Here is a 288,358-nt window from a genome sequence, read left to right on the forward strand (position 1 = left end):
TGACCGAGTCAAATGCTTTCTCGAAGTCAACAAAAACTGTATAGAGACGAGATGACCATTCTATACATTGCTCCAAAATTATCCGCAAGGTGTTAATTTGATCAATACAGGAGCGATTTGGTCGAAACTCTGCCTGTTCTCTTCTGAGTCTCAAGTTAACACGTTCCTTAATTCTGTTTAGGATAACTCTTGTGAAGATCTTACTCGGAATGGAGAGAAGTGCTATACCTCTCCAATTGTCACACTTTGATGTATCCCCTTTTTTCGGTAGCTTCATCAACAGGCCACTCCTCCAGTCCTTAGGCATCACTCCCTCTATCCATATCTTCTCAAATAAGGGCTGCAACATATTTGCTGTGGTGTTTATGTCACTGTTCATCACTTCCGGTTGTATGTTGTCGACACCAGCTGCTTTACAATTACGTACCTCTTTCAGAACCTGTTTACTCTCTCCTACTGTTGGAACATCCGTCCTAATTCTTACACTGCGGCCAACATCACCATCATTATCATCTTCGTCTTCCACATGGTCTATCTGAGCATCCACAGAGCGATTAAGGGTTGCAGACAAGTGCTCCTTCGAACGTTTCAGTTAGTCCTCAGTATTAGTAAGGAGGCTACCATCTTTACTTCTCACTGGTCGATTTTTCTGCAACTGTTTCCTTGACAGAACTTTTGTGATGTTGTATAGTTCTTTAAGATTCCTCTTTTTTGCTGCTTCTTCCGCCTGCAGAGACAGATTGTCTACCCAATTTCTTTGATCCATACGAACACTACTCTATACTTCTCGACCCTTCTCTGTATACTTTGTTTGCAATTATGCCTTCTTTGCCCTTGTCGTGCTTGAGTTCATTGCCTCCTTAATTATTTTTCGATCATTAATTTTTGCCCAGGTCTTCAGAGACATCCAATCTTTTTTCCTCCTATCCTTAAATTCCAGAACCTTTTCACTTACTTCTGCGAAAGGAGATCGGATTTTTATCAATTTTCTTTCAATGGTTTCATTCTCCTCACTTTCATCGGTCAATACTTGGAACCGATTTCTCAGTTCAATCCTGAAGGTTTCCTGGAGATTCTTATCCTTCAACTTACTAACATCATACCGCTTTCTTGTCTGTTCCATTCTCTTCTTCTGAGCTTGAATTTTCATTTTAAAGTTAGCCACTACCAAATGATGATCACTCCCAATGTCTGCACCTCTCTTGTTTCTTACATCCTGTAGCGAACGTCGCCACCTCCGTCCAATTGCCACGTGGTCTATCTGTTTTTCTGTTCTATGGCCTGGTGACACCCACGTTACCTTATGACATTTCTTGTGAGGAAATATAGTACCACCAATAACTAATTCATGGCTAGCACAGAAGTCCACAAAAAGTTGTCCATTCTCATCTCGCTCTCCTAAGCCATGTTTACCCATTACATGCTCAAGGCCTTCGTTGTCCTGCCCAACCTTTGCGCTTAAATCTCCTCCAATTATTATGATATCCTTCCTTTTTTGCTTCTTTATTGTTTCATTGAGCTGCCTATAAAACTCTTGTTTATCTTCAGGTTCTGCTACTTCTGTGGGTGCATAACACTGTATCATAACGATGTTTCTGATATTGGTTTTGAAATGTGCCACAATTATCCTCGCAGACACTGGATACCATTGAATAAGGCTCCTTTTTGCTTCCTTGTCCATCAATATACCCACACCATCACGGCTCACACCTTTACCCTCAGGTCTTCCGGAATATATGAATGTAACTCCTTCATGGGTATTTACCTCTCCAAACTTTGACCATCTCACTTCACTTATACCTAGGATGCTCAGACAATAGCACTGCCTGCCGTAGTTTTCCACTCTCTCACAGGGTTCTTACATTCCATATTCCAATTCTCGTTGTCCTTTTCAGGCCAAATGTCGTCGTCTTAGAATCAGTCCGGCTTCCTCTTTTTGATGTTTCTTTAATAGTGTGATTTAAAGTGTGCGGGTTATTGGCCCACAGCACCCGATCTTGTTGATGGAGCTGCCACCTGAGCCTCCAAGCAGGCTAATTTTCTGTAGGGGTATTTTCCCATAGTCTTTGAGAATCCCTCCTCTCCACAAGACAGTGGCTTTTTCTCATATTTATACTCAATGAGAATGAAGGTCTCCTTTTCCGCCATAGTTGCCGTTGAGGTTTCACCGTAACCCTGGCAAGGGGCCCTTACAAGGTACTACCAGCCGGTGCCAGCTGGACCAAGGTTTTCTAAAAAGAGGTGTTACTCCTCCTGGTTCCTGGTTCTTCCGCCTCCTTTGACGTTGAGATGGCCATCCGTCTTGTTCCGCCATTGGAGCCGTTGACCAGTAGGATGCTTCTTAGTCTGACTCTTAACCACTAGCCTGCCCAGCATGGGAGACCATATCAGTAGCTATGCTACCGCTGGTATAGCCTAGTGGATCATCAGAGTACGCAAGTCCCACCACCAACAACAACAAAAAACTGAGAGGCGAGCTAACTTAGCAGTAACAGTATGCTGCTGTCTACTCGAATGTTCTCGACGACAATGGGACATGTTGGTTGTTATAAAGTGCTTGAAACGTAGTCCACCTGTTTCGCCACAATGTTGACATGGCGCTATTTATAAAATTCCATCAGCATTTCTTTTACCACTTTTTAGAAACGTTTTCTCTTTCAAATTTAGACTTGGCTGTCAAGCTAACTCCTAGAACTTAGACTTTTATAAAACGGGACAAATAGTGCTTTTTGTAATAATATAGACGGGACGACCGGGACGGGCCTCTGAAAAGGGACGTATGGTCACCCTATTAAAATAATATATTAATAAAGTTTACCCTAATAATAAATAATTCATTTTACACTAATCTTCGAACACTAGGCTCGGTACCCGAGCCCGTTAAGTGTTCGACTTTCGCTCTCAACACCAAAGTTTCCTGGTTCGAATCTCGCCCTGGGCATGGGTGTTACTTGTGAGAGTAGATTAGCCTAAAGTGGGACAATGTTGTAAACCTTCCATTTGATGAATATAGATCTCGATAATCAACGATAATACTTTCATGAAATTGTTTTTCGTCTACGTTTTTGAAACATATGTGTGCCTTTCGTAACAGACAAAAAGAGAACAGTTTTTACATAAATGACACCAGTAGACATGAAGCAAAATAAAAAATAAAGTATTTTTGAAGGTCATCTTATTAGTGACCCCACTTGAACCTGCACTTTATACGAGATAAAAGTAGTACAAAACATTATATATTAGTCATAATACACAACATATGTTTACTCATGTTAGAACGTAGATAGGCAATTGTTAATAATTAAAAAAATATTAATCTTACCTTCATACATTCTGTAGACTTCACGTTTGTATGTGTATATCACTTGGACATTGTTTTCTTGGAAACCATGGTGATATTAATTATGGAACGTTATTGTTAAGATCTAATTCGAGCTATTGCATTGTTACGTGAAAGCATTGGCATGTCGAGGCAGCAATGGTGGAAATGATAACTGCTGCTTTGGTTTGTACACCTTTATAGTATGTCGTCCGAGCGTGTTGAGTTGTCAACTTAAAACCTCACCCCAGGTGGTTCTGGGTTTGAGTGGAGATCTAAGCATCTTTGTAAATATCCATTCATGAATTTAGTCTAATCATCATTCATTCTCATTGCCGTCATGAGCGTAAAGGGGTAGAAAGCTTCTCAAAGTAGGAAAAAATACTACTATAAAATTTCCTTACACAAAATATCACATCCATTTTTTAATAGACGATACAGCACTGAGCACTAATAAACATCATAATTCTCTTAAGATTTTAGTCCCCTGTAAGAAATTTATGATGTTTGAGTGTGTGTGTGTGTGTGAATGTGTATGTAGGTGTCGGTAGACTTGATATCTGAGAGGATATAAAACATCCAGATGCTTATTTTCATCACATGTGAATCTTTGTGACTGGCTAATGAAAATATATCGATTATATCTTCGTTACTCTCTAACAAATAAAATTGTGTTAATTGAGTAAGAATAACAGACATCGATACATGTTTTTACTGGGTGGCGACAGACCTGGAAAACCGTGAAAAGTCAGGGAATTTGAGGTGTCAAAAAAAGTCAGGGAAATGTCATCGAATTTCGTCTTCATTGATTTTTTGATTTATTATTATTATTATTATTATTAAGATATCGTTATGGAACTCTGCACGGGAACAGGAAATCTCGTTCGTAAGTTTCGACCTCAACTTTTTGCCTCTTCTATGCGCAACACAACCACGGCGCCAGAAACCAGTGATGGCAGGAGGAGAGAGAGAGAGAGAGAAATTTCTCTCGCCCGGGCTTCTCGGCGGGAATTTTAAATTCGAACACTCTTTGGAAGGAAATTGTTATAACTCGGGCACTATGGGAGCAAACTTCTTCAGATAACTTTTGTTTTTCAGCTAAAACATCAGCGCATGCAACCGTGTACAATTCAGAACACCGGACCGAGGAAGAGAGGCTTGAGGGGGGGACACGTTCCCCGAATTTCAATAAAAAAAACATAAAAATCTGGAGTTTGCACCCCTCTTCTGCCGCTATTTTGGGGAGAAGGCGCGAATTTTTGTATTCATGTTCTTGAGTGACATACAAGTTGAATAATAAGCCAAAATGTGATTTTTTTTAAAAAATAGGTAATTTGCATTTTTGGAGGAAAATTGTTATAACTCGGGCACTATGGGAGCAATCTACTTCGGATAAGTTTTTTTTTTTTGCAGCTAAAACATCAGAGCATGCAACCGTGTACAATTCAGAACGCCGGACCGAGGAAGAGGGGCTTGGGGGGGGGGGGGCGACCGAATTTCAATAAAAAAAGCATAAAAATATGTAGTTTGCCCCCTCTTCTCCTGCTATTTTAGGGAGAAGGTGCAAACCTTAGTATTTTCTTCAAAGAATTGACGTTTCCCAAGAGATTGAAATATGTTTCATGTTCCTGGGTGCCATACAAATTGAATAATGAGCTAAAATGTGAAACTCTGTTCGGAATTGTGGCATGGATATGTTGCGGAGAGGGGGCAGCTTGCTCCAGACCTGTGTCGAGTTTCCACCCAAACATAAGAGTATGAAGGTCCAGAAAGCACATTCATTTCGTAATCAGCACCATGATACCATATGGTATCATCGGGCCAGTACAACCTTATTCTGATGATACCATGTGGTATCATCGGGGGAGTAAAGGTTAAGCCTCTAAATATTACGTGGAAAATGCATTGAATTATCATTTTTTCTTGTCCGTATGGGAGTAGTAAGGGAACTTGTCAACAGATGGAGGGGATACGAGCGGGTGGCGCCGTCCTATAGTTGTCGGACGTCGAAGTAAGGCATTTTGTTGGGCAAACTGAAGGAACATTGAAACAAATAGGTTCCATTGATACATACGCTTTTTGTTGAATATCGCCACCCGACAAAGTATCTCACTACAACATGCGACAGAAATTGCATGGACTGCCACATCCAATAAAAATCGCATGAAGGTCTTCTTTCATCATCCTGACGTATTGCTGGTTTCGCACAAGTTAACATACGTTTACAATTACATTACACTATTCTTAGATATCAAGAAGAATCCAACCGAACGGGGGATATGTATTGAATACTATCACGAAAAAGTGAAACATAAAGCTGCTTTGGTGAACGTTATAAAAATTGGCAAGTGCATGCATGCTCCCAACCTCAAATTTACTGCAACATTGCAATGAAATTGACGCTGTCTGTTTAAACTCGCGAGAGATGGTCATTAATCTCTCACTGAATAGCCTAACGTTAATGTCCAATATGAAATAAAATACTAATAATAAATTCGTAAAGATTTTAATATATTTACTCGAATCATTCAATCATAAAAGCAAATCACTTTCTTCAAGAATAGACTTTTCTCTGCCAGCCCTGATAAATTTTAACTTTCCATCTACTGATTTATACGAGGGGTGGCCAGAAAGTAATTTCCAATTAGTAGGGACATTGATTTTTTGCAAACGCTAAAACCGTGAAAAATTGTAATTGCTGTGAAGTTATGTTTAGGAATGTGCAGTGATGTCTGGACACATTTTTCGCCCGTTCGAAATCGAAATAATGCGAATTTGGCATAAAATGCGAATTGTTGGCGTTTTTAGTGATTTTTTTTTACAAGAAATGTCCTAAAACAACGAAGAATTCCATGAAATCCAACATTCTTGTCTTTTCTAGGCCATGTTTGTGTACATAGAACATGCAAGTTTTCCAACATTTTATTAAAGAGTAAACTATAGAGTTATACGTACGTTGAATAATTCCGACAGCCACATTAAATCATGTATTTCCCATGATTTTTTTCAACTTCTATCAAAACCATTTGCGTCACAGAGCAAAGTGGCAGGGTTCTAACAAGAGATCGAGTGCGTATCTACCGTCACACGGGAGCTACATTTTCGTATTTGTCGCACGAGATATGTTTTGAATTACCAAGCTAAGTGCGCACCATCGGCATTTGTCGAGCGAGTAATAGTTGAGCTCAGTCGTTAGGGCGTCTGGCTACTATGCGAGAGACCCGGGGTCGATCCCCTGCGGGGGAGAACCGGGATGTTTTCCACCTATTCAAACTGATCCTGCGCCCACCCAGCATCATATGAAGCTGGTACCTTGAGGAAACTTTGAGGGATAAAGGTAGCCAGGAGCGTGGTGCTGATCACATCACCCCCACCTTCAGCCGTGATCAAGAAAGTTTGGGGCCCTACCTCCACACCCCTATACACCTTCATGGAAAAGTGCAGGGGAGCACTTTACTTATACTTCCTCAAAAATTTGTTCCAACATATGAAACTGTCACGAAAATACGTAGACCATGTGACCTACAATTTAAAATAATAGTTTAAAAGCACAATGGAGTATTAAGTTTCGGTATATTTGGCAGATAAATGTTCTAAAACAAAAACGCGAATTTTGGGAAACGTAACCCTAACAAGTCAAAAAAAGATAATGCCAATTTTTGGTGCCATAATATATCGGTATCTGTCACGTGAGATTGATTGATTTATTTTAATTTTTTGGGTGCGTCGCCACTTATGGTCATTATGCACCCTTCAGTATATACGGGGAAAATTCCATTATTTAAAATCCTTACCTTTAAATTAAAAAAGGGGTATGAAAAATAACTTTCCCAAAATAACTTTCAAGATATCAAACTCTCACCAAGAGGCGTAAGCCATGTGACTTACAATTTGAAACAGTAGTTTAAAAACACCATGAAGGTATAATTTCAGATATTTGCCAGAAAATGCGCTAAAATGAAAATGTGAATTTTGGGGAAAATAACACCATATAGTAAAAAATAAAAAAATACACTAATTTTAAAAACAAAATATCAAGGTCCCTACCGATTAGGCATAAATAAAACAAGAATATCAGTTGTAATTTATTGCATTAGTAACATTGAGTCCTAACCTAATTTTCGTCATAATCACCACCATTGGTCTGGCATTTGTCGTAGCATGGCACTAAAATTTGTATGCCCATGGTATATGGGATATGTGTCTACCACAGTGTAGCTGACAAATCATTGTCCTGCCAGAAACTTCTTCAGTTAAACAAAGATATGAAATTCAGTACATTCAAGGCTATGGCTGTACAGGGAGTGGTCCAAGATCTCTCACCTGTAGTGATGCAAAGGGTCCGCGTGTACTCAGCTGTATGGGGTTGTGCACATTTGATTGGCCTTCCGTGAATTGTCTGCACCATCGTCTTCTGACCATACTATCACTCACGATGTCCGGCCTGCACACCTCACACGATTGCTGGTGGCTCTGTCCCAAATTCTGAGCGTGCAATCTAGGCTACATCGCAGTCGGTGGGAGACTACGAGACCTGCAATGTTTAACCTAGAACTGTCCTAAAACGGCTGCATTGCAACTGTACCAGATTACAGCTACATGCCACTTCTTCCTGCCTGCATGTGTGTGTCGCTCTCCGACCACTATTGCTGCGTATAGGCACCATTGGAGCTTTTTTCAGGATGCCCCTCGTATATGAACTTTCAGAAGCTTTTATTATTAGAGTGTTCCTGTTTTAATGTGTGGTTAGCTAAATCAGGTACCTATACAATGCAATTCTATAAATTCCTTGCGTTAAATTTCTAATACCTAAATACCCTTTTCGTCAGCATTACTGGTATAACTGCATGTTGTCAGTTTCACAGTCCTTCACTTGGATGTACTGTACTGAAGCAGAAATCCCATTGATAATGTAAGGAAATATGACACTTTATTTTGTTCGATTCAATTGTTTCACTTATATGAAAGAGTTAAGTTGTTTGCTTTACAGAGAAGAGAGAAGTAGCTTTATGCATTGAAAAATGAGTCCGCACTCATGGTTCTTGCAAGCAGAGGGTTCCAAACCTCAGTGGACATATTAACATATAATACCGAGAATATATAAGGAGACTGATAAATTACAAATTGCATTTCTTAATCAATCACCCTTCACTCTTATCTCATTTAGTCGTAACTTTAAAAATAATAAAGTATTTTATTTTAAACTTACTGCGCATGACAAAATTCCGTAATCCTTCCCTAGCTTGTGAATTGTAATAATTTTCCAAATTCACTATTTTGCAATTTGAATTCAAATCATAGATAATAGAGAAATTAAGTCAATTTCATAGAAGATAATATTGGTACTTAACAAAACCATACGTGGATCTGTATGAGTTTATTATTTCTATTTGCAAAAACATCGATTTAGTTTAGTTTGTAATTGTCAGGGAAAAATGTAAATATTGTCCTGGAAAACCTGGAAAAGTCAGGGAATTTCATTTTTGCTTGCTTGTAGCCACCCCGTTTTAACATTATAAACATCTCATTTTGGTCTCATGTTCTCTTCTGTGGTTTGACTACTGGAGTATAATATGTACGGATCTGTGGAGGCTATAAAGGGAAACACTTTACCATGTAGACGATACATAAAATATCTAAACATTTTTGAAGCGCGGTCATAAAGTCTTTTTCTGATGAAAAAATGTATAATTCGTTGAAGAACTTTGTTATTAGTCTGGGATAATACGTAACATAATGCTGTATTTTTAAAATTTTGTATAGCTCTGCCATCTCTGAACCATGCTTGTGCTTAAATTGGTATAAGTTCTCTGTCAGTACTCGGGTTCTCGTGTCTTTTTCTGCTTTTCATTTGTTTCTGTTATAAGGATGAATGTTGATTGTATGTGATTTGTGATTGATAAAGAGACATTCATAAGACATACCGAAAACACAGGCCACAACTCGCACCATGAACCTTCGACAGCGTGTATAGGCGTGTGAACGGAAGGGGGTGCCAGGGGTGCTTAGGTACCACCGAATGTGTCTTCAAAAAGTTAGAAATGTACAAACTATCATTAATACAATAAAAACAATATCCGTGTGTTAAAAAAGTAAAGACTTCTTTTTAGATGCTCCACCTTCTCTCCCCCAAGACAATGTGATATTGTTTTCTATAATAAATCGGTAATCACGTAGTAAAAAGTTGAAAATCACACAGAGCCTCCACAAATCCACTCCACTTAAACCCTATCCTTAGCACAGCCTCGATTGATAATGAAGCCTTCTTCAACTCACAAGGCTTATTTGAACCTACATCGAAACTTCACCCACAAGAAAAATAAATGCAATCCTATTTAGGGAGGAACTCTGTACAATTTATAAAATGGTAATAATAGTGGAGTAATAACGACAAATAGTAATTACTATAAGTTGTTTTGTCGAGTACAGTGCACAAAGATTTATTGGGACTTTCTATCTTTCAGTGGCACTGAAGTCGCAAGTGGATAATAATACAATCTGAAAATTGATATTTTAAATATATTTTAACTACTCTCAGTGGTGTTACGATATAACCATTAATAGCCCTAGGTTTGCTAATTCAGATCTTTGGAAATCTTTAGAAAAACTAAATCTCTGATTGTCAGTCTCAAATACGTTTAAAGAAAAGTATGTACAGAAATGTTAAATATGTCCACGAACGCTTGTAATACTAAAAATACTAAACATTGTAACAATGGTAAGTAACTTTTATGTTTTGAGTGGAATATGCTGTATGAATAAAAATAATGATTCTATTATCATATTAGTTTTAGTCAGTGGAGGCGATTTGCACAGCGTGGGGGCAGTTGCCCCCAATTTTTGGTCACTTTAGCCCCCACACTGGTCTCTTAATGCTATACCTTGTATACCAAGAAAACTAAACCGTCCTTGCCAACCGCCCCCCCCCCCCTCAGTTTTGACACCCAATCGCCGATATTGGTTTTAGTGAAAAATACTTGCTCATTTATAAAACTAATATTAGTACAGGTATATTTAAGAAAGGCAGAAGAGATTTAATTACACAATAGCAGGCACTACGTTGCATAAAGTTATGTAATGTTAATCTTGAAATTACATAAAAGCACTGCAAGAACTGCCATGAAGGAATTCTAATGATTTCAATATTTTTAAAATATATAAATTTTCATATTTTGATTAAATAGAAAGCTGGTATTCCGCATAAAATTATACAGGGTGTCATTTTAATGGCGCCCACGGACCACGGAAACGTATAGAGGACATTAAAACAAACAACTTTTCTCAGTAACATTTTTCTCGTTGGTGCGTAGTTTCGGTGCTACAGTCGTTCAAAAAAGGCCATTTTGCCGCCTGGATGCTGGCAACCCAACACAACATTTGATTACATTTGTGACGTCATATCCCGTCGTGAAGCGATGCGTTTCAGGGTTGCCAGGAACACTCATATTCTGTGAAAAATTACACATTATGTACCTTAAAACAAAGCGAGAAAACATGTTCTGTACCCTAACAGGAAGTAAACAAACGATACGAAAAATGGTAGAAAGAAAATAGAATTCAAGTGGAAGTGGTCATATCGAATTTTGTCTCAGCTTACATGTCAAATATTTGTAAATCTAGTTACCAAGTTGGCATCTACAATTTAGTCTATCCACTTCGTCCTTCTGATACTAGTTGTCTGTGACACACTGATCAGATGACAAAATAGAAATGAAAGAACTCAAAATTCCAAAGTTAAGCACAGGGCATTATGAGGCAAGTGGCAAAAATGGTTGAAAATACAGGGATATAAGTAGTAATAAAACAAGCTCTCCGACGACTGTGTTTATCTATGCACCGGATACACATGTAATAGTTTGCAACTGTGAACAGGGCAGTATATTTGCTACTGATTCATAATTAGATTGTTACTGTGGTTGTACAGTGGGATCCATGAGTATTACCGTGCAAATTGTCCATTACCGTGTTCGTGCACTTTATTTGATCCAATAAGAGCTTCAAGAATTAAAAGAAAACTCAAAACAAGCTGTTGACAACTTCTGCACAGCATACATACAAATCCATTGTTCAAAAACACATAATATGTAAGAGAAACATTAATGAAAATAGTCATGGACAATTTGCACGGTAATACTCATGGATCCCACTGTACGTGTTTTAGCCGTAATGTAACAACGTGAACTTCGGATACTTCCGTTATCAGCACAAAAGTACCACAAGGTATATGGACAAACCTGTAGATATCAACCTTGCAACGAGATTTGCAAATATTTGACATGTAGCTGGGCGCAAACAGCCACATGTAAGCTGCAAGTCCAATAAAATTTATTGTTGTTGATATTTGATATGTAGGCTGAGATAAAATCCGATATTGACACTTCATTTTGAATACGTTTTTACCATTTCTCATATCTTTGGTTCACTTCACCCTTCCCCTGAGATGACTGCTGATCTTCTGGCTGGTAGGATATGATGTTCGGTCTGCTGGACGCGTTTCTCGCTTCGTTTTACAGTTAATAATGTTATTGGTAGTTTGTCATTTTTCACAAAATTTGTGTGTTCCTTGCAATCCTGCCGTGCGCTGTTTCGCAGCAGGAAATGACGTCACAGATACGACCAAATGTTGTGTTGGGTTGCCAGCATCCAGGCGGCAAAACGGTCTTTTTTGAACGGCTGTAGCGTCGAATCGACGCACCAACAAGAAAAATGTTACTCAGAAAAGTTGTTTGTTTTGATGTCCTCTATATGAATCTGTGGTCCGTCGGAGCCATTAAAATGACACCCTGTATATAGCATTGTTCTAACTATAAACTGACAAGGTACAATATTATATCAATTAATGTGCATTACAAGACGTGGAAAAACTAAAGCTATAGTAACAAGATAGATTCATTTGATATTTCTACATGCAACCTTGTATTTCATTACATTTGTTAAAGTTTTTGTGACAGGGAAAATGTCAACCGCGTGAACATATTATACTTCAGTGTGGTACTACTAGTTACCTCATTCGATCTTGAATTTAAAATAATATTAAGAGCTCTATGGCCGTTCTCAAGTGGGATGGACCAAGTATTTAATATATATATGTACGTATACAGCATGAATAAAGACTTTCCATAATAAGGCAAATTGTAACATATAAGCTGTAGATGCAAACAAACATGCTGTTTGCTAAAATACGTAACATAATTATGCAAGTTTTTGCACAGTGATGCCATCTCTGAACCGCGCTTGTGAAGCTGCAGTCAGTAGCGTCCACAATGGTATCTCTATAAGAGAAAGTGAAGTCAGTGTGTTCTGTAGTTTCACAACATCCAATCACAAGTTACAGTGGATTGATTGGTTCAGACAGACAGACGTTAAGAGCATATAAGGTTGGAACACATCAGTGTGATTTTTCAATTGCATGGGGCTCTGTCGCACTGGGCTAAAGTTGTTCGTGAGTATCTGAATACTAAAACGCTGGATTCAGCGGGGTGGCTCAATAATCTGATAGGTTACGTAAAGAACATAGTGTCTGTACTTCTTAAAAATATGTACATACAGTGAATGGCCGGTGTTTAGGTGGGCACTCAAGTATAATCTACCCTTGTAGGGATCCATCAGGAGATTTTAAAGCCCCCCTGAAAATTTCAGTAACCTTGCAGAGCATTGAGACAATAGCTAAGAAATTTGGCAAACATATTCAATTTATCATGCATTCATTCACTTTTATGCAAAATGTTTTGTGTGCTTTTTTAGTAATAATCCCTGAAATAGTGTTCTTAATAATTGAAAGTCAAAAGAATGAAGGAATACAAATTATCGTCCTTTTTGATAATTGGTAAATTAAGAAATAGAATGGATCATGGTACGCTTCAAGCTTGTGTGAAGGTATCAACTGAGGGGAACGAGGAATCCACAGAAGTTATTTATGAGAGTCGATTAGGGAAGAGTGGCAGAAGTTTATAAACATTCTCTTTGTTGTACAATCTGTAAAAATTGAGAATTTATAGAACACACATTATTTGCTTATTAGTGTAAGAAATGTTCAACTGCTATTGGTTGTTTTAAAAAGAACGTTCAAAGGAAAAGCGAGGACGTCCATTGTTTATTTGAGTGGGTTTAAAATTCATCATTACAACATAGTACACTCAGCACTTTATACAACAATTCCACTCTATTTGTGGGTAATGAAATTATTGACTGATTCGGTTAATTTTACTTCGCTTTTCTGTCACTTTTGGCTAATCGCAAAGATGAGGATCAGCGATAAGGTAATGAAATTGATATAGGGAGGCTCACAAAGCCAGGATTGAAACTCGAGACCTTGGTTCTGGTTGTCGTAGATACGCAACTGGCTATAGCACAACACACATTCGGAAGAGTAAAGTATGTAGAATTGCTCGTAGTCTGAGTAACGCAAGGGCATGTTGTACGAGGATACGAACCTGGGCTCATTCTACGTATTTGTAGCAAATTGCACTACACACTCTACTTGGTAATTAACGTATCTGCTTTAACACCCTGCCCCACTAACTGCTTATATTTGTATATTTAAATTATGTCGGTTTTCTGCAATATTTTGCTAATCGTGACGATGAGAATGAATCCTGAGCACAGGAAGTTGGACACACATGCCCAGGGAGTCTCCCCAATGGCGTGGTGGTAATGTCATGGCCATGTTTAGAGGGGGAGTTGAGGTTCAAAGCCCCCGAAACTTCTGGCATGTTTGATTAATGATTTCTGGCCTCCCCGATGGCGCAGTGGTAGTGCAGCTTCACAAAAGTACAACGTGGAGTCAGTGCTGGAACGATCTACCTAGAATTTTCAAACATTTGGAATTCAGAAATTTTGAGCGAAACAGGTCAATAGACCCCTCCACACCTTGCAATTGATACAGTTTATTCCGAGTTACAAAAGAGCATTGATTGATTGATTTGGTGTTTTAAGTTCACTTTATGCACAGTAAGGCTAATCGGGACTGGACCTACACAGGCACCAGGTTATTATTATTATTATTATTTTTAAATATTCTACCATTTAATCTAAAGAATAACTGGTTCCACAGTTTTCAAAATTCCAAAAAATAAGTTTTGTGTAACTGATCAAATGACATAAATTTTAGCACTAAAATTTCAATGTAACTTTTAAAACTTGAAGGTATCTATAATTTAATAACAGAATATAATATCTGCCCATTTCAGTACACACTGTATGAAACATTAAAAAATAATAGTTTCCTGCATATTCACTCATCTGATGGATCGAGTGGAAAAGTTTCCTCAAGGATATAATGACAGCAATAATAATAATAATGGAATAAATTAGTTTATTACGAAATTGTAATTATTATTATTATTATTATATAATAATTATTGTTGCTATAGTTTCTATTATTCAAATATCTGGCGACGCCCATGGGAACAATTATGATGAGTGAACCCCCTTCCGAAAATATTTCGTGCCTACGGAATGGGTAACTTCGTCGCCTTCTAATCTAGGTGTTCGAGTTTGGTACCCGTTGGAGGCATGTAGTGTCTCGGTATAAACTGTAGGCCCAGTCCCGATTAGCCTACATAATAATTAAGTGAACTTCAAACTCGTGCCCAGGCCAGGACTCGAACCTGGAATCTCCTGTTGGAAAGATCACTTAATGTACTTCTATGCACAAATAGGCTAATCGGAACAAAACCCACAATAATTTAAAATGGGATCCGAACCACCATGTTCCTCAAGAGGATATCGAACCAAGAATCCCTTGATCACAAGGCGATGGCATTACTAAAACATCGTAGAGGCCCTCGCACTATTGTAAGTTGTTAGTATGTGGTTGAATTGTGATATAACACAAGTAACATGAGTTTCAAAGGCTTGATTTACAATTTTACCAACATCAGATATTAACATTTAACTATTTCGAATAGGCACAAAGACCACGTAGGTACACTTTTATTTCCCCCCATGTAACAGATGGATAACTCACAAAACGTGCTGAAAAATAATCATTTGATCTTTTTGTATTCACCAATAAGAAAGAAGCTTAAAATATTAGCCTAAAGGTAATAAAGTTAAATAGGCTTAAAAGAATAAAACATGAAGGTGAAAGGACTCAGCGAACTTGTAAAACGGGATCGAAACATTTTGAATGAAAAACAGAGCCTCGTGCATTTTACTTATTTTGCGCGGACGGAGCACATACAATTCATCCATTAATTATAAGGAAACAAATTTAAATACGTAGCCCACACCGTTCCTCAGGGTAATGGCCTTGTCTGCAGCAACTTTCATTTACTGGACTATCGTATCAAAATACAGGTGTTATTTAAGTGTTTCCAACTCACTTCTCTAAGAGAAGGGGACATTCTTTTGTTTCTGTGTGTACTGTATCGATTCGAAAACGGAAGTCGTTACTCAAAATTCAAATGACGCAGTAAGAAGTCTCATAAGAAATACATCTTTGGAACAGTTTACAGAATCTTCTATACTCAGTTTGGACAGTACCCACATGTGTTCTAAAAATGCAGATCCGGAAATGTAGAATACTTTGACTCATTTGCGATATCTTTTTATAACATTTGTTCAAAGTGAACAAGAATAGCTTCTAGAAAGCTCCGAAAGAGATTAGTTTTACTAAAACTACTCAGTGGCATGTTCGAGATGAGAAGAGGAGTGATAAAGGGTTATATTATATTCGCCTATTCCACCAAGAAAGTAAATACTTTACTCTCCAGACTTCTTTATATGTCCACTTTATGCACTGTAGGTTAACTGGGATTGGTCCTACAGTTTCAAGTGGGATCCTCCGAACAACTATGTGCCTCCATCGGGTATCGAACCTGGTACCCTTGATTACAATACAATGAAGTTATTACAACGTCATCTGGAAAGCTTTTCAGACAATGACAATTATATAGGTCAGCTTTCCTCGTTCGATATTACAATTTACGCAAGAGACCACGTGACGTTTGACGTTTTCAGTGACCATGAAGGAACACGATACCTTGGAGTTAAATTGCAAAGCTAATATTACTGTGAGCAATTTAATTTTATATTCTGAGGCACGTTTATGTTGATCTCAAACAAAGGATTCTGTACAAGACGTTATTCTATTATTGTATCTTGAAGCCTTTAAACATTATGCCGGCCACTGATCGCCTTTTAATGATAAAATTAAGCCACGAGTAGAATATTGAAGCAGCACATATACGATTCCTGGTAGACATTGCTTCATGTCTTGGAGGCAATTACAGAACCAACACGTAGCCAACAAATTTCAAAATCAATTGACATGTCGACATCTATTCAAATTACCTTCAGGAATTTTCTCATTGGTTCTTGTTGCATCGAATGATATCCAGTGAGAGTTGATTGAAGAGATACTTACTACGATGCTTGTTCCGATTGACTGGATTTCATCCAATAAGGTCCTCTTTGCTAGTTTGAATATTTTCAGAGTGGAAATACGAGGTTCGTTTACTTCAGTGTTCGGATTTGAAGAGAGCTTGTGAATCTTTGCAAGTGACTTGGATTTTTCTGAAGATTTTACAGAACGATTCTTTATTCGATCCATTTCCAGAAGAGGAATTACTGTATATGTACATACTACAGTGCTGCATTTTCTTGAGGCACAATCATCCACAGCGCAATCAATACTATGAGTTAATTGTTGTCCTACGTTTTGAACTTATATCTTCCCATTGCTTCAGCTTCAACCTCAGGTATGGAAATTATAGTCTAGTCATTTTACTTGCTTGAAAAATATTTCAGCTACCCACCGTTGCTTTTAGTCAAGCATTTGATAATCGATTATTTGTTCTTGTTGTCGGCTGTTTGTAAAAATGGAATTTTTGCATTATACATTGTACTTATTTTTAAGACTTGTTGCTGCAATGAATTTTTCGTCAGACAAGATAATTATGCTACGTAGACTCACAGCTTTTCACTAATGCACAGAAATGAACATAAAGTTGAATTAAAATAAAATATAATATTTTTATTATTGACACAAAAGTTATCTTGAGTTAACATAGCTTTCACCGCAGAAATCTGTTTTCCTGGCGTTAAATATTTATTGTGAATATTTACATTCACGATACCATTCACAATTATTACTATGACCATTATTAATTTATTATTATTATTCTTTAATCTATTTCTGAGAATGTGTTCCAATCTTCTTGTGTGTTGCTTAGTGTAACTGCGCGTCGAAGTGTTTATTTAAATAGGTCATAAATTAATTTTTTATATAAAAATCTAAATTATCAATCTGGTGTCAATCCTGTGGACACAAGGAAGTCATTTTTCCCCCTTAGAATTGCTAATGTTACACATTTGTATTGATTTAGGGGTCAATAAGTGAGCTCCAGATTTTTGCCGATCTTTTCGGCATTCTGGATCACTGTCAGTGGCGATCCCTCCATGGAACAGAGGTAACAGGCTGTTCCCTCCTATTTATTGCCTTTTCAAATTAGCTATATTAACATAATAGCAACGTTTCTTTCTCGCGAAATTAAGGTTTCCAAAAGTAACGCTGAAGAGAAACATTTACCCTCGTCGTTCCACCAAAGACTGCTATACCCGAGTATTTCCGACCACACGCGAAGGTAAACGATCCTCATGGAATTTGAACTTCCTACCTGTTCGTACGATAGATATAGCGGACATGCTTTTCTTCTAATTTTTGCCGTGTGCTGAAGTTTAAGTGTATCGCTGTGATAGTTTTGAGTGTGGTAAGCATGGTTGTGTTTAAAGGGAGGATTAGGGTTCACCCCCCGCCCCCAGAAATTTCTGGCACGTTGGATTAATAGAAGTTCAGAATCCAAAATTTATAACTAATTTTTCAAAAATGTATTCGAAGCTTCACAAAAATATAACAGGGAGACAATGTTAGGACGATCGAGCTAGAAATTTCCGCCATTTGGAATTCCTGAAACTTGAGCGAAAAACAGTCCATAGAACCTTCCCCCCTCCCTCCCTTGAACTGGCATTGTTTATTGCAAGTTACAAAATAGAAGAACGTTTGTTATTTTTTATCGTTAATAACAGAAATAAAACTCAACAGAATAATCAACTATAAACTGCGTCAAGATCGAAAAATTTAGTACGATATGTTTTCTTTTTCCTTTTTAATATTCTACCAGTAATTATGCGATATCGCCCGAACACCTCTCACTCGTTTATTTCATTAATTTTAGCATTGATATTTACCTATTCTGCATTGCGGAAGATTCTTTAAGGTGAAGTTATGCCTTTTTCCATAAAAGAGTGTCAACTTTTCATATTACGAGTCATTATTTGTCTTCCTGGTTCCGCTGGTGTAACAGACAATATAGCGTGCACCCGTCATGGATCGTCGTGCTTGTGTTTTGTCGATTTGGAGTGGGTATGCAGTGTTTCAACCTTCTTAACCGAAAAATACCTACTTTTGTGTTCATTATGTCATCACAAACCATTGACGGATAGCCCCAAAAAAACATTCACGATAGTCCCAAAAATTATTCACGATAGCCCCACGAACCATTGACGGATAGCCCCAAAAACCATTCACGATAGCCCCAAAAACCATCCACTATAGCCCCACGAACCATTGACGGATAGCCCCCAAAACATTCACGATAGCCCCAAAAACCATTTACCATAGCCCCACGGACCATTTCCGGCAAGGTTAGGTTAGGTTGGGTTAGGTTAGGTTGGGTTAGGTTAGATAAGCATATTTAAAAAAAGGAAAAAAATCGTTAAAAAAAGGCACGTTTGGAAACACTGGCGAGACCGCGTGACTTTCAACGCTCGCGTCATCTGCACGTACATAATGGAAACAACGGTATAATGTTGTCGCATTACAGAAAATGCAAGTTCCTTACATAAAAAGAGATTATTTCTTGTTCTGCAGCATTCTATGCTGACGTTTTCAGTTTCCGCGAGAGAAAATACCTCGAAGAACTTCAACAATGCTACAGAAACTGATTTCAGTAAATAGTTTCTCCTGTAAATTTGAAGAAATCCGTTCGGGCAATATCGCATATTTACCAAAACAACATAAATTTTGTGACTGAAATATCCCTTTAACTATTATAGCTTTTTCTTGAAGGTATCTAAAATTTAATGACAAAATATTGTTACGTTCCCCGGTTTATTCTCAATGGATCTACTTACTTTTATTTCTCGACGGCGATCATGAAACTTATCAGCCTACTTTGAAGCCCTCAGGTTGTGGGAAATCAGATAAGGCGTAAACCTTACTAACTCTCGCACACAAAAAATATATTTACGGTAGATGTCAGTTAATGTTAATATATTACACTTGCACTCGCAATTAAACTCCTTAAAATTGTATTAAGATCATAATTGTTCTTGACTACACAAATTAACACATTCACATTTCCAAAATCACTTCCATTATCCAGCAACATTCATAATATCTCTCACCTAACAACCCACAATCAAATGTTTTAAGGTTAGTCCATAACCATAACAGACTACCCAATTGAACAAAACAAATTACGTCATCATAGACAATTAACATATTAAACACTTAAAATGATACAATAAGTGGGTGCGTATCAATATATTGACTATTCTGTTGGAGATTTATCTCTAAAAAACTAACCATGTATCTTTCTTTTAAATTTCTTTATATTCGCATATAACAGAACTTTTCTGTTGCTCATTTTGTAACTTCATTTGTTTTTGTATAACTTCAGTTGTTTATTTAGTGCATATCTAATGCTATGGTAAATCTGAAAATGGCGTTGAGCTTGTGTTCGGCTAGGAGGTTTTTCGGATCGTGATTGTGTTATCCGGTTTTTATTTCGTAGTTATTACGTGTTTGACTATAAAATACCTCTTGTGAGGTATTCGAAGTGAAAATTAATTTGGATTTATTAACTTAGTGTGTGTATTTGTGTAAATAAGAGTATAGTAGTGGTAACGATAAACTGACTCACCTGAACGCTATTAATCAGTGTAATGGGGGAAGAAGCAACCCTATGTGCTGCTGATACCCTATTAGCATTAAGCGGTGGTGAAACTCCCGTCTTTCTACAGACTAATATATCAAGAGTGAATGACGAGGATGCTATCATGAAAGGGGAGGAAGAAAAACAAGAACATCGTGCAAAAAAGAGATCGGCGGATTCAGAATCAACTGCCCAACCAGATAAAATCATCCGATCGAACGAGAATGAAAATTCTCCATCACGACAGTACACATATGACAATGCACAATCAGGTCCATATATAGTACTGTTAGAGGGAACAGGAAAAAATATAGAAAAACTGTCCGGTGGCAGTTTAGGGAATAAATTTCGAAAGGCAGGACTAGACATAGAATTGATCGAACAGTGTGGTAAAAATAGAGTCCGTGTGACTTTTCCAAATGCAAAAGCTGGAAATGCTTTCACACAAAACGAAATGTATCACAAAGATTTACAGGTTCCAGCTAGAATTCCTCAAGCTCTTGTACAGCGAGACGGTCTTATTTTCGGAGTTGGCATAGATATCAGTGTACAAGACATTATGGATGGAGTGCAATCGGCGATCCCAGTCATCAGCGCGAGGCGTATGCAGAAGAAAGTATGGAATAATACGGGTTCTTTCGATCTGAGAGACACAAAATTAATATGCCTAACCTTTCAGGGTAATATCTTACCAGAAAGAATACTAGTAAACAGTGAAATTTTCGAGGTCCGACCTAGAACGAGGTCTGTCTTACAATGTCAAAACCGTTTCCGTTATGCGCATCAAACTAAGAACTGCCGTTCAAAAGCAATCTGCGTCAACTGTGGAAAAGAAAAACATGGAGATTCCTGCACAGAAGTTCCTATTTGTGTCATATGTCGAGGTAATCATAAAGCTACATCCCCAGATTGCCCTCAACGACAAATAGAACAGCAAATACAGACGCGGATGGCGGAGGAAAACTTATCTTATTTTGAAGCTAAGGCAAAAATATTGGGGACATATAAACCACCTCTAACCAGAAGAGACATTTTGGCACCTCCATTAACTGCTAAACAATTTCCACCGCTCCCCTCTCACGCTGAGGTCATCCAATGTACAATGGCAAGTCCATTAATATCTGTGACAACTAGAGAGTCAATAAATCCTAAAATAGTTACATCCTCGCAACCCTCAATGCGAAAACAGAAAAATCACACGAGCGTGAGCAAAGATGGGCTGCACTCACGTAGAAGTAATACATGGACACGAGAAACTCCAAAACCACCTAAAGAGCTATTTTATGAATCTTCATCACTTGACAGTTTATCCGAAGACGAGGAGAATACGCCATCACCCCCAATTGGACGAAATGCACAACCCCAGTCTGGATCTAACCACATTGAGCAACATCCACATGAGCATAGATCATCAAATAGACAGATCATTTCAAATCCTCCGGCGGAAAATCTTCAGGCACTGTATAAATCGTTAATGCAAACTTTGCCAGAGCTGTGGTCGGCACTAATAAATATATCAGAACTTAGAAGACAACAACCACTACTTAAACATATTCATGAGCTAACAGGGAATCTCTTGACTGTTTTACAAAACTTAATTTCATAAATCCAGGAATCAAAGGGGAAAAAATTAATAGTATATTGTAGGGAATGGAATTTTTAATTCAGTGGAATATAAATAGTTTTTCCGCACGTAAAATCGAATTAAATAAACTAATTGAGGAATCCCATCCTTTAATTCTCTGTTTACAAGAGACTAAAGGAAAGCAATACGAGAATTACAATCTAAAATATTATAATACTATAGGTCCGCCATTTCAACACAATGAAAGAGGTGTGAGCATACACATTCATGAGAGTGTGGCCCACCAAACTCTTTTTCTATACCCAAAAATTAATATAGTAAACAGATATCATGTAGAAATCATAGCAGTGCGCATAAAAATACAAAACTTTTATTTCAGTATTATTAATTTTTACATACCTTCGAATTCGTTATCTCAAAAAATACAACTACAAGATTTTCAAGGTATTCTGGACAATATTCCAGGCCCTTATATTTGTGTAGGAGATTTTAACGGGCATCATCCAATGTGGGGCGGTTCACGATCAGATCATTTAGGCCAGATTTTAGTGGACTGTATAGAACATAATAATTTTATCATACTTAATGATGGTTCCATAACACATATTCCTCGATCCGGAAATAATCCTTCTGTGATAGATCTAACCATAGTGTCTGATGAAATTTTCCCCCAACTTACCTGGTTTGTGGATGAGGATATGCGTGGAAGTGATCACTTACCCATACATGTTCAAGGAAGATTTATGTATAATGTACAGATCCCGCGAAATACACCTCTCCTTAGACGCTGGAAAACTAACCTTATTGATTGGTCATTGTATTCCACAACAATTGACTCCTTGATATTATCAGAAAATTTACGATCTAATACTGATATCTCGTATTCTCAATTTATACAACTAATTACAAAAACTCTGGATATCGTAGGTGTACGTTCAAAAGGGGAAGATACACATAGATTCCCACAATTATATTGGTGGACACCAGAATGCGAGACTGCTAAACAGAACCGTAAACGTGATGAGAAAACATTTGCTAGCAAACCCACAATTACCCACAAAATTGCCTGGAAGAGAAGTCAGGCTCTTGCTAAAAAAGCTTTCAAAAAAGCCAAAAAAATAGCCTGGATAAATTATTGTAACTCTTTAGGAAATGCTGAACCTATAAAACTCGTCTGGAAAAAATTTAATTCTTTAAGACACCCGAAACTAAGCAGGAAACAGACAATTGATGTAACCTGGCAAAATGAATTTCTCTCCATGATTGCGCCTCCTTCAGTAAATATAGAATATCAACCTCCTCTGGTTCCACAACAAATTTTTACAAGAGAGTTTCCAGCTGTGACTGTCATAGAATTACATAATATACTACATAGAGTTAAAAATTCAGCACCAGGAATGGATGGAATTCCATACCAAGCTATAAAGAGCTTACCTAAAAGGGGATTTGATATTTTAGTCGCTATATACAATAAAACATATACCGGGGGTAGTATACCTTCAGAATGGAAAACACATGTAGTAATTCCTATATTAAAGTCGAATAAACCACCATCAAATGCCCGTTCCTACAGACCAATAGTTCTAATTTCAGTATTGGAAAAATTATTCGAACGCACGCTACAAAAACGTCTTATGTGGACTTTAGAAAAACAACGATTCTTTCCCCCTACGCAAATTGGTTTCAGATTACAACATAGTAGTCAAGATGCCATTGCAATTCTCAACGCTGTAATTCAAAATAACATTGTTATGAATTCCTATTGTTATAGTTTATTTATCGATGTGGAAAAAGCCTATGATGCTGTACCACTGATGCAACTTTGTCAATTACTAGAAAGAATAGATACGATATCTCCTATGATTCCCAGATTAATTTGGAATTTATATGCTGATCGAAAATTTTTTGCCTGGTTTCAAAATTCTATCCAGGGGCCTAGATTCACAACTACAGGAATTCCACAAGGAGCTCCACTCAGTCCTATACTATTTAATATATACACATAGTCTCTACACAATGAACAATTGGAAGATTTTGAACTTATTCAGTATGCAGATGATTTCTGTTTTTACAGAATTACTCCACAAGCAACACAGGGATTAATAGACATGACACGTTTAATACATAAACTTCAAGCATGGTTTTATGAAGTAGGTTTATCTTTCAACCTTAATAAATCTCAAGTTATGATTTTTAATTCTCGTAGCCAAAATGTATTTCCTAATAATATTAATCATATTTCTGACATCCCAGTAAATATTTAGGAATTCATTTCGATCGTAAAAATAATTGGAAACTGCATATAGATTATTTAATAAATAGAGGGAAATCTGTCCTAAACATTCTTCGTGGATTGGCAACTACTAAGTGGGGCAGTCAACCCACAATTATGTTACTATTTTACAGAAACTGCTTTCGTTCCTTATTTGAGTATGCGGCTTTCAGTTACGGTGGTGTGTCCTCAAAACAGTTACAAAAAATTGATGTACTACAACGCAAAGCATTACGAATTTGCTCTGGATTGATGAATTCTAGTCCAAACGTAAGTGTTTATATGGAAAATAGAGAGATGGCTCTATCTCATCGGCGCAAACAATTAACAAATAAATTTCTTTTTCAAACCTGGGAGAATCATAATCATCCATTTAATTTGCTATTTGAAACACAAAAACAGTGGGCAATTATGAATGTTATAGATCCGATCAACCCGAAATTTTATTTTCTTCATTGTTATTGTATGGATCCTGACGCGTACCAAAATTCTTTCACATATCATTCACCTCCAGTATATAAATTAGATTTGCCTCTTTATGCTCAGGCTAACGTCCAATTTTTAGATCATGGTCAGCACGCTCGGTATAGAGAAATATGGCCAGATTTAATTTTCATATATACTGATGGCTCCAAAAAATTTCAGGATGTAGGTTGTGCGTTTTATATTCCTGAAATGAATCAACACCAAATATTTAGGTTACCAGCAGACACTACAATTTTTACAGCAGAATGCTATGCTATTTACCGTGCATTAACTTATTCCATACAAAATAACTATAAAAAAATACTCATTCTAACAGATGCGTTAAGTGTCTTACAGGCACTAACATCATCATATCCTCAACTATGTCGTCAATCTATTTTCATTATATTGATTATACAATTAACTCAACAAGCACAATCCAAAAATATTACTGTTCAGTTTACATATGTCAAGGCACATCACATTAACCAGAGTAATAATATGGCAGATATGTACGCTAAGAGAGCAAGGGATTTACCTCAAATATCTTTCATCAGACTCCCTTATACAGATCTATTACCTAGAGTTAAAATAAAAATAAAAAATCACTGGAAAATTTGGTGCAAGGAACAATTGACGATGGTAGGTCATACATATAGATGGCTGGCGGAATTTGATGCAAGTCAACCATGGTTCCACAGATGTCCTCTTCCAAGACAGGTTATAGTTTTTATTAATAGATTGCGAACTGGTCACGTACGTACACCAGCACATTTAGCGAAAATAGGTATTATACATCAACAAAATTGTACATGTGGTAAAGATAATCCAGATGCCCAACATTTATTTTTGGAATGTGATCAATTCTCTCAACAACGAAACATATTATATAAAAATCTGATAAGATTAAAAATTCCATTTCCTATATCTTTACTTTCTCTTTTATCTGATTTATCAATACCAATTATTTGGATTTTATATGGATACGCTCGAAAATGTCAAATTGAATTATAAACAGAACATAGAATGTAAAAGTGTAAAAATTGAAGATTGTTTAGTGTCATCTGTTGCGTATTGTAAGGAAAAGTTGTGTAACAGAAATCCCATACCACAGACTAATGATGTCCCATAGTATAAAATACAGAAACATTGGCCAAAGTCGACAGTGTTTTGTCTGACAGGGTCAGAAGAAGAAGAAGAAGAAGAAGAATCTAATGCTATAAGAAACGTGCACTTCTATTGCTCAATTCATTCTCAACGCGGTGCGTTGTTACCGCCATATCTTTGAACTCTGCACTTTTCAGTGTTCGTGGCAACAGCCGAAAACCATCGCGTCGCGGACAATTGTGGATAACGTAGCCCTAACCTGGCAACGTTTTATTCGTGGAATTTCAGTGAAGTGCAGTGATATGTAATTGATTATGATAGGAACATTACAGAGCTCGATATCATTCATTCGAGAACTAGCGGCATGTTATTGTAACACCGGCTTCCAAAGTCGTGTAAACAGTTTCCCTAGGCAGGAGCGCAGGAAAGTGTAATTACGTTTTGTGTACATACAACGTTATAGTTAATAGTAAGTACCTGTATTTTTTTTTACACCTCGTAAGAAGACCGCGGCGAACTTAACTCTATAGTGATATAATCCATTCCGGGAAATACGCTTACATATTTGGGTCCTACCGGGCAGGATCCGCACTCATTTTTTGGTCCTCATCGATCAGGATCCTCATGCATAAGAATTTCAGTACACACTCCATGAAACGTAAAAAGAAAAGAAAGTCCTCAGGGCTGGTACAAGGGAGATGCATCAATTCTTAAAGTCAGATTCAATAACAACTTAGGTGTCATTCATTGCATAAATCACAAATTTTTGCTCGCTGTTCATGCTTCGTTCATGTGCAATCAAAATCTTTACATTTTAAATCATTCATGGACTCATTATACAAATTGTTTCCAAATAGTCCTCAAAACCAAAAAGATTAGGAAGCAACCACTACCAATTTGAGCGTACAACCAACCAACAAAAACATACCTTTCACATTCGATTCGTTGCTTCTTCTTTTAAGAAGTATCTGCTGTGGTGTCAGACTTTCTTGCTTTTGTAGAGGTTTTGCACAGTCGAACCAATACCAAATCTTACGATCTAGAGATCACCAAGGTTTCCCTGCTGAAAAGTATGCAGCCGTGTAGATTAAAGTTGAATACCTCTTCTTGTGTATGCTTTTTTGTTCTCTTAGAATATAAATATACAGGGAGACTGTGTAACAGATTGTTTACAGAACGTTCCGGGAAGAAAGAAGCAAAAGGAATCGAAACACCCCTTTTGAAATAATAGACTGAGTCCAGTACACAAAGGGAAGTAAGCGCTCGTGGATTTCCGCGCGCAGTAGTTGAAGCAGTTGGCGCGGAGAAGTTACAGCAGTTGGCGCGGAGATTTTGACTGGAAGGTGGTCGCGCAATTTAGTGCTCTGTCTATTGAGTTTTGCATACCTCCGGTAACATTTTCTTCTGGCGAAGTGGTAAAGTAGTCTCTTCAGTCGGAAGACCACGCTAGTCCGCCGTTGTTTGCAAAGGCACAAGAAACGTTAAAAAAAAAAACACAAAAACACAGAACTTACGTTTTAACATATGAAATCAGAATCTATTTATCTTGATTATCCAATTTAAAAAGAACCAAAGTTGTACATCATAACGAAACTCACAAAAAGAAATCACAGTAACCTCACAATCTTTCTCTCATACACTTCCATTAATCTCGTAACTTCCATCCAAGATTCATATCTATCAGGCCGGATGGTGTATTCAACACTCTGTTCATACGTCCGGGAAGCGTATTTCACATGTGCACATTGAAATAGAGATTGGGGGCGTGGTTTGTGCATGAATGCTCCCTATTGGCTAGCAGACTGTCTCAATGATAATCGATTGTATGATAGGAAACTGGCATTCTTTTCATTGACTAGTGAGAACACTTTTTGTAAACCACAGACAACTATACCCCAGCACAAGCAGAACAATCTAGTCGGGGAAGACAACGTACTCGAATAGTAATCAATACTCGGAAAGCGAATGGACTTTCTTATTGGAAATATTAAAGGAAATAATTTTAAAAATGTTACGTTTGATGAAAATTCTTATACAATTACTAAATATATTGGGTCATTTTCCGGTTTTCGTGAGATGCAAGCAAGAAATATTTTGAATTAAATGTTTAAAAAAAAACATTAAAAAATCTATCAAACCCTTGTTTAGCGCCAAAACATTAATTTTGACTGTATAAGCGCGCGCCTATTTGTTTTATAAAGAGTTATTACAAACCAGATATAACAACACAAAATGAAAGGAATGGAGTTTCAATAAAGAAGTATAGATGGCAGCACAAGGCAATTGAATGTAAAATAATCGTTGGAGGATAAGTATCGATTTAGTGAAAGTGAAGCTGTAATAGAAACACGTAGAAAAATGAAAGCAATGTATTAAAGGTAGATAATAGATGGGAAAGGAAAATATAAGTGGTTTTCAGCTTTCAACAAGTTCAAGACTATAGTCAAATTGTAAGGCACGCCATAGAAATACTCAACAAAGTAGAAAAAAGACCAGCCAACCAGAAACTTCTCCTTTACAAACCACGTCTCCAATCTCTATTTCAATGTGCACATGTGAAATACGCGTCCGGGAAGGACATGTCAGTAATTATGAGTATTGTTAAAATTTTTACTAAAAAGAGTTTCAAAAGAAGATGTGCATGAACTAGGATAGTGGATGGGACTTTTGGGCTACAAATGGCTCTAACATGACATTCAGGACGAGATCATTGATATATTAGGGAGATCTGTTTTGCGCTCCGTGGTAGGAGATATTAAAAGTCGGGAATATTTTGCTATTATGGTTGACGAAACTTGTGATATATCCATCCGTGGACAATTAATATTCTGCATTAGAGCTGTGAATAAAAATTTTGATATTTTTCAGGAATTCATGGGCTTTTATGAGATTCCGAACACTGAGGCCAAAACTTAAAAAAGGGAGAGAGTGAGTCATTCATTCATTTATTTCAGTGATCAGAGGCACCCCCCCCCCCATTCATTTTGACAAGTCGGCGCCCCTGATACTGACACACTTAAAAAAAATACCTTTGCAAGTTTTAGGAACATGGTGTAATAAGAAATTGACAGTGGTCGAGGAATCTACAGGTATTGCTCTAAGCATTTCATCAGTAGTAGATAGTAATATTAAAGAGCTGCAGAAATTTAAACATAAAAACATGTTCAACTCACCCCGGTCTCCCCTTCAGATTAAAAAATTGACAGACGCAAGATGTTTGTGTTCAGACTCTCATTTAAGTAGCTGAAAGGAAAAAGAGTTTCTTCTGTCGTTGTTTCTTCTTATACAAATAACTTCAAACCATCATAAACCTGTTATATACGTACTTCATTGTGTTTCTGGTTATTGTAATTGTTCTCTGGTGGATTTGGTACGGGTCACATCCAACTCTAAAACTAATTGCTAAGAGATCTAAACCTTGCCCTCCTAACAATTCCGAACCTACAATTCCGCTTAAGTCTAAAAATGCATATTTTGTTTGGTTAGGAGGGCTGGTTTAGAGATGGTGCCATTTTGGTGACTACTGACTGCAGCGCCACATATGCGGTTCGCAGATGGCAGCACTGTGCAAGAAGTAATGCTTACACCGTTACGTTACGTAGTGTCGCAAATAGCATTTTCCATGTCTTGTATTATAGTTTACACGCAGTAAGTTGTCTTTGTCAGTAATATATTATATAAGGGTGAGGCAAAAGTCAGGTTACATGGGTAAACAAATACACATGATTGACATGTAATGGTTACAGTTACAGTGCATGTTCAGTGTGCGACTCCTAGTTGCGTAAGACGTCTGTTAGTGCGGTCGGGGTGATTTGCGAAATTGCGCCTTCGACACTTTCTTTTAGGTGGTCCTGGAACTTAGTTTTCTTAGTGTACACGATGGCCTTTACGTGTCGTAACAAGCAAAAACCCAGGGGTGTTAAGTCTGGCGACCGTAGTGGCCATTCCCATGTAGCTTGATTTTGCCACATCCTGTATATGAAGGTCGAAATTTTTGCCCCCAAATCAAAAAACGTTTTTGCTCTTGTGGCTACATCTAGCCCATCACTTTTTTTGTACGGAGGAGGGGTAATTTACACATAGTACACTGCTGATCCTCTCAGTCCGTCCCCGATTATGATGCCTGTTGTCTGGTCTTTAATTTCCTTTATTTACTGGTAGAATAAGAGAGAAGCCGGTATCTTGACAAGTTAGTCTGGAGTACATAAACTTCACAAGCGTAGCTCGAATTTTCTTACTCAAGGAGGACAGGGAAACGTTCAAGGGTGTTATGTCTGGCGACCGTAGTGGCCATTCACGACTGTGTAAATGATTCAATCAATCCAAATCAAGTTCTTCTGCAAGCTCTGCGAGTTTTCCCTCCAAAACTGGCGTCATGTCTGGCTCCACTCGAAGAATCTCAGCAGCCTGTTGCAGAAGGGCCACTGCTTGCCCCATGGTATCCTGTAACAAAATACAGTTCCAATCAGAAGCTTCCGGAATGTCAATTCAAAACGTACAGCCCGACCAAGATAAGAATGCATCCGGCAGACTTGGAAAGTAAGTGCACGGTCACTTGTTTTTTTCTCCTCTCGCTTCCCATTCTGTCGTGCTTTTTGACAGTGCTACACGATTTGGCAACGCAGAACACGGTAACAATGCAAGCCGCTGATTGCATTGCCCACATCCCCTCTGCTAACGTACTGTAGAAAATGCGATTATAGAGCCACAGGGTCAGTTTTATCTTGGTCAAGCTGTATACAACTTCCCCATATGCAAGAACAAGATGCAGTTGATACATAAAAAGTTCAATGTCTTCTGTTTTGACAACAATTAGCATTGAATTAGAACTACTTCTCTCCTTTCAATAAACTAAAGAGTAATGCATACTGGAATACACTGTAGAGTCATGCATGGGATCTGAAGGTAGGGCCCGCGTGTTTATAATCTTGGCCGTTTGGAGAGATGATGTAATGCAACTAGCACCAAGCTTCGGCCAACAGGTTTGTCCCCAAATACCCCATTTGTTACAGGCTGAATGAATCCCAGAGCCACTGTAACATTTCCCACCCCGGGAATCGAACCCGGGTCTCCCGCGCGGAAGTTAAACGCTCTACCGACTGAGCCACCTTGGTTATGTAGTCCAGTGTAGTATAGCATCTATGTAATTATTCACAAACTGTTGGAGTTAATTCAATTTACCAATTAACTTATTTAATATAGAAGAAACGGAGTGATTGATTGAGTTGGGTTTTTTAAGTACATTTTAAGCACATATAGGCTAATCTGGACTGGACCTACAATTAAAAGTGGGATCCGAACCACTGTCCAATGTGCCTCCACCGGGTATCGAACCCGGGATCTGGAACAGAGGAGAAAAGGTCCTACTAGTATACGGGATGTTCCAAAAAATGTATTAAACCTACTTCCACGAACACAGAAACATCAATGTAAACACATGCCCAACCAGGAGCAATATATTTCAAACAAGAACTGTGCCCAGAAAATGATTGTGTGAAAGTGGTCGTGCATGTCAATCCGCGGTGGCTCAGTCGGATGGGAGTTCCGTGGAAACCTTCAGAGAGAGCGGACGCGGAAACTAGTTGCTCCGTGAAGGTCAGTGAAAAGTTGCCTTCAGGAAACAACGAGCGGGAGTGCCGTGTGCGTGTTGCTTGTGGCGTTTGGTGCAGTTGGCTGGCGAGTAAGTAGAATTGGAAAAGTAATTTAGAATAGTAAAAAGATGAATATCATTAGACAAAATACCATCCAGATACGTTTTCCGTTCGGGGCACCGAGGCCGTCGGCGCGAGAAATTCATGACTTTATTCATGGACAATTTCAACTCCACGTAGATGAGATCTTGGGAATACAAATACCTACGCATTTTCGATGTGTTTTCGTAAAATGTATCAGAGAAGGTATAATGACGCGAATATTAGAGAAATGTGGTCCGGAAACAAATTTTTGTTATGATAATGGTGAAACTGCAAAAGTGCTTTTGAGTGATGCGGGGAGGGAAAGAAAAGCGGTAAGAGTGTTCAACTTACCACTAGAACTAGATGATGACTGTGTGAAAGAAAAAATGACGAAATTTGGGAAGGTGGAATGTATAGACAAAGAAACGTGGTCTGAAAACTTTAAATATCAAGTTTACAACGGGGTGAGAATAGTGAAAATGGAACTGAAAAAACCGATTCCGTCGTTCATTACAGTAAAATCTCATCAATGCCATGTGATATACGACGGACAGCCGAGAACGTGCAGGGTGTGTGGAAAAGAAGGACACGATAGCTGGCAATGTGATAGTCGTCAGATAACAACGCTTCGTGTGAATAAAAACCGAGAGAGAAATTATAGTGATATAGTAGTGGAAAGGGGGAGTTCCTCGAACGTGAAAAATCAGTTCCAACCAGATAATAATCAAAACAGGTCGGAAGATCTACAAAATGTGATAAAAGAACAAATGAAAGATAAGGGGATAAAGAATGTGCCAAGTGACACCCGCCCGGTGGAAATGTTCCCACCGGTAAATACGGAGACCACAAAGGAAGAACACAACCAGAAAATATTACCAATGGACACAAAACAACCGGGAACTTCCCACCTAGACAAACAAGAGGAAAAGGAAGTGAAGAAATGCAGGATGACCAGATGCAGGACGAAGGAAACTCAGTTGATCTTCCTCCCATCCCAGCTGCAAAGGACAACGTCCCAAAAGAGGAGGACAAGGGACCATCAAAAGACTGTGAGCTGGAAAGGGAATTGAATACAGAAGAAGAAATTGACGAAAGTGTCACTTCAGTGTCAAAGTGGAAAAAATATCAGCAGGTGGGTGCAAAAAAACGGACGAAAAATACTTCGAAAGGTAGCGAGAACACAGTAGCGAAGAGGAGATCAGTGAGAGAGGTAGGAGGTATGAATAGAGTAATGAACAGAAGAAGTAAACCCTAAAAAGGGAAATTTAATTTGATATTTCATTTGTTGTTTGCATTTCTTTTTTCAACGTTATGAGGGACGATCGGAAAGTACTATTAACTGTGTGCTATATTATTCATTTATTAATGGTATATACCACTAGAATATGTACTATTAATATTAATGGAATCTTTTCGCCTGTAAAATGTAAAATGTTAGAAGAATTTGTACGGGTACACTCCATAGACGTATTGTTTTTGCAGGAAGTTTGTATGTGTGACTTTCCATCAATATATGGTTACGAAGCCATAGTTAATACTGGTATCAATGGCCGTGGGACAGCAACACTTGTTAGAAACGGCCTAACCATTACTAATGTAAAAAAGTTAGTAGATGGGAGAGGCATTAGCTTTCAAAGTAAGAACTATACTTTTGTGAATATTTATGCCCCATCAGGCAATCAAAATAGACAGTTACGTGAACAATTTTATAATCAGGACATTTTATATTTGCTACCGTTAAATGAATCTAAAATAATATTTGGGGGTGATTTTAATCAGGTATTAAATCCCACCGATTGTTTAGGAGCTTATCAAAAGAGTCCAGCTCTTGCAACATTAATTGAAGAATTGCATTTGAAAGATATTTGGTTACAGAAGAGACAGGATATAATATTTACATATTTTAATAATAAATCTGGATCGAGAATCGATAGGTTATATACAAATACAGATCAAATAAAAAATATAACATCCATAGAAGCATTGCCAGCGCCCTTTACTGATCATATGGCAGTAAAAATGGCAATTAACCTGGAAGAAACTAAACTAGTCAGGGGTCCTTCATATTGGAAGCTAAATATACAGTTATTAGAGCTTCCACATATCAATGAAATATTTGCACAAAAATGGGCCGACTGGTGTAAACAACAAAAGTATTACAGTAATCATAATGACTGGTGGGTTCGATATGTAAAACCAAAATTAAAAACATTTTTCGGCTGGTATGGAAAAGAAAATGCAAAAGACAGAAACTGATTGATCAACTTTTATTACCAGTGTTTACACGAGGCATGTCAAGGGAGAGATGTCACCAAAAATTACCAAGCCATACAGCAGTATAAAGCCAAAATCTTAACACTGCAGAGGCAACAAATGGAAGGCATAACAATAAGAACAAATTCCAAGAATTTAATTCAAGATGAAAGAACTTCGATGTATCACTATGTACAGATGCAAAAACAACAAAAAACACTCATGATAAACAATCTTGTGGATTCAGGTGGAGAATCGCATGCGAGTCAGCCAGGAATCATGCAAACATTTTATGACTATTATGGGGAGCTTTATCAAACCGGGGAGGGGGAATCAGAAGCAAGAGAGACAATACTGAATTCTTTAACTAATGGTTTGCAAGAAGAGGATAGACAACTTTTAGATACTGAAGTAACAATAGAAGAAGTATATGAAGCGTTACAAACATGCAATCTTAAAGGAGCACCAGGAAAAGATGGTATTGGTTACAAGTTTTATTTGCAGTTTTTTGAGATTATAAAATATGAACTAATCAAAATCATACAAGATGCCTTTAAAAATGGAAAAGTTTTACAAAATGAAGGCATCATCATATTGATACCGAAAAAAACACATGCAAAACAAGTAGACGACTACAGACCAATAACATTACTAAATTGTGACTATAAAATAATGGCAAAGATCTTAGCAAATAGGTTAAAGTTAATTTTACCACGTATACTCAGCGAGAAACAAACATGCATTGGCAAAAAGCATAACATATTCAGTGCAGTTGGAGGGATTCGCGATCTGATATCCTATTATATGGTGCAGAAACTTGACGCATGTGTGCTTGCTTTTGATTTCAAAAAAGCGTTTGATTTAGTGTCGCATGACTACCTGTTTGAGGTGCTAAAGGCATATAGATTCAGTGATAAATTTATTAATATTTTGAAAGGTTTCTATCAACAGGCAACATCTCGGATAATGGTCAATGGATTCCTGTCGTCCTCAATAAATATAACAAGATCAATTCGGCAAGGATGTCCACTAAGTATGCTCTTGTTTGCTTTAACCCTGGATCCTTTGCTGCAATATACCAGGAAAAATACTCCCGACGAGATACACGCATTTAAGGAAAACCAAGTGTTTGCTTTCGCAGATGATCTATCTGCTTGTATCACCACAAACGAGCAAATGCAAAAAATGATGGCAGCGATACATATATACTGCCGTGCTAGTGGGGCCAAAATAAATATGGAAAAATCAAAGGCGTTACCCTTTGGCACATGGGATCAAAAATATCCAGATATAGGGATCCCATATGTACAGGAAATTAAAATATTAGGAATAATTTTTCACAGGGACGAGGAACAAATGTTAGAATCCAATTGGCAAAAGATAGCGAGAGACATTCGCATACAATGTTATAAAATGCGAAGCAGACAGTTGAACATGATACAACGAGTGTGGTTTTTGCAAACATATATGTTTAGTAAATTAAACTATACGGCTCAAGTGATCCCCATCAATCAAAAATACCTCAGAATAATGAATTCAGCAATTGGTTGGTTTATGTGGTATGGCCATTTTTTTCGAATACCACTATCCAATCTATGGCAAATGAAACTAAAAGGAGGATTGGAGCTCACAAATATTGAGATCAAATGCAAATCCCTATTCCTGGCAAGATCCTATACGCTCTATGGCATTGAACATTCCATTACATCATTATGGATACAGTTATTGACGGAGGAATTTCCACCCCAAAATCCGCCAGATCTACGCAGATTGCAAAACGGACCGATATATCTACGAAGTTTGATGCAAGAATTCAGTTATGTGGTGCTTCCGCCAAAAGGTGAAGATGTAAAACTCTCTCAATACTTATATACACTGTTTCACAAACAGTTGCAGATACCGACTCACCGCATTGAAAAACATTTTCCCAATAACAGATGGCAAAATATTTGGAAAAATTTAAATAAGAAATTTTTGGATACATCAGTGTATAGTGTTTGGTACAATGTAATACATGATATTATACCAACTAATGAACGCTTACATAATATCAAGAGACAAACAACTAATAAATGCCACATATGTGGAGAGATAGACACCACTGAGCATAGAATAGTAACATGTAATGGAGTACAGGAAATTTGGAAATGCCTAACGACATATCTAGGACAAATATGTCGAACATCACCCCAATACTTTCAACCGTCGATGTGTACAAGACCAGATTTCAAATATTTTCCAGAAAAGAAAAACAATGCAGTAATTTGGTTAATAGCTAATACAATATATTATGTATTTTGTAAAAAGTATGAGAGCAATAGCATTTTGTTCACACAGTATTTAAAAAGAACTAGATGGAAAATGTTACAATATCCAAAAATGTATGAGTATTTTGGAAACTACCTCAGTGTTGTTTAGAAAACAATAATTTTGTACTTGTGGTGTGAAAGTGTAAACAGGTATTAAATATATGAAGAAATGTATATTTATATTACAGGTACAAATGCATGTTTACGCCAAAAATATTGTATCAGATAGCCAAAATGGGACTCTTACTATAATACTTACTATGTTAAAAATTCTATACAATACTTTAACAGAATTCATGTAAGAAAACAGACATATTTTGTATATATGCTGATAAAATAAAATTTTGTTAAAAAAAAAAAGTGGTTAAAAAAAAAGTCGGTAACGCGTCTGACTACCACGCTCAAGGTCCCGGGTTCGATCCCCGGCCGGTTCAAATCCGGGAACTTTTCTAACGGTGGAAGCGGCCCCGGCGCCCACCCAGCGTCGAATAACATGGGTACCTGGGGGAAACCCTGGGGGGTAAAGGCGGTCAGGGGCGTGATGCTGATCACATCACCCCCACTCACGACCGGATCAAGAAAGTGTGAGGCGTTACCCCCACACCCCCTATACGCCTTCATGGCGTGGTGCTATGCACAGGGGAACACTTTACCTTTACCTTTTATTTCGTACCAAAAAATATTTGTAATTATGAACTCTGTGAAACGAGTTCATATGTGATATCCTCTGTAATAAAAATCTTCAAAATACTCCAGGCACCCAGGCACTTTTATGTAAAGACAAAACACAATCGTAATTTCCATGTCAACCAATACTACAAGATATGTACATACCGGTAAGTCAATATCCGGACAGTTTCAGTGATTGGTCTAAACAATAAATACCACATAATCACATACTAACGATAATTTGAACAATAAACATTTAAGCAAAAAGGAAACGACGTGTCACTCTCCCATGCAAGAATCGCCCTTAAATTTAAAGTTAGGTGAAAACAAATGTCACAGTTGTTTTCCTGGTGAAATTCTAGCCCACTTTGATATGTCGCACGACCCCCCTTCCCATTTAAATTTCTGAAGTTGAATTCAAGATGGCGGATATGAAGATGGCTGCCGACCATGCGGGTGGCGTCAATGTGACGATTGGTCATTGCCATTTTTACGTTCCATGACGCAGTGGCCTTGTACTGGGGGTGTTAAGTGACTTCTTGAGCCATAACTTTGTGGTATTGTTAACTCTGCAACAATTAAAGTTAGGTGAAAACATATGTCACAGTTGTTTTCCTGGTGAAATTCTAGCCCCTTTTGATATGTCGCACGACCCCCTTCCCATTTAAATTTCTGAGGTTGAATTCAAGATGGCGGACATCAAGATGGCTGCCGACCATGCGGGTATAGTTGTCGCGTTCATTGGTTCCCCAGGCGGCTGCCTTTGGAATCGTACCCTGCCCGCCCCTCTCCTAATGAGCCAGGACCTCCTTAGCAATACCACCCCAACAAAGCTCCAGGCAACGCGTTGTTGCCATGCTTTAAGAGGGCGGCGGGGGAAGTCGACGCGCTGCACTCAAAGCATGTGACATAAATAAATAAATCCACACAGATAATTAATTATGGTGTTTTATTATTTCTGTGACCCGAAAATACATCATAATAATAATCTGATTCGTCTAATCTTGCATAGCATTTTATAACGTTTAATAAGACAATTTAATGTCTCGTCCAAGTAAATGAGTTTGCAACCTTCTGAACGCAGCTCCTGTAGTCTCCGTAGATACCGGTATCTCCAAGCAACAATTCTCGCCGATTCCATTATTACATTCTTTTTCTTTAAGCGACCAAACCGAAAACCAAGTTTTTTTATTAGTTCTCGAAGCGTTGTTTCTTCATAAGGGAAGTCCGACACACTTTTTAAAAGTTGCAATAGTTCACTCACTGTCGGTGACTGTCATTTACTACAGAACTTGTAAATTTCGCGTCTAATGAAATCGCAAGTAAACTCGTCCACTTTGTTAATTTTCTCTTTTTATTTCCAGGCTTCTTTGGTGTGACTGGACCTCTCCGAATCACATTTCGCACGGTTTTTCTGTCTAACTTTAATATTTTGGCTGTCTCTGCAATGGCTCCTTTTCCTAGCTTTTTCTTTTCGACATATTCGTGCACATTACACACAAATAACTGACTTTGTTTGTTCAACGTTTTGGTTTTGGATACTTTTCTGCTCGGTGCTCCGGAAGTGCTTGGTTGAGGAATATCTTGGTTCGTTGAATGATCTGGAACTTCGGATGTGTCCCACGGTCGCCACATGTCGATACAAACTCTGTTTTCCCGTAATATTTCTAAGATATAACAATAAACTAGATAAAAAAATACACTTGTCAATCCAAGAATACGAACTCGCATACGCACCTCACACCGCTCTCTTGTTGCGGAGTTTGTGAAAGGATGCGAAGAGAAGGCCTTGGGGGATGAAGTGACTTGGCAACGTTCAGCCTGTTGACAGCATGCTCACCCTGCACGCGTCGCAGGATTGCAATATTCTCAAGGGTGGGAGGATCTGGTTTCCAAAGGAAACCGGCGCGCTTTGATGCCGCCTGGGGATCCAAAGAACGAGGCAAGTATAACGTCAATGTGGTTCCCCCTTGGCCAGGCAACGATTGGTCATCATTCACGTTCCATGCCGCAGTGGCCTTGTACTGGGGGTGTAAAGTGACTTATTGAGCCACCCTGCACTGACAAGGACATTTCTGGTGGTTTCGTGTTACTTCTCGAAAATATCAACCTATTATGAATTTAAACTCTGCATACACACTTATCATGGAGGGTTATGTATGTTATTTCGAAGTTTCGAGAACTTTCTTGCCTTGCCTTCTAGTTCGTGTTGTAGCCTTATCTCTGTGTTTTTAATTGCAATTCTTATTTTCGTCTCTTCTATCCCTTTTCGCACGACTGACGTGTTACTTGGGTATTGGAATCTTGAATCACTGTATAGTTATATTTCTATTGACACGTATTGCCTTACGACCAGGTAATAGGAGCAATAGGCCTAATTTAATCTTCTCCTAACATGACAAGTTTTGTGTACTAAACTTTTAATTAACAGTAATTGAAATATTGGATTACGTTAATAAACTGGCATATTAGATTTGTTTCTTAATTAAGGCATTTTGTGAATGCGTTTTCTTGGATCTCCATCGCCTATGATGTTTAAGATCGGATTATGGTGGTAAGGTTGTTGTGCCCAGAATTTCAGCCTCGCATGGATTCAAATAGCATTTCTTGGTCTAATGCTTCTCTTATATGAATGTTAGGTACATACGTATCGATCTGCGCCAGAGAATATTCTTAGTGCCTTGTTCTGGATACTTTGTAGTGGCACTGAGTTGCCAAAGACGTGCATGTGTTTGTGAAGTGTCAAGTTGTTAACAAGTGTTTTAGATTTGTTTGTTTCAGTTTACGTATTACTGGTGCTCTTGTACAAGCCACTCTGTACGTGCAATTTGAAACAAGGTATTTTTATGTGCGACTCTTACGTCATTACGAATTCTTGTAGGGAAGGGCGTTAGAAGACAATTTTGCAGCAGAATTCCCAGATGTTCCTGTTCCACACAAAGACATTGTTCGAAAACTTGCAAAGAAATTTAGGGAAACAGGGTCTGTTCTTGACAAGAAGGAAAGGGTGAAATTGCATGTGCTTACTGGGGAGAAACTAGAGCACTATTGATTGATTTATTTGTTGTTTCAAGTCCACTTTATGCACAGGAAGGCTAATCGGGACTGGACCTACAGTATAAAGTGGAATCCGAACCACTGTGCCTCCACCGGGTATCGAACCCGGGACCCCTTGATTACAAAGCGACGACGTTACCACTACACCATCGGGGAGTAGAGCACTATTGGAACACACTCTTCAAGATTCTCTCCGGCGCCTTCCACAAGAAACAGACATTTTCATGACGTCTGCGTGGCGAGCTACCAAACTTTTAAACCTGTAGCCATACACTAGAAGAATTGGAAGAAAATATCAGGAAGGAAATTGAAGCAATTTCGGAACAGGAACTCATACGTGTTAGTGAAAATTTTCTAAAAAGATGTCTTAAATGTGTGGATGCAGGAGGGCAACTTTCCAACAACTCTTGTAGCAAGGTACGTGCTAATTTAAATTGTAACTGTCAATGTAATTGTACGAGCTTTTTCATTACATAGCTAGCGGTTCCAGTTTGCCGGCAGAAACGCTCCACGGACGACTCGATCGTGAAAATCACTGTGGACGATGGTCTATTTTTGGTTGTAGGTGCTGTGCTTTTCCATATTGGATCCAATTGTCCTAGACGTGTGTTGCCTTTGTGTGCTAGATTCTTGAGGTGTCCTTTAAATGTGATATTGTCGAGCAAATTGCTCTGCTTGTTCTTCCGCGTTATAGCTTAGCCAATTGGGTGTGTAGATAACTGGAGTTTTGTTTCTTCTCTTTCATCCTAACAGAGTTGTTATCCTCCAGAACTCTGTTGTTGTGGGTGGTGTTTCTTGTAGGACGTCATTCCACTTTTGTTCCTACTACCTGATGATATGCGTCTTAACTCTTGTTTTATTTTTTTTATAAGCAAACTTTGTAACGTTTTATTTCCATCGGAAACCTGTGGTGGTGAGTCCACGTAAACAAATGTTTAGGGTACTACCAACGTATTTCATCACTATCTATTATACACGAGGCCAGAGCTATCTATTGCAACGTCGCTGAACTACTAGCAGATATGGTGAAACGCTTTGTAATTTCACTGCGTTATCGTATTCCGTCAGCTCTTTGGTTCTAATATTTGGATTTATTCTGATACAACGTGACCTGTGATGAATAGTCCATGCAAACAAATATTTAGGATTATTAACAACGCGTTTCAAAGCGATTAATGGCACATGAGGCCAGAGCCATCTATTGCTACGTCGCTAAACTACTAGCAGAGTTCGCGAAACGCTTCTATTCAGGTATCTTATCTCATAGGCTCTTTGGCTCTGAATTTATTGTGATCCAACGTAAACATCTTACCTGTGCAGCCTCCTTTGTCACTTTTCCAGCATTGAAGTCCCTTTTGGCTTGAACCACCATGGCTGCCTGAAGATCGTATAACAGCAGACCTCGGAATCTTGAGAGGCCTGGTTCCAGGATGTCGGCAACTTCCAGGAGCTCATGGCACAAATCTATCTTCCTCTCCAGTAGCTTATCAGACACTTCTGTCAATAAGAGAGGTACAGGTATATTAGAAATGAAGTAGTGTCTGAATCAGAGTTGTTAAAGTTCCAGGAATTTTAAATAAATTCAATTCCCTGGATAGAAAATCAGCAAGTGTAAATGGGTTCTAGACCGCAAAAAACAAACTTTTTATGTTCAAAGTATTTCAATTCGGTGCAGATTATTCGGTTCTTTATTTAAAAGGGAAATCCTGATATATAACGTAATTTTGTAATTGGATTACCCCCCCCCCCCCAACTCTTACTGTCAATCATCATTCACAAAGATATTTTTCTCATATAAGATAGACTCACGTACTTTCGACGTGGCCTTTGGCCACGTCTTGTACGCTCGCATGCGTGACCTTCGGCCACGTTGTGGGCGCAATCACGTTATAGATGGGGTTCTTCATAGATCTTAATGACTTTGAAAATGTCTGCATGTTATATTGGATGATGGGGAACATGTGTACAAGTTCACTAATTTGTAAAGTTTAGAAAGTAACTTTATGTGTGTATGGGCTCTAATAAGGTACAAATATTCAAAATATTATTGTATATTTTCTTAATAATGAACTGAGTAAGTAATAACCGTTTCAAGATAAGTAGTTGGATGTTTTGCATAAACGAATTGAATAGCGACTAAATTGAAAATTCAATATTTACATATTTTGTTATTTTCACATTTTTGAACGTAATTGGATAATAACTGTTTTCCGTCATTCCCCTCAAATCCCTACCTTGCTTCTGTAATAAATGCTGATGCTCGTATTTTGAAATTCGAAAAGTCTAGCATAATTCCCTTACAGTAGCTTCCGGGGTGAAAATAAACTTTCGTTAAGTTCCCTAGCAACGTCCGTTTCCATAGACAACAACAGGCACGGCAAGCTCTAAGGAATTGCATGTCATTATACCCCCTAAACATTTAGTTAAAACAAGCACGATGTAGATATTTACGCATTGAGTATAACGTAATTGTATCTGGGCTGAAACTCCTTATTATGTAGATGTCACCCTTGTTTCAGGCACCTTTTCAAAGCCAGGAGTTCATTCATCTGTGTGCTATTGATCTGTGAGAAATATAATGTATCTCGACAATTAAGAATTGAAGGAAACAATGTGTGCAAAAGAAATGCCCGTGGCAACGGTTGTTAAGGACGTGAGAAAAGGGCATTTTCACCCTTAAAGCGGCCCTTACACGATCAAATATTGACAATATCAGTATTTACAATACAGTCATCAATCCACGTGCCAACCAGTCTCAATACTGCCCTACCTTACACGATCAATATTATTGACAATACTTTTGTCAATAAATTTGCACAGTACCTCCTCTCTTTCTGCCTAACGAGCAGGGTGAATCTGTGTGTTTGTGTGGTTTTATTCGGTTTTTTCTGGGTTTTGTCCTTCCTAAACATGGATAATCGTACAAAAGTGTGCATAGCCATTATTTTAGCGCGTGGAACTACTCGTCGAGTGCAACGCAAACGCTGGATGAAGGAATGATTGACTTCAACTCAACAATTTTAAAAGTTGAGTCGTTAATATGTTTCTTTCCTTTATCTTGCTTCACAAAGAATAGAATTTATAATTTACAAGTTACAGTAATCCGTTGATCCAAACGGTTATGTACAGGTTAAACGCTCTCTTCATCTGAGCACTGATTGGCAGAACATTAAATGCGTAGTACAGCCGCGTTGCATTTTTCAACATTTCGCATAAGAATAAAGCCGTAACAAATAAAACCGTAACACACTTCTTACATTCACCGGAGTGCGACGTGACCTGAACTAAGTATTGATGGAAATATTGACGCTCGCCCCTACATGGTCAATAATATTGACAATATCCCCTCCACTTTCCAGTATTGATGCCTGAAAAACAGAAAATCCGGATTTCCTTCAATACCCCATCAATATCGACCGTCAATCCACTTTTTCACCTTACACGGTCAATATTATTGTCAATATGATAAGGTATTGTCAATGTTATTGATCGTGTAAGGTCCGTATAAGGAAGGTCCGATTGAGCGATTTTTGAATTTTCTCGGCCTCTTGGGACGATTTCATGGGGTGTCGTAATCGGGCATTTTTCGCCTCCGGGGCTTCCCTCATGGAGAACATTTATGTCAGTGAGTCAGTGGGATTGGGGCTTTATATATAGTATTGGATTAAAGTTTTGTGACCTATCTTGTGTATTTCTCGCAGTTGTTTCTTCTTTTTGACGTTGACGGCGCCACTAAATGGACTTTTCTAATAATTCTCAACATTGCATTTTACCATGTAGAGCAAAATGTCCAGGTTTGGAATTCTCCCTTTCGTGGGCTATAGGAAGCATACTGCCCAAAAATACTTTCATCAATTGGATTATGTTTTCTACTGGGAAGCATTATTCCCACTACCAACATGTTTTAATTTTTAAATTAGACAATGTAGTATGTATATCTTAACATTTGATTGATTTGATTAATGCCCTTCTTGGTTCTGCTGCCATCTATTGAGCAAATATTGTATCATATTTTTATATTTTTTCCATTCTTTCCTGCGAAGCAACAATCACAAACTTTGTTCTCTTTCCTTTGTTCTGCAACAACTAAAATTGTATTGCTGTTCTTCTAAACAAACGGAAAATGTCACTAACGACCTTCAATGCATAGGGAGTCATAATTTGTGGTATTTTATTATGTGCAATGTAATTGAAACTTCTATTCAGTAACATATTCGAGTGGAGTTCTTGGACAGGATCTCGCAATCTCGAAAGCTATGAGTAATCTGTGAGTTGTGGCTTTTAGCACTTTTCACCAACTTTTCTTGCCTACAAAACAAAGTACCTACAGAAGATGCAGTAGATTTAGCTCCAGGGGTGTTGAAAGATGAACGTATGTAGTGAATGTATGTGTATGAAAATGTTCCATTATTCACGGAACCATGGTTTAGACTTCCATGGAAAGCAAAAGTCATGGCTTGTTTCCTTCTGTGAAAACTCGGAGTGTATTCTAATGTCAGATGAAAGTGTATATTCAAACAAATGTAACAAAACCACAAAAGTGAAGTGTGTTCCCATTCTAAAAAAAAACAGCAACACATGCACAAAACCAATGTCAATAAACCATTCAAAGGGTATCATTGTCATGGTTACCACATTTTCATTCTCCATTTACGATGTTATTTATTTTGAATATTTTGCAGGAAATGTAATTTTATTTTAAATTTAATCTTATTTTTCATATTGGACACACAATATCACATAATGTTGCAAATGGAAATGAAAACTTTCCTGAGTACCTGTGACGTAAATTGGTCCAGTGGGAAGAATACTTCCCACACCATAAGATTATGGGAAACCATGGAAAAGACAAAGTAACAACAGTGTCTTAAATACTATGCACATACACCAAATAATCTGCAAAAAACAATTTCATCCTACTTTTAGAAAAAAATTGGCCCATGAAAGGGTTACTTTTTTTTTAAAAAAAAAAAAGAAGTTAATTTTGATCACGGAAAGTTATCAAGGCGTACAAAAATATGGAAGAGAATCATCGCTTCCTGGAAAAGCTATATGGGTAATGAAGATATATTCGTGTCAATGTTCTTTCATTTGGCACCTGGCAATCAACGGCAGGGCTTTAACGCTAGTGGAGGAGAAAGAAGAAAAAGAAAACAGCCGAGGGTTCCCGGTTGAAGAATGAGGTCAGGAATGAGTAGCCTGTGCCAACTTTTATGTTTGTTTTGTGACTGGCTGTAAAAAGTTGGCACGTTGCTCATGCGTTGGTGTTGGTTGCGACGAAGAAAAAGGAAAACTTCAGGCGAGGGTGAACGAATTCTCGCGATATCTTTCGGGATTTGTGAGCGAACGTGCGTGTACATATTCTTGTCATTCTAGAAACATTTCATCTAGCCTGTCTATGCTGTACATTGAACTAATTTATTACAGTACAGAGAAATACGACAGAACCTTTACTAGAAGAACGTTGGAATAATTATTCATATGGTTTAAATATAACATTGATCACGGCGAAATGCTATTTTGTAATTGGCGTTGATGCTGAGAATATTTTTATCTCGCGTGTAGTAGGTAACTTCTCGATATATGGCAGCAACAGTTCAACTTAATCTATTTCGTAGCTGACACGAATAAATGTAAACATAAAAGTACTGTTTTGTTTGATTTAATGAAAAATACAGTAAATGCATAACGGTCTTTACTACATGTGTCAATTTTTATTAAGTCATTTGTTAACTTAACAATAAGACCCAATTTCCAAGCAAATTTTCAAACACAGTTGGTTCATCTATTTGGAACATGACACGTAATTTTTTTTGACTTCTCATGAAGATGAATGTGCACTATGTGCACCGTAGTTATATTTGAGGATACCATAAAAATTACTTGATGTAATTCGACATGATAAATGGTACCACATAATCCACTCAGTATTTCGCTATAACACATCTCCGCGAGCTAAAAAAAATAGAAAGTGTTTATACTTTCCACTTTCTCGTGGGTGTAAGGAGGTTCCCGGGCACCGTCCTCTTTTTAGGACAGATAAACGCATAGATAGTTAGGACAGAGATACTCAAGACATTAATTACATGTGTGTTGTGTGTGTGAGAGAGAAAAATGAAGACATTTAAGGCTATTACTAACTTCATAATACATCATACATTTTCTCCACTGCTGGCTTTACTGATTCCTTATCTTTCATCAACTGTTATTGTATTTATAAATAGTTATTAGTTATGAAGTCTCAATAAAGGTAATTATTGTTACGGAATTAATATTCTAGCTTTACTAGAACTTTGTACATGGCCTTCTGAAACACAGGTCAGGAACTCTTTCATATTGTGCAAGGGGTTGATGTGTGAATAATATTACGATATTTGCCGGCGTATAAGACGAACTTTCTTCTTTTAAAATTAGGTCCGAAAGACAGGGTTCGTCTTACACGCCATTACTCACTTCACTTTCTGATTACATTCATCTGTGGAATTTTTCTTTGCACTGGGTTAGATCATTTCTTTGAGCGTGAGACGAAGAAGATTAAAATGTGTCCTTTCCTAGCTAGATAAGGTAAGTTATTTGTTGAAAGTAGATCTACATATCACTTTATATTTGAAATGCTGTAAATTAATTATAAACTCTGTGATAAAACGTTTTCCTCAAAAAATGTGTAAGGCAGGCAAATGCGATAAATTCACAGCTTCTGTTCATTTGTAGACAATAATAGCAAACATGTAAATTACTGCGAAGTATTTCTTGATAAAAACTGTGTGTGTGTGTGTGTGTGTGTGTGTGTGAGTATACTGTAAGTTTCATAATATTTCGATGTTAGTGATTGAACTTATGACGATTGGAAGCGCGAAAATTCACTTACTTGATGATCAAGTTTATATTGCGGAAATATTGTAATGAGGATGAGACGAAATATTATATTTGTTGCCGGAGCTGGTTGGGTCCAGCGAGGAAAAATTTCTGGTATTAATCTCCCGTGAATTAGCAAGCACTCTGTTTACTAACACTTATTCTGCGTGTATGTGGTGTTGACATGGTAAGATATGGCATTCAGCAACCTATAGTATGGTTTGGCATTTGCCAATTTTTCATGGAACAATGGTACTTGGCTACTTCCTGCCTTTCGCGCCATGAGTCGTTGGCCCTGATCACTTTGTCAAGCGAAGGATATTTTTGGACGCTCTGATCGCTGCCAGAAGACTTGTTGAGTGTAGTGGTTCGACTTCAAAGGCTAACCAGTTAGGTACACATGTTGAATGTTGTGCGGTTCCCTTGAGTTACAAGTCAGATCTGATTGCTGGAATCATGAATCATATTTTTATGGCACATTAAAATTTCTCATGTGAAAATCGGGGTTAGATTTACGGCAACTTTTCACCTTCCTTTTAGAAATACTTTTTCCATTTGTACTTTTAAAGGTCAGGGTAAAATACATGTAAAAGTCGTGGAATTTCATTCTAGATTCTCTGTAGTCAACCTTGCACACACACACTCTCTCTATTTAAAAGGATTTATTGCCAAATTTGTAGAGGAAGTTATTCTTTAACACTGCCATGACCGACCTCCGTGTCGGAGTGATTAGCACAGAGGCGTCTCCTGAACGCATGCGTCAATTGTGAGGGAAAGGACAGCTTGCTCTGCGACGACATTAATGAGCATTTCTACATTCTAATTTCTTCATATAGGAGAAGTATTTATTTTACACGAGAGCGCTCAACTAAGATTATATTACATTTCTTGGATCTGAAGTAACGCATGCGTCAATTGTGGGAAACGAATTATTACTTTCTTTCACTTCAGATCCAAGAAATGTAATATAATCTTAGTTGAGCGCTCTCGTGTAAATAAATACTTCTCCTATATGAAGAAATTAGAATGTTCAAAATGCTCATTAATGTCGTCGCAGAGCAAGCTGTCCTTTTTCACACAATTGACGCATGCGCAACATGCACCACATGCGTTCAGGAGACGCCTCTGGATTAGCACATTACGCTACGACGCCAGGGGTTCCGGAATCGAATCCCGGCTTGGGCATGGGTGTTCCTTGTGAGTGTTCCTTCATCAATTTCATCATCTCATTACTGATTCTCATCTTTGCTATAAGCCAAAAGTGGTAGAAAAGCGAAGTAAAGTAAACCAAATGAATCAACCAATTAATCAACACTACTATGAGAGTAGGTTTGAAAATTGCAAAAGGCGGAAATATATTCTTACTGGATACATATTTGTATTCAACACTTAGGTATTGATGAATAAAACATGGTACAGAGCTCAGAATATTCCATGAAGAGCTCCGCAATTGTCACCTTACAAGTTTGTAGTCATTCTGGTGCTAAATGGTCTTACTATATCTAAATTCAAAGTTACCGATCAAGGTATTTGAGCATGGACTTAATAAGAGACTGTATATGAAGATACGATGGTTACCTTAAAATAGCAGGAATTATTATTATTATTATTGACACGCCATACTGTTCCAAGCCGCCAACATATTTCAGTTTTCTTCATCCGTGGGAATAAGATAGTCGCACGGTGCTAGTTCGGGGTAATAGGATGGGTGGGACACAACCACCATATTGTTATTCGCCAAGAACTGTCGGACGACAGACAGAGCCGGTGTGAGCAGGAGGATTATCATGATGAGACAACCAACCCCACCTCCACATTTCGCTGGCACGAACTGCATCTTTGCTAATAGCCTGTCGAACTTTTTCGATGTTTTTCCTATTTCTGCTGGGCGAAGGAAGACCAGGTTGTGGCAGTTGACATGTCGCCATTTTTTAAACAAGAAACTACTCGTAGATCTGTGATTTCCTCAAAACATAATACTTAAAGTTTTGCCGAAGCATAAGTATGGTCTCAGCTGCAGTTTTCCCCAATAAAGAACAACATTTCACGCACACTCTTTGTTTCATGTGGTCATCAGAGGCGTCTCCTGAACGCATGCAGTGCATGCTGCGCATGCGTTCAGGAGACGCCTCTGGCGATCATCCATCACAATCGCTGAATGTAGCGAGTAGGAACACTCAAGGAAGTAGCAAGTACGGACCACACCACACAGAATGCAGCCACTCAGTAGAGTGACGTAGAATCCCCAAGCTAACAACACCTAGCGACTCGATCCGTAACTACAAACTCGCGCGAGATATTTTTTGGTTATTTTTGGGTGCCCCCTTGTGCACATGCACATCACACACACACAGCAAAAGAGAGCCTCTTGCAGACAGTTAAACAGTATCTACAAATAAAAGCTACTAATACGTACGTGCCAGAGTGTACCCAGCCATATTGCCATAGATTTGGCTGAGGGCGTACTTTACTTCCAAAGCATGGCTGTTCTTCGGGTGCAAGGTGTCCTTGTACTTCTGCAAGAAGTTCTCCAGGTTCCTGGGATTGGTCTTGTCCATTTGTTGAATCTCCTGCTTCAGGGCGTCGTTCCCCCAGGACATCTGCTTCCCGGACAGGGAATGGGGACACTTTTCACACTTCCAGGCAGCGGCATTGTCCAGAGGGTTCGTCGAGACCACCATCTCCCCGCAGCGTGAGCAGTTGATTGCACCCACGTAAGTGCCCAGCTCCGTAGCGTCCCCGCATCGGTCACAGTAACAATCAAAACACTTTGCAACCTTCAGATGAGACCTACGCGCCAATGTTCCCCGTAAGGTCTGAGTATATGTAACACAAACACCGTCGCCCTTCTTTATAGGGGTGGTCGACATGAGGGTTATGTTGAGATCGCCATTAAAGATATGTTTTGTGTTGGGCTTGCAGTTGTGAGCCATCATGGCGGCTAGTGGGTATAATCCGCGCACTTTAACGTCGCTCTGCCGAATCTCAAACCCGTTGGTGTCCCAGATCGCGCATACCTTAAGAATCGTCTCTTCGTCGTACTTGGCCAGTCCCAGGCGGTTTCTGATGAAATCGGCAATGTTTGTGCGGTAAACTTTATACAAAGGAGTATCCCGCCTCTCCTCCAAGTGAGACTCCAAGTTCATCAGGGCCTCCCACTTCTCCGGATCTGAATCCCTAAGAAGCAGGCACCTGAGAGGAGTTATGAAGCTGTACGATGCTTCCTTCTTGCCAGAATGTTCGATACTGGGCCTAAAGTCGGTGTCTTTCAATACTGAGCATTCTCCTGTATGATTTGGCAACACTTCACACGGAGGACCGCACATTGGCCATCCACACTTGGAGCATTTATATTTTGGGTCTATTTGCTTATGGCATCCTAAACACAAGGGAACAGAAACGGGTTTTGGTCCAATCAGCAAAGGGCTTTCCTTCAGAATCACTTCTCCTTCTTTAATGTCACGAGTGGCCACCATGTTTCGACCAAGCTGTTCGGATTGAGTCACTTTGAACGGTCGACACTGCGTCTTGTGGATCTTCCAATGCTGCTTCTGATGGTCTCGGCTGCAGTAGAATGTTGACTTGCATCCTGCGCAGTATTGTTGCGCAGGTGCCTGGCACACTGCGCAATTGCCTGACATCTCTGCCTGAAAGAAAGCATAAGTTATAATGACAATGTATGGAACATTAGCTGCATCCAGAACAACACAACTGTGGTAGCAGGATTACTGTTTTGTTCTTAGGGCTGTTCTTTACTGCCAGAAATGTAAAACGCTAGATGAAGTACTTTGAATGGCCACTGCAGAAGACAGTGTATGGAACATTTGACTGCGTAGAACAACACAATGTGATAGTAAGATTACTGTTTCTTTTTAGTTTTTCTATTTCATTTTTAACTGAGCGCTGTAGTTTGCTGCCAGAAATATAAAAAGCTACATGAAGTACTTTGAATGGCCACTTTGCAAGTGCCTGACATCTCTACCTGAAAGAAAACATGGAAAACATGAAGTTGGTGACAGCGTAATGGAACATTGGCTGCATCTAGGGCAACACAACGGTGGTAGCAGGATTACTGCTTTGTACTGAGCGCTGCAGTTTAATGCCAGAAATACAAAACTCTACATGAATTACTCTGAATGGCTACTTCCCAAGTGCCGGACCCTACCTGAAAGAAAGAATGAAGTTACTGACAGAGCATTGAACATTATCTATATCCAGAACATCACAACTGTGGTAGCAGGATTATTATTGTCTATGGTATACTGCCAGAAATATAAAACGCATAATGAAGAACTTTGAATGGTTACTTTGGAAGTGCCTGACATCTCTACCTGAAAAAAGGCAAGAAGTTAGTGACTTGTGTAACGGATTGGCTGCATCCAGAACAACACAACTGTGGTAGAAGGATTATTGTTTCGCACTGATCGCTGTGGTTTACTACCAGAAATATAAAACACTACATGGAGTACTTTTAATGGCCACTTCGCAAGTATCTGACATCTTTTCGTTAAGTTAGAATGGGAAGAAAAAAAACACTATAGAATTGTCATTTTGTGAATATTTGTGAAGGCTTTAAGCTACGTCGTACGAAACTTCCCATAAGCCAGACAAAAGGAAAGGAGCCTACCAATTAGATATTCCATCAAGTTAAAGATTTACGTTAATTTTAACAACTTGTAAATGCATTTACAACATAGAAACTTCTCTGAGGTGTTCGGTTGAATTTTGCTGTTTAAAAGGGAACAATGAGAGTTTATGTGTTATAAGATGTGTTATTTTGATAAGCGTAGAAAGTTTTTTACCCAGTTTGGAATATAACGTAACATGTAATAAGTTATGTAATTTTACAGGGTAAATTTCTCGTAAGGGAAAGACAGCTGAAATTTGCTAGTTCATTTAATTTGAATATTCGTACTTACGTATTCTGCATTGAGAAACATTGCTGAAGGTGGCATTTCGCTTATTTCACGGAAATAAGCTCTATTTGCGACATATCGAGTAAGTTTTCTTCGTTTCTTTTTGCCTTCGGTAACACGCAAAATGGCGGTCACAGTTTCACTACCGTACTCGACATGCAGTGTTTCCACCCCACTGCACCCAAAAATACCTACGTAGCTCCACAAACCATTGACGCATAGCCCCACGAACCATTCATACATTTGACATTTGACAAGCTTAGTCTAAAACTTACAACTGAAATCGTACATACGCGCGTGTGTGTGTGGGGGTTGGGGGTGGCTACGTGAGGTAACACAGTGGAATATGATTCACAATACTAAAATTAAAATAAATATGTGGGAACAATAGAAATCAAAATATGTTGTAGCTAGTGACTGCGCAATAGAAAAGATGGAGGGGTAAATCATATTTTCCCGGGGCAATCATGTTTATTATTCCGTTACATACGACACAAAAATGCATATTTTGGCTAAAAGAGCATTAATTCATTTATTTATTTTTGTCGTTATACTGGGGGCAGATAAGAGAGAGAGAGAGAGAGAGAAATTCTCCTGCCCCTCCCCCCCCCCTTGTAGTGTGGTCACTGTCTATAGCTATGCTGGAGAAGATTGCACCAATTAATACGTTATTAAATAAACCAGATACTTTTAAAACTTTTAATCAAATTATTTGTGAACTATGTTTAAATTTAGAGAGAGCACATACCTATTTAATTTAATTTGGATGAGTTAACTTCTGAAGCCTGCCATTTCCGAGCCTTCTTCCGGTGTAACTGCACTGCCCTTTGAGCCCTAGCTACTGCGTTCAGGTGGCGGAACGAGCAGAATACCAATTAAAACAAATATGTGACAAATATATATAAAAAAAACAACGTGTTGAAGCTATTGACGGCGCCAAAGAAAAGACAGAAGAGAAACGTGGAGAGTGCAGTGATATTTTACGGGAAGTAGTCACGTCTATTACACCCTCACATTTACATACAATATTAAAATGTTCTGCTTTTAGATCTCGCACAATGCCTTTTTCACAAAAATGGGCAATCCCGCATTTTTTATAACAATCTTGTCTTTTCGTTTACTTACGCAATTACCGACTGGAAAGGCTGTGATATTTTAGATTTCTTCCGTTAGTTTTCTGATAATAGTTTTCACAACTTTCCATAGCATTTAGGCATGAATTCAGTTGACAAGAACAAAATAATCTTATTTTAAAACATAGAGCAAAAAGAAATCCAACGCGCTTAGGTTAAAACTCCCTTATATTGGAAGCCTGGAGAGAACAAAACAGGGGTTCCTTCGTAACACGATTTCTTGAAAACCATTTTACACATTTGAATCAACTTTGTGATAAATTGATTAGAAAGGATGAATCTTAACAGTAAAAGTTGTAACTTTTCCCCTGTTACTATATTTTAAAAGATATTCATTGTCAAATATCTCAATATTTGCATAAGGAACCAGCCTCTTCCGCGCCGAGCTTCTCGATGATGACGTCATGTATCCACGGACAACTGCGCATACGATCTGCGCCGCCGAACGAGCACCCCCTGATAGTCTACATTCTACACGTAGACTATTTTATACACGTAGATTACGTAATCTATGTAAACAACATGGCGAAAGGTGATAACTTAGCAAAGGGTGCCGTGGAAGTAAAACAAAATTATACTGCGTATCAGTTGCTTATGTGTGAGGAGAACTTTTCATACTCCTTCTTCCAAATTCGAACAATTTCTCACCTAGGAAGAAACCTAAGATAGGAAATATTCTAGTGTTTTATGGGGAAAAGACCACTCTTGCCTCACGACTGCCATCTGTTGTTGTTTTTTGCATACTATTCATCTTCCATAGTTGATAATAGAAGAGAAGAGAAATTTTGTTGTAAGTAGGATTCTTTTCATTTCGTTAGGACCCAATATAGTTGAAAATTTCAATTTCCTTTCATGAAACCCTTGAATTTTTTTTTCTGTACTTTAGATTGTCTACGTAGTCTATGTAAACTACAACCCAATGTAATCTACACGTAGATTACGTGTAGACAACGCATGTAGACGTAAACTTATAGTCTACGGCACATCACTGGCGCGGAGGGACAAGGTGGCGTAGAGTAGATGTGTGGCAACACTGTGCGTTGAATGTGATTGTTGCAGCTGGTTGGCGCGCTCCGTGGACTTCAAAGCCAGCCGGTCGTTAACGTAGCTAGTGTGTCGACTATAAGTATCAAACATTTTAGATTTTAGAGTGTATCCCCTCCTCCCCCACTAGAAAGAAGATATGTAATATCCAACTTTACAATTCCAGGCTCCTCCAAAAGAAAATAATTTTGCGTACGTCAGTGGCTCTGGGTAGAGTAAGGTGTGTAAAATGTTTACCACTCTCACGATTAGGTGGACGCGGATCTTCCAGAAATGAGTTTTGTCGACTAATTGAACACCAAGTAGAATCATATATAAATATTATATAGGTATATATAGGCTTACTTATCAAATCAGTTACAGACTTGTACTAAAAATTTGGAAAAAGTGACGCAAATTGATGCTTCCTGACGTTCATGTGTACAGTTCCTGACACTTTTCGCACTTCTTCCCCAACAAGAATAACAGAAAGCTTCCGCGATGACGTAGTGGTAACGTCGCCGCTTTGTAATCAAGGGGTCCCGGGTTCGATACCCGATCGAAGCACATTTCACAGTGGTTCGGATCCCACTTCAAACTGTATTTCCAGCCCCGATCAGCATAAAGTAGACTTAAGACACCAAATCAATAAATAAATCAATCGAAACAACAATTCAAGAATAACAGACGCTTTGCATCCATTGTTACATTTCCAGTAAGATTTGTCTCGAACACGGTCATCGTAGCACAGCAGTTTACCACCACGCCACGCTTTGAATCAAGGAAATGTACGAACTTTTTAATGTAAAATCTTCACTACGCCACTAGTTGTTAACAAATATTATTTGCAGTCTCATTTTCTCTGTAATTTAGGCTTGACTAGCAGCTCCACCAATAGGAATGCACATGTGTGTATACTCTGTCCCGACTATATGTGGAGCAAGGCCGCGCATAGCAGCAGAGAAGGGGGAATCGAGTGGGCAGAGCGAAGCAGTACACGCTACTGGGAAGGCTGGTGACTGTACTCGCTTTCCCCCTCCACGAATTGCCTCTTACGTTCTCATTGGTGGGGCCGTCTCGCGTCACTATACTCTGTCCCAACTATCTCAGGAGCAAGCAAACGAAAACAAGTTTCTGTGGATGTAGTGACGCGAGACGGCTCCACCAATGAACACGTGAGAGGGAATGGGATTGCGTGGAGGGGGAAAGCGACTGCATTTACCAGAATTCGCAGCCTCGTGTACCGCTTCGCTGTGCCCATTCGATTTCCCCCGTTCTCTGCTGCTACGCGCGGTCTTCCTCTAGAGATAGTCGGGACAGAGTACAGTCACAGGCGGAAGAAGGGAACGATACATTTATTCCCCAAAATCCTCACTGCACTACTATGCAAGCAACAGTCGTACTGGTGTGCGCCCATAGGTTGATGGTCATATTTAGAAACATAAATTGAGGACAAAAAGTGGTAAACGTTGTAAGTGCCAAAAGCAAAAGTGTTGGGAAATCGCATCGTTTCGCACATCAGCCCGTGCACACTAGTGACCTCTTTACACGCCCTTTGAACTACTTACAAGGCTACCAGCCACATTTCACGTTTGCCACATTATAAAGCCTTTCATATTTCACAGTTTAACGTGGAAAACGGTGTTTGAATTATTGTGGCACTTCCAGCGTTTACCAATTTTAGTCTTCAATTATTTCCCTCTCTCCTGTTTTAAGGCGAAACGGGAAAAGGCGGAAGGAGACTTCCCATTTCGCCTTAAATCGGCCACTGGAGATCAACCTGTTTTTATCTGCTGATAAGGCAACAATCGTAAATAAATGTATTTCCTCTTGTGTGGTGGAAACGCAAAGAGGTATAACATTTGCTTACACAGTTAGGCCTTGTCTCCATGTTAATAAAACATTAAAATACTGACGAAGGCAAAAAAAAGAAAGAAAGATTTGGCTTAAATTCGTACTTCCCAAGTCTGCATGTATGGTATATATCCAAGAAAACTGGCTAGCACAGCTTTTGAACGTTTCATCCATAACAAAAATATGTTACTAATTAACGGTTGCATTTATGAATCACTAATATTACTCCTTATTACTTATATTACACAAAAATTACGCCTATCTTGTACATTTTAATAAATTTAAGTTGACCCTTGCCCCCGCCAAGTTACACCAATGTGTGTGTAAGGTAAAGGTAAAGTGTTCCCCTGTGCATAGCACCACGCCGTGAAGGCGTATAGGGGGTGTGGGGGTAACGCCCCACACTTTCTTGATCCGGTCGTGAGTGGGGGGTGATGTGATCAGCATCACGCCCCTGACCGCCTTTACCCCCCAGGGTTTCCCCCAGGTACCCATGTTATTCGACGCTGGGTGGGCGCCGGGGCCGCTTTCACCGTTAGAAAAGTTCCCGGATTTGAACCGGCCGGGGATCGAACCCGGGACCTTGAGCATGGTAGTCAGACGCGTTACCGACTGAGCCACCGCGGCTAAACTTTACAATACTTCATTAAATGTGAAAACTCATACGCCTCGAAATGACATTAAAATATGTAAAAATGACAATTTCAAAATCATACTTTGCAGCCAGAGAGAGTCCAGCTATAGATTTCCGTTATTTCAGCATTCAATTTAATTCAATATCTCTATATTATATCCATAAGAAATCTAATTAATTATTAGCCATGAATAAAGTAGATTAGCTACAAATATTAATAATAATAATAATTTTCTTTTGTAGTTATACTACGGTAAGTAACTCACCAAGAATTGAGTGAAACGTTAAGGAACTGTTTGTAATGTTCAGTTAATCCTAATTTGTTTTTCTCAGCACCATCTCGCGGAAAGTTCACAAAACAGATACAGTACGAACCACAGAACACAAGCCACAGCTACTACCTTTCTGTTCCCCTTCAACTGTGGGGAGAACAGTGATAAGCAGGAGAATTCTGTAGAACGGGGAGGGGGAGGGGGAGAAGGGGAGGAAAGCGCTTGTTTCAGAGACAAGCGGCCAGCAGCTATTTCTGAACACAAACCTTTCCGACCCACATTACACAGTGTTCGTTTTATATAGCGATCAGTCTGACCGGCCATGTGCCGTCTTCAGCGTGAATCCCAACGGCTATTTCAGTCGAGAGCAACCTTCGACCAAAAATAAGATTCCTTAACTTGCCACGAGTCCGGTAGAGGACTCTGATAATGATGCACGTGATACGTCTTTGCTTTCTTGCAAATTTTGCAGCACATTGACCAGTACAACGACATCAACGTTTGGAGACGAAGGTAGTACTTGACTTGTTCGTTAAAATAATTGGTGGTAAGTGTTCATAGGAAATTAATTGTAATTTAGAGTTTATACTATGTTGCTTTCGAGTGCGAAAATGGCGCGTAAAAGTGTTTTTTTATTGCTACGCATTTGTGCGAATCATTGCAAAAATGTAATTCTTTTTTGTTATTTAGCGTCGCTTTTATTCCAATTTTGGCTAACCGCGATGATGAGAATGAGTGATGATATCACGAAATAGATGAAGACACATGAAGACTGCACAGGCCGGGATTCGAACCCAAGAGCCATGGCGTCGTAGCGCGCAGTGATAACCACTTTGTCACGGAGGTTGGCTAATAATAAAAATACCAGTGATCCTACTTTCCACATGGCTGTGGGAGGCGACAATTGATATCATCTCAGAAACTGTTAAAGATACAAATGTATAATTCAGTGAAATTTGGAATTATCAAGTGATAGTTCTTCACACCACAAATTATATCGTAATTTCTTATTACTTAATTTCGTGATGGAATTTAACAAGTAAATTAAGAATATGATAATGTTTTGTGTTCTACGCATGAAAATATAGGAAACAAATAGCTAAACTCAGTTAGAATTCCTGAAAGGGTATTTCTATAGGAAGAACTGTTAGCGACAAAGATAAATATAAGTCGTAACGTGTCGTGCTGTCCGATGCATATACATTGGACAACTGCTTCGTTTCGTGCATTACGTTATGTTAGTGTCTTATGTTTAGTGTGAAACAAGGGTGGCCGGAGGATCTTTTATTTTCTCAGAAGCGGGCGGAGAGAGATTTCACATCTTGCCTTTCAGTTATAGAAACTTCTATTTCAGCGATTATTATTATTAATATAATAGTTGCCGTTGGAAATGAATTAAAGATGCTCTGGCATTGTTAACAAGCTCAGACCTGAGTTCACTTTAAATAGAAGCTGGATTCGCCTTGCTTACTTTCCATAAGTATCTCCATATTTTTATGAAAGAGTTCCTTGTCTTCTTGTACTTTTACACGATGTACACATATCAAACAGAAACCACTTAATAATTTTCTCTCCTTCATGGTACCTGATGCGCGGCAAAGTGTACTAAAAATAAAAATATATATATATAAAAAAAATAATTCAGGATGATTGCACATGAGTTGTCATGGTCAGATCCCGAGCAGTCGAGAAATTCCAAAGGATTGTGTTTAAAAGTGGTTAGCATTTATAGTGCGAGTTCCTGCACTATAAATGTCTGAAATTTCTTTAAATTAACAGGTTTTCTTTATTCCAAAAGTGCAAAAACAATCCCTTGAGGGGGAATTCATGTGTAGAATCCTAGGATTTCACCGCGTCCGCAAATGGCGAAGGTTTTCGGTCCTGAACGTCGGGATTATAAAATGTCCCTTCCTAATCCCTTTCCCCACAGCCCTAATTATGACAGTGAATGGGATACTAATGTCTCTTGTGAAAACGTTCCCTCGCTCTTTTGTTGGACATGGCAGTTAATTGCTGTAACCGACAGCCTGTAAATCGCATCAAATTACAATAATACTAGTAATAAAATATAGCTTTAATTTCTTCATCATTCATGCCCAGGGGGAGCAAGTCCCCCTCTGCCCATGGGCGCTCGCAGAATTTTTTTCTCAGGGGGGCAGAGTCACAGAAACATTTATTATTATTATTATTATTATCATTATTATTATTATTAGTAGTAGTAGTAGTAGTAATAGTAGTACCGTGCGTCCATTTCGATCTGCAGCCGAGAGATCGGGAGAAACGTGGCGGGCGGCGCTGACGGAGGTGCCGACATTTGCGGCCTGTAATGCCCGCATATTTTTATGGACATATGCAGACATTTATATAAATATTGCAAAACTAGCAGTAACCTGTGTTATAAGAGTTGTTCAAAGTGATGTCCACCTACATTCACACATTCCTGGCATCGTTTGATGAAATTTTGATTCACACGCAAAAGTTCTTCTTCCGTAATTCTTCCTAGTTCTGCCCTTATATTGTCTTTTAGCTCGTCGATGCTATGAGGGTTATTTCGGTAGACTCTATTTTTCAAGGTTCCCCACAAATAATAGTCACATACGGTAAGATCTGACGAACGTGAAGGCCATAAACCTCTTGAAATTATTCTGTCATCAAACACCTCCCTTATAGCGTCCAAAGAATCAGCGGCGGTATGGGCTGTGGCCGAATCTTGTTGAAAATACCCATATTGTCTCTCATCATCAGTAGTTAAGGGGGGGCCATAGCACGATAACCAATCAGTATCGATTACCTTAATCGATTTCCAATAATCGATAAGTGATCAATACATTTTTTTTTGGGTGAAAATCGATTTTTTTAAATTAGGTGTGGGTGGGGGTGTTTCCAAATAAGGAGTTGTATGTAAGGGTATGTGGGTGTTGTTAACCTAAGATAGTGATTGATTGATTGACAGGTGTCATATTTATTTATATTTTTTCCAAATAAGGAGGTTTTGTGGGTGTCCTAATAATATAGTGATTGATTGATGTAAATGATATGTTTGTAGATTGTTGTATTGTTAAACCTTATTATAGTTGTTAATATTATTGATAATAATATAGATTGATTGATCGATTGTTTCTATAGGTGATTGGTGACGTCATCGATTGTACTGGGTGATGTCTCTGGTTGTGTTGTCGTTGCTGCTCTGTGCTTGGTGTGTGCGTGTTTGTGGTTTATATAGTAGCGGTGTGTTTGTGGGGGGTGAATGCGTGCGCATGCTCTGTGGGGGAGTGCAGGTGGTGTCGGCAGCTGTGTGGATAGAATATTTTTAGGCTCTGCGTGGGAGCGTCGACATCTGTGAGTATTGAATTTTTTGCTCTGCGTGATATGTGGACGTGATGAAAGATAATACTCTGTGGGGGGTTCGTTGACATCTGGCGGATGCTCGGTTGGAATGTGTCTCTGTGGGGGGTAGCTTTGGCGGCATGTGACCAGTTCAAATATACCTCTCTCTCTGTGGCGAGCGTTGGCATCTGTCCAAATATATCTCTGTGGGGGAGCGCAGCTGTGTGGATCAAATATATATCTCTGTGGGAGAGTCCGGCAATGGTGTCTGGTAGTTTCAGTAACCGTTGCGATGTTGTCGGGCGAAGAAGCAGAATTGATAACTTCAGCGTTGAATGGTTGCGGTTGTTTTCCGGGGTATATTGATTTGTATTGTATGGCTGTGATATTGCAAGAGTACACACCAAGGAAGCCCGTGTTTTGTGTTGGTTGTTGGGAAATGCCGCCTAACCAGGAGGGTCATGTATGTTTGACGGAGCATTTTCGTTATTGTGATTCGGAGGAAAGTCGCGACGATAATTGTGAGAACTGTATACGAAGGAAGGTGAAAAACGCGTGCGACTATTTCCGCGATCCGTCGAACGCTGAGCATGTATTTGCATATTACGAGCCAAAGCATGTGGAGGTATGTGGAGGTTGCGACAAAACAGTAATGGAATTGTATGGTGGTCTTCAGAGAATGATCGAGGACAGTGTTTTGATGGAGGACCTTGTACGTTGGTTGGAACGTAATGAGAAGCTCAACGGTCCGGAGTTGTTTTGGGCTTTACGGGGAGAGTAAGGTGAGGAGAAGCAGATGTGCGAAGCAGCTGCATATTGTGTTGTATTTTTGTTTGTTTTTTTGTATGTTTAAGTGGTTTGGTTTGGTTTTTTGATCATTTGTCGCGAGGGGATGAATGCGAGAAGTCGTGCGGGTTCGGTGGGTAGAGGTTTTGACGGTCGAGTGGGTGTTTTCTGTCGTTTCCTTCGAGAGGGTGTTGTTCGTGCTGACGAGCCAGGTACATTAAATAGCGAGAGGTCGCGATTGGCTACATTTAAGAGGTGGGGTGTTAGGTTTATGAATCCGAAATCTCTAGCAAAGACGGGTTTTTACTTTAATAGGTTACCGGACGTAGTAAAGTGTGTGTTTTGTGGTGTTGAGATAGGAAATTGGGAGTTTGGGGATAGTGCAGAGAAAGAGCACAGGCGTTGGAGTCCGTACTGTCCGTTCCTGAGGGGTATGTTTGTGGGGAATATTGAAGCGGAGTAGGTACGGGGAATGGAGTTTGACGATAACGTCTGTGTGATGTCGCCGTGTACGTGTTTACCCGATAGTTTGGATATGTACTGTGTTTTGAGCAGTATGACCAGTTATACTCCCGAGTACGCTGTGTTTTGTATTGGCTGTTTCGAGGGTTACCCAGACGGCGAGGCTCATCCGTGTGTTAGGGAGCATAATAGTGTCTGCGGCGGACGTGGTGTAGATGGTGACTGTAATGTTTGCGTGCGGAAAAAGATACGAAGGTGGGTTAGCTACGCCCGACAGCCGGAAAATATGTATCATATGTTTGCACACTTTACTCGCGACCACCGTAGATTAGTCGAGGGTTCCGGCGGAGACAACGACGACGACGGCGATACGACGGGAGTGGAGTTTATGTTTTACGAGACTTTGCTTCGATTGGTTGAGTTGCCATCGCTGATGAGGGAGCTGGTGACGTGCATCGCGCAGAACGAGTGGCTGCATGGACAAGGTAAGTGGAGCAGTTGATGTACAATGTTTGGCATCTGGCCATCTGCGAGGATCGAATTTTTTGCTCTGTGGGGTAGCGCATCTGGCCAGCTGCGCGGATCCAATTTTTTTTGCTCTGTGGGGGAGCGCAGGTGGCCGGATGCGCGGATCGAATGACTTTCTCTGCAGCTGTAGATGCGCATGCGCGCGATCCCTGGAGTTTGGGTAGGATATAAGGGACCGTCGATCGGTGTGAGCATCTTTTGCGGTAGGGAGGACCACAGGTCAACCAGTACACAATGGTGTTGTTGAAATCGGGTGAGATATACGTGAGCGCCTGCGATATTCTGTTGGACCAATATGAAAGGGGAGAAGGTGGAGGATCGGAGAGGAAGAGGATGATTCTACAGGAGATTATCCGAATGATGGGTCGTGGCGAACCATGCCGGCGTCTTGATTTGCTGGAACGTTTGATGTCCGAAGTGCGTAGTTTGGACGGAAACCAGGAGGGAGCGGGAACGTCGTTCAGTAGGAGGGATGACGACACAGGCGGCGACCGCGATTTTCTGGTAGAAGAGGACGACGACGAAGAAGAAGAAGAAAAAGAAGAAGAACGGGAAATTGCACCCCATACGAAGTATGTGGACATCAAAGAAATGGATGTTCGTCGAGTGAAAAAGTATAACGCTACGTGCACTACGACGACCTTTACCTTCAGGTCGCCGGACGAGAGCGGAGATGCCATGAGTTGGGTGCACGAGGGTTTGGACGCTGTGCTGAACCACATCGTGGATCGACACAAACCATCGGACAAAGTGGGCGTGGTGCTGGAGAACAAGTCTGACGAGTCGGTTCGACCGATTGGTTTGTCGATACGGAGAATCGATCAACTGGGTGCTGATATGTTATGGAATGTGGTCGCCAGGGTGTTGCAATCGAACGCCACGTTCTTGTCGACGGATCTTCTACAGCTGCGTGTGTCCGTGATTGGCATGCCTGTCGGTTACGGACGTCGGAAACTGAACTCTCGCGAGCTTGTACCGCACGAGAGATACGCAAAAGTGAAGAGAAGTGTGGTGACTGTGAAGAGCGAGACCAGAGGTGAGAAGATATGTCTGGCCAAAGCCCTGGTGATCGGTCGGATGTATGCCGACAAAGAGTCAGATCCTGAGTATTTCCGGAAATACCACAAACAATTTAAGATGGGGCGGAGAGTGTTGACGTCGTCGGCGATGGAGTTGTGTAGAAAGGCCGGGGTATCGCTGGAGTCGACGGGGGGAGGTCTCGCCGAATTGGCTGCGTTCCAGCGTTATTTCGGAAGTGAGTACAAAATCTTTGTGTTCAGCGACCTGGAGAAGCCGGATGTGTTGTTCGCCCAGGAGGTACCCCAGGCGAAAAAGTCGATATACCTGTTGCTGAATCAGAGAGACAACCACTATGACGTCATTGTGAATCCAGTGGCTGCGTTCTCGATTCCTTATTTCTGCGAACGATGTTACGCTTTTTCCCGAAACTTGCGGCACGTGTGCAAAAATATGTGTCATCTATGTCACACGTCGCCCGTGTGCGAGAAGGAAGATGTGGTGCATTGCGAACGATGCAACAGGATGTTCAACAGCGATGTGTGCTACAAGAACCACCTAAGCACTCGCTACGGCGGGGGGACTGTGTGCACGCAGATACGTAGCTGCACGGGATGTTACCAATTGTTGGACGCCACCCATCCGGAGAGTGCAAAGCATCGTTGCGGCTTCAGGTATTGCAAGACGTGCAAATCACAACGCGAGATGAACCATCTGTGCTACATGCAGAGGGACAGTGGAGGTGGTGAGGAGATCAGCTGCAAGAGATACCTGTTTATGTTTTATGATTTCGAAGCTACGCAGTGCACACCCTATGTCGGTCGACCTTCGACATATGTACACGAACCATGCTTGTGTGTGGTGCAACAAGTGTGCAGTGTATGCATCGAGGACGTAGATATGATGAAAGATTGCTTACAGTGCGGTATTCGCCAGCACTGCTTCGAGGGAGAGGATCCTGTGCGACAGTTTATGGACTACGTCTTCGTGGAGCGACCCTACTTCAAGAGGATTGTGTTGGTGGCCCACAATTTCCGAGCCTACGACGGTATGTTTGTATTGTCCGATTTGCTGAAGAGGGATGTAGAAGCTCCCGAGGTGATCATGGACGGTACGAAAATCCTGTTTATGAGCGTGGGGAAGAAGTTGCGATTCCTGGATTCCTTGAACTACTTACAGATGCCCCTGTCGAGTTTCTCAAAGACGTTCGATTTGGAGGAGACAAAGGGATTCTATCCGCATCTGTTCAACACCAAAGGAAATCGCGACTACAAGGGTCCCTTCCCCAACGACCGGTTCTTCGATCCGGACCACATGTCGCCGCAACACCGCCAGAAATTCTACGAGTGGTACAACAGAGCATCGAAGGAGTGTGTGTTGTACGATAACGCCCACGAGTGTCGCAAGTATTGCATTCAGGACGTCACAGTACTTCGAAGAGGAGTGCTCAAATTGCGTCGGTATTTCTTGGACATCGCCAATGTGGACATTCTACAGGACTGTTTCACCATAGCGTCGGCATGCTCCCTGGCGTACCGAAGACATTTCCTCTCGGACAACACCATAGGCGTGATTCCACGTGACGGCTACCGCAATGTGAGTAATCAGAGCAAGATCGCGCTGAAGTGGTTGCTGCATCTGGAGAAGTCGGAGAAAGTAGAGTTGGAATATGCCGGTAAAGAAAGGGAGCATGTGGCAGTGAATGGCATCGCTGTGGATGGGTACGACAAAACCACAAGGACCATCTACCAGTTCCACGGGTGCTATTTTCACGGATGTCCATCCTGCTATAAGGAGCGCTCGAGACCCGTGTCGAAGAATATCCAATCCGACCCGGCGGATACGATGGGTGCTCGATACGAGCGAACGCAGAGGGTGACATCGAACTTTCGCCTATTGGGTTATACTGTGGTGGAAATGTGGGAGTGCACGTTCCGCGGGATACTGCGGGACCGACCCGACCTCAGCCGCGAACTGGAAGAACACCCGTTTTTTCGGAGTTCTCCGCTGGTGGCGAGGGATGCGTTGTATGGAGGTAGGGTGGAGGTGTTTAAAATGCGAGGAGTGGTTGGCGCCGGCGAGGAGGAGGAGGAGAAAATACGCTACTACGACATCACATCGCTGTACCCGACCGTCAATAAGCTCGCCAAGGCACCCGTGGGACACCCAGAGGTTCTGTTCGGTGCATCAGCACCGACACCAAAGGAGGTATTGGAAATGGACGGCATAGCCAAACTCCGAGTGCTTCCGCCGCGAGACCTATACATTCCCGTGCTGCCTATGAAGACGGGAGGGAAACTGTTGTTTCCGTTGTGTTGGAGTTGCGCAACGGGGCTCCGACAAGAAGGAGAGTGCGACCACACGGATGCGGAGAGAGCAATCACGGGAACGTGGGTGCTGGATGAAGTTCGCCTCGCCGTCGAGAAGGGCTACAAGATTCAGGATGTGTACGAAGTGTGGAGGTACGAGGTGAGCGTCTACGACCCGACGACAGGTGAGGGGGGTTTGTTCGCTCAGTACGTGAACACGTTTCTGCAAATCAAACAGGAGAGTAGTGGTTGGCCAGCGTGGTGCACGAACGATGAGAAGAAGGAGGAGTATATTGGTACCTACAAAGAGCACGAAGGGATCGAATTACGTAAGGAGCGTATCGACAAGAATCCAGGACTGCGTGCTGTTGCAAAGTTGTGCCTGAACTCGCTTTGGGGTAAATTTGCGCAGAACAGTAACAAACCACAGACGTCGATCATACGAGAACCGAGGGATCTCTTTGAAAAGTTGACGGAACCCGGTGTCAACGTGAAGCAGGTGTTGTTTGTCAACGATGACACGGTGATTGTGAGTTGGGACTACCTGAATGAGTGTGCACCTCAAAACAGCAAAGTAAACGTCGTAATAGGTGCGTACACGACAACCTTCACCAGGATCCGTCTGTACAAGTTGTTGGACGCTGTGGGGGAAGATATATTGTACTGCGACACGGACAGCGTGATATTTCGCGAGACCAGACGATCACGCGGGAAACTACAGTTGGGCGACCACCTGGGAGATTTGACGGACGAAATGTCGGAATTCGGCGATGGTGCCTACATTAGGGAGTTTGTGTCCGGCGGTCCGAAGAATTACGCTCTGAAGGTGTGGTCCCCAACAAAGGGAAAGGAGTTCCACGTGGTAAAAATGAAGGGTATCACGTTGGACCACGCCGCGAGTTCGAAATTGAACTTTGATGTGGTGAAAGATTTTGTGCTGCACATGAACGAGAAAAAGAAGATGGTCATCCAATACCCCAGACGGATTGCGAGAAAACGACGTTTCGTGCTAGTGACAGAACCTCAGGAAAAAACATATCAGGTGGTGAATACAAAACGACGGATAAGAGATTCCACGTTGGACACCCTACCATACGGCTACCGTAGCGTCCAGGAGGATGAGGAGGAGGAATAGAAAAACGATGGAAATGCGGTGAAAGACACAGTCGTTGCGATGGTTCTCCAATGGAAACAACCGTTCCGATGCATCGTGGCTGGTCCTAGTGGTTGCGGCAAGTCGACTTTTGTGTTGAACCTGTTGCGAAATAGAGGTGAACTTATCGATGGAGGAGGATTCAAGAGGATTGTGTGGTGCACGGGATCAAACTTCGCACCTCCCAAAGTGGAAGGGGTGGAACAACATAACGGTATGCCGAATTACGACGATTTGAGGTCCAACCCTCCATGTCTGGTGATCCTGGACGACCTTATGAACGACGCCTACAACGCGCACGAGGTGTCCGACCTGTTCACCAAAATGTCTCATCACGACCGAATCAGCGTCATTCTTTTGACTCAGAATTTATTTCCTAAAGGTTCCCAATCGCGAGATATCGCCCTAAACGCTAACTACATGGTGATCTTCAAGAACCCGAGGGACCATCTGCAGGTGTCGACGTTGGCGCGACAAATATACCCTTCCAAGTGGCGATGCTTCGAAAAGGTATTTAACGATATCACCCGACAACCATACAGTTATTGTTTCCTGGACTTCACGCAGGACACACCGGAGCCTCTACGTATACGTTCGGAGCTGTTTCCAGAAAGATACAGGTACTGTGCGGTTCACGTTCCCGACCCCGATCGATGCCTGTCGTACGACCGAGATGAGCAAATATATACGCTCCAATAAAGCGCTTTTACATACTCTCCGAACGTCGAACCCACGGATTCGCAAGGCCATCCTCAAGGAGGCGGATCCGAAACTGGTGAACGCCCTGTCCGAGTGTTGCCTGAACGTGTTGAACAAGAACGTACCCGTTACGAAGGTGGTCAAGCGCAAGTTGAGACAGTACAAAAACGTGTTGCGGAAGCTCGCCAGCAAGAAGGTGCCGCTGCGGCATCGAAAACGTCTTCTTGTGCAAAAAGGAGGGTTCCTTCCTGTGCTGTTGGGCAGCGTGATTAGCGGTCTGCTGGGAACACTCCTGAATCGGTGAGAGAGACATGGCGTCGTCGACACAGTACAGAAAACTGATCATGATGACCCCGGATCAGTTCGACAAGTTAAAAGGCAACGACCTGAATGCGCAACTGTCGGATCTCGATCAGGAGATGCAAAAAATCCTTCGCTCTAAAATCATGGACGATCACCAAAAGTGGTCACTGTATCGACAGACCTTGGACAAGTACCTGCGCGTGATTCGGAGAGGGGAGGTACCGGTGAGCATACCTGTTGTGGTGGAAGGTGATGGTGGTGGAGACAGCGCGACGCCAGCAAAGGTGAAACGAGAAGAAGATAAAAAGATCGAGACGCCACCGAGACAGTTTCCATTCGCACAGACGGAACGGTGGTCTTGGCCGAAAGCGGGGGAGGAGTTTGAATCAACGGAAGAAGAAGAAGAGGAGGAGGAGAAACGGAGAGTTAAGAAGAAGAAAAGAGAAGAAAGAACACCTATCAAACTTCGACTGCGAAGACGACCCGTGGGAACGAAGAGACCTTGGTCGAAACACGTAGCATGGGAGCCGCTGAGGATGTGAACAAGACGCTTCACGACGTCTACTACGCTCCCGAGAAGGGGGAGTCCTTCACGACGACGGAGAAACTCTGGGAGGCGACAGGGAGACGGATCCCGAAGAAGAAGGTGCGGGAGTGGCTCCAACAACAGGATACGTACACCGTGCACCGACCGAAACGCATCCATTACCCCAGAAGTAGGTACAACGTGACAAACATGGACGACCTATGGGAGGCGGATCTCAACGACATGCAAAACCTTCAAAGGTACAATCGTGGTTGGAGGTATCTGTTGACTGTGATCGATGTGTTTTCAAAACGCGCGTCCGCCGTGGCGTTGAAAAACAAAACAGGTCCGGAGGTGACACGAGGGTTCGCCGCCATACTGCGGAAGGAGGAGGGTCGTAAACCTTTGGTTCTACAGACGGATGCAGGTTCCGAATTTAAAAACACGCATTTCCAGAAACTGCTGAAAGAGAAAGGGATAGAACATCGGATACCCAGAAACACGGACATGAAAGCGAGCGTAGTGGAGCGATTTAACAGAACGTTAAAGACTCGAATGTGGAAGTACTTCACAGCTCGCGGTACATACAAGTACACCGACGTTCTTCCGAAACTCGTGGAAGGGTACAACCACTCGTACCACAGAAGTGTAGGCATGAAGCCGGCGGATGTGAACGAAGGTAACATATACACGGTGTGGAAAAACCTGACGAAAGGAGAGAGAGGTATGCAGCAAGCTACAAAAACAAATACAAATCTCCGAGTGGGCGATATGGTTCGCGTGAGCAAGTTGAAACTCCCCTTCGAAAAGGGGTACGTACCGAATTGGTCGCGTGAACACTTCAAGGTTCACCGAACGATACAACACCACCCTGTACCGGTGTATCTGGTCGAGGACCTACAGGGAAACGTGTTGGAGGGTTCCTTTTACGCTGAGGAACTACAGAAGATCATTGTTCCCGAAGACAAAGAGTATCGTATCGAACGGATCCTTCAACGTCGCACTCGTAACGGGAAACGCGAATATAAAGTCAAGTGGCTCGGCTACCCCATGTCATTTTCCTCCTGGGTAGGCGAAGAGGACATTCGGCGAACGAGGTAGAACAAGAACCATGGAGTCCGACGAATTTATGATGTTCCTACCGTCCAACAGTTCAATGGATTATTTTCCCGGAAACACTATCGCCCGGTACACGACCAAACTACCGGAACCCGTAGAGTTGGGTCCGGGGTGGGAAGTGGGTCTGTCCGAGGTTCTCTACCCATTGTATTTCGACAACGTAGTTCGTTTGGACGAGACTCTACTCTTGAAGTTCCCTGTCATGCAGTACGACCACGTGGCGGAGCTCACGATGATGATGTTCGATGCGCTGAAACACGAACCTCGCGAGAAGATGCGCTCCTACATCGACGATTTCATCAGCAACATAGAGGCAATCTTTGGGAAAGGTGTGCACAAAGACGAAGAGGATGACGAAAGGAGAATAAAAAAATTGCGTGGAGAACGAGAAAAGAGAGATGACGCCAACCTCTACTATGGCATGACGTTACCGATTCCAGGAGAAACGCTGATACCCACCCCTGAGGAGGAGGAGGAGGAAGACTCGAACGTAGGACGTGGATCAGTGTCACGAAAATTAGATGATAGTGGTGGTGGTGAGGAGAAGAAGACCAAGGAAGATGACCCTAACGTGATACGCGTGCCTCCACCGGATCACAAGAAAAGGAAGATGAATGAAAGTGGCGACGGCGGCGGCGGCGGCGGAGGTGGAAAGTCTTACAATTACCCGTACAACGTGAAGGTACTCTCCACAAGAAACACAATCAAGATCGGTCTTCACGATCAAATCCTGGAACTACCGCCGCAACTGTACACCTCCCCGACCGAACTGTTGGCCAACATTCACAATCTCCTCCCGGACAAGGGGGATGCGGAAGGTACAAAGAACGACATGATCAATACCGCGAGTGCCCTGAGATACAACCTCGACAAGGTGGATCAAGATGGTAGATCCGTCTTTCACGGTGTCCCACCCACGGTCACACCATTCAACAGCCAGCTGGTCTTTGTGTATTGCGACATTATCGAGCACCAATTCACCGGCGACGTCAGGTCCCGCCTGTTGCGAGTGATTTCCCAGGATTTTTCGATGTTGGGTAACCGCACCGTGGCACATCACAAGTTTGACAGAGTGTACTATCACCCGCTCGACAAATACACCTTCGAAACCATCGACATCGAGTTCCGGAACGATAAAAACGAACCCTTACCTTTTCACGCCAACAACATACCATCCCTAGTGGTGCTACACTTTCGACAAAGGCGGCAGCAGAGAGATCCTTAAAAGATCGAGACGTTAGTAGAGATGGACATTCGGAGAAAGTCCGTCACGATGACCAATTCGATCGTCGATTACTATACCTTCCAGGCTCAAACCGGTCGCGGTGTGGGTCCGTACTACCAGGGAAGAAGGTACCAACGTGGACACGGCATATTAGGTTCTTTTTTCCCCTGGTTGTTCCGCACGGTGAAACCGCTGGTGGTGTCTGGTGCTAAAGCGTTGGGTAAGGAAGCGTTGCGGACCGGAGCAAATATATTAGGAGATGTCGCCACGTCGCAAGGACCAGTCCGCGACATTGTACGGAAGCGTCTGCACGAGTCCAGGACAAATCTACAGAACAAGGCTGAGGCGAAAGTGAAGCAGATGACAGGTTCGGGCATCAAACGAAGGCGGTTGAACAGACCACGCAAACGAGCACGAAAGACGACGACGACGAGGTTGGTCGGACCAAGAAGAAGAAGAAGAACAGCACGCAACACAAAAAGGAAGACGTCAACGACGAGGAAGCGAAGGACAGCCAACGTAGTGCACCGTCGTCGTCGCGGCCACAACCGAAGAACCTTCACGGACCTATTCTCCGCACCCTAGTATAGGGAGAGACTAGAACGTTATAAAGGCACTGAAACCAAGACGAAGATTCCAGTCGAAGAGTTTGTGCTACCCGACGTGGATCTCGCGAGCGAGCGAGCGCAATGACCATGGAGGGAATGTTACCGGAAATGGATATATTCGAGGAACCATGTCTCCAGACGGCGATTACAGGGAACTTCCAGGAAATATGTCACCCCATCTCGTCGATGGACAATGCGACCGTTTATCAGTTTCTCAGCAAGGGACCAAGCAATTCCTACAGATGGTTACCAACAACACGTCTTGGTGTTACGTGTCGGATGACTAAACCGGATGGAACGTTGTTGACATACAACGCAGCCGAAACAAAGAAGTGGGGTGTGGTGAACAATGTGGAACACTCGCTCTTCAGTCAAATTAGCGTCTACCTGAACAACACGTTGGTGACAGGTTCTAGCACCAATTACCCCTATAAGTCGTATCTCACCAACGTGGTCAACTTTGGAAAGGATGCTCTGCACACTCACCTTACGTCGAGTGGTTTCTACCTGGACACAAATAACGAACCCAACACGACCACCAACGAAGGATTCAAGAAGCGTTGGGAATTGTTCCAAGGTGGGAGCGCCAACGATGCCGACACGAGCGAAATCCAGAATGAGGTGGAACTGATTTCGAGACTCAACGTGGACTTTTTCAATCAGGAGCGGTACCTTCTGAATGACGTGGACATGAAGGTGGTGCTGACCAAGGCGAAGAATGAATTCTACATTTGGGGAGAAGGTGCGACCTCGCCGGTGACAATCCAAATCCTGAAAGCAGCTCTCTACGTGAACCACTTCACGATCAGCCCATCGTTCCTGGTGGCGCACAGCATGGCGTTACAGAAGAGCAACGCAAAATACTTCTTCAAGCGTTCGGAGCTGAAAACCTTCACTGTTCCTTCGGGCGGAAAGTCGCTGACATTGAACAACATCACCAACGGAACGATACCGACCTTCCTGCTCTTCACAATGGTGCCCAACAACGCGTTCGTGGGGACTCCCAACACGAACCCGTTCCACCTGACGCCGGAGTCCCTCAACTACTTTGCACTCTACGTCAGAGAACAGCTCGTTCAGACTGCACCGTTGGAAATGGATTTCGAGCGTGGAGCGATCACCCGAGGCTACGAGACACTCTTCACTGGAACGAACATCCATCACTCCGACAAAGGTCATATGATCACCAGGGAGATGTTTGCAAACGGTTACTTTATGCTGTGTTACCTACTGACACCGGATCTCGCCGACGACAACAGCTGTAGAAGTCTTCCGGAAAAGGGTGAACTCCGCATCGAGGCACGATTCAAGAACCCTCTCAGCAGGGCGATGACGTGTCTGATCTACCTGCTCTACGACGCATCGGTGGAAATTACAAAAGACAGACGTGTCATCTTTAACCACGACGGGTAGTCCACCAAAGATCGCTGAGAAGAAGAAGAAGAAGAATTATAAAACAGTGTTCACTGCCCACATGTGAACTATTTGGACGATGAACACGACCCAGATCCATGATGCCCTCGCTGGAAACCACGCAACCCGGGCTGCTTTCCAAGGGGTGTATCCGAGCGACATGTTGGCCGACGTCGTCGTCGTGAAGAAACCTGCAGTGTTCGTGGCCAACACCGACCCATACGGCAAAGAGGGTCAACATTGGGTCGCCATACACGTGGACGCCCAGGGTTACGGACGGTACTTTGATTCCTACGGGATCGAACCTATCCGACCCTCCTTTCGTCGCTTTTTGGACCGCAATTGCATCCGGTGGGGGAGCAACTCTCGACAACTGCAGGGCTTCCTCAGCACGGTGTGCGGACAGTACTGTTGCGTGTACCTGCATCATGCATGTCTGTCAACGTCGGAATATCCGTTTTACTCGCATTTCACCGATTGTTTCACGCAAAATGATCGGGAAGTAGTGCGCCTGTTTAACCGCTATTTCCGATCACCCTGCAGAGCGTCGCCACTGCAGACACGTTGCAACCAGATCTGCCGCCCACGGTACAACAGCCACAAACGCACCCCTCCTCCTTGTTGTTGCAGCAGCAGGAAATGACGTCGAACAGCGAGTTCCATAAGTACAGAGAGCGAGACGTGGATGTGGCAGAGAGTCGAGCGGAGGATGTCGGAGACGGACGTGCGAAGAAGAGGAAGAGGTTCAGCTATGATGGAGCAGAAGGTGGCTGTGGTAGAGAGCGGGAAAGCACCAGAAGAAAAAGACAACGATTTCCAAACCACATCACGTTCCCACCCTCCGAACATCGAGTACCTGCACCGCGACGCATTGGTGGAAATTACAAAAGACAGACGTATCATCATGAACAACAATTGGTAACAAAAACAGATACTCTGTCTCACCCTCCCCCCTCCTTGTTGTTTCAGTAGCAGCAGATGTCGTCGTCGTCGTCGAGCAGTGAGTCTGGTGACGCAACCCCATCGATGACGTGGCGGCGGCGGCGGCGCTGGCGGCGGGAGCGGCAGTCACATAAGTACAGAGAGCGAGACGTGGATGTGGCAGAGGGTCGAGCGGAGAGGGAGGATGTCGGAGACGGAAGTGCGAAGAAGAGGTTCAGCAATGCTGACAGCGGAGAGCGGCGACAGCAGGGGGAGAGCACCAGAAGAAGAAGAAGACAACGATTTCGCCTACATCCAAGGGACCAAAAAGAGCAGCAGAGTACGTTCCGACGGTGGAGACGGTCTGTTCCTGCTACCCAGCATCGAGTATCTCACTCCGTCGCACACCAAATGCATCCTGATCGGTTATCGACGTGTTTTCGGTGGCGGCAGGGAAGCAGGATGCGTTCCTTGCGTGTTCCTTCGATCTCACCATCTGGACATCGCCGTCGAGTGGAATGTGTTCCGAAAATTCCTAGCGCTCGATCCCGCCCCTATGGCGCGATACTTCAAGACGGGCGAGAGGTACAGCTTCGACCTGAAACCGGACATCGCCGGTGAAGAAGAAGAAGAAGGCGAGGTTGCAGATCAGGAGAAGTGTATGGCCATCGGTACCATGACGTTGTTCTCCAAACACCATCTCATGCTGATCGTGGGTGATAGGAAGATCCACTGGAACGAAGCTGAATTCTACCGTTATCTGAGCATCAGACGACTTCTGTCGGCATACATGACCTTCTACGACCATCTCCACGAACATGTCTCAGCTTGCGTGCAACGGCACGCCGAGGACGACAAGCTAACCAGGGTACTTCCCCCTCCCCCTCCACGTCGCTCCATACTTCAACGTTTCCACAACGACCTTCTGCGCATCGTGCGTGCGCAGCTGCAGAAACCATAAATATAGTGAAATCTAGAAGTTCGTCGCCCAGTGTGTGACTGCAGCAGCATGGAGAAGGTCGTTTTCGCCGTTGACGAGAGCCTGGAAGTGTCCGTGGTGGACAAACAGGATGCCACTTCGGTCGTCTTTCGCAAGGATGAGTCCACGGTGATCCTCGACACGGACAAGTACATCGAGCTCGTGAAGACTCTGTCACCGATATTGCATCTTTTCCACGAACGTCATCTGGATTGTTCTCGTCGCAGAAGCGTCAAGTTCGTCATCACCTCCACGTTCCGAGTGGTCGTCAAAGACTGCATGAGTGACTTTGTGGTGATCCTCCAGGATGAGCACGGAAGCGTTGTGATGAGTGCCGCACAATGGGAAGAATTTCTGGAGCTGTATCATCCCATCATGAAGGCTTACTTCCGACGCTGGCATGCGCAGTGACAGAACCTACCAACACCTACTACTACTGACGACATGGACACCCCTTAACTACTTATGTCGATGGTGATGCAGAACATGCCTTCTACCACTACTACTTGTGGCACCCCTTAACTACTTATGTCGATGGTGATGCAGAACGTGCCTACTACCACTACTACTACTAATACTGCTGCTGCTAATGATGATGATGATGATTTCTTATTTTGTATGCTTTTGTGTGTTTTTAACCAAATAAAATGATTTGTTCACATATATCCGTTGTGTTTCATTTCAACGCATCCCTTCCAGAAGCACGGAGAGAGCGAAAGCGAGGGAACCCCCCTGCGCGCGCGGCGGCCAAAGGCCGTCCAATGGCGCCAAAGGCGCCATTGGACGCCACTTTGCGTGATTCTCTCTCTCTCTCTCTCTCCTAACCGTAGCATAGTAGACTAGGAGGTCGACTGGAGAGAGAGAAAGAGCGAGAGAGATGGCTCAGACGCCTCTCTCTCTCTCTCTCTCTCTTTCTCTCCTAGCCGTAGCATAGTAGACTAGGTCGACTGGAGAGAAGAAAGAGCGAGAGATATGGCTCCGACGCCTCTCTCTCTCTCTCTCTCTCTCTCTCTTTCCTACCAGGTCGGACTCTCTGCGCTAACCACTACACATCCACGAGGTGGTCGACCCACCGGCTTGCTTTGCGAAAGAGCGAAATGGCTCGAAGGAGAGCAAAAACACGACATCTGGCGGGTAGCAGCGCTGTCGCTCCCCCACTCCTCCCGAGCGACAGCTGGCCTAGTCATCGACACCGCCGCCGCTGAAAGTCATTTCTCCCGCGCGGAGGGAAAAACTACATCTGGTGTTCTTTACCTAGGGCTGCAACACTGTCGGGTTTTCGCCACACGTGCGAATTGTTTTTACTCACCCCACACGTTCCTGCTGCCGGTTGCCGATTTGGGGGAGATGCCCTCCACGATAAATGAACCTCTTGCAGAGATCTTTAAATGCATAAAAGGACGGCATACGCTAATCTTTGCCTCATTTGTACTTTTAAAACGTGTGCGTGAAAAGTTTTAGTATTATCAAGATGCAGCATCAACATTCGCCCGATGTGGTTTCCCTCGTAAGTACCATTCCTCTCTCTTTTTTTCTCTATCTCTCTCATCCTTGGTTCGACACTCGTAGCATATATATATATATATATATACACACTTGTGTTAGCGCCGACCCTTATGGCGAAGTGGTTAGAGTCGGACGCCTCAGTAGGTGTCACACAAATACGTTAGTTTTGCCGAACCTTGTGGCGGAGTGGTTAGCACATGCCAGCCGGGGAGACGACCTGGATTCGAATCTTCTCCTTACACACGCATAAGTTAGTTTTGCCGCCGACCCCTGTGGCGAAGTGGTTAGCATACGCCAGAGGGGGAAAACGACCTGGATTCGAATCTTCTCTTTACACACGCATAAGTTAGTTTTGCCGACCCTTGTGGCGAAGTGGTTAGCACACGCCAGCCGGGGGGAACGACATAGATTCGAATCTCAGCATGGATAGACTCAGTGCGAATTTTCTCACCAAACAAAATAGTGTACATATACACAGCTATTCAAACTCTAGTTTGAGGTAAACAAACAAACACGCACAGCGTTCAGGGAAAAATCTTTTCTTTATTTAGTTTTGCACACACGTTCTACATTCTACGGTACTTATACATATCATACGCACTTCACTTAGTGTAGTAGGACCTTATGGGTTCTCCACACACACACACACACACTTGCAAGAAAATGAAAAGAAATAAAACACTTCTATTTGGGGGCACGACTTTATAGTCCCCCTCTCTCGATTTGCTACATTCTGTAATAGTGTAGTAGGACCTTATGGGTTCAGCAAACAAAAACAAAAAACACTTCTATTTTGGGGGGCAGGGCCACCAGTTCTGAATATCCTTAGAGAATAACTACATTCTGTATTTAGCGGTGAGAGACTTATCTGCTCCCGCGAAGTTCTGCTTCTTGAATAGTTTATACAAATCATACGCACTTCGCATTGTATAGTAGGACCTTATAGGTTCCTCGTTCACAACTCTTGCAAAAAACATTTCTATTTTGGGACACGACTTCTGTAGTAACTGCATAGTCTGGTACAGGGCCACAAGTCCTTGAATATCCTTCTCGATTGATTGGGCTTTTGTCTCCAATGCTAGGATCAGGTTCTCGATCCCTCCTTCTTTCCTTGTCAGAGCTTCCAAATAGTACGCAGACTCGTCAATCTCATTCTCACCACACCTTTCTCCCATCACGTGGATTCTTTTGCATGGTAGACAGTAGTCCCCGGGAAACAAAACTGGTGGCGATGTCTGCAAAGAAAACAATACACACTTGTAAATACAAAACATATTTCCTACTTCTTTTTTACTACATTTACCTATATTTTTTACAGATTATCACCCGGGAAATTCTAGAAATAGAAACGGTTGAAGTAGGAGGGCGGGTCGTACGGAGGACCAGATGCGTTGTAGAAAGGGAGGGGAACGTGTATTACGTCCCACCCGATCACCCTTTGGTTCAGGGTGACGTCAACCTATTCATGGGCTGCCGTTTAGAACCCCAAGAACCCCAACGACGGCAGTATAGACCTCCCACACCTCACCCGCATGCACCGACACCCCCTTCCCCCAACCCGTCCTACAACTACTCCCCTCCACCTCCTAGAAACAACCCCTCACCCCCGGACAGCTTGGCGGAGGAAGAGGAGGCCGTATTTCAACCCGTTGACGGTCTCCTAGTCCCTGATTTTGATGACCTACTACCTTACTACCCCCAACAGTAGTAACCTATACCCTTCTTCCTACCTTCTTCCTACCTTCTCCCTCTATCCTTCATTTCCCCTTCTTTTCATCTACACGCTTACTTCTTCAAACAGAACCTCCCCGTAAGTACTTTTTTTATTTATTTTATTTTTTACTAACGACAGGATCAAGAAAGTGTGGGGCGTTACCCCCACACCCCCTATACGCCTTCATGGCGTGGTGCTATGCACAGGGGAACACTTTACCTTTTTACCTAACGACATATAAGTGTTATTATTTATTTGTACTCACCATCTTGTATTACTCGTTGAACAATTCTGATGCTAGCAGCGGGGCGTCCTCTCCTTCTACTTCCGCTATCACTTTCAACTCGTCCTTCCTTCGTCTTCTTCTTCGTCTACTGTAGCTCTCGCCGGCGTCGCTGCACTCGTTCTCGGCTGTGTCGCTGTCTCTGTCGACCTCGTCACGATCCTGTAGCCAGTTAGACAATGTTTCACTTAGTTGCACTTTCTTTCTTTGCGGTCTCTCTCCGGCACGTATCTGTCTTCGCACCCTCCAGAGACTGTACATTAATTCGTCCAGCGGTAAACCCTCCCCCGGATTCATTGCTATCGGCTTCACCAGATTACGGTTCGGATGTGTGGTATTCAATAGCAAATCCCCTAATGTGTGCTGCTCGGTAAGGCGCCCGTGGAACAGACTAGCAAATCCCAACATTTTCGACATAACATAGGATGCTTCCAGATTTGCTGTTTCCGCAGCAGCGGTCAGCATATCCATCCTTGCCGTGTTTACTATGTACATATTTTGAAACGAACCATATCTAGCAACGCCATGTCCCTCCATTTTACCCTGAAGAAACATTTCCAGAGTGGAAACGCGATTTCCGAACGGAACTGCAACACCATCTCTTTCCCCCATCGTTGGCACCTCTTTCTCCACAATATACTGGACATTACATTCATCCATACACCAAAGCTGGCGACCAAACTTTACATTTACTCTCTCCTCACAAAGACATTTTCCCTTCTCACCTATCGCGCTCGCTTCGTAGATATACAGAGGACCACACTCCTCCCCCTTCGTCTGCAAATCTCTGATCACAGACATATCCCTAGTCAGAAAACTAAAGTGAAAATATGACGGGTGATATTTGTGTAACACAAACGATTCACACATTTCATACCCACCGCCGCCGCCACCTTTCTTTGACGAAGTACTCACAGCTACCTTGCAACGAGCTGTTGGGGTGGTCCTACGAGGGACATACATCATATCCACATCCCCTTCCCTACATTCTACACTCGTTAATAACTCCCCATCAATACTAGCGGACTCCACATCTACACAGAAACGTATCCACGGACGCGCACAATTCATCTCTCTCTTAGAAGAAAACAGCAACGATGAAGCCGCAACAGCCTACAACGAAAACAGAAATACTCTGCGTTACACAACTTCCTTCTTGAATCTACATTCACGTCCGTCGTCAAAGGCAAAACAATCTGTACAATCACGAGTACTTTTATAACTAAACTCCCCGCAATAAACACAGAAAAAATCATCTGACAACCTCGTCCGCAACCCACCAGGCATAAACAAAAACTTACCTTCGCGACGGAGCACATACATTCTATACTCGCTACAGTTCACATTCACACAGTAGTAACGAGCATACCCGTAATCTGGGAAATCAACCACTTGAACGTCTTTACAGTATGGACAGTGAATTGAACGACTACTTTTTACAGTCCCCAGATACAACGACATCACAACCCACAAATCTCTTTCGGTAATGCGTAAGACAGACAGTATACACACCTCAGACTCAGCAGCAGCAGCAGCAGAAAAAAACTTCTCCACTCTCAGAGACAGACACATCGAACTCGTCGATGTCAAACATATTTATACCAACAAGCCGTGGGAGACTCCTCCACACACACAAACACCGCATTGGTCACAACCACAACACCTGCACTCCCCCACAGAGAGAGATATATATTTGATCCACACAGCTGCGATCCCCCACAGAGCAAAAAATTCGATCTGGTCAGATGCCAACGCTCGCCACAGAGATGTATATTTGAACTGGTCACATGCCGCCAAAGCTACCCCCACAGAGAGACATTCGAACCGAGCATCCGCCAGATGTCAACGAACCCCCCACAGAGAGATCAATTTCATCACGTCCACATATCACGCAGAGCAAAAAATTCAATACTCACAGATGTCGACGCTCCCACGCAGAGCCTAAAAATATTGAACCGAACATCCGCCAGATGTCAACGAACCCCCCACAGAGTATTATCTTTCATCACGTCCACATATCACGCAGAGCAAAAAATTCAATACTCACAGATGTCGACGCTCCCACGCAGAGCCTAAAAATATTCTATCCACACAGCTGCCGACACCACCTGCACTCCCCCACAGAGCATGCGCACGCATTCACCCCCCACAAACACACCGCTACTATATAAACCACAAAACACGCACACACCAAGCACAGATCAGCAACGACAACACAACCAGAGACATCACCCAGTACAATCGATGACGTCACCAATCACCTATAGAAACAATCGATCAATCAATCTATATTATTATCAATAATATTAACAACTATAATAAGGTTTAACAATACAACAATCTACAAACATATCATTTACATCAATCAATCACTATATTATTAGGACACCCACAAAACCTCCTTATTTGGAAAAAATATAAATAAATATGACACCTGTCAATCAATCAATCACTATCTTAGGTTAACAACACCCACATACCCTTACATACAACTCCTTATTTGGAAACACCCCCACCCACACCTAATTTAAAAAAATCGATTTTCACCCAAAAAAAAATGTATTGATCACTTATCGATTATTGGAAATCGATTAAGGTAATCGATACTGATTGGTTATCGTGCTATGGCCCCCCCTTAACTACTTCATCTGATAACAACTGAAAAAACGGCGCGAGTATTTGTGTGCGGTACCTCTCTGAATTTATTGTGTCTTCAAAAAATATAGGCCCTATTATTCTTTTGGCACTTACAGCACACCACACACCAATTTTTGCATCGTGTAACGGAACTTCGTGTATTATTCGGGGATTTTCAGTGCTCCAGTATCTATTGTTCTGTGAACAAACATGACCACGCAAGTGAAACCATGCCTCATCCGAAAAAATTATTAACTGTGGATCAACAATACCATCTACAATATTCTGCAAAACCCAATTACAGAAATTTACTCTACTTACGTTGTCAGGGGGCCGTAATTCTTGCACTATAGAAACTCTGTACGGTTTTAATTTTAGTAGCTTAGTGGCTGTATATGCTGATGATTTTGACACGCCCATCTCCTGTGAAACACGGCTTAGAGGTTTGTTTGGAGAACGTTCTAACGCTGCACCAATTTCATCGAGTTTTGCTTCGGTTAGAATCCGTCGTTTTTGCTTAGGTGTTTTAAAATTTAACGATCCAGTTTCTCGTAATTTAAGGACAAGACGTCTAACCGTATCTCTATGTGGAGGTGAAACGCCTGGGAATTTCTGTACAAATTGCCTACACACGTCTCGACACGAGTCTGTTTTCACGTAAGTGTCATACATAAAAATTCTTTGTTCTAGCGTGAACCTTGCGGCTGGCATTCCAATCGTCTGACTGACACAACACACATACACACTGCAATAACACAAACAAGTAACGGCAAGTAACCAAGAATAACACTCTTACGCACAGTACGAAATTAACACGCTCTTGGTTTACATCTGCCTGCCACTATATTCACAGCTCTGTAGTCGCGAAGGAACAAAAAACTTGAGCTAGGAGATTTCGGATTGCAAGGAAGCTCACGAACACCATTAGCTTTTAACGGTTCGTCTGCAGCGTAATCTTGATACAGTGTTGCACATTCGAAACCTCCAAACGATCCCCATCGACACAAAACTATTTCAAGGATATAAACTTAAGCAGGACGTTACTGGTCAAAAGTATGATTAAAATGTTTTACAGAGTATTATCTGTGGCTCTTAATATAATTTCTAAAGCGTATTTATTTGTGTATATAAGGGTGGAACTTGGAAGAATTATAGAAGAACTTTTGCGTGTTATAACACAGGTTAGTGCTCGTTTTGCAAGATGTCCACAAAAATAAGCGGGCATTACAGGCCTCAAATGTCGGCATCTCCGTCAGCGCCGCCCGCCACGTTTCTCCCGATCTCTCGGCTGCAGATCGAAATGGACGCACTGTAGTACCGTGCGTCCATTTCGATCTGCAGCCGAGAGATCGGGAGAAACGTGGCGGGCGTCGCTGACGGAGATGCCGACATTTGCGGCCTGAAATGCCCGCTTATTTTTATGGACATATGCAGACATTTATATAAATATTGCAAAACGAGCACTAACCTGTGTTATAAGAGTATGGTTTTAATTTTAGTAGCTTAGTGACTGTATGTGCCGATGATTTTGACACGCCCACCTCTTGTGAAACACGGCGTAGAGGTTTGTTTGGAGAACGTTCTAACGCTGCACCAATATCATCGAGTTTTGCTTCGGTTAGAATCCGTCGTTTTTGCTTAATTGTTTTAAAATTTAACGATACAGTTTCTCGTAATTTAAGGACAAGATGTCTAACCGTATCTCTGTGTGGAGTTGAAACGCATGGGAATTTCTGTACAAATTACCTACACACGTCTCGACACGAGTTTGTTTTCACGTAGGTACGTGTCATACATAAAAAATCTTTGTTCTAACGTGAATCTTGCGGCTGGCATTCCAATCGTCTCACTGACACGTCACACATACACACTACAATAACACAAACAAGTAACTGCAAGTAACCAAGAATAACACTCTTGCGCACAGTACGAAATTAACACGCTCTTGGTTTACATTGCTCGCCACTATATTTACAACTCTGTCTTCATCTAGTCGCGAAGGAACAAACAAACTCGAGCTCGGATATTTCGGATTGCAAGGAAGCTCACGAAAACCATTCACTTTTATCGGTTTCGTCTGCAGTGTAATCCTGATACAGTGTTGCACATTCGAAACCTCCAAACGATTCCCATCGCCACAAAACTCTTTCAAGGATATAAACTTAAGCAGGACGTTACTGATCAAAACCATGATTAAAATGCTTTTTTATCTGTGGCTCTTAACATCGTTTCTATAGCGTATTTATTTGTGCGTATAAGAGCAGAACTTGCATGAATTACAGAAGAACTTTTGCGTGTTATAACACAGGTTAGTGATCGTTTTGCAATATTTATATAAATGTCTGCATATGTCTATAAAAATAAGCGGGCATTACAGGCCGCAAATGTCGGCTTCTCCGTCAGCGCCGCCCGCCACGCTTCTCCTGATCTCTCGGCTGAAGATCGAAATGGACGCACGGTACTACTACTACTACTACTACTACTTATGTGTTTTTTTTAAATTACATAGCCTACATTTGTCATTTCCATATTCTGAATATCTATATACAATTTGCATAACTGTATACCTACTTAATATTAATTCATACAAGACAAAAAGCTGTTTTTTATAGTTACATAATCTAGTAAGCTCAAATTTAACCCTACTTCAAAAAATAATAATGCTAGTTGCTGTAATTCACGGCCTGTAAAAACAGAAAACAATAATTTTTGTTATAAAATATCTCTACAATTTCACCATTCGAATTACATTAACTCTTTCCAGAAATCTTGTCCCCCCCTGCTGCCCCCCCCCATACCCTTGCGGTCGCCCTTGGTAAGACACAGGCCAAGGTCCTCAAGGTCGAAGAAGTAGAAAAGTAACGTGAAATTAGAAAAAATGAAAAACAATTAAGTCAAGACTTAACAATGTTGCCCTCCTGTCACCGTCAAGTATGACTACTAAAAACTGCACGCACCAGAATTAAGTAGAGGAAAATAACCAAACCCGGACCCCACTCCCTAAGCCGGACCCCCTTCCTGTTTCCGTAAGTAGGTGCTGCCGCGTGGTGGCAATGGGCGAAACACGTCAAGAATAACGCAAAGATTGTGTAGGGAAGATATCAGCAGTAACGAGCAAGTATCAGGTGCTGTAGTCCGCCATGACTTGTTTTTTGTAAATGAAAGTTTGTACATCGGTGCACAAAAGTGGTAATTTTGCTAATTAAGAGAGAGGTAAGTAGCAATCTTGTTACAATTTAGACACTAGTAAGTATTGTACCTTGAAATTATGATAATGGTTTGTTTGAAGATACGTGTGGTTTCATCCACGAGTAAAGTGCCCTAAGTAGGACCCCTCAGTGAATGCCTAACATTACAATTGTAATTAAAACAAAGGGTCGTTGCTCGTTAGTAAAGTCCTTTTACATAGATATTGTTTCAGATGTTCAAGGGAAAAGGCAATGCAGGTGGGAGAAGGTGGGATGTCCAACAAATGGAAAGGGCGATTGACGCAGTTAGGATATTGGTAGTCTATATTATATTACTTTTGGACATCTATATTCTTTATGCAAGCTCAATAAATGTAATTCATTTACTACATATCATATATATTTACATTTCTTTGCGTCTTTTCCAATTTTTGGAACTTTTTAAAGGAGGGGTCCGACTTTGGCCACTTTTTCTCCGTTCTTACTTTTCGTCCCTTTTTACAGAAATGCTTACTGGCAAAGCATCACGCCCTTTAAGGTGGATTAAGTTACTCAAAACGTTAGCAAACATATCAAAGAATCCATTTTATTAAATTTCTAATAGAAATAATATGCCATAATGACACCAGGGATGAAAAACAAAACGGGGTTCCTACTTTGGTAATCTTCCTCTACGCAATTTTCCTACCAGTGTATTAATATTGCATCTGAACTGTATGTGAGTCATCAAATATTTCCTTACTCATGATTACAATCGAGAACTTACAAGTTTGGTGGCGGCAGAGGAATAAAGATTATTACCTACACCCCGAAAATGGTCGTTAATACATGTATCTTAATTTTTGTTATTTATTGTCGCTTTTCTTCCACTTTTGTCTAATCGCGACGATGGAGATGAATGAACTGAAGGAGAACCCACAAAGAACAGCATGTCAACACCGGAAATTTCAGGTTCTGCCACCACTGAATTTGTATATTGGGAGACAAGCATAATATTCTGTAACTGACATAGCATTATAGACAGGCCGTGATAGAGAGAGAGAGTGATTCCTAAGAATTGCTGTTCATTTCACAGTCTCCTCCTGCCCCCTTTTTAAGTAACAAATGCTTTTACATATTCTAATATGACTTTGAAAATTCCAGAATTTTGTCTCAGTCTGTCCCTGGTTTAGAGTCTATCAAGAAACACTTATAAAATACCATTAAGCCTTGTTTCCATGATATGAAAACTCGATAGTGTGACCAAGGCAGAAATTTATTTTATTATAAAACATAAACTAAACATTGACAAGGGAAGGCCACCTGCTAGAATGTTCCAGAACAACTTTCTAATAGTCTGGAGGGGAGTAATTTTTGTGTTTTGTACCTTGTTTCATTTGTACATGGTACAGAGTCTGAAGAAGATCTTGCTAGAAGGTTGAAACGTTACGTTTAGTTTATGTTTTATAATAAAATAAATTTCTGCCTTGGTCAACATATTGATTTTTTCAAGAAACACTTCTTAAACGCTATACTTCCCATGTTTCATTTGCATCCGTACACATCAAAGTGGACTATTCAGTTTTCAGTAGTTTTAAAAACTGCCAAGAGATGGCACACCAGCTGTCAATGATTCTACATTTGAATTCCTGCCTGAATGTGGGAAGCATTTAGATCAAGTACCTCACCAACAACAGGTAATCATTATTTTTCCTCGTCATTGCAATTAGTAACAAGTGTAAAGCCAACAACACTAAATAAGAAAAGAAATAAAAGCTTATATCTTTTATCAAGCAATACGAAAATCGGGTCATTTCTAACAATTTTAATTTTTTATCTCAAAACATGTTCATAATGGCGGACACGGTTATGTTGAGTAAACAATATTTAATTAGTTTGTGTCGCCTTTTTAAGTACAAGGAAGGTACACTGTAAAAGAAATCGATACATTGCATTTTTTGTTGCCAAAAAACTACCTTAGCAAAACAGAATGCTTTGTTGTTTGATAGGACGTTAACGAGAGAATGTTTTGTTTTGTTGTACAAAGAACATTCTTGACTGAAAAGTTTTAAAAAAGTATAACTCCATTAAGCCTTGTTTCCATGATATGAAAAACTAAATATGCTGACCAAGGCAGTAATTTATTTTATTAAAAACATAAACTAAACGTAACGTTTCAACCTTCTAGCAAGGTCTTCTTCAGACTCTGTATCAAGTACAAATGTAAGTTACATTTACGTTTTTAATAAAACAAATTACTGCCTTGGTCAGCATATATAATTTTCCAAAAAAGTATTTATACTTTACTCCTTTATTTTTTTTAGATAGCAAATGCTCCATTGAACCTCGTGCGTTTATGAGCTTGGTTCGGGCAATGCAAATACGAGAGGTAAAATTAGCAGACGTTCGTAACTAAAATTTGAAAAACGATAATTGTACAGCATGGTTGTCATTCTACTTGGATTTGGGTCAGTAGCGTGCCATGCGGGGACCGATGGTGCACAAACTGCGACCCAGTTTCCCTAAATGTTGTAAACGTCAAGAACAAAGAAAGATATTAAGTATAGGATTGAATGCCCCCCCCCACAAAATCTAATATATATATATATATATATATATATATATATATGTGTGTGTGTGTGTGTGTGTGTGTGTGTGTGTGTGTGTGTGTGTGTGTGTGTGTGTGTGTGTCTATGTACATACAGGGAGGTTATTTCAGTCGTTCACCGCCAGCGTGTCAGCCGTTCGGCGGGCTCTTCATGCAACAGGTCCCGGCAAATTGCGTTCAGGAAGTCCGTAACAGAAACCGCTTGTTTTGTAATGTTTCCACTTTTCACAATTACAGTTACAATTACAATTGAAATAAGCACGTACCTTGTCGCAAGGATGCTGTGTGTGTGTGGAAAAGGTGTCCTCCCAAATACAAATATTTCTGGCACCTTATTTCTGACAGAAAATCTTAGATTAGACATCGTTACTTTATCGTCAGTTGTCAGAAAGGGAAGACAGCATCCCGGCGCATAAAGCAAACCGAAAGCGTAAAATGATATTTAAAAGTAATAATAATGATGATCACTAACCTCCTGTGTTATAAGAGATGTTGAAAATGACCTCCTTTAACAGCAATACAACACGTTTCTTAGGTTCAAGAGATCCTGTCTATCGTAATTCCCTGACCACTTTTCTGCAAGAATTCGTTTTCACGTAATTATCGTACATAAAAACTCTCTGTTCAAGACTATATTTGTTTAACGACATAACTAATGAATGAATAACAATTAACACACAATAAAGCACTGGCCATGAGTAGCACATTACAATAACACAGTATAAGCAACACGTGTACTGATAAACGCAAACAGAAGTGAACATGAACGTACACTGACGTCTGGTAGCCGACAGTATTGCTAACCATTTTTCGGCAATGTCCCTACAGACGTAGTCAAAATGTCCCTACAACTGACCAAATGTCCCTACGCCAAGTAAAGCGACTAAAAAAATTATCACCTCATGAGCATGCAAAACAGAAGATAAAATATACACATTTACTTACCAAATCTTTCTGCTCGGTGCTTCCACAATTAATGAAGGAGCGAATTTACATTTGCCTATCCTAACTTAACCTAACCGTACCTGGAAGCGGCCCCGGCGCCTACCCAGCGTCGAATAATATGGGTACCTGGGGGAAACCCTGGGGGGTAAAGGCGGTCAGGGGCGTGATGCTGATCACATCACCCCCCCTCACGACCGGATCAAGAAAGTGTGGGGCGTTACCCTCACACCCCCTATACGCCTTCATGGCGTGGTGCTATGCACAGGGGAACACTTTACCTTTTTTGTACCTGAATGGTTCGTGGGGCTATCCGTCAATGGTTTGTTGGGCTACCCGTTTTTCGAGCCCAAATTTTAACTATGTTTGCCTTGCCTAACCTAACTTAACCTAACCTTACCGAGAATGCTCAGTGGGGCTATTCCTGAATGGTTTTGCGGTAATTGTGATTACGAACCGATAAAAAATATTTTTTTCGTAGCACTTTAACATCATCGAAGACGCCATTTTAGTATCCTGTAATTTTATGATTGATGTAATGTTGCCAAATTTACCTGTAATCAAATCAGTTCTTCTACATCGTGATTGTCGCTGTCACATGTAAGCACGTTCTTTGGGCAATATACTGAAATGAATAAGTTTATTAATTAGCCCTCCTGCACACTCCACCTAACAATCTGTATAACATTAACAACTTTTTTACTGTTCTCTTCCGCTATTCTTACACAATCCATGCTCTCCAAGTATGAAATCAACAGTGTGGCAACGCTGTAGACAGCGTAACTAATTGTAATTTGTTCATATCAACAAATATGGCTACCATACTTGTATACGGAGAATCATTGCGAGAATTGAAATGCTTATTTTACAACTTCTACACGTTAATTAACATTTTTTCCCCCTCACCCCAACATGTTAACTTGAGATAAATCATCACGAATAATTATTTCGTGAGTATAAGACGTAGCATAGAAATTACAGAAGGGTCCGGTATTGTAAATTCTTGCCTTAATGAATAATAGGGGTGTGCGGGACAGAATTTTTTGGGTCGGGACGGGATCGGGACGGTAATTTTTTTAAATCCCGACATTCGGGACTGAAAAATTTGCAATTTCCCGACCAAGTCGGAAAATTTTCGGGACGGGAAATGTTCGAAATTTCCCGAAGCACTGGAAATCTCGAATTTTACAAGTCATTTTCACTTTAAGTTATTGTTTTTGCATTTCTAGAATAAAAACTTACAATTTTCGATAAGTTCCAGAAACTTACAAGGCAGAAAACGTCGAGAATTAACGACTTTTTAAAGTAAAGGATCCCGCACACACCTAATGAATAACGTTGAGTCGTTTACTGTTGATTATGTTATTTGAAGTCATACATGCTGCTGCTGTGCAGAGATAGATGTTGGTTGGTGATGCTGTATTTCCTGCAGTCTTTAACAATTCTGGTCCCATTTTATTTCCCTTTTTTGTTTTTGTATCACTTAACATTGAAAATATTCTTTCCGTTTCCGCTTTAGAATGTGGCAATGTTAGCACTATTTTCGCGAGAGTGGAAATATTTTCAAAAAGGAACTTGCCTTGAAAGTTTTTGACAACCGATAACATGTTCCAAAATTCTGATGGAGATTTGTTAGTTAGTTCTTTTTTCTCCTCTTCGCTAAAGTATCCAGATAAACTAATTCATAAAATGTCATTTACCAAGATTGAAAAAAGTACCTACGTTTTCCCTCATTTGGCAAAATCTGTCCCTACGTTCCTACGCGGGCGAAATTTAGTGAAAAGTCCCTATGCTTAGGGACATGTCCCTACGGTTGGCATCACTGCCGACACGTGCAGTATGAATCGCCCTCTCGCGGCTGACAACTCACCCAACCCCCGATAAGCTGCCGGCGCTGTCGCGACAACTGAGGATAAAGTAGCGATGTCTAATCTAAGATTTTCTGTCAGAAATAAGGTGCCAGAAATATTTGTATTTGGGAGGACACCTTTTCCACACACACACAGCATCCTTGCGACAAGGTACGTGCTTATTTCAATTGTAATTGTAACTGTAATTGTGAAAAGTGGAAACATTACAAAACAAGCGGTTTCTGTTACGGACTTCCTGTAATGCAATTTGCCGGGACCTGTTGCATGAAGAGTCCGCTGAACGGCCGTCACTCTGGCGGTGAACGACTGAAATAACCTCCCTGTATATATAGCCTATATACGTTAAAACACCATTAAGCCTTTTTTCCATGATATGAAAAACTCAATATGCTGACCAAGGCAGTAATTTATTTTATTATAAAACATAAACTAAACGTAACGTTTCAACCTTCTAGCAAGGTCGTCTTCAGACTCTGTACCAAGTACAAATGTAACAAATGTTTATGTTTTATAATAAAATAAATTTCTGCCTTGGTCAGCATATTGAGTTTTCCTATATACGTGTGTGGGAGAGAGAGAGAGAGAGAGAGAGAGAGAGAGAAGAGTGTATGTATTTAAAGGCACAACCTTCTCGTTGTCTTTCATATCTCCCTCTAACGCAAATTCTTAACATCTAAATTTCTGTAATCCCGATTCCACAGCCCTCTAAAATAACCTGAAGCTTTTGAAACGGTTCGCGTGTGTTTTTGATAATTTTATTTCTGGCACTGACCAACAGCTCGGTTCTTTCACGTTGAGGATCTTTAAAGTGCAGCGTAGAAGCTACTAACTCGCCCACGTGTGGCTAAAGCGGGAATTGACTGGCTCTAACAATACGCCGCTGGGGTCAACGCCGCTTCCGGAGCCACAGCCATAACAATAGGAGACCGCGATCTACGCAGAACTTGCAGGCGACAACACAAGCATATGCTATAGCCTGAAATGAAGGATCTAATGTGCAGGGGCGGCTTATAAGCCGGGCTGGGGAAGGGCCCCCTTGATTAGCGCCAAAATCTTACTTTTGATTGAAAATTATAGTCTAAATCGGCGGAGGGAGGGGGGAGTTCTCCGCAAAGCTGCAACTTACAATAATAATAATAATAATTTCCCTTTTAAAACGGCCTAACTACGGTACGTTTAACGTCTCTTACAGTGTCCGTGCGTTCTAAGCCTTTAGACTCGAACTTTAGGGCGCGTGCTGGTTCCAGTTTCCTGGGGGGAGGCGCAACAACTTTCCTCCTAAGATTTCGGCCTGTGTATGGGACCGGTGGCTATTCACCATCTTGGGGAACTTGTTGAGCTACCAATGACTAGCGTAACCCGATCATGGAAAACATACAACAACGACTTGGGGTTCGTCGTGCTGACCACACGTCACCCCGTAACCTGTTGGATGATGTCCCACCTCGGCAGCTGGGAGTGAGGTCAGCAGTAGGTAGGTTAGCCCTCTGTTGTACAGTGCCGAACGCTTCTGGGTTGTAACGATATCTTGAATGAGATTGTTACAACCCAGCAGTGTTCGTGACTGTACGTACAACATGCATTCGGGCCGGCCCTGCTTAAAACTAGCCTATATTACGACGTATTGCCGACTAGCATCAGATTTTGTAGTCAAGTTCTCTGATCCATCAGTGTATACCTAACAGCCAGCGCTGAACATAGGAATGTATTCAGAAATATTGAGCGTTGGGGGAAATTCCATGACTACCAATTTCAGCTCGAAAACAGCATCCAGAAAATGTAGTTGTTTTTTCTTACCATAAATGTGTTTACATTTAACCGTGCAATGGTCATTGTCATTCTCTTATTTACTCATTTCTAATTTTTTCCAGGGCTGTGCAAAAGGCAATGTCCGCTTGAGAACAACACGAGAGCGCCATGTCAGACGAAAGCGGTCCTTGCGTAGTGTGCACTGCGCATGCGCATCACAAGTGCAGCGGTTGTAAGCAAGTCTTCTACTGCAGCAGAGAACACCAGAAGCAGGATTGGAGGAGCCACAAGAACATGTGCAGGTCTTTCGAGGTGAGTTCCTTGCGTTGTTTTCTAGCGCTAGAAACAGCAACGAGACAAATAGAATCTCGGCCTAGTCTTGGATTTGAACACGCATTCAAGACAACAACAAAATTACGTAAGTCTGTTCCAGGAGTCTGTGGAGCGTCTCGAGTCACTGCTTGCGCAGAGGACTTGTTTTCGTTCGTTCGCTCCAGAGATTCCTGGGGAGAGACTCAAGGGCGAACTCAGAACATTTTCTCGGGGGGGGGGGCAGAGTCATACAATGTATTATTATTATTGCTAATATTATTATCATCATTATTATTATTGCTATTATTATCATTTTTGTTGTTGTTATTATTACTACTACTACTATTTTTAATTACATACCTTTGTGATTTACATATTGTGTTTATATATACTACAGATAATCAATGTAAAAATAGACTGTATTCTTAAATGTAACCCTACTTAAAAAAAATAATAACAATCACAATAATAATAATAATTGCTATAACTATATAAAACAATATTTTTGTCATAAAATATCGCTACAATTTCACCATTCGAATTCCATTAAGTTTTTCCAGTAATCTCAGGGAGGGGGGTTATTATGATTATAACCCCAATTGATCATGTGTGATTTATAGATATATTTATTTATTTATTTATTTATTCATTTATTTGCTTCTTGTTTTGGATGGCGAAGTTAAGGCACAAGCCTTTTCTTACACTTAACCATCTCTACTTCACATTGTACAAATTTAGTTGGAATATCTAACAGTTTGCGAAATATAAAACATCAAAATACCAAAGAAAATAAAAAAAAAACACAAAAAGGGGAAAAAAAAGAAAAAAGACAAAACACAAAAATACACATATATGCTGTAAGAAACGTAAAAAATGCACGTACAGCATGAACACACAACACAACAAAAATACTTAAAATACAGAAAAGTCGTTCGGTGTTTGTTCTACAAATTTAGATCAAGAAAGGTTTCATTTTATTGTCTTTCCTTGTTTTCAGTACTGGTAAGTTGCCTCCAGAAGATATGATCCGTAATATATTCCTCGTCCAACATGTATATATATATATATATACACAAATGAAGAATAAGGAGGCCCAATTAGCGAGAGTTCGTAATATTCATCCATAATTTACATCTCGACAAATATGTATTACTCTGTTCTTGAAATATAATGTATTGCTAGGACAAGGCCTGTTAAAATTGAATTGAAAGACATATTCCTAGAATTACACCTCGTCTGTTCTCCTATCTCATATCCCCTTGTTTTCTCGTATTTTTGCCTCTTGTATCCACCCCGCTTTTCTCTGCTCCTCTCATCTCCTTTCCTGTCTTCGACTCTCAACTCCACTATTAAGGGGGGGCAGGCCTGTAGCCAGGAATTCTTAGTAGGGGGGGGCGCAGCCAATCCTAGAGGGGCAAGTTTTTAATATATTGTGTTGCATTGACAGATATATCAGGGTACAGAGAGGTACTTGCCACCCTCCTCCAAAAGTGATAAGTAACAGGAAAGGAGTGATATCTTCAAACTCCAACGAACAAAAAAAGTTCGAGCAACATCAAATAACAATATTTCGATAATAACCTTTCGGACTACCAAAGAATACAAAGATAAAGTGTAACATAAATAGGCTAATCGAGACTGTATTTACTTTATATTTACAGGATAATGTTAATAGACGATTAATATGTACCAACAGCTTTGGGCTTCTCTGCAGAACTGATTAAGGAATTTCTTTATAAATCATTCTTCATAATAATTCCCTATAGTTTCCAGTATGCAAGATTTTTACGCACAAAGGAATCTAACGAGAATCCAATAACACCATTGTGTTGTGTTATGCAAGAAAAATCGAATTAATTAAATAATAATGGTTACATATTATCTACACTTTGATGAATTGTGTAAAAATTTGTAATACATTTTTTTATACGCCTACTTGCTAAAACATTAAAACATGGGTCTCTTACTCCACCACGGATTCTATTTGCTTCAAATGAAAGACTCTTGCATCACTACAGACAATGTTTGCCTACTGGTTACGTTAACCATTTTGCGAAAGATCGTGTTGTTGAAATACATGTGTTTCACACCCGACAAACAAATAGGAATGAATCCCTTGATTGATCAATGACTTCTTGAATTACAGTGTCATCATTAATATTTCATATCAAGTTTTATAGAGGGGAAATTTTGTATCCTCTTTACATTATGAAAAATACCTTACTTAATGACTATGGAACGAAACCGAACGATATAAGAGGCCTCCTTCGCCTTACCCCATTTCCGCGGCACCAGGCCTCTGGGCCACTTAACGCCACCACTTTTTTTTTTTTAGCAGAAACGTGCAAATTCCAAATATCAGTTTTTTTTAATGCTGATACTGATTTCTTCCAGTCACAGAATGGCTTAAGATATATGATAAAATTAGGAGAATCCACTCCATAGCAGAAGAGTTGACATAATTATTTGTCAAAAAATTAGGTTGTGCCTGAGGTACTTTAACAGACAACTTCTGCTACCGACACAATCTAATATTATAAATATATAATAACAAAATAAATAGAATATAATTTGAGAGATTTTCAATCGTATTTATTTCACTGCAGCTTTTTTCTACTTGTCATTTTCTTGAACCTATATTCATAAGGTGCCGCATGATAACACAGACAAGTTTCACAGTGTGTACAGGACATCAAGGCAAGCAACTTTTCTCAGTCACTACGAGTATTTGCTTGTCTAATTCTTCTTTCGATGTTGCAAGCAATCCAAATTTGGCATCTTCTGTCCTTAATGTATGTAATCCCATTGATAGCTTCACAGTTGCAAATGGCATTTATTTTTACTGCCGTTTAAAATTCTGAGAGCAAAATATAACATGCTATGGAAACGATATCATGCAAACAGTCAGGGTTAAAACTTAACTTTTCCTTTATAAAATGGATATCATAACACACAACTATGTTGCTTATCATATTTGATGCGTTTGCATAGAGAAATTATTCATAAGATTTGAAATTGATATTTACACTCCATAAGATGCTTAGTGTAACCCGTATCAAACTACAAATTTTATCGCTTTCTAACAGAAATAACAAATGTGAAACACTATCACATTTTCATCGTGTTTGATAATAATTTGAGCCAGTAAGCTGTCTTACATCTTTCACTAGCCGACCTCCATGGTGGGATGGTTACTTAACATGCTACAAAGCCAGGGGTTCCAGGTTCGAGCCTCTGCATGAGTGTTCTTTGTGAGCAGAGGCAAAACCACAAATTTTTATCTGGAGGGGAGAGGGTCAGTACCAGGGCAAATGTGCCAATAATAATAATAATAATAAAGTGGTGATAGTGGTAGTAATAATAGTAGCATTGCAATACGTTATTATCATCGTAAATCGTGCAAAAGAGGGTAGAAGTCGGTGCTAAAGCATTTGTGTTTGAACAAATTATTTGAAATATTTTTCCAACACGTTCAATTTCATATTAGCTAACAATGGAAAACAAGCACACGAACTGTATTTTTCAGACAGAATATGCATGACGAACATTATTTCTTTTGTAGCTACATATGACACGTATAACTTCCATGTATACAAGATATATTTTAAACATATGCAACATGGGGCAACGTAATATAAGAAAATACATATGCAACATGTTAATACTAAATTGTGTACGTATTCAAAGTTTCTTTAATATATATATATATATATATATATATATATATATATATATATATATATATTATTTAAATACATTAGGCTACATGATCATTTCCTCCGCCCAATTTTCTCTCAAATGTGAACGCTCCATTTCCTCAAAAGAATTGTTCACGCATTTAAGCAGCAACAGTCCGAAGTATATATATATATCTGGCCTTACCTCTCTCTCGGGTTATTTAGAATGCATTACAGAAAATAATCATATTGGGATCGAAGCGAGCAGGAAAATCTTTAGATCCAAATATTTGCAAACTGAAAACAATATTTATTTAATAGGGCACAAATAATTCCACGGGACGGCATTCTCTTTAACTGTTTTTTTTTTAAATTTAGATCGTTTTGGCTCCCAGGGATGACTCCCGCCGACCCTATGCAAGTGCCCTTAGCCCTTAGCCGTCTGGAAGAAAAGTGCAAGAAACACTTGAAAGTTTATTCCATCTTGAGTATCAATTTGTCCTGCTATTCTTAAATTCTGCTAGTCATGTTTCTTTACTTCAATGTTTGCCCACCCCCCTAGATTAGGCTTCCTTCCAAGATTGAGCGGGACAATGCTCCTGCCCCCCCTGTGGTTGCAGCACTGTTTTTGAGTGTCTCTTCATCAATTTCACGTCATCACTTATTGTCAGATGTGGCAGAAAAGCAACGCTAAGTAACAAAAATCAAATATCTCTCTATCACATGAATCCCTATTACCAAAAGGTGGACTTGGGAAACAAAAACTTATACAGTTCAACCTTCATAGCAACACATCCAAGAGAAACATCCAAATACATTAGGCACTTTTAATACAAGACCACTTAAAATGTCATAACTGTTCTAGATACTGAAAATTGCGAAATCATTTCCCGAAGTCTGAATTTGGAAGAGAATTCCACCCCCCCAATCCTGATACGACATTATACGGAATCTCACACGCCTTCATAAATCACAAAATCAATAAATGTCTTTGTTATGTTGCTAGAGTAATACAGAATATAATTGTAAAGATTAGTGAAAATTGCAGATAGGAATGTGTTCTGTATTTTTCACAGGGGGCGGCAAGACAGGGTCTCAAGGGGGCAGTTGCCCCCCTCTAGCTACGAACCTGCTCTTCCCGCAGGAATGCGCTTAGTGTCCTGGTACATTAAATAAACCAGAACTTCACTTTCTTGAATTTACACACCATTTACGTGGGTTGAAGATTTTATAGAGGCAACTATTTTTTTACAAATGATATAAAAGAGATACTTCTGTGAAATTTCTACAGCCCTTTGATATAGCGCCAGCTTTGTGTGCAACCGTTGCCAGCGATATGGAAAGTGTTAGTTTGATTGTCAATTTATTAAACGCATTAGTAGTAGAGATTGATTTGAGTTAGTTTTTAGTTGGTTTATAGGTTAGTTTTAGTTATCTAGTTCTTAGTAAGGTATGTTATGTATAGGAGGGACAACTATTCTGGAATCCAGAATGTCTGTCACTGCTGCAGGATGGCAACACTGCAACAACGTGTAGCGTATAATCAGAATACTGATTATACAGTGTATATTGCAAACCTTGCAAACTCTATACTCTTCCGGGAGTCTGTGGAGCAAGCGAGCAAAATCAAGTCCTCTGCGCAAGTGGTGACTCGAGAGGGCTAGTCCAATACGCGTGAGAGGGAAGTGAGTGCATGGAGGGGATAACACGACTTCAGCAGCTGCCAGTCTCTCCTTTGCACTCGCCACTGGCTTTTGTAATTCCTGTGTGGGACTTCTTGAATTCCGTTTTCTGTTAAGACCTGCTTCGTCCTTGCTTCGGGCTGCTATCATCTGCAAATAAGAGAACTACCAAGCGATGGTACAGGTAGATGTTAGTTTAAAGCCCCACAACGGCGTCAACGTCTCTACCATCTGTGGGGGCCTCTTTTTTCAGTTGGAGAGGGACGCAAGGCCATTTGTACCGTACGGCCTTGCGCCGGAGAACCAACTTACGTAGCGCCATCAGAAAGTTCTAAGATTGGCTGTCACTGCTGGAGGATTGCAACACTGCTACAGTGAGTGTATACGTGACTAAGATAGTGTTTTTCACTCACACTTAGTTGAGGATCCAACAAAGGATCAAAACCTTTCCACGTGATTTAGGAATAATACTGATTAAGCAGAGCATTTTGCAGACCATTCAAACTCTACGCTCTGTCCCAGGAGTCTATGGAGCAAATGATCGAAAGCAAGACCGTTGCGTAAGTAGTGACTCGAGAGGGCTCTATCAATGAACGAGTGAGAAGGGAAGTGTGTGCATGGTGGGGAAAACGCGGCTGCAGCTACCAGTCGTTTGCAGCAGTGCTCACTCGCTTTCCCATCTTGTCTACCGTTATGCGCGGCTTTGCTCCACAGATTCCCGAAACAGAGTGAACACTGTGCTCCTTTTCAAAACAAAAGAATGGCTGAATGGCAAATCATGTTACTGATCGGATAAAGACATTTTTACGAGAAAGCGAATAAATTGAACCTTAATCTGCGAAATCATGTTAAAGAAATATTGAACAAGAATGGAAATATAATGGATACTTGAACAAGGTTGTCGACGTGTTCCAATGACGATTTCTGTCGAAACAAAAACATATCGATATGAATTGTGGCTGCAATCACATGAGATTGATCCAATTTATTTACAGACATTTGAGATGATCAGAGCATTAGACGAGAAGGGCAGATATTTGTTGGAACTGCTTTGAGTATGTCTCCTTTGAGACATCATCGGTTTATTGATTGATTTTTTTAAAAATTTTACTTCGCCTCTGTGACACTTTTGGCTAGTCGAGAAAATGAGGATTAGTGACGATGTGAGGAAATTGATGAAGTGACAATGGACTCCCATGCACAAGCCGGGATTCGAACCTGGGACTGAATAACTATCCTTACACAGAACATTATGTTTTTACATCTTTGTATTCTTAGTCGCCACGAAGATGATAGAATGATGATTAGATGAAATTGACGATGAGACAATCACAAAGGACTCGAACCCGAGACCGTTAGTCCAGCACTTCACGTTAGAACAATTCAAAGTAATCTAACCCGCCATCCCATATGATACCACTGTGCGATGAGGGCACATAAGGGGCATGGAGGTGTTGTGATCGGCACCTCGCTCCGGCAGCCTTTAACCAGAGGGTTGGCTTGTAGAGGCGCTTTATGCAGACATTCATAAAAAATCTGATTAGCGAAATGTTTAGTTCTTAAGTTCTCCGTTAGATGGCAAACCTTGTATATACTGGTATTTCGTTTAGTATTTTTTTCGCCTCTTATATCTTTAAAGTATTAGCAGCTACTTAATTTTCTAAAAAAATTATTTATAAAATTTCGTAATATAGATTGTGCAATATTTTGCTCGAATTTCAAGACATTTGTAATAAATGTTCTTCCCTCAACTTCTCGTAACAACCAATTTCTTACGAAGCAATGCAGAAAATTTAATAGTGTGATTAAACTTCCTCTACTCTGATATTTTGTCAAGTACAGAATGGGTCCACCCGGGCTTTATTTTTGTACTTAGAAAAATTGTGCATTAACGAAATAGAGCCGTGGTTCCCAAACTGTGGTACGCGTACCCCCAGGGGTACATGAACGACTTGAAGGATGTACGCGATCAGCTCGGAAGACATGTCGAAAATACCCACACGACAAAATTTTTTTCTGCAGGTATGTTAGAGCAGAATTCATTGTTTCGGACTTTATAGCATTCACGCTCAACAGAATAATAAGGCTGTTTTTGTCACTCACGCTCTTCATTTCATAAGTTTTTGAAATTACTCGTTCGAAATCTCTACCCATTTCGTTTTTCAACTCAAAAACCCACAAACCTTTGTTAAAGTGTAATAATCCTCACCGAGTACGACTGGGAACGGTACCGAAATAGATTCAATTTGGGGACGAATTTCCGCTTGAAAATTCCAAGTGCACAACCAGACATCAAGAAGCTGTGTCAGGCTATGCAGGCACGTGTTTCTTACTCTGAGAACTTACAATAAAAACTCCGAAATTGTGCTTGGCAGTTTGTTTACAAACTTATTTTTGTGTCAATTTTTCTTCAAAAACTTTGGGGAAAATGTATGGAAATTACAGTTTTTTGTATATTTCGTAGCATACAAGTTTCACATTTTGTAACTAAGCATAAAGATTGTAAACGTAGGAATACCCTATAAAATAATAACTTTATTATTCTAATGTTTATTTGTGTACCATCTTTTCACACACAGTCCGAATGCCATTTTGATATATTGCAGATACACGCCTCCAACATAAAAAACGCCCTACCGATCAGACAGCCAAAAAAGTTCCCCAAAAACCCACAATTCGGAGAAATCATATGGTGGGGTACATTAGATGGCTAGGTTCAGTTACGACTAAAGGGTACAATGAGAATAAACTTCTAGAACCTCAGAAATAGGCGATAAAGGTTAGTTTTCTTTTTGTCGGGTACAGTGTAACTCTACCGTTTTTTTTTGTAATAAGAAAGTTTTCATAAGAATGGAATATGCTATAATGGTTAGTTTTACAGCGCTTATTTGACAAGGTCCGAATTCATTTTTCGAACTGTGAAGGCAGTTCCTCCCTCCAAGACAAATCAAGGAAAGACTGTGTATAATAATAGGGAAAATTTTGCACTTTCCTACAATCAATATAATAGCAATCAGTGTCTTATCCGTATTGAGCGAATGGATATGCACCCTGCCGATACTCGCACCTATACCGATTTCGATACTTGAAAACTGTAATAATTTAAATTCGTTCAAAATATTGATTAATATTATTGTGCAAATATTACACTAATCACATGCATTAATTTACACTTTCTTTACTTTAAAATATTCAAGAATTACATCACAATATTGAATTACATGTTATGCTATAATCACAAAATTCCGTTTCTTCACACGTAGATGGTGGGACATAAGAAGAATCATCGAATGTTGCATAATTTCCAGGATAACTGCACTCCACGGAACTGTTGCGCGTCATTTTTGCGGACCCCATGAAAAACCGAAATGCCGGATAAGTATCGGCTGGTATCGGTAAATAAATTGCAGCCGATACTTTCCGATACCGATACCACTGCTGTCGGCCGATACTGATACATCGGTATCGGCTCGGCTCTAATATACACTCATATTTTCAATTAGCAAGTTTTGAAATGTTTTGTTTGACGCTGAACAAGTTGAATACGGATTTATCCTTAACTATCGATTTGACTGGGTGTACACAGTGCAATATATGAGCAGCAGTTTGCACGTTTCACCACGTTTTTGTGTTGTGCTATACGCGCATTCAGTGAAACTAAATAGGGAATGTATTATTAGGATCAATAATGAGATCTCGAATTGCAGACAAGCTGTCAAGTATTGCGGGAACAATTTATGGTTCGTTACACTGGAGCCTGTCTCTTCAAGCTGCTTCTTCAATACACAAAGGTAGCCAATTAACATGCTTTGTATTTTTCATAATTTACATCATCTTTTTAGGCGGTGATGAAAATGATGAGCCAGGATGGTCATAAAATACATAAAATATGTAGAAAAAATCCTGCATGCAAGGAGATACTCATTCTTTTTTTCAGCATACGATTTAGCATGTAATAACTGTAAAGTTGCAGTTCTGAATTCTTGCACATATTCTTGTTTACTTTTCACTGCTATTTCATAAATAGAAGAAAAATTTACATTACAGAAACATCACGATTCATTACAATACGACGTCTCGAATTTTCAACTTTGAAACTCCTTCTGATTTCGGCAATAATATTCTTATACTCATTTAAAACTAGCTCCTTTTCACAAAATACAATTGGATAATATTTTAAGGCAACAATATCTGACACGTTAAGTTCATGATCTTCTATAGACTGTCCATTGCTTACCACGGTTTTTAACAGGCCAGGATTGGAACCCGAAACCCTGGTGTCGTAACGCGCTGTGCTAACCACTCCGCAACGGAGGCCGGCTTAACCCACAGATATAAAATGCAATTTAGTAGTGGTTGTTGTCTCTAAATTATGCAACAAGTTTATGTATACGATTCATATATGCATTTGTATATGCAATATGCATTTGTATATGCAATATGCATTTGTAAATAAAAATAGTTTATAAATATGGATTTTCATATCCAGTATTCAAAATGCGTAACTATCCGGCCCCTAATGATGAATAACATCTTTGGGGGTGCATCGGAGGATGTAACAATTTTGCACCCTTCAATATATAGGATTTCCGTACGGGTGCCTGGGGTATGGCCTCTCTTCTCTAGCGTTATGTGCTGCCTTGCTCCACTGATTCCTGAGACAGAGTGCACACTGTGCTCCTTTCCAAAACAAAAGAATGACTGAATGGTAAGCTATGGTGGGTTGCGAAATCATGCTAAAGAAATATTGAACAAATCAAAGAAATGTAATGGCTACAATTTAAAACAAGGTTGTCGAATATGTTCCAAAGTTGACCTGACTCAAAACTAATCATATCGATATGTACAGTCACCGTCAATAAAAATGGAACACCTACATCCTGAAAGACTCGCTTCCCTGCAAGGTGTTTTGCGTGTTGCCTAACTCGACGGCGGTGGTAGAAGTTGCCATTGAAAATTTGCTATTAAAATCCACTTATGGACGTAGAGTTAGGCAACACACATCATATCGCCTTGCAGGAAGCGAGTATTTCAGGATCTAGGTGTCCCATTTTTATTGACGGCGACTGTACAATATGGCTACTAGCGCATTAGATTAATCTAATTTATTTACAAACAACTGCGATGACCAGAGCACTAGACGAGAAAGGTTTATTTTCTGAGAATGGCTTTGAAACATCTATGTATATTGTAAACAGTTGTTCTTACGTACAGGGTGGTAGGAAAGTCCCTTTACACTGTACTTTACCCGCTTGTACAGCTCATTCGGTTTAGCCTGAGCACTGGCATGCGCAAAGCGGGAAATGTTTGTCGTCTGCAGAAGACGTCACGTGACTCATAGGAGCAGTGTTGCAATACGCGGAAGTTACAATTCTACTAGACATGAAACTGGCAAAGCTATATGCTGTTGTCTTATTAAAAAAAATACTTACGAATCTAAAGTAGCACGCTGTCCTTCACGATCGTGAAATTAGTCAATTGCTCTACGAATAACACACTTGTTAAATTAGTCGACATCACTTTTAAATTTCTTTCCTCTGCGTGGTTTTTGTAGGCGTTACTAATCCCTTCACAGTGACTTTGTAGCGATCATTTTCGTTTCAAAGTACTTACTGACATATCACGCTTTTGCACTTGTTTAATGTTCAACGCAAGACCACTGTCAGCTTCTTTTTTCATAAACTTGTGCACGTTAAGATAATTTCTCAACTCTGACTATGAATCACTTTGCTTTCTCCATATATATTCATTCCAGAATAAAACACACTAAGCAACACAGGTCAACATTCACCTTACTCGTGGTAACATGATCTGCCCCTCCCCGAGAGGAAGAGGAGAAGAGGGAGGATGCCTCTTTCGCCGAAGGGCTTCATCAATGGGGGTTTCACCGACAAGAAGAACCATCTGTTATTCTTTTCCTTGAACCATCATTTTCTCAACTAAAACTGTTGCTTTCTTAATATATATATATGCAGTAAGTACCGAATACACCTACCAATAAGCTCTGAAGTCAGATTACGGATATAGGAAATTGTTAAGGCAGTTAGCAACTCTGCTCTCAGTGGAACTCTCACATAGTCGCGCTGATGACAGGCTTCTGCGCAGCTGGAGGCTAGAGCTCAAGCTAAACCGAATGGCCTGTACGAATGCCTTTGTCACCAACATTGAACGTGTCTTCCGAGGTGTGACCAGCACGACTGACTACTGTCTCAGCTGCCTTAGCTGAGACCATGGACGGAAGTGCGCATGCGCCAACTGGACGTGTTCATTGGCAAAATAGGGGTGACGGCACTTCGGTATATAAGCAAACAGCATATATCAGGAAAGAATTCATCATGTGACATTAGTAGATAAACTTGTTTGTAAATCAGTAACTTTTTTGGATTATTCAATTAAATTGATCTCCTTAGTAAATATTATAATTAGCACAAATGTACATAGCAGTAATCAGGATAGTATACACTAATACTAGTATTACTATTATTACACATAGTATTATAAATATAATAAAGAAAATGTAGTAACTGAATGGTTTCTGGCATTGTGTATTATATCGTGGGCGTTTTGTAGAATGTGCATCAGGGACCAAAACGACATAGTTTTCTTTGTTCTGCTTCGAAACTGTTTGTTACGAATTGTAAGAGACATCACAAACACAACACAGCAAGCAGTAATAAACACAACAAGCGAACCCATACAAGCAAAATGCCACAGGGTGGTTTGGTGTGTTCTACCTGCTTTCCCTCTCAAGCTGTGTACATACTTGCTTGCTTGCTTGCTGTTTCTTGGCTCACACCGCATATCCTTTGCGATTTCGAGCCAGCGGGACTGATTGATGTGTTCCTACTTCTTCCTGTCTTCTTCCTCGGTAATCCTTATGGCACTTTCACAATTCACTTTCACTTTCACTCGTGTTTTTCACTAAGGGGGGTATCCTGTGGGGTATGTTACACTGCAGATTTCCTTGTTGACGTTTGTTTTTTGTTTTTGTTGTTTTTTTGTTGTTTTTTGTTTGTTTACATGGCGATGTTGTGTTTCCGTGCGAAGCTATATAGCGCCCACATAGTGGGAGCTCGAGGCTGACTTATTAAAGTTGAGATTGACACCGGAAATGGAACATCTAATCGAAGTAGGGTTTTGTAGAACGTTTCCCGATGCACTTGTCGTAAGGGGCATTGGAAAATCAGATGCGTTATTGTTTGGCTGGGTTCTCCGCATTGGCAGGAAGTTGAGGGTACCGCGTGTATTCTCGCCAAATGTTGATTCACGAGTACGTGACCCGTGCGCATTCTCAAGGTGAACACGATCACTGCCCGAGGTAGATTCAGAGATTGATACCAAGGTTGTTTTGTACCGATATTCGCATTCCACTTGTAGGTTGTTGTGGTTTGGATTTCATGGGTACACCATTCATCCCATTCATGTTGTATTTTCATTTTTACTCGGGGGAGCAAGTCTGTATAAGGTAATCGTAAGGGAGTTGCGTGTACAAGTGACCGAGCTTGTTTTGCGTAGTTATCTACTAAATCTTGGGATTTGTTTTGATTGGTATGGGCCTTAATGTAGGTGAAGGTCACTTTCTGTCCCCGTTGTCGAAGTCGTAACGCTGCACTTTGAATAAGATAAGGAAAGATAGTAAGTTTGTGGGCTGCGTTACCAGCTCTGGACAACGTGTGGAGCACGCTCAGGGCGTCTGTCAGGATAAGAGACTGTGGAATGCCCGATGTTAGGATATGAAGTAATGCTCTATAAATTGCGTAGCATTCCGCCGAAAAAATTGACGCGTCGGGAGGTAGTTTAAATTGTCTAATGATATTCGTGGACGGGATATAAAATGCAGAACCGACATCGGTATCATCTTTTGATCCGTCCGTATATATTAGTGTAGCCTCCGGCCATCTTTCTTGATAATTTCCATGTGCCCCACGGTCGACGTAGTGGAGATCTAGGTTTGGCTCTATGGGGATTTTTAGTTGGTATATAAGTGGGTGATCGTGGGTAAAGGACAGCTGGTATGCCTCGGTATCTATAAAATAACAATATAAGAAAAAATATCGGGGGTGGGAATGATCGATGCTCTTTTCGATCTCCCATTGTCGTTGGATGGCGAATTCTCTATTGAAAGGGTGTGGGTGAGTATCCCATGTTTTAAGTAAAAATTTTACGGTGAGTTTTTTCCGTCTTTGTGTGAGTGATTGTTCATTGCTCTCGAGATATACACTCACATTAGGACTTGAAGGCATTAATCCGAGACAAGTGCGTAATGTCTGTCTTTGCAATATATCTAACGAATTCAGGAGTTTTATATTCGCCCCGCCATATACTGGGGCTGCGTAATCGTATAGGGAACGAAAGCAATTTTTATAAAATAGTAACATGATGTATGGATGACTCCCCCACTTAGTGGTGGCTATACTTCGTAATATGTTAATAATTTTTTTCCCCTTTGCTTTGAGGTATGCTATGTGAGGTCTCCACGTTAATTTTCTGTCAAAAACAACTCCGAGATATTTATAGGATTCTACAAGAGGTATGTTTTGTATACGTGAGATATTGTTGGGATAGGAAAGGGGTTGTCGAGAATTGAAAATTATTATGTTAGATTTGGGGGGTGAAAAAGTTAGTCCTATATTCCAGAGATTATCCCGAAGTACTGTAATAGCTCGGTTTAGAGCCAGTATGCCTTGGGTGGCGTCCGATGTTTGTTTATAACAGCATAAGTCATCTGCATATTGTAATATTTTAAAATCAGCGAGATCTAAGTGGTGGATGTGTTGAGTATATATGTTGAAAAGTAAGGGACTGAGGGGGGATCCCTGTGGGATTCCGGTTCGAACTTTGCGGGTCCCGTCTACTCGATCGTCGAACCAAAAGACAAGATTTCGTTCATTATATAAGTTCCATATGATATTAACAACCGAAGGGTGAATCTGTAATTTTTCTAAGACATTGCAGAGTATTGGTATATGTACAGAATCGTATGCTTTCTCTATATCTGTGAACAGGCTAAAACAATAATCTTTAGGTATCTGACTATTTTGAATTGCTACAGTTAGTGTGGATACGGCATCCTGACTGCCATAGTTGATCCGGAATCCCATTTGTGTTGGGGGGAAAAACTGTTGTTTTTCGAGGGCCCAGTTTATTCGATATTGTAAGGTTTTTTCAAAACGTTTAGTTATTACCGGAATTAAGACAATGGGGCGATACGAGTGTGCGTTGTTGCGGGGTTTGGATGGTTTGAGGATAGGAATTACGATATGGTTGTTCCAAGTTGATGGAATAATGCCTGTATGGTATATTTCATTATATATTCTGACAATGGTTGGAAGACCTTCTTCCGGCAAGTGGCGAAGGACGTCATATGTAATGCCGTCATATCCGGGTGCAGTATTTTTGAGTGAGTCCAGAGTATTGATGAGTTCTAATGCGGTTACCGCAGGAAAGTCATCTGTGAATGAGGCATGTAATCTTTCGTCGTGTTTGTAACCAAAGCTAACCGAAGAGGGTGTTAAGAAAGAAATGAAGTCATTTTCCCAGGTTCGGTCAATCGTTTTTACCTTACTTTGGGTTGGTTTACGAAGGGTATTAAATTTGTGCCAAATGGAGCTTAGACTGTCACTGCGATCTAATGTGTTGCAAAAATGTTGCCATGCTACTCTCTTCGCCTGGAGATATATTTTTTTGGCTTTCGCTTGCAAGCGTTTTAGTTCAAGCAAATTAGCACGAGTACGGTATCGTTCATATGTGCGAAGTTGATATCTTTTCCTGATTTTAATGGTTTCGCATTCTCGCGTCCACCAACTGATGGATGGATATCTGGGCGAGGGACGAAAGCGGGTGCGTGTTGCGCTGTAATCCATGGCGACCGTGATCGTGTCTATGAGATTATCGTAAGCTACATGGATATTTCGGAATGATAAGGTTGGTATATATATCCTTGTGAACGTGTCTTTGAACGCCTCCCAGTTAATGGAAGCCTTAGACCATCTCCGCACTGGGGGAGTCTGCCTGTTTGTCAAGTTTGAGTGTCGGGACGGGGAATGACGTCTGATTAATAAAATGGGTGCGTGATCGCTGCCCCGTAAGTCTTCGTCTTTATCCCACGAGAACTGGGTGAATATTTCCGGGGACGTTATCGTCAGATCGATGCAAGAGGGGTGATTCCCGTTTAGTGGGAAGTGGGTGGGGGTTCCATCATTACTGATGATGAGATTGTTCTCGGTAACCCATGTGTCTAATACTTTACCGAGTCTGTCATCATGTGGGTTTCCCCACGTTGAATGATGCCCGTTAAAGTCACCTAGTAAGGCAATAGGTCCCGGAACGTGTTGTCTCAGTTCTTGGAGGTCTCTTGAGCTTATGCGTTGGGAGTTGGGATGGGAGGGGATGTATATCGATATTACCGTAAAAGTTCGGAGGAATATGGAAGCGCGAATGGCTACAATTTCTGCTTGAAAATCTTGTACTAGTCTTATGTCATTCGGAATCGGTACCTCTGTATGTTGTATTTGTTCATGTACAAATATGACAGTTCCCCTATTGGTGGTTGGGGTACCGTATAAATTATAATGCGCGAGGTGATATTTTTCATGTTTGGTACCCTTAACTTCCTGTAAGCAGAGAATTTGGGGTTGATATTTGGCAATTAAGTCTATCAGTTCCAATTTTCTTGCAGAGAAACTATTGACATTCCATTGAACGATTATTTCCATTTCCGGTATCTGTTGAAAACCTGGTTCCGTCAAGGTGTGGCTTCTAGTATCGCCAGAAGGTTGGATGTTAAGGCTTGGATTTGATGTATTAATTGAATTCGACGGTGGTTATTTGTTGTGTCCCGCACTGCGTCCCACAGGTTGGGAATTATTGCTAATATCGAGTTGTAAATTTGAGTTTGCTCCCTTGTTATTTGTGCAGAGGTTGTGGGTTGTGAGGACCCTTTTGTGGTTAACCGAACCGGGGTGGCTCGATGTTGTATCGGCAATGGTGGGGGGGCATTGGGAAACGCCCGTTTTCCCACCGGCAAGGATGCACAAATATCTTCCTCTGTGGCTGAGCTACTAGACGAATAGTTGCGAGTTTGTTTGCGCATAGGATTATGCGGTTTCTTGTTCCGGGGTTTGTGGTGCGAGTCATATTCTGGTTGTACGAAGGTAGTTAGGGGTTCAGGCGTATGGGCTGGAGGGGCGAGGATAGCTTGTCGGAAGGACTGGCGTCTCGCGTTTATGGGTAAGGCAGGTTTCGTAGGCGTGTTAGGGGTCGGCGTTTTTAGTAACGGGTATGCCCGGGGGTCGTGTAACGAGTGCAGCACTTCTGCTTTAGTCATTGGCGCAATGTATGTTCCTTGAATTCTGTGCTTAGCCTCAAAAAATGAGATGTTGTCGATTGCCATACGGTTTTGGATGTCAGTTGCCTCTTGCCATTTGGTACAGGTTTTATCATTGGCTGAATGGGCCTGTTGGCAGTTAATGCATCTGGGACCTGTGAGACATGGTCCTTCATGTCGGTCCGACCCACAATGTCCACAAATTGCTCGAGATCTGCATTGGCCCGCTGTGTGATTATAACGCAGGCAATTTTTGCATTGTAAAACAGGGCGGATTCGGGGTTTCACCTCTTTGATTTCGCGATTCAAGATCACAAATTCTGGGAGTCGAGTGCCGCTGAAGGTGACACAGATAACTCGGGCATCTTCGAGATGGAAGGATCCATCGTCCTTCCAGATCATCTTTTTTTGTCGTGTCACACTCAGTATCCGAATTGGACCCGAGTCCAAGCCTTCGATAATGTCGTCTTCTGTGATATCCAATGCCACACCAAAAATTAGCCCTTCTCTTTGAATAAGTGAGAGGGGTACGCGAGCAGTAACCGCCAACTTCGCGAGAGTGGTTGTATTCTCAACAAAGTGATTGGCATCCTGGCCCGAGGGAAAGGTGACACGTACGCGGTTTTTCCCGCACTGTTCGACAAGTTCCACCGGGATGTCGTTTTTCCTAAAAAAAATTCCTAGACTTCCGCCATTCAAATGGCTAATGTGCTGGGCATGTGGAATGCCTTCTAGGAGGACCACATACGGTCCTGGGTGGTCAGTGGGGTAAATATGTTGTGTCGCAATCATATCAGCAGTTTTCGGGATTTGACGTTATTTACACTCTCGCGTTCGACAGAACTTGAGTCGCAAAGTCTTTTCCCATTGCCCTTATCATGGCAGTCTGGAATATGGATATCATCGCAAAAGGAAGCACCAGGGTTATCCCCGAGCTGAGCATTGGGCTCTAAATCCATGAAATGGTTTGATTCGGTCATGTTAGATGGGGTATTAATACACGGTTTAGAAAGTCTGCGAGGGTGTGAGAGAGTAGTTTTCGCCCTCGAGGGGCGTTGTCTATTTCTCCGAATCTGCGGTATGGTATAGCTGTCCTTATAAAGTCTACTCAGAAATGATAACACTTACAATAAAGTCCGGGTCCACTTATTCAGCAGATCGTACTCACTATTCACGAGGTATGAGGAGAGACTTCCAGCACCTATCGTGGTTCGCGAGCGACTCGCTGTGTACATAACCACATCCCTCTCTGTGGATGCTTAGTGTGTTTTATTCTGGAATGAATATATATGGAGAAAGCAAAGTGATTCATAGTTATGTGGAACAAGACGATTCTAACAAAACAAGAAAGACTTCATATATTGAAGTATGAGAATACTTAAGAATAGACTCTCGCGTTTGAAATCGTACTTTCCAGCTAGTTTCGTTTCGCTTGGCCGAACTGTAAAGTGCTGCCCCTGGTGGCAGAAAAGCCGCCCAAACATTACGCGCGAGTCGTGATGGTGGGCACAAGTGCTTTCACTCTGGAGGAGCGTTTGGTGGCTTGTGTGTGGATTCACGTACATCATCATTGTAAAAACAATGAAGCCTATCATGAACGACGAGTGTGCGATTTATCGCAGCTCACGCAATTGGAATGTATTTTTCTGTCCGAAAGAAAATATTTTTTCTTCTTTAGAAAATCAAACACAAACCGCCTCATGTTATGATTTAGGCACGTGTAACCCCGGAACACCTGATTGGTCCTTCTTTCTCTGGTGTCTCTTTTAATAAGCACAGTTATCTGAGAATGATCAACGAGTGGTTGCTTCCGCACTTGACGACAAATGGAATCGCCGACACCGTTTGGTTTCAACACGACAGCTCACCAGCGCATTTCGCTTTGATCGTCGACACCTGAACGAAATATTTACAAATTACTGGATCGGACGTGGGTGAGCAGAATGTCCGGCTCCATTGCCTTGGCCTGCAAGAAGCCCTGTTATCAGCACACCTGAAAATGCCGTCTAGGAGACCTTGTGAAAGAAGAGATACTCCGAGAAGGATCAACTGAAATACACAGTTTATGCAGCGTTTCAAGATGTCACCCCTGATATGCTGTTGCGGACGAGCAATCGATCATGGAGGCACATAAAACTCAGTTATATCATTGACGGATGTTTCGGATCGATAGGAGGCAAGCTGTGTACATAACCACATCATTCAAATTCAGTGTAGAAACAAAAGTGTTGGAATCAAGCTCCTCGAGTTTCCTGTGAACTCTTGTTCTCGTTCCACACATTCATGTCTGTGAGAGTTATGTGGAACAAGACGATTCTAACAAAACAAGAAAGACTTCATATATTGAAGTATGAGAATACTTAAGAATAGACTTGTGTACATGTGGATTAATAATGTGTGTCTTAAATATTTATGCGTGTGTACAGACAGAGCAGCGTTTGAAAAAGTGTCAGTGGCGCCATCTCATTGGGGAGATTTCCCTCAATAATCAAGCATTAGTAAAGCTAAAGCCATGAAAATATCCCAGTCAAGGTCACGCTGCGTACCTACAGTGTTGCCAATAAGGAACAGTTTCAACCAACGAAATCAACCGCATAAGTACAACGCGCGAAGTGTCGACTGAAATTATTAGAAGTGTGGCAAGCCTGGAGGGCCTGGAGGGAAGTGGAGGACGCAAGGGGAAGCTCCGACCTTCAGTGGACTGTTTCCGTAGGGAGTGCAATTGTAACTTAACTGTGGTGATAAGAACCATAGGCGTAACTTGGCGGGGACAAGGGAATATTTAACCCCCCCCCGTTTTCAGGTTTCTGAACATTTACGAATTAACGGTATTTTTGTTAACCTCCTGGAACCTAACGAGCATTTTTTAGTGATTTTGAAAATGTAACAGTTATGTTTCAAAATAGTTCTGGATGAAAACTTTTTCTTTCTGTGCTCCAAAAATTAAGCTCAAATTTCGAATCTGCCACCACAAAGTTAGGTACCAAGTTACGTCTACGATAAGAACGAACATAAAAATAACGGTAATTTCTTTAAATTGAAAATATTTGAACATTACCTTTAGTTCCCAATAAATACCTTTCACCTATTTCTCCATACGATTGTAATGTATGCACTGGCGTACGCAGAATTTGTTTTTTTGGGAAGGGCTGGAATTGTACTTTCAACTTTTAAAATTATACTTGAAGCAATCTGGGATCATTTTAAGAGGGGTCTTCATTTACACCTCCCTTCTTTCTTTTCGAGTTATCTACAGACTTTCTCCTGACAATTTTGATTTTCATTCAACTTCCGGAGGGGCTCTAGTCTCATCAGCTCCCCCTCTTCGTACGCTATTGAATGCATACTACATTTTCTGACAATTTGTCTTAAGGGCATGCGATACAGTTTCCGGCCGGCTTTTCCCTCGGAGTCAGTGTTGCCAACTTAGCTCTCTTGGCGCCAGATCTGGCTATTTTGTGCACTCGTTTGCCTGTGAACAGGGACGCCCGCCCCTGTGCCCCACTATGATACCATCACTGGTTCCGGCCCACATAGACCAACTTTTGCCATGATTATACATTTTGCACGTGACGTAATATTGTTATATTGGCTGCGTCGCCCCATTCCCTCTTATATCCCCAGCTACTTTTTTTATATATATATATAGCGTCGTTTTCACGTGAAATTGGCATAATATTGTTATTAGGGAATCCTTTATTTTCGATTTCATACGACCATGAGATGGGTGATGCCGCCAGATCTAGATGGCGAAAACTAAGAATAAATTGTCACAAGTTTCGAGTTAACGGTGATAGCAGCGCCCCACCCCTTTGACAACTAACATTACTCTAGGAAGCACTTCGTAAATCTAGCTCCTTGAAAGTCAGTTTTAACTCCATTTAAGGTGAAATGTAGCTCTTTTATGCGCACCAGGTTTGGCAACACTGCCAGGAGGCAAGGAGAAATGCATTGGGCATATGGGTGTATTTCTTGATTTGTTATCTTTGGAATATCAAACTTCCGATGGAATAGAAAATGATATCAACGGGAAGAGGGTAGTATGAAGAAGTGATTGCCCAGCAGAAAAGTCGAAACTCCCATTTGATTAGCCGTAACTTGATGTTGAAGTTGATTCCCCATAAGGAATACATGGGATTCCGAAAATTCTTATTCGTCATATTTTTTACAGGTTGTATCTTGTTTAATAATCAACTTTGAAAAACGCTTCGACCTGCCACATGTGGACAAATTCATACTCTCTTGTACCCCCACGTTTTTCTTCAGTAGCATTACCCATTCCGACGATATGCAAATAAATGCACACATGGTGCGTAACTGTATCTCTTCACCTTAAACGAATTGATTAACTTTTAATAACAATGCAATACTATATGAACACTAACTTAATTTTTGTTCATACCAAATAATAATAATAATAATCAAATATTGATCTGTTAATTTTATCGCTCTTTGAAGTACATTACATTGACTTTTTCTTGAATTCAGAATCCACAACTACCGACTTCAAAACTATACTTACTCAGAACATTATGCTTTGCATTTCTGCATTCTTATTTTATGTAACTTTTCTGCCTCTCTTAGCTAATCATGACAAACATGATTGAATGATTATTCACAGTGCTGTAGCCCCACATTTTCCCCAGGGTATATGCTAAGTTTGTTGAAACCTTATATAGATACAATGTTTTCATTAACTTTGGATTATTTTTCCCATTAAATATATGGATGAAGTCACTTAACTTGAACAAAGAAGATCACTCATGGCAGAATACTCATGACGAAAATACAAACATAATTGGCACAAAAGAGGCAATAGACAAGGCATTTTCAAAATAAAATACAATGTATGAATGCCTTTTTGAATAATTGCATCAAACATAAAGGAGGGGTACCCTATGCCCCCGGCCAATGGCGCATCCCCCAAAAATCATGTCCTGCGCTCCCCCCAAAATCATGTAATTCGCGCCCTCAAAACATATCGCAATTCCCACAAAGAATTTAATTACGACAGCGTGTCTACCGATAGCAACTTTTCCCTTAGCTTTAGTGTACACTACACTTGATCTGCCCCTCCTCCCTAAACAGGGTGCCCAACATTCAAGATCACCCCTAAAATCGTTCATCGTAATGAAAAGTATATACAACCAGGACGAGAAATGATGACCCCCCCCCCTCAGGCAGATTTGGCTACACTTAAAACAAGCTCAACATGCCCATATGAGCTTTTTGCTCAAGTGTGGAACTCTGTCTAATCCAAGATTTTTGTAAAAATGCCCTCGGGAAGTTCCTGTGAAATGATGAGCCCCCTGAGATTGATTTGTCCACACTTACAAAAGGCACTTCTGTCAGATTGTTGTCCATAATCCTGTCAAAAATATGCCCCTCTTGATATTTTTTTTTGCCCACACCTAAAACTAGGCCAAGATACACACACACACACACCTACACACCCACCCACATACACCCACACCCACCCACACCTACACATATTTACTTCCGGTCCACTTCCGGTCTACTTCCGGTCCACTTCCGGTCCACTTCCGGTTTGCCTACTTCCGGTCCACTTGTGGCCTATTTCTGGTTTATTTATATTGCATCATGTTTTGCAACAAATTATTACCCAGTATTATGCAATAAATTATTAGACATGTGTTGTTTTCTGATTGGTTGGTTATGACATAAAGTGATGATGTGTTATATTCTGATTGGCTTATTGTTTCAGATGCTTTCAATGCGGTCTGTGCTTAGGCTATATAAAGAGATTTTGCATTGCATATCAGCCAGTATTGTGAGAGTTGTTGAAGAGTAAGGGTGTATTGTTGCAGTGCTGCTCATATTTTTAAACACAAAAATATTGCAAATTTATATAAATTGAATTACAAATCTATTTGATTTAATAGACAGAATTTTTGACAACCTGTCATAGGTTTATTAAGCATAGAATTTTGATTTGAACCCCAAGAAATTTTATATAAATACCAAAGCCAAAAAATATTAACACACACACACACACACACACAAAACACACTGCTGAACCCAACTGATATTTTTTATTAAGCATAGAATTTTGATTTGGACCCCAGGAAATCTTATATAATAAACAACAACAAAAATGCCAAATCAAAAATATTGTAATCAATGCAATAAGAATATAACCAGCCCCAATTGGGCCAGGCATCAAAGGAATTGTAATCCAGACAAATGCAGAACTCCCACAAAAATATGCCCTAAATGCCATAGAAAATATAATCTGGAATATTTCACATATAAACATAAAGGTACTTGTTCTGCACAGTCATCAACATTGCCCCCACTACCATCTACATCTGGTCTGAAAAGGAAGCATGAAACACCTGTTAATGCTGGACCGGCAAAGCAGCCACGCTATGCACCACCTATCCATAGCAGTTTTAATGGCCAACTTAGGGATTACCGGTTTGTATCAGAGCAAAAATGTGACATTAAGAATTTTTTGAACAGTATAAATCCAGATGTGCAGGCAATTCTAAATGCACAAAATGGCTCTTATAAGCTGTCCCTCAAATTGTTTACACAATATAAGAAGCCAAATGGCACAAAATTTACACAGCCCCACATAACAGAAACTGTACCGGTATATTCAAATGCAAATTCAGACAAAATAATAAGCAGTTTGATAGATCAATTGAATATTAAACACTCTGAATTTGCAGCAAAAGAGTCTGGATGGAGCCTATGCGGATCTCCACACAAGTTATATGTTAACATTTCTGAATTCAGCCCATTACAAGGTTCCACTTATGTGCCATTACCTGCCAATATCAAAAACAAAACAGCCGTGGTTAATATAAAAAATAATGACCAGAAATGCTTTTTGTGGTGTATTTTAGCTGCTTTGCATCCAGTTTCAAAGGATCCTCAGCGAATAACTTATTATAAACAGCATGAACACAATTTTGATGAAGCAATGGAGGGTTTAGAATATCCAATGCCTGTTCAGAATATTGATAAATTTGAAAAAAAGGCCAGGCACATCAATGGCAAACAATTATCTATTAATGTATTTACTTGTTCTACTGGTCGTGACAATTGCTTGATAGATCCTCTCAGAATCAGTACACTTGATGATGAATCTGCTATTCCGATTGATCTGCTCTTAATTAAAGGGGATGGCACAAATCATTACACTCTGATACATAATCTTGAAGCTTTAGTCAGAACACAACTAGACAAAACTCATAAAATATTCAAGTTGTGCAGAAGATGTTTGTCTGTATTTGATGGTCAAAAAATGGTAAATGGGGTTCGTGAAAAAAATGCAGAAATTACTAAAACTAGTTACTTGAGCATCTGAAATACTGTGGCAACCATAAACCTGTTCATATGGTGATGCCAATGCCAAGTGAAAATGCAAAATTCAAAAAGTTTGAAGCCCTGTTGGAACACCCAACATATATAGTCTGTGATTTTGAATCAAATCTCAAACCTCTTGCATTCTGTAGCCCAGATCCTCATGAACCTTCAATTACACCATACCAGCTACATGAACCTTCCAGTTTTTATTATGTGGTTGTACAGGATGGTGTTGTTAGTAAAGAATATTTATACATGGGAGCAGATGCCATCAAAGAATTTGCACTTAGAATAGAAAATGAGTGCCATAACATAGCATCTAATGTTTTATTAAAATCAAAACCCATGTTGCCTTTAACAGAGAAACAGATTGAAGATTTCAACAATGCAGAAAAATGCCCGGTATGTGATTCTGAATTTTCAGATGCAAATATCAAGGTACATCACCATTCCCATACAGATGGTAAATTCTTAATGGCCCTGTGTAATAGCTGTAATATTAAGATCCAGAGACCAAAATTTGTCCTATATTTTGCCATGGTGCATCCAATTATGATTTTCATCATTTGATCAGGTACGAGGGGTTTGACAAGCAGAATTTAAATATTTTAGCTGAAAATAATGAAAAATATATTGCCATTAGGAAAATAATTAAAGTTAATGGTGTTTCTATTCACTTAAGATTTCTTGATTCATACAGAATTTTATCGGCTAGCCTGGCTACACTGGCCACTCAATTATCTGATGATCAATTCAAAATCACATGTGCTTTATTTCCAAATCAGGACCTGAAATTAATTAGGCGGAAGGGTGTATATCCATATGATTATGTTACAGATTTTTCTAAATTTGATGAGTGTTCTCTGCCACCACAACAAGAGTTTTACAGCAAAATCAGAGGATCTGGAATCACTGATGAAGATTATCACCATGCCCAGTTGATGTGGAACAGTTTAAAATGCCAGACATTTGGTGATTATCTCAGGGCATATTTAAAACTTGATGTGACCCTCTTAGCTGATATACTGCAGGCATTCAGAAAATCTTCCATGCAAAATTATAAGCTGGATCCAATGTATTTTTACAGTGCTCCGGGCCTAGCATGGTCTGCAATGTTTTTGAACACTAAAATGCAATTGGATCTGATCCAGGATCAAGATATGTATCTGTTTATGGAACAATGTATAAGAGGAGGCATGGTGCAATGTTCTCAGAGATATGCCAGAGCAAATAACAAATATATTCCTGATTATGATCCAGCACTGCAATCAAATTATATACTGTATGTAGATGCCAACAGCCTCTATGGTTATGCTATGATGGATAAATTGCCATATGCAGGGCTTGAGTGGGTTGAAGATTTCAATATTGAAGATCTTAAGGATTTTGATGACAGTAACTATGGCCTGTTCTTAGAGGTTGATCTGACAATTCCTGATGATTTACACAACACATTTTCTGATCTGCCCCCAATTCCTGAGGTTAAGTGTTCACCTGGCTCTAAACAGAAGAAATTGATGATGACTCTAGAGCCGAAACAGGATTATGTTATATATTACAAAAACCTCCAGTTCCTGATGAATCATGGTGTTCTAGTGACCAAAGTTGGAAAAGTTTTGAGGTTCAGGCACTGAAGATGGTTGAAGCCATATATTGGTACAAACACAGAGCTTCGAACATCTGCAATGAGCCAATTTGATAAGACCTTGTTTAAATTGATGGTCAATTCAGTGTATGGCAAAACAATTGAAAATGTCAGAAAACATATTGATGTTAAAATAATTACTGACCCCAGCCGGAGCAAAAAATTGATTGCAAAGCCCAACTTCAATTACAGAAGAATTTATGATGAGAATATGGCACTTTTCAACATGAAAAAAACAAAGATTAAGTTTGATAAGCCTATTTATGTAGGGGCTGTGATATTTGGCCAAATTACACATGTTAAAATTGTATTATAATGTGCTGAAACCTTTTTATGGTGATTGTGTAAAATTGATGTACATGGATACAGATAGTTTTGTTCTTGATATTCAAACAGAAGATGTTTATCAAGATATAGCACAGCCTGAATTGTTTAAATATTTTGATACCAGTGAACATACAGAGATTCAACACCACAACAAAAAGGTGCCTGGCAAGTTAAAAGATGAGACACTTGGTGATGTTATTGTGGCATTTGCTGGGTTAAGGGCCAAGATGTACAGTTTTGAAACATGTAGTGACGCTGTTGCCAAAAAGGCCAAGGGCATTGGCAGAGTGACTGTGGACAAAGAGCTTGAATTTGAGGATTACAAAAATTGTCTCAAATCATGTAGCACAATCAGAACATCAGAAAATAGAATTCAAAGTGTGGATCACTTGTTGACTACAAATATTGTAAGAAAAGTGGCTCTGGACCCACATGATGACAAGAGATGCATTTTATCATGTGGCATACATACTTTACCATGGGGTCATTGTGATTTGAAAAGTGGTAATCAATGCCCAATTACAGAGCATGATTTGAAATAAATAAACATGCCTATGAACTTATTTGGGTTCAAAAAACAGGCTATTATGGACCTGCCAACACCACAACCCTCTTCTGATATAATATCTAAACTAAGTGCTTTGTTAATTATTCATCTGAACAGCATATTTACAGATGTTGATGATGAAACAGGTAAAACATTGTACATATTTAACAATAATTTAAATCATTACCAATTACCTGTAGGTGGTCAATTGCAATTTATTACAACCCCTGAGGGTAATGTCAAGATTTCAGTAGGGAGAAATATTTATAGAATTAAGCACTCAAACATGGTTTCTGGCACTGTTTATACTGTTTCTGCTGGTGACTGCTTATATATTGAGATCCCGGGATCATATGACAAGCTTATACCTTTTTTTATAGAATTAAGAATTAGATATTCAATAATAAATAACCACTAAAACAAAAATGCCTAATGATATATTTGGCCATACAAGGCATGAAGATCACAGTGATGAGATTCTGATGCTTGATGTCAGAGTCAAGAAATTAAGAAGTGATTTACAAGCTTTACAAACCACACTCAATGCCAGTCTTCAACTAGAAATTACAAATTTACAATCACAATGCATGGACCCTCTTCTTAAAATTGACTCAGAACTCAAAGTGCTGCTTCAGAAATATACTGATTTGGCCACATTAGATAATTTTCAAAGTTTAGAAGAAGCTGTAGCAGCTCTTCAAGCCAAATTTAAGACCCAGGCCACCAACTCTGAGCAATTGAAACAGCAATTGGAAGAGCAGATAAATAATGTCCAGACACAGCTCCAAACAATTGTCAAAAGCATAAAATCACAAGAAGATTTTGATCTAGTGATTTCCACTCTAAAAGAACAGATTCAATCACTCCAAATACCTAATCTGGACCCCCTGAACAATGCCATAGCCGAGGTTAAAGAAAAAATTGAGACACTTGAAAATTTTATGAACAACTTGCCATCTTCTGATGCTTTGAGTGCAATAACTCGGAGTGTTGCCAACATTAAGCTGCAACTTGAAACATATGAAGATTTTGGAAAAATTCAAAGTACCATAACCCATCTTGAGGGTACAATAGCAGCAGTGCAAAGTGATTTGACAAATGTACAAGAATCTCTAGAATCCCGCCTGCCTGGTATTGTAGACACACTTGTCAGTGTCCAACAACAGATCACAAAGCTTGAAAACCTCAACACTGAATCTGAGCTATCTCATTTTCATCACTTGATTGATGATATCCAAACAAAGCTTGAAATTTTACAACAATCAACACCCACTCAGGCAGATATAGCCCTGCTCCAAAATGCTATGCAAAATGTGGCTGATGCTTCTGAATTAAATAATATGAAATTGGCACTTGAATCTTTGCAAAATACTGTATCAAATCTCCCGACATCACAGGAACTTAAAAATATTAAGAGAGCTGTGAATCGCATATTGAAATCAGAAGATATCAAGAATATCCAGACAGAGATCAAACAACTTACTCAGACAGTGGCTACTCTACCAACTAATCAACATATTAATGAACTGCATGCCCTGTTTGAGGATATCAGAAGACAGGTCCATGATCTTACTGCCCAAAATTCAAAATTGGCAGTTATTGAAAATTTGCAACAAATTGTAGCTAATATCAAGCAGCAGCTAGGGACCATGGAATCCAATCAAGCAAATGCTCTGTCTGTTTTTGCCACCCAGCTACAAGAAATTGTGCAACAATACAAGAAACTTATTGTGGACATAAAAATCAAGCCAGGCCATGATGATGTTGTTAGGACCATCAATGAGCACCTTGAATCTGTAACAAGCAGATTGCTTACAGCAGAAAAAGAAATAACAGGCATAATCGAGAATCCAAAACATACAGTAATTCTTGAATTGTACAGCATCCCCAACAAAGAATATGATTCACCATTTACACCAGGTGGCAAAATATATATGCTGTCCCCTGCTCAATTTTATTACCAGTTTTTTGTTGGGGGCACACTGAGACCAATCAAGATCAAATATTGGCTTCAACCACAGGCACACCACTACCCCACCTTATCAATAACAAATGCTGACAACAAACCAAAAATCACCAGTGTAGAGTTAGAGGATTTTACAGATCCCAATACATTAGAAACATCTTATGCTGAAGATGATGGATCTCTGGAATTTAATATACAAATAGGAGACAAACTGTATTTAGAAAATCCTGCAGTATCAGCTGCGGAACACCCCATAGTTGCAATATTCTTGTTTTCATATTATATCTAGACAAATTATTGTTGATGAATTACACAGACAAGCCAGACATAATTATAAGAGACTGCCAGTAGTCACAAAAGGCATAGATGATTTATGGCAAGGGGACTTGATTGAGATGGCAAGTGGACAATTGAAAAACTTAGACAAAATCAACAAGGGCTACAAGTATCTACTTACTGTCATAGACACATTTTCAAAATTTGCCTGGGCTGTGCCACTCAAATCCAAGACTGGAAAATGTGTTACAGAAGCCATCAGGACAATCATCAATCAGAGTGGAAGATCACCGCGCTATTTGCAAACAGATATGGCAAAGAATTTTATAATTCTGTGTTCCAACAATTTATTAAAAACCAGTCAATACAACATTATTCGAGTTACAGTGATCTCAAAGCCTCAATTGTAGAGAGATTCAACAAAACTCTCAAAAATCTTATGTATAAACAATTTACACTTCAAGGTAATTATAAATGGCTTAATATTCTTCCAGAACTTCTACATAAATATAACAACTCGGTCCATTCCACAATCAACATGAAACCCTCTGAAGTAACTTCATCTGATGAGCAAAAATTGATCAGGACTGTTTATTATCCTAGATACCAGCCAACAACAAGAAAGGCCAAATACAAGGTGGGTGATCAAGTAAGAATCAGCAAATATAAGCACTTATTCAAAAGAGGCTTTACAAGAAACTGGAGCACTGAATTATTTACAGTGGTTCAAGTTAAACCTGGGACCCTTAACACATATATAATAAAAGATCACCGAGGAGAAATTCTCAAAGGCAGATTCTATGAAGAAGAACTCAACAAAACTAAACAGCCTGACACATATCTCATAGAAAAAATCATCCGCAGAAAAGGCAACAAGTTATTTGTCAAATGGCTAGGACTTCCAGAACACAGCTGGATCGATGCAGACAAAGTGATAATATGAGCACCTGGGATGTTATAAAAAGGCTGCCAGAACCTGAACAGCAGATTAAGAGAAATGGTAAGTTGCTGCCTGAAAATATTAGATGTCTTATTGTTGGGCCATCAGCTTGTGGTAAAACTACACTAATGATTGATAATTTTTTATTGGCACCCAACTGGTTAGACTGGAAAAACAGGCACTTGTATGTTTTCTCTAAGAGCTTGGAACAATTAAAATATCAGCAGCTGATGAAGCTATATGATGGATTGGATATTGCCACTTTTGAATCAGATGTTAAGCCACTCCACGAATGTCTCGATAATTCTGTTGTTGTGTTTGATGACATTATACTGGATAATCAAAACAAGGTTAGAAATTTCTTTACACAGGGGCGGCACAAAAATATAGATTGCTTCTACCTGGCACAGACTTTTTCTAAAATTCCGAAGCAGCTGATCCGAGACAACAGCAATTTTATATGTGTGTTTCATCAAGATCATACCAACCTCAAACACACACATGATGAATATGTAGGTGGGGACTTGAGCTACAATGATTTTTCCAAGTTTTGCAGTAGGTGCTGGAACCAGGACAGTTATGGGTTTGTCACAATTGATATGACAAGAAAACCCAATAGTGGCAAATACAGAAATAAAATCAACAATTTTCTAGACATTGAAACATATATAAATAACCATGAAAAGGCCAATCATTGATGATCTTAAATTAAGAGATTATCTTGTAAAAAGATTTAAGGGATGGAAATCACAGAACCGAGGAATTTATGAACAACACAAACAAACAGAACAGCCTATTATTGATGCTATTAGTGAATTAGGTAAAAATATCAAAACTGTTACAGAGCAAAATCAAAATTTGATCACAGAACTTGTACCTGTAGCTGCAAGGAACATATTAGATTATCCAATCACCCCACTTTCCAGTATTCATACACCTAGTCCTGTTGCTCCTCGAAGAATTGAAGCTACTCTGGATCCTATTGAATTGGGTCTTCTTGCTCAAAAATATTTAAGCACACCTAAAGACAACAAAGATGAGGTCTTTGGCTTATATGCTGACACAGAGCGTGATGGTAGCATCATACATAGAATTGGCAATTTCAGAGTAACATTTATGGGAGATGATATAATTGTATATTCAGAATCTCATCTTGGACAAAGAGGTGGTTTTGTTAAATATCCCGGCACACCTGGATTGTGGGAACTGATGACTAGGAAAAGGCCTGGCAGCTATACAGATCAAGACTATGAGCACTACAAAGAAATATTAATAAAATCAGATGCTCTATACCAGAACAATGATCCCACACAAAAAAGAGTCAAGTCTAGCAGTGGAGCAAAATACAACAATTTAATCAAGCCCATATGGTCACAAATTAAGGCAGGCAGTGGAATCAAACAATACAACACCCTGCCTAAAGAATTTGTGTGGGTTGATGATGTCAGGAAACTTGTAGATAGGTTATTGGTGATAGCTGGGGAGGAAAATGCTGGCAACCACAATTTTTACAATGAAAAGGTTGGAATTATGGACATGATAAGCACAAAATTGTCTAATTTTATAGTGAATGACACTAAGGGGATTGGATATCTTATAAAAATTATTAATACTCTACCACCTAAATTTTGGAATATTTCTGAGGGCAGGGGTTGGTTAATGACATTATAAACAAGCTGCCATTTGAACTACACATTCCAGGCTATCAGTATTGTGGCCCAGGCACAAAATTGGACCATAGATTAAACAGAGGTGATCCTGGTGTTAATCCCCTAGATGCTGCTTGTAGAGACCATGACATAGCATACAACACACATTCTGATCTTGACAAGAGACATGATGCAGACAAGAAATTAGAAGAGGCTGCATTTGGTAGATTTGTAAGCAAAGATGCTTCTTTGAGTGAAAAAATAGCAGCATTGGGGACCACCATAGCTATGAACACCAAACAAAAACTGGGGTGGGGGCTGTGAATATGTATATAATAAACCTAGAATGAAGGCCAAGGGTGTTATGTATCAAATACCTTATGCAGGTCTTAAATCTCTTAAAACTATTGATAGTCTTTTAACCAAAAAGCAGCGCAAGAAAAAAAGCTCTTGTATTGCCAAGGGCCATGGTATGAAATTGTTGCTTAGTACCCCCCAATTAAAAAAATTACAGCAATCCAGGAAAAAATCACATGTGGGGGGTTTCATATTTACTATCCCGGCCATCTTAGCAGCACTTGGGGCTGTTGGGAGCTTGGCTGGGGATCAGCTGTCATAGCAAAAACAGTAATAGATGCCAAGAAAAATAGGGCAGAATTAGATGAATTGAAGCGCCATAACCTGGCCATGGAGAAACAAGGCAAAGGTGTTAAGAGAGCCCTGAATAAGTTTTAAAAAAACAAGAGCCGCTTACAAACCAAGATATTGAAGCTTTAATCAAGCCACTGGGCATCAAAAATTTTAGAGGTGTGTACATGTCTGATTCTTTACCAGAACAACCACTCAACAAAGAGTGTGGCATTGTTAATTTGGATAAGTACAAAAATCAGGGCACTCACTGGATTTGTTTTCTTAAATATTTAAACAATGAGGCATTTGTGTTTGATTCATTTGGAGGTGTTCCACCTGAAAATTTAGTACAATATCTAAAATCAGCTAATCTTTATTACAATAATGCCCGTGTTCAAAATTTCAAAGATGTTAATTGTGGACATTTGTGTTTATCTGTTCTCAGATATATGTCTCAAATAAATAAACCATCAATTGAAAATTTTCAAAAAGCCCTGTGGTATTTAAAACATCATGGGGGTATTCCATCTCACCAGCCAAAATTCAATATTGAAACTCAAATTACATGATGATATAGTGTATCCCAAAACAATAGCTCTCAGAGCATTTTATGGCATATACTTGATCCCTAATATTACACACCACAACAACAAAATTGCAGTAGGGGATCAAAAAATTGTCATCACTCCAGGGCAGTATAATCTGTCCACTCTAAATGCTCAATTACCCAGAGGTATAGTATTAACTCAAAATTCTGTCACTCACAGAGTAGAGATTGTATCTGCTACAGAAACAGTGGATCTGGGTACTATAGGAGAGCTGTTAGGCTTTGAGAACAACACAAAACTTGAACCAGCCATCAAACACACTGCTATTAATATACCTAAATTCTTAGCCATAGAGACTCTGAATATTCACTGTAATGTGGCCGAGGGTATGATCACCAAATCAAATGGCATAGGCACTCACAAACAAACTGGCATCATTGCAACATTCAAACCTAATTCTGAATTTATGGAGCCAATCATCTACACTCCATCCCCAACATTATATTTTCCTGTGTGCCATAATAGAATAGATAACATTGAATTGATGGTCACTAATGAAAAAGAAGAATTAGTTGATTTTGCTGGAGCCACAACAACTGCTATCATAGATATTAATATTTAAATAAAAATACATACAAAAAAAATGGAAAATATTGAGAGTTATGAGCTACAATCATTCCCCCCAAACAGGAGGACATTTGCAAATTTAAATCAACCCAACACAGAGATTGAGGTTGATCTTGATGTAGGGGATGGCTTTATACACCCCCACAGAGCAGATCTATACATCAAATTTGATGTTGTGAAGCTCGATGGAACAGATTATCCGGCAAATTCAAATATAAGATTGGTGGACAATTTTGTGCCGCATCTGTTCTCTGAAATTGAGATCAGAAAGCATGGTGTTGTTATAAACAGAGTGGATTATCCCGGCATTACCTCCACAGTTTTGGCTACACTAAAATTATCCAAAACCGAGGCTTCTTACTACAAAATAGGTGGATTTGAGGCTGGTGATAAAATTATATCTAAGAGCCACACAGTGCTGTTCCCTATGCGCCTGTTGCCAGGATTCTTCTCAGATTACAAAGATATTATGTGGAAGGGTGGTTTAAGAATCACATTTAGAAGAGCTGCCAATGATAATAATGCTTTGATGAGGTACAGCACATTAAACTCTACAGGGGAAGCTCTGCCAAATACCCTCCCTGATGAAGGCAAGTGCATTATTCAGACTATGGAGCTAAGAATCCCGGTTGTTGAATATGAACCCAGTTATGCTCTTAAATACAAAGCAGATATAATAAAAAATCCACAGATTCCTTTACAATTTTATACATATCAATGTGTACAGAAGCCTGCCGCTGGTACTTATTATGAGTTTGATGCTACAAATTCATTCTCCAGTATACAATATGACATGCCGGATTTTGTGGTGGTATTGTTTCAGACTGGAAGACACAATAATCAGGAAAAAAATTCAAGTAAATTTGATAACTGCAACATCAAGAACATATATCTTAAAAATGGCAGAAATGAGGTATTTCCTAGAGAAAATTATAATTTAGACATGTCCAAGGATGATTTCCTTAAATTATATGAAGCATTTACAGCATACAAAAGGGTCACTACTGGCAATACTGACATGTATTACACACCAGATGAATTCAAAGCACAGAGACCCATGTTTGTAATCAACACTTCAAAAAGGAAACAAGTTGTGGTTAATGACAGGACAAACATTAAAATTATCTGTGAATTCCACGATACACTCCCCGATGACACCATATGTAGTGTTATTCTCATAGGTGAAAAATCATATGTTTATGATGTAAGAAATGAGAGAGTCACAGAGCAATTCTAGAAGAATTTTGCATATTACATTGTCTTAGTACTAGATATATGAGTTGAGGCTGGTGTCCAATTGAACTTAAACCGGAAGTAAATATGTGTGGGTGTGTGTGTGTGTGTGTGTGTGTGTGTGTGTGTGTGTGAGGGGTGTGTGTGGGTGTGTATGTGGGTGGGTGTGGGTGAGGGGGGCTTAGTTTTAGGTGTGGGCAAAAAAAATATCAAGAGGGGCATATTTTTGACAGAATTATGGACAACAATCTCACAGAAGTGCCTTTTGTAATTGTAGGCAAATCAATCTGAGGGGGCTCATCATTTCACAGGAACTTCCCGAGGGCATTTTTACAAAAATCTTGGATTAGACAGGGTTCCACACTTGAGCAAAAAACTCATATGGGCATGTTGAGCTTGTTTTAAGTGTAGGCAAATCTGCCTGAGGGGGGTTCATCATTTCTCGTCCTGGTTGTATATACTTTTACACTACTACTACTTCTTATAATGTAGCTATAGTATAAAAACTTAACAATCACCACATTAAAGTGCCAAAGACGCAACCCAGCAAAACATCATTGCGAGCAAAGCGAGCAAGTAAATTTTTACATCCATTTCTTTGCAGACTTTCAAAAATATTCATTTAATGGGGTGTCAATACTTTCTTAAGATCCCGAGTTATTTAGTCTTTTCCTGCTTCTCCTTTGAAACGTTCGGGGTCGAAAACGTGTGGAGGCCATATCGCAAAATTTAATGTTCCAACTCTCTCTCCACTACAGAAATTCCTTGGCAATCTATCATTTAACACTTTATCAAGAGTTTCCTATCTCCCCCTTTAAATTTGATACTCAATCCTACCACCAAAATTCCCATGCCAATTTTAGACTTACTGTTGATATTGAAGAGTCGATATTGGCTCGTCAAGAAAAAAAATTCTCAGTCTCCATACCAGAATCTCCGCAAGACAATAACAATACACAAGAATCGGATACCCCCTCAATTTAATGTTCAATCCCTCTCGAACTAAAATAGCTTTCATAATCAAAGACCTAGAGTTGGGTACTGCCCCCCCCCAAGTTTATTTCAGAATCCCCCAACACACGTGTCAATTAAGGCCTAATATTTAAGAGTTGGATATTTCTCACCCCCCCTTGATAATACCCTTAAACACTTTCTTTTCTTCACCTAATAGATTATAAATATGGTGCATTTAAGGTGTAACATTTTTACATATTTTGGAAAAAATATAAATGTTGAATTTTATATTATTTGAAGGGAAAACGTCCCCCCCAAAAAACTCGATGGCGCAACCTGCGCCATAATCCCCCCCCCCCTGTGGGCATCCCTGCACAGTAGGTTGCAACAAGGTATTGTATTTTATTTTCTTGTTGATATTGCTTTTGTGCATTATTAGCTTGTAGGCTATACTGTTAACAATTTTAATAATATTGCTAATTACACTAAAAGTGAATATCTTGGGGAAATACTTATGTAAAAAATGAAGGGAAAAAGCGACAATTCTCTTTTCTTTCGCTTCTGTGTGTTTAAAACTGAAATAGAAAAAAAACATCAATTGTCGCGTCTGACGATACGAGCCTTCATAGTCCGCCCCCAATTATGCCTTCGAGGAAAAGAAGGAATAACATTGTTTAGGGAGATTTCAGGCCGGAGGGACAACACGCGACACGTGTCGCTTGAGGGGTATAAGCTTGCTTGAGTAATGGCCAAATTAACACAAATACGCATTATGCATGGCACTGTGCCATGAAAGCACATAGCAGGGGTGGAAGGATGTGATCGACATCTCGCTCCGGCCGCCTTTACCTGCCAGAGTTGCCTCCAGATCTAGCCACTGATTGGTGAGCCGCAGAAGTACTTTATGGAGGGACTTTGTGTGAAAAATTTCGATTGGTCATGTAATTGAGGACTAAAAGTGGTAAACGTTGTAAGTGCCAAAAGCGAAAGTGTTGCGAAATCGCATCGTTCTGCACATCAGCCCGTAAGAACGTTCACTCTAGTGACCTCTTTACACGCCCTTTGAACTACTTAGAGGGCTACCAGCCACATTTCGCGTTTACCACATTATAAAGCATGGCACATTTCACAGTTTAACGTGAAAAGCGGTGTTTGAATTCTTGGGCATTTACAGCGTTTACCAATTTTAGTCTTCGATTTATATACATAGCCATCATAGGCGTAGCTAAAACTTTATATTTGGGTGTGCACAAAGAAAAAAAATGAGGTCTTTCCCCCTATTTAATAGCATATTTTGCAACACAATCACTTGGCTCTTTAACTGCACTGATGTTTGTAAAGGAATATAAATTCACTAAATTACAGTGTTGAAAATTTCTGAATATATGTAGTAGAAACAAATCAAATTGCATAGAAATTACACACACGCAAAATGTTCATAAATGTTACAAACAAATACATCAAAATACACGTCATCTATAAGAGACGTCTGTCAAAGGCTACAATGTTGTTAAACTCATCAATAACTTCATTTACATCAATAGACGAAGCTTTTTCCTGTTCCACAAATAGCAAGAGCAGGGCTTCGAATCTATCCTGCTTCTGAGTTGCTCTTAATTTAGTTTTAACTTGGGTAAGCTTGGAGAAAGCTCTCTCACACTTGCAGCTTGTGACAGGTGTAGAAGAAAAGCGCTGTAGTACAGAGTAGAATGCAGTAAATATATTATTTCTCCAATGGCATCAATGAATCGAAAAACTATAGACACTCGTTTCATCAGCGATAATGCACACGTTTGTGCCAAGTAATGACATTTTCAACTTCTTACAAACTGCCGCTTATTTTCTCTCTTATTGAAATATCTGTCTTTAATTCTCTTTGATAAAGCAGCCCATTAGGGTGTGCATAGGCACACCCGGCACACCCTGTAGCTACGCCTATGTCCATCATGTACAATTAATGTTTACAACTTACTCTTATTTTCAAAATAAGATTTTTTCGGTTGAAAAAGAAAATCATCCCAAAAACGAAATTCTTAGTTCTCATGATTTCCGTTAGATGGCACGCCTTTATTATACTAGTATTTCTATTAGAATTTTTCTCTCTTATCACACTTGTAAAGAATAATTGCCTATTTAATTTGCTAAATGATTTGTTCATGAACTTCCGTAACAAGAAATGTGCAATAATTTTCTTAAATTTCAAGACTTTGTAAAACGTGTTCTTCTCTCAACTATATATAACCAATTTCTTATGAAGTAATGCAGGAACTTGGTAGGATGTAATCCTGATTTATATTTATATTTTTCTTATATTTTTGACGGGTACGGAATGGGTCCAGCAGGGCTTTCTTTTTGTACCTAATAACTAAAATTGTGCATTAACGAAATGAGACGATAATGGTTAGTTTTCTATCTGTTATTTACCACGGTCCGATTTCACATTTAGAGATGTTTATTGATTGATTTCTTGTTTTAAGTCCACTTTATGCACAGATAGGCTAGACGGGACTAGACCTACAGTTTAAAGTGGAATCGGAACCACTATGTGCCTCCACCGGGTATCGAACCCGGGACGCCTTGAATACAAGGCGACGACGTTACCACTACTCCATCGGTGAGGCGAGGTACTTTCTGCTAGTTCCACACAAATAAGCACATCAACGGGAGACGGTCTGTGTATTAATAGGGGCCATTTTGGACTTATTATAATCAGTATCAGTGGCGACTATTAGGGGGCCGAGGGGGCTGTTACTTCCCTTACTTATTTGCCACTTTTGACCCCGCACTATGCTAACCTTATGTACCAAGGGAAATTAAACTGTCAATATAAATATAATGCTCGTTTAGGGTTATCTTCCCTGCTAGCAAATTAATAAATGTGTTGAACTGTAAAACGCTCGAATCCAAGTACGGTAAAAAGTATTCAGCCAGAGCCGACTCTATCCCGCTCGCAGTTCCAACTGCCGGCTTGGAAACAACGCGATTCGATCTCCAGTTGCGATGCGAAAATGTCTTGCTTTTTGGCAAACTCGCTCCTTATTTTCAACTCTACAGATGTGCCTTTAGCTCTATCTGCAATGCTACCATAGCGCCAGTGGTCACATCTAATACTCCAACAATATTTCGTCAACCATCGTGGCGGAGTGGTTAGCACAGCGTGCTACGATGCCAGGTGTATGGGTTCGAATCCTGGACTGTTCTTTGTGAATGTCCTTTCATCAATTTCATCATATCACTCATCTTCATCTCCAAAAGTGGCAGAAAAGCGACATAAAAGAACCTAATTCAATCCAACAGCATTCCGGATCTGCTCCACCCCTTTAAAAAATCCTGGGTACTGACCTGAGTTGTATTGAGTAGCTCCTTCATTGCAAGAGAAATGCAACTGAGTTGTTCTGTGACTTAATATTAACAAAGAAGAAATGAAAACCGACAAACAGTAAAATATAAAAGTTAACTGGCTATTCTTACCAGTCTTATGTAAAGGAAGTCACCTTCTCACAACAAAATACTTTTTCACCTTTTTCACGTTCTTGAGATTCGGTGTAGGGTTGGTTCACGGTTGCTCCACAACGGTTACTACATTGTTGTCACTGTTAAAAATCGACTGTTGCCTAGTAGCACAAGACAGTTGACAGTGGCTCTGATCCGTTGGAAAGTTTAAGTACCATTGTTGTTTTCTCCATGTTAATCAACTTTTGTTCTTATATTTTTACGCATTTAGCTTTAATGTGTAATTGCTAATTATCAGTGACGTGCGGTGACATCGACATTTGGGGTAGCAGTCAGTGTCGTGCTCAATGGGGGGGGTCACACCCCTCCCCCTTTAGGGCCCTGTATTCCTAAAAAAAAGAATATCAATAACAGGTACCCCCACCCACATTCGAAAATAAAAAAAACGGTTTTATTTGACTACTAAGCCAGAGATCCTGGGTTCGAATCTCGGCTTGGCCATGGGTATTCTTTGTGTGTGTCCCTTCATCAATTTTATCGTATCATCTTCGCGATTAGCCAAAAGAGGCGGAAAAGCGAAGTAAAATAAACCAAATCAAGCAATCAATCAATGATTCGATTTCATTTTTGTTACTTAACGTCGCTTTTTGTCACATTTGGTTAATTGCGAAGATGATACGATTAAATTAATAAACGGACAAACACAAAGAACACCCATGCCCAGGTCGTGGTTCGAACCCGGAACTCCAGGTGTCGTAGCACGCTGTGATAACCACTCCCCCCAACGGTTTGTTGATTTGGTGTTTTAAGGCCATTTTATGCACAGAAACAAGACAGGTAACAAAACACACTTTTTTGTAGTTTCTTCAATAATATTCATTTGGCTTTTTGAGTTCTGAGATACATTTTTCATGCCAAATTATTTCATTATTCACTGCAGAGTACAACACATAGGAACAAGAATCCGCGCTCGTCACGGGTTCGAATCCAGGCCTGAATTGTTCTTTGTGAGATTCCTTCATCAATTTCATCATATCATCACTCATCCCCATTTTCGCGATAACCAAATGTGGCAGAAAAGCGAAGTAAAATAAACCAAACCAACAACAATATGAAGACGCGTTCTCTTGCCCAAACAAATACATGCGTATTTATGGCTGTTAGAGGCCAAGAGTAGTATATTTAAATAAAACACTACTAAAATGAGAGTGACAGAGAGCCTGAGCACATATTTGTAATTTAATCATTATATATTCCATATTTGAAAATAAAAAAAAGAAAGAAAACATAACATTGTTGTCTGCACATAACACGTTCCCATTTCATAAATAATAAAACTACATCCCATATTATATATACATATTGTACAACGTGTAAAAGGTTGTGTAAATACAGAGAACATAAGTACTGCAGAAAATTTTACCCTGAGCTGAGTTCTTTAGAGGATTTACAAAAAAATCTATGAGAAACCAATCCCCTACCTGTCCTATAGAAGATAGACCGGGGGACCTGAAAACCTGGGCCTTCAACCATTGCAGCGGGGAGCGAGGGGACAAGGGAGGTAGTGGTAGAAATCTTCCTTCTCCTTCGGGCGGCCGTTTCTACCTGGAAACTGGTCAGGCGGAGGAAGAGCGAGCTAGGGTATCCAACCAGCTTTGCCCGCGGATCGAACCGATGGACGAGAACCGCGTGGAAAAGAAAGTGTTGCATATGAACTGTGGCTTTAACAAGACAATAAATATTGTGATTTGAATATAATTCGAGATGTGATATTGATTGATCTATCTCTGCTAGACTAGCTACTCCTCAGTGCACGTCACTGCTAATTATATACAGTATAATATACCAAGTAATGCTTCTGAGTCAGAATTTATGTAAATTATTTAACCCTATAAAGTTAAGGCTTCGTCAAATTGATGACGCGAGAATACAAAAAGGTATCCCTTACTCCTTCTTACCACATGACGCGCTTGGTACTCTCAGTACCTTCAATTGGTCTTTAGTTGAGGAGGAAGTGATACTGTCTAGGTTGAATTGGTGTCGAGTTGACAAATTATTTGATATTATTTTATCTGCGTGGTCGTTCTAACGAAGCATTGGCTTTAACGTAAGCAAATTTGCCACATCTATTTTTTTCGACAAGGAAACAATACAACTTTTTCGGAATACACACGAAAATGACCTCCTAATTTTAATTTCTTACACATATATTTAGAAACGTTGCTTTATTTGTTGCTGTTCATGGGATAATTACCAAATCCACCTTTTTTGCTGTAATTATGGTAATGCAAAACATGCAGAAAACTTTCGCAATTTACAACAGCTGATCGAGACTTCGCCATATCAACTGCAAACACATATTATACTACGTAGGTACTTCACGTATCTGTTGGCTGCACAGTGTACTGCTTTCCATGTTTATCCGGCACTTAACGCGTTAGGCGGAGCCCCGACCGCCACTTACGTTACACGGGACTTCAAGTGCTAGGTAACGTTAGGCGGACTTTGAACAACCCCAAAATTGTGTTAAGTGGGGGATGAAACGTTAAGCGGAGATGGTGCAACCGGCCCTAACTGAAATAACTGTAGCTGAATTAATACTTATAGCCATCAACGAAATATCTATTGTTGTATAGGCGCACAGGCAACGGTGTCTGGTAATTCATTCACTCTCGATAATTACGGCCGAAGGTCACTGAACTAAAGGGTGGCAAGCAGGCGTCTGCTCTACCAAACTTGTGGTAGCAGACGAGGACACGTGTTCCTGTTATTGATGACGTATGGAATTAAGAGGAATATATTGATTGATTGATTTGTTGTTTTATGTCCTCTATATGCACAGAAAGGCTAATCGGGACTGGATCTACAAATTAAAGTGGGATCCGAACCACTTGTGCGTCCACCGGGTATCGAACCCAGGATCCCTTGATTACAAGGCAACGACGCTACCACTGCGCCATCGGGGAGGCCAAAGAGGAATACAGCTTTTATATCAAACTCCTCGTATGTTCAGTCGGGTTCTGGAAGTCTTCTTGCTAGGATGGTAGGAGTTACTTCCACTATGTCACCAGTAGAAGATATTTTCCTGAGAACAAATACAGTAAAACCTCGTTAATCCGGACCCCGATAAGCCGGACTTCGCTTAATCCGGACAGGAAAAAGGTCCAATAAAATGCAGAATGCAAGGTTTTAACTTCCCAAAGAAACGGCAGTCAACCACTGATGAAATTCTGTTTCCCGCAGACTTTGTACTGTACTATATAGTGTGTTTAGGCCTATGGCCTTTAAATACACCATAATAAACGTGTTTTGTTGCTATAAACGGAGTTTTAATGCACTTTTTACTGTTATTTTAGGTTATTTCAGTTAATCCGGACTTTCGTCTTATCCCCCCATTAGTCCGAATTAACGAGGTTTTACTGTAATTGAAATGTGGATGTGCGTCAGGAGTGCAAGAGAGATTAGTAGTGTCCTTGGGATAGGTAGGAAGGAAGTCAGCTTCCAAATGGATTTGACGATAGCAGGAGGAATGGTTTGACGGTGTTCACGATCGTCGGCGAAGTGGTTTTCCCCGAGCTGCTTCTCGCGAGCAGGATGATCAGATTGTGGAGTTGTCCGCAGCTCAGCCATTGACTCCTGCAAGCAGCATCCACAGACAACATTTCCCTCAAATTGCTTTCGAACTAAATCTTTTCACTCCCTCTTTCTATGCACATAAATCCAGAGTGCAAGGAAAACTTCCTGTATGTTGTCTACAACAGCGACCAGATGTTTGGACGTGTTTCTTCCACATGTTAATTCTGCACAAACGTCCATTCGTGAGTGTCCTTTAGATAATTTCATTGAATCGTCAACGATTTCTACTGCACGATTAGTCTATAGAGGAATAATAGAATCACAATAGATACTAATGCATTCATTCACTATAAATTCTTCATACATTAGGGAATAACGTTGTAATGTTAACGTCCTGGGTTCGAATCACCGACAATATTGCAGTGGTTCCATTCATCGGCCAGCATTAATACTCATAAGCAGTATCAAGCTTGCAAATATGTATGGAACTGACATAAACTTACTAAAATACAAGGGAAGAACCCTTGCCATGTTTACAAAAAATTTCATTTTTTCGTAAGAGTTAATTATTTCTTGTCTGTTCCATGCAAGTGAAATTTTATTTTCTTTTGGAAATAAGATTTCTGCTATCGGTAATCAGTGTATCATACCATGTGGTTTTAGAGTTAATTTTACTCGATAGCTACCTCTATTGCCGATCTTTTCACGCTCCATCCCATATTTTACCACCCCAATCTCGACAATCCACTTTTCCTAGGTCTGCGATGGATTGGTTTTGTCCCATAATTGCATGTAGAACACTTCCCCGTCGTGGCCTTGAAGCTCCATCATTGCACTCCTACGTAAAGGCTTCTCTGAAAGAAGGATATCTTCTCATTGAGGGGAGGAAAAGTCGATGTATGAGTATATCGAGGGCCTTCAATTTTCGTATTCTTCTTCATTTCACAACGCGTGCTGTATCGTCGACTCAATCCAATCTATCCGTTGTAAGTTTAGGTTCTGTTTCTATTCGGTTATTTCACATTGTCTTCCTGATTATGTAATTCGCGACGAAGGTTCTGGATTTGATAATATGGCGATTGTGTTGGTTGGCTGATTTAGTGTCTTAAGTCCACTTTATGCCCAGTTACGCTAATCGGGACTGGCTTACAGTTTAAAGTGGGATCCGAACCAGTATGTGCCTCAACCGGGTATCGAAACCGGGACACCTTGATTACAAGGCGACGACGCTACCACTCCGCCATCGGGGATTGTGTTCGAGACGAATGAATCAATCTTTGGCGATATGATATGCAAACATTATGAGGCTATTGAAAGGAATTTTATGGGAAGCTTCTAGTTTTGCTATTACAGACAGGAAACCATAAACATGAAACAGAAGCTTATATACTGTGAAACCTGACGCTGTGGGTTCGAATTCTGGCTAAGACACGTGTCTGTTGTTTCATTGTAAAATACCTTTAATCGATAGAGAAGTAGCAACGTTAAACAACGTATTATGATGCATATAGGTTTAAAAATACTAAATAAAAAGATTGTGTGCACTTCTAAGATGGCATAGTGCTAATGCCCTATAATCAAGGGGTCCCGGGTACGATATCAGGTGGACACAAAGTAGTTCGGATCCTACATCAAACTGTATCCAGTTCAGACGAGTCCATCTGTGCATAAAGTGGACTTACAACAAAATTTAAACTTACAAAAAAGATTGTGCTAAGGTATTAAATAATTTTGAGTCTAATACAATAATTTATTTTTTCATTGGTCACGAATGACATTGTTAACTAATATTCCTAATATCAGTTTCAAGATGAAACCGGCTACGAAATAAAAGGAGTGGGTTAATTTTTCTGTTAAGAAATCTCACTTTTGTAGTAGACATTTGCCACACTGAAGTGTAACGTAATAAACAAATCCGACACATCCCCGACGGTGCAGTGGTAGTGTAGTCGCCTTGTAATCAAGGGGTCCCGGGTTCGATACCCGGTGGAGGCACATAGTGGTTCGCATTCCGTTTTAAGCTGTAGGTCCAGTCCCGATTAGCCTTACTGTGTGTAAAGTGGACTTAAAACACCAAACAAATCAATAAAATGGACGTATTAAATTGGTATCTATCTTGGAACCATCTTCCAAGTATAAGAAATTTTACACGTGTCGAATCTTAGTATTTAATTTCTGTTTTAGCAGCTTTAAGAAAACTGATTTGGGTCCCGACTAATACTGATACCCTTGCCAATGAGATAATGATAATTTATCGTATAGTTGAAAACAACCTCTTTTAATATATTGGATGCAGCTCTACTTTTTCTGCGGATCAAGAACTGGGGACGTGGAAAAGCACAACACTCCACGTAACCAACAGTCACGTGACCCTCTTTGCCTTTCTGTCATTCTGACCTTCGCGTGGAAGACGTTTCTCGGTGTCCAGACAGGCAATATCATCCGATCGTTGAGGGGTGCAATGTGTGTTGCCTACCGTCCTGCATTACTTGCTCCTATTAAAGACTTAAGGGGACGTACTTGTTTCCATAACAGTACATGAAGATGAAATTTGAACATTATAGTCTAGGAGTATGTTGTCACCTTAGCTCAGGGTTTTCAATCATCGTGATGATATTTATATTATTTAAATAATGAAAGTAAACAAATGGACATCAATATTGGTATAGAAGTACCAACTCTCCTATATCTCTACAGGTGATATTGATGAATACCTCCCATTAAATATATCTGTGGTTTCAATTCTTCAACACTTTCTGAAGGATATTGCTTCATAAAAAATAATGTTGTACCTGATACTTAATGTCATTTGCTTTCATGCACGTCTGGAAGGGAGTAAGGGGGGCCATGACCCACCTTGGAAAATTAAAATAAACCAAAAAATTACATATTTCACACATATAATTTCATTTCAACCACATACATGTTAGCTATAGCATGAACATGATAAATTCAAATTGAAGCAATGCTTTTGAGGGTACAACACTATTATAGGGGAAGATGTGCCTTGTTTGCTTCCCTCAAAAAAATACCTTGCTTGCCCCTCTCTGAAAAAAATCCTGTGGACGTTAATGCATGTTGTATGTCGTTTTGAACGGTAGTTTCAGCTTTCAGATGCAACTGCAACGTGCCACCACTCGTAACTGCAGGGTATGGAGATCCGAATTGGCAACACACCGATCCTTGCTCCGGCTGGTCATATTCTTCCAGGAAGGAAACCACCGAATTGCGACACGTGACAGTAAATAAAATTCAAATACTTTATAATTAAAATGTCCAAAATCTTTAATCACGAATCGCGCGCGTACATACTGATTCGCACAAGTTAAAAATTTTAATTTGTTGGGTCATGCACGCTCGCAGGCAGTGATAAGCAATTTATTTAACACGAGAGTCCGCGCACCGCCTTCACAGTTAATAGCAAGACCTCAACTGACTACCTCAAGCGCGAGGCGCAGCATAACAGATTGTTCTAACTTACAATACAAACTCATAACATAAAATAACACAAGAAAAACTGATGATTTATATAACACATCAATGTTAATTAGCGATAGTAAGCTAAAGTTCAGGTTGGCACCAATTAGAAATGCCAACGTGGAAGTTTTTACATCGCCAAGAACACGAAACGTGGTTCCCCCACTCCTAACATAAATAGGAAACGATATTTTATTGAAAACGAGGGAGAAATACTTTGCTATAATATTACAATATTAAACTATATAGAAATAACTAAACTGATTTTATCAAATAAATCATATTTGCCCTTGCACATAAAGAAAATGATTAAATAAAGATTTAGTTTATAACGAAGACAAATTACTTCACTCTTGTACATTGTTAAACAAAAATCGATATTAAGAATAAATGTATTTAACTTGTGCTTGAAAAACAATGAAAACGTTGCATATATATAAATATTGCATATTGCATATATTATTTGGGATAATTATTAGCCTATAAATTCTGAATAAATGTTACAAAAATACGCGAATAATATTATAACAAACGTAAATATATATATGAATTATATAAACAATTAAGTATAAATAATTTAATCCAAGTTCTTAACATGAAAGTATACGAATAAGATTAATGCCAATATACAACTGAAATCTGCCTAACATGGCGGTCGTTACTCAATCAAAATTCGATATTCTTCACGTACTTTGTATTGGAACTCTATTAATGGAGTTTTTTTGACTTCCAAATTTACATTACACAACCTCATGCACCATTATAGTATTCAATAAATGAGAAAATGTTTCATGATTTATAAAATGAAAAACATCTTCTTTACTAAGGGATTACTGATCGAGAAATGTTCGACATTTCTTACTTTCTTAAACACTGATATTGTTTTCATTATTTTAATTATATTTTCTACATTTTGAAATTTTTGAAAACACATTAGGAAGTGCCCATAGACTCTCCGTGAGCGCGCCTATGGTTGATGTCGCTAATAAAGAACGCTAAATAAACGTCCTCAATATTAATATCTACTTTCTACTATTAGACTGAAAATTCTACAGATGGCAGCATGCATACCTTTCATTGCTTGTAATGAAATATGTACAAAAATACGACTTAGAACAGGTAAACATTAGGAAGTTTTGCATTCTGTGCTGTGCCATATTTGACCTGTTCATTGACCATACTTAACACTTCAGATAAGATAGCTCAGAAGGAGAGAATATCCTGTGTGGTTTAATGGTAATCCTGAACTTTTTCTCGAATATGTGTTTTGCTTTTCAGTAATTATAACTTTGGTACCACTTGGTAAGTTGGGTAAATTTCTTATCTCCGGAAAACGGCGGAAATTTGCTAGTTTACTTAATTTCAATATTCGTACTTACGTATTCTGCATTGAGAAACATTGCTGAAGGTGGCATTTCGATTAATTCATGGAAATAAGCTCTATTGGCGACATATCGATTAGGTTTTCTTCATTTATTTTTGCCTTCGGTAACACGCAACATGACGGTCAAAGTTTCACTACCGTACTCGGCATGCAGTGTTTCCATCCCACTGCACCCAAAAATACCTACGTAGCCCCAATAACCATTTCCGGTAAGCTTAGGTTAGGTAAGGTCACGTTTAGGTTACAATAGTTAAAAATAGGTTTAGAAAAAAATATGCTTAGCCCCACACACCATTCTCGCATAGCCCCACGAACCATTGACACATAGCCTCACGAACCATTGACACATAGCCCCACAAACCATTTACGGAAACGCACCTTCTTCAGTTACAAAAACATGTGTTTGAAAACACTGCCCGGGATTGACCGGGATTACGTCATCACACACAGGCTACACCCACCTGGAAGTAAATAGATGCAAGAGCTTTCGTGCATCAGTCACACATTTATATCGAAAAAATAGATGATTTACCGGCAAAATTCAATGAACGAGATGCGAGAAAACGCTTCTCCGAACTTCCACAACTATAAAGAAACTACATTCGGTAAGTAATTTCTCCTGTAAATTTGAAGAAATCAATTTTCCGGAGATAAGAAATTTACCGTAAGTTGTAAGGAAGTTTATTTATGATATTTGTGTAGACGTTATCAAGTAGTATTGTTAATGAGAACCAGTAGCACCTTTTTGCCACTTTTGTCCCCGCACTATGCTAAACTTTATCTACTAAGGGAAACTTAACTGCCTTTGCTCCGCCCCAGCTATAGACTCCAAGAGCCGATACCGATGAACACTAAACTGTATTTTAGTTTGTGTCTTATGAGTGCTGTCTAAGTGTTCATACAGAGGGTCAGCAACAATTTTCGCAAATTGTTACATAATGAAATAATACCTGTAGCCTCGTCATATATTTCCTTTGAATCAGCATACGATACTTTCATAGTCTAACATCACAGATCTCATTCTCTCATAGGGGAAGCACGCTTCATATAAATAGAATAGAATAGAACGGTCTTTATTTAAGCAGGCGTGTTTCGGCCTCGTGGGCCGTTCTTACAAATCTTAAATTGTTATTGAAATATTGTAACCTGATTTCCTGGTACGTACAGTGGGATTCATGATTATTACCGTGCAAATTGTCCATGACAATTTTCATTAATTTTTCTCTTATATCCTATGTGTTTTTAAGCGATGGAGTTTTATGTATGCTGGTGCAGAAGTTGTCAACAGCTTGTTTTGAGTTTTCTTTTAATTCTTGAAGCTCTTATTGGGTTAAATTAAGTGCACGAACATGGTGATGGACATTTTCACGGTAATACTCATGGATCTCACTGTACAAGCTATGTTAAATTAATTTCAGACTTACACGGTGAATTTTTTTTAACTTTGGCGCAATTGTAATCTGCTACCAGGTAAAATTTTTGTGAAATGACATTTGCACTGGTTTTTGTTTTCATTTTAATTTCTTTTCTGTATTTCTTGCTATTCAGATCAAATCATCCTCAGACCTTGGCCGTTATATGGTTGCAACACGCGACTTGAAGCCTGGTGACGTCATACTGAGCGAAGCGCCTCTGGTGGTAGGTCCGAAGCAGATCACTCTACCTTTGTGCCTAGGTTGTTACGCTCCAGTGAACGGCAGGTATCGATGTCCTCAGTGCTTGTGGCCACTCTGCGGTCCCGAGTGCCCAGGGGCAGCGGAGAACCACGGATCGGAGTGCGTTGTGTACCGCCAAGGTCGAGCTCCTGTTGAGGTTGACGAGTTTAACGACACCCACTACGCTTACGAGGCCGTCATGCCTCTACGCTGTCTGATTCTTCAGCGTAAGAACGTCCGTAAGTGGCAGGAGCTTCTGGAGATGGAGTCGCACGAGGAAGAGCGGGCTGGTACCTTGATCCACGAGGAGAATCAGATCAGAGTTGTCGGCTTCCTTCGTAACTATATTGGTCTCACGGATTTCCCAGAAGATGGCTTCGATTGCTCGGAGAAGACTATACATCAAGTGTGCGGGATCTTGGATGTGAATGCTCTTGAAATCCGCACGGAGTTCTGTGAGATCCAGGCATTGTACCCCACGGCTTACCTGATGGAGCATAGCTGCGTGCCCAACACCAAGCACTCCTTCGATGATAGGTTCCATATCACTGTCAAAGCTGCGGTACCCATCGCCAGAGGGGAGCATATTCAGACGATGTACACGCATGTTCTCTGGGGTACGCAAGCGCGCAGGGATCACTTGAAGCACAACAAGTACTTCTTGTGCAGGTGCCAACGTTGCGCCGACCCTACCGAGCTGGGTACACACTTCAGCAGCATCAAGTGTCTGAACTGCGGAGAGTTCCTACTGCAGATGGATCCCTTGGATGAATCTAGCGACTGGGTCTGCAGCAGCTGCTCCTCTGACCTGACAGCTGATAATGTCAACGAGCTGGTCATGCATCTGGGGGAAGAGGTTGAGATCGTCCAGAGCGGGTCTCCAAGCGTGGACGAACTGGAGATGCTTCTGAGGAAACTGCAGGCTCTCCTTCACCCAAACCACTACCACAACTACGCAGTGAAGCACTCCCTGCTTCAGCTGTACGGGCGTCAGGAGGGCTACCTCTTGCATCAGCTCACAGAAGACAAGCTCAAGAGGAAGGTAGACCTATGCAAAGAGTTAGCGGCGGTCTCCTTGAAACTAGACCCAGCATCTGGTCGCCTACAAGTGTACACGGGGATCATCTACTTCGAGCTCCACACGGCAGTACTTCAACTCGCCAGGAAAAGGTTTGAAGAGGACAAATGCGCCATCGAGGAGCTGCGGAAGGAAGCCGGAGAGGCGAGGGCATCCCTGAAGAAGTCCATAACTCTTCTTCAGGACGAACCTTCCTATCTTCCAGAAGGCAAACTGGCAGAAGCTGCCAGTAATGCCCTCTCGGATCTGGAGCAGTGGATGGAGACGATTGGCTGTAAATTGTGAACCCTATGGTTCTTTACTTATAATTGAGATTATGTGATAACTTGTCCATAGTGATACTTGAAACAGGCTTATTTTCTAGTCACAAGTAGTTAAGGCTTTAGCAGTGCTGTAACTTAGTTTGTACCAGGCAACAGAAACTAAATAAACTTCACTCGCCATGGGAATTTACTATAATAAATATAGCAAATAGATGTTTAATTGCTCTTTAAGTTATGAATCTCAAAAGTAGAGCATGATGACGTGATAGGATATGTCACTACCTTAAATAGCGTATCGAACAAAATACCTGTGTTTTATATACATAAAATACACTGTATTTGAAATTTTACTATAGATGGAGACAGAAGCTGCAATGTTTTGCCATAGTATTACATTATCGCTGGATTCTAACATGTTGATTTTTTTTACTTTCAAATCAAAATCAGTTGTCTTGTTGCTCACGATTCTATGATGTAGGATTATGTTATGTTTAAATTATTGTTTATATGACAATTGCGTTAATCTTTCATGAGTTTATTGTTCTGTTTTGTACTACTTTAAAGATTTTTATTAAAATTGTTGTAATAAAGAAAATAATAATATGAAACATTTTATTTACTTACGGTATTAGTCATGAATTAGCACACCTTGGAATACATTTACTATTTAAGGTAATTCAGAAGTTAAGGATGCTAAATAATTTATGTAACTGAAGTATATTATTCTGCATACTGTGGATGTTGAAATGCAAAAGTGTATTTCTAGGCTTGAAGCCAAAATTTGTAACATATACTTTGATGATCTATCTGCATTTAGTTTGGCTCCATATATCACAAAGCAACAACGTGAAACATTATATATTTCTCATTGGTTTCATTTCTTTCATTACATTAAAAAATAGTAACATATATTTGCAGTTCATGACGATTAAAATATTAGAGAATATTGTGAACGTATACGCCAAATGCACACATGATTCAACGCAATTATAGTGATTTACAGGCTTTATGGTTCTTGCAAAATCACCTTTAATCATATTAATGTCTTCGATGATACTTGCTTCCAATAATCATGTGTGTCATTGCACTCAAAAGTCCCCTGGTTCGATTCCTCGTGCAGGATTCAGTGATTTTATAAAGAACTCTAAAACCCTATTTGAATTAGCCTCGCAATATGCCGGGCCTTAATACTGTACCCTCTTCCGCACGCTGATATATGTCTCTTGCACCTAAGATAGAGTCCATGCTTGTTTTGGACCATTGCTACTCTCAGCAGCATCCACCACTTGCGTATCCTTCACCTGACACGCCGAAGTAGTTGCGCCCTTGGTTGTTGTCTTTGTGGTCTGCGAGTTCACATCTGGAGAGGACACGAGACTATCCGTCTCCTTCCTCCGCCGGCATAGATACTTCCAGAATTCCAATATCCAGCAGCAACTGACACAAAGGGATAGTCCCTTCCAGAACTTGGCACATCCAGGACCTCCCCTAGTTATGGCGTCGTGGAGGAAGGCGTACAAGAAAGGATTGACACCGCAGCTGAACAGAGAGAGTGCACTGAGCGAGTGCTTCAATCCTACCCATTCGTAGGTTAGAGGATTATCCTCCGAATCCAGGACGTTGAAGAGCCAAATGGGACATCTACATATGAGGAACGTGAACATAAGCACAAATATTATCTTCACGGTCCTCATCTTTCGCTCCACGTGGATTTGACTTGTCTTCGGACTATCATCAACTTCCTCCGCTCTTGCTGTCGAGCCTCCCACTGGCTTTCTCACCCAGATGAAGTGTCCAATCATGGTGTAGACCACCACAAAGGTAAGCAGCAGCGGGGTTACTATAAACATAAAGACTATGGTGAAGTAGAGATTCTTGTGAGCCAACTCTATCGCGCAGAAAGACTCTGTAGTATTTCTAATTCCAGTGATATTTAGAAACTCTTCACTGATAGGTATGTCAATGTCGAGATCATAAATGACCATTGCGAACTCTGTCGAATACAACCAGATCATTGGAAACGCACAACCTGAAAGATATACATTGTTGTTAGACGGATTATATCTTAATTGTTCAGCAACAATGACTAATAAATCAGAAAGTTAATATTTACTTCCCTTGACGTTTAGTTTTGTAATGATGGGTTAGGTGGTTCTGAAACTTCGTGAGACATCGGCCTAGTAAGTGCCTTGTTAGAATGCCGATGCCCAGATCTCAACAAATTTTCTTTCTAATTTCTTAAACTTTTTTTATAAATTGACATGCATCCTTGAAATTAAAAATTAGTACATTATGCTAGAGTAATACTTCGAGTATGGGCTTGTTAACAAATATAAAATTATGTTTAAATTTGTTGTCAACCACTGGATACGTGAAATCTTATAGTTTCCTCAATCCAATGTCATAAAATTAATTTGTTAAGTGCTTATTTTGATTCGCATGTGGCTTTATGTACACAGTAAAATTCTAATTAATACTAATCAGGAAATCGATGAACATATTATTCTCGGAAAAGTAATAATTACATTGTTAATTTGATTTCAAATTTGTTGATTGGGAGAAAATGTTTCAGGAGAACCTCTCGCGGCCTGGTAAAAATTATGCCAGGGCCACGGCCCGGTGCTTGAGAAACGCTGGGTTAGACTATATGCAAACTCGATTTCTGTGCAAAAGCTTTAATCCGAATCAGTCAGACACAATCGAACGAATTGAAAATTCATTGAGTTAAAATTTTGGAGTGTGGCCATTTTGCACACAGAACTCAAAACGTGTCAGTTGACATATATTTTGACTCTAATAACACATTAACGTGCATAAACTGCAAACGATGCACTTTTTGGTGTGTCAAAATACACATGGATAAGAATAAAATGATATTTTTATCAGATGAAGTTCCATGCGATGCACTAAAATGCATCGATTAGGAAGATCAGACAAGATCATTTCAAATATAACAAAATTTCACTTTCAATGCATCACTTGAGACAGCTATATGTGTGTAGAGTAATGCTGATGCCATCGTATGTAGACCACAGAACTTTCTAGAGGATTGTAGAACCTTCCAAAACAATTTTTTAATGCAAATTGAATTTTCTTTCAATGATATTATGTACTTCTTTTGAACAAAATAACAAGATAAAGAAGATTGAAACTGTTTAATTTAAATAAATATATATTTTGTTGAAATCTGAAACTTTAGTTAGTTTAGGGACATTTTAATATTATCTTATTGAGCTGAAATTTTACACATAGTGCTTTTACGTGGATTGGAACAATTTTGAGGATTGGGAGATGAAAAATATTTAAGTTCATAAAATCACATATAACTGAGGGCCACCCTACTGGTCATGGGCGTTCTTTGTGATTGTCCCTTCATTAATTTCATATCATCACTTGACTTCATCTTTGCGATTAGCTAAAAATGGCAGGAAGGTTTTATGAGGAAATTTTTGTTATAAACTCACGTGTTTGAGCCCATCCAATGTTTTTCAAAAGTTGGCGTAACCGTTTCCAATTAAACATTTCTGTACATTCTGCAAGTCAAACTCTACCAGCACACTGGCGATTTTCCTGGTGCAAATGTGACCACACCACCATAACGTCCATCAATCGAATTCGGCAGAGCTCAGAAGTGCAAGAGTTAGGCAGAAACCGGATCCAGTGTGACCATACCCTGAGACGGCAAATTATCTTTACGCAAGTACAAAAATAAATTCAAACTTTGTTTTGTCGTTAGTTGCTTACAAACTCACCGGAGGCTAGAACCCAAATGGCGCCTAAGTAAAGGAATGCTATGGAGTCATTGTCCTGTACCCTGCTTTGCAATGCATGAACAATTCCTCTGTATCTGTTGACGGCGATGCAGCAGAGGGTGAAGGAATTGGCCAAGATGGCAGCCACCTGGATGAATGGTATTGCCTTGCACAGAAATTTTCCCATAATCTGAAATAAAAATAGAAGTAAATTGCTGATGATGAAAGTGATGATATATACACTTTATTATTATTATTATTATTATTTCGAATGGATAGAGCTTTGTATCTTAGCCTACGACAGAAATAATCATGAGAATATCATTCTATGGAAACATAGCAATTTCGGTAACCCTTCTACAAGTAGAAGTGTTTGTTTATATGTATTAGTCACTTTTCTTAAGCAAATCTGAAGACTGCAACTGTTAGCTTTGTACGTAGGTGCTGAAGTTACGGTGATTGTGCAGTGTTGTAACTGCATGTACTGCCTGTACTGAAGACTAAAATTGGTAAACGGTGTAAGTGCCACAATAATTCAAACACCGTTTTCCACGTTAGACTGTGAAATGTGCCATGCTTTATCATGTGATAAACGTGAAATGTGGCTGGGAGCCCTCTAAGTAGTTCAAAGGGCGTGTAAAGAGCTCACTAGTGTGAACGTTCTTACGAGCTGATGTGCTGAACGATGCGATTTCCCAACACTTTCGCTTTTGGCACTTACAACGTTTACCACTTTTAGTCCTCTACTCATAAAATGCAAGTATTGGTCGGCAAATTGTCCATGAGTATTTTCATTAATTTTTGACTTGCTCTCTGTCCGTTTCTAAGCACTGGAATTTTACGCTTGCCCGCGAATCCTGGCCTGGCCTGGGTGCTCTTTATGAGTGTTCCTGTATCAGTTTCATCATTACTCATCCTGGGCCTGCCCGATGACGCAGTGGTAGCGTAGTTGTCTTGTAATCAAGGGGTTCCGGTTCTATATCATGTGAAGGCACATAGTGGTTCGGATCCCACTTTAAACTGTAGGTAAAGTCCCGATTAGCCTTAATGTGCATAAAGTGGACGTAAAACACCAATTCAATTAATCAATCATTACTCATCCTCATCGTCGCGATTAGACAAAAGTGACACGAAAGCGACACTACATAACAAAAATAAAAAAAAATGACTTAAATCACAAAGAACAATGCAATGTTTCTATTTCTTTCAGTTGCGATATCTTGATTGCTTCATTGTGTTTGACCATTATCTTTATTCTAGTTTTAAAGCACTGAATTATTCATGTATCGTGTTCAGACAACATCCCTCAGCTCAGAATGAAATTTAATGTCCAGCTTCAAATTCTCCATGGAAAAGGAGATGGTGCTGCCATCTACAAATATCCTTGCCTGAACAGCCTCATTGTAATTGTGTGCTGACGAGGTAGGTTGTGTCGTGTTAGAAAGGTTCGAGTTCTGTTGGAAGGTCTTCGAAAGGTGAAGCTTGTTTCGTCGAAATAACAGCTGCGTATTTAACTTTTGGCGTTTAGCCAATCACCGAGATTCTCAATGAAACGTGGAATAACGATTCCACGATCCTACGAGAGAAAACTTGTGTGGATGTGGAATATGGGTCACGTTCAAATGCTTCTCTCATACTGATTTACTTGTTTTTATCCCACACGCTTTCCAACTCGTGAGCATTCCTTTTCCATCCCGAAGAGTAGGACGCACGTGAAAGACTCTGGCCTGCAGTTGCTCTATTTACTAATAGCCATTTGGTTACTTTTGATTAAACAACCTGCACACAACCGACCAAATGCCTACGTCTATTGACTGAGACTTACATGTGCGCACACTTATATTTGTAATCTATCCATTAATCAGTAAATAGCTACTAACGAAATTTGTAACCTGGAAGATCAAACTGGTACAAACGGGATAAAAATAATCTCGTGTCCCTTTCGAAGATCTTGTAGGTTACCAACTAATCAGTAGATGGCGTTGATAGTCCTTAATCTATTGCTTGAAGGATAAACGAACATTTGGACACATTGACGTCAAATCACAGACTACTAGAGCATTCCCTGACATTCGCTACGAGACTCGGCGGCAAGCGATCCGGCGTCAGTGCTTGTATTTCCCGGTGAAAGGGGTCCGCGACAGTCGCACGCTACAGTCTGTTCTTTTCGCTCTCCCTGCCTTCGCTCTCTTTCCCTTTCTGTTGACGTTGCAGACTGACGCCACTATAATCCTCCCTCGGAAGTTGTGTTGCGTCGTGTCCGTGTGTTGAAGATTGTGGCTTAATATGGCAAAACAAAAGTTTACATTACAACAAAGGATGTATCTTCTCGAGTGTTACTTCGGAAAGAGGAATTGTGGAGAAGTGCGACGACGTTTTGCAACGAAATTTCCTGGTGTTCTCGTTCTGAATGAAAGTGGAAAGAAAAACTCACGTGTACTTACTGAGGAAAAACTCGATGAGATAGGACAAAGGTTAGAACAGTCTCCTCAGAAATCTATCCGCCGCCTCTCACAAGAAACGGGTGTTTCAAAAAACCCTCTAGGTCACCCGATGTGTCAGCCTGCGATTTTAATTTATGGGGAAATCTAAAAAATAAAGTATACAAAGACAATCCGCACACCATCCGTGAGTTAAAAGAGAGTATTTTACGAGAAATCGGGAGAATTACAGTAGACGAACTTGCACATGTAAATGCCAATTTCCTTCGGAGATATCAGGAATGTGTTGAAGCAGAGGGACATCATTTTCAACACTTTCTGTAGTCAAGGTTAGTACACAATATGAAAACTGTAATTTTAATAGCCGACTCTACCGACTGTCGCGGACCCTGTTCGCCGGGAAAGACAAGCGCTGACGTCGGGCCGCTTGCCGCCGAGTCTCGTAGCGAATGTCAGGGAATGCTCTGTATAATGGTAAGAATTTGAATTGGTAATTGTGACTGTGAGCTTACAGAATAATATTGATCTGTGTTGACAATGGATTGTTCAAGTGCGTCACACACATTAATATTTAAAAAAATATGACATAATAATCATTCGAGCGTGATGGAAGATGGAGCGATATTTTTTTTCAAGTCTTCAGTCGTGTGAACAATAGGTGGTTCAACAAGAAGAGTGTCGTGTGTTATCTAGATAACATTGTTTGTAACGCAAATTTTAACTTGTTTCCTTGTCAATTTTATTAGAGGCAAATGTAACTTACTTGACAGTTAATTCTTCATCTTTCTGCTTTCTTTCCATTCACCATTACTTCAACACAATGTGCTTGTACGTACGTTAATATTCTTGAGAGTTTCAAATAGAAGACTTTGACTAACAAGTTTATTAACCCTATGTCGAACATTGGGACACACATATTGTGAGTGATTGATTGAATGATTTGGTGTTTTAAGTCCACTTTATGCACAGTAAGGCTAATCGGGACTGGACCTAGAGTTTAAACTGGGATCCGAACCAGTATGTGCCTTCACCGTGTATCGAACCCGGAACCCCTTGATTACAAGGCGAGGACGCTACCACTGCGCTATCGGCGAGGTCCACATACATATTGTGAGTGCTCAAAAGTTCGACACCCGTATCGAATAGGCCTACTGGACACGCTAAATAAAACTAGTTCTTATTAACAATGACCAGTAAATATGGAGTGAAAATGAGTCAGGTCTATAATTCAGCTTCCTACGACATTCGGATCCAGTGTTAATGTAGTCAAGGTTAGTACACAATATGAAGACTGTAATTTTAATAGCCGACTCTACCGACTGTCGCGGACACCGGTCGATTACTAGTGCATTACCTGTCGAAGATTGGTGAACGCGTTTAGATGTTGCTTATTGACTCCGGGTACTTAACTACATGTCAAAAACTGAGTTTACAGAAAATGAGAAAACGTTTATTTTGTAAATTTAAGGACATCGAGTGTATTGTGAAAGCTAAAGCCTTTATTATTAACAAGTGCCGTTTGAAAAAGCCCTTTGTTTCCCATTGTTACAATGGGATGAAATGAATATAAAAGGCGAAAACTGCTCAACCACTGCATCGTTTTGAAAATTTTAACCCTTAAACGCATGAATTATTTTGTGTCAATTTTTTTTCTTATTTTTAGTTTAATATCAATTGTTATTAACTAATAAGCGATTTTGAGTCATTTTTAGAGAATTTCCATTCTCCCTTTTCGAATTATGCCCCGTTACCGTATGGTGACGTCAAACGTTCACACCTAAAATTGATTAATTTTTGAAAACTTGGAAATGATTTAATTAACTTTCAAATTACTTTCAAAATTTGATTATTATTTTTTATAAAAATGCGTATCAATCCCTAAGATTGTATGTTTATTTTATTAAGTCTCTCTGAACGCTTCATGTTGACCAGGGCATTCACTTGTTTTTCTCTCAGCTGTCTCAAGCCTCCTAGGCATGTTTACAATGCATTGTGTTGTGCCATGCAAACCTCCTGAGCATTCAGGAACAGGTAACACTTCTGGTTTTAGAGTCAGCGGTTTGCATGGTAGCAATTATGATAATCACACGATTCGGCGATTCGGCATCGAGGAAGAGCTCGATGGCCAGGGGATATAGAGGTGAGGCAAGCTGGGAGGTGACTGGCTTTGGAGATTGAGTGGAGAGAGTGAAGGTGGTCAGCAAGTCAGTAGGTGAGGAGTACAACAGAGCTCTGGTCAACAAATAGGAGACAAGCTTACAGAGGACTTCGCTATTTTCATTCAGCTAAGAGACTTCAGTTAGACAGGTAATTATCCTACACCCAGCCATGATACAGGTTCAACGGTTCACAAAACACAACGAGTGTCCATTGTCTTTTCAGTAGTTTAATTCCTTTGTGTAAATTGTACCTTTCGCATGCCAAGCAATAACTCGTCATGTCAATGACGAGTCGTCTCATCAAGAGGATGAATGATGAGTAGTTTACATCACCCCATCGATTAACTGGTTCAGATCCCTTCATTCTATAGAATGACACGAATGCAAATATCATAGGTCCATTGTACATTAATCTCACATTCTCTGAGCTAAACGCACTGAGGTAACTATTTAGTGCATAATGATTACTCTATATTCACATATTGTTTATCACTCTTGAATATTCACTTGCCATAGAAAAGTATGAAACATGGAATGCAAAGTCCAACAACATATTTGACATGTCCAATAAGAACACTTCTGGTTCAGTGCCAGTGGAAACTCATTATACTCTCGTCTTGATAGATGTCAAAAATGATGTATCCACGGAAGGTATTCAAACACTACGTAGGGTTTGTAACCAATTATTTTAGGTATACCTGTAATAAATTGCTTGTAGGAATGTTTCCCATAATACGGAATCACAGACTCAACAAAGCTGAGCTACTGAACAGGTTCAAAATGTTCCATCAAATGATCCTTTATTATTGTTCGTTTTACTATTGATATTACACTAGACTCTCGCTAATCCGGCCCTCAATAGTCCGGCCCTCATCCGGCCTGTAGTCACTCAAGCAGAAATGACGCGCACAACAACGAATTATCGTGTTCAACAATGTTGTTAGTTAAAAATGTTAAACAATGCTATACATACGTACAGTATTTGAAATTGTGACTTTCTTACAGTAAAGTTCAGTGCATATTATGGCTTCTAAAAGGAAACACGTAAAGTACAGCCTGTATAGTCCCTATGTGTTTAAACTACATAGTAGTACGTAATTTCCGACCCTCTCAATAATCCGGCACTTCCGCGAATCCGGCACCCATATGTGCAAGGAATGGCCGGAGTAGCAAGAGTAGTGTATTACAATAAATTACATATAAATATAAATTATAAGTAATAGAAAGAAATAAACCATACAAAGACGACAAAAGGCTTTGCAACTTAAATTTCTTCGTTTACATGCAACAATAATAGAATCAATAAAGTAATTGTTGAAAAGCCTGTAGCTACTGTATCTGCATAGCGTTACCATATGGTATCGCCACCATTGTGTGCAATAATCGATAAAGGGATGCAAATTCTTGAACAGAAAACATCGTAAGTTTTAAATTACATGTGCTTACTAAATGCTGAGAACATTTAGCACCATAATGAAAGATAAAACCATATTTACTTTCCAGCGTGTGACATTTTGAATAAAACAATCAAAGGTCAGAACATATACATCCCCCCACAACAATGCCGTCACCTGGATAGAAAATAATGGTCTGAAACACAATCTTTAGGCTTCCTACAGCGACTCCTGGCACTGAGTCCTCATACATACTCAATGTAGGAGAAGCCTCGAGCATGAACGGATTCGAATGTTGAGCGTTAACATATGGTAACGCTATGCGTTTAAGGCTTAAATTCTGAATATAAGAATGAGAAAAAAGCAACATTTTAAGTGACATCCGACAATTAAGGGTCCAGGGGAAAAGCGAGGTCAAAGGTCCAAACTTCAAAATTTTTCGTAATTACGCAAAATTTCCGAACACCGTAACATGAGTGTTTTCCAAAACTTGGGGCACGAGAATTGCATATCCTCATACAGTGGTCTTTTGTCATGCCCCCCCCCCTCCATTTGGTGCATCCAGCGTCCATAGGGCCGGCACTAGGAGCGAAATTCTCGACAATGTCCCGAAGCTGGCAACACTGCCGCTTTATACAGGGTGGCGCAAGGAGAACGCATGTTTTTGGAATAAGTTTAACGTCGTTGATTTTCAAGATACAAACGTTTTATTAACACAAAAACCGTCGTTATGAAATGCAGTTTGTATTGGTATACAGGGATGATTTAAGTATGGAAAGATGACTTCATTGTTGCTGCGCTGCACACATGCAGAGCCTGTCCTCAAAGTTCCGCATTGCCCTTGCCAACATTTCGTCTGGAATAACTCTAATTCCTTCACGAATGGCAACTTTCAGTTGACTGAACGAGGATTTTGACTTGAGGTAACCCCACAGAAAAAAGTCGCAGACAGACAAATCTGGGGAGCGTGGGGGCCAAGAGACATCGCCGAAACGTGAGATTACGTGGTGGTGGTGGTGGGGAGGCGGACGGCAACAATGACGTCATCTTTCCGACATCATATTCCATACTTAGATTATCACTGTATACCTATCCAAACTGCATTTCGTACCGATAGTTTTGGTGTTAATAGAACGTTTGTATCTTGAAAATCAACGATGCTACACTTATTTCAAAAATGAAGAAATGTACCACTGCTACATACTACATTTTTTCCACTCACTTCGATCTATTGAGGGGGACACAGACACATTTTTTTTTTAAAAAATAATAATTTTCTCCTCCCTTTATAACACTAATTATTGGGAGGCACAATGTATAAATTTTACCTCCTCTAAAAGGCCTGTCTTTAACCCTGGGTCAGTCTGGTGAAAAGAAAATACAGCATTAGTCTGGTGGGGTGTGAGGCACCCCAATTCTTATTTTTATTTTAACTAGTTTATTTTTGATTACAAATACCTTACATTTGCCGAAAAAGCTTTTCTATTGTTACAAATAATTTCTGAAAGCAAAAATTAAAAAAGAAAAGACCTCAAAGTTCAGTGACATTCAGTCAGGTTCACCGTTGTTTGCTTGTCCGTAACATTCTTTACAAAGAGAGAGTGCGTGTTCCAAACATAGAAATTTTGCACACTTTGCACAAGTGAACCTAGTCTTTCGATCTTTTGAACGTGGACAGATTACACATCGTCCTTGAGAACACTTTGGACCTGGAGCTGGAACGTCCTCTTCTGTATCATGTCTTCTTTTCAGCTTCAGTTGTAGTTCCCTCGGAAGATTGCTGCTAGAAGCAGCCCGAAGATTGCGGTGTTCTTCGATCAATTCAAACGCCAACTTTTTTAGAAACTTACGTCTTTGTATTTGCTGGTTGGTGTTACTCACAAATATAACCTGAGAATTGATGCCACTGATATTCAGTACAGCATAAAATACCGTCAAAGGCCAACGTCTAGAGTTTCTAGAAACGTCGTACGTGGCACACATTTGATCCACTGTGTCAACACCACCCTTACACAAATTGTACGTGGTGATCATTTCTGGTTTTTGAAGATCGCCTGTTGTTTCATCAATCCTGTCGTCATGATGCATAGTAGAAACGACAAGCACAATCTTATTTTTTTTGGGAAAGTAGGAAACTAACGTTATATCTTTGGTGAAAGCAAAGATACTACTGTTCACTGTTCTTTTTGTGCCTTCAGTTAGCTCAGGTGGTATCTCTCTCTTGTTTTTCCTGATTGTACCAAGTAAGGTTAGGTTATGATCTTTCAATAGTTTATTGGCCAGTGGTATGCTGGTGAACCAATTATCTACCGTAACGTTTCTTCCAGAACCTGTTATTGGTGGCACCATTCGCTCTACGACAGATTCCGGAGAATTGCTGATCTTGAACGGTCCATCAGGTTGTTTACCAGCATATATTTCCAGGTTTTGCGAATAGAAGACTCTTGAATCTACAAGAGCAAAAATTTTAATGCCATACTTGCCTGGCTTGTTGGGTAAGTATTGTCGAAAGGGACACCTACCTCTGAACTTTTCGAGTTGCTCATCTATTGTTACATTTGCTCCAACAGAGTAATGTACTTTACACTGCTCAACGAAAGTTTCAAAAAAATCTCTTATCGGTGCAAGTTTATCAAATTGAGATCGCTCAGCTCTCGTAGATTTGTCGTCGAAACGGAGACAAGTGAGTAAGAATCGGAAGCGTTGCAACGTCATTGTACTCCAAAATATATCCATACCAGTACCATCTCTCGCCCACAAATCATCTAAATTTACTCTGTTTGCTTTGTAAACACCTGCCATGTACAAAAGTCCAATTACAGCTTTTATTTCTACTAATGACGTATTTTTTACTTTATATTTCTCATGTTCACCATACTTTTGGGACGCATTGTCTATGAATTTGTTTGTGTTACTTACAATTTTCTGCAGTGTGTCGTCACTAAGAAATAACTGAAAGCATTCTGAAGGACTTTTGCAGTTCTTAGCCACACCTCGTACACATGGGAGACGTGTTCTGATAATATTACTCGCTCTTGTTCTTGTATTCGTACGTGGTGCTGACTTGCTCCACTTTGTGGTACCGTCCTTACCTACGTAAAAATTCTCATTTACACTATCGGTATTGTCTAAATCCGCATCTTCTTCGGAATCTGTGTTATGTTCATTTTCACTAGCATGGTCCGACCAACAATCACTACCCTCACCTCCCTCCACATCCGATTCCACTTCTTCGCATTCTTGTAACAATCGCCTAATACGTTCCACTTCAGAACCCATTGTTTGCAGAATACACAGACACTAAAAAAACAATAAGAAATAAACTATTGGCTCTTTTTTGTATTTAGTCCGTACATAAAAACAGAACCGTGACTAGTCTGGCGGGGTATGTCAAACCCCAAAGCCAACAAATACGTGACAACAACTTAACAGCTCCAGCACCTACAATTGCAAATACACTACAAACATCCACGATAAATACTTGCCAGGTACACGGATGGACAAAGTTCAGTGTTGCTAAATCGTTGAGAAATAAACTAATATAGTACGACTGGGGTTTGTCACACCCCAACAGACTAACGCAGGGTTAAGAAAGGAAACCAATTTCATTTCTCTACGAAAATTAGTTCTCGAGCGACGATTTTTCTTGTACTTCGCGGCAAGTTTGAAAAGCGGGAGCGTGAAAACGCGCCGGCTTCAACGGGAATACACTCGCGAAATTGTGAAACAAGGGAAGATATTTGTATATAAGTTTGAAAACATTATCTCAGTCAAGAATTTATAATTTTACTTGGGGTTTTATGCATATTTTAAACATTTTTTAGTCATTATAGGAGTTTCGTCTTTGAAAATGTTTTTGGCCTCAAGAGCTCCTAAAATTTATATGTTTTTCTGTTTGAAGCAATATTTTACATCTTGATGCATGTAGCAACGCTTTTCTTCACTTTTTAAAACGCTGTTATTACAGTATTTTTCGAGAAAGTAGAAGGGGTGTCGATTACTTGGACATGGTATGTCGATTACTGGCGCAGTCCATTTGTGGGGGTGTCGAAAGCTGGTGATTTCTATTATGGAATTTTATTTATTAGTAAGGTAATCTAAATGTCCAATGTACAAAATAAAAACAGTGATTTACGTCACTAAGCAGTCGAACACTGATGCATTTACCTTATATGGTAATTATATGGTTTTAACGGGAGAATGATCTGTGGCCACACATCGATGCAAACTGAAAAGTAACGTGATGTTGAAGTTAGAGCAGGGTGCGAAATCCTGGAGAGTGAGGAGGGAGTTTAACCTACAAACAATATTACCCTAAAAATCCTCCCACCAAGAATTTCCGGGGAGAGAGCTTTTGCTATAAGAACAAAGATAAGCAATTAGTTGTGACTTCAAATTTACTTTAAGTATAATGTTAATAAGATACATTAACAACCAAGGATGATGCCTGTCCCTGTGTTTGTAAGTGTTGGGTGCTTTCTCCCTCTCTCTCGCTCTCGCTCTCTCTCTCTCTCTCTCTCTCTCTTTCTCTTTCAAGAGACCATTAACAGATCTACACCAATAGCAATATATGCACAATAGAACAATTGATTGCTTTGCTTTATTTTATTTTCCCTTTCTGCCACTTTTGACTAATCGAGAATGCAAAATGAGAATAAAAGACGAAAATAACCAGGTAATCTAACTGATATATATACATTAATAATCGGCAAAAACTAAACAAAAACGTATATATAATAAATACATTTAAACTATTTTCTAATTTATTGACATTTTGAACAAGTTAGTAAAATAAATAGTTTCCTACTTTATAAATATCTGATATACATGTAAGTAACAAATTCATTCATTTATATGTATTTAATATACAGGGTGATTCAGGAAAAGCGTTCCAAAAATTAAACAGGAAATAGGTGATGCGCCACTGAATAATTTGAGATTGGAAACCTAGGGTTGGAGAAGTCAGCTTACCGAAATACCGAGCACCGCCTCACTTCAATGTTGATGTCCAAAAGCATCTGGATGTTACTTTTCCTACTCGATGAATTGGTTCGGGAGGATCTATTTACTTGCCTGCGAGGTCACCCGACCTGAATCTACTCCATTCTTTCGTCTGGCAATGTCTCAGATTACTTGTTTATGACATCTCAGTGGACACGGACATGGAATTAGTTTCTAGGATTGTCATCGCTTGTGATGTGATTCGTAACACGCCAAGGATATTTTATAGGTGTGGCAAAATGTGCATTTCTGTCATTCTTGCATTCTGTATGGTCGGCGTCATTTTGAACAACATTTGTGAGGTACCTATTTGTTCATTGTTAACACCTGTATGTCAATGCTCTGACATTATAGTTTCCATATTGCAAGCATGTAATTCATACACGTAAATTAATATCAATAAATATGGTACATGTTAGAGCTCGACATGTTTCAGCTCAAATTTCGTTACGCTGGCTTTCTGACCCCAGGTTCCTTATCTCCAAGTTCTGCATCATCTGTTTCCTGTTACATGTTTACTGATTCGCCCTGTATAATACATATATATATTTAGTGATTCACACTTACATAAAATAACATAATAATATGCATATGTGTGTGTAACATCTTTCTCCAATTATCTCCGCTCAATGATTTCGCACCACGAGTTAATTAATCAAAATATTAAATTAATTAATTTATTAATCAAGAGATTAACATAGACCACGTGCTAATATCAAGGCCTAACCCTCACTTATTTCCCACGCTCTTATAATTCCTATTAAAACAAGCTTTGGGACCTGCTCTGTGTGCAGGAATTATACTTGGTGACGTCATAGAATAAAACGGTCTTACCCAATAAGGGATGTTGTGAGCTAAGCCGTCTAGTGAAGCAGGTCCTACAGAGAGAACGGTGAGAAAGTCACTCGTTGCCAGGGACACCAGGAACACTTTGTAGACGTAGCGATGCTTGCTTCTGGAATATTAGAGATAGACAGGCATTACAGGGAAATAGGCACTCTAAAAGAAATCACTTATTTGGTTGACAGTACCTTAACCATACAGGACGAGACGTCATGCTAACAACATTTTTTAATGGTTTGCAGAGGGACAACTTACATATTCGTTTTTCCGTATCTACGACGAATTAGGAAAGACATTTTTTATGTACAGGGTGTATCAGAAGTCCCCTACCACCCCTTGTAAAATCCACAGTAATGTATTTTCATGGAATTTGATATGGGCGATACAAAATAGGCTTAGGGGGACACCTTTTAGAGTATGCCACGGAGACGGCCGCCATCTTGGTTCCGCCATCTTGAATTCAACTTTTTTTTTATTTAAAATGATAGGTGGGTCATGTGATACATGACCATAGGCTAGAATTTCGTCAGGATGTCAAATCTGAAATCAGATTTCATGTAACTTCATTTGCTGAAAAGTTATTGGCAACTGAAAGTGATGTTTACCTGTTACAGAATGTGCTCCACATGTTGTCCGTGCTGGGCAATGCACGTGTGCAGACGCTTCTCCCAATGTCTGTGGACACCGAGCAAGGTCAAGCTGCTCAAAGGCAACCATGATACGTTGTTCCAGATGACGAAGATCACGAATTTTCACACCATACACCATAGCCTTAACGTGTCCCCAAAGGTAGAAGTACATTGGAATTAGGTCTGGTGATCGGGCAGGCCATTCAACTGACCCAACTCGACCAATCCATGCCCCAGGAAATTGTTCATCCAGGTACTGACGCACCTGGACACCATAATGGGGAGGCGCACCATCTTGTTGAAAAATCCTGGGAATGTACCATGTTCCGACATCAGAGCTGGCAGTATCTGTTCCTGTAGCATCCCCAGGTATCGTTCCGCATTTAAATTTCCTTGAATGAAAAAAGGACCGATTATGCGTGTTCCCCATATGACTGCCCACACCATAATTTTGCCTGCAGCTGTCATTTTGGAGGGATCTGTCCATGCGAGTTTGTCATGCGACCAATAGCGAATTTTTTGCCTATTCACTTACCCATTTATGTAGAAGTTCGCTTCATCGGAATGGAGTATCTGCATAGCGACGTTTGGATTTAGCCGTAATGGCGCGATAGCCCACTCGCAAATCTGCACGCGGCGGTCTGGATCGTCCTGGGAGAGGTGTTGCTGCATTAGCACCTTATACGGATCCAACCTGTGCCTCTGTAGCACCCTGTACACTGAACTGTGACTCATAGCACATTGCATAGCTATACGACGTGTGCTTCGCTGCGGAGATGTCGAGAAGGAAGCCAGAACTCCCGTAGCTGTTGCTTCATCCGTGACTGTCCGCGGTCGTCAACTACGCGGTCTGTCCAAGACCGTGCCCGTCTCCTCGAATTTGGTTAATAATTGTGCCACTGCAACATGTGACACAGGGTGACGTTCTGGATGACGCAGGTTGAAATCGGCAGCCACTGCACGGGTACTTCTCCTACCCCACAGTTTGACGATTTGGATCCGTTCCTCAGTTGTTAACGGCATGGTCCAGCACCTGCAACAAACAGGTGAACATCACATTCAGTTGCCAATAACTTTTCAGCAAATGAAGTTACATGAAATCTGATTTCAGATTTGACATCCTGACGAAATTCTAGCCTATGGTCATGTATCACATGACCCATCTATCATTTTAAATAAAAAAGTTGAATTCAAGATGGCGGAACCAAGATGGCGGCCGTCCCCATGACATACTCCAAAAGTGTCCCCCGTGTCCTATTTTGTATCGCCCATATCAAATTCCATGAAAATACATCACTGCGGATTTTACAAGGGGTGGTAAGGGACTTCTGATATGCAACATTTCACATGCTAATGTAATCAAAGCACAGAAAATTACCAAAATATAGAAGGTGCTGATTTATTTACGTCGCCTTTTTGCCACTTTTGGGTAATTGCGACGATGGGGACGATAAAATCTTAAAATTTTAAGATGAAGGGACAATCACAAACACTTATGTAAGACACGACACAAGCCCCACAGAGAATTATGCTGGCCATGGATCAAGTCACCAGAGCCTCGTTGGTCTGCAGGAAAGCAGCTACCGGGGTGTGTACTACGTGGAAGTGAGGTTCGAGGTGCTGTGACACCCACCATACTGCCCTGACTATCGCCTGTGAATCTTGTAAAGACCCTGCGTGGTCGCCACATTTAACAACCCTGCGAGGTCGCAATATTATATTTTGTTAAGAAGGTATGGATGAAGAATGCATGCTAAATGTTTAAATGTGTTAACGGATCCACCTCTACGGTTATTAGTTTCGCTTATTATTATTGGACCCTACGTGTTCGCTGTATTCTATAAATGTTAATGGGTCCACCTCTACGTTGATTAACTTGGCTCATTATTAGACCTTGCGTGGTCGTTGTTTTTGGTAAATGTTATCAAATATTGTGACATGAGAATTAAAGGTTAAAAACCTGAAAAGTGGAATGTGAAATGAAAAAAAATTGAAAATTAGCTCAGCGAGAAGCACTCTTTGAAATCAGTAAGTACTATGCAGAAAGGCCTGGAGTTCAAATTCTGAGTACAGTGTGAAGGTTTATGACATGAGATTGTTAGCCATTTTTATTGTCATTTATACTGTTCAATTTGTTGATGCAAGTGAGTGCTAAGGGTAAAGGTAAAGACACTTGAGTAAGTGTGCTAAAGGACATCTTTGTGATACGATTATAATAAACTGTTACATATATATGTATAAACCTGGTTTAGTCTTTCTTTGCACCTAGCTAGCCCTGCGATATTTCTGAGTCCTTGTACTACGACTGAATCAGTTAGCACATATGGGTAACTTTTGCCGACCCTCCAACTGCAGTGTTTAGCGTGTTGAACGCAGCCAGTACCAGTACTCCTGCGCCTTGGTGCTGGGCACTGCGTGGGTGGACGTTGCATAAAGTTTTGGCGTCTTAACGTGGGGCCAAAGAGATTGTAAAGACTGAAACCAGCAAGCCAGTGGGAGCCTTCTAGCTACAAGGACTAGAAAGGGCTCATAAGTGTCAGTGTTGGTGTTCTTCCAAAGAATTCATGAAGGTGAAGATATAGTGTCGGTAGTGGAAGAAACCATAGACGGTGTGCCAAAATGGAAAGGGATGCGTCAAGTATGAGCTTAAGAAGCAGAGGGAGGAAAACCGTAGATGAAGAAACTGGGTTCGGATGCTGTGAGGACACCGGAGGAGAGAGGGAGTCTTTCCAGTGTTGCCAATGTCTACAGAAGTTTCATTGGAAATGTGAGGGGCAAGAAGAGACCTCAGTCTCCACTGCTGAGTCCAGATGCAAGACTTGCTCATCGGTACCCTTGATGGTTTTAGGACAAGAACCAAGTGCTCCTAGTACGACCCCATCAGACCATTGGTTATTAGAATGGCTGATGAGAGATAAAGAAGAGAGAAAGAAAGAAAAAGCGGAGGAGGAGAAGCAGAGAAAGAAAGATATGGCTCAATTAGAGAAAGCTAGAAAGAAAGAGAAAGCAGAAGAAGAAGCTAAAAGAAAACTAGAGACACAAGAATTTAGGTCGCTAATAGAGTCTCTAGAAGAGAAGAGAGAAATGGAAAAACGAGAAGCAGAAGAGAAAAGAGAAATGAAAAAACGAGAAGCAGAAGAGAAGAGAGAAAGAGAATTAGAGACTCTCCATGCCTTAGTTCAAGGTCAAGAAGAGAGGAGACAGCAAGAAGCTGAAAGAAGCCGAACAGAGATGCTAACACTGTTCTCCCAACATAAGACAGACCAGTTAGAAAGTCTTAGGTAGGAATTAGATAAAATTAGAATCTCTTGTCAGCTGGAAGTAGTGAAAGTAGTGGAAGAACAATTAGAACCTTTAGCTGTCTGGCGTGGTGAAATGGAGCAAGAGCAGGAACAAATGAAGAAAAATTTAGAGGTCTGTCTGCAATTGGTAGCTCAGTCTACGACGGAAAATGGAAGTGAAGAACCAGAGAGAGTTAAGCAGATAGAAGCATCTATAGAAACCATAAGTTCAGCAGTAAAGACTCTGAGTGAGCAGACTGTAGTTATGGAGAAGGCTGTCCAAGAACAGAAAGTAGCTGCAGAAACGATGGCTAAAGCAACCGGCGAAAAGGTGAACTCTCTTCGCGGAGAGACACAGAAATTGGAGGTATCTCTTCGGCAAGAAATACAGGAGCAGACTGGGTCTATGGTCAGAAGAGTAGGCGAACTGCAAGATAAAATTGAACGGTTGCAGCTACAACCGGGAGTGCCTTCTGATGTTCTCCCAGATTCCATTGAACGAAATAGAAGTCTGAATCCTGAAGCAGCCTCTTATGAACCTCCTAGAGTGGTGCAGAATCCTTTCTATATGGGAACCATTCAATCGGATAAGCGTAAGCGGCCTAGAGAAGCAGATAGTTCCGACGGGACATCTCCTCGGCGAAGAACCGAATTTAAGATGCCTAGAATGTCTGACATCGCACACATCCCCAAGTTCAAGGGTGATATTGAAGCTCAGTCAGCTGAGAAATATCTTCGTGAGCTCAATGTAAGCTTCGAGCTCATGCAAGTGCCTGACAATTACAGACTCGAATTGCTACCTAGAGTATTCACAGGTAAAGCTGAACATTGGCTGGCAGGTAACATAGACAGTTTTGTTAGCTATGCTGATTTCTGCATAAAGTTTAAAGAAGAGTTTGCCTCCGAGAAGGCTAAGCAGAGACAATTAACAGCTGTAAGAAATAGAAGATATTCCCGTCCAGTACATGAAAATATGGAGAGCTTCGCTTGGAGCATTTACGCCGCCTATAGGAATCTAAGTGACAATTTCAGCGAGAGCGAGGTGCTGAATTTAATCATAGGTCAGTTACCATATAGAACTCTAAATCTCTGCCTTGCGCACTCTCCCCGAACAGTTGACGAATTGACCAGTTTCCTCAAGGACTTTGAAATATATGATGATCCCGACTACTGGAGAAATAAAGAGGACTTCAAAGGTAAAGAACTTCCCCATAAGAATTTCAAAGTGCGAAGCATTGAGACCAAGGGTGACACTAAACCTGAAAATTCTTGGAGCGCTCGGAATTTTAATAGATTTGGAGGTAACAGAGGACTGAACCATAACCAGAATGGTCGATGGGAACCTTATCGACCAAATCGAGGGCCAGATCGCAGATTTCCCGATTGTAGGAGGAACAATCAGGGACGCAGTAGTCCTAATTCTCCTAGGCGATCCTCACCTAGAGAATCGGGACCAAGGGGAAGACAGTCACCCTCCAGAGAAGTTATGACCTCTGAGCAGGAGGGAGCCCTAGAAACAACCCGGGACTTCTTGCATAATCAAAGGTCTCAATCCTGCCAAACAAACTAAATCCTTGTCTAGGTGCTTCGTTCCCATTTAGGCAAGGGGCCTCGGAGGAGCGACCTGATACAACTATCCAAGAACTAAAGGTTAACTTTCAACTAACTGAAACAGAAGAAGTAAAATTACAGAGTGAACTGAAATCCGCAAGGGAATCGAGGATTAGATATAAATCACCAGCAGTGGCTGCAAAGTTAATAGATATACCAGTGACTTGTGTAATAGATACTGGGAGCGAATGCTCTATTTTAAGTTATGAAGTTTGGACTAAGTTAAAGGAACAAATTCCAGGTATTCAAGTGCAGAAGGTTCCAGAGATAAGATTGGTGGATTTTTCTGGGAGCCATAGGAAGCGTGTCTTTGGCAGCAGACGTGTGGAACTGGAGATTGAAGGTATGGTGTTCAGTACTGAAGTTTTTATATTGAGAGGGTTTGTTACAGATCTTCTTTTGGGCATGCCATTCTTGAAGCAGCACGAGGCCGAGATAAATTTCAGAAGAAACTCGGTAAAATTGTATTTTGGAAAAACTCCGGATCAAGATGTAGGGAATCCACTGGATGTTGAAATTGTGCGGTACATCCTAAAGGTCCAAGAAAGAGACGAAGAGTGGATGTATAAACCGACAGACCTCAAGGAGATGGTCGAAACTATAGACATTCTTAATGATTCCCAGAAACAGGAGTTGCTGCAAGTGCTGAATCGATATATAGCTGTGTTCTCAGAGAAGCCCGGTACCATGGAAAGTGCAGAATGTGAGATCCTTTTAAAAAGTACCGAACCAGTTCATCGCCCTCCATATCCAGTGCCGCTCTCGAAAAGGGCCGCTCTAGAAAAAGAACTTAGCTTGTGGAAAAGCTGGAACATTATTCAACCATCGGTATCACCCTATCTCAATCCATTACTAGTGGTGGATAAGCCCGATGGTAGTGTAAGACCGTGCCTGGATTTTCGACTATTAAATGCTATTATGATTGTTCCTAAAAGCTCAGTGCCACCTATTGATGAGTCATTGCAGAGATTTAAACAAGCCCAGTATTTTTCGAGTTTAGATCTAGCTTCAGGCTATTGACAGATTCCTTTGAAACCAGAATGCCGAAAATACACTGCTTTTTCGTACAAAGGTCGCCAGTACGAATTCTTGAAGATGCCTTACGGCTTATCTAATGCTGTGTCTACCTTTGTGTCAGTTATGCATACAGTTTTTGGACCTGTGACACGCACCTTCTGCCTTGAGGGCTTTTAGTTTTAGTCTGGTTACAACCCTTTTATCGGACTTCTCAGGGGCTTCTAAGGGTTAGTAGGACCAAGTCCTTGCGAGGTCTGTGGTGTAGGATTTATTTTTAATTATCACCTATGTAGGTGGAAATGAAAGATCCTTAAGATCTTTTACTCGAAGATTTATTTGAACTTTCGATGTTATACAAACACTTTTTCAAACAGACAGTTCACCCGGTATAACTTGTAGGCCTAAACCTATTAGTTATACCGAAGTTTAAAACCCTGGTCTTTTGATGATGCAGGAGAACACCTTATTCAGAGTTGGGTTTGTGAATATCCGCCAACATGGAGCACAAGTACACCCAAGGTTATTAGAAGAATAGGTTGGGCCAATCCGTTGTTTACTCGTAATGACGAAACGACGGTAAGAGGTGAATTTATCCATGAAATGAATTCCAAATCTATGCGCTAGTGTTGCACTATGCAGATAGGAAACCATGCCAGAAACTGAACACAAAACACTGAACTAAAAATTCAAAAAGTTCAAAATTCGTGTTTACGCTTCGTTTATAACATTAAAAAATTCGATCATATTCTTCCAACCCTGAACGAGAACAAAATGCTAAACATGAACAGACGTCGCAGACTTCATTTCTGTTGCTTTATACAGAATCTTTTGCATAAAAAAATCCCCTAAAATTTATTCGAGAATCTAAAAACCAGAAGGGAAATACACAACTACAAAACAAGAAGAACAGCGAAACTTGAACTCTTCAAACACTCACTGGAAATTTTCAAATCGTCTTTTACACTTTCAGCGGCAAAAAACATGGAATGAACTTCCGCCCTCCATTACCTCCCTCCCCAGTCCAAACAAATTTAAGAATAAACTAAAGAATTTTCTGTTAGATGAGCAATATCTCTGTTCAAGCTGCCACGAGTAACACTACACAATACAGTTTAGATTACATACGAGCCTTGCCAATCCAATCCAATCCTTGACAAATCTACAACTATATTGTAATATTTACGTATGCGTTGTTCTATCGTACCTCACAAAACTACCATAATTATGTACATCAATCTCAACATCCGTGCGTGAATGTCCTGCTCAGAAATGTTTAGTATGTGTGTTTTAATGTGTGTGTGTGTGCGTGAATGTGTTTTTATTTCTCTCTTTCTTTTTTACGTGTTGTCTTGATTTTTTTTAAATCTCGTCTTTGTTCTTTCCTTGTAACCATTTTATTATTATTATTTTTTATTTTATTGTATTTTCTTCTCTTTTTTATGATTTTATTTATGTACACTAGGTAAATGTCAAACGGGGTTAGGTGGGAGAACAGCCACAGGCTGAACTTCGCCCTTTAATAAAGAAAATTTGAATTTGAATTTGAAATCGAGTACACAAATGAGCATTTCCACCCATTTACATTTTGTGGCTTCAGACAAATTGAAAATAAATATAGATAGGTACTTATTGTTATGCAGGACAGAATATTTTTGATCGGAACGGGAATTTTTTTTAAATCCCGACATTCGGGACGGGAAATGTTTGCAATTTATCGACTAGTCGGGAAATCTCAAATTCTCATTTTCACCTTAAGTGATTTTCTTTGCATTTCTGGAATGAAAACTAACAATTTCCGTTAAGTTCCAGACACTTGCAATGTAGAAAACGTCAAGAATTAATACCGTTTTAAAATGACCATTCGGTATTTCCCGACTGCTCGGGATCCAGAAATTTAGGGAAGTCATTTGCTGAAGTCGTGATAGGGACGGAATTTTTCTTTCCTATCCCGGTCCCGACTTTCCGAGATACCGCACACCACTTTTTATTATTATTTATTTTATTTCAGCACAAGATACATCTTCCAAGTACGTTGAACATAATATATACGTTATATACGTTTTTCAAAAGGATTCTTCGGTCACCGAACTTTGGATTCGTGTGGAAACGCTAACGTGAATCATGCTAATGCTAGAATCTGCAGTGCGCATTTCTGCCCAGAAGATTATGTACGTAATCTGAAAAGTCAACTTTTAGGTTTACATCGAAGAAAGATCCTTAAGCAAGATACCTTCGACTCCTTATTATGAGCAGGAATGTAGGGAGTATAATCCTGGTAAATACTTCGCCTACCAATACTTTGCCATTGGTGTACAATTCACTCTCGCTTTTTCCCTACATATTCACAAAAAGCAATAAAAATACAAACTGCTAACTTTTCATTCCATTTTTGGTTATTTATTAAACGGTACGTGTTTGTATTTATATTTGATAAATTTACTTTGCTCTTCCGGCCATTTAAGTCAATTGAGATTATGAAGAAGTGATAAAATAGATGAATGGCCAATTACAAGAGCGACCACAAGAAAAAGAACCTTCCTCCTCTTCCGTTCAACTCGGACTATAAGAGAGCATGCTCCATTCTCCCCCGCCCCTCCACACTGGAGTACGGTGCACAGGAGTCGCGAGTCTGCGCAGGTTTCTTTGCTTGTGGTTCCACTATAATAGTAATATAAAATTGTACACTCACCTCACTTAGTTCTCCGGCAGTTTATTTATTTATACATCATATTTGGAGAAGATACAATTCAATCTATAGTTGGGCTTCCCCGATGGCGCAGTGGTAGCGTCGTCGCCTTGTAATCAAGGGGTCCCGGGTTCGATACCCGGTGGAGGCACAAGTGGTTCGGATCCCACTTTAAACTGTAGGTCCAGTCCCGATTAGCCTTACTGTGCATAAAGTGGACTTAAAACACCAAATCAATCAATCAATCAATCTATAGTTGTACGTACACTGTATATAACACACCTTATTACTGACTTCCTTGACCCTGGATGTACAGGGTCAAGGAAAACAAAGAAATGAGCATAATTTTCTCTTCGGTGAAGATGTTGTACCTAAACAAAAAAAAAACTCAAATAATGAATTCGTCAATGTAAATTGATGAGATTTAGTAAATCATTTGATGAAGTGAACTAATTCTGAGTGGACTAATCGCAAAGGACATAATCAGCTCAGATCCTATTACATCTTCATGGTATGTGACGTAAAGTTCCCGCCCAACCGTTTGACGGCGTTAGTGGTTATCGCATCTCCTTTTCCATAGCCTGTAGTACACATCCTCATCTAGACATTGTTCTTGTTCTGGTGTTTAATATCTGCATACTGCAACACTGTCGTTTTGTCATTTCACGTGACTTCACATTGAAGTGATGCATTCACTTGGCCGGTCGCACGTCATCGCACGCAAAAACTTCAACCGTTACCATGGTTTTGGGCCAGGGCTGAGTACACCAGCCAATCCGAAGATTGAAGCAAGATATTCCCCAACGTCCCCTGAATCATCAACCTTTCGGCAACCAGGAGAATGTCCCGCAGACTCACAAAAATCTAGCTCTTTTATATCATATTGTTGTTTACAATTTACCATGGTTATTACATAGTTGTTTAATATTTCTATAGTTTCAACATTTAAGTTAAACAATTCATTATCCTTTGTAACATTAACAATAACACATTTTTAAAGAAAAGATTCCAACATAGATTAATATAATACAGATTGAATAGTTTAGTGCCTGAAAAAGCATGTGTTGACAGGGGCGACACACCTGAAACTGAAAGTTATCTGACAGTGTACATAGACGATATTCTGATTTTTGATGTGGATTTCGACAGCCATATCCAACATATAGAAGAGGTGCTCCATAGATTAGAAGAGGTTGGACTTAAGGTGAAACTTCGCAAATGTAACTTTGCTAAAGGTGACTTGGTTCTTGTCAGGAACCATAAGCTGAGTTCAAGAAGGAATAAGACAATCGCCAAGCTATTTGAGGTGTTTATTGGCCCCTATGTCGCCACGGATGTTCGAAGCAACACTGCCCTGCTGTTGAACCCGACGACCAAGAACCCAGTCGACAGAGTCAACTTCGACAACCTTCGCCTTTACAGATGTTCTCCGGAGCGAAGAAGAGAAGTAGTAGGGGAAGAAGAGGACCAAGTGACTGAAGTGTAGAAGAGACAGAGACTCTTACCAGTTTGATCTTTAATATTTCCAGTAAAATTTTTCCAGAAATTGTAAGTTTTAAATTTCTACCAAAATTTTTGCCCGAGGAAGGGGCGTATGTAACGACCCTGCGTGGTCGCCACATTTAACAACCCTGCGAGGTCGCAATATTATATTTTGTTAAGAAGGTATGGATGAAGAATGCATGCTAAATGTTTAAATGTGTTAACGGATCCACCTCTACGGTTATTAGTTTCGCTTATTATTATTGGACCCTACGTGTTCGCTGTATTCTATAAATGTTAATGGGTCCACCTCTACGTTGATTAACTTGGCTCATTATTAGACCTTGCGTGGTCGTTGTTTTTGGTAAATGTTATCAAATATTGTGACATGAGAATTAAAGGTTAAAAACCTGAAAAGTGGAATGTGAAATGAAAAAAAATTGAAAATTAGCTCAGCGAGAAGCACTCTTTGAAATCAGTAAGTACTATGCAGAAAGGCCTGGAGTTCAAATTCTGAGTACAGTGTGAAGGTTTATGACATGAGATTGTTAGCCATTTTTATTGTCATTTATACTGTTCAATTTGTTGATGCAAGTGAGTGCTAAGGGTAAAGGTAAAGACACTTGAGTAAGTGTGCTAAAGGACATCTTTGTGATACGATTATAATAAACTGTTACATATATATGTATAAACCTGGTTTAGTCTTTCTTTGCACCTAGCTAGCCCTGCGATATTTCTGAGTCCTTGTACTACGACTGAATCAGTTAGCACATATGGGTAACTTTTGCCGACCCTCCAACTGCAGTGTTTAGCGTGTTGAACGCAGCCAGTACCAGTACTCCTGCGCCTTGGTGCTGGGCACTGCGTGGGTGGACGTTGCAATCTATGCGCTACTCACGCCCTCTTCCCGAAAGAACCACGTCGTACAGCGCTGTCATTCCGTGTTGTCCCCGCACACTATAACAGCGCTGCAAGAAATGCACCGAGGTTCACGTCTATTGGTCCGCTTCTGTCCAGTAACAGACTAAGGTGCTAGCTACCTATGACTGCCATGGCAAGCCAAATGATCAACCATAGGATGCGGGCCATTAGAATGTGTAAATCATTATGATACGCTCCTCGCATTTTACTAAGTGTAATATTGAGAACACACCCAACGGACGAAGGCTAACGTCTGCCGGTGTGTGTACTTGTGAGCGTTGCATGCCTCTTCCTGTTTATCTTTCTGTCTCCATCTTTATTTCAAGAAACCATTAACAGATCTACACCAATAACACTATTAATATATACTCAATATAAGTTAAAACAAGAATGCAAGACACATGAAAGTATGTAATTTAATTGACCAAGCAAAAAATAGACGAAAAGCTATGCATAATAAAACCACTTCAACTATTTTGCAATTTTTTGACATTCTTAACAAATAGCAACAAATGAATTCCCCATTTTAAACATTTTTCTTTCCTCTCAGGATAGATTCCCAAATAAATGTGGAAAAAGCGAAGTCATTCAAGACATTTTCTTACACAGACTATTTTTGTTTATTTATTTATTTATTTATTTATTTACTCACAGTTTCAGATACAGTCTTATTTGGCCATTTTACACTGAAACAACACAAAGTAGAAATAAAAATAACAAAAGATAAAAACAATAACAAGATGGGATAGATTTACATGTTCTTCGTCAGTAATATGCAAAAATTGCGTTCTGGAAGGAAAATATCTACATTCAGGGGAAGTTTGTTGTAGATTTCTGGGAGCCTGTAAAACAAGGAGCGTTGTGGAAGGGATAGCCTAGTGGTTGGGTTGTGGAAGAGTTGCAGGTTGCGCGTTAGCTTTTGGGGTACCCTAAGTGTGAATTCACTGATTAGGAGATCTGTTCTGATTTTGCCATTTATTATCTTGTATAAAAATTTCATGTCAGCTAGATCACGACGAAAGGATGGAGTGTGAATATTCAGAGCAGACATGGTGTCTGATTTGGATACATGTCGAAAGGAAGGTATTCTATGGTGAACAATTGCAAGAAAGAAACTGACAACAAAATCTATTCTGGTGAGATTGGTTTTTGAGGCCATTGCCAAAATTGGGGAACAGTATTCAAGGATGGGCGAGATGAAAGATTTAAAGAATAAAGCGAGAGATGATGGGTTTTTGAATTTCGCTAAATCTGTATAGAAGACCGAAAAGGCGCATGGCTTTTTTAGTTGTAGCAATAATATGATAATTAAAAACGAGTTTTTCGTCCATGATAATACCTAGGCCCTTTTGCGTGGAAACGTTTTGGATTGGATTGTTTTCAATAGTATAAGTAGACACCACTTTGTTCTTTTTTAGGGAATAAGTAAGGAAAGAGCATTTCTGAGGGTTTAGTTCTAAATTCCACTGACGACACCACTTAACAAGTTCTGATAGAGCATTTTGAAGAATCATCATGTCATGATGCGATGAGATCTCCTTAAAGAGTTTACAGTCATCCGCAAACAAAAGTATATTGATAGTGAGGGAGGACAGTTTTTCAGGGAGGTCATCCATGTACAGAAGGAATAGGAGCGGCCCTAAGACACTCCCCTGGGGAACTCCAGACAAAACGGGAAGAAAGTTAGAAGAGGTACCTGAAAGAACAACACGTTCTTCACGCTCATGGAGGTAGTCCTGGAGTAAAGAAAGAAATTTGCCATGGATGTGAAAGCTGGATGATAATTTATGAAGAAGAAATTTATGATTAATTTTGTCTGAAGGCTTTCGAAATGTCCAAATATATAGTGTCAAGTTGGGAGTTATTATATCAATAGCTGTGGCAGCATTCGAAAGTAAGACGGAAAGATTTGTTAGGCAAGAGCTGCCTGGAAGAAAACCATGTTGTGCTGTGTTGATATATGGTGACGCAAACTGAAGTAACCTGTTTTTGATGATTTTTTCACAGATAATTGATAGTGGCGATAGAAGTGAGATTGGTCTATAGGATTTTACTAGGATTTTACACATTTTTTTATCTCCAGTTTTGTGTGACTTACCTGTGTATGGAAGTTTAACTTAATTGTTGGATTCTTGGAGCTCACACTGTTATAAACATATTTATTTTTTAAGGATCCACTATGTCATCATCTACTGTGAGATCTTGGCCACGTAAATGCATCCGATGTTCATAAAATTGAACCAAGAGGAGGTAAATTATTCACCATGATGATCATGGCATGGATGGTCATAAAGGAGATCTGGTATTCTATCTTTTGCTTCTGGGAACATGAAGTGGAAATGAGTCGTGCAACTCATCATGGTCTGTGGATGAGTTTGTTTGTTTACGTTGTTGTTGTAATTCCACTTCATGCACAGAAAGCCTAATCTGGACTGGACCTACAATTTAAACTGTGGTCCGAACCACTGTGTGCTTCCACCGGGTAACGAACCGGTGACCCCTTGAATACAAGGGAACGCCATTACAGCTGCGTCATCAGTGAGGCCAGTATCTGTGTGAGCAGAGCTATCTATGCGATGAATATATTCCTATTTCGGAATCAATTCCAGCACGAGAAATCCGAAAGAAAACTGACATATGAGTGGAATGAAAAGTGGAATGAAGCTCTTCTTGGAATTAGAGCCTCCTTGAATGATATCGCATTTCTGACTGTCTTCAAGACTTACACGAATCGGATTGTGTTTGCCAAGACTTACGGGCCTCCCCGATGGCGCAGTGGTACCGTCATCGCCTTGTAATCAAAGGGTCCCGGGTTCGATGTCCGCTGGAGGCACGTTGTGATTCGGATCCCACTTTAAACTGTAGGTCCAGTCCCGATTAGCCTTACTGTGCATAAAGTGGACTTAAAACACCAAATCAAACCAAAGCCAAGACTAACTGAGCATTTTACAGATATCTTTGGTTTCTTACGGAACACCACAAACAAAGACGATAATGTCAAAATTTTTACAACGTTCAAGATCTTCCATCCCGCTCGACTTCTACAGATCACAGATCACAATCTGAAACTTGTGACAGGAAGGACCTCTTTATTCTTTCATGTATTATACTAGGAATGTAAAACAAAGTCTGAAATGTTTCTGAAAAAACATCCAAAGAAATGGACGAATGATTCTGTTTCCAATTAACTTCATCAAAGCATCTCACAGATCAAAGTAGTGAACCTCACAGCAGAACGAGGCTTTGGCCTAGTCCAATAGTATAAAGAAACTATGATAAGCTGTGCAGAAGAGAAATAGTTGATTCTTCATACAGTAGTAAATCAGAGATTGTTTTTTTTTAATTCCATGGAAAGCAAATGTTATGTCGTAGGTTTCTAAATATGTAACTTTTAAATAAGAGATAGAATTCAATTAGATAAATAGTGTAAATTGGGACAACCCCTATTGTTTGTATGAAGAAAAATTTAGAACGTTGTTTTTAGTTACATGTCAAGGAATAAAATTATGCATGTGGAGAATGGAAACTCGTATATCTGTATTTGTGGACCACTCTAATCTATATATGAAAGCTTGGTTCAAGAGCATGTAAAGCCACACTTTTGTCCCATTTTTGAGACCCAATAGGTGCGTTGCTACCGTATCCAGCTATTTCAGGCGATTTTTCCATTTCTAAGCGGCGGCTGCACAATGCAGACTGTCATGTTTTTGCCTAATTGATTTTCCTTCTCTTTTTTTAGAAAGGAACATGACAAGCCACTGTGTAAGATGTCCTCAATCTCAGGAAGTATTTTTTTTATAAATTTTGACACTTTTTTGCTAGTGATACTTCTAGTGATTTAGTTATAGACGATAGCAGTGGCGGCGATTGGATTCCAAAACGGGGGGGAGGGGCAAGAACAGTTTAATTTCCCTTGCGGGAGCAAAGTGGCCAAAAGTGGAGGGGCAAGTGTCCCTCGCCTCACCCCCATAATCGCCGATATTGGACGATAGTGATGAAGACATTGACTAATGACCATCATGTGATAATAACTCTTCAAGTCAAGTAAGTAAACAATAAAGTAATTTGTGGCTAGTAACACTCTTGTGTCTGTAATTTTTAGGAATTCCTGGGGGTAAATTTTGGTACAAAATTATTTACAGCATCAAATAATGACTTTTGAATCTGAACAGTTCATTAAATATCTTCATAAATGAAGTTGTTAGACATCGAAATAAGCTCAATGTTGTAATAGTCATTAACGTTATTTAGAGAATGTGGATTATCATGTTGATGCTGCGAGACTTTTAGTTGGTTTATTATATGAGGCCAAGAACATGCGAAGGCACAAAATAATGTGTTTCATTTTAGAAAAGAATCAAATTTGAGTAACACTTTAAACATACTTTCGTTTGAGTCAGAGAAGAGATAAAAATATCTACAAAAAATTATGAAGCCTGACGAATATTACAGCAGTAAGAATAAATTATGGAATTTTTCAGAAGTTAAAATGCGCTCTAAAAAAAAAATACCGGACGTGGCTTGTCATGTTGTTGCACCAAGCCCGTCATATACACGCACAAACATTATATGTATTTGTTAATTAAGATCTCCCACCCCACAAGTCTTCAATGATTTCGCACCCTACCCAAGACAAGAACATGGAGGCACATACTGGTTCGGATGCCACTTTGAACTGTAGGTCCAGTCCCGATTAACCTTACTGTGCATAAAGTGGACTTGAAACACCAACTCAATCCAATCCAATCCAAGACGAGAACAATGGTACAGAGCTTCCTGTAATACTCACCTCTGCAACGAAACAAAGACTATAGTGGTGACGTTTCCGATTAGGGCTATGACTAATAGCACAGAAAATATTCCAGTGAACAGGTCCCTCTGCCACTCTGTGAGGCCATCGAAGTCACTCTCCCACACGCAGCACAGAACATCGGAGTCTGGCGGCTGAAAGGAAAGATATTTATAATTTCAGGCTTTGAAGCTTATTAAAAGTTTCAACTGAATTTGGTTTGCTGATATTTCAAAGCTAACAGAAAAGTATAGTTGAAGCCCTAAAGTAATTTCACATACATGGTTGGATAATAAACCTTTTCGAGCAAGGCATCATCTCCAGGAAATTATCAACTCGGGGCAAGCCCCGACACCTACTAACTTGTTGGGTGAGATGAGTCAAGGCAAATGGATAATAAACCTTTTCCTGCTACCACAAAAATAGGCAATAATTAGGCTGGAGAGTTCAATGAACAAACCGATCTCTACCTTCATTTTAATTTCACATACATAAAGATAATTTATTTTATTAAAACAATCAATACTAATGTATGAGGAAGAGTACTATGTATATTATACATGTTCGACAGTTAATCATATTTCTTCAATCTTACTAAATAATACATAACGTATTACACAACTAAATAAGAACAACAGAACTTAAATTTTAATTAATCTGTAATTTGGTAATGTGCTTGCACAATCTTCTCACACTACAGAGCCATCTATAATTAACGTTTGGAACCGTAGTAATACCTTTATGAGATCCTAGCGACAGATTTAGCAAATTGGGAATTATACTGTCTGTCATAAGTGACCGTTATGATATCACATATTAGCCGAACAAGCTACGCTAACAGCACTTAAACGTAACCTTTTCACGTTTATTTCTGACATTATATGCATACGTGAGTAGGTTAGGCAGATCAGGTTTGGTGTTGCTAGCCAGAGTTGGCCTTGGGGAAGGGCAACTCGGGCAGTCGCCCGAGGCCCGCGCTTCAGGGGGGGCGCCAAATGAAAATAGTTATTTATGTACGGTTTATGGGACGCTTGTATGGTCCTCATTTCAGGGATTGTTTTGACATGCTTAAAAATATACAACATTACTGAAATCAAGTACTAGCTACATAAAAGTCGTGTGCAAATGTTCAATCAAATATAAAATGTACACTAGTCGTTTAATTAGAGAATGAAATCATGAAGTGCAAATATTATTTTATGTGAAACAATGAAATTTCACTACTGTGTCAAAACTAATTGAAAATTAAACAAAAAAGAATTATGATAGAGAACATTATTGGACATGATTATTATTATAATTGCCACTTTGATATGTAAAATAATAGCTTGATATTGAACACACCCCGTTTTGTAATTAAACATCATGAACGTCGTACCAAAATAATACGAGGTATATGTAATAATTGTTTATTAATTATACATGCTGTTAACATAGGGTCTATATTTCTCTAAGTTGATACATTTCTCCCTAGCTACTTGCATATTTATAAAGCTTCTAAACAGAATGTCAAATTCGAAATGTACCTCCATAATACCGGACTCAAATACCCTTCCCGCTTTCCCAATCGAGTATTGGTAACGTCGTTGCCTTGTAATCAAGAGATCCGAGTTCGATAGCTGGTGGGGCCATATAGCTGTTCAGATTCCACTTCAAACTGTAGGTCCAGTACTGATTAGCCTATAAAATATATGCATAAAGTTCACTAATAAGCTTGAAACTCTCAACTACCCTTCCAACCAGTCCCATACCCAGCATTTGGGGGGGGGGTAGAAATTTTCTGTGGAGGGACACAGCAGGTGCTGTAAACATATACATGCAGTTTACTTCTGTATTTTTATAGAAAATATTAATGTATTCCATAACGTTTTGCTTATTTTGATGCTACGAATCCATGAAGAAAGACATTTTCTAACATGTACATGTGCAATCACGCGACAAATATTCGCAGTTGACACTGACATTTATTTCTGTCAAAGAGTAAAACCATCCAGCATTTCGAACCTTACATGTTCCGTCCATGAACTCAAGTTGTAAAGCAACGACCAAGTTCCGTTCTACTAGCAGTTCTCAAACCTGATAATAGATGTCGCACGTGTCGTGTTCCTAAGTATGAAGTTCCAGTCTTTGCCACAGCCCAGCGCTAGTAGAAACTTGTCCCTCTGCACAAAAGCATGCAATCTAGTATCAATTTAATTTAGTGTAAACATGAATAACACAGTAATTGAAAACAATGTGCAGACGAGGAGACGATATTAATTATTTTTTTCAGAAACACCCTGTCGACAAAATAGCCGATTGTGAGTTACTTAAAGATTCATGTTGGAGGGTAAACGTATCAGTGCGGCCGCAGTGGTAATGCCGTCCCGTCGCCTTGTAATGAAAGGATTCCTGGCTTGCTCCTCGGTGGTTCGAAAGAACACTCTCAATACATTTGTCCATTTTCGATGCATTGATATTTTCATATTCTCAGCCATCTTGTCGTCTCATACAAGTCTCAGTTTTACATAAATACTAATTTTCCAATGTAGATCCCTCATATATACTTTCATCTTACATTCATTTACAAATCACCTTCCTTTTCAATCGAAGATAAACACAGCTGGAGCTGGGCAACGTCATAAACACACATGCGCGCGGCGGTAATGACACTCCGGATTGTGGGAAAACCCACCAAGGAAGGTCTTGACATATGTCGCGGCGAAAATGAACCGATAAGAACCCTCGGCGCAAATGACTCGGCGCAAGCGACACGGACTCAGCAATATCATCATTCTGAAAACTATAAATATGATATAGGCGAGCTCAATGTCATTCATTGACTGATATAGGCCTATAGATAGACTATATTTCTCCACGTAGCAAACATACGTGAAATAAAACCTAGAATATTGTACAGGATATAAAAGTGTCTGCTTTAATATTGATTCGAAAGAAATATTCCGTCTGGCTTAATTTTAATTAAATTAAGGTAAATAAGATAAAACGTCAATCCTGATTTTGCAATACATGCATTGTTTAGAAAGAAATCATTGCAAATGTAAATTTATATGTCAATCGAACCTGGTTCTTAATTATTGCTTTGTTTCGACAATACGTAATTGTTTGTGTCTTACTTATTGTTGCCATGGAATGTCGAGAGGAAAGGATAAAGGATTTCGTTACTTCTGTTGGTTCTCATCCAGAAGATAATCCCCATACGTGAGTATACAAAATGAAAAGGTATGTTCTGCCGTGTAGAGATGCTTCAAAAAAATTACTGTGTAGTTAATTCGCTTCTCTTTCAGCAAGATATAATTGCATTGATTGAGCCTCCTCTGATAACCTGGTAGTTAGGGTTGTCGCCTTGTATTCAAGGATTCCCGGTGGAAGCTCCGTATTTAGAATTCTAATCACCTTATTGCAAAGGAAAGAAGTGCTACTGCATTGCAAATTGGGAAAACCAGTTTCATTCCGTGCATTCGTTTGATCATTTTATAACAATTTGGTTTTATTCCTCTTTACCCCTTTCGTCAGTCCTGAACCTTCAACAGTGTGAACTGTCTCTTCTCCTCTTGGGATAAGACGACTTGTTTCCGTTTCAATCAGAGAGAACACAAACATGTTTATCTACGCTCGATTCTGTACATCGTGCACATTTTTCCTATTTCAACAGAAGAGTATGAATGTGAGCTGCACTTTTCTTTCTTTTGTGATAAGGTGAGTGTGCTGTGTCCCATTTTTCACCTCTACAAAAAGTAATAATTCATTATGCAATGAAGACTCTTTTCATGTTGTGTCTGTCTTCTTTCAAGAGATTTGTAGAGATACTCAACATGAGAAGTAAGTATAAATATGCTTCAAGGAAATATTTTGCCAATATTCCAACGAAAAGCAGATCTGTAATAATTATAAGTATTAAGCATTAACAGACTAAAGTTACGTTTACACATGTTTTTAAAAAAAATAGTGTGTATTAAGCTTATTGTATAAATTTAACATGCTGCCATCTAGTGATGAAAATTGAATTAATGGTGCACAAAAGGTGCATCCGAAGGAAGAAAATTTGACTTGCAGCATGTATGAAAAATGTGATGCAGCACGTTTAAAAGTAAGAATAACAACAGTCACGTACTACAAGTCGTCAAGCTTTGCGATTTTAAATCTTGCAAAGAAAATGTTGGTGTATTGGATTCAGTGCGTTGTCTTGCCTCTCGTTAGAACTGCTGAAAACAAGTTTTTGTCTATGAAAAATGTGTTTAAGTAAAAACTCTTTGACAATTACTTTCTGGAAAGAAAAAAATAATTGAGAAACAGACTTCTAATCAAGGAACTGAAGAAGTCTCGCCATAGACAGAGGCATCTGTTGTCAAAATATTACATAGAAAAACTGCATTTTCTTTAGAAAATTACAATACAAGATTGATTGAATTGTTGTTTTAAGTTAACTTTATGCACAGAAGGCTAATCGGGACCGGACCTACAGTTTAAAGTGGAATTCGAACCACTGTGTGCCTCGATCGGGTATCGAACCCGGGACCCCTTGTTTACAAGGCGATGACACTACTACTGCGCTATCGGGGAGGCACTTAAAATACAAAAAAATACATTAATATTACGTTGGAAGAACGAAGACGCATGTACAGAATATCAACTATCTTTTAGTACCATCTCTGGCAGTATACAAAGACATTCGGACAAAATATTATGAGTAGGGAACGGAACTTTAGGTAAATAAATGTTTTTTCCTCTGCGATAAGATAGAGACCCTCGTCTTTGCCAAAATTCTGATCATAGCCTTATATGTCAACACAGCAAATTTTATTTTACATAAAAACACATATTTTCCAGTTTTCCGTATGTAAATACATATTTAGCAAATTTTCATTTTAAATACATAAAATCGCTCATTGACTTCAGCTACCTCGAAATCCTGGAAGGAAAAATGTTTATTCTCCGCACCGCTTTCATATTGAGAGTGTTCGGTTTGTTTTGTCTTTGAACACGCTCGCTGGCAGACTTCTGGCGCCTCGCCTACGATCCAATTGGGGGAAAATATTACCCCCACTGGATCTAACCTTCAAGTGCTAATGTGTAAATGTACAGACATTTTTGGGAAAAATCAAGGTTTTCAAACTTTGTGCCAAATTGCACGTGTTTTGGAAGATGGTGTAGAGGAAGAGGAACCTTTGGAAAACTTCAGCGTTAGTGGCATTTCGTGCTTCAAATATGCAAGAATTGTTTCTTGTGACGTGGAGCGATCTTTCTCGCAATATAAGATGCTTTTTAGAGATAATCGTCACAGATTTACAATGGAGAATTTGTAAAAACTATGGTGATCCACTGCAACTCTTCCAAGAAATAGCTCACTAAGAGGTAAGCATTTAGAAACTGATTTCAGGTGTTTAAAATCCATGTAATATTTTGTTTTTGTTACCAAATGTTTTTTTTTATATTTTTGTTACATATTATCCTGTTTTTATCACATATTTTCAACATTTATGACACATAAAAAATAAATATTTCTGAGTCTTTTAGCACATAAAGTTCCGTTCCCTAATTATGAGTTGGCCATTACCGTTGTCACCGACTCACTACTCTTGCGTAATGAGCGCAGTGTGGCCAGGCCATACCACATCTTAATCTCAAACAGATCCAAATTTGTTCAACAGAAACTGCAAGGAAAACTTTCGTCTAGTTTACACGGTAATAGAAGTAATAAATTATCATTCTTCTCGTCGTGTTGTTATTTCATTACTAGTATTAATTTCTTGAATTCCTAATTGTTATTTTCTCCATTTATTTCCGGGACATGCCACTCGCTTAAGAGACAGAAGGTAATGCTGGGAGTAATCCTCACCCACAACGTGAGAGAACTAAGAGAAAAGATTTGGAAGAAACAGAGGAGAAAAAAGAAGGAAACAGATGAGTAAGAGAAGAGGAGAGAGAGAGAGAGAGAGAGAATTTGCTTCACATATAAATTTATGTCCACAGTACGACTTCATACTTCACCAGTATCATCAAGGAGTGTTTTGAGTACAGATACATCAACAAATGGATGAGCGGAACTAAGATGTGGAACTTCAAGAAACTCTTGGAAGAGAATAGCACAATTCAGACTAAACTTGGACCAGTTCTTGAAGTTTTGAAATTCTACTTTTATTTCCAAGTGTTTGTAGTAGATGCCTTGAAATTTAGTAAAAGTGAACGATGTACTTCTGATTCCTACTATCGATTTTTGTAGTCTTAGTAGTTGCACAGCAGAGACTGCTTTTTCAGCTCCCCACATGCAGCAATAGCGGAATTAAAAGCAAGCTTACATTTATACGTTTGGGAAAATTGTTTAAAAGTTTTAAAATTTTCGTCTAAACGCCATGAGATGAACGATTCCTGATATGGGTGTTACAATCATTCAATGATGCCCCCACAGATGCATAGAGATATATTCGTAAAATATTAATGATATGATTTGCTGAGAAACATTGCACCATTAGAGACGAGAATTTGCGACGTGAGTGAAAGAGAAAGAGTGAAGAGACAAAGAACGAAAGAAAGCAGAGAAAGAAGAGAAGGGGAGAGAGAAAATGTGGAAGCAAGGAAGAGAGAATGGAAAGTGGAAGGAGAGGTAGAGGATAAAGAGAAAGAAGAACCAGAGGAGGGAGGGAGAGGGAGAGAGAGAGAGAGAGAGAGATTTCTAGCGGAAAAGGCTGATTTTCGTGCGGTAAAAATGTCTCAAAATCCATTTATCGGTTTCGGGATGCTACGGGGACACTTCAGGGTTGTGACAAACCCATTTGCTTTCATTCAGATCGTTACGAAACAGAAGTGTCCGTGACTGTACAACTTGCAGAACAGATTGGAAACTTTCGAATGTAATCTAATTTTTGCCCTCTTGACTTCAATTTAACCATTATTGTGGTCTCGGGCGTTTCAGATTAAGAAATGAATATAGTATTTGCACCTCAAAGGGCATGGTTTCCGCCAGAAGGGAAATGTTCTTTTCTGGAATCCGACACCACTGCTAAATATTTAACTAATACTCGTTACATATTCAATATTCTTGGTGATTTACCAATTTTGTCTCGTTGCTCAAAATATGTAAATAATTTTAAACAAATTTGGTGAAAATCATGCATACGTCACGCATAATTTCTCTGGAGAAAGGTTATGTACTACCCTGAACGTCAACAACGTGACCAGGTTAAATTACGAAAGGGATCCACCACAATATTACACTGGTCTTTAAGAACTAAAGAAGATGCTGTAACACATAATTCGCCAACACACGTAACAAATATGAACTGGCTGGACATTGAAATTCAAAAATGTGATTCAAACGTTTTCAGGGTGCCTACCAAAATAACAAATCCAAAATTATTGACTATTTCATGACTTTTCTTGACCTTTTCCCCCTTGTTCTTAACATTTATTTCATCGACACTACTTAGGTGTACTTGGAAATTAAGAAAATATATATTTTTATTCAATGAAAAACAGGTTAAGGCCGATTAAGTTGAAAACTGAAGCTGTACTTGTACATGTAAAAATTTATGCTTCAGACTTCATCCTGGATGTGAAATGTTCACATTACTTACATATTTTTATAAAACTTCATACAAGAATGCAATTCTTAAGAAACAAAGTGAAAAAAAATTAATACAATTTTAGATTTCCAAATATTCAATTTTATCAAATCTCAGAACAGGTAAATAGCAATGTAAATTCACTATACTGTAAGAAAATAGCAAGAATTATTGACCACAAGCATAATTTATTGACTTTCTTGACTGGTATAATAAGCATAATAAAATTCTGTAATACGTAGTACCAAGCAAAGAATCGAAATTTATATTACCCGAACAAGTACGAGATATTTTTTTGGGGGGGGGGGAGCTACTTGACAAAGTTTGTTTTTAGTCTACTTTATGCTCAGATAAAATAATCGGGACTGGGCCTACAGTTATAAAGTGGGATCCAAACCAGTACGCCATGTGGACACTCCCCGATGGCGTAGTGGTAACGTGGTCGCCATGTAATCAAGGGATCCAAGATTCGATATCCGGTGTAGGCACATAGTGGTTCGTATCCCACTTTAAATTGTAGATCCAGTCCAAATTAGCCTATCTGTACATGAAAAGTTAAGTTAAAGGTAATGGAATACACTCTATCAGCAATTTCAGTTTTCTGTTCCCCAAAAAAGTCAGAGGTGTAAAACGTGTTTTCTCTTTTTGATAAAAATAACTACATTGCAGTTTTCGCATAAAAGTAACATATTTATAATGGCTAATTAAAAGTTACTGTGCTTTTCAGTTACATCCAAAGTAAGCAGTGGCGCAGGAACGGGTGGGGGGGTACAGGGGTGCATTGTACCCCCTAAATTTTTGAAGGGGGGTACTGTACCCCCTTAAATCCGTAAATCTAATTGTACCCCCTGTACCCCCCCTTAGAAAATTTGACAGACGCAAGGTGCTCCTGTTAAAATAACCTATTTTCAATTGGCTCAATAAAAAAAGTTTAAATTGTTTATAACTTACAAGCATTATCTTCCTTACCACAGAAATTCAAACCATTGTAAACTTATTCTACTACATTGTGCTTACTATGATTTAGTTCATTGACCTGTGTTCTTGGAAACTTCTTTAAGGATATTAAAAATTGTTTAAAATGTGTGTGGAACAATGGAATCAGGTAAACTTTAGCCTACTCTCAGAAAATCACTCTCCAGGCGAATGCTCTTTTGCGTAAGGGGGGGTACCCTTTTCTTAAGAAACGGTCGCGTCTATTCGAAGATAAGACATAAATCTTAGTCAGAAGAGTATATGACTGACCTCCTTTTCTTTTGAGTTTTTCAAATGGAATTTTCCGAAACGAAATACTTACACAAACGAGACTAGACACGACTGACCAACTTGGGGGGGGTACAATCTACTCCTGTACCTCACCCATAATTTTCATAACTTTGTAAGAGGGTATTCGAAAACTATACTTAAACCTATATACCTCGTATTAAGAGATTTGTTGAAAATACAGATGTTACTAAGACAAGAAAAATCTGTTTTCTCTCAAATTTCAAGACGAGAATGAAATAAATCTCTGCAAAACCAAAGCGAGACGATACTTGATGTTAGAGACGATCTCGTTGGAAATTCTGGTTGTCATGTTTGAAGAAATTGCTTGAAATAAATTTAAAATGCTATCTCTTTTTCAGACATACTAATTTATTTTTTTCAAATTAGCCGTGTATTTTATTTATCGTAATTGCAAAGTAAATCCAGTAGTGACAATTGCAAGCCTGTGCTGCCCGTTTTAATCTATTCAGGATAAAATTCCGTATTTCGATGGTTCGTAGTGTTGAAACAAGATGTAAAGCAGAAAAAGTTATTAACTAAAGTTTTTGCTCTAATGAGATATTGTAATTGTGAGAGTGGTGACACAATGTACATGTTGCTTATAATAAATATTTCGTGGGTCAGGACGAGACACCTCGCCTTGTAATTAAGGGGTCCCACATGCATAGTGCTTTGGATCCCACTTTAAACTGTAGATCCAGTCCCGATTAGCCTATCTGAGCATGAAGTGAATCTAGAAAAAGTTTTAGTAACTTCTGATCCGAAACCGAGACAAGAATAAGCACAAACAAAAACGAGAAGGACCTCACCACACAGGAGACGAGATGAGGCTGTGACGCAAAACAAAGATATTCTATATTATAGTTATAAAGTGTTCATTTCTCATTAATAAAGCCACAGAACAATTTTTCCATAAACCTGTATGTTAAGTAGGTTCTAATTTATGTTTGGCCATTTATCATTCTTTATAATTATCATTCCAATTAATCGTAAACATACATATGCCACTTGATTTTTAATTTCACGAAAATGAGAAAAGCAGACGCTTCTACAAACGCTGTGCAGGTAGTTTGAGGATTCGCAGGTTGAAATAAAGCTTACATTATTTATAAACATTCAAATTCTTCGAAACCTCTCCGATGGCGTAGCTGTAACGTCGTTGCCTTGTGATCAAGGAATCCCGGATTCGATACCTAGTGGACGCAAAATGTGCCCACTTTAAACTGTAGGTCGAGAGCCGATTAGCCTTATTGTGCATAAAACGTACTTAATGCGTCCTGCACCTCTACATATTTTCCATTAATAATGTCTAATCACAATAATAGTCCTCCTCCGTAGTCGAGTGGGTTAAGGCGTTCACTCGTCTTGAGATCGTTCGCTGCGGGACGGCGTAGGTTCGAATCCGTCTCTGGTAGGAATTTATTCGGCCTACGTATAGGGCCGGTGGCAACCCACCATCGTGAGGAAATTGGGAAGCTCCGAGTGAGTGAGCGTAACCCGATCGAGAAGACCTGCAACGGCTGGGGGCTCGTCGGGCTGATCCCCCGACACTCCAATACTGGTCTAAGATCTCCACGCTACAACAGGTGACGGAGGAACAGTGTGGGAGGGAGACCAGCAATCGGTAGGTAAGCGAAGGCCCTAAAGGGCTGTAGAACTATGGGTTACTATTATTATTATAATCACAATAATAAGTTAGAAGAAATAACTCGCATTTTCACAACAGCTACCAATGTTCTCGTTTTTCTTCATCACTTCGATTTTTTTTTCTCTAAGATAGCTGCTAATACAAGAACAGCAATTCAAAATTAAAGTAAAAGTTAAACTACATGAATATCCAACGACATTTACAATATTGGAGTGGCTGAATACATAAAAATTTTTGCTTGAGCGGAAGGTAAAGGCGTGGTATAGTGCGTAGAGTTCTCGACTGGCATATAGCGTGCCCAGGTTCGAGTCTGCTTACGACATGTTGGTTTTTTTTAATTCCCCTTTTATTAAACAAGAGCATTGTAACATTATTTGTGATAGCAGTGTATGGTAGCTACATTGTTCTGCATCTGGAATTTACTAAAAAAAATAAACAAATAAATGAATTGACACATGCTCAATGGGATATCTTTACGTATAAGATCGTGAATTATGATACTCTAACGATAATTGTGTACTGCTTCAAAGACATTGACAAATATTAATGAAATAACTGTTTATATTTGTGTTAATTTAGGACATGCTAATTTTACCCCTTTACCCACACCAGTTCAATGCAAGGATATCTTCGCAAATATCGAATGAAAAGTTTTCATCATGTGCAATTAATTCTCCATTAAATGTTTGCGCCGATTCGTACTACTTTCGTTTTCTTTGTTACAAACAAGTATTCTTTGCACATTACATGTAGGAGGAGAGTTGCATCTACATTTCACACTGTTCAGCTCCTCCTAGCTATTCTCAAGAACCAAAGTTTGTAGGGTAGTGGTTACCGTTGTAGATTGTCAACCTGGTGGTCGTAGGTTCAAACCCCTCCGGTGGCAGAAAACTTTCGTAAGTTTTAGACATATCCCATTGTGTTCATTGTCCAAGCAGGGTGAAACTGAATGATTCTGTTTCGGATTAACGATGGTGTACAGCGCCTAGAATAACGTAGTGTGGAAAACGGCATGGTTTTGCTCTCTCTCGCTGGTTCCACTCGAAAATGATCCGCTAGAAGCGCTGGTGTTGACACCGGGGCTTGGTGTTCGACTGCTTATAATGGAAGTAAATGGTTTTTTTGCTGCAACGTCTGATTCTTTTCCTTGTAACATTTCTTTGCATCAGAAAATTGTTATGATATTTGGTACAGTAGTCGCGAAAATATTAAAGAATATTATGAACCGTCGATCATGACCTGTCCTTGAGTTTTTTATTAACAATACGGAAGAAAACATAGGTATGGATTGTAACACGTAACATGACAATTGCTGCGAGAATTAGTATTGTGTATGCATTATCCTGAAAGGTTCATTAATATTGTCATTGTCACAAATATTATTTTTATGGAAATTCACACAGACAATACTCGTTTATTTTAATTAATTAATTAATTAATTTTATTATTAATTAATTTAATTAATTTGCGGTTTATTTTCATCAAGTACAAGGTAGACATTTTACAGCCAAGTAAACATGCACAGTCCTTAACACCAAAGTTCTACTTACCAATCGACACGAATGTAAAGCAATTTGTTGATAGAGATGACAAGGTACAGCCTAATCGGCTATTTGAACTCCATGGAATATGAAATTAAATTCTTTCGAATATCTGCATTTCGGGAAAATGACTTCATAATATGTACGCCACGAAACATGTTTTCTCCTTCATGACACTATTTCAATTTTATTAGTATACAAAAATAAACTTGTGTACACAATCCAACGTTTGACGTCCAGCCTCACATGCGATATGTTGATGCTCGTGTTGCGTTGCACATAAAACGTATTTATGTTACTTTTCTGTGTAAATTAATGCCATTTCGTGACTGCAAATCACTCCACAAATATAACTGTTTCCATCAATTCACTTACCGCTTTTCTAGAGAAACAAATCTACACAATATATTCCAAAAACTAACTAAGCCGCATTACTTTCATAACAAAATTAGCCGCTGTGTCGATCGCACTGCCATCTACTTGTCATCGTCTCGGGGAACCAGTTTCTTGGGTCGTTTTCCACACTACGTCATTCAAGGCGCTGTAGATGGGGGGAGGAGAAATGTTAAATATCAAAACCTCCATTTCAACGAACTGAGAAGTGGAGAAAAATTGGATAATTCTTATAAATATGAACATTACATTCATGTTTTTAGTGGTATAATCGCAGGTAGAATCAAAGATCTTACGTGGCAGATTTTATCTCGCTCTGAACTCAGCCAAAAGGCATTTCGCACCGATCTAATACATTCTCCAATTCATTTTAAAATATTATTGAATGTTTCATGTCCATATTTTGATCAATGCATCAATTCTTGACGCTGAGACGATATTTTCTACATATACCTCATCTCTCCTTTCGTCTCCTTTCTCTTTTCTCCTCCTTCTTCTCTCCCCTTCTTCTCCTGCTTATATGTAATATCGCCTTCCCTCCTGTTCTCGCCTCTTGTCTCCATCCCATTCTTCTCCACTCCCCTTATCTCCTCTCCTGTCTTAGATTTCCGACTCCACTGCACTCTTCTTTTCGTTCTTCTCATGTTCTCTCTTACTCTACTCTCAACTCCACTCTTCTCGTCTCCTCCTCTCCTCTCAAACCTCCTCTTCTCCCCTCCTCTCATATCTTTTCCTCATCTCTCCTCGCATCTTTTCCCTTTCTCCTCATTATTTCTCCTATCCACATCTGTCCTATCTCTTCTTCCCTCCTTTACTTTTCCTCTTCCCCTTTCGCTCCCTCTTTTCTCCTCTCATTTGTTGTCCTTTTCCGTTTCCTCTCTCCTCTTTTCCTTTGTGTAGACTCATCAGCGATGAAATACTAGGAAATCGATTTTCTTTCTTTCAGAAAGTATTTCTTATTTGCGACAAATGTAATTCTGATATTTTCTTAGAGTTTTATACAATAATACTTGGTTTTATTCCTTTCGCGTATTTCATAAATATCTATTGTGCATATGGCAACCCTGAAATTGAGCCTAACTCTACACGTAACCCACCAGTATCTTATGTAATTTGGGTTGCCTAGTTTAAAATGTCGTTGTCCTAAAACTTTTGAGAGACACTGTACAATATGTATGTATAATATGAGATGCAGTTTTATTATTTATGAAATTGGAACGTATTATGTGCAGACAAAAATTTTATGCTTTTTTTCAAATATGGAATATATAATGATTAAATAACAAATATTTTCTCACGCTCTCTCTTGCTCTCATTTTAGTAGTGTTTTATTTAAAGATACTAATCTCTTGGCCTCTAATGAAAAAATGGATGAGCTAAACAATCATAAATACGAATGTACTTATTTGGGCAAGAGAACGCGCGTTCTAATTCTTGGTGTTGGTTTGCTTTATTTTACTTCGATTTTCTGTAACATTGGATTATCGCGAAAAGAGTATGAGTGATGATATGATGAAACTGATAAAGGGATCTCACAAAGAACAATTCAGGTCGGAATTCGTGACGAGCGTGCATTCTTGTTCCTATGTGTTGTACTCTGCCTGCAGTGAATAATGAAAAAATTAGAAATGAAAAATGTATCCCAGAACTCAAAAAGCCAAATGAATATCATTGAAGAAAGTAGATTAATGTGTGTTTAAAGGTGTGTTTTGTTACCTGTTTATTCCCCTACGCTTTTTCTAGCTGTATAGATTTAATCGCAATACGTAGCTAAGAGCTTATGAAAGTAGTGAGGGACAATCATAAACAGTGAATTCTAGGCTCCTGATTTCACAGTGCCCTGCAGATGCACTGGGAGGAAATTATTTGTATTTTCTTCTCTCTTCCATCGCTTTACCTAATTTCTGCCATGACGATGAACGTTGATTAAATTTAACGGGTGAAGAGTGGTTGCAAAGAAACACAAAAGGAAAGGCCAGGGCTCGATCCCGGATCCTTCAGTAACGAGATCGTGAGTTGGAGAAATTAGGGAAATCAAGCAATGCAAATTTTTTGAAAAAACGTTAATCATATATAAAGATGGTATTTCAAAAATTGAATTGAAAATTACTACTCAGGAAAAATGCAGTTTGCTTTACCGATACCCACGTATCCGAATGGTTAGCGCCTTCCTCACATGTTTGTTGTCGGTCGACCTCCGTGGGGGAGTGCGAGTGGTCCCGGATCTGTAGCCGATGGAGGCATATAGTGGTTCGGATCCCACATTAAACTATAGGTCTAGTCCCGATTAGCCTTTCTGTGTATAAAGTGGACTTAAAACATCTAATCAACCAACCGTGGGGGAGTGGTTACCACAGCGCGTTACGACACCAGGAGTTCCGGGTTCGAACCCCTACCTGGACATGGGTGTTCTTTGTGTTTGTCCCTTCATTAATTTTGTCGCATCATCTTCGCGATTAACCAAATGTGTCAAAAAAGCGAATCAAATCAAATAATTCATTGATTGATTGTTTGATTTCGTTTGTTTTACTTCGCTTTCCGCCATTTTTGGCTAATCGCGAAGACGATACGATAAAATTGATGAAGGGACACACAAAGATCACCCATTGCCAAGCCGAGATTCAAACCCGGCATCTTTGGCTCAGTAGTCAAATCAAATTGTTTTTGATTTTCGAAAGTGGGTGTAAGTTATGTGTACAATTTTTTGTAGTTATTCCGAACTTTGCAATTTTTCCTGTCTTTCTTCTATGAGGAATACTGGGCCCTAAAAGGGGGGGGGGGGGTTATGACCCGTTGGGAACGCCACTCATTGCTACCCCAAGTGTCGACGTCACCGCACGTCACTGATGATGATAGTCATGAATGAAGGAATCATGTATGTGCTTCATTGGAAACAGAACACCTTGTTGTTAAGCTTTTAATTTTGGCGGCTTTACCATTCCACGATAGCTTCATCTTATATAAATGATCAAGAATAATGTTATTCTTCTGCTTACCTCCAAAAAGACGTCTTTTGTGCTGGTTGTTCATTCACTCTTATCCTGCAATCACAATTTCAGCACATTTGATATGTTAATAATGATACGACGCGGTGGTCGACGGACTCATTGTTATTCAAAAGTTTCCGATGCACCCGATAACTGACTCCTGACCAACAGCAAACTTCAACTGAAAAGTTCAAGACAAAGCGAGGGAAAACGCAATCATCTTCCGAAATGCCCATCTGGACAAAGCTTTCCGGACAAGAGGGTTGTGGACATGCAACAGCAGGACGGAGGCCAGGAATTCTTCAGAGAATATTTGGTTCCTCCAGAACACCTGTATCGCGTAAACAGGTGTTGTGGAGGGATACAGAGAGAGTGAGGCCAGGAATGGACATTTCCACTCAATTTTTTTACAGCAATTTTAAAAACCACACCCTGGAAAAATGACCCCTGCAAGTTCTCGCGTTTCTCTGCGTCCAGTTTAAGGCAAAAACGAGACTTCGAAAGTTGCGAGGCTAGCGTTGCGCTGAAAACGCCCCGCCATGTTAATACGTCACGACTTAGAGAGAGCTCGGTTGTCGTCTGCTTCGAGCGTCCAGTTTACTGGGGTAGCCCACGGTGAGCGAACATGTGAAGCAGTAGGGGTGTGCGGGATCCCGAAATGTCGAGACCGGGTTCGGGAAAAAAAATCCCGTCCCGATCCCGACTTCGGGAAATGAATTCACGACTTTTCGGGATCCCGACCAGTCGGGAAATACCGAATGCTCATTTTTAAAAACTTGTTAATTCTCGACGTTTTCTGCATTGTAAGTGTCTGGAACTTATCGGAAATTGTAAGTTTTTGTACCAGAAATGCAAAAACAATCACTTAAAGTGAAAATGACGTATAGAATTCGAGATTTCCAGAGCCTCGGGAAATTTCGAACATTTCTCATTCCGAAAATTTCCCGACTTCGTCGGGAATTTGCGAATTTTTCCCTTCCCGAATGTAGGGATTTAAAAAATTTCCCGTCCCGATCCCGTCCCGACACAAAAAATTCTGTCCCGCACATCCCTACAAATCTGTACAGATTTAAATAATGGAAGAAGGAGCGATAGGAGAATGGAAAGCTATGCTTTGTAATGATCATTCTTCCATGAAATATCCGTGCTGCTCACGTGCAAGATAAATGAAAGGGTTCAGCTGCGTGTGTGTTCTCAGGCCATGCGAAAAATATTGCTTGTAAAATTGGTTGCTGACCAAACTTTCAAAAATATATATATTTTAAACTTATATTTATCGAAATTTACCGTAACCTATGTAGTGCAAAATAAGGATTTTCACATTCATCACTTTATTTATAAAGCCTATTTTACATTCTTTTCCATAAAGTAATTTCGGTTTGTGTTTCATTTCTGTTGCGCAAATTATGATCAAATATTTTTGTGCAGATAAGAGAAAATACACTATGAAGATTACATCAGTTGCACAGTACATATCAATACTTTGTTTATGTATAATTATTACAATGAAATAATGTATATAACCATGGACGTATTTAAGGGGTGTTCAACGGGTCCAACCCCCCTTTTTTGTTTAGTAAAATTACCAGATTACTTATTCTATCCTCTTGTTCATAAAAATTTCTTCGGACTTATTTAAGTCTCTTAAATTAGAGACGTATAGGACGGAATACGGATGGGAAGGAAAATATGTAATTCCACACACCAGATGGGACTGCAGGCCAAATGTCTGTAATTTCCTGATAGTTTCGGAATTTCTGCGATAAGAAACTTCGTTAAGACTGTAAAATCAGTTATTTTTTCCACCTCGAGTCATCTTAAAGAAATTTGGTTTTTAAAAACGCAGTGACACAAGATGAACAGAAAAGTATCAATACTAAGTAGCGTGACTTCGTGACTACACACACACAACTTTGTCGGATCCAGCACCCCCTCCCCCCCTGCTCCCCAACAAGCTTCCGGTCAGCAGTGTCCTGGATTTTCACTTACGAAATAAAGCGACACTCAACATACCAAAAGTTGAACCCCTCCTTGCGTGAAGTATATATGCCCATGTGTATAACATTATATCCCATACTGAAATGGTACGATATATTTTGAATTTTGTACTGCGAAAAGAGCCACTTCATCTCTTTACCCCGAAAGCATTAATTGGTTTGTTCAGAACCTCACCACTAACGATCCTATCGAGACGAGACATGGCAGCCTTGGTCTCGTTCTCGTTGAGAGTTGTAAATGTCTGTCTCGTGTTTATTTGTAAATGTTTCATTGACAGTCTCGTCTCAATTTATAAACATCCGTCTCGGTTTGGGAGGGCAATTCTCGTTCTCGTCTCAAGTCTCGAAAAATATAGAATTGACAACGTATGTAAAGGCTTATCGTACAAACTTTCACAGTGCATAGAGATTATAAATACAAAAGTGATTTTTTTTGTTTGTTTGTTTGACTCATCGTTTCGACGCTACGAGCCCTCGAAAACTGGATATTATCCTGCTTATATATGCAAACCAAACAGCAGATTCAGAATTGCCACGAATGAACTGACGTTGTAATTATTATACACAAAATTCATGATTTATCTGAGGAGGTCGCATGTTCCAGGTTTGACTCAAGACCTGGGTATGACTGTTTCCTTGTGAGTGGCATTTCATTGAACTGGAAATTGTTACATGAGGGGAAGTTTGCTCGATACTTTGGGGACAGCTAGGGGGATGCTTCTATTGTTAATGTTAGTGTTGCTCACGAGACGAGGCATGTTCCGTCTCGTCTCATAAAAGGAGATGGGACAAGCGAATGTTTTCGAAATGAGACGGGACAGACTAAAGTTTCGTCTCGTCTCGTGGGCAGGTTGGGTGATACTTAGATTGTGCTGGCGGTAGGTGGTGGTGGCGGTAGTGTGTGTGTGGAGGGGGGGAGGGGATTCTCCTGCACCCCGGCTTCGAATACTGCTTGTAGCCATTCATCTTCATTGTCGGCCTCCCCGATGGCGCAGTGGTAGCGTTGTCACCTTGTAATCAAGGGGTCCCGGGTTCGATACCCGGTGGAGGCACAAGTGGTTCGGATCCCACTTTAAACTGTAGGTCCAGTCCCAATTAGCCTTACTGTGCATAAAGTGGACTTAAAACAACAAATCAACCAACCAACCAACCATCTTCATTGTCGCGATTAGATAAAAGTGGGAAGAAATGTGACGTTAGAAAAGATACATATTAAATTAACCATGCGTTCTCATCGTTGCGGTTAAACAAAGTGACGGAAAAGCGACGTAAAAGTATGGTAAATACAAAAAAATAGCAATACATACATACATACATACATACATACATATATATATATATATATATATATATATATATATTAACTGAGGAAAACTGTCGTCTACTGCAGGAAATTTAAAAACTCCCCGTACCTTTTTATACCGTATCACCTCTTATATTGCAGAAATTGACATGTAAACCAGAGTGTTCTAAACGTTTTATTATTTTAAAGTTTGCGATTAAAATATTATGACGAAAATAATTGTAATTTCAGAAAAGGCATTTCTATAACAATAAGGGCCTCCCCAATAGCGCAGTGGTAGCGTTGTTTCCTTGCAATCAAGGGGTCCCGGGTTCGATATCGGGTGGAGGCACATGGCACAGTGGTACGGATTCCACTTTAAACTGTAGGTCCAGTCCCGATTAGCCTTTCTGTGCATAAAGTGGACTTAAAACAACAATTCAATCAATCCTATAACAATATGTTCTTGCAAGTCAGAACCAACCTATGTATTCGCAATGAACAAGGCTACGAGTATTCACGTGTTCAGCCATTGACTGTTACCAGTTTTGCTTTGTTAGCCTAATAGGAAAATCCTCTACCTAGTGGCTGAATTATAGTAAATACTGTGATACTTTTAGGACATGATTCATCTCCAAGAAATGGAGCACACATTTTTGCACTGGAAGTTACAAGATACTTGTTTTACACAGTAACAAGTGACTTTGCCGTCGATTCACGCATAGGCGTGCGCAGACCCTCTGATTAAGGGGGGGGGGGTGCAAAAGCCTTGATGAAAGTTCAGTCGGGACAGAAAAACCTAATTATATCTCACTGTTTAAGTTTTATTGCATTGATGGATGTGTGTATATACACATACATACATAATCATTCATCCGCCCCATAACAAACCAACAGCAAATATCATATAAATTGTCTCTCAAATCTGCGCGCTCCTTTTCCTAAAAATAATTGTTCATGCATTTAAGAGAAATCCGTTTAGCAGCAATACTTCTCTCCCTGGCAATGTACGTACAATGCATTATAGAAAATAAATTGCTAGCGAAGCGAGCAGAAAATTTTCAGATCCAAACTTTTTCAAAATGAAAACAATATTGATTTAATATGGCGCCAAAATTTTCATGGAACGCTATGGCAGTCTCTTTTACTTTTTATGGCGTCCAGGGCCAACTCCCTCCGACCCCTAGCTACAGTTCTGAACTTGACAAGACTGCAAGTGCTCTTGGCCATCTGGAAGAAATGATACAACAAAGACGTGAAAACTAATTCCATCTTGAGTATCCTTTTGTACTACTACTCTTAGATTCTGCTAGTCTTGCTTTAATTTACTTCCATGTTTGTCCGCCTAAAATTGATTTCCGTCCAATGATGGGGGCCAATGCCCTCTGCGGTTGCGCCACTGCACTCCCTTCCCCCGTAGTTGCTTTGAACTTTCATTGGCTTGAAAATGCTTCATTTTCTTTAAGAGTGTAATATCGTTTAATAACGGCGATAAGATTCCCCTATCCTAAATTTCTAGGTGAAATTGTAATAATATAAGGGCATGGACGTCTGGAAGTGGGGCAAGGATGGCCACATCAACCCTTAGGAACCCAATGTCAACGTAAAAGTACATTTTCACAAATATAATTTGATTTCAGTCATAATAATTGACATTAATTATTATAATGGAGATGCAGGAATGCGAAAATTTCAAATTCAAGAGGTGTTTTTTGAGGAGCCAACACTATTATCGGGGTAATATGCCAAATGGAAAAATACCTTGCTTGTCCCTCAGTGGAAACAATCGGCGGACGTCCATGATTAGGGGGGCATTTGTCCACCCGTGCGCACGCCTATGCTTTTACGGCTCATGCTAAGTTGACGGGACGAGCAGAAGCCCTGCCTGCACGCATATCTAAGTGATGACGTCAGAGGACCTCTAGTCTGTGCAGAGGACGTTTTCAAATCTGTGACGTATAAAGTGAATTTCAGCGGTGTTTGAGGACGTGTTTCTCGAGAACCAAAACAAATATCGCCGAGATATTTTGCACATCTCATGTTTGTGTCATTATCCGTAAAATGAATGGATTTAAAGCGTGTAGAAAACTTGCTGGAACTGGAAACAGGAAGAGGGAATTCCTAGGAGGGACAATTCACGTTTGCACTTGCTTTGAAAATACGAAATTGCCATTCCAAATCTACTTAGGGATCTGTCAATCAAGTACTTCTTTTTTTGTTCTTGCAGAAACTTCAGCCCATGTTCATTTGACGAATGCAAAAATATTTTCTCAAATTTTATTCAGTACCAGAAATGAGCAGAAGAAAGTTACACAATTTTTTATGGCGCGAGTGGGGTGGGGGCAAAAATACCATATTGGCCCCATCGATGATAAGTGGGAGGTCATGATGTTCCCCTGCCACCCCGGTTCCGACGTCCCTGCCAATGTGTTACCTGAACATTGCTTAAAAAGCCGGAAAAAAATCGGTTTGAATACTCTGTCTTTTGCAGGGATCCGCCTCGAGTGCGTCACATATGGGCTTTCTGCAGTAAAATAAGTGCCACGTGCTCATTTGGTAAGCATGTGTTGTTCACGAAGCAACTGAAGACTGCAGGCAAGTGTAACTAACATGATATGAATAATGAAAAGGAGTTAATAACATCGAATTCAGGGTCCCGTATTCGATACCCGGTGGAGGCATATAATGGTTCAGATCTACTTTAAAACTGTAGTTCCAGTCCCAAATATAGCCGGCCTCCGTGGCGTAGTGGTTAGCACATCGCGCTATGATGCCACGGGTCCCGGGTTCGAATTCTGGCCTTGGCATGGATCTTTGTGAGTGTCCATTCATCAATTTCATCATGTCATCACTCATCCCCATCTTCGCAAATTAGCCAAAGGTGGCACAGAAAGCGAAGTAATATAAAGCAAATCAATCAGTCCCAATTAGTCTATATGTGTATAAAAATTGAATTAAGACACGAACTCACACTCTGACATACTGGGAACGCTGTCGCTTTGTAATCAACGCAACGGGGGTGGGGGCATCTCCCTTCTCAAACTGCGAAATAGTTTAATGTGAACCTATAAATGCCTACGAAATTAAAATTGACGATTTTGCAGATTCTGCGAGAATTTCGATTTTTTCCTTGTATAAATAAGTGGGTTGTTTGTGGAGAGAGGCAGGCTCCAGAAATCTGGAATCTGAAATATTTTGTCATTTTTAACCTTCAAGGGGCTATTTACACCACTCTTTTTAACATTAAAGTAAGGATTTTAAATAAGATGACATTTCCTCGTATACTTTGAAGGGTACAAAATGGCCACACGTGCCGACGCGTTAATGTTTTTACGCTCTTGCTTTTCCACGTGTTTTTCAGGCAAGTGGGTTGTAACTGAAACAAGGAGAAAATATTGTATAGTAGCTAAGGCTACGAATGTGCATCTTCTTATAATCAACGTTGTCTACATTCTGCCTGTAGACAATGTAAACAATATGGCGACGAGCGTGTAGAAATGAAATAGAATTATCCCCCGTTTCAATTGTTGGAGAAGTGTGAGGTACTCTTCATTACAATCATGAACAATTTTCTACTAAATGTAAAAAAAAAAAATTATGGAATATTATCCTAATTACTTGTAAAATGTACTACTTTAATTTCACGATTGCCACTTAATTATTGTCCATATTTTATTTTCTGCCAGCAGATGGTGCTACAAGTTGTGTAAATAGGATTGTTTTCATCTAGATTCGAACCAATACAAAAGGAAATTGGCACTTTGTTCCAAAACAGTACCATATCATTAGTGTTTACTGTAAATTACACTTTCTGTCTAGACTGTAAGCTGCCCGACCCTGTGGCCGAGTGGTTAGCACATTGCGCTGCGACGCCAAGGGTCCCGGGTTCGAATCCCGATCGGGTATGGTTGTTTGTGAATGTCCATTTTCATCCATTTCATCATTTCATCACTCATCTCCATCTTCGCAAATTAGCCAAGAGGCACAAAACGCGAAGTAAAATAAACTAAATCAAATCAAATCAAATAGACTGTAAGCCAATTTAACGTAGCTATACACAGACAATGCACGTGTACATAGATTTATGGTGGCCGCGGTGGCTCAGTCGGTAACGCGTCTGACTACCATGCTCAAGTTCCCGGATTCGATCCCCGGCCGGTTCAAATCCGGGAACTTTTCTAACGTTGGAAGCGGCCCCGGTACATGGGTACCTGGGGGAAACCCTGGGGGGTAAAGGCGGTCAGGGGCGTGATGCTGATCACATCACCCCCAGTCATGACCGATCAAGAAAGTGTGGGGCGTTACCCCCACCCCCCCTATACGCCTTCATGGCGTGGTGCTAAGCACAGGGGAGAACTTTACCTTTTTTACATAGATTTATATTCTACTGCACGACGTCGTCACTGTATGATGACACGCATGTAGTATCGTGTTAGTAGAAGGAAGAGATAAGTCTGTTTCCAGCTGTGGGTCGGAGGTCGTACTGCATAGTGCAGCTTTAAGATATGACCATGGAATAGCAGAGCGTTAGTTGGTTCACAATTTTCTCAAACGGAATACTAACCCTAGAACAGGCGCGCCATCATTTGTTACACTATTAGTCGCGCGGGCTACATATGTAGCCCATGACTTTGTTTTTTTTTAAAAAAAATCGAGAAATAATTTCAAAATTAAATTAAAACCAGTTTCTTGACAATTTTTTGTCCTTTCGAACATGTTGTATGGTGATTACAACTACTTTTTTATTTTTTTAAAAAAATATGAGTTTGGTTCCAAAAAAACTTAATGCGTGAATTTTTAAAAAATGTTCATTCAATTTTGAAGTCCAGTAAAAAAAATTATGATCAAAGATACTTAGACTGTTTTCACATATTTATTACATAATTTTCTTGGCATCAATTTAGTGAAGACAATTGTGCACAAAAATGTACAATAAAAGCACAAATATTATGTAATCATCGTAATGTGATATATTACGCGAATTGGATATTGAGATCGAAGGGAAAACATTGTATAAAAATGACTTTTTTGTAGTCCAAAGTATCCATTTTAAGTTCAAGCTCTGTGAGAAAATATAAAAGCAAACAAAAGAGCATTTTGGAAAGGAATTTAAATATAAAATTTGCATGTAAAGAACAGTTGATCAATCCAAACTCAGGTCTTATTTTCTTGTGTGAATGTAAGGTAAGTAAAGGCCTGCACAAGACCTGGAGCAGACCCGTTCGCGAGACATCGCTCCTGAAATGCCATGCAACCTGCGCAACACCCTCGCTTGAGCAGCTTGTATGCCCACCTGCACAGATCGTTCCTGGCAGGCATTGTAGACCCGGCGGGTACCCGCAGTCTTACGATACCTAGTAGGTCTCAGTTCGTTCTTTCCATCAACTGCAGACCCCTCCCTCTGCATGACGTAGTTGCTTCGAGTAGAAACTGCACCGGGCCCCACACCGTTCTGCAGTGTTGCCAACTGCAATAGATTTTCACTACTTAAAAAAGGGAACTCGAAGCTTCGTAAGCCACATCACCAATGAAATGAGATTTACGAATGTTGCTACCCCCCCCCCCCCCCACACACACACATTGAAATAGGTTTTCCGTGGCACAGGATCCATAAGTATATGTCGTAAACAACCAATAAACGTATATATAGTGATATAGGACAGGACTGAAACATGTCACGTTCGACGCTGAGGTCGCGAGTCGAACAACACACTGTTCTACTGCGAACACCAGGGCCGTAGCCAGCTAGGGCCATTGCCGTTACCCTCGTTTGGGGGGTAGGGCCAAGTACTTGGATAAACGTGCCAACAAGAACAATCACAATAATAGTAATAAAGTAGCATGAAAGGCATTATAATCCTCATAAATCACGCAAAAAGGGGGTAGAAGTCGGTTCTCACGCGCATTTGTGTTGAAACAGAGGATTAGAAATATTTTTTTTCAACACGTCAATTTCACATTAGCTAATAATGGAAAACAAGCACACAAACTGTTTTTGAAAGAAAGAAAGTGCATGATAAATGCATTCCGAATGTACAGACATATGGCATGTAAAATTTCCATCTACAATATTTTCTTTTCACATGGAGCGACGTATTACATAATCAATTCATCCAACTCGTAACAAAGCAACATTAATAGCAAATAATATCAAGGGCCGCCATAGCATTCTCTGTTTTAAAACTTTTCTCACTTAGATCGTTCGGCGCTCAGGGCCGACTCCCGCTACCCCTTTGCTACAGCATTGAACTTGATGAGACTGGATAATATTTTATAATATATTTCTACTTTCATAAAATTTGAAATCAAGGGGTTGCAATTACCCCTCCATTCCCCCTCTGCAGGTGCCCTTGGCCGTCTGGAAGGAAAATGCAAGAAAAATATGAAAATTAATTCCATCTTGAGTACCCTTTAGCCCTGCTACTCTTAAATTCTGCTAGTCTGTTTTTTCTTGTACTTTAATGTTTGACCCCCACCCTGACTCTTCCGCTAGACTTAATTTCCGTCCAAGGTTGTGAGCAATGCATCCTACTCCCTCTGGTTGCGCCACTGCGTGCCTGGTTAAGGCACCATGCAATGAAAAGCAATTAGTTTTCAGTGAGGAGATTTTTGTTTGCTCGATCATTCATTTAAATAAATGAAGCTGTAATACTGCGTGCATTTCCTGGCAATAAGATAAAAACTGCTTACGCTGAACTGAAATCGCTAAGTATATAAATTCTCCTTGGAGGAGAGAGCTCCTCCTAGGACCTCGTAGGATTTACGAGCTACGTAAGTAGGCAACACTGGCTGAAGCTGTCCACGTGGTGATGAAACACCTGGAGCGACACGCTGCCGGAGGGCTGTTTTCTTCCAGCAGGTTTTGCAGGCGCCCGGGTCTTGTTGAATGCCCAGTTACCTTGTAAGCGCAGAGCGCCTGGAAGACGAAGAACCCGGGTAAAGACGCAAGTCGACTCGTTGCCGTGGGCAGGCTAGCAGGTATACCTGTCCTCACGGGCAAGCGGGCAGTGGGTAGGTAAAATGCAGACTATGCTGGCCTCTAAAGGTAAGCTCCCTGTAGCAGAATACCAAAGAATGCGCGAATTTCAATTCCTTGTTTATCGCATCCCTATGAAGAGATAACCTACCTTTCATTAAATCAATATAAATATTAGCACAAACAATAAAAAATTTCAAAATGTTAGTGTTGAGAAAAACCTCAAAACACTACAGTTCAGACTGGGTTCTTCTTGCTTCCCCTTATGGCCCAGACAAGCGCAAAACTATATTGTGTGATGTGTGGACGCTGGGAGTTTCCAGGGATGTGTTTTTTTTTTCATTTAAAATTGTCTTTGGGAAGAAAATGTCTACTCAAATTGACTCCATCTTCATTACTGGATGTCAGCTGATGGCTCTGATCTAAATCTTCTCCAGTATCCTCCAAAATGCCTTCTGTGTCCGAGTGGTGAACCTGCTTTATCATTATCACTTGTGATAACGTCTTCACCTTCCAATCTATCGTCAAGCCATTGCAGAATGCATTGTTTATCACTGGAAGCAGTTGATATTGATGGTTTGTATGCTTCTCCCTCCATGACACGAATAGGTGCACGGGCTAGGCCCTCAACACTTCGAAGTGTGTTAGAACACTTAACGCTTAGAAGGAGAGAAGATAGGAGAGTCGAATTGCTTTCGGAACATCTCCAGCGGACTACGCGAGTCTGTCTAGCGAGCCTAGTGGGCGTGTAGAGCCTGAGCAGGGGGCTTAGCGATAGGTTCTGGGTTGAGATGACGTCAGCGGCTCGCTTCGTTGATTGGCTGCTTGGAGAGTTGTGACTCGTTCCGAAGCATCAAATGCATAACAGCCAAAAATGTTGCGGAAATAATCTTCCTCTACTGAGAGGCACGCCCCCGGCTCACCAGATGGCGTTGCGTTGCGTTGTGATTTTTAGGGCTTGTGAATTTTACTGCATTTTGCAGATAGTTTGTGACGAGAATCGCGAGAAGTGTATGTAATTCTGGTATGTCGGTCTAATGTGTTCCATAACATTTCGACAAAGTCTACTATTTTACATATACACATTTTGAACTCAGTAGTCACAATGAATATATACATACTTGTAGATTCATGGAAAGCATTAGCGTCGCCAGAAAATATTGTACGGAGGTCAGGCCATTCATAAACCATGATTAATAAATGATAATAATAATGATTGTTACGAAGAACCATTGCAGACAAATTAATAAACCAATTTATTTCAAATGTATTATTATTGTTTTTTTTGTTATTATCAACATTATATTCTGTGGGAGACTTTCTACTTGATCCACCAGATGAGCGAATATCTTGGACAACATTTTTCCATAATGTATTTCTTTTTATTCAGTTAGTGTACTGAAATCCATAGTGACTCTATTTTGTTAATAGATTTTACATATCTCGTCCCAGAAATGAGTTTTAGTAAAAGCAAAGGGAAATTTTAGTCTTAAAGTTCAATGTTTGGCATTTTGAAAACTGTGCAATAATTCATTCTCTGGAATAAATTGTAGAGTATGAATTCATAACGTGATTACTGTATTTACACTCTATTGCTTTTGATCTAACAGTTTTTACTGTGGATATTTTGTATTTTGCTTTTGATATTTGGGCATGGATGTTTGTGAGTGTCCATTCATCAATTTCATCATATCATCCATCACTCATCCCCATCTTCGCAAATTAGCCAAAAGTGGCAGAAATGGCGACGTAAAATGAATCAAACCAACCAACCAAATAACAAGTTTTCCTATTTTTTATAACTTGAACGATCCCATTTTCTAAGGGGGCTCGACAGACGGGTTCGACTCCCTCTCCCGACGCACATTATCGAAAGTTGTTACTTCAGTCCTATTCGCCAACAATTTTCCAACGCACTTTGTCAACAAAAAAGCCCTGGCCACTCTACGGCCTGAAATGGGTTCCGTACAGAACATGACCCTTGCCTCATGCAAATGCAAAAGCACAAAATGTTTGAAGATTTGATTCTTCAAACAAAGAATAAGTATGCGTACACGCAAAATCCAGAAGCAACATCTCCAACAATAGAAATGACCTTTCAGCTGTGATAGTTAGCTTGCATCTGGTTACGAAATGCAATTTCAGACGACAACACACAGTCCGAATACAACTAAACGCCACTCACGTATATTCTCCATGTTATCGTGTTTACCGTTGGTAAACCAACTTCATTCATCTATTTTACTACATTTGCTCATTATAGTATTATGTAAACTATGAAATACGTTTCCAAACCAGGATTTAAGTAGATTATTTAAGGAACTTAAAAACTGGTTTATGATCGTTCCCCATCGCATCCTTCCGACGACCGGTTTTCATCCCCGAAGAGAGTGGCTATTTAGAAACACGTGGAAAGCGGGATTAGTTCCACGGCTGCAAACAGCTTTTGCAGGAAAAAGCTGGTTGTGCCTTCCTGCTTTCTTTGTCGCGCTTGGCAGATCCAGTGTTGCTAGATGAAGGGAAATTCCCGTCGGTGAAGGGTAACTCAGGTTCACCGTTTGGTAAAAATGGAAATTTTATGAAAAATATAGAAGTTACCGGACAATTTGAAGTTGTCAGACTTCAGTTTTATTGCCATTATATCTAATTCATCTAGATGGGTGTATGATAAATATATATACACAATAAATAAGAATTGTTGCGGTAAACCACGTCAAATTCTCAGAATACCCCACCGCACAGAACTTACCTCCGATAGAGTGAGCGCCGTCATATCAACCCCAGTCTCGATGCTGTGCTTCGCGAAAATCGTCATTCTTGACGAAGACATGATGGACGGATACGGTGTGTAAAAAGTGAAGCAAGAAAATGTCCTCGGCTTTCTCCTAACGACACTTGAGCAACCACCGAACCGAGAACATACGTCATAGACAAACAGACACCCTTTGCTGACGTGCTCAGTCCATTGCTACAAGGTTAATATGAGATAGATAGGTTGCTATGGCGATTGCAGGACAAATTGTTCAATTAATTCTGCATCGTAAAGAGGACCGGAGCGTTCCAGTTCAAACTTCAACATATGGTGTTGTCGATCGCTCGTACAGTGTGCACTGAACCGTTGCTTGCTTGGTTTAATTAACGGGTTAACCGTGATCGGGGTGAGTGAGAGGAAAGGTTTCGTTAAAGGTATCATCCCTTAGGCGTGCGCACGGAGGGGGAGCGAGGGAGGCAGTTGCCCCTCCTAACACTCTTACTTAGAAATTTAGTGTAGAGAAATCTTATTACCGTTATTAAACAATATTATTCTCTTTAAAAGATAATGTATTTTCAAGCCGACGAAAGTTCCAAGGAACTACGGTGGGTTTATTTCCTATGAAATTGGACTATCTCACTTCGTTCTCCAGCAAATTACTTATTAACACTCGCGCATTTTATTCGTCATCCTATTTGTGTAACACCTATGTGTCGCAGAATAAATTGGTCACACATTGCAAATGAATAAAGTATGTAGTTCTATTGAATCTGTTTATAAAAAATCATATCATATACGAAATCATGTTTAGAAGTAAATTAGTCTAAACCACAGAAAAGAAAAATAAAGGTGGGGAACAAATAACTTTTGTGCCACGGAAGCTGGAATTCTTCTAATAGAGAGATTTTAGGTGCATGGACACACACTATATACACCTCTGTTTAGTACACACCCATGAATGCAATAAAACGGTGATATGGAATGCGTTTTTTTCTTTCTCCGACTGAACTTTCATCAAGCCCCCTTAATCAGAGGGTCTACGCACGCCTGTGTATCATCCCAGCATTCATCTGGAATGAGCAATTTGAGTATTTGTCTAAATAGAAATATCACACCAAAGTTATCACACATTATTCTCATGTAGGCTAATCAGGACTTCACCTACGAGTTAGAATGGAATCCGACCCAATGTACTTGGCGTGTATGGGCCCACACAGCACACAAATCTCCGAAAGATATCCTCTGGATACGTCAGCATTGAAGGGAAATATTCCCGTTTGAGCAAAAACCTGATGTTATGTTGGTAGGGGTAACTGCATTCAAAAATGCTGTTTTAACTATCTGTGGTATGTCTTAGATTGTACGAGTTTTTCCTGGATGATTCTTATGCCAAGAATCAATTGCTCGGCCACACACTTTCTTAAATGGGCCGAAAACGCTGACATCTAAGGGTTGTAGGCGATGCGAACAGTGTGGAGGAAACGTCAAAGGGTAATATTATTATTTTCGCATTTATTTAAAACTTCACAGCTGAGATGAGAGGAGTATCAATAAAAAGAAGCACAGGGGAGTTTTCGTTAGGATTCACCTCAGAAATGAAGTGTCGAATGAATTGGACAAACGTTTCCTCAATCATTCAATCTGAACAAGTAGCTGCTCCAATGCAGTCTGTTGGGCCATCTCGAATGAAATGATTCCGAAAGTTTTTACGTGGAAATATTAGCATTGGAGGTATAAAAGTTCCTTGAGTACTTACCTACTGTCACAAGTTCACCTTTTCTGCACTGCTCACTATGCCAACCTGCTTTGTTCCTTTTCGAGCTACAACCTTATTTGGTTTCATAACAGTTGTGACACCAGTTTCATCCATGTTCCAAATTCTTGAGGATGAATAATTGTTTCTGGACAGAACTTCGGAAACTTTGTCAAAAAACATAAGCACATTTTCTTTGTTGAAACTGGACATTCATGTTAAAGAAGTTGATTCAGGCAAGAGAACGGAAACATGTTTGTTTCTCTGCAGGAATCTCCTGAACCATTCAATACCAGCCATTCCGTTTACAGACCAGGATGAAGGGGCACTTATATCGAACTTAACTGCATACAGATGAGACAATTTTCGCACTTCCTGTGGTGTTAATCCAAACATAATCTCACTGGAACGCTGCAAGTACATTTTGAAGATATTCTCTTCCCACAACTCATGTTCTGTCCCTCACGAGGACCACTTCACTGTAATTTCTTCTTTTGTATGTATCTTGAGAGGTTTGAATAATGAATGTTGAACTCTGCAGCCACGTGTCTTAAGCTAAGGACTAAATATATGCGATCACATATTCCTTTTACTTGAAAAGATTGTAAAATTAGTAGACAATAAACCGTATTTCGATTTATCACATTCGGGACAGTGAACAATTACATTTAATTTCTTATTAAAGCGCTGATCTGTCATGGGGCACTTTGCAACACTTTGGGGTAAGTTGCAACATTTGTTGCAACTTGCCTCAACGACATGTTTCATTACGAAAGCTATTCTAGCCTCCACAAAAATTGCATCACATGGAAAGCAATATCACGTTCCACACCTTCAATTAACATGCTTTCAATTGACCACATGTCGCATGCTGTGATCATTTATAGGAATTGCGTATTAGAAATTGTAATAGATTCTTGAAAATTACTCGCCGTCCATAAAAATCATTTTTCTTCCTCCACTCTGACATCTGAAAAACTGACGTAACGAACGGTTCATCAGAGACACCTACCAACGTGTGTTGGAACGACAGTAAGCGCAACGCAGTAGAGCCATCCTACATAACCGAAAAAGCACTGTTGCAACGTGCCTCCTGTTGCAAAGTGCCCCACTTTCCCCTATTTGTTAAATACAATTCATGATCATTGAGTTTGTGTGATTTGTTTGAAAGAGAATTTCCAGTAGAAAGTAACTATAAAAGTAACTGTTACTATTAAGTACCACTACCCGTAACTGAGTTACTGGCTATATGTAACTGCAACTTACTTAATTTTTAAACCAAATAACTGTAACTGTAAATAGTTACTTTTAAAAAGTAACTTTCCAAGCCCTAGACTCCACCAGGTATTGAAGAAAGGACCCGTTGATTACAAGGCAACAACGTTCTCTATGCCATCGGAGACACCCGATTATAATGTTAACAAAGACTTGTTAACATTATAATGTTATAATATCCCTCTTATATTTCATATTTTGTCACTTTTGGTTAATCGTGACGGTTAAAGTGGAAGATGATTAGGTAAAATATGTGAAGAGACCATGGGCGTGCACAGGCTTCTTCATGGGGAGCAACAACACTTCCCAACCGAGATCAAGCAATAAGTCTTATGTACAGTTCTAAAGTGTGGCAATGCTTTATTTTGAATTATTTCAAAAGGATCATTAATTGTAATAAAATAAATACATACATGAAGATTTAGATGTGTTTTATTTATTTTTCTGGTACATCTTCATATTTTAATTATTACAGCAAATAAAATAATGTAACAAATGCTAATTAAAAACTCATTGAGTGGAATTAAAATGACAGAGTGCAATATGGCGGGATGTTCTAAAAGCCTATTTTCCCTACCTTAGGTGATTCATTGATAATCCCTTCACCTTACCATCCAGAGAAGACACATAGTTGAGAGCATAGTCTGCACATTTTGCTCTCTACCCACATTACAATTTACAAGTTTACAATTTAAGTGTCGTAAAAAAATAAGTGTTCATTGAATTCTTTCTATTGCTCAACGTAACTCTGTCACAGTTTCAAATACTTACTTTTAAAAGTAAGCACAGAGCCTGGACACTACAGCAATGGGGACTGGTGACTGGTTTTGGCAAATCTCCATTCACATTATTCAAGACTTGTTTGGGTGTGGAGAATGCCTGCAAATGCCTTTCATAAGTATTGCCTTCTTGCTGCTGTTAAGCATGGAGTGGCTTCTGTGATGGTGTGTGTACGATATCTTGGCGTGGTCTTGAAGGACTTGTAGCCCTCCATGGGAGGGTCACAGCAGAGGATTATCGTATCATTCCGGTGGAACATCTCCATCCTATGATCCAGATTGTGTTGCATGGCTCCATTAACACTGCTCAGTGCGTCAAAGTATGGTTCGATGAGCACGAAGCGAAGACGAAGTGGACCATCTCATCCGGCCTCCTCAGTCACCTGATCTTAACACAATTGAACATTTGTGGAGTTTTTGGAGGCCAAAATTGCGTGCTAGGTTTCCACCTCCAGCCACACTTTCTGAACTATAGATCGCTTTGCACAAGGAATGGATGTAATCCGTTCAAAATTGTTAATGGACTGCATAGGTCCACCTGGCGATGGATACAGGCTGTAATCCTTGCCAAGGGTGGGCCAAATTCCTACGAATAAAAATGTTTGTGTCACATCACAGTGTTTGTATTTCTTTGTCCACCACCTGTATATGCCCCACAATATTACCTCAGTAAAGTCCAGTGGGCGCGGACACACACACATATACAACTTTTGTCCAATTTTGACAAAAATTCTGATTAGACTACAGTTTTCCTGCTTCGGAAATGGAACTAATGAGAGAGTTGATGCATGGCTTGCCCTTCGATTTACCTAAATAGGTTAGAAAAGGGGCTACAGTGTGTGGTTTACAAGAACGTGAAAGCAAGTAAAGAAATTGTAACATCGTTAATTAACGTAAACATAGCTAGGGCTAGCTAAGCCTCCCGGATGTGGCAATAGTAATATCGTCGCCTTGTAATCAAGGGGTGTCGATTTCGATATCCGGTGGAGGCACATAGTGGTTCGGATCACACTTTAAACTGTAGGTCAAGTACCGATTAACCTTACTTAAAACTTAAAAGATCATCAATAGAACTCTTGAGTTGAAACTTTTACAACAACTGAATAATACCTTTGAGGACTAGTTTGGCCTTGCATTCGAGCGAAATCGATCAATTCCTTTCAGGATGGTAAATTTTAAAATTTTCTAAAAGTTTTGAGAGTTAACTTGATGTAGTGATACGATTCCGAGCACGGCCACAACACAGCCATTCGTGCTTCTACAAAAATTCTACTTAATCTTTAGAAAGTGTTCCAGGTATAAAGCCCTACTCTTTCCTTATTAATAAAATGCGTGATGTGACGTATGCAATAAATAGGAGAACTGTAAACGTATTTCAACATTTGTGCCAAAATATAGTTTATCATTTATCAATAATTTAGAGTAATGTATTTAATACGAGTTTCACTCGTAAAATTTTATCTACATTTGCAATTATGTAAACATATTAAAATTATTAATTAAACTTCGATTGTGCTGCCATCTATCTTTCAATAACTCAGCCAAGCATACGTCACACAAATTTTACTTTAGTCCGCATAATACGAGGCCATAGCAGTTAAGGGACTAGGTGGGTGCGGGGATAATAACAAAACATTTCCAGAAGTACGAAAAAAAATCGGTAAGGCTGGAAAGAGATATTCACAGGAAATACACATCCCGTTAAAAAGGTAAGGTTTGTCCAAAAACTTCCTCAGAAGCAGTGTAAGAGGCCCGTTCTGCTCAAAAATCTAAAAAGGGTTGTTGAAACTCTGTCATGAAAGATAAACAGCTGCGAAGCTTAAATGTTTGTTTGAGGAAATTCCTTTCCCCTTCACATTCAATAAGAATATATGGAACGTTTTAAAAAATACATTATATACGACACATTGGAGGGTCCAACACTTCTAAAAATGACCGGGGGTTGAGACGGCTGTGTCCAATTCGAAGCCGAGTAAAAGGAACTATGTGCACCAGTGGTGAGCTTGATGATGCGGAGTTTGTTCTCCGTCACCTCATCTCGCTCTTCCTGCCAGATGTTCAAAAGGAAAGAATGAATCACATTCTGTAGGTTCCTGGCTGGCATAGGGTGGACCAGCACATAGCCATCTACATCAGCAGACTCAGAAGGGAACTTCAGCACTGCTAGATAAGGTCACCAGCGGTCGAAGAATGCTCATTGCATAAAAAACTATAAACTTTCTGGTTGGGAAATGATTGATTTGATTCATTGATTTGTTGTTTTAAGTCCATGTTATGCAGAAAAAGGCTAATCGGTACTGGACCTACAGTTTAAGGTGGGATTAGGACCACTATGTGCCTCCATGCTTGGGAAATGAAACTTATAGGAGGGTGATGAATGGCATTCGCTTCAATGTACTAAAAAAAGGTTTGGAAAGAGCTATTATGGTTAATAAGGCGGAAAACAAGTAAGCAAATTGTGATATTTGTTTATCAGCTGTAGCTATGGATACAACAGAGGACTTGTTTGTCACTGAATTCGAGAGAAATCAGCCAAATCTTTTCAAGATGGCGACAGTGTGCGAATTAAGCTTTTTGCTTTTGAGGGGGATACCCACTCAGGGCTGTGTTTTTCACATCCGGGAAGGGGTAAGGTTTTCTTATGTATGCAAATTTGTATATGTTACAACTTAATAAACTCTACTATTTCCTTCCACTTCTAGTGATAGCGTCGTCGCCTTGTAATCAAGGGGTGCCGCGTTCGATTCCCGGTGGAGGCACATAGTGGTTCGGATCCCACTTTAAAGTGTAGATCCAGTCCGGAGTGGCCCTATGGCCAGTATAATTTTGTGTGTTGTCTGGTTTTTTGTCCTTATGTGTGCTGAGAGCCCCTATCCGACATTACAGTCATGTTATTTTAGTTATCGAAAGAGGCTGGACCACGTATAGCATGACGGGTGCAAAATAGTCTAAGTGCTGAAGTACCCAAAATGTTAGTCTCAAAATTCAAAATTCAAATTCACTTTATGCATAGAAAGGCTAAGCGGAACTGGGTCTACAGTTGTGAATTTCGCTCCGAAACACTATATGCCTCCACCGGATATCGAACTAGGGACCAATTGATTTCAAGGCTGCGACGACTCGATCCATTGTGCTTGTGATATGCGATGACTGTCGGAACTAGTAACTCCCATTCTTTACGTATTTTGCCAGCGACGTTACATGTGTGAAGTTTCGGTGTTGTTCCAGCTGGAAACGATTTTCACGGACACTGCTATCTTCATCCGTTCCACTGCAACCGACTCCCCTATTTTACCACTGGACTCGTCCAGTTAGCGCATGCGCACTTGTGTCTTCAGTCTCGGATAACGCAGACCGATCGTGCTTACAACTCCTACAGCATAGGAAAATAGACTTCATTTCCCACATCTTGCTGGGTAAAGAACGTTACCGTACTCATAAATATAGCTTAAGTATACCGGGTATTTCAGAAATAATTGAGGGGTTAAAAAAATATATTGCAAGTAAGCTGTTGAACTTAAGTTAATGAAGCCAGTTCAGAACCATCGAGGAACGCAGACAGTTTGTGCGTGCATGTTTTTGTTAACCTGAAACTTCACATCTCTGCCGCTAGGAGACACTCAAATCACCCACATCACTTACAGTGTTTTGTGCCATGCTTTGGTTTCCAAGATCACCGAACCTTACACCGCGTGACTTCTTTTCATCAAAGACAGGGTATTCGTCTCTATTCGTGTCACCAATGGCGCGTGATATCGCCGCCCTAAGGGAGCGTATCATCGCAACGACAGACACTATCGACAGGCATTTGTATTTGTCAAAGAAAACGGTTTACGTCCCTCGTTCGTTCTGGACTGTTATCATTAACGTAAGTTGAATACTTTACTTGCTATACATATTTTAAATCTCTCAGTTATTTCTGAAACACCCTGTATAATTACTGGGGCTGACCCGATAACGATGCCGATACACTGGACTGTTTTGATTGTTCGCGGGGTTGGCAAAAGTGGCCCGCGATACTTTCACAGTATGTAATTATCCTGGAAGGTATGGATAATTCGAAGTCTCCATCCATTCTGAATATAAACTGTATTTTGTGATTACATAGCATGTATTTTTATATCTGATGTAATTTTTGTAATATTTTAAAACAAAATTCCGGCAAATATTTTGAACAGCATTTAATTGTTTCAATTTTCAATCATCGGTATCGGCGGGTATCGGTGAGGGTATCGGTATCGGTTCAAAGTAGTATCGGCTCAGTCCTAAATTGCTTAATAAAGAACCACAGCAGAACAAATTGCAACAAAAGGAGATCAATTTAAAGGACATACAATAGACTTATAAAATTCAGATATAATTACAGAATTTCTGAAGGTACAGTCACGGACACTTCTGGCTTGTAACGACCTTATTGAAGAAGCACTGAAGCAAGCCATCCATGTCTGACCACCAAGCGCCTTGTGACTAGACAACCAACCAGCATTGCAATTCTGCGGCTTGTATACGAGTCACGGGTATACATCTCTGTAAATTGAGTAGTGATGCCAAAGAGAAATACGAGATGAAGATTGTCGATCGTAATGTCTCGTGTTCTCGACATGGAATAATACTCGGTCCACGTTACGTTCCATTATTTAATGTTGTTTGGGAACGAACCTGACGGACTGGGTTTATATTTTCACTCCTTGTATTACAGTAAATTCCATATTTTACAATTACATTAATGCTTTGAACGAAAATAATGCCCAGAAAAACATCGAACACACGTTCACACCATTCTTCTCACACACATGCGCGTGAAAACAAACACACAAAGCTAAGTTTTAACTTCCAATTGAATGTCCAAATAACAGTAAATGGAGAAGCACGATGTGCGAAACATGGGATTTTTCACAGAAAGAATGCGTCTATTTGTGACATACGTGGTTTCTATTAATAGACAATGAAACAATTATGAGAGAAATTAACATGCATTTTCGTCTTCAGGTGCTGAGGAAGGAAACAGACTGACTGGAAAAAAGAAAACGTGGTGCTATTGATAGAGTGTTGGTTAGCGTACAGAGCTTTCATCAGTGAGGTCTAGGTTCGATCCCCACCTAGGACAATTTTTTTATTATTTTCTATTAGTGAAGAAGTATGTAATATTGTTTTCTAGGCATTTTGACGAAAGGATACGCATCAAATTTGTTCGTTTAATCTGTATTTTCATTCTTCTAATAAGTTCTCTATCACAAGGGGATATAGAGATTCTCTATCTAGGCGATGGATATCTTCTCAATGGTTCCGTAGCTACGATTCTCCAGTCGCTTCCACCCACTTGTCTTATTTATTTACTTTATTCATATCAACTCACGAAATACCATGAATCTAACGAAAACACACAGATATAGTTAGAACAAGAAACACACCTCGCGTCGAAGGTTCCAGACTCGAGTTCTGGCTTTTTCTTGCGAGGGTGATTATTCTTGTGTGTCTGTTTATCATCTTTGTCAAAAAAATATTCCTCATTATTGCCGTGATTAACCTAGGGAGAGACCAAAGCGACTGAAATGACAAAAGTACAGAAAATGCAAGACACATCTGCCTAGGCATGTTATCCCTTGGGAATTAGCAATCTGAAAATTAACTTGCGTTTCAGTCGACTACTTGCGAAAAAGTTTCTTGTTGTCTCGCTTGGAGTGTTGGTTATCGTGTCGGACCAGCATGCGGGCAACCCGAGTTCGAGCCCCGCAGAAGGAAAGTTTTTTTTTGTCTAATTTCATCCAACCTTATTTATAAAACTGAGGTTTCTGCAAAAACCTTTTGAATTGCATGCCACTTCGTATGTTGGTAATCTGAAAGCAGCAAAGATGAAAATTTGATGTTTCGAAGCGACGATATATTTGTGTATGTGTTGAAAAAGCGCAGTTATTTATTAGCGAAAAGCATGCAGCCACGTGATCATTGAGAACGCTTCCTAGTTGTCAGTGCTAATATGGCAGTAGCTACAGTCTGTCAACACACATCAACTTTCATGTTCCCCGTAAAATGATTACCTTTCCAAGTTTCAAAATCATGAGTGCTGTCTAAAGCAATACTTTGATACTTGCGTTTGCATGTTCGAATCTAAAGTAATACGATTTTTTTTACCCAGCAAATGACATTGAAACAATTAATAAGTGTTTGCAATGTGATATTGATATCATATATGATTTAATACCAGCTGAGTTAATTAAATATGGTGGAAATTCATTAATATGTCAAATTCATAAATTAATTTGTTTAATATGGAAAAAAGAAGAAATCCCCCAACAGTGGAAAGAATCCATAATTGTTCCTGTGTTTAAAAAAGGTGATAAAATGAACTGCAATAATTACCGTGGAATTTCTCTACTCTCAACAACATATAAAATATTATCTAACGTTCTTTTAACAAGACTAACCCAATATGCTAATGAAATTATAGGTGATTATCAATGTGGATTTAAACGTAACAGATCAACTACAGATCAAATTTTTCACATCAGACAGACACTTGAAAAAAAGTGGGAATACAATCAAAATGTGCATCAGCTATTCATTGATTTCAAAAAAGCATATGATTCGGTCAAAAGAGATAAATTATATAATATACCGTGCGTCCATTTCGATCTGCAGCCGAGAGATCGGGAGAAGCGTGGTGGGCGGCACTGACGGAGATGCCGACATTTGCGGCCTGAAATGCCCGCTTATTTTTATGGACATATGCAGACATTTATATAAATATTGCAAAACGAGTACTAACCTGTGTTATAAGAGTAAGGTTTTAATTTTAGTAGCTTAGTGACTGTATGTGCCGATGATTTTGACACGCCCACCTCTTGTGAAACACGGCGTAGAGGTTTGTTTGGAGAACGTTCTAACGCTGCACCAATATCATTGAGTTTTGCTTCGGTTAGAATCCGTCGTTTTTGCTTAGGTGTTTTAAAATTTAACGATACAGTTTCTCGTAATTTAAGGACATGATGTCTAACCGTATCTCTGTGTGGAGTTGAAACGCATGGGAATTTCTGTACAAATTACCTACACACGTCTGGACACGAGTTTGTTTTCACGTAGGTACGTGTCATACATAAAAAAATCTTTGTTCTAACGAGAATCTTGCGGCTGGCATTCCAATCGTCTCACTGACACGTCACACATACACACTACAATAACACAAACAAGTAACTGCAAGTAACCAAGAATAACACTCTTGCGCACAGTACGAAATTAACACGCTCTTGGTTTACATTGCTCGCCACTATATTTACAACTCTGTCTTCATCTAGTCGCGAAGGAACAAAAAACTCGAGCTCGGAGATTTCGGATTGCAAGGAAGCTCACGAACACTATTGACTTTTAACGGTTTCTTCTACAGCGTAATCTTGATACAGTGTTGCACATTCAAAACCTCCAAACGATCCCCATCGGCACAAAAATTCTTTCAAGGATATAAACTTAAGCAGGACGTTACTGGTCAAAACTATGATTAAAATGTTTTATTATCTGTGGCTCTTAACATCGTTTCTAAAGCGTATTTATTTGTGCATATAAGAGCAGAACTTGGATGAATTACAGAAGAACTTTTGCGTGTTATAACACAGGTTAGTAATTGTTTTTCAATATTTATATAAATGTCTGCATATGTCTATAAAAATAAGCGGGCATTACAGGCCGCAAATGTCGGCATCTCCGTCAGCGCCGCCCGCCACGCTTCTCCCGATCTCCCGGCTGCAGATCGAAATGAACGCACGGTATTAGTAGAGTTTGGAATACCTAAGAAGCTTGTTAGTATGATAAAAATATGCACCAGTGAAACAGAAAGTAAAATTCGTGTGGGTATTAATATGTCTGACAAATTTACAATTCATGATGGGTTAGAACAAGGAGATGCATTATCTCCATTGCTCTTTAATTTTGCCTTAGAATATGCTGTTAGGAAGGTAAAAGGAACTAAAGAAGGACTAAAATTAAATGGTGTGACTCAGTTGTTAGCATATGCAGATGATGTAGACTTACTGGGGGATGATGTGAATACAATTAAGAATAATGCTAAAACATTTTTCAAAACTGCTAAAGAGATAGGTTTGGAAGTTAACAAAGAGAAAACCAAATATATGCTTACAGGCCGAAACCAAGTGTTAGGTAATAATCAAAATCTAATTATTGATATCAACTCGTTTGAACCAGTTTCCAAATTCAAATACTTGGAGTAATACTAACAAATTAAAATTATATTAAAGAGGAAATAAAAAGTAGGCTTAATTCAGGAAATGCATGTTACTTCTCTCTTCATAAACTTTTGTCTTCTCGTTTAATATCTAAGAAACTAAAAGTTAAAATATACAAAACAGTAATTTTGCCTGTGGTATTATATGGATGTGAAACTTGGTCCCTTACATTGAAAGAGGAACATAAATTGAGAGTATTTGAAAATAAGATCCTTAGGAAAATCTTTGGACCTAAAAGGGATGAGGAGACAGGTGAGTGGAGAAGGTTACATAATTTAGAACTACATAATTTGTATTCATGTCCAGATATTATTAGAATAATTAAATCAAGACGACTTAGGTGGGCAGGCCATGTGGCACGAATGGGAGAGGAAAGAGGAGTTTACAGGATTCTTGTTGGGAAACCTGATGGTAAGAGACCTGTAGGAAGGCCAAGACGAAGATGGAGGGACTACGTTGAGATGGACCTGAGGGAAATCGTTAGGGATGGAAAAGAGTATATAGATCTTGCTCAAGATAGGGACAGATGGAAGGCCTGTGTTGCTGCAGCCATGAACCTTCGGGTTTAAGAAGGCTAGAGAGTTAGTTAGTTAGTTATATGGAAAGAATAAAAATTGAGAATTTCGCTTAAAACAACTTATAAATATATTAAATTATGTGGATACAAGCCAGAAGTGTCCGTGACTGTACACATCACTTTGGAGTACCAATCAACAACTATAAAAAAAGCGTCCTTATGAAGCTTAGAGAAACGGCAGGGTTAGTCGATAAAGAACTAGTATGAATTTATTACTCACCAACGACATTAGGCAGGATCCTTTTCGAAGTAGTCTTCATCGAGTTCAATGCACTTGACGCAGTTGATCTTCGGAACGTCTCCTTCAGTCCTTCTATGTCATGGCGGCTGCAGTCCAGTCAAAACGTTTACCTCTTATACGACGCACGGTTTTAGAAGCGATATCGGGCGGAGTTACGGAGAGCGTGTCCTTGGCGACCAGCCAATAGCAGGAGTGCAATGTTGTACAGTTAGGAAACTGTGACGAGCAAGTTAAGTGCCGTGTTCTGTAATTTTTTGTGCGCGCAAGAAGTTATTTATAAATCTCGCCACTTTAAGGTTCATCATTGCATGGGACACGACATTAGGAACCTCACTGTCCAAGTCCCATTCATTTCCGTCGCATACAGCCGGAGATATCGTTTCTCGAAGAAACAAGGGAAACAGCGCGTCTCTACATACACACAATGACCCTTCGTTTTCCTTCAGTGTTCCGACTGTTTTGTTTCTTTATTTGCCACCTTGTTATGAACTCGGCTGAGTTGTGTCTTGGTAAAGCTATGGGTGTCAAATTCGGCTGAATATTAACAATGGCCCTTCATTGTCATGGGCGTTTACGAACATTGTGAGTCTGAGTCACTTCAGTTCAGCGTTTTCGTAACAAGGACGTGTAAGATAATTGTACTCGTACGCCACGAAGAACAGTTGTGAGACGATTCAATATGGCCCTTATTGATTGATTAAATGTTGGTTTATTTTACTTCGCTTTTCTGCTACCTTTGGCTAATCGCAAAGATGAGAATGGATGATGATATGATGAAATTGATGAAGGGACACTTACAAACGCATATGACCGAGCCGGGACCACTGGCGTCGTAGCGCGCTGTGAAGTTCAGCCCTTATGTTCGATAGTTATGCAATAATGTGTGTTCCGCGAGTGTTACTTAATAATTTCGCTCCGGCCCCCATGGTGGATTGGCTAGCATATCGCGCTACGACGCCAGGGATCCCGGGTTCAAATCCCGGCCTGGACCTGGATTTTGTGAATGTCCATCCATCAATTTCATCATCATCGCTCATTCGCATCTTCGCAATTAGGCAAAAATGACAGAAAAGATAAATAAAATAAAGTAAATCAAATCAAATTAATAATGTCGCTCTCGAAAACTATTACAAGTAGTACAGGCACCAAGGGTAAAATATTACGTTCACAAGACAGAAATCTAGTGTATTCTTGCTTCAAGGAATTGGCGTCGGAAGAAGTGCGTGCTGAAACAATGTTTTCTCCGAGTCGAGAACTTACGGCTAAAGCGCGTGGTGTCTGTGTGCATACTGTGTTGCATATTATAAAACAGAGTAACGTATCTACCACAGAAATCGGTAAACCCCTATTCAAAGCTCCTGGGAAACATGCCAGAAAACAGAAACGAGAGTGATGATGATGACCTTGCAGTTCCCCTACAATAAATACCTTCAACCTTCTTTCAGGTATGAGTTTCTCTATGCTGCAGTGATATGATATAATCCTGTGTAGAATTCTTTACTATATATTTCATTGTACTCAAATATCACGTGCATGCATTATATATAAAAAGCTGAATATTGGACACGGCGAAATCTCTGCGTTTCCTTTCCACTAGCATTTGTTTTGGCAGCAGCGCGACAGCACTGGCTGCGTATTGGCTGAACTCATGTTCCTTCTAAAAGCGTACGCCGTATAGTTCCATTTGCAGGCCAAGGCGAAAAAAAAGTAACACAGAGCAGAGTCAGGGCTCTATGGAGGATGGGCAAACATTGGGAAACAACATTGACAACATGTGGTCTGGCGTTGTAATGATTGAGACACCAACCAGATGGGTTTTCAGCCAGCCAGGCGCTTCCAAACACTGACGTTTCCTGTTTGTACAGTATGAGTTTTAAATTGCAGTGTTTTTGTGAAGGCACAAAACTGTAGAGGACGGGGAAATCGGTCCCCCAAATTTAATTTGTAATTCCTGAACACAGATAACTGCACAAACGAGAGCAAAAGCGGTACAGCCCAGTATAAAGGAAGGGGAATGCCGTAAAGACACACTTATCGTTTGTACGTACGTTTGTACGTAAACCGTACCACATGGAGGTTGGAGGGAGGCAATTTCACAACGGTCAATTTCTTATCATACACCCCTCCCATAAAACATTCTACTCCTAGATGAGAGATTAACCTTATAAGTCCGCTCCCTCCACAAATTCCTACTAATTTGGTGCAGAAGGTCCATTTGCCGAACACGAATATTTGTTGCACAAGTTCGGTGAACCTAGACAAAAACAAGACCGCGCAGGTACTTACTTTTGAAAGTAACTACGTAGTTAGAATTACAATTCCTCGAAAGCTTTCTGAAAACAGTGGCTTCGACCTCCAATTGTAAAACATGAATATATATGACGTTGAAAATGCACACACACATTATTCGATCTGTAACATTCTGAAAACTTTGTCCAGGCTACAATTGCGCTACTTCGAAATGAAACTCATAGGAGGTGTGATGAATGAGTTGCGATTCAGTCTGCGTATGAAGGTCTGAAAAGGGCTCTACTGTATGGTTTAAGAAGGCGAGAAAACAAGCAAGCAAATTGTGATATCGTCAATTGTCGAAAACATAGAGCTCTCTAGTTGAACTTTTTACAGCAGCTAAACACCTAGTAGTATGACATTTCTTTCGAAGAAATCGGTGAATTCTTATGAAGATGGAATTTACACTTTTAAAAAATTAGGGTAAAGGAGAGGAAGTTCGCCACCAAAATGCTTTTCATTTTTTTCCTTCTAAACTAATTGGGGGAGAAGGACAAAATTTATGCAATACAAAAAGTAGTCATTGTGGATTATGAGGAATATAACATAAATACTGTGTTAAGTATACTTATGACGTAATATTAAAAATACTAAAATAAGAAAAATTGGAGAAATTCCCGCCACATGCTGGGAAATTCGCCATATAACTTATTTATCATTTTATCGTCAGTTTAAGTGTATAAATACCAGGTTGTTGTCAATACGTCAAACAACAAAGTGTAAAAGACCTACAAATGACAATACAAAACTGCTTAAAACGTTACAATACAAACATGTTCAAGAAACATAGGCCTAAATGTTCATATGAATTGTTGTATAAGTTGTGTGTGAAAGATCACCTGTAAGAAGGGAAATTCGACACATTTTCTGTTACTCTGGCGAATATACCAGCAAATGCATAGTCGAAAGAAAACAAATTATGTTTACTTGTACATGCACGCTTTCTAAAGCAAATCTTTTCACGACATTCTTAAGGTTTGAGGTTACGATATCAATAATGAAATGGAAGAAACAAATTTTTATCTGCCACGAAATGACAATTTTCAACGTATTATTGAAATTCGGCACCTTTCTTTGTCTTCTGTGTAGACGCAACTGCGCGTTACAAACTGTACTGCTTCCTTGCTGGTTCGCTCACCACACTGTAGTTTTCAGTGGAAACAAGGCACATGTTACTTGATTTTTTACAGGCATCAGTAAGTGTTTCCAACCTATAGTTTCTATCTACGATTACAAAAACCACAAGTTCGGTGAAATTCCCAACATGGCAAACATCCCTTCTTTTACCCTATGACGTAAACTTGCTGTGATTGTTGAAAATAATTTTCAAGTTATAAATGAAAGCACACAATCAATATTTCGACATGCAGAATACACATGAACGTAAATCGATACACTTCTTTTTTGACTAATTCTAACTATAACTTTAGCAAGATATGCGAGAACAAAACATATATTTGGGCAATTGCAGCAAAAAATATGTTTTTCACTTACAATTTTGTAGATCATATTTAATGTGCTTTCATCTTGGAAAAGATACATATAATTAGTAACGTTGCAAACATATTGTAATTACTACTGGAACACAAATGCTGCTCCCATCTAACGTTCTCTGATGCCACCACGCTTTGGAAATACTGTGGATTTGTCATTTTAAGAATGTTGGAGCTTATGGGCTTATGAGTTGTGTGTTATATTTTACCCACAAATATTCATAATATTTTCAACAACTTTTAAATGCTACAATTTCCAACATGTATCAGTATCAGTGGCAATAGGTAAGAGTGTCGGCATCCGTTGAAAGTGGTTTCGGCGAAGCTCTAATAATTACGAAATAAGGAAACAGAACAGAAAGAATTGCAACAAAGGGAAATGCAAATGAGGTCAAAGGATATACAGGGTGGCTCAATAAGTCACTTAACATCCTCAGTACAAGGCCACTGCGGCATGGAATGTGAAAATGGCGATGACCAATCATTGCCTGGCCAAGGGGGAACCACATTGACGCCACCCACACGGTCGGCGGCCATCTTGATGTCCGCCATCTTGAATTCAACTTCAGAATTTTAAATGGGAAGGGGGTCGTGCGACATATCAAAATGGGCTAGAATTTCACGAGAAATGCAATGGTGAAGGCTTTTCGACGTATCTTTAACCAGTAAAACGTTATGACTGAATTCTTGTACCAATTTGCTCCTTTTCGAGGTGTTAGAAAAATGCCTTAAAATTTGTTTAGCGCTTCGGTAATGCATCGAGATCAAAGTGACGTCTATGGAGAGACGTTCGCATGCCATTGCACATTATTTTAATCGGATACATCCATGAAGAGCTGTGCATTATGAATGGTTGTCGCGAACAATTTACAGTGTGACGCTTCCATTGAATTAAAAGTCCTTCACAGTGACAAGGCTAATGTTTATGTTCATAAGGAAGTTCATAAACAGAATATTCGATGCTTTTTATCTGATAACCCATTTTCGACAGATCAAAGCTGAATGGTTAGTGTTGGTAAGTTAATGGTGTGGCGTGCTGTGTGGAACACGATTGGTTAGTCAATTTTCCATCAACGGAACCTTAAATGCTTAGGGCTACTTGGATTTGTTAAATAAACAGTTTTTTTCATCCTTGCTTATGGAAGAAGGTACTTTTTACAGAGTTTTTTCAATATGGAAGAACACTAGAACACCTATGGGAACGTTATGAACCTGTTTTTGTCCAAAGTTAGTTATCAGATGACAAGGGTCGCATATTCTGTTTATGAACTTCCTTATGAACATAAACGTTAGCCTTGTCACCGTGAAGGACTTTTAATTCAATGGAAGCGTCACACTGTAAATTGTTCGCGACAACCATTCATAATGCGCAGCTCTTCATGGATGTATCTGATTAAAATCGTGTGCAATGGCATGCGAACTTCTCTCCTTAGACATCACTTTGATCTCGATGCGTTACCGATGCGCTAAACAAATTTTAAGGCATTTTTCTAACACCTCGAAAAGGAGCAAATTGGTACAAGAATTCAGTCATAACGTTTTACTGGTTAAAGATACGTCGAAAAAACCTTCACCATTGCATTTCTCGTGAAATTCTAGCCCATTTTGATATGTCGCACGACCCCCTTCCCATTTAAAATTCTGAAGTTGAATTCAAGATGGCGGACATCAATATGGCCGCCGACCGTGTGGGTGGCGTCAATGTGGTTCCCCCTTGGCCAGGCAATGATTGGTCATCGCCATTTTCACATTCCCTGCCGCAGTGGCCTTGTACTGAGGGTGTTAAGTGACTTATTGAGCCACCCTGTACAGTCTTAGAAAAAAATACCTGGGCCACGGGACGTAGAATTTCGTAACGTCTTAAAGCCTGTTGTTTATGCAACCCAAATAACAAAATATTCGCTTAAGTTTGCCTGGTGATTCTGAGTTCTCGGGAATGATTGAGCTTTGATAGCATGAGTCACATGACTCGTGCCCCAGCCACAACAAACAGCTGGGTGCTACGATGCCTCCAGAAGAAAATTTCAGGAACTGGTTTCTTGACAAGACCTACTCGTAAAGAAATACTATTCTTTCAAGTGATATTAGAGTCATTGTCAAGAGGTTCGCTGAAATGATGGTTCTCATCACAGACCACATGCCACACGTTAATTGTTTAAGTCCAGTTCATGCACTGGACCTACAGATTAAAATGGGATCCGAACTAAATGCCTCTCTATTTGGTATTGAATTCGGAAGCCTTTCATTACATGGCGAAGACGTTACCACTACGACATCAGAGAGGCAATGGAACCCCTTGAGAAATAGATAAGCGAAAATTGCTACGTGACAAACCATATTTGCCCGTAAATTTTAAAAATAAGACAATATTTTGTACTGACAGTTTCGAACCGTGGGAGAGGCATATATTTTTTTGTACCATCGTCCATTTCACGAGTTTATAATTCTTCCTCACCGACACAAGTAACGCGAGTGGTAGAAGAAAAGCGAAGTAAAATAACTGAAACAGAAATAAAAGGAAAAAGCGAAATAAATTTTATTCATAATATTCTGCAGTCACTTGAGTTGTATTCACGGGATGCTATCTTTAAAGAAAGCCGTGGTCTCTTCCTTGTCTTTTTTGCTTTCTTTGTGCTCTTGCTACCCCCTGTCACGATTGGTCTAAAACTAATTAATGCGACGTTAATTAAACAATCCAAACAACGAAACAATGCACAATCAACTGCACAAAACAACATTCCAAATGTTTTCGAATCGGAAAACAATTGACATGCTGTAAAATGACTTAAGATGCAGTAATAAAGTGGGAATTCGGTACCGTATAGAATTAAATCGGTAGAGATGTTCGATTTGATTGGATGTTTGTTATTTAGATTTGCTATTCTTTCACTTTTGGCAAATAGCGACGATGAAGATGAGTGATGCTATGATGAAATTGATGAAGGGACACTTACCAAGGACACCCACGCCCAAGTCGAGATTCTAACCAGGGACCCATGGCATCGTAGCGCGCTGTGCTAACCACTCCTCCATGGAGTGGACATTATACCATATTTTGTGTGCTCAATTGGGATCAATCAATGGAATGAATAGGCATATTATATGATTAATAAATTCATATCATAATACCACGTCATATTATTCGGCACGAAGTAACATCAGAGACATTCAATCTTGCATTTTTGCCTTTCAACTAATTCTTTGAATTCAGGTTAATCACAACAATAAGATAAATTATGAAGCAAATGATAGTGACTGTGGGATATTATTACGAATTACCTGACAGAAACAACATTAAGCAGGCTCGGTGGTCAAGCTCATTAAGTGATTGACATTCGATATCGTCGCCAAAGTTCCCGGGTTTGAGTACCGTCCTTGTCGGGGGTGTTTGACTATTTCGTCATCAATTTCATGTAATGGTCACTCGTCCTTATCGTCGCGATCATCGAACAGGGAATAAAAATTATAAAAATAAATACGATGGAAGAGTACTTATTTCATCTCTCACGAAATCTCCTACAAAACCGGAATATATAAAATACATGTATATTCATTCACATACATTTTCGATTTGAAAGTCATGCCTGTTCGGGACTCCAACCCAGAACCTTATGTAACGAGATTTGAAATTCTGGAGAAGGCGTCCGTGTTTCGCTTGGTTTTCTCTTTCCTCTACTTCTCTTATATTATCATACATGTATAATAAAAATGGATCTGATACGATATGTTGCGATTCATAATTGTGCTGGTTAGATGCTACAGATGTGAACTCCAAATTGCAATATATTATTCCCTTGTGTTTCGTATGTGGTTGAACATGAAATTTTCTTACACGGTGACAATTTCTTTCTTAGTTTTGGTTTGGTGCACAGATATGCTAATCTGGACTCGACCTTCAGTTTAAAGTGGGATACTAACCACTATGTGCATCCGATCCACTGATTACAAGGCGACGACGTTATCACTACGCCATCGAGGAGGCCCCATGACAAAATGTTATTCACTCGATCTCTACCATAATTTATTTCAGCATTTACATTTTCGATTTCTTCTTCTTTTTTCCTTTTGTTAACTACTCTTATACAACTCTTTTTGCGTCTTCGAATTTCTTCTTGTTTCAGGAAAAAATAATACATGCAGGCTGTATAAAAATCGCCCGTTCAAATAGATAAAACGTTCACTCTCGAGAACTAATTTACATGTTTATCACTAAAGTAACCATTAGGAAGGAAACTATTGAAATGGTAACTGATATAACTGCAGATGAAACAATACTTACAGCCACTAACGAAATATCTATTCTTGTGTAGCCTCACAGACAAGTATATGGTGAGTCATTCACTCTTGCTGACTACGGGCGAAGGTCACTGAACTAAAGGGTGGTGGCAAGCAAGCAGGCTTCTGCTCTACCAAAGACGAGGTCACGTGCTCCAGTTATCAATGGCGTACGAAATAAGGAGGAACACAGCTATCTGACGTATTTTTTGGTCCCGTCATTGCACGTAGATCACTTTATCGTCGTGGCCTTGAAGTTCCCTCAGGGCACTCCTACGTAAAGGCTTCTCAGCTAGAAGGATATCTTCCCCATTGAGTGGAGGAAAAGTGGGTGCGTATAGAGGTCATTCAACTTTCGTATTCTTTTTCATTTCAGAACCCGTGCTGTATCGTCGACTTAATCCAATCTATCCGATGTAGGTTTTAGGTTCTGTTTCTGTTCGGTTATTTCACGTTGTCTTCCTGCTTATGTTATTCGCGACGAAGGTTCTGGATTCGATAATCTGGACAATAACGGGATTGTGTTGGTTGGTAGATTTGGTGTCTTAAGTCCACTTTATGTCCTGTTAGGCTAATCGTGAATGGACCTACAGTTTAAAGGGGGATCCGAACCACTATGTTCCTCCACCGAGTATCGAACCCGGGATCCCTTAATTACAAGGCGCCCACGATCCCACTGCGCCATCGGGGATTGTGTTCGAAACGAATGAATCAAATTTGAGTGATATGATATGCAACCATTGGAAGACTATTGAAAGAAAAGCTATGGGAACCTGCCAGTTTTTCTACTGCAGACAGGAAACCATAAACATGGAAGAGAAACTTATATTCTATGAAACCTGACGCTATGTGCTCGAATACTGGCTAAATATAATCCATAGAGGCATAGCAACGTTAAACAACCTCTTATATGATACATATAGGTTTAAAAAGGTCAAAATACAAAGATTGTGTGCGCCTCACTGATGGCGTAGTGGTAAGGCCTTGTAATCAAGGGGTCTCGGGTACGATACCAGGTGATCGCACATAGTGGTTCGGATCCCACTTTAAACTGTATGCACTTCAGATTAGTCTATCTGTGCCGGTGACTCAGACAGTTCAGCGGAAGTGTCCGCGCGAGCAACATCGCCGTGCCTCTGCTCGTAAACCGGTGAGTCATCGGGACTCTGGCGTGCTAGACGACGCGAAACGCGTAAATTTTCAAGTTACGTAAAGTTGTTGAATTGAAAGGAAAATGGAAATTCGTCGCTTAAATACGCTAAAGTTATGGTTTTCAAGTGTGAAGAAGTGCCCAACATCGCTGATGCTTCATCGTTGGATACGGGATACTCTTCCATTGACTGACGACCAGGTATTAAGTATTGAACTGGACCAATACCGTAAGTGTGTATATATTAAGTTAGTGACGCGTCTATTAGGCGAACAGTTAATTAATAAATTTGAAGGGAAGTTAGTGTATTGTGATGAGGATGATGAACATGAAATTAGATTAGACTGGGCTGATAGGACAACTACACTAGTGCGACTACATGTTATACCAATGGAAATAACCGATAGCCATATCCGTACAGTGCTTGCGCAGTATGGTGAAATTAAGACCCCTCCGGTGGACGAGCGATATTCGGACGAGCATATTTATAAAACTCGTACGGGCATTAAGTTAGTGAGAATGTTTCTGAATAAGCCAATCGCGTCCTATGTATCAATACAGGGTATGCAATAGTGGGTAACATATTATGGACAGAAACCTACCTGTAAAATATGTGAAGACACTTAACGCACAGCACGGTTTTGTCCACAACGACGTGATGCTATGGGGGAGCGAGTGATACAAGACAATATTGGAGCATGTGCTACTCCTGTAGAAATCCAGCCTAAGCAGTCATATGCAGCAAAGGTACATAGACCACCTAGCCAACGTTCAGCGCATGAGACGGAGATAAAGGCTGACACACAATTTACAGTGTTGCCAATTCCAATGCAGTTGCAAGAAAAAGCTGTGAACAATGAACGCGATAAAAATCTGCAAATAGAGCCGAAAAATGCTGATGTTTCAGAACACCAACTAGACACTACCAAGGAAACACCTCTACCTGCGTCTATCCACAGCACATCGTGGGCGGAAGATGTGGCATCTTTAGACAACCTCCACAGTGACGTACGGGATAACGTGTTGGTGACTGACAGTCTGGAAACAACTGATCAAGCGATGCGCGAGTCTGACACTACGAGTAACCTTCAAATGGAGACTGACATATACGAAGCAGGAGGATCCCATACATTGGAAGATCAACAAAACAAGGTTCAGCTTGGTGAAACCACAACAGGAACTAAGGACAATGCCAAAAGAAAATCAAATGTGAAGAGACTCCAGGAACAGAAGCAGTTGAAGAAGAAAAAAGTACAACAAAATGTGGCACCTAACCCCCACCACAAGAAGAACGTGAAGCAGCAGGCAATAGCCCCCTCCCCAGTACGTATAACCAGATCCCAAAGTGTGACAAATTTAGCTCCGAGTGTTGATTTTCAACCTGTGATCGGATCCAAATTCAGTGTTTCCCCTAGTGTGTCTAGTGAATGTGTGGGTGCAAGTAAAAATGAAAGTCAGAAATAGCATGTGTAAAATGAGTAAAGGTATATGTGGCTTGGTCACGTGTTTGCACGAGGTACCGTGCACATATGCAAGGTTTACGTTTCGTGGCATGGAAGGGAGTGGAAAAAGAGTGTACGAATATTAGTGTCCACTGGGCAAAATGTATAATTCGAAGTGTTGGGTAACCCTAGTTCTTAAATTTCTGTTAATTGTATATATGATGACTACTCTCCGTTTAGCTACGATCAATGTTAACAAAATGCGATCTTTCACTAAACAGGAGGCGCTAGGAGATTTTTTCCTACAATCATCTTTAGATATAGCACTTCTTCAAGAATGTGGAATAACAGCATTTAACCTTCCCCCAAACATATTAGTCTATAATAATGCGACCTTTCAAGCGACAGGAACAGCCCTGTTAGTACGTAACACCGTACCGATTACAAATGTGATGTGCCATCCCAATGGTAGAATTATCTCAGCAAAAATAGCTAACGTTTGGGTATATAATTTATATGCACCTTCAGGGACACAATTTAGGAAACAGAGGGATGCGTTTTTTGCGACGGATGTCGCTACTGAAATGCAGGGTACAAGAGAACATATAATTTGGGCGGGCGATTTCAATTGTGTCCTGCATCCACAGGACCAAAGACCTGGCTTTAATACCTCCAATACTTTGCAAAAATTGGTAAATGGGTTTAATTTTACAGATGTATGGAATGACAAATATTTTGGACAGAAAGGGTACACGTACATTCGTAATAATTGTGCTTCCCGTTTAGATCGATTTTATGTAACACCACATTTACGCCAACAAATCAAGTCACTTAGTATAACACCCACCTGTTTTTCAGACCACAGTGCCGTAATCATGGCGATAAATGTGGATATACCAATAGTACCTAGAGGGTATGGCTACTGGAAATTAAATGCTTCTATCCTTACAGATGCAAATTTCCAACGAGCCTTTCAGGACCAATGGAATGTATGGGAAGCACACCGTACCAGACAAAGTGATATAATTCGCTGGTGGGATGAAATTCTTAAACCGGGCATAAAACGGTTTTGTCTTAGTTATTGTAAGGAACGTTCTAGTGACTGGAATAATAAATATAATTTTTATTACCGTGTGCTGCGTGAACGTATACATGAAGCCACTGAAGGGAAACAAGTGCAAACAGAGGTAAAACGTGTACAAGCTGTACTGCTGAGGATGACAGCTGAAAGACGACAAGGTGTAAAAATTCGCAGCAGACTCCCCCACTTTGATAAAGAAGAGGTTGCATCGATAAGCCATGTACTGCAAGAAAGACACAATGCAAAAAGACAATTTATTAGCGAAATAAACGATAATTCTGGAATTAAAATAAAAACAGCCCCGGAAATACGTAAAAGATTTTACAACTATTTTGAGAATCAATTTTCCCAACCAATAACACAAAATGTAGATTTGACGTATAACTTGGAATCCTTGTCCGAGGTCCTTGACGATGAGGAAAGTGAGCAATTAAATAACGACTACACAAGCGAAGAAGTATTCCGTGCGGTTAAGTCGGGGCAGCCGTTTTCTGCACCTGGTCTGGATGGGATACCAAACAAACTCTACCAAACATTTTGGACGTTGATGGGAAAAACACTAACTGAATGGATAAATGCAGTGTTCCGAAGGTATAAAATGGGAAAATCCTCAACTACTAGGATTATAGTTTTAATACCAAAATGTGTGAAACCCATTGAAGTTGGTCAATATAGACCCATTACCCTCTTATGTACTGATTATAAAATATTCTCTCGCTGTATGCTAGGCAGACTTATGCCCTATGTAGAAAAACTAGTTGGAGATACACAATATGTTTTTGGTATGAACAAGAAAATTACAAATGTCTTACAAACGCTTCGTGAAGTGCTTACCTGTTATAGAGTCAATAGAAATAACCATGATAATGCTATATTAACAATAGATTTTGAACGAGCATTTGACTCGGTACACCATGATTACATATTTAATGTGCTTCAAAAATACGGTATACGTGGACATTTTTTGTCAGCATTTAAAAGCCTTTATAGTAACGCAACATCCAAAATACAAATAAATGGATTTATGACAAGAGAACTTCCTATTCACAAGGGAGTAAGACAAGGTGACCCATTATCGATGATAGCTTTCTGTATCTCATTGAGACCTCTTCTTTCTGCATTAGAAAAGCAAGTACAAGGCATCACCATACAATCTATAAACACAAAGGTGTTGGCCTATGCTGATGACGTTAATGTATTAATAAATACGCAGTCTGATATTGCTGCAACGTCTAAAGTATTACAGGAGTTTGGTCCCCTTTCAGGGCTCACAGTAAATCAGAAAAAATCAACTCTTATGCATTTAAACCCGGATATAACTTACCCTCAGAGCGGAGAACTTCATGTTGTTCCATCGATAAAAATACTTGGAATAATTTTCGCGCGCTCCCTTCAACGAATGATCCAGTTCAACTATGACAGAGTGATAAATGGTGTTAAAGCAGTTCTACAAATGAATAAATTTCGAATACTTAGTATACAGTCAAGAGTGACGTTTGTACAGGTGTACGCTCTCTCCAAGGTGTGGTATGTAGCAAAAATCCTCCCGTTGCGGCAACTGGATATTTTTAAGCTCAAGAGTGCAGTGAGCTGGTTTGTCTGGAACGGTCAAATCTTGCGTGTAAATCACGCAACGCTTTGTTTACCCTATGCAGAAGGGGGAATGAACCTTGTAAACGTGGAATATAAAAGCCAGGCTCTACGTATTCAAGCTGATGTAACGACACTGATTCAACACCCTAACAGCCTCACTAGTAAAGTTCTGAGACACGCCTTGGACAACATTCAATTGGAGGCCCCCATTGATGTTACAAGACTTCCAGACAGATTATGGTATTTTAAGAATACATTAGTGGATATCAGTTACGCTTTAATACAATCTCCTATCCTTCCAACGCAAGAGACGTCAAAAATATATGGAAGAATGTGTTCACTATCACAAAAACAGTGTAAAATTGTAGATCGGAATCCAAGAGTCAATTGGCGGGAAGTATGGAATAATATACAGGCCCGCCACCTTACGTTAAGAGTCAGATCAGCGTGGTATATAATTGTACACCAAATATTCATTACTGGAGCTAAACTTTATGATATAAAATTAGTAAATACTCCAATATGTGCTACATGTAATGTACAAGATAATTTAGTGCATAAGCTTAGTGAATGTCAAATAATCCAAAAATCATGGTTATATATCAAAAAACTTGTGAGTACAATTTGTCGTACATCAGAACGTAACATTTCAGTAGATATTCTTTTGTATCCTTCCTTTGCATATTATCCAAGAACAAAACGCCACAGTGTACAATGGCTCTTAGGCCAATATGCCCTTTTTGTATCCATATATAGGCAACAAGATTTTCACACCCAATTTATCAATCACCTGCACCAGGAATACCAAATGATCCCTCGTTGTAAAAGAGATATGTTATATGCAAATTTCCTAAATGTAATGTTAACTTTATAATGACAAAAAATGTATAACATGCACAATAATATGTAATAGTTTCAAATAAAAAAACTAAAAAAAAACTCAGTCGGTAACGCGTCTGACAACCATGCTATAGGTCCCGGGTTCGATTCCCGGCCGGTTCAAGCCCGGGAACTTTTCTAACGTTGGAAGCGGCCCCAGCGCCCACCCAGCGTCGAATGACATGGGTACCTGGGGGAAACCCTGGTGGTAAAGGCGGTCAGGGGCGTGATGCTGATCACATCACCCCCACTCACGAACGAATCAAGAAAGTGTGGGGCGTTACCCCCACACCCCCTATACGACTTCATGGCGTAGCGCCAAGCACAGGTGAGAACTTTACCTTTTTTTTTTGCATACAGTGGACTTATAACAAAATTTAAACTTGCGATAAAGATTATGATAAGGTATTAAAGAATTGGGTCTAACACATTTTTTTATTGTTTACCAATGACATTATTAACTAATATTCTTAATTTCAGTTTCAAGATGAAATCGGCTACGAAATAAAAGTAGTGGGTTCATATTTCTGTTACGAAATTCCACTTTTGTAGTAGACCTGTGCCACACTAAGTTGTGACAATAAACAAATCTGAGACACTTTCAAAGTATTAAATTTCTATCTACGTATTTGGGAAAAATCTTTCAATATAATACTTTTTTTGGACGCGTCAAATCATAGTATTTAATTCCTGTTTTAGCAGCTTTAAGAAACCTGATTTTTTTGGGGGGGTACAAATGCCCTTTCTGCTCCCGTCAAGTTACGCCTATGACAAACAGGAATTCAAAGTAAAAGACTGTCCCGATTAAATCGGGAGACATGTCTGATAGATTTACAATTGGGAAAATCATAATTAAGCGTGTAGTTGAAAACAACCTATTTTCATATATTGCATGCAGCTCTACTTTTTCTGCAATGTGGATCAAGAACTGGGGACGTGGAGAAGCACAACACTCCACGTAACCAATAGTCACGTGACCCTCTTTGCTTTCCTGTCATGTTGACCTTCGCGTGGAACACATTTCTCGGTGTTAAGACAGGCAAAATCACCCGATCATCGAAGGGTGCAATATGTGCTGCCTACCCTCCTGCATTACTTGCTCCTATTAAAGCCTTATGGGGAAGAACTTTTTTCATGACTGTACAACAGTTACTTCCAAAACTCAGCAAAAATTACAATCTCAAGAACGCTTAATTTCGACATTACTTTTGGATACTAATCGGCTAAACTTAAAAAAAATTACCTTATGTTCAGCTAAGTTTTATAAACTGCAAGAAATACGAGGGACAGTCAATAATAAATATGAACGTATTACCCACTAAAGACATTACACAGGCGTCGAGTAGAATTTACTTGGCCCGGTTGATCTTTAGAACAGTTTCCGCGTACGTCATGACGGCTGGAGACTGGTCAAAACGTTTACCTCTTAGTTCCATTTACAGGCCAAGGAACAAAACACAGAGCGGGGTCAGGGCTATATGGAGGGTGAGATACTATTTCCATATATTTCTTGGCCAAATATTGAGAAAAAACATTGGCAACATGTGGCCTGGCGTTGCCATGATGGATACAGGAAGCAGATGCATTTTCGGCGGATATGGTCGACCAAGGTGTTCCAAAGATTGCCCGAAAATTTTAGATTTTGCGTGAATAATTCAACGTATACGTATATTTCAGAAAATTAATTGTATAATTAAAATTATTACAATAATACTCTTCACTATACTGATATACCAAGTACTGATTACTACCCATGGGGCGTATCGTGGTTACGCAGTAAACACAGTTCCAACTTATTTTATATTATCTAAATTCCACGCCCTCATCACATTATAAAGAAATCGGCTATATTTATTTATTTATTTATTCGATAAATGTTGACATAGAACATTGTTCCATTGAGGCATACATACATTTTGTGCATTACAGAAGTTTTACCATGTACCAAAATTGTTTTGTAGTCGCTAATTACTTTACAGACGAACCCCTCACTCCTCTCTCCACTAAGCCAGTGGGTCTCTTTTGAATTAATTTAGTGACATATTGTTTATATCAAGCCCCGGATCATTTGCTACCACTTGATTATAATGTCTGGCCATTTTCCACATCAGAGATATCTTTACATTATTTGTTTGAGATTTTAGTACATGAAACACACAGGGTTGAGGTCTTGTTTTCATTTGAGGAACACGATATTGCACTGCAGATACTAACCCCCATAGTAGTGTATATTAGTCGTTTCAACGCAGTACTTAGTAGGTATGCCTTTTTTTTATCAATCGAATATCACTTTTTGACATATTTTGACAATTTTTTGTCGATGTTTTAGCGTTTAGCGATGTTTTAGTACAAATTTTCACCATACTCATTTTTTTTCCACTCGTACTTGGTAGGTATATTATGATCTTACGTGATACAACTTAACCTATCCTTTTTTTACGATTATTTAATTTTTTTTACGATCCTAAGTGATATAACTTAACCTATCATTTTTTTTATTTATGCACTGTTTGAACGTTATTATTTGAGGATCATATTTTGTAGGTATTTTTTTTTTATCAATTATAAGTTTTTGACATATTTTGACAATTTTTTGTCGATGTTTTAGCGTTTAGCGATGTTTTAGTACAAATTTTCACTGCACTCATTTTTTTCCATTTATACTTGGTAGGTATATCACGATCTTACGTGATACAACTTAACCTATCTTTTTTTTACGATTTTTTAATTTTTTTTACGATCCTAAGTGATATAACTTAACCTATCGTGGAACTCGCAAACACCCACTCTACAAAAATTCTACTATATGATCTTTCACTGGCTAAGCTAACCTACAAATAGGAATTGGCAGCACTGACTTATAAACCCACTGGGTCTTCTTGGCATGTTTTTTCATGATGTGTTGCCAGGCTATTGGACATCTTGGCGTATACAATGTATATATTTTGAGAGGGGGGTTATAGCTTTTTATGCTGTACGAATACTAAAAACTTGACAGTGACAACCAACAGAGTAGGTAAACCTACATCCAGGAACTGGCAACACTAGTTTCTGACAGTGAATTTGAAATAAAATATTAAACAAAATACATGAGTAAGCACTGTGATTACAAATAGTACCAGTGTTATGCCCCCAACTCCAACTGGGCAACTGGGGGAAATAATTGTACAACAATTTGTACCTAATTGTACAATACTTGTACCTAATTGTACAACATATACACAGACATAAAAGAGAGAGCCTTCCTGTAACTTACCTCATGTACAATTTATATGTTTTTACAACTGTGAAAAGAAAGCATATGTGTTCTGTATGCACACATTTATTCTTATTTTTCGAAGTTGAATGAAAACACGTGTTTTTACGCTCTCGTAATACTGACCTTGCCCCAGTGATTTTAAATTGCTTCCATCCGCTTTTTTTCTGTGTTATTTCCGCATGCACGCAACATTCGCTTTCAATAGACAGAAGGAGTTTTAGTATAGCAGGCTCCGAGTTTTACAATTTATTAAATTAAACAATAATTTATGTAAGAATATACTTGTACTTACCGAACACAAAATAATAAAAAGCACATGTGAATATTTGCGTGTGTTCATGTTATATGACGGCTGAGTAAAAAATAATGTTGACGCCCCGAAAGATAAAAGTTCCTGGTTCGACATCAGATGCATGCAAATTTTATGTTTTGCTCTCCAAAATCTTGATTTTTATGTTTGTGCTATTTGTCATACAGCAGAGGAGAAGAGGGGAGAGGGGAGGGGAGGGGGTACTATTAGCGCCATCTATTAGCAAACAATAGAAATAAAAAGTAGGGTCAAACTTTTTCAACACCCAAAAATTTTAAACGTCCTCGCTTAGTAATACGATCAGCAAAAGACGTTTAAAAGAGTACTCTTAGTCGACAAAGCTAATTGCTAGGGCCCATATATTGCTAAAATGTTCTTTGATTTGCATATTTCTCATACCGCCATATGTTGTTCTAGTTGACTTCTTCCAAAAAAATGCTAATTAGCGAGAGTTAATTAAGCAAGGCAAGTAAAAGAAGCAAATAGGACAATATGTGCCGGCGTGAAATATGTAAAAATTCGACTCGATTCGAATTAAAGTTGGGGGATATTTTGCATTTTTTTCCTATAATGTACAAAATATTTACCGTACATAATCTTTTCCATTTACAACAGTATAAAATAAGAGGAATGTGTGACAATATCCATATTAATTAGGAAGGTATGTCGTATGCTAGGTTAGCTAATTGTGTCTTCTACAGCTTCACTGTTTAGAGGAAAGATGGAAAAAGAGAGCTCTACGGAAACTAACGCTCTTAACAATATTGTATGCCCCGTGAAAATTATATATAAATAAGGCATAAGCGTATTATCTGCTTTCATGTCAGATTTTCCCGACCTGTGAGCTGTAGTGTTTAGGTGACAAGCGACCTGCTGAAATATAATACCGTTGACAATATTGAACGCCCCGTGAAAATTACATATAAATAAGGCATAAGCGTATTATCTGCTTTCATGTCAGATTTTGCCGACCTGTGAGCTGTAGTGTTTAGGTGACAAGCGACGCACTCAAATATAATACCGTTGACAATATTGTACGCCCCGTGAAAATTATATATAAATAAGGCATAAGCGTATTATCTGCTTTCATGTCAGATTTTGCCGACCTGTGAGCTGTAGTGTTTAGGTGACAAGCGACGCGCTCAAATATAATACCGTTGACAATATTGAACGCCCCGTGAAAATTACATATAAATAAGGCATAAGCGTATTATCTGCTTTCATGTCAGATTTTCCCGACCTGTGAGCTGTAGTGTTTAGGTGACAAGCGACGCACTCAAATATAATACCGTTGACAATATTGAACGCCCCGTGAAAATTATATATAAATAAGGCATAAGCGTATTATCTGCTTTCATGTCAGATTTTGCCGACCTGTGAGCTGTAGTGTTTAGGTGACAAGCGACGCACTCAAATATAATACCGTTGACAATATTGTACGCCCCGTGAAAATTATATATAAATAAGGCATAAGCGTATTATCTGCTTTCATGTCAGATTTTGCCGACCTGTGAGCTGTAGTGTTTAGGTGACAAGCGACGCGCTCAAATATAATACCGTTGACAATATTGAACGCCCCGTGAAAATTATATATAAATAAGGCATAAGCGTATTATCTGCTTTCATGTCAGATTTTGCCGACCTGTGAGCTGTAGTGTTTAGGTGACAAGCGACGCGCTCAAATATAATACCTTTGACAATATTGAACGCCCCGTGAAAATTATATATAAATAAGGCATAAGCGTATTATCTGCTTTCATGTCAGATTTTCCCGACCTGTGAGCTGTAGTGTTTAGGTGACAAGCGACGCGCTCAAATATAATACCGTTGACAATATTGTACGCCCCGTGAAAATTACATATAAATAAGGCATAAACGTATTATCTGCTTTCATGTCAGATTTTCCCGACCTGTGAGCTGTAGTGTTTAGGTGACAAGCGACGCGCTCAAATATAATACCGTTGACAATATTGAATGCCCCGTGAAAATTATATATAAATAAGGCATAAACGTATTATCTGCTTTCACGTCAGATTTTCCCAACCTGTGAGCTGTAGTGTTTAGGTGACAAACGACCTGCTCAAATATAATACTGTTGACAATATTGTACGTATATTGTATTGTATAGGAGACTAGAAGCATATAATTTGGCGAAAAAAAAAGAAAATAGTTAAAAAAAAGTGAACAATTATATTTTGCATTGCACAGCATTAGGTATTAAATAACATACCCCCAAAAAATCTCTGCATTATGTGTTCTGTAAAAAATTGCCCCTACGTGCCAAACTGCTGTGTCAAGTAAACATTTTCAAAAGCACTGTCGTACTTGTGTGCCGGGAAAGCAAATATGTGCGACCAAACTGTGCTCTAAGTGTGGAAAAAAATATTTCTATTGCCAACTTCAAGTTGTTTTTTTTGACACGTATATATATTATTATTTTTTTTAACAGAGGAAGAAAGTCCGTGCTTCGGAAAACGCGGCGATGTGCGTAATGATATTTTTCTTCTCCTGCTCAGACTTGTACCAATCTACTGTGTACCGTCTTCTTCCCTGCATCGCCTCGTACAGTTCGTCCGACCTTTCGTCCAATTTTTCCCCAGCAGCCGAAAGCAGAATGTTGAGATCACCGCACCTCAGGCCACTGATCTCCCGAAGATGGTCCTTGAGAACCATTTCACAAGGGATGCGAAATTCCGGCGTCGTTCTTGCTATGATTACAAGTTTCCCTACATCCTCACAATCTCCGTTTACTGCGTGTTTAAATATTTTACATAGTAGCTCGGGCGGCAAATCAGTTATACGAGACATGTTGTTATTATTATTATTTTTCACTCTATGTTATTTATATACCCTACCCCAATTTTTGTTTCGTGTTCATGGCGATGGTGGTAGAGTGCCACACACGTAAATTTGCCGTTGCGTAGAAACGAATTTTCGTTTCGTCTCCCTCTCTTTTAGTATCATGTGTTCTACCCTGCTCGATAACCTTCGTTATTGTTGCCATATTGTTATTCCATTCCTGGACACACTCGCGCAAATATTATTGAAAACAATTGAATAGCGCTCCAGCTCGCGGTTCCCACCGTTCGGTAGGGACGCTAATGTGGCAATATAGCACGGCGTAGTGCTTGCTTCTTTTATGCAGGGCATGTTTATTGGCTAGCTAGTAACTAGTGTTGGCAACTGTAATAATGAAGCACTATTTCTGTCATGGAAGGGGAAAAGGCAGGTAAAGTGGCGGTGAGTTTTGTTGGATTGGAAGCACCATATTTTTATTTTATACTAAGTATTTGACCGGTTTGATGTTGTGTGCGTGTATTGCGTGTGTGTATGTAAAAGTGTGTGTTTGCTAATGAACGTTAAATTCCATAATGCCTCCAGTTCTGTCGAAGTTGAAATCAAAAACCTTGCATAGCCAAGCTCGGGAAATTCTAAGCAACGTGCACGAGTTCATGAAGGAGGAAGCCAGTTATGGTGTTAGCATCCCAATAAAGCATTTTGGCAAGAGAGCAGCGAACAGCAGCAACAAATTGTTCATATTTCATAATTTTGGAATTATTCAAAATAAATAAATTATGTAGCTCCAACATCATTTCAACTCTGGCTCCGGCACGTGTTCTTGTAGAAATTGCATAGAGGAGGCTGTTATTTTTGCTGCTTAATGCGATACATATTGTTTTCTGTGTTAAAATTGCCATGCTTTGATGGGTGATAAGCCTATTGAAAACTGTGATCGAGCGAGATATTCTTTTGCGCTGAATAGTATTGAAATAGCATAAGAAGTCTTATTATTTATTTTATATTTTGATGTTTTAGTTAGGAATATATTAATTTTCAATTTTCCGTTGCTGCGTAATGACCGGGGGGGGGGGTCGAAATAGAGCGGCATCTGCCGCCACCTCCCAGGGAGGCAAAATGACTAGCGCCGACCCTGGTTCATAACAAAAGAAAAAGCCGCGCAGCTTATCGTCTAGTGGCAGTATATGTACTTGTTATTGTTGTGGAAGCCGGCATCCTTTGTAAATGTACAACAAAGGCAACCGACTGTCGCTGATCTCAGAGAGGAAATAATAATACTGCTTCAGGAGGAGTGTTATGGTGCAATTGTAGCGGTTTAACACGTTGGCATGTTATTATCTGCCGTTGCAGTTCCATACCAGTGTATACGGGTTTTGGAAGTGAAAAGTTAAAACGCCACCAGTGCATTAATGCAATGAAAAATAATATATATATTTTTTTATTTTGTTTGAAATCACTCAAATAAGGAATCGTATGAAGAAGTCTTCTTTGCAGCATTTTTGGTAATTTTACTTATGTGTTAGTTCATATTTTGCGAATTTTTAGTCCATATGTATGTAGCTACATGCAAAGTTACTTGTTAGTACATATTAATCCTAGTCCTGGTATAATGCATGACGTTTAAAACTCAACGTTAGATAGACCTGAATTCTCTAATTTTATTGTTGTACGTAACAGCTGTGCATCGGCGCACTGCAGCGATTTTTCTATCTGCTCTATTAGCAACACTGCTTCTTTAGTTGTTTCGCGCATCGCACGGCAGAATTATCTGCGCTGGACTCTACCCAGTGCGGCGACCCGTTCACCCAGCGATGCGTCTCTGCTCACGAACCTTTCGAAAGCTGCGTGCTCTAACTTTCTGTCTGCTTCGTGACGTGCATCCAGATCCGTCTGCGTGGTGTTGTAAGCGATGTCGTGATTTTTGCATGCGGCGTCCAACGGATTCACACCCTTGCCCCCTCTCTCCAATTTTTTCTCGAGTTTGGTACCCGGTCCGCAGTACTGGTAGCCAGGTAAATGTACGTGTTCTCGAAAAGTTTGGAGCAATCCAAATACCAGCAACTGATGAAACTGTACGATGGTCTGGACATTGCAACGTTCGCCTCGGAAATAAAACCACTCGACGATTGTCGTGAAAATTCAGTCGTCGTGTTCGACGACGCCATCCTGGAAAATCAAAATGAAATTCGCAACTTTTTCACGCAAGGTCGTCACAAAAAAATGGATTGCTTCTACCTAGCTCAAACGTTTTCCAAAATTCCAAAACAGTTAGTACGCGACAACGCTAATTTCATATGTTTGTTTCGTCAAGATCACACCAACCTCAAGCACGCGTACGATGACTACGTAGGCGGAGACATGAACTACAATCAATTTTCGGAAGGCTGCTCTTCTTGCTGGAACGGTGACGATTTCGGATTCGCGACGATCGACATGACGAGGAAACCCAACGACGGAAAATACAGAAACAAAATCAACGACTTTCTAAACGTTGCAACGTTGTGAGAAACGACGTTTATTTATAAACGTTTATAAATAAACGTCGTTTCTCACAACGTTGCAACGTTTAGAAAGTCGTTGATTTTGTTTCTGTATTTTCCGTCGTTGGGTTTCCTCGTCATGTCGATCGTCGCGAATCCGAAATCGTCACCGTTCCAGCAAGAAGAGCAGCCTTCCGAAAATTGATTGTAGTTCATGTCTCCGCCTACGTAGTCATCGTACGCGTGCTTGAGGTTGGTGTGATCTTGACGAAACAAACATATGAAATTAGCGTTGTCGCGTACTAACTGTTTTGGAATTTTGGAAAACGTTTGAGCTAGGTAGAAGCAATCCATTTTTTTGTGACGACCTTGCGTGAAAAAGTTGCGAATTTCATTTTGATTTTCCAGGATGGCGTCGTCGAACACGACGACTGAATTTTCACGACAATCGTCGAGTGGTTTTATTTCCGAGGCGAACGTTGCAATGTCCAGACCATCGTACAGTTTCATCAGTTGCTGGTATTTGGATTGCTCCAAACTTTTCGAGAACACGTACATTTACCTGGCTACCAGTACTGCGGACCGGGTACCAAACTCGAGAAAAAATTGGAGAGAGGGGGCAAGGGTGTGAATCCGTTGGACGCCGCATGCAAAAATCACGACATCGCTTACAACACCACGCAGACGGATCTGGATGCACGTCACGAAGCAGACAGAAAGTTAGAGCACGCAGCTTTCGAAAGGTTCGTGAGCAGAGACGCATCGCTGGGTGAACGGGTCGCCGCACTGGGTAGAGTCCAGCGCAGATAATTCTGCCGTGCGATGCGCGAAACAACTAAAGAAGCAGTGTTGCTAATAGAGCAGATAGAAAAATCGCTGCAGTGCGCCGATGCACAGCTGTTACGTACAACAATAAAATTAGAGAATTCAGGTCTATCTAACGTTGAGTTTTAAACGTCATGCATTATACCAGGACTAGGATTAATATGTACTAACAAGTAACTTTGCATGTAGCTACATACATATGGACTAAAAATTCGCAAAATATGAACTAACACATAAGTAAAATTACCAAAAATGCTGCAAAGAAGACTTCTTCATACGATTCCTTATTTGAGTGATTTCAAACAAAATAAAAAAATATATATATTATTTTTCATTGCATTAATGCACTGGTGGCGTTTTAACTTTTCACTTCCAAAACCCGTATACACTGGTATGGAACTGCAACGGCAGATAATAACATGCCAACGTGTTAAACCGCTACAATTGCACCATAACACTCCTCCTGAAGCAGTATTATTATTTCCTCTCTGAGATCAGCGACAGTCGGTTGCCTTTGTTGTACATTTACAAAGGATGCCGGCTTCCACAACAATAACAAGTACATATACTGCCACTAGACGATAAGCTGCGCGGCTTTTTCTTTTGTTATGAACCAGGGTCGGCGCTAGTCATTTTGCCTCCCTGGGAGGTGGCGGCAGATGCCGCTCTATTTCGACCCCCCCCCCCGGTCATTACGCAGCAACGGAAAATTGAAAATTAATATATTCCTAACTAAAACATCAAAATATAAAATAAATAATAAGACTTCTTATGCTATTTCAATACTATTCAGCGCAAAAGAATATCTCGCTCGATCACAGTTTTCAATAGGCTTATCACCCATCAAAGCATGGCAATTTTAACACAGAAAACAATATGTATCGCATTAAGCAGCAAAAATAACAGCCTCCTCTATGCAATTTCTACAAGAACACGTGCCGGAGCCAGAGTTGAAATGATGTTGGAGCTACATAATTTATTTATTTTGAATAATTCCAAAATTATGAAATATGAACAATTTGTTGCTGCTGTTCGCTGCTCTCTTGCCAAAATGCTTTATTGGGATGCTAACACCATAACTGGCTTCCTCCTTCATGAACTCGTGCACGTTGCTTAGAATTTCCCGAGCTTGGCTATGCAAGGTTTTTGATTTCAACTTCGACAGAACTGGAGGCATTATGGAATTTAACGTTCATTAGCAAACACACACTTTTACATACACACACGCAATACACGCACACAACATCAAACCGGTCAAATACTTAGTATAAAATAAAAATATGGTGCTTCCAATCCAACAAAACTCACCGCCACTTTACCTGCCTTTTCCCCTTCCATGACAGAAATAGTGCTTCATTATTACAGTTGCCAACACTAGTTACTAGCTAGCCAATAAACATGCCCTGCATAAAAGAAGCAAGCACTACGCCGTGCTATATTGCCACATTAGCGTCCCTACCGAACGGTGGGAACCGCGAGCTGGAGCGCTATTCAATTGTTTTCAATAATATTTGCGCGAGTGTGTCCAGGAATGGAATAACAATATGGCAACAATAACGAAGGTTATCGAGCAGGGTAGAACACATGATACTAAAAGAGAGGGAGACGAAACGAAAATTCGTTTCTACGCAACGGCAAATTTACGTGTGTGGCACTCTACCACCATCGCCATGAACACGAAACAAAAATTGGGGTAGGGTATATAAATAACATAGAGTGAAAAATAATAATAATAACAACATGTCTCGTATAACTGATTTGCCGCCCGAGCTACTATGTAAAATATTTAAACACGCAGTAAACGGAGATTGTGAGGATGTAGGGAAACTTGTAATCATAGCAAGAACGACGCCGGAATTTCGCATCCCTTGTGAAATGGTTCTCAAGGACCATCTTCGGGAGATCAGTGGCCTGAGGTGCGGTGATCTCAACATTCTGCTTTCGGCTGCTGGGGAAAAATTGGACGAAAGGTCGGACGAACTGTACGAGGCGATGCAGGGAAGAAGACGGTACACAGTAGATTGGTACAAGTCTGAGCAGGAGAAGAAAAATATCATTACGCACATCGCCGCGTTTTCCGAAGCACGGACTTTCTTCCTCTGTTAAAAAAAATAATAATATATATACGTGTCAAAAAAAACAACTTGAAGTTGGCAATAGAAATATTTTTTTCCACACTTAGAGCACAGTTTGGTCGCACATATTTGCTTTCCCGGCACACAAGTACGACAGTGCTTTTGAAAATGTTTACTTGACACAGCAGTTTGGCACGTAGGGGCAATTTTTTACAGAACACATAATGCAGAGATTTTTTGGGGGTATGTTATTTAATACCTAATGCTGTGCAATGCAAAATATAATTGTTCACTTTTTTTTAACTATTTTCTTTTTTTTTCGCCAAATTATATGCTTCTAGTCTCCTATACAATACAATATACGTACAATATTGTCAACAGTATTATATTTGAGCAGGTCGTTTGTCACCTAAACACTACAGCTCACAGGTTGGGAAAATCTGACGTGAAAGCAGATAATACGTTTATGCCTTATTTATATATAATTTTCACGGGGCATTCAATATTGTCAACGGTATTATATTTGAGCGCGTCGCTTGTCACCTAAACACTACAGCTCACAGGTCGGGAAAATCTGACATGAAAGCAGATAATACGTTTATGCCTTATTTATATGTAATTTTCACGGGGCGTACAATATTGTCAACGGTATTATATTTGAGCGCGTCGCTTGTCACCTAAACACTACAGCTCACAGGTCGGGAAAATCTGACATGAAAGCAGATAATACGCTTATGCCTTATTTATATATAATTTTCACGGGGCGTTCAATATTGTCAACGGTATTATATTTGAGCGCGTCGCTTGTCACCTAAACACTACAGCTCACAGGTCGGCAAAATCTGACATGAAAGCAGATAATACGCTTATGCCTTATTTATATATAATTTTCACGGGGCGTTCAATATTGTCAACGGTATTATATTTGAGCGCGTCGCTTGTCACCTAAACACTACAGCTCACAGGTCGGCAAAATCTGACATGAAAGCAGATAATACGCTTATGCCTTATTTATATATAATTTTCACGGGGCGTACAATATTGTCAACGGTATTATATTTGAGTGCGTCGCTTGTCACCTAAACACTACAGCTCACAGGTCGGCAAAATCTGACATGAAAGCAGATAATACGCTTATGCCTTATTTATATATAATTTTCACGGGGCGTTCAATATTGTCAACGGTATTATATTTGAGTGCGTCGCTTGTCACCTAAACACTACAGCTCACAGGTCGGGAAAATCTGACATGAAAGCAGATAATACGCTTATGCCTTATTTATATGTAATTTTCACGGGGCGTTCAATATTGTCAACGGTATTATATTTGAGCGCGTCGCTTGTCACCTAAACACTACAGCTCACAGGTCGGCAAAATCTGACATGAAAGCAGATAATACGCTTATGCCTTATTTATATATAATTTTCACGGGGCGTACAATATTGTCAACGGTATTATATTTGAGTGCGTCGCTTGTCACCTAAACACTACAGCTCACAGGTCGGCAAAATCTGACATGAAAGCAGATAATACGCTTATGCCTTATTTATATGTAATTTTCACGGGGCGTTCAATATTGTCAACGGTATTATATTTCAGCAGGTCGCTTGTCACCTAAACACTACAGCTCACAGGTCGGGAAAATCTGACATGAAAGCAGATAATACGCTTATGCCTTATTTATATATAATTTTCACGGGGCATACAATATTGTTAAGAGCGTTAGTTTCCGTAGAGCTCTCTTTTTCCATCTTTCCTCTAAACAGTGAAGCTGTAGAAGACACAATTAGCTAACCTAGCATACGACATACCTTCCTAATTAATATGGATATTGTCACACATTCCTCTTATTTTATACTGTTGTAAATGGAAAAGATTATGTACGGTAAATATTTTGTACATTATAGGAAAAAAATGCAAAATATCCCCCAACTTTAATTCGAATCGAGTCGAATTTTTACATATTTCACGCCGGCACATATTGTCCTATTTGCTTCTTTTACTTGCCTTGCTTAATTAACTCTCGCTAATTAGCATTTTTTTGGAAGAAGTCAACTAGAACAACATATGGCGGTATGAGAAATATGCAAATCAAAGAACATTTTAGCAATATATGGGCCCTAGCAATTAGCTTTGTCGACTAAGAGTACTCTTTTAAACGTCTTTTGCTGATCGTATTACTAAGCGAGGACGTTTAAAATTTTTGGGTGTTGAAAAAGTTTGACCCTACTTTTTATTTCTATTGTTTGCTAATAGATGGCGCTAATAGTACCCCCTCCCCTCCCCTCTCCCCTCTTCTCCTCTGCTGTATGACAAATAGCACAAACATAAAAATCAAGATTTTGGAGAGCAAAACATAAAATTTGCATGCATCTGATGTCGAACCAGGAACTTTTATCTTTCGGGGCGTCAACATTATTTTTTACTCAGCCGTCATATAACATGAACACACGCAAATATTCACATGTGCTTTTTATTATTTTGTGTTCGGTAAGTACAAGTATATTCTTACATAAATTATTGTTTAATTTAATAAATTGTAAAACTCGGAGCCTGCTATACTAAAACTCCTTCTGTCTATTGAAAGCGAATGTTGCGTGCATGCGGAAATAACACAGAAAAAAAGCGGATGGAAGCAATTTAAAATCACTGGGGCAAGGTCAGTATTACGAGAGCGTAAAAACACGTGTTTTCATTCAACTTCGAAAAATAAGAATAAATGTGTGCATACAGAACACATATGCTTTCTTTTCACAGTTGTAAAAACATATAAATTGTACATGAGGTAAGTTACAGGAAGGCTCTCTCTTTTATGTCTGTGTATATGTTGTACAATTAGGTACAAGTATTGTACAATTAGGTACAAATTGTTGTACAATTATTTCCCCCAGTTGCCCAGTTGGAGTTGGGGGCATAACACTGGTACTATTTGTAATCACAGTGCTTACTCATGTATTTTGTTTAATATTTTATTTCAAATTCACTGTCAGAAACTAGTGTTGCCAGTTCCTGGATGTAGGTTTACCTACTCTGTTGGTTGTCACTGTCAAGTTTTTAGTATTCGTACAGCATAAAAAGCTATAACCCCCCTCTCAAAATATATACATTGTATACGCCAAGATGTCCAATAGCCTGGCAACACATCATGAAAAAACATGCCAAGAAGACCCAGTGGGTTTATAAGTCAGTGCTGCCAATTCCTATTTGTAGGTTAGCTTAGCCAGTGAAAGATCATATAGTAGAATTTTTGTAGAGTGGGTGTTTGCGAGTTCCACGATAGGTTAAGTTATATCACTTAGGATCGTAAAAAAAATTAAAAAATCGTAAAAAAAAGATAGGTTAAGTTGTATCACGTAAGATCGTGATATACCTACCAAGTATAAATGGAAAAAAATGAGTGCAGTGAAAATTTGTACTAAAACATCGCTAAACGCTAAAACATCGACAAAAAATTGTCAAAATATGTCAAAAACTTATATTCGATTGATAAAAAAAAAATACCTACAAAATATGATCCTCAAATAATAACGTTCAAACAGTGCATAAATAAAAAAATGATAGGTTAAGTTATATCACTTAGGATCGTAAAAAAAATTAAATAATCGTAAAAAAAGGATAGGTTAAGTTGTATCACGTAAGATCATAATATACCTACCAAGTACGAGTGGAAAAAAAATGAGTATGGTGAAAATTTGTACTAAAACATCGCTAAACGCTAAAACATCGACAAAAAATTGTCAAAATATGTCAAAAAGTGATATTCGATTGATAAAAAAAAGGCATACCTACTAAGTACTGCGTTGAAACGACTAATATACACTACTCCCCATAGAGTCTATTTTCTTATTTACAATTTTATATAGCATGCTCATCAAATTTAGATTAAACCTTTCATCCATTTTTGCGATCTTCAATTCCGATGCAAGCTTAGAGTACGGAAAGAATTTAACCTACACTTTGTCTGCTTTGTACTTTAGGTACGTCAAGAATATGAACTGAATCATCTATATTTCCTTCATATATACAGCGTGTCTCTAAAGTAAGTCCCACTTTAACATTTTTAATATAAAAGAACTACTGTACATATCATGAGTTTTTTTTGTGTCACATGATGCTTGGGTTCTTAAGGTTTTGTGGTAGAAGGAAGGGATTACATGGACTCTATGTGAGCACCGTGTGTGACGCGAGAAACATCAATGCGGTAATCTAGCTCTTGCCAGACTCTGGTTAACATGTCTGGGGTGACCGTAGCTGCAGCTTCTTCAATTCTCATTCGCAGGTCATGAAGGTCTCGTGGAAGACGAGGCACGTAAACAGGGTCCTTAATGTAACCCCACAAGAAAAAAATCCAGAGGAGTTAAATCTGGAGATCTTCGAGGCTATTTCAGAAGAGCATTATCCGAAGAGCCTGTTCGTCCTATCCAACGTTCTGGAAGCACTTCATTGAGGTACGCACGAACTGCACAGTGATAATGAGGCGGCGCTCCATCCTGTTGGAACAGATAATTATCTGAATCCTCGTTCAGTTGTGCCAACAACCAAAGCTGGGGCATGTCGAGATAGGACATGCCTGTAACAGTGTTCTCCGCGAAGACAAACGAGCCGTACAGCTTCCGATGTGACATGGCACAAAACACATTGAGCTTGGGGAATTTCGGTCTTGTTCAATGACTCTGCGTGGATTTTCTGTTCCTCAAATTCGACAGTTGTGTCGATTAGCCCTTCCACTGATGTGGAATGTGTATTCATCACTATAAATGATGCGCTCGAAAACACCACCAGTTTCCCCTAACTGTAGAAACTGACAGGCAAACCGAAATCCTTTATCGTTAGCTTTTACCTGCTGATGAAGTTGCAATTTCTATGGTTTCACGTAGAGGCGTTTTCTTACAGGGGTGCCCATCCCCCAAGGCCAATGGCGCATCCCCATCAAATCATGTCATGATTCCCCGAAAATCGTCATGAGCCCCCCCCCCAAAAATCGTCATGAGCCCCTACACCCCCACGCCCCCCCAAATCATATCATTCTCGCCCTCAAACCCTATCGCAATCCACACAAAGCATTAAATTACCACAGCGTGTCTACCGAAAGTAACTTTTTTTGCTTTACTAAACACTATCTGCCCCTCCTCCTTAAACAAGGGGCCCATCACTCAAGACCACCCCTAGAATCGTTCATCATAATCGAGAATATCACTTGTCTTGTAATGCAGCTAGAGTTTAAAAACTTCACATTCACCTCATTAAAGAGCCAAAGACATATTGTAGCAAAACATTATTGCGAGCGAAGCGAGGAAGAAAATTTTTAAATCCATTTCTTTACAGGCTTTCAAGAATATTAATTTAATAGGATGCCAATACTTTCTTAGTCTTTTCCAACTTCTCCTTTGGCATGTTCGGGGTCGAAAACGTGTGGATACCATATAGCTAAATACAGTCTCTAAAATTTAATGTTCGAACTCTCTCACCACTATAGAAATCCCTTGACAATCGAAGATTTAACACTTTATCAAGAGCTTTCTATCTCTCCCTTTATATTTAATACTTAATCAATTTTAGACTTACTGTTGATATTGAAGGGTGGATGTTGCCTACTCTAAAAAAATAATTCTCAGTCTCCAGAATTTTCGCAACAGTCTAAGACAATAATTGGATACCACCTCAATTTAATGCTCAATCCCCCTCTAACTAAAATACACGCCTTAATCTAAGACCTAGAGTTGGATACTGTCCCCCCCAAAATAATTCAGAATCCCTCCCACAACCCACATGTCAATTAAGGCCTAATATGTAAAAGTTGGATATGTCCCCCCTCCTACCTTCGATAATACCCTTAAGCACTTTCTTTTCTTCATCTAATGGATTAGATATGGTGCATTTAAGGTGTAAAATCTTTACATATATTTTGAAAAGGATATAGATGTTGAATTTTATATTTTTTGAAGGGAACAAATCCCCCCAAAAAATTTCCGTGGCGCAATCTGCTCCATAATCCCCCCCCCTGTCGTCACCGCTGTTTTCTTACAACCTTCCGTACTGTCTGGTGCGGCATTCCTAGCTCACGAGATGCTCTGCGCATGGATTTTGTAGGACTCCGTACACGCTCGACACGTTCATCAGAGACTGCTGGGCGCCCGGTTTTTTTCTGTGGACATAAACAACCAGTTGTGACAAGAGTTAGAGGAAAGTAGTAGTATGATTTGTGATATTATTGGCGCGATAAATGATGAACCCCCCTCAGGCAGATTTGGCTACACTTAAAACTTGCTCAACATGCTCATATGAGCTTTTTGCTCAAGTGTGGTACTCCGTCTAATCCAAGATTTTTGTAAAAATGCCCTCGGGAAATTCCTGTGAAATGATGAGCCCCCTCAGATTGATTTGTCCACACTTACAAAAGGCACTTCTGTCAGATTGTTGTCCATAAATTTGTTAAAAATATGCCCTTCTTGATATTTTTTTGCCCACACCTAAAACTAAGCTAAGATACACACACACACACACCTACACACCCACCCACCCACACACACACCCCCACACACACACACACACACACACACACACACACACACACAAAGCACATTGTTGAACCCAACTGATATTTTTTATTAAGTATAGAGTTTTGATTTGAACCCCAAGAAATTTTATATAAATATCAAAGCCAAAAATATTCACACACATACACACACACACACACACACTAAATATACAAAACACACTGCTGAACCCAACTGATATTTTTTTATTAAGCATAGAATTTTGATTTGAACCCCAAGAAATTTTATATAATAAACCAACAACAAAAATGCCTAATCAAAAATATTGTAATCAATGCAATAAGAATATATCCAGCCCCAATTGTAATCCAGATAAAAGCAGAATTCTCACAAAAATATGCCCAAAATGCTATAGAAAATATAACATGAAATATTTCACTTATACTTGTTCTGCACAGTCATCAACATTTCCAAACAAAATTCATTGGAAATATTTGTGTGATTGCCCTCTATAACTTAGATTGCAAGGCCATATTTTGTAATTTTCTAGACCAGGGGCTAGACCCTGTGCACCAGAAACAGGCCATAAAATGCCTCTCCACAAATTATGTGAGCATCATGGAGCACACAATACACTTTACAATTTTGAGAATCTCAATTTAAATTCAGGAACAAGAGATTTGGTTTTGATATATCTGGAAATATCCCTTTTTTCAAAAAATGTTTGCATCTTGAATCAACCTGCAAACAATATTACATGTTAGGCTGGGCTATCTCAACAGCAGAGGCATGCAGCTTAGTGGTTTCCCGCACTCACACTCTGTAAATACATTCCATGATTTTATTATTCTATTAAAGCACCCAATGCTGCAATTTTTAAATTTTTGCTGAAGAAGATACATGATTATCTCAGTCATGTTCAACATCTGAGAATTGTATGCATCAAAATATTGCAGGTAATGATTAAAATCTGCACCACTATACAACATTCCACTATCTGTTGTAACAAATTCTGCCTTTTGGAACCTATCCAGATGCATCATCAAAAATCTAAAATGTTTCCAGTTTGAGCTCTGATTGGGAAGAATCTCAAAATCATAGAATCTCCCCACACTTGCATGATTTGAAAACCATCCTCTATAATAGGAAAAATCAATATAATAATAAAAAAACAACAAACTGTCCCACAATTCTCCTTCAAGAATTATACTTGTGGCACTCAAAATCAGTGATGTATCTCAAGTTTAGATATTTGAAGCTTTGTGTGCTGTGCAGTGCCCAGTGGAACTCTGTTTCATTATTGATTGAAAATAAATCATACTCTGAGACTGTTGAGAATCTAATTTTGAAATCAGGAAGAAGAGATTCAGATCTAATATATTTTGCAACATCTCATCTGTCAAAAAATGACATGAGCATTGATCCTATTGTGCACCTACACAGTTGTGGAGAGCAATCATGTAGATATAAACAGAAATTGTACATGGCTCTGTGTACCTCCCGATCAGAATTTGAGGTTGAGATTTGAAGATTGCAAAAAATTGCAGTTTAAAGGTTCAAAATATCTCAAATCATGAAATTTTATCTTCAAACTCAGCAAATACAGAATAATCTCATTTGCACTTATGACCCCTGAGGTATATTTTTCCCTTCTAACAAAATCCGCACCAGAAAACACCAAGCCTGTATCTGTGGTTACAAATTCAAAATCATCATAGGATTTCAAATAAGTATCATAATTTAAATGTTTCCAGTTCTCAGATATGTCAAATGGGATATGAAAACAATACATTGATTCAAAATATTTTGTTGTGAACCAATAATTTTTTCTGTAACAATCATAAAAACCTACAAACAGCCCAACAATTCTCCTGTGCAACAGATATATGTATTTTTCCTTCTTGCCCAACAATCTCAGATGTATGCATCCAAATTCATGGTCACTGTCAAGCACCCACCTAAATTCTGTCTCATTTCTAACTGCAAACACATCATATTCACATAAATCGGAAAATGCAAGCTTGAACCTTTCCAACAGTGATTCCAATTGTATATATTGTGACAAATTCCTTCTCTCAAAAAACATTGCAACAAGTGCTGTGTGTTATCCTTCTAAAACAATGCACATTCAAAAATGCAATGCTGTAATTTTTTAAGAGCATGCCCAACACTATGCTTAATAATATTGTTCCTTTGTTGCTGATAATCCCGATTTATTTCCAAATCACACTGCCCGGGATACATGTTTGCTGAACAATATTGCAAAATTGGAACTGTAGCAACTATGTATGTATTATTGGGAGCTTAGATAATTGTTCCCCACACCTGCATGTTTCATTCCAAGAGGTTTTGTCTAGGCACAGTGCAAGGCACTTACTGCTGCAATTTCTGAATTTTTGCCTCAGAAAATACAGAACAAGCTCATTCAGGCATTTGTGCTTTAAATACCCAACAAGATCCGGGTGGAAATCATCTGCACTGAACAAGTGCCCATCATCTGTGGTCAGAAATTCAATATTCCTATTAAACAGATTGGGATTGGAAATTATTCTGTTGAAAAATTTAAAATGCACCCAATTTAAGCTCTGATCAGCCATGAGCTCTAAATCATAATCTTCATACCCATCACAACAATTGCTGTACCAACATTCATCAAACAATTTCAACCTGCAGAAATAATAATAACTCCCAGTGTGGTGATGCACAAACAATCCACAAATTCTCTTAAACTTGTTGTACATAATTTTTTCAAACTTGCTTACATCCTTCAGTGACAAGTATTGAAAATTCTTGTCACTGTTAAGAACCCAGTGCATTTCAGTCTCATTCTGAACTGCAAACAAATTATACTCGGACAGGTTCAGGAACCTAAGCCTAAAATCTTGAACAAGTGATTCGGATTTTATGTATTTTGAAATTCCCCTTCTGTCAAAAAATTCTGCATTATGACAAGCTTAGTGGCAATGTGAACAATTCCCTGTCACATTGGCATGTATTTTGTATGTTGTGCGCTTCAAGTGACAGGCATATGCATTCATGCTCACAATTTTTAAATTTTTGCCTAAACATAAACATTAGAATCTCACTGAAATTTGTATATTTTGAAAATTTGTTCATGCCTGGCTTAAAATCTTCAAGTCGATACAAATTGCCCTCATCTGTGGTGACATATTCAATATGATTCAGGGGTAGAGGTACAGAAATTCTGTTGGTGATATTATAGTGGATCCAGTTTAGACTCTGTGGCATAATTATGTCCATTCTGTACACAAAACAATTCTCTTTGCAATTGTTGTACCAGTAATCATCATACATTGCAAATTCACAATGCCAATAATAATAATACTCTACAGAATAATGCACAAAAAATCCAACAATTCTTTTGCATGTATTGAACATGGATATTTCAAATCTTATTAGGGATTTCAGGGACAGGTAGTGAAAGGCAAAATCACTTGAAAGCACCTATTGCATTTCAGTTTCATTCCCAACAGAGAACAGGTCATGCTCGGACAGATTCAAGAACCTAAGCCTGAAATCCCCAATAAGTGATTGTGATTTGATGTATTTTGAAATTGCTCTTCTGTCAAAAAAATTCTGCATATTTAATAATTACACACTAGCATGAATATGCAAGGAACAGAATCATGAAAACCCATTACTCAATGCATTCCGATACAGCCTCATTGTTTATGATTGTTGCAAATTTTGAGATGAAACTGTTTTTATGTGATTCAAGGCCCATCAAAGATATTACACAGTGAACAATTACAGTGTCACATGTTTCATCCAAAACAATATTGTATATGAGATGGGGTAATTTTTTCAATTTAATATATTCCAATCTGTCAAGTTGCATGAAGCACTCAACTGCAAGAACCCTCTCGGTGTTATTTTTTGCTGTTCTGAAAAGGAGGTAGCATGAAACAATGGCATTTACAGATTCTGAATTGTATATAATTTTTGTAGAGAAACAATCAACATAGTTGATAGAGCTCATATAATTAGATTTTTCTGCTGAGGTCTTGGAATTTTTGATGAATGCATATCCTATATTCTCTTTGTATTCATATGTGATGATATTATCAGTTGCTTTGTCCTGAAATTCTACAAAATATATTTTTGTTGTTCCTACAAGGGCCATAACATAAAAATCATCATAGTACCCAACCTCAGAGTATACATACCTGAGCAACTGATTGTATTTGTGGGTATTGAGCTTGAACAGATTGATCTTATTTTCAGGGGGGCTCACAATGTTGTCACAGAACCTGAGGATCCCATCACTGCTCAGGGATGTGCTTAGCTCAGGTCTGAAAATCTTGTTGACATAACATTTTGTGCCTTTATTTGAAATTTTAACAACAATTTTGAAATCTACAAGGCTTATCTCTGTGACATAATTCCCCAGGATGCTGACAAGTTGTTGATTTGTATTCAATGCATCTATGATGCTCACTTGCATAATTTGTGTGGGGACATATGGGTTCTCTTCAAAACAAACAGTTCTGTGATTAAAATTATCTGAAAAATCTCTTGCATTTGTTTCATATATACTGTAGACAAGACACTGATTGTTTATATATTTTACAATATAATCTTCAGACATCTTGCAAGTGGGGGCAACAGAATATATATGGGTTATATTTATATCTAGGCTTTCACTATTCTGTACAGTCAATATGTTGGCAACAAAAAATTCATTCTATACCTTCAATCCTGTTTCTGCTCTATTTCTGCACTCCCTGCTGTCCCTGCTGTGTCTGTTGTTTCTGCTGTGTCTGAAAATATTTTTAATTTAAATAATTGTTTCCCACAATTGTTTCCCACAATTGCATCTTCTGCTAAGATTATTCCCACCTAGAATTTTTGCAATACAATCAGAATCACAATCTTTGAATTTTTGTCTTATAAAATACATTATAATCTCATTCAGGTATATATGTTTAGAGTACCACACACAATCAGGATCAAAATCATCCCCACTATACAAATGGCCAGCATCTGTTGTGACAAATTCAATATCATTATAAATTGTAGATATTCTAAATTTGTAATGCATCCAATTCAAGCTTGGATATGAATCAATCCTCATCCTATGCTCTGAAATCAAATTGTAGCAATTTCCCCACCAGTGATTCCTAAACACTTTGAGCATGAAATAATACCCGTAATCATCTGTGTAAAAATTCACAAAATATCCAGCAATTCTGCCATAATTATTGTACACAATTTTTTCAAACTTGCTTATATATTTAAGGCATAGGTAGTGAAAAGGCAATTCACTGTTAAGCACCCACTGCATCTCTGTTTCATTGCAAACTGCAAACAGGTCATACTCAGAGAATCCAGATAATCTGATTCTGATATTTTCCACCATTGTTCCTCTATAAACGTTTCAACGTATGTTCAACATATGTTCAACACCTATGTGTGTATCTTAGCTTAGTTTTAGGTGTGGGCAAAAAAAATATCAAGAGGGGCATATTTTTAACAAATTTATGGACAACAATCTCACAGAAGTGCCTTTTGTAAGTGTAGCCAAAAGTGTACAAAAATCTTGGATTAGACGGAGTACCACACTTGAGCAAAAAGCTCATATGGGCATGTTGAGCAAGTTTTAAGTGTAGCCAAATCTGCCTGAGAGGGGCTCATCATTTATCGCGCCAAGAGTATATACTTTTATACTACTGAAAGTGTTGGTGTTTTCAAGCGCATCATTTAATAGTGATGAATTCACATTCCACATGAGTGGAAAGGTTAATCGACACAACTGTCGAATTTGGGGAACAGAAAATCCACGCAGTCATGGAACAAGATCGACAAGTTGTGACAAGTTGTGATGACATTTCTTGATAGACTTCCTGGAGGGAGCTATCTTACCTTACCTCGTTCGAAATGAGCGTTGCACTTGCATAGCACACTGGGTTTTTTCGAATTCCATCACGCAGAACGTCTTTTCAGCACCACCAAACCAAGCTTTGATGAACAGCGCCTCATGCGGTCAACTTTGCAACTACAGGAACCTGTAAGGAAACGAAAAAAACCTTAGGGACCTGTGCATCATATGCAACTAACAACATAAACTACAGTATAATAGTTTTCTAATAATAGAGTTTTAAAGTGGGACTTACTTTAGAGACACGCTGTATCTTTTGTCCGATGCATATTCTATGAGTGAGCGAACTACGGAGACATACAAAGTTATTAATATTGATGTACTTTCCAGATCTTTTTATGAACCATAGTTTCTTGTACGCTTGGCTAACGTTATGATGGATATGTTCTTTAAAGCACAGATTAGCGTCATGTGTGACACCAAGATTCGTGAATTTAGTGACCCTTGTTATTTGTTTTCCTCTCATTTGATACGGGAAGTTCCTTACTGTTTGAGCGTTACAGACATTACCTGATATTTTCCCAAATTAAATGAAAGTCTATTATTTGCGCTCCATTGTAGTAATTTATTTACATCTGCCTGCAAGTCTACGCTTGGTCAGAGGAAATCGTTCTCAATATTTTTACATCATCAGCAAATAGTAGGCAACACGATGTCGTAATTATTTTCGGGAGGCCATTGATAAAGAGTAAGAAAAGGAGAGGACACAAGGAAAGAACCATATGTGGCACCCCAGAAGGTATAGGGTATTCCAGAAATACGTATCCTCTATAATTGACAAATTGCTATCGGTCCATTAGGTAAGATCGTAGTAGCATAAATACTTTTAAAAAGATATTAAATTGCAATACCTTGTGAAGTAAAATACAGTAAAAACTGCATTTCCCGGAACCTATATAAGAAGGAAACCTGTAAATACGGAAGAAAAGGTCCCCAGAACGGACCGAATTTATACCTGAAAATGACATGCTTAAGGCGGAAACCTCCTTAACGCGGAAACGGAACACCATTTAAAGACCAATGAGATGTTTTTATTCTCAGTAAGACGGAAATTTCTTCCCTTATTTTTTTCGCTCGCAAGAAAACAATACAATACTGTAAGTGGAACACGCCTCTGTTGTCACTTCGGTAACATTGTCGATATGAAAGAATGCCCTACAGTACTCATAGCTGTTACGATTCCGTTTCTTTCTTTCATCTCTTACCCTCTTTCTCCAGCTTTCTTTGTCTATTTCTCCTCTGTTCTTTCGTCATCTTTCTATTTTTCTTGTTATCTCTCATTGTTTCTTTCTTTTTTCTTCACTTTTATCTCAATTTTTCTTCACCACTCTTATTCCATCTTTCAATATTTCTCTTTACCTTTTTAAGCACATCGCGCTACGACGCCAGTCGTCCCGGGTTCGAATCCTGGCATGGACATGGATGTTTGTGAGTGTCCATTTTACTTCGCTTTTTGTGCTACTTTTGGCTAATTTGCGAAGATAAGGATGAGTGATGATATGATGAAATTGATGAATTTATCGTATTTTTATTCATGTACGTACAGTCATGGAAAAAAGTTCTTCCCCATAAGGCTTTAATAGGAGCAAGTAATGCAGGAGGGTAGGCAACACATATTGCACCCTTCGATGATCGGGTGATTTTGCCTGTCTTAACACCGAGAAATGTGTTCCACGCGAAGGTCAACATGACAGGAAAGCAAAGAGGGTCACGTGACTATTGGTTACGTGGAGTGTTGTGCTTCTCCACGTCCCCAGTTCTTGATCCACATTGCAGAAAAAGTAGAGCTGCATGCAATATATGAAAATAGGTTGTTTTCAACTACACGCTTAATTATGATTTTCCCAATTGTAAATCTATCAGACGTGTCTCCCGATTTAGTCGGGACAGTCTTTTACTTTGAATTCCTGTTTGTCATAGGCGTAACTTGACGGGAGCAGAAAGGGCATTTGTAACCCCCCCAAAAAATCAGGTTTCTTAAAGCTGCTATAACAGGAATTAAATACTATGATTTGACGCGTCCAAAAAAAGTATTATATTGAAAGATTTTTCCCAAATACGTAGATAGCAATTTAATACTTTGAAAGTGTATCAGATTTGTTTATTGTCACAACTTAGTGTGGCACAGGTCTACTACAAACGTGGAATTATGAACCCACTACTTTTATTTCGTAGCCGATTTCATCTTCAAAATGAAATTAAGAATATTAGTTAACAATGTCATTGGTAAAAAATAAAAAAATGTGTTAGACCCAATTCTTTAATACCTTATCATAATCTTTATCGCAAGTTTAAATTTTGTTGTAAGTCCACTTTATGCAAAAAAAAAAAAGGTAAAGTTCTCACCTGTGCTTGGCGCTACGCCATGAAGGCGTATAGGGGGTGTGGGGGTAACGCCCCACACTTTCTTGATTCGTTCGTGAGTGGGGGTGATGTGATCAGCATCACGCCCCTGACCGCCTTTACCCCCAGGGTTTCCCCAGGTACCCATGTCATTCGACGCTGGGTGGGCGCTGGGGTCGCTTCCAACGTTAGAAAAGTTCCCGGGCTTGAACCGGCCGGGAATCGAACCCGGGACCTATAGCATGGTAATCAGACGCGTTACCGACTGAGTCACCGGCACAGATAGACTAATCTGAAGTGCATACAGTTTAAAGTGGGATCCGAACCACTATGTGCGATCACCTGGTATCGTACCCCAGACCCCTTGATTACAAGGCCTTACCACTACGCCATCAGTGAGGCGCACACAATCTTTGTATGTCGACCTTTTTAAACCTATATGTATCATATAAGAGGTTGTTTAACGTTGCTATGCCTCTATGGATTATATTTAGCCAGTATTCGAGCACATAGCGTCAGGTTTCATAGAATATAAGCTTCTCTTCCATGTTTATGGTTTCCTGTCTGCAGTAGAAAAACTGGCAGGTTCCCATAGTTTTTCTTTCAATAGTCTTCCAATGGTTGCATATCATATCACTCAAATTTGATTCATTCGTTTCGAACACAATCCCCGATGGCGCAGTGGGATCGTGGGCGCCTTGTAATTAAGAGATCCCGGGTTCGATACTCGGTGGAGGAACATAGTGGTTCGGATCCCCCTTTAAACTGTAGGTCCATTCACGATTAGCCTAACAGGACATAAAGTGGACTTAAGACACCAAATCTACCAACCAACACAATCCCGTTATTGTCCAGATTATCGAATCCAGGACCTTCGTCGCGAATAACATAAGCAGGAAGACAACGTGAAATAACCGAACAGAAACAGAACCTAAAACCTACATCGGATAGATTGGATTAAGTCGACGATACAGCACGGGTTCTGAAATGAAAAAGAATACGAAAGTTGAATGACCTCTATACGCACCCACTTTTCCTCCACTCAATGGGGAAGATATCCTTCTAGCTGAGAAGCCTTTACGTAGGAGTGCCCTGAGGGAACTTCAAGGCCACGACGATAAAGTGATCTACGTGCAATGACGGGACCAAAACATACGTCAGATAGCTGTGTTCCTCCTTATTTCGTACGCCATTGATAACTGGAGCACGTGACCTCGTCTTTGGTAGAGCAGAAGCCTGCTTGCTTGCCACCACCCTTTAGTTCAGTGACCTTCGCCCGTAGTCAGCAAGAGTGAATGACTCACCATATACTTGTTTTCTGTGAGGCTACACAAGAATAGATATTTCGTCAGTGGCTGTAAGTATTGTTTCATCTGCAGTTATATCAGTTAACATTTCAATAGTTTCCTTCCTAATGGTTACGTTAGTGATAAACATGTAAATTAATTCTCGAGAGTGAACGTTTTATCTATTTGAACGGGGGATTTTTATACAGCCTGCATGTATTATTTTTTCCTGAAACAAGAAGAAATTCGAAGACGCAAAAAGAGTTGTATAAGAGTAGTCAACAAAAGGAAGAAAGAAGAAGAAAACGAAAATGTAAATGCTGAAATAAATTATGGTAGAGATCGAGTGAATAACATTTTGTCATGGGGCCTCCTCGATGGCGTAGTGATAACGTCGTCGCCTTGTAATCAGTGGATCCCGGGTTTGATACACGGTGGATGCACATAGTGGTTAGTATCCCACTTTAAACTGAAGGTCGAGTCCAGATTAGCATATCTGTGCACCAAACCAAAACTAAGAAAGAAATTGTCACAGTGTAAGAAAATTTCATGTTCAACCAGATACGAAAAAAAAGGGAATAATATATTGCAGGTTGGAGTTCACATCTGTAGCATCTAACCAGCACAATTATGAATCGCAACATATCGTATCAGATCCATTTTTATTATACATGTATGATAATATAAGAGAAGTAGAGGAAAGAGAAAACCAAGCGAAACACGGACGCCTTCTCCAGAATTTCAAATCTCGTTACATAAGGTTCTGGGTTGGAGTCCCGAACAGGCATGACTTTCTTGTTCTTTCCCTTTTATCTGCTTCATTTCATCATAATTCATCGTTATGGTTTACCTGCAGGGGAAGAATAATGACAATAATTGCCAATACAAAGCCAATGACAAACAGAACAACTCGATTACGGAGGTGCCAAGGAGAAACGAGACTTGACAGTGTCTCCGTCTCTCGGTTTGTCGAATTGAAAATTGCTCTCCCGTTCTTGGTCTCGATTAGTTAAATATAGAAATCGAAAATGTATGTGAATGAATATACATGTATTTTATATATTCCGGTTTTGTAGGAGATTTCGTGAGAGATGAAATAAGTACTCTTCCATCGTATTTATTTTTATAATTTTTATTCCCTGTTCGATGATCGCGACGATAAGGACGAGTGACCATTACATGAAATTGATGACGAAATAGTCAAACACCCCCGACAAGGACGGTACTCAAACCCGGGAACTTTGGCGACGATATCGAATGTCAATCACTTAATGAGCTTGACCACCGAGCCTGCTTAATGTTGTTTCTGTCAGGTAATTCGTAATAATATCCCACAGTCACTATCATTTGCTTCATAATTTATCTTATTGTTGTGATTAACCTGAATTCAAAGAATTAGTTGAAAGGCAAAAATGCAAGATTGAATGTCTCTGATGTTACTTCGTGCCGAAAAATATGACGTGGTATTATGATATGAATTTATTAATCATATAATATGCCTATTCATTCCATTGATTGATCCCAATTGAGCACACAAAATATGGTATAATGTCCACTCCATGGAGGAGTGGTTAGCACAGCGCGCTACGATGCCATGGGTCCCTGGTTAGAATCTCGACTTGGGCGTGGGTGTCCTTGGTGAGTGTCCCTTCATCAATTTCATCATAGCATCACTCATCTTCATCGTCGCTATTTGCCAAAAGTGAAAGAATAGCAAATCTAAATAACAAACATCCAATCAAATCGAACATCTCTACCGATTTAATGCTATACGGTACCGAATTCCCACTTTATTACTGCATCTTAAGTCATTTTACAGCATCTCAATTGTTTTCCGATTCGAAAACATTTGGAATGTTGTTTTGTGCAGTTGATTGTGCACTGTTTCGTTGTTTGGATTGTTTAATTAACGTCGCATTAATTAGTTTTAGACCAATCGTGACGGGGGAAGCAAGAGCACAAAGAAAGTGAAAAAGACAAGGAAGAGACCACGGCTTTCTTTAAAGATAGCATCCCGTGAATACAACTCAAGTGACTGCAGAATATTATGAATAAAATTTATTTCGCTTTTTCCTTTTATTTCTGTTTCAGTTATTTTACTTCGCTTTTCTTCTACCACTCGCGTTAATCGAGTCGGTGAGGAAGAATTATAAACTCGTGAAATGGACGATGGTACAAAAAATATATGCCTGTAGTAGTGCTTATTAGTTGTTTCTAAGTCATACTTGGTACGAGGCCTTTTTTAGCCTCTTTTTTTATCAATTGAATATCACTTTTGATATATTTTGACAATTTTTTGTCGACGTTTTAGCGCTTAGCGATGTTTTTGTAAAATTTCCTTTTTTTCCCACCTCATACTTGGTACGAGTGCATTTGTAGCCTTTTTTTATCAATCGAATAGCAGTTTTTGACATATTTTGACAATTTTTTGTCGATGTTTTAGCGTTTAGCGATGTTTTAGTAAAATTTCCCTTTTTTTCCCACCTCACACTTGTAGGTATACCACGCAAGATAGTGTAAATTGATTGTTTCAACGCAACACTTTGTAGGTATCCTCTTTTTTATCAATTGAATATCAGTTTTTGACATATTTTGACAATTTTTTGTCGATGTTTTAGCGGTTAGCGATGTTTTAGTAAAATTTCCCTTTTTTCCCACTCGCACTTGGTAGATATACCACGATCTTACGTGATATAACTTAACCTATCCTTTTTTTTTCGTGCTAAACTGCCTCTACGTGCTTTGACCTACTTTAGAGTAGACCCAAATAGAGAATTCAACGCCCGAAAATGGGGCTCGGTGGGGCTCGAAAAAACTTCAAAAACTCACTTTCTCTCCACGTTCCGCGCCTCATTTATTGCGCTGATGATGTTTCACAGCGAAGAAAACAGCACCAAAACATCAAAAACTCACTTTACTCATTTGGAGTTCCGCCTCGAAGTGAGGCTCGGTGAGGCTCGCCTTAATGGTTTTACGTGATATAACTTAACCTATCTTACGATTTTTTTTTTACGATCTTCAGTGATATAACTTAACCTATCATTTTTTTTATTTGCACACCGAACTAACTTACATTATATTTTATATAACCTTGTTGATTTTTTTTTAGTATGTGGCAATTTTTTTACGATTTTTTTTTAAAACTGCTCCGTGACCCTCTCGTTCTTCACGTCGTGGACGAAGGACTTCTCTGCGACCAGGATGACGCTGCACACGGTATCCTCGGGCAGCGCGTCGTGGAACTTGCAGACGACCTTGATGTTGGTGCGATCGTTGACCACGACCTGCTTCCTCTTCGTGGTGTTGATGACGAACATCGGCCTGTGGGTTTTGAATTCGCTGGGTGTGTAGTACATGTCGACGTTTCCCTCTGTTACCCTCTTGTAAGCGGTGTAAGCTTCGTAAAGTTTGAGGTAATCATCTTTGGTCATGTCGAGGTTGTAATTCTCGCGTGGGAACACTTCGTTCCTGCCATTCTTGAGATAAACGTTCTTGATCTTGCAGTCGTCGAATTCGCAAACAGATTTTTCCTAAGTCTTACCGTTTCCAAGATAACCCCACTTCCGGTCGCCATTTTGGATTTCCGAGCATAGGTTCTATTCATATTTCACTTACATATAGGCGTACGTGATGAATCCGCAAACAGATTTTTCCTAAGTCTTACCGTTTCCAAGATAACCCCACTTCCGGTCGCCATTTTGGATTTCCGAGCATAGGTTCTATTCATACTTTTTCTCACATATAGGTGTACATGATGAATCACCAAACAGATTTTTCCTAAGTCTTACCGTTTCCAAGATAACCCCACTTCCGGTCGCCATTTTGGATTTCCGAACATAGGTTCTATTCATATTTTACTCACATATAGGTGTACATGATGAATCCGCAAACAGATTTTTCCTAAGTCTTACCGTTTCCAAGATAACCCCACTTCCGGTCGCCATTTTGGATTTCCGATCATAGGTTCTATTCATACTTTTTCTCACATACAGGCGTACGTGATGAATCACCAAACAGATTTTTCCTAAGTCTTACCGTTTCCAAGATAACCCCACTTCCGGTCGCCATTTTGGATTTCCGATCATAGGTTCTATTCATACTTTTTCTCACATACAGGCGTACGTGATGAATCACCAAACAGATTTTTCCTAAGTCTTACCGTTTCCAAGATAACCCCACTTCCGGTCGCCATTTTGGATTTCCGAGCATAGGTTCTATTAATAATTTTTCTCACATATGGGTGTACATGATAAATCACCAAACAGATTTTTCCTAAGTCTTACCGTTTCCAAGATAACCCCACTTCCGGTCGCCATTTTGGATTTCCGAGCATAGGTTCTATTCATACTTATTCTCACGTATAGGTGTACGTGATGAATCCCCAAACAGATTTTTCCTAAGTCTTACCGTTTCCAAGATAACCCCACTTCCGGTCGCCATTTTGGATTTCCGATCATAGGTTCTATTCATACTTTTTCTCACGTATAGGCGTACGTGATGAATCCCCAAAATGATTTTTCCTAAGTCTAACCGTTAACAAGATAACCCCACTTCCGGTCGCCATTTTGGATTTCCGAACATAGGTTCTATTCATATTTTTTCTCACATACAGGTGTACATGATGAATCCGCAAACAGATTTATCCTAAGTCATGAATTGGAGGGTTCTATGACAACCTATATTAATTCTCGTAAGAGAACAGAAAACACAAAAAAAAAAAACAATACTGTGGTCACTACAACAAATAGTCTTCTTCAACCCCAATCCAACAACCCAAAAATCATCATCCTAACTAGAACCATGTAACTATCTGCCATCTGTTAGAGGTTTTGTGAACTAAGTGGTGCTTTGTTTGAGTGTAAAAAAAAAAATGCAATGCTTTTTGCACTTGGTTATCATCACCTAACATGTTATTAATTGTTTTTTAAAATTAATTACAACTGAAAACTAATAATTAATATTATCTAAAGTTACTAATTAATATTATACAATTAATTGATATATATTTTTTTGTTCTTGTTGCTAGTGTTGGGTAATTATAGTTGTTGCAAAATATAGCTCTCGCGTATGACAGTTTCTGAGTTTTGTTGGGTATATAAGAACAATTTTACACAACCTTTTTCGGTTCTCCTCCGTAGCCGTGCTTGTTAAGGCGTTCACTCGTTCTTGTCATTGTTCGTTCTACGTGTGGCCTATAGGTTCGAACCCGGTCGTGGTCGAAAGTTTTTCAGCGTGTCTAGGAGTCTTGATCAGCGTGTATATTGACTTCTCTGTGTTGAGTTCTCACGGATTCTGAACGGGGTTGTTTAATGTATATGTTGACCTTGATATATATATATAGCCTATGATGTTCATGTATGTATCCAAAGCACATTGGAAACAATATTCGATCATTAGCTGCGTTCAACCACTGCTTCGGAGGAGTAACCACCCCCTGTCCCCGGCCCCCCCCTGACCCTGGGCTTGTGTTCCCGGGGTCCTTATCCCTGTTCCCGGGCTCGTGTTCCCGGTTAAGTTAGGTTAAGTTAGGTTAAGTTGTCTAATGTCTATGTCTAATGTCTATGTGTAATGTCCATGTCTCTGTCTTTGTAGGTTTTTGTCAAAAATTCGAGATATTTGCAATTTAACGCTAGACTTAGAAAATTTTCGATTGCTGGTTCCATGACGACCTATGTTTATTTTGGTATGGGTGGACAGAGGACACCGAGACTCGACCGACGCACTAAACCCGACCTCTCTACGACTATTCGTTCAAAAGTTACGAGTGATCAAAGTTTTTGGGAGGGGGTGGGCTAACTTCTTACCCCTTGACCCCAGGACCACCAAAACTTGGTATACGTATTCTACACCTCCAAAATCGACAGGGGGCATCTAACGATGCCGTATGAGGGTGTTTTTCGATATATTTTTTCGATAACTCTTACCATTTTCGAGATATTTGCAATTTAAGATTTTTTTAACGCTGGACTTAGAAAATTTTCGGTACATTTTTTTTTTGTTCCATGACGACCTATGTTTATTTTGGTATGGGAGGACAGAGGACACCAAGACTCGACCGACACACTAAACCCAACCTCTCTACGCGTACTCTACGTCACCAAAAAAGGTTAAAGGTTCCAAATAACAATAGTTAGAGTTTCCCCAATCTAGTAAAGTGGATTGGTTGAAATCTCCAAGGCGTATTTTGCATTTTTTTTAAAAAATATGAACACGTTAAAACTGAACTGTCTCGGATTTTTCAGTTTTGTATTCGCCCTGAGAAAATTCTATATAAAATAACATACCTGAAAATTATATTCACAGTAGATTGATTTTTTTAGTTTTGTAATCACCTCAAGAAATTCTATATAAAATAACATACCTGAAAATTGTATTCACAGTAGATTGAATTCTTGAGTTTTTGTATTCGCACCCAAGAAATTCTATATAAATAACATACCTGAAATTCTATTTACAGTAGATTGAATTTTTGAGTTTTGTAATCACTCCAAGAAATTCTATATAAAATAACATACCTGAAAATTGTATCGCTATATACTAGACTTTTTGATTTCTGTGATTTTGGAGAAAGCATAATGGAATCCACCAGTTTGATCGAATGTGTTACTTGCGAAAAATTAATATCTAAAACTAATATTAGCAAGCACAGGGCAAGATGTAGCGAAACAGGTTCGAGAATTAATCGTTCGTTACCTTCTAAGCCTTGTGCTCGATGCGGAAAGATGATTAGCATTGCAAATTTAAATAAACACCTGAAAATTTGCAAACCATCGACCGAACAAAGAACATTGAAAAGAAAAATCGATGATCCAGAAACCGAAGCTTCCACTTCCAAGCAAATTAAATTATGTAATGAACGAAAACCAATTAGATCTGCATTTAACCGTCATATTCAGGATTTCTCTTTTACTTCGGAACCAGGCCGGGACATTCTTAGTTTCTTGCGTGAAACGAAAACATCCGTGATAAATATTCTAAAAAATAAATTGGAAAATAATTCCATAAAAGTATACGTTGATCTATTTTCCGAATACGAAAAAGTCGATGGTACAACAAGTATTTTTTATCATCGTACAAAAAACCAGGCTCTTCATTTGGCGGACGTCGATAATTTGGACGAATTTTATTCTGATCTTTCAAATGAACTGGTTAAGAAACACGACGATTTCGAGGCTAAAGGGTCGGGATGGTCTCTGTGTGGAAGTCCTCACACGTTAACCGTTTACGTGAACCGATTCTCGCCTCTTCGCGCTTCCAGCTACGTTCCTCTTCCACCGAACATTCAACACAAGAGGGCTGTGTTAAATATACAGAACAGTGATAACAAGTGTTTTCTTTGGTGTGTGTTGGCGGAACTTCACCCGATTCATTGGTCAAATAATCCAGAACGGGTTTATCATTACAAACAATACGAGTCCGAGTTTGAAAGTGTAATGTCTGGCATCGAATACCCGATGACCATATCTGATATATCAAAATTCGAAACACGAGCACGAGATGCAGAAGGAAAACGCTTAATCATCAACGTGTATTCCTATACGTTGGATAAACATGTCGTGCATCCCGTCAGGATAAGCGATGTCGACGATGATGATGCTCGTGTGATTAATCTTCTTCTAATTTCAAACGACAGTGTTCACCATTACTGTCTCATTCGTTCACTATCACGCTTAGTCAGAAGTCAATCAACCAAGCATGCAAACCACATCGAAGTTTGCCCAAGGTGTTTGACCACGTTCGACGATCAAAAACAAGTCGATTATCGAAATTACACCGGACGTCAGATTGCTATCGAGAAACTTGCCGAACATAAAATTTATTGCGGTGACAACAGACCGACTCGCATGTTGATGCCGAAATCAAAAGAGGTCGAAGAATTTAGGATGCATAAGGCATTTTTGGAGCATCCCACAATCATCATTGCTGATTTTGAGTCTTTTCTCAAACCGTTGTCGTACTGCGAACCAGACCCCGAACTTTCTTCCACAACACCGTATCAGTTGCACGAAGCCTCGAGTTTCGGATATGTTGTCGTGCGACAGGATAGGATAGATGAACCGTATGTTTACCGAGGACCAGACGTAATCAAACATTTTTTGAAAAGATGGTTGAAGAGGTTGAGACCATTGGCAGCCTCTTACGCGAATCGAAACCAATGCTTCCATTATCCAGCGATGAACTTCAATCTCACAATAACATTGAAACGTGTCCGGTGTGCGATCAACGTTTCACCGACGAGAACCGGAAAGTATTTCACCATAATCACTTCACCGGAAACTACATCGGTGGAATCTGTAACACGTGTAATCTAAAGATCCAAAAACCTACGTTTGTCCCCATATACCTTCATAATGGCAGCGGTTACGACTTCCATCTCTTAATACGGAATCTTGGATATGATAGACAAAAAATAAATATTCTAGCAGAGAATGAAGAAAGGTACATCAGTGTCAGCAAGCGAGTATTGATTCCGGGAACAAACGAAACTGTGGAGATGAGATTTTTAGATTCTTACAGATTTTTATCTGCGAGCTTGGACGCTCTTGCCAGCAAACTTTCGCCTGAACAATTTAGAATAACGAGAGCTAATTTTCCCACCGTAGACATAGAAATAATTAGACGTAAAGGTATTTATCCTTACGAATATGTTAGTGATAATTCTAAATTTAACGACGACACTCTTCCACCTCAAAAAGAATTTTACAGTCGACTCAGAGAGAAAGGAATCACGGACGATGAATACGAACACGCGCAACGGATGTGGGACAAATTAGGATGTAGGACACTCGGCGATTATCACGATGCCTACTTAAAACTGGACGTGACAATACTCGCGGATGTTTTTCAAGCATTCAGGAAAACGTCGGCGAATATTTACAAATTAGATCCTGCATATTTTTACGGTCTCTCGGGCTTAGCGTGGTCTGCCATGTTATTACAGACAAAAATAAAACTCGAATTGATACCGGACGTGGACATGTTATATTTTATCGAGAGGGGGATACGAGGTGGAATGGTGCAATGCGTACAGAGACATGCAAAAGCAAATAACGTTCACATGACAGAAGAATACGATCCTAACGAACAATGGAAATACATATTTTATGTGGATGCAAATAATTTATACAGACATGCTATGATACAAAAACTTCCTTACGGCGGGTTCGAATGGGTGGATACCACTTCCATTAACATTAATAACTTCAACGACTGTGAATTTGGCTTGTTTATAGAGGTGGACCTCGAATTCCCCGACCATCTACACGATTACTTCAAAGATCTACCTCCTGCACCCGAACTAAAATGTTCGCCCGATTCAAATCAACGTAAGCTTCTCTTAACATTGGATAGGAAAGAGAGATACGTTCTCCATTACAAAAATCTTCAATTCTTAATTGAGAAGGGAGTTCAAGTAATAAATGTGAGAAGAATAATGAAATTCAAACATTCCGAGTGGTTAAAACCTTACATTGAAAAAAATACGTATCATAGAACACGCGCCACGTCAGATTTAGTTAAAGATTTTTTTAAACTCATGAATAATGCTGTTTACGGAAAAACAATGGAGAATGTCAGGAAGCACGTGGACGTGAGATTAGTTCCCGATTCAAATAAATGTAGAAAATTGATAGCATCGCCGACATTCAAATCACGAAATATATATGATGAAAACCTGGCCCTGTTTGTGATGGATAAAAAATAATCAAGTTCAACAAACCAATCTACGTGGGGGCGACGGTTTTGGATTTATCTAAACTGCATATGTTTGAATTTCATTATAATGTCATGAAACCCTTCTATAATGAAAATATAACACTTTTGTACACGGACACGGACAGTTTTATTTATTCCGTACAGACATCTGACCTCTACAACAATTTGAAACAACCGAAAGTGATAGATCATTTCGACACATCTTCCTTCCCTCAACCAAACAGATTTGATCTCCCTTCTCGCAATAAAAAAGTGCTTGGTAAAATGAAGGATGAATGCAACGGAGAAATCATTCTGGAGTTCGCCGGCTTACGTTCCAAAATGTATGTGGTGAAAACAGAAACCAGCATCATCAAAAAAGCCAAAGGTGTTGGTAAAAATACAGTGAAAAACAAGCTTGTGTTCGAGGATTACATCAATTGCCTCTATTCACAGTCGAGGATTCTACGTTTGGAGACAAGGATACAAAGCGTAGACCACGTGCTTACCACAAACAAAGTTAAGAAAGTAGCATTAGATCCGCATGACGATAAAAGATGTATTTTGTCTTGTGGAATCCACACGTTGCCTTGGGGGCACTATCGTTTAGAAATTAGTAAAAATTGTAGGCAATGCAATTGAAAAAGAACAACTTAAATAACTATAACTAAAATAAAAAAACTTTAACTGTCTCAAATTATCACATACACAATAAATAACTAGCAAGGACAATGAATCTCTTTGGTTTCCGAAAGCAAACAATGGAGACTGTACACCGCACGGCAGATCATGAATTTCTATACAGAAACAAAATCAACGACTTTCTAAACGTTGCAACGTTGTGAGAAACGTTTCTCACAACGTTGCAACGTTTAGAAAGTCGTTGATTTTATTTCTGTATTTTCCGTCGTTGGGTTTCCTCGTCATGTCGATCGTCGCGAATCCGAAATCGTCACTGTTCCAGCAAGAAGAGCAACGTTCCGAAAATTGATTGATCAACAGGCCGTTGAGTTTAGATAACATGGAAGGTAGAAATTCATGATCTGCCGTGCGGTGTACAGCCTCCATTGTTTGCTTTCGGAAACCAAAGAGATTCATTGTCCTTGCTAGTTATTTATTGTGTATGTGATAATTTGAGACAGTTAAAGTTTTTTTATTTTAGTTATAGTTATTTAAGTTGTTCTTTTTCAATTGCATTGCCTACAATTTTTACTAATTTCTAAACGATAGTGCCCCCAAGGCAACGTGTGGATTCCACAAGACAAAATACATCTTTTATCGTCATGCGGATCTAATGCTACTTTCTTAACTTTGTTTGTGGTAAGCACGTGGTCTACGCTTTGTATCCTTGTCTCCAAACGTAGAATCCTCGACTGTGAATAGAGGCAATTGATGTAATCCTCGAACACAAGCTTGTTTTTCACTGTATTTTTACCAACACCTTTGGCTTTTTTGATGATGCTGGTTTCTGTTTTCACCACATACATTTTGGAACGTAAGCCGGCGAACTCCAGAATGATTTCTCCGTTGCATTCATCCTTCATTTTACCAAGCACTTTTTTATTGCGAGAAGGGAGATCAAATCTGTTTGGTTGAGGGAAGGAAGATGTGTCGAAATGATCAATCATTTTCGGTTGTTTCAAATTGTTGTAGAGGTCAGATAGTAGGTGAAACCCAACGTTCTGGACGCGTCCTTTGACCTACTTTTGAAATGACTTACGACATTTTCCTATAAGGCTGTCTCCCCTTACGATGTTTTCCTGTAAGGCGGCGATTCCTTTGACCTACTTTTGAAATGACTTACGTCATTTTCCTATAAGGCTGTCTCCCCTTACGATGTTTTCCTGTAAGGCGGCGATTCCTTTGACCTACTTTTGAAATGACTTACGACATTTTCCTATAAGACTGTCTCCCCTTACGATGTTTTCCTGTAAGGCGGCGATTCCTTTGACCTACTTTTTAAATGACTTACGACATTTTCCTATAAGGCTGTCTCCCCTTACGATGTTTTCCTGTAAGGCGGCGATTCCTTTGACCTACTTTTGAAATGACTTACGACATTTTCCTATAAGGCTGTCTCCCCTTACGATGTTTTCCTGTAAGGCGGCGATTTTACGATTTACGACGTTTTACACACTAAACTAACCTACAATGAGAGAAAAATGGACAGAAAAAGCTCTGGCATCACTTTTTAAGCTAATTTTTTACCTTGTGCAAATCTTGCTCTTATGCTACCTCCCCCTTTCACCTACTTTTGAAATGACTTACGACATTTTCCTATAAGGGTGTCTCCTCACACTGTAAGGTCCCCCTCAGTGTAATCTACTACGACCTGCTAATAGGCTTCTGCTCTCAGCGCAATCCGTTTTACGACGTTTTACGCACTAAACTAACCTACAATGAGAGAAAAATGGACAGAAGAAAAGCTCTGGCATCACTTTTTAAGCTATTTTTTTATCTCCTGCAAATTTTTGCTCTCGCCCTTTGACCTACTTTTGAAATGACTTACGACATTTTCCTATAAGGCTGCTGTCTCCTCTTACTGTAAGGTCCCCCAGTGTAATCTACCACGACCTTGCTCTCAGCGTAATCTGCCACGATGTTTTTTTTTATTTTTTAAAACTCTCATGTGTGATCTTCTACGATGTGTGTGTGTGTGATAATCAAAATTTATTTTTGTTAAGGAAATCCCTGGCCCCTGCTACGACCTAACAGGGGACCTCTCCTACGATGTTTTGGGCTCCTGTTACGATATTTTTCTGTAAATTGCTCCTCATGATGTAAAAAATTGGTATTGTAGCAGTATTTGAAATCGAGTGTGCTGCGTGAAGGGGGAAAAATCTCTTCATGTTCACTGAACAATAGGAGAGCGGAAGAGTAGTTCCGGGCTTTTCATCGAAAGCGAGGCGTGCGATGATGTTCAGTTCACACAATGGGATTGAGGGACTATTTTGTGATGCGGATTACGCCACTTTACTCAACATATCACTCCTCGCATCCTCTTATAATCCGAAGCTGTGCCATGGAAACTTCCATATCATCTAGAGCGACTGTTCTTGCGAGTTGATTCTCGAAACTAACCAAAACAGACGTTAAGGGATTGTGGATGGGATTCCCATGAAACAAGCCAAACAGCCCTTAACGTATTGTTGAAGGAAAATATACTCGCAGAACACAAAGTATAGAAAGTTTTTTTGTTCCTGTTGAGTGTGTGTTCCAGAGAAAAGTAAGTACCTTGCATGATATGTTTTCTTATTGGTGTTCTGTTCTGCGAGTTGATTCTTGAAACGAGCCAAACAGACGTGAAAGGGATTGTGGATGCGACTCGCATGAAAGAAACCAAACAGCCCTTAACGTATTGTGGAAGAAAATACACTCGCAGAACACAAAATATAAAAGTTTTTATTTCTTCTCTCTCTCTCTTTTTTTCTCTCCTCTCTCTCTCTCTTTGTTGCCAGATAAAAAGTTTGTACCTTGCATGTTCTTGCGAGTTGATTCTTGAAACTAACCAAAACAGACGTGAAAGGGATTGTGGATGCGACTCGCATGAAACAAGCCAAACAGCCCTTAACGTATTGTTGAAGAAAATACAGTCGCAGAACTACACATACATTTTAGCATGCATTTTTTTTTGTTTGTGTACCGTTTGTTGATAGGAAAAAATGTGTGTGCGGGACACATTATTAGGCCATTTCTTTATTGCGTTTGATATCAAGTGGAAAGTGTGGTTCGGATTTTAACTGTTTTAATTTTTTATGCTCAGAAAAAAAAATCAGCTCAAAGGCTATGACTATGATTGCAGGGGCTGTCTGCTGTGTCTTGAGTTGCTGTTTTAAGTCCATTTTATGCACGGTGGGGCTAATCGCGACTGGACCTACAGTTTAAAGTGGGATCCGAACCAATGTGTGCCTCCACCGGGTATCGAACCCGGGACCCTTTTGATTACAAGGCAAATGACGCTACCACTGCGCCATGGGGGAGACCCTGTCTGCTGTGTCTTGAGTTGCTATTTTAAGTCCACTTTATGCACAGTGAGGCTAATCGGGAGTGGACCTACAGTTTAAAGTGGGATTCGAACCAATATGTGCCTCCACCGGGTATCGAACCCGGGACCCACCGATTACAACAATGACGCTATTACTGCGCCATGGGGGAGGCCCTGTCTGCTGTGTTTTTCTTGGCTAATGACCGGTTGCGTGGTGCTAACCACATCACATATGCGAGTTGTTCTGAATCCGAAAGGCGAGAGAGTTAGGGGAGATCCGTGAAGGCACTAGACCAAAAAGTTACATTGTTGTAGGTCCCATAGGAGCCGAGAAAATCAATGTCTTGGAAAACGTCTTAAGACAATTATCTTAATCTTTAAGAAAGTCGACTTCCGGTCTGTCAAGATGTTACTTCCGGTCTATCAAGAAAATTTTCTTAAGACAAATATCTTAAGATGTTTTCCAAGACATTCATTTTCTCGGCTCCTAATTGAGCTAGGATGATGATTGTGGGTTTGTTGGATAGGTTTTGATGATAACTACTCAACTACAAGCAAGCGCCCCCTCAAGTTTTTTTTTTTTTTTTTTTTACGAAATTCTAGTTTTGTTCCTGCATCCTATTGGAGTGCTTTGGACGTTTTTAGATTAAAAATTTTGTAATTGGGATTGTAGAAAAGCCATTCTTGCTCGACGAAGGCGATATTTAAAACTGCTCTGTGACCCTCTCGTTCTTCACGTCGTACGCGAAAGACTTCTCTGCAATCAGGATGACACTGCATAGGGTATCCTCGGGCAAGGCATCGTGGAACTCGCAGACGACCTTGATGTTGGTGCGATCGTTGACCACGACCTGCTTTCTCTTAGATGTGTTAATGACAGTCATGGGTCTCTGTGCTTTGAATTCGCTGGGCGTGTAGTACATGTCCACGCTTCCCTCGGTCACGCGTTTGTAAGCCGAGAACGCTTCGTAAAGTTTGAGATAATCGTCTTTGGTCATGTCGAGGTTGTAATTCTCGCGCGGGAACACTTCGTTCCTCCCGTTCTTGAGATAAACGTTCTTGATCTTGCAGTTGTCGAACTTGCTGGAATCTTTTTCCTGATTCTTATCGCGCCCGGTCTGAAAGAGCACCACGACGAAATCTGGCATGTCGAACTGTATGTTGTTGAACTGCGTCGTCACGTCGAATTCCATGTGACTTCCCGACGCCAATTTCTGCACGCACTGGTAACCATGAAAGTGAATCGGCACCTGCGGACTTTTCAAGATCTCCGCTTTGTACTTGAGGGCGTAATTCGTTTCGTATTCCACCACCGGCATTCTCAATTCCATGCTCCGGATGACGCATTTCGCTGCTTCGGGTAAAGTGTTGGCTATCGGCGTGGTGCCGTCCGGACCCAAAGTAGCGTATCGCATCAGTGCGTCGTTGTCGTTGGCCGCTCTTCGAAACGTGATCCTCAGTCCTCCCTTCCACATGATCTCCTTGTAGTCTGAGAAGAATCCCGGCAGCAGACGCATGGGAAAGAGCACTGTGTGACTTGTCGTCGATATTTTGGTTCCCGCTTCGAATCCCCCCGCCTGATAGTACGCCGCATCCCTTTTGGATAATTTCAACGTTCCCACTGCCGTCGACGTGATGCCTGGATAATCTATTCTGTCGATGACGGTGTTGTGTTTCCTCACCTCCACCTGCGAGAACAGGTGAGGCACGAAGTTGTCCACGAGTATCAAGTTTGCTGCTGCGGGAAATGTGTCTCCGCTTTCCTTCTTCACCACGTCGAATTGAAGGTAGAGGTCCGCTCTGTGAGGATGAATGAACCCGTCGCCTACGTCCACGTCGTATTCGATCTCCCTGTTCGCTTCGTTCAGATTGGCGAACGTGCGACGGTTGGGGGGGAAAGATTGCAATTCGTAACTTTCGATTTGCTCCATTTTACATGTATGGTTATTTATTATACGTTGATCTCCACGATGGTCGTCGTAGTGGCACCTGCGAAATCCACCACCTCTCCTTTCTCGTTCGTCACCACCAACTCTATGTCGTCTATGCGGTTGCGACATACTGGAAAATAAATCGGCGAAGAGGGCGTGTAGATGATTGGTTCCATGAACTCGGAACTTGGTTTGAAAGTAGCTATGATTCCCGTCTGCTTGTGACTTCCTAATAATCCGTCCGAAGATTTCGTGATCATGCCTTCCGCCACGTTGCAGTGTACGTTCAGAGTCTCTATGGCCAAGAATTTAGGAATGTTGGTTGCTACGTGCTTGATGCCAGCTTCGAGTTTTGGGTGGTTGTTCTCGAAACCTAAAAGTTCTCCCATGGTGCCCAGGTCCACGGTCTCCGTCGCGGATAGGATTTCCACTCTGTGCGTGACCGAATTTTGAGAAAGGTATGTGCCTTTGGGTAATTGAGCTTGCAAAGTGGAAAGATTGTATTGTCCTGGCGTGACGACGATGTGTTCGCTTCCGACGCTAATTTTGTTGTTGTGCTGCGTGACGTTAGGTATGAGGTACATGCTGTAGAATGCACGCAGAGCCACGGATTTAGGATAGACGATGTCGTCGTGCAGCGTGAGTTTCAAGATTGAAGATTCGCTCGTGAGATGGAACACGCCCATCCTAGTGATGCTGTTTGAGGTTCCACAATGCTTTCTGGAAATCCTCGATCGTAGGGTTATTTATTTTAGAGAGAAACGCGAGCACGGAGAGGCAGAGATGACCGCAGTTCACGTCTCCGAAATTTTGAATGCGTTCGTCGTTGTAGTATATAGAGGTTTTGTTTGTTTTCAGATAATGAATTAAATTTGTAGGTGGAACACCTCCGAAAGAATCGAAAACGAATGCTTTAACATTATTTTTGTGGTAACATATCCAATGCGTGCCTGGATTTTCTTGACCGTCCAAGTTGACTACTCCGCATTCTCTTCTTTTAACGCTTGAAGGTAACGAGTCGGACATGAAAACTCCTCTGAAGTGTTTGATTTGTAATGGTTCGATCAGAGATTCAATGTCTCGGTTGGTGAGTGCTGTTGTTTCTTTTTTTTTTAAACTTCTTCATCACGCCCTTCCCCCCTTTCTTCTCCATGGCCAGGTTGTGACGTTTCTGTTCTTCCAATTCCGCCTTGTTCTTCTTCGAGTCGATGACGGTTTTCGCGATGGCGGCACTTCCGCCAGCCAAACTTCCAACGGCCCCCAATGCTGCTAGGATGGCCGGGATGCTGAATATGAAACCTCCGATCTTTTGCTGTTTCCGCGAACGCTGCAATCTTTTCAATTGAGGTGTGCTGAGAAGTAATTTCATTCCGTGTCCTTTCGTCAAGCAAGAACGTTTCTTCTCGCGTTGTTTCTTGGTGAGTATCCCATCGAGGGCACCTAGATTTTTAAGATTGGAGTATGGTATCTGGTACACGACACCCTTGGGCTTCATGTTGATGTTCTATGTGTTATTTTCACGGTATGTTATTTATATATATATTCTGAGATTTTTTCTTGTGTAGTTTTTTACGGTATGTTATTTATATATAAATGTTCTGAGATTTTTTTTTCACGGCCTCGCAGTCGTTACACAAATTCTATTACGTGCTTCGTTTTTTTGCCAAGAAGTTCCTTTGTCCCCTTGTACACAATTCGAGTTTTGTTCTCGATTAAAATAGATAGCTTCTCGTCGGATAACATGTTAGCGTATCGATCTGGTAAAAATAGACTGTATTGTGCGTTGAGCAACAGGCGTACCTTGGGACCATACTGGGTAGAAACGATTGAACCGGAAGTTATCGTGTAAGGTTTGTCGACTTCCAATTCCTGAATTTTTACATACTCGACTGACAAATTTAGCATTTGTTTTAATGCTTGGAGATCACTCATTTTTTCAGTTGTCATATCGAAGAGAAAAATTTCAGAGTGTTAGAGAGAAATTTAATTGTTTTTTTCACGATGTGTGTTATTTATATATACCGAAGATTATTTTTTTTACGATGTGTGTTATTTATATATCAAGTTTTTTTTGACACGTATATATATTATTATTTTTTTTAACAGAGGAAGAAAGTCCGTGCTTCGGAAAACGCGATGATGTGCGTAATGATATCTTCCGTCTCCTGCTTAGACTTGCGCCAATCTACTGTGTACCGTCTTCTTCCCTGCCTTGCCTCGTGCAATTCATCTAACCTATTGTTTAATTTTTCCCCCTGCAGCCGAAAGCAGAATGTTGAGATCACCGCACCTCAGGCCGCTGATCTCCCGAAGATGGTCCTTGAGAACCATTTCACAAGGGATACGAAATTCCGGCGTCGTTCTTGCTATGATTACAAGTTTCCCTACATCCTCACCATCTCCGTTTACTGCGTGTTTAAATATTTTACATAGTAGCTCGGGCGGCAAATTAGTTATACGAGACATGTTGTTATTATTATTATTTTTTACTCTATGTTATTTATATACCCCACCCCAATTTTTGTTTCGTGTTCATGGCGATGGTGGTACCCAGTGCGGCGACCCGTTCACCCAGAGATGCGTCTCTGCTGACGAACCTTTCGAAAGCTGCGTGCTCTAACTTTCTGTCTGCTTCGTGACGTGCATCCAGATCCGTCTGCGTGGTGTTGTAGGCGATGTCGTGATCTTTGCATGCGGCGTCCAACAGATTCACACCCTTGTCTCCTCTCTCCAATCTTTTCTCGAGTTTGGTACCCGGTCCGCAGTACTGGTAGCCAGGTAAATGCATCTCGAAAGGTAACTTGTTGATGATGTCGTTCACGAGTCCTTTTCCTTCGGCCACGTTCCAGAATCTCGGAGGCAGCGTGTTAATGATTTTGATCAGGTAACCTATGCCCTTGTCGTCGTTCACGATGAAGTTGGAAAGTTTCGTGCTGATCATGTCCACGATGCCAACCTTCTCGTTGTAGAAATTACGGTTGCCTGCATTCTCTTCGCCGGCTATCACCAACAATCGGTCCACGATTTTCCTAACGTCGTCCACCCAAACAAATTCTTTGGGTAACGTGTTGTAGCGTTTGACGCCGCTGCCTGTTTTGACCTGGTTCCAAATCGGTTTGATGAGATTCCTGTACTTCTCGCCGCTGCTCGATTTCACCCTATTCTGCGAGGCATCGTTGTTTTGGTACAAGGCGTCCGTCATGATCAAAATTTCCTTGTAACTCTGGTAATCTTCGTCGGTGTAATCTTTCGGCTGCTTTTTGGCAACGAGTTCCCACAGTCCCACCGTACCCGGATACCTGGTCCAACTATCCTTCTCGCCTAAATTAACTTTAATGTCGTTGCCTTCGAAGGTCACCTTCGATTTCCCAATCTTCCACACCACACCACCGCCTTCATTGGTTTCCATGCTGGGATACAATCCGAACACTTCATCCTTGTCGAATTTCCCCGTGCTCAGGTAGTCTCGTGCCAAAGGACCCAACTCGATCTTATCCGAAGACGACGACGTGCTACCTATGGCTCGACGTCGTGCCGGTGCTTCCTTCAGTTCGAACGGCGTCGAAGGAATGCTCGAAATGGGCGTGGGTACGGCGTAACTTTTAGCTGCGAGCGGTACGAGTTCGTTGATCAAATTTTTATTTTGTTCCGTGACGCTTTTAATTTCTTTACCTAGACCGCTGATGGCGTCGATCACAGGTTGATCTTGACGTTTCTTCTCTTCGTAGAATCCGCGATTCTCGGATTTCCAACCTTTGAAGCGTTTCGCGAGGAAATCGCGAAGCTTGAGATTTTCGTCTTCGATTTTTCGTTTCGTCATAACGTTATTTTATACACGTCGTTTCTCACAACGTTCTCACAACGTTTAGAAAGTCGTTGATTTTGTTTCTGTATTTTCCGTCGTTGGGTTTCCTCGTCATGTCGATCGTCGCGAATCCGAAATTGTCACCGTTCCAGCAAGTGGAGCAGCAGCGTTCCAAAAATTGATTGTAGTTCATGTCTCCGCCTACGTAGTCATCGTACGCATGCTTGAGGTTGGTGTGATCTTGACGAAACAAACATATGAAATTAGCGTTGTCGCGTACTAACTGTTTTGGAATTTTGGAAAACGTTTGAGCTAGGTAGAAGCAATCCATTCCTTTGTGACGGCCTCGCGTGAAAAAGTTGCGAATTTCATTTTGATTTTCCAGGATGGCGTCGTCGAACACAACGACTGAATTTTCACGACAATCGTCGAGTGGTTTTATTTCCGAGGCGAACGTTGCAATGTCCAGACCATCGTACAGTTTCATCAGTTGCTGGTATTTGGATTGCTCCAAACTTTTCGAGAACACGTACAGGTGCCTGTTCTTCCAATCTAACCATTTCGGTGCGAGAAGAAAATTGTCCACGAGCAGTGTCGTTTTCCCACACCCCGAAGGACCTACGATCAGACAGCGGATGCTGTCGGGAAGCAACTCACCGTTCTTTTTCTTCGTTTGACTTTCCGGATCCGGTAGACGCTTCACCACGTTCCACGTACTCACAAGATCACTTCGTTCGCGTCGATCCAACTCTTTTCCGGAAGTCCCAGCCATTTGACAAACAGTTTGTCACCTTTCCTACGCAATACTTTCTCGATGAGGTACGTGTCGGGGTGTTTCGTTTTAGAGAGTTCCTCTTCGTAAAATCTTCCTTTCAAAATCTCGCCGCTACTATCTTTTATTATATACGTGTGTCGGTTTCCAGGTAAAACTCTAACCACCGTAAAGAGTTCCGTGCTCCAATTTTTTGTGAATCCCTTCTCGAAGGTGCGTTTGAATTTGCTGATCCTCACCCGGTCTCCAATTTTGTATTTAGCTTTTTTTGTCGTGGGTGTGTACTTTGGACAGTAAACGGTAGAAATTAAACGCTGCTCGTCAGACTTGGTAACGTCAACTGGCTTCATGCCTATCGTTCTGTGTACCGTATCATTATAGGTGTCGACGAGTTCCGGCAGGATGTCGACCCATTTGTAATTTCCCCGAAGCGTGAATCGTTTCCACATGTGTGTTTTCAAGGTTCGATTAAATCTTTCCACGATGCTGGCTTTGATGTGACTGAAGGTCGAATAATGTCGAATGTCATGTTTGTGAATAAACTTTTGGAATACGGCGTTGTAAAATTCTTTACCGTTGTCCGTGTGCAGAAATCGAGGTCGTCTGCCGCCGCTTTCGCGAAAAATTAATTTGAATGCTTCCGTGACGCACGACCCCGTTTTCGCCTTCAAAGGTAGAGCCCATGCGAATTTCGAAAATGTGTCTATGACAGTGAGGAGGTACTTGTTGCCGTTGTTCCATTTATGTACGTTTTTCAAATTGCCGCTACTCATCTCCACGAGATCGCTTTGCCAGAGGTCGTCGATGCCCTTGGTTACCACAGCCAAACGTTCGTAGTTGCGGCGTGCAGGTTTATGCAATTCTTCGACGATGGCTTGCCTAGACATTTTTTTGTTTAGAGATTACGTTTGAAGAGAAGCACCAGCGTGATGGGATTCAAAGAGGGTGGCACCTCGCTCGTGTTTTGAATGATCAGCTTATCGCCGGCACTCACGTCGAAAACGGTAAGATCTTCGTCTTCGTGTATTTCATATATGTTGCGCGTTTCGTTCCAACGTGCCAGAGGAATGTTTCCTGCTTTCTGGACACCACGATTCGATATTAAGGTCATGGTGGGAACGCTAGCTTTTCTGCCGTGAGACCAGTACGAAAATTCGTTTATCTGAATTGTGCCATCGAGGAGAAACTTGTAGTACCGATGATAAGGATGTAACATGTACAGTTTGTTACCTTCGACGAACGTGGAGATTCTCTGTTGATTGGGTACGCTGTTGATTTCGATGGCTTGCAAGGTGAACAATTTGGCGAATTTAGTGTCGACGCCGAGCAGATTACTGTGAACGTGTCCGAGTTTATTTTCGATGGGCAGCAAATGCTCGACTATGGTATCCGTTACGGTAGAAAATGACGGTTTGATTTTCACTTCCACGTTCAACTGCTTGTAGTTTTCGTTGAGTTCTTGCAACTTGGCACCGAAAGAGGCCAGCGTCGATTCCTGCGTGGATTCCAACACTCCAACTTGATCTCTGACGTTGACGACAATGTTCTGAAGGTTCTCGACTTGATTCAATTTCGAGCTCTTCTCGGTAAGATCGTTCACGATGCTTCGCATCTCTGTAAACTGCGCGTGAAGGTCGGCGACGCTCTGCGAAGTGGGCAGCGTCGACACCAGCGAACTAATTTCGTCTCGAATCTGTTCCACGTTCGCCGTTTCCGTTTCCAGTCGCTTCAGCATACGTGATATGTTCCTTTTCAAAGCGTGCAATTCTTTGGAGGTGGGGAGATTGGCCACCCTACTCTCGAGATCGCTCAACGAACTTTTGACGTCGCTCGAATCGGATAGTGCCGTCACCGCCGTTTTCAATTTTTCCAAATCTTCGCTCGAAGGCACGCTCGTCCGTAACGATTCCAAGTCACCCTGTATGTTGTCGAGTACGTGATGAAAATGAGCAAGATTGGATTCGACGTTCAAATTTTCTAAATATTCGATCTTCTGCTGAACCGTGCTCAACGTGTCTTGAATGCTCGTCAACGCTCTTGCTTCAGCGTGAATATTTTTAATTTCTTCGTTGGTCAACTCCAGAGACGCCTGAAGCGTAGCGATGGTGGTTTGAATGTGTTCGAAATCTCGATACGCCTCCAATTGAATTTTTATGTTCGCGACGCTTTTACCGATGACCTGCAGTTCGTCTGACGATGGTAGGTTCGTCATGGTATCTTCCAAAGTCTGCAACTTGGATTTAATTTCTTCCAACGTGCCGGTGAATTCTTCTTGTAATTTGGAAACGACGACATGCAAGCGTTCTACATCAATATCTTTCACGACGGTTTGAAGTTCAGAGAAATTCTTTTCTATTGCGGAAGTTCGTTCTTCGATTTCGAGTTTCAATTTTTCCAAATCTTCATTTTTCGATTGAAATTGCTGTAATTTGGCCAAATCATTTTGAAGCGAATCCACGCTCAACTGTATATTTTGAACGCTGTCGTAAGAAGGTACGTCGACATAATTTTTTATCAGCGTCTTCAGTTCGGAATCGATTTTTAGAATGGGGTCGAGACATTGCGTTTGGAGCGTAGCGATTTCCGACTCTAAACTTTTGTTTAAGGTCTCCTGCAAAGCAATCAAATCGCTCCTCAACTTTTTAACTCGAACGTCCAACATGAGAATCTCTTCTGCATGGTCTACACGCTTGGCGTTGCCGAAAATGTCGTTAGGCATTTTTGGTTAACGGTTATTTATAATAGGATAGACGATTCGTAATTCTACGAAGAGAGGAACGAGTTTGTTATAATCTCCGAGGAGTTCCACGTATAGACAATCTCCTGCTGAAACATCGTACGCCATGTTAGAAAGCATCTTGTCGTGCTTGATTCGAAAAATATTCTTGCCGGTAGAAATTTTGATTTCGCCTGCGTTTTCCGGATTCACGGTGATCCGAATTTTTCCGTCGATCGGAATTTCGTAGAAATGTAAATTGTTATTAAAAACATAAAAAATCTTGCCCACATCATCATCCAATTTCGTCCATACGCTGTTAAGGTGAACGATCAGTAGACCGTTGAGTTTAGTTAACACGGAAGGTAGATCTGTCGTCGTGGGGTGTACAGTCTCCATGTTGGTTTGCTTTCGAAAACCAAAGAGATTCATGTTGGTTATTTAAGAAAAACTTGAGATCGTATCTAATATAAACAACACCACAAATAGTAACTTCATCTATGGTAGATCATTTATACTTGGGGGTCTAATATAAATAACACCACAAATAGCAACTTCATCTATGGTAGATTATTTATGCTTGGAGGTCTAATATAAATAACACCACAAATAGTAACTTCATCTATGGTAGATCATTTATGGTTTTGGGGTCTAATATAAATAACACCACAAAAAAAATGTGCAATTTTTAGTAACTTCATCTTTTTTTCTTGGCAAAAAATGGAGAAGAAGGAAGCGAAACGTGCATGCGACCAATGTGGGAAATATATATCCATTTCTCACTTGAGTAGACATCGGAAGAATATGCATGGGGAAGGATCTAGTAAGAGCAAGCTCGATGATGACGATCAAGCGCCACGAAAGAAGCAGAAGAGTGCCGGCGAAAGTATTCGAAATATTTTAACCGAGGAGACTTTCCGATCTGAAGAAACATCTGATCTAAACAACTTTTTTCGCACGGTCAAAAGCAATTTGTAAATATTCGCCGACGTTTTCCTGAATGCTTGAAAAACATCCGCGAGTATTGTCACGTCAAGTTTTAAGTAGGCATCGTGATAATCGCCGAGTGTCCTACATCCTAATTTGTCCCACATCCGTTGCGCGTGTTCGTATTCATCGTCCGTGATTCCTTTCTCTCTGAGTCGACTGTAAAATTCTTTTTGAGGTGGAAGAGTGTCGTCGTTAAATTTAGAATTATCACTAACATATTCGTAAGGATAAATACCTTTACGTCTAATTATTTCTATGTCTACGGTGGGAAAATTAGCTCTCGTTATTCTAAATTGTTCAGGCGAAAGTTTGCTGGCAAGAGCGTCCAAGCTCGCAGATAAAAATCTGTAAGAATCTAAAAATCTCATCTCCACAGTTTCGTTTGTTCCCGGAATCAATACTCGCTTGCTGACACTGATGTACCTTTCTTCATTCTCTGCTAGAATATTTATTTTTTGTCTATCATATCCAAGATTCCGTATTAAGAGATGGAAGTCGTAACCGCTGCCATTATGAAGGTATATGGGGACAAACGTAGGTTTTTGGATCTTTAGATTACACGTGTTACAGATTCCACCGATGTAGTTTCCGGTGAAGTGATTATGGTGAAATACTTTCCGGTTCTCGTCGGTGAAACGTTGATCGCACACCGGACACGTTTCAATGTTATTGTGAGATTGAAGTTCATCGCTGGATAATGGAAGCATTGGTTTCGATTCGCGTAAGAGGCTGCCAATGGTCTCAACCTCTTCAACCATCTTTTCAAAAAATGTTTGATTACGTCTGGTCCTCGGTAAACATACGGTTCATCTATCCTATCCTGTCGCACGACAACATATCCGAAACTCGAGGCTTCGTGCAACTGATACGGTGTTGTGGAAGAAAGTTCGGGGTCTGGTTCGCAGTACGACAACGGTTTGAGAAAAGACTCAAAATCAGCAATGATGATTGTGGGATGCTCCAAAAATGCCTTATGCATCCTAAATTCTTCGACCTCTTTTGATTTCGGCATCAACATGCGAGTCGGTCTGTTGTCACCGCAATAAATTTTATGTTCGGCAAGTTTCTCGATAGCAATCTGACGTCCGGTGTAATTTCGATAATCGACTTGTTTTTGATCGTCGAACGTGGTCAAACACCTTGGGCAAACTTCGATGTGGTTTGCATGCTTGGTTGATTGACTTCTGACTAAGCGTGATAGTGAACGAATGAGACAGTAATGGTGAACACTGTCGTTTGAAATTAGAAGAAGATTAATCACACGAGCATCATCATCGTCGACATCGCTTATCCTGACGGGATGCACGACATGTTTATCCAACGTATAGGAATACACGTTGATGATTAAGCGTTTTCCTTCTGCATCTCGTGCTCGTGTTTCGAATTTTGATATATCAGATATGGTCATCGGGTATTCGATGCCAGACATTACACTTTCAAACTCGGACTCGTATTGTTTGTAATGATAAACCCGTTCTGGATTATTTGACCAATGAATCGGGTGAAGTTCCGCCAACACACACCAAAGAAAACACTTGTTATCACTGTTCTGTATATTTAACACAGCCCTCTTGTGTTGAATGTTCGGTGGAAGAGGAACGTAGCTGGAAGCGCGAAGAGGCGAGAATCGGTTCACGTAAACGGTTAACGTGTGAGGACTTCCACACAGAGACCATACCGACCCTTTAGCCTCGAAATCGTCGTGTTTCTTAACCAGTTCATTTGAAAGATCAGAATAAAATTCGTCCAAATTATCGACGTCCGCCAAATGAAGAGCCTGGTTTTTTGTACGATGATAAAAATACTTGTTGTACCATCGACTTTTTCGTATTCGGAAAATAGATCAACGTATACTTTTATGGAATTATTTTCCAATTTATTTTTTAGAATATTTATCACGGATGTTTTCGTTTCACGCAAGAAACTAAGAATGTCCCGGCCTGGTTCCGAAGTAAAAGAGAAATCCTGAATATGACGGTTAAATGCAGATCTAATTGGTTTTCGTTCATTACATAATTTAATTTGCTTGGAAGTGGAAGCTTCGGTTTCTGGATCATCGATTTTTCTTTTCAATGTTCTTTGTTCGGTCGATGGTTTGCAAATTTTCAGGTGTTTATTTAAATTTGCAATGCTAATCATCTTTCCGCATCGAGCACAAGGCTTAGAAGGTAACGAACGATTAATTCTCGAACCTGTTTCGCTACATCTTGCCCTGTGCTTGCTAATATTAGTTTTAGATATTAATTTTTCGCAAGTAACACATTCGATCAAACTGGTGGATTCCATTATGCTTTCTCCAAAATCACAGAAATCAAAAAGTCTAGTATATAGCGATACAATTTTCAGGTATGTTATTTTATATAGAATTTCTTGGAGTGATTACAAAACTCAAAAATTCAATCTACTGTAAATAGAATTTCAGGTATGTTATTTATATAGAATTTCTTGGGTGCGAATACAAAAACTCAAGAATTCAATCTACTGTGAATACAATTTTCAGGTATGTTATTTTATATAGAATTTCTTGAGGTGATTACAAAACTAAAAAAATCAATCTACTGTGAATATAATTTTCAGGTATGTTATTTTATATAGAATTTTCTCAGGGCGAATACAAAACTGAAAAATCCGAGACAGTTCAGTTTTAACGTGTTCATATTTTTTAAAAAAAATGCAAAATACGCCTTGGAGATTTCAACCAATCCACTTTACTAGATTGGGGAAACTCTAACTATTGTTATTTGGAACCTTTAACCTTTTTTGGTGACGTAGAGTACGCGTAGAGAGGTTGGGTTTAGTGTGTCGGTCGAGTCTCGGTGTCCTCTGTCCTCCCATACCAAAATAAACATAGGTCGTCATGGAACAAAAAAAAAATGTACCGAAAATTTTCTAAGTCCAGCGTTAAAAAAATCTTAAATTGCAAATATCTCGAAAATGGTAAGAGTTATCGAAAAAATATATCGAAAAACACCCCCATACGGCATCGTTAGATGCCCCCTGTCGATTTTGGAGGTGTAGAATACGTATACCAAGTTTTGGTGGTCCTGGGGTCAAGGGGTAAGAAGTTAGCCCACCCCCTCCCAAAAACTTTGATCACTCGTAACTTTTGAACGAATAGTCGTAGAGAGGTCGGGTTTAGTGCGTCGGTCGAGTCTCGGTGTCCTCTGTCCACCCATACCAAAATAAACATAGGTCGTCATGGAACCAGCAATCGAAAATTTTCTAAGTCCAGCGTTAAATTGCAAATATCTCGAATTTTTGACAAAAACCTACAAAGACAGAGACATGGACATTACACATAGACATTAGACATAGACATTAGACAACTTAACCTAACTTAACCTAACTTAACCGGGAACACGAGCCCGGGAACAGGGATAGGGACCCCGGGAACACGAGCCCAGGGACAGGGGGGGCCGGGGACAGGGGGTGGTTACTCCTCCGAAGCAGTGGTTGAACGCAGCTAATGATCGAATATTGTTTCCAATGTGCTTTGGATACATACATGAACATCATAGGCTATATATATATATATATCAAGATCAACATATACATTAAACAACCCCGTTCAGAATCCGTGAGAACTCAACACAGAGAAGTCAATATACACGCTGATCAAGACTCCTAGACACGCTGAAAAACTTTCGACCACGACCGGGTTCGAACCTATAGGCCACACGTAGAACGAACAATGACAAGAACGAGTGAACGCCTTAACAAGCACGGCTACGGAGGAGAACCGAAAAAGGTTGTGTAAAATCGTGCTACGTGGTGGATTGATGCGGGCCTTTTCATTTTCTTTTGGAAATGAAAGCGTCATGCCTTGTTTTCCTAAACAGACATGAAAATTGAAAGGGTAGGCTGCGGAATTTTTCATTTATTTCACTCTGAAATAAATGCAAATCGAAATGCATTAATATCATGTTAGACTTGTTTCTTCGCGGAATTTTTACTAACGGGGGGGTTATTTTTTTTTAAAATAAGGTACGTCACCATTGTTAGTAATGCCTTATGTCATTTATAGAGTTGGAGGACGAGCTTGATACCACATTGGATAGGCTCATCATTCTCGCCAATAATGCTGTTGGTCCATCTTTTGATGTGGAGGGCCTACCTTGTGCCTCATCCACCCCAATCAGAAGTCCTCCATTAACTAGAAGCCGCGCACGCGCGCAGGCTCACTTTCAAATTGATAATCGTCCCACAGTTCTTGTGGACCCACCCACCATGGCTCAAATACCTTTTGTTCATCCCTTCATGTTTGAGAGCATCCAGTTTCAGGGTGCCTCGGGGGAGGATGTTTCTAAATTCATAGACCGTTTCGAAAGTGCGGCGATTCTGAACAATTGGGACGAGACGAAAAAACGGCAACTTTTCCCGGCGTTGTTATGTGGCCCAGCCCTCCGCTGGTTTAATGCAATTAGCCAGCAACCAGGCGTCAATTTAGTCAGCTATGAGGACGTCAAGAAAAAACTTATTGAAGAATTCACAGGCTCCCTTGATCAGCTGCAGATCGAGGAGCAGATCAGATATCGGTTCCACAGGGACGATGAACCGGTATCCTCTTATGTTAGGGACAAGCAAACCCTCTTGTTTAAGATGGACCCTAACATGGCTGTTAATAAGCAGCTTAAATACATAAACGCAGGTCTTCAACCGGAATTTATCAGGGAGATATACAAAAAACAATATAATTCAGTTCCGGAGCTTTTGAAAGACCTCAAGGAATATGAAAAAGCAAAGTTCCTTATGCGCCGTAGAAGGGTGCAAGAGCTCTTGCATTCGGCTCAAAAGGAAACTCTTTTTCCGTCTCCTGCTGAGTTGCGCATTCCTCACCAAAACCCCGTAGTTAGCACTACGGCGGTTGCTCCGGAATCAGCACCTCGGGCTAATCAAGACATGACTAATCAGCTGCAAGCCTTGCAAGCTGAATTGGACCTTGTCAAAAGACAACAAACGTCTCTCCCAACTTCAGAACCGTCCGCTGTAGAAGCTTTGGCTAAGCAGGTTAGCAACCTAGCGTTAAAAGTCGAGGAAGTTATACAGTCACACGATCACGAAAATTTTCAAACTGTAGGCCAAAATTATCAAAGGGGTAATTTTAATCACAATCGTGGTTAAAACTACAGACGAGGCTTTCAGGGCAGGGGAAGTAGAGGCTACCGTTCAAACAACGGCCGGTTTCAGAATCGCTCCAATTTTCAGCGTGGTCGGGGGCGAGGTTCACCAGCCCCCCGCGGTCGTCCCGATCAAGGTGACCGACGTGGCCAACAACTTTGTTATAAATGTGGTTTTCCTAATCATCACCAAGAATTTTGTCTTCAGAATCCAGACGATTTAAACGCCAATTAACCGCAAGTAATGGAGACATACCTGCGGGCAGTAAAAAGATTTTAGTCTCTACTTTCCCGTCTGAAGACCTCATTTATATAAATGCCAATGTAAACGGGGAACGTCAAAGGTTTATTGTCGATTGTGGGAGCCAAATAAGTGTAACAAGTGATAAGGGTATTCCTGCCCATGCTAAGAGGTTTAAAATCAACACTCTAGTTAAAGGTGTCACGAATAATTGTCTAACAATTAAAGAAATTGTACTTTTAGATTTTTCTCTAAATGGATTTACATTTAGGCACCCCTTCAGGGTGATACAAGATTTTGGTCATAATACCATCCTTGGTAATGATTTTCTAAAAGCCCAAAATGCAACTTTAGATTTTGAAAGCAATAAATTGGCTTTGAGCAGATTTGGCACTCCCCCACGCAACCGCATTCGGTTTGAATCGAAGAAAGCTTTTGATGTTTCCGTTAAATTGGCAGGTTTGCTGGTACATACTGTTGAACCTGAATATGTGGCTTCTAAACGAATTGTTGTGAAACCAAGATCACATTTGTGCATCCCTTTAAAATTAGTCAATACAGCAAATCAAAATTTAACTTTACTTGAGCCGGATGCAAATTTTCAGGCTAAATCTGGCATAATGGTACCAAGGTCGATACTCAACCCTGCTACACAACTTGTTTGGGTATCCAACCCTTTGAATTATAGAAATGTAATTCGCAAAGGTACTCGGATCGGTGGCGCGGAATCTTGTGAGTTGGCAACGGTGGATCAGGAAAACAGTTCTGTAACAGTTAATTTAACAAAGGAAGAATTAGAAAACGACGATATCCCACAAGTGGATATATCCAAATTTGACATTAATCCTCAATTGGAGGAACATGAGAAAAATCAACTTTTAGAGCTTTTGTTAAAATACAAAAATGTTTTCAGTTGGTCCGAGAATGACATGGGCCTTGCCACCAATTACAAACATAGGATAAAGCTTTCTGATCCTACGCCGTTCCATAAGCAGCAATATCCGATCCCGGTACATTTGCGAACAGAGATAAAGAAACAAATTGAGAATTTGAAAAAACAGGGAATAATCCGGGATAGTACAAGTCCTTATAACTCACCAGTTATTCTTGTGAAAAAGCGTGACGGAAGTTACCGTTTTATTCAAGACGGTCGCTTTTTGAATAAACGCTCTGTGTTCGATGCGATGGCCATGCCTTCCATTCAGTCTATCTTGCACGATATGGGGGGAAAGCAGTACTATTCTAGTTGCGATTTACGTTCAGGATTTTTTCAAATACCACTCACAGAAGACAGTAAACAGTACACAGCCTTCTCTATTCCCAACCTAGGTCATTTTGAATTTAATGTTTTAAGTCAAGGTCATATTACCTCGCCAGCAGCGATGAATCGAACACTTCAATTGGCTTGTAGCGGAATGCAAAGTGATAACCTCGCCTTCTATATGGATGATCTATTTACCTGGGGCCATACCTTTAATGAAATGTTGACAACACTGGAAAAATTGTTTCAGTGTCTACAAAACGCTGGCTTGAAAATTTCTCCACACAAATGTAAATTTGGTTATTTTGAGATACTCGCCCTTGGACATTTGGTGGGTCGTTATGGCCTACGCTTGAGTGACCGTATTATTTCTTCCATTAAGACTTACCGCACCCCCTCCACCACAAAACAAGTTAAACGATTTTTAGGTTTATGTTCATATGTCCGTAGATACGTCCCATCCTTTTCAGAGAAGGCCCAACCTCTCCAGTCCCTTTTGGGCAAAGGCAAAAAATTTGTATGGGGGGAGGACCAAGAAACAGCTTTTACAAACTTAAAACACGCTTTAATAACTGCACCAGTTTTGCTACCCTATGACCCTTCTAAAGAAACACGCGTCTACTGTGATGCAAGTCTGAAAGGCCTTGGTGCTATTTTAACACAGCCAAATGCAAATAATGATTTCCTTCCTGTAGCATATGCAAGTCGAACACTCAAGAAAGGAGAAGAAAAATTGTCCATCATGGAACTAGAACTATCAGCGGTTCTGTATGCCCTCAAAACCTTTAGGTTTTATTTAATTGGGAAACATTTCGAAATTGTAACAGATAATAAAGCAGTCAGTTATTTGCGTACCACCCGTAATTTGAGTTCGAAGCTCTCACGGTGGAGTGCAGAGCTTGATTCATACGACTTCACGGTCGTTCATTGTAAATCTACACAAAATATTTCCGACGCTATTAGCAGGGAATCAACCAACCCCCCGGACGACGAATCGCCAGAATTGGGCGAACCTCGTATATTTCTCCTCCAGGATGAATCAATAGATGTGGGAAAACACCAGCGCGACGACTCATTTTTTTCAGAAATCATAAAAGTTTTGGAGGGGGCAGATGACGCCCAATCCCCCTTCGAAAGACAGGCTTTTTATTATGTGCTGGAAAATGGTCTTTTATACAGGAACCATAAGATGGGTGGGGGAAGTAAGAAATTACTTTGTATACCTAAGTCCTTACGTCATACTGTAGTTGAACAATTACATTCTCACCCGTGTGGTGGTGGTCATTTAGGGTTTACTAAAACATATTACAATGCGCTCAATCGCATATATTTTCCCTATATGAAACGTTTTATACAGGACAAATGTCGCCAGTGCCTATCTTGTCAAACAAACAAGCGCCCTACAGGGTTGCCACAAGGTGAACTCCAGACCTTTCCAAGCTGTCGCCCTTTTGAACGCCTAGCTATAGATTTCGCGGGACCGTTCCCTCCCAGTGGCCCAAATAAATGTAAATACATTTTATCATGCATGGATTTTGGTACCCGATATATGATTGCTGCTCCTGTGGTCGATACCACTGCTCAAACAGCTGCTAACTTTCTCTACGAGCACATAATATTAAGATTTGGTTGTCCGAAAATTATCAACAGTGATAGGGGTGGTTCATTTAATTCCTCTGTATTTAAAGAACTTAGTGCTAAACTCGGTATTCAGTTAAAATTTGTTACTGCGTATCACCATAATACTTCCGGTTTAGAGGAACGAGGTATCGGTATTTTGCAAAGTATAATTAAGCATTTTGTAACCCCGAAACATGATGACTGGATTACCTATCTACAACCAGCTGTGTTT

At 39.8% G+C, this 288,358-nt stretch overlaps 7 protein-coding genes across 8 annotated transcripts; 3 read left to right on the forward strand and 4 right to left on the reverse strand.

Moving 5' to 3' along the window:
- Positions 1 to 817: 817 nt before the first annotated feature.
- Positions 818 to 1,681, reverse strand: LOC146003478 (protein CFDP2-like). Its single transcript, XM_083141768.1, has one exon. The coding sequence runs from the start codon at positions 1,679 to 1,681 to the stop codon at positions 818 to 820; it is 864 nt and encodes a 287-aa protein (XP_082997894.1).
- Positions 1,682 to 29,497: 27,816 nt separating this feature from the next.
- On the reverse strand, positions 29,498 to 56,458 carry SmydA-2 (SET and MYND domain containing, arthropod-specific, member 2). Its single transcript, XM_083141960.1, has 4 exons — positions 56,333 to 56,458; positions 48,923 to 50,153; positions 40,964 to 41,148; positions 29,498 to 30,131 (listed from the first exon to the last, which is right to left on the reverse strand). Exons 2-4 carry the CDS (start codon positions 50,145 to 50,147, stop codon positions 30,006 to 30,008), a joined length of 1,536 nt encoding a protein of 511 aa, XP_082998086.1. The 5' UTR covers positions 50,148 to 50,153; positions 56,333 to 56,458; the 3' UTR covers positions 29,498 to 30,005.
- A 318-nt stretch (positions 56,459 to 56,776) lies between these two features.
- Positions 56,777 to 141,344, forward strand: LOC146003281 (SET domain-containing protein SmydA-8-like). Of its 2 annotated transcripts, none has more exons than XM_083141508.1 (3): positions 56,777 to 56,851; positions 90,313 to 90,502; positions 139,303 to 141,344. In XM_083141508.1, exons 2-3 carry the CDS (start codon positions 90,359 to 90,361, stop codon positions 140,770 to 140,772), a joined length of 1,614 nt encoding a protein of 537 aa, XP_082997634.1. In that variant the 5' UTR covers positions 56,777 to 56,851; positions 90,313 to 90,358; the 3' UTR covers positions 140,773 to 141,344. The 2 variants fall into 2 exon arrangements, with proteins under 2 accessions (XP_082997634.1, XP_082997632.1); XM_083141506.1 differs by having other exon boundaries at positions 56,797 to 56,885.
- Positions 61,676 to 65,902, forward strand: LOC146003479 (uncharacterized). The gene has a single exon (XM_083141770.1). The coding sequence runs from the start codon at positions 61,676 to 61,678 to the stop codon at positions 65,900 to 65,902; it is 4,227 nt and encodes a 1,408-aa protein (XP_082997896.1).
- LOC146003480 (uncharacterized protein F54H12.2-like) lies at positions 70,482 to 71,813 on the forward strand. The gene has a single exon (XM_083141771.1). The coding sequence runs from the start codon at positions 70,482 to 70,484 to the stop codon at positions 71,811 to 71,813; it is 1,332 nt and encodes a 443-aa protein (XP_082997897.1).
- On the reverse strand, positions 75,980 to 78,208 carry LOC146003638 (uncharacterized). Its single transcript, XM_083141961.1, has 2 exons — positions 77,199 to 78,208; positions 75,980 to 76,454 (listed from the first exon to the last, which is right to left on the reverse strand). The coding sequence occupies exon 1, from the start codon at positions 78,180 to 78,182 to the stop codon at positions 77,208 to 77,210; it is 975 nt and encodes a 324-aa protein (XP_082998087.1). The 5' UTR covers positions 78,183 to 78,208; the 3' UTR covers positions 75,980 to 76,454; positions 77,199 to 77,207.
- Positions 141,345 to 141,704: 360 nt separating the features above from the next.
- On the reverse strand, positions 141,705 to 142,743 carry LOC146003639 (uncharacterized). Its single transcript, XM_083141962.1, has one exon. It carries the CDS (start codon positions 142,733 to 142,735, stop codon positions 141,980 to 141,982), a length of 756 nt encoding a protein of 251 aa, XP_082998088.1. The 5' UTR covers positions 142,736 to 142,743; the 3' UTR covers positions 141,705 to 141,979.
- Between the last annotated feature and the right edge of the window lie 145,615 nt (positions 142,744 to 288,358).

This window comes from Lepisma saccharinum, chromosome 20 (assembly GCF_977018435.1).
Source record: "Lepisma saccharinum chromosome 20, izLepSacc3.1, whole genome shotgun sequence".
Taxonomy (NCBI): domain Eukaryota; kingdom Metazoa; phylum Arthropoda; class Insecta; order Zygentoma; family Lepismatidae; genus Lepisma; species Lepisma saccharinum.

Excerpts from the sequence above, each read along its gene's own strand:
- LOC146003638 (XM_083141961.1), bottom strand. The coding sequence starts at position 78,182 with ATGATGTATGTCCCTCGTAGGACCACCCCAACAGCTCGTTGCAAGGTA.
- LOC146003480 (XM_083141771.1), top strand. The coding sequence starts at position 70,482 with ATGACCATGGAGGGAATGTTACCGGAAATGGATATATTCGAGGAACCA.
- LOC146003281 (XM_083141508.1), top strand. The coding sequence starts at position 90,359 with ATGTCAGACGAAAGCGGTCCTTGCGTAGTGTGCACTGCGCATGCGCAT. Across the intron at positions 90,503-139,302 it reads ACATGTGCAGGTCTTTCGAG|ATCAAATCATCCTCAGACCT; the intron begins GTGAGTTCCTTG and ends CTTGCTATTCAG.
- LOC146003478 (XM_083141768.1), bottom strand. The coding sequence starts at position 1,681 with ATGGACAAGGAAGCAAAAAGGAGCCTTATTCAATGGTATCCAGTGTCT.
- LOC146003639 (XM_083141962.1), bottom strand. The coding sequence starts at position 142,735 with ATGGTCATTTATGATCTCGACATTGACATACCTATCAGTGAAGAGTTT.
- LOC146003479 (XM_083141770.1), top strand. The coding sequence starts at position 61,676 with ATGGTGTTGTTGAAATCGGGTGAGATATACGTGAGCGCCTGCGATATT.
- SmydA-2 (XM_083141960.1), bottom strand. The coding sequence starts at position 50,147 with ATGTCAGGCAATTGCGCAGTGTGCCAGGCACCTGCGCAACAATACTGC. Across the intron at positions 41,149-48,922 it reads GGCTGGGTACACTCTGGCAC|AAGTGTCTGATAAGCTACTG; the intron begins GTACGTATTAGT and ends TCTTATTGACAG. Across the intron at positions 30,132-40,963 it reads TGACAAAGGAGGCTGCACAG|GATACCATGGGGCAAGCAGT; the intron begins GTAAGATGTTTA and ends ATTTTGTTACAG.